This window comes from Prionailurus viverrinus, chromosome D1 (genome assembly GCF_022837055.1).
Source record: "Prionailurus viverrinus isolate Anna chromosome D1, UM_Priviv_1.0, whole genome shotgun sequence".
NCBI lineage: Eukaryota > Metazoa > Chordata > Mammalia > Carnivora > Felidae > Prionailurus > Prionailurus viverrinus.
The window spans coordinates 6,521,871-6,740,478 of NC_062570.1; the positions used below are offsets into that span (position 1 = coordinate 6,521,871).

The following is a 218,608-nucleotide window of genomic DNA, read 5'->3' on the forward strand; positions in this document are numbered from 1 at the left end:
GTCTCTCATTTCCCAAATCGAGGTTTGACGGTATTATCACATGTGACAAAATCAAATCTTACAAGTTTAGTTTCCCGCTTATTGTTAGTCTGCAATCTGAATACGGCCCCAGTCATTCTGACAAGGTGGGGCTGGCAGTGGTGACTCACAAAAATGACCTTGCAGTATCACTCCACTCATAGAGAAAGCCCAAGAGATTTTTTTTTAAGTTTATCTATTTACTGGGGCGCCTGGGTGGCTCAGTCGGTTCAGCGTCCGACTGCAGTTCAGGTCATGATCTCGCTGTTTGTGGGTTCAAGCCCCACATCGGGCTCTGTGCTGACAGCTCAGAGCTTGGAGCCTGCTTTGAATTCTGTGTCTCCTTCTCTCTCTGCCCCTCCTTTTCTCATGCTTTCTCTCTCTCAAAAATTAACACATAAAAATTTATCAGTTTATTTATTTATTTGGGGGGTGGGGGTGGGGAAGGGCAGAGAGAGAGTCAACCCCAAGCAGGCTCTGCACCATCAATGCAGAGCACGATGTGGGGGCTTGAACCCACAAACCATGAGATCATGACCTGAGCCGAAGTAGGACACTTAACTGACTGAGCCCCCCAGGCGCCCTTCAAAAGTGATTTTAAGACGCCACGAATGTCTTGTCTTTCTGGGTGAGATGGAAAGTTCGACAAGGAGGCAGCAAAAGACAGGGACAGCTTTCATGTTAGATGAGCAGATAAACACCATGAAACCTCAGAACACCTGAAAAGGTTGTATCGTGAAGACGAACCATCTTAGGACTTGGTGGGATGTGTGCGGTGGGCGGTAGATATCACTTTGCGTGACACTGTAGACCCAGCACGCGTTGGAAATAGACTTTTTTCCCTCCACGGCCTTTTTGAGGCCGTGTTAGAGGAATATAAAGTGCGTAAGTGGTTGGAAGAGAAGCAATTCACAGGTGGATCGAGGTCAGACGATATTGGCCGGAGCCTGTGAATGTTGCCACCTGACTTGGATCATACCGTGCAGACCCTGAATGGAACAGCTGCTGCTGAGAAAACTCGTTTTCACTTTACCTACCCACGGACGGAGAAACAAATTTCTGCATTTTTGAAATCGGAGGTCTAGCTTTCTTCTGATGTTCTATCCTTGGGTGCAACCTCACTGCCAGGAAGGCGAGGATCAAATGGGGAACATAATTTGCAAAGATCTATTCATGTTTATGTCTCTAAAGCTATCAAAACTTGAGTGACAGTTCCAACGTTTTCTTTGAGAATGGATCAAAATAGAACTGTTGCGTACAAGCTAACACATTACATAACCTCAGGTTTAGAAATAGTAACTTTTTTTTTTTTTTTGGAGAAATAGAGAATGCAAGAGGGGGAGGGGGAGACTGGAAGAGAGAGTCCCGAGCAGGCTCTTTGTTGTCAGTGTAGGAGGTGGTGGGGGAGAGGGGGAGTGCTCCATCTCACAACCCTGAGATCAGGACCTGAGCCAAAATCAAGAGTCAGACGCTCAACCGACTAGGCCACCCAGGTGTCCCCAGAAATATTAACTTTCAAGTGGAGATGTGGATGGCATCTGAATCTGCAGGTAAAAAGAAGCAAACACATTTGGGGGAGATTCTATAGATGCAGGAAAGCACGGGGGAAGGGTGCAAGGAGAGCTTTCTGTGGAAAAATGGGGAAGAATAAGAAGATAAATTTATAGTTCAGAGGGATGGGGGTGAGAATTCCTTGATCCCTCTAAGACAGTGAAAATGTGAGAACTTGTGAGTCCAGCCAGCACCCAAATCCTTAATAGTCTTAGAGATGCAAATCCTGTGGGTTGGCATGTCAGCACGTTGTCAGTTAGTGGTTCTCAAGCTTTAGTGAAGATAAGAATCATCTAGGTAGCGGATTTAAAATTTAGCAAATCAGGCTCCACTCTTGGAGACTCCATTTTAGATGCAGGGTCAGGGCAGGAATCCAGATATTGTCATTCAGATGGCCCCTTCATTTTGACAAATAGACTGTACTCTTTTGGAGTAAAGGAATCTGCAATTCTCCTATCCCTTTCCTCTGCTTTTAAAAAAATCCCAACTCGGGGTGCCTGGGTGGCTCAGTCGGTTAAGCGTCCGACTTCAGCTCAGGTCAGGATCTCGCGGTCCGTGAGTTCGAGCCCCTCGTCAGGCTCTGGGCTGATGGCTCAGAGCCTGGAGCCTGTTTCCGATTCTGTGTCTCCCTCTCTCTGACCCTCCCCTGTTCATGCTCTGTCTCTCGTTGTCCCAAAAATAAATAAACGTTAAAAAAAAAATAAAAATAATAAAATCCCAACTGAGGCTCCTGGGTGGCTCAGTCGGTTAAGCGTCCAACTCTTGGTTTCAGCTCAGGTCATGATCTCGTGGATCACGGGACTGAGCCCCGCATTGGGCCCTGTGCTGACAGCTCATAGCCTGCTTGGGATTCTCTCTCCCTCTCTCTCTGCCCCACCCCCAATCACATGCTATCTCTCAAAATAACTGAATAAATAAACTTTTTAAAAATCCCAACTTTCACCAAGACTATCATTTTCCCTCTTAGAAGAAATAGCCTTGGAATCACAGCAGCATTACTCACCATAAATCCTTGATGCTTGATGCTTTTTTTAGGGCCACTGTGTTCCAAACATTGTAAACATTTAGTCTATGTTATAATATTAACTACTGTTTATTGAGTATTTAGTAATTACCAGGCACTGTTAACTAATTAAATGCAGGATATCTAAATAATGACTAACCTTCCTACAAAGAAAATAGTATTCTCTATTTTTATAGCTAAGAAAATTGTGGCTCACAAAGGTCAGTGACCTGTCTGAGGTCACATGTTAGTAAGCAAAATATAGTCTTTGAATCCAAAGACCGTCCTTTTTCCGGTGCTTTATTTTAAAATGAACTAATGAGTGGGAGATGAAAACATCTCCAACAAATTCCTGCAAGTGTGCATAAGTGGCTAATGCTGTAGACACAACTGTCATTTCTACTTAATCCCCATAGATAACACTGACACACTGAAAATAGCTTTAATCAGCCATCAATATCCTTGTCCTTTCTTGTCTGCTGCTCAGCTGACTGACAAAGAAAAGATGATTCCGGGACTCTGTTCCTTGGGAAACAGAATTATGTACATTGTATACCCTGTATGATGGAACTATAGGGCAGTTAAAGTATTTGCCTAGAGGCCTCTGATATATACTATCCTTTGACATTTTCAGCCCAAAGTAAGGGGATGTGCCTTCTGTCCTAGAATCACTTACCTGATAGTGCAGAAGGGCAGCCCTGTGATTGGAAAGAGCTCTACCTGATCTGAGTTGGAAAGAACTGGCTTTGACTCTCAGCTCGAACTCTCGTTAGCTCTGTCTCGGGGCTGGTCATCTGTTCTTTCTGAACCTTACTGTCCTTTCTGTCCGGTCTTCTCACTTTTTTTTTTTTTTTTTAAATTTTTTTTTTTTTTTTCAACGTTTATTTATTTTTGGGACAGAGAGAGACAGAGCATGAACGGGGCAGGGGCAGAGAGAGAGGGAGACACAGAATCGGAAACAGGCTCCAGGCTCTGAGCCATCAGCCCAGAGCCTGACGCGGGGCTCGAACTCACGAACCGCGAGATCGTGACCCGGCTGAAGTCGGACGCTTAACCGACTGCGCCACCCAGGCGCCCCTCACTTTTAACGTATGAGTAAAAATGAATACGTTGCAAGATAGAAGAGAATTTAAAAAGCTTCTAACATACTGTAGGTGGGCAATGAGTTTTGTTTAACTATACTGTTTATAAATGAAGTTTAACCCTAACTTTTTATGCGGCTTGAAAGATTGAAATTTCTCCAGTATCACCCTGTTTGTAGATGAACTCAAATATGTGCTCAACACATTGGGCTTTGCTGAGTCATTCATACACACTGTCAAACTGTTCAGGGTGGTGGTAGAGATATAGATCAAAAGAAGCGAGCACGATGAATATTTCATAAAGAAGCAAACTGCCTTTGGAAAAGCTGTTTCAACTGCCTAAGATCTAAAAGAAGTTTGCTTTGCTCATTACCGTAATAGAACTTTTAGACTACAGACTTCAGGCCCCCTCTTTTCTTCCCCTGTGGTAAGCACAGATCATGTACCTAATCATTGAAATGGGTACGTGTCTCGTCCCTGGATTTTCATATCTAGCCAAGCATTTCTTGATGTGTTCAATAGATACTTACCTAATGATGATAGTGGACCAGCTAGGAACTAAAATGTAGCTTTGAAATGAGACCCTTGGGTGGCGGGGAGACCCTCGGGGACTAAAAAGTAACCTGAGAGAGACAAACAACAAACCATACAATGTAATAAGTGCTAATAGCCCGTTAGGCGTGAGGCTCACAAAAGGGAATTATCTTGGGATAACCTCCAAGAGGTAATTAACACCTAATGGCCGTCTTAACAATGACGTAGCCAGGAAAGGGAAGAGAGGAATGTTCAGACGAAGGGAATAGGTGTGCAAGATCTCCGCAGTGTAAGACAGCATGGCATACTGAAAAACTACGAATAGTAAGAAATGTGGGGAAGTGAGAGGTGGAGTGCAGCACGTTGGACAGGTAAACAGAAGAGAAGCTACAGGTAGACAGAGATCAGCTAAGAAAAGTCTTCTGTGTCGAGACTTAAAAAAAAGGTTTTTTTAATGTTTATTTTATTTTTGAGAGAGAGAGACAGAGCGTGATTGGGTGAGGGGCAGAGAGAGGGAGACACAGAATCTGAAGCAGGCTCCAGGCTCCGAGCTGTCAGCACAGAGCCCGATGCGGGGCTTGAACCCACAAGCTGTGAGATCGTGACCTGAGCCAAAGTTGGCATTCAACCAACTGGGCGGCCACCCAGGTGCCCTTTTTAAAAGACATTCTAAAAGCAAGAAAGTGATAAAACATGTCCCGGAGAATGATAGGTAGTGTATTTGGAGGAAAGAGGCACAGAACCAGTTTAGGTTATTTGGTCCCTAACTCCTGGGGGCATTCATCCCTAACTCTAGGCATTCAGGACAGGATTCTGGGTAGTGGGGTCTCCAGGAGGTAACCCACACCCGTGGCTTGCTGAAGAAGGCTCTGGGATCCCATACAGGAATGAAACGGATCGTGCGTCCAAATGGCTGTGGGCATGTGGGAATGGCAGAAGAAGTGTGTCCCCAGGGGAGTTCAAGGGACAGCTAAGCAAAAACAAAAATCATAAAGGTGATCAATCCCCTTAACCATGAGCTAAAATGAAAGTGAGAGGTGACACATGAGGCCAAGCCGTCCCAATACAGTTTGACAAGTATGTCTCCAGTATGCCTGATGGTCAATCAGAAATGAATGGATGAAGGTTGGAACTTCGAAAATATCTAATGACGTGGAAGGATACTACCCCAAGGGACAGGCCTGCGGAAAAAGAGATGGCTTTTTTTTTTCTACGAATCTTGCTCTTTTGATTCTAAACAAATAGGAAGAGGCAGATGTTGGGTGAAAATAAAACTGAAAATCCAACCTTTACCTTCTCATAGGAGACTGCCTTCTACGCAAGGATTTCCCCAATTTGTTGTCCGGTGAGAGAATAAAGCTCATGGTTTAGCAAACCTGCAATGGAGGCTGTCCCCTTGACATGTCTTCTGGAATGACTGAAAGCCCAAAATTAAAAGACAACCATGACAGCACTGCCATTTTATGACCATCTTCACACATCTGGGTCCATGGAGCAAAGATGGAAATGTGATTGGAAAAGCTGATCAGGTTGGAGTGTCTTGGGGCTCTTTTCTTAGAACCGTGGCTTGGGACATGAATTATATGGATAATTTCTTTTGCCTATAAAGCCAACTTCCTAGGGAGAGGAGGTGGCAAATACTGTGTTGGAATTGCCAACAACTGATAAAAGCATGTGTGTTTCCTCACCGTAAGGAAATCGTTAGGGGGCACCAGGGGGCTCCGTTGGATAAGCATCTGGCTCTTCATTTTGGCTCAGGTTGTGATCTCCCAGTTCATGGGATTGAGCCCCATGTCGGGCTCTGCACTGACAGCACGGAGCCTGCCTGGGATTCTCTCTCCCTCCCCTGCTTGCACTCTCTCTCTCTCCCTCTCAAAATAAATAAACTTAAAAAAAATTGTTAGACAAAAAGATGTCCAATTTAGTAGCGAGTGTAAGGAAGACTGGAAGAAGAGCCTAAGCCAGCACCTCAAGATTCTTTTTAAAATTCACACGGGTGGTTGGCACTATCATGTGAAAAGTTCAACTTTAAGAGGTGCTTGAATTGGCAGCCTGGGTCCCACGGCAAGAAGAGACCCCCCCACCCATCAGAGAGCTGCTCTGAGGGTGAGGCGGGAACAGGGGAGAACCCACCTCACCACTATGGCCAGGTGTTCTGAGGCCCCAAGTCCAAGCACGGGCACGGGCCAGGCAATTATCGGTGGCGGGAGGCCCCTTCCAGTGAATGAGGTGGTGTGACAGTGAGGACAGCCAGAGATGGTCCAACTTGGAAGCCAGATGCATTCAGAGCCTTGAGCTCTGCCCTTACATGGTATAACTTCTGCCAGTGGTTGGGGACATACTTTACGCTTCAGTTTCCTGGAATTGCCATGCTGTCTGGCCTTTGAGACCCTATTCGTGCCATTCCCTCCGCCTGAAATCTCTTGCGACAACACCCACCCTAAGCTTCTCTTGTAAAAGAATTTATTATGCCATTGTAACCCCCCTTTCTCATATCTCCAACTAAATTGTATGCTCCTTGAGACGGGAGCTTACCTGACTTATTAGCCATTTTATCCCAAGTGTCTAGTATGATGTTCAACATATCGTCGGTTCACATAGGTGCTTGTTGAATGAATGAGCTAAAGAGAAGGAAGCTAGGGTTGGCTCAAGCCCATCAGCTGCAACTTTAGTTAACGAGTAGGATTCAATGTTGTGGTTCCAGAGGACTAGAATCTTATTTGAGTGGGTGGGGCCAACACTGAGGTAGGACTGTGATGGTTCGGGGTACCTGAGGTCTAGGGGAAAGTTATACGTGAAAGGAGACTTACAAGTCAGACTGGAATTTAGCCAAAATGATTGGGACCACTGAACAGGGAGGAAATTAGACATATTCGCTAATGGATGTCCTAGCCCTGCAAAGGTGATCCATAACGTGGTCTGCAAATGGGTCCTATCGGTACATCCAGTCACAGCAAGTTAGGAAAAGAGGAGCAGGAGAAAGACAGGCGAGGGTTGACAAGCAGAGAAATTACAGCTGGTACCTTTATCTAATTAGCCTGAGGTTTTAGGACGCTAAAGAATGTGAGGGTAAAAACTTAGAATCAAATGGTTGGGAGATCTATAATGAAGCATGATTTGTTTGTAGTCCCAACAGAGATGGAGAGGATACTTGTCACCCTAGCTTCACCACGTACATCTGCGATCCTCAGCTCCCACGTTGTCTACACGGCACAACGTATGGAAAGTGCCCAGAACAGAGCTTCATATACAGCAGACTCAAGAAATGGCACCTGTTGTGAATGTTGGCACCAGTACTGACTTAGGTGAAGGGATCGTTGTCACTCATTTTGCCCATTCCCCTCTCCACCAGCATGCACACAGCTTCTCAAACACATACACAAACAGCAGTAGATTCTCCAAGGTCTTCTCAGAGTAAGGGAAAGACTAACAACCTTCCACCAAGAGCCCCAAAGCCACGCGTCTATGAGGAGACGCGCTGCACGCTAAATCATTAACAACTGCACATCCAGATGTGTAGTCTGACACTGACCTTAGGAACGGGACGTTGACGACCATATGCTGCTATTTCTCAACTTTTGCTGGGAACTCGTCTATGAGGAGCCACGCGTCTATGAGGAGACGCGCTGCACGCTAAATCATTAACAACTGCACATCCAGATGTGTAGTCTGACACTGACCTTAGGAACGGGACGTTGACGACCATATGCTGCTATTTCTCAACTTTTGCTGGGAACTCCTCAAAATAACAATTTTTCCCTTCACTCTATCTGGTTCTTAGTCAGTTGCACATGAGAATCACCTGAAATCCTCCCGAAAAAGAATAATGCTCAAGTTCACCCCCAGACCGATTAGGTTAGAAATTCCCAGGAAGAGGGTTCAAGCTTGGGTGGTTTTCTAAAGGTCCCAGGTGATTCTAACGTGCTAATTCATGTGTAGACCCTGGACCATAGCACCAGCATCACCTAGAGGTTTGTTTAAAATGCAGAATCGCAGGTCCAGTCCAGACTGAATCAGAATCAGAAGGAATCAGAATCGTCATTCCCAGTGATTCATCATTGCATCAAAGTTTGAGAGGTATTAGTGGCGATCAGGGGTTCCCAACTCTGGCTACATACTCTAATCATCTAGAGGAATTTTGGAAAAGGCAGATGCTTGGGCTCCACTCTCTTGAGATTTTTTAAAAATTTATTTATTTATTCTTGAGAAACACAGAGAGAGAGAGTGCACACCAGGGAGGGGTAGAGAGAGGGAGACTCCCAAGCAGGCTCGGCACTGTCAGCTCAGAGCCCGATGTGGGGTTCGAACTCGCGAACAGTGAGATCATGACCTGAGCCGAAATCCGGAGTTGGACACTTAACCACTGAGCCACCCAGGCGCCCCAATCCTCTGAGACTTTGATTTAATTGGTCTGAAGAGGACCTTGCATAAATATTTTGAAAAATCTCCCGTGAGTACATAAACCGTGCGGCCAGGGCTGAGGACCACAATGCCAGGCAGGTGTTGCCTCAGAGATGGGCTGAATTCTCGGCCAGGAGCACCTTCATGAGGGAGCTGTGAGACACAAGGTTCATCAACATTCCTTTTCTCCATGGTCACCTCGGAATTGGCCAAAGAACAAATGTGGTCTCTCTAGGATGGGGCTTTCTAGCAACATGTTTAAAAAATGTCTATTTCATAAGCACATATGTAAATTTGCATTTTCAATTTTCCCCCTTGTTACAGCTGCGGTTTATGAATGACTAGCTCTATGTGCATAATGACAATAAGCGAACTGGAGTATGCTTCTCTTAGATACTTGCTTCATGTTCTAGTTTTACTCAGTGGCAAATAACTTTCCTTATATTAAAACAAACAAGGGGATTTACAGGGTACAATATATATTGTTTGTGAATTTTAAAGGTAAAACACAAGACTTCAAAGAAATTCTGTGCTTTAAGTGGACACTTCAGGCCATGCCCCAGACCGCTGAGTGGAATTTAATCTCCCTCTGCCCTTGGGACTAGTTTAGAGAGAAAGTTGGAGAAACACCGAATCAACAGAATTCTCTGAAATGTGACAAATCCTAATTGACTTGGTTCCCAATCCTCAGCAGTTCGAGCATCTGGGTTTATCTCATATGCTAGAGATACTGTAACACGTGTCACTTCGATCCCAGCCAAGGGTCAAATGCAGCATCACAAATAGAAGCTAAAATAAATTCCCAAAGTCATTTTGTGGTTGAGTTAACTTTATTCACATGATAGCTATAGGGGTTGACAACGACTTCCTCTAACATTTCTTTCTTCTGGTGAGTTGATTTAGAGTTTGGTTGCAGACAGTGTGGGTTGAAGGGATGTGTGGGTAAGACATATCAGGGGCTTGTTACAATTCTACATCATCATGAATCATTTAGTTTTAACCTTGTGGCTTGTCTAACACATCTGAAGGAAGAGTTGAGGAGTAAATCTAATGCTCACTGGCAAATACTTAGCAGCCCTTGAGAACAGCATCTTTAGAGTACCCACAATTGATCCTAACACTGGAGGCACCTTGGATATCGTGAGGGAGGGTCAGAAGTGCCTCGGGGTGCCAAGAGAGGCATCCCATGACAGCAATGGGAGCTCAGGGCATATGGCAGGCAGCTCTGGAGAGATGCAGTCAATCCCAGGAGCGTGACATGGCTTCTCAGTACTGATAGGACCTCACAAGGAGCCACATGAGAATAACGGTAATCAGGACAATAGTGAAGTTGAGGAACAGCTCTCGAGTGGATATCCCCATTCTGAGTTGGCTCGGTGAGAACTGAAGGCAGACTCCTGAGGGCGCACCACAGACGTCCTGCTTGTCCTCACCTAATGGAAAGTTACACAGAGAACATGGAAGATTAATGAGCATGCTTTCCTCACTGTGGAAGAGGAGAGTGTTAGGGGCCGAACTGTGTCCCCAACAAAATTCCTGTGTTGGAATCCTGACACCCAGTACCGCAGTGTGGGACTGTATTTGGAGATAGGGTCCTTCAAAAGGTACTTCAGTTTAAAGGAGCCCATCAAGATGGGCCTTAACCCATTATGACTGGTGTTCTTCTGAGAAGAGGACATGTGGACGCAGACATGTACAAATGAAGACCATGTGAAGGCAGGGAAGGCAGCTGCCTACCAGCCAAGGAGAGAGGCCTCAGAAGAGATCAACCCTGCCAATACCTTCATCTTAAGTTTCTAGCCTCCAGACTATCTTTGGACTAGAGCCACATTTCTTCCTGGCTCTCCAGCCGGCTGACCTCCCCTGTAGACTTTGGACTTGTTGGCCTCCATAATCACATAAGCCAATTTTATCTATATATCTATCTATATCCATCTCAATATGAACATCTAGACGTAGGTCCTACACATACATACATATACACACACACACCCTATTGCTTCTATTTCTCTGAAGAACCCTGACTAATAAAGAGAACCTGGTTTTGCTACCTAATGTCAAAAAATCCAACAAAGTCCTGATTGTTTTTTCCTGTGATGAATGTACAGATGCTTTGGATAAAACACAAAATATTCTATTTTCTCTCTACAATGTGTGTGTGTGTGTGTGTGTGTGTGTGTGCACGCGCGCTTGCTTTTCTTAGAATACCAACAAGCCAGATCACCGAAACAAAATAAAACCCCCAAAGTGGTATGGTTTAGTATCTGTTCTTGCACTGAATTGCATACAGAAGTAGGATGCCATAATCTCTCGAGTTTCAGGCCACCACAGGTCTTCGCCTAACCCTGTGAAAGCATATGAAGCATTTGCAGCAGCTGCGTGGCCTCTTGCAAGCCCTGCATTGGGCATAGAGCCCACTGGGGTCAACCAGAAGTCCCTCGCATAGCAGGCACTCAGTCAAAAGAGCAAGTGTTAACCTCATGGGTACTTCTATTTCAAAAAGAGCTTGTGCCAGCTATTTTTAGTCAAGTGCAGGATGTGCCTATATTGTAAACACTTCAAAGAGCAGGGATGGTATCTTTATAGCTTGTAAGATAGTACATGCGGGAAATCAAACTTTGAGAACTCACGCAATGTAGTCAATCAGATTATTACCTTCGCGAGGGGGCATAATTGGCACTTTGTGCAAACCAAATGAAATTAAAGACTAAAGATAAAATTCTAGATATCTAGATACTAAAATTTTTGATACTCCAAAGGGAAAACGTTTAGGGGGAAGGAGTGTTTTGTTTATTTTGTTAAGGGTGGGAGTTTGGGGAGTAGGAAGGGTTGTTAGTAAGTTTTGACCCTGAACGGCACTCTTAACTATCTAACCAGAGTGAATTACGATTTCTAATTACTGTGTTTATTGTATTATTAATGGACCAAATTATTAACTATACAAACGAACTAAATAATCATTCTTCATAGTATGTAATAGTTAGTATAATTAACATACAAGTTCAAATCAGCTGGTGACAGCCAGTGGATTGTTCAATCTTGCTTTAAAAAAAATGGCTGATAAACAGTGGTTTTTGTATCATTTTCCTTTTCATTCTTATCCATCTTTTGGCCCTCCACATGAAGAATACAGTAAATTGTCAATGAAACTCTTTACACAGATTTGCTTGAAGGAGAAAGTAAAATGAAGAAAATGAATGGATAACAGAAGTAGAGAGAAGGTGTTAGAATATACACAAGACCATACAGGAACGGGAAGGTGATAAGTCCAGGCAGGAAGCCAGGAGGCAAAGGAAAGAGAATCGTAGGCACACTCTTCTCTATGAATTTTTTAAAAGGTTTTTCGGGTTTTTTTTTTTTTCTTTTTTTTTGAGAGAGAGAGAGAGAAAGAGAGGCAGCGAGAGACAGAGACAGGGTGCTAGTGGGGGAGGGGCAGAAAGAAAGTCGGGGATACAAAATCCGGAGCAGGCTCCAGGCAACACAGGGCTCAAACTCACGAGCCTAGCAGTGAGATCAAGACCTGAGCTGAAGTCGGACGCTTAACCGACTGAGCCACCCACGTGCCCCTCTATGAATTTTTAAATAAAATTAAATCCTGGTATGAATACTAATTTGGGTACATGTTGAAGAAATACAGAGATATGCAAAAAAGAGAGAGACAAAGACTCTATTTATAATGATCAACCCGATTCAGTGAGGGCAAAATCACTGTCCCACCAAATGTGCTTACTAGATTAACCTCTTAAAAGAAGGGATTCATGGTCATTTGCCACTACGTGGATGGAACTGGAGGGTATTATGCTAAGTGAAATTAGTCAGAGAAAGACAAATATCACATGACTTCACTCATATGAGGACTTTAAGACACAGAACAGGTGAACACAAGGGAAGGGAAGCAAAAATAATATAAAACCAGGGAGGGGGACAAAATATAAGAGACTCATATATGGAGAACAAACAGAGGGTCGCTGGAGAGGTTGTGGGAGGGGAGATGGGCTAAATGGGTAAGGGGCACTAAGGAGTCTATCCCTGAAATCATTGTTGCACTAAATGCTAACTAACTTGGATGCAAATTTTTTAAATTAATTAGTTAATTAAAATTAACTAATTTTAAAAAAAGAACACTTAAAAAATAAAATTAAAAGAAAAGAAAAGAAAGGATTCGTGGAGACTGGCCCAAGAGCAACATACTCAGAACATATTATTGAAAGCTGGCCACAGCTCTGTCGGTGTGACCTTCACAACTCTGTGACCTTTACCACTCAGGCAAACATCACCACGATTTTTACGTGTCCCACTATTCCAGCTGAGAAACTGACTCTGAGAGAGAAGTTAGGTTGTTTGTGCCATGACACACAGCAAGGTAGAGGCCAAACTAGAACTGCCAGGCTGCTGGTAGTTGTTAGAATGTGGTTCCTACACGGGAGTGATACAAGAAAGGGTTATGACTGCAGTTAACTGCCCTGACTACGCCAAGTTTGTGTACATCTTCAACACTTTGGGAAAACGGTTGCACATTTTTTTATTAAGGCTGATAGTGCTAATTCTCTATTCTCCAGCCATTTCACTTCGACTCTAGAAACTCAAGCACGTATGCACCAGGATACACAGCCAAGAATATTCACAGCAACATTTTCGTAATATCCCCAAGCTGGAAGAAACTCAGGTGTTCATCAACAGCAGAAAAGATGGTGAATTGGGGTATTTTCACACTTTTGAATTCTCAATAAGATATGTGGATCTCACAAATATAACCCTTGGGCCAAAGAAGAATTTACAAAAGAAACTTAGAATATGACTCCGTTAATACAAAACCCAAAACAAGGAATGTAATCCTATCGTTTAAGAATGTTGAGGGGTGCCTGGCTGGCTCAGTAGGTTAAGTGCCCGACTTCGGCTCAGGTCACGATCTCACGGTTTGTGAGTTCGAGCCCCACGTCAGGCTCTGTGCTGACAGCTCGGAGCCTGGAGCCTGCTTCGGGCTCTGTCTCCTTCTCTCTGCCCCTCCCCTGCTCACACTCTGATTCTCTGTCTCTCAATAATAAATAAATGTTAAAAAAAAAACTGCTTTAAAAAAAAGGAACGTTGAGATCGATGGTAAAATTATAAAGAAAAGCATGAACAAGATGATCTCAGCAATCAAGGTGGTGATTACCTATGGTAGGGCAGAAGGGAGAGATGATCAGGAATGGATTTCTGGGGTGTCAGCAATGATCTCTTTCTTGGCCTAGGTGACAACATATAGGTGTCGCTTTATAATTTTTGTTCGAATTATGCTTAATGATTCTTTACATTTTTTTCTCAGTAGTCTCTGAATTGATGGGCCACCTCGTATACTTCTTTATTTCCTACAGTTTACCTCTTACTATTTTTTGCACTTTGATGGTGAACTTAAATATTTGTATTTAAATGAATAAGGCACAAAGAGTTAAGCCGAGAATTTCTAATGAACCCAATTTAATCAACACATATGCTAATAGTAAGAAGCGCACTTGACTTTCACACACATTTACACCAAAGTTAGGCAGAAATTGAGATTAGCAAGCTTCCATTTTTCTGCTGTTACCCACAAAGACATTTTGGCCTCATAAGTCTTCCCAGGAGTCAAGATCGCACCATACGATCCAAAGTGATTGCCATATGGGTGAAATAAAAACCAGAAAAGCTCTGAATAAACTGACATTGACTTTCTTTGAATGGAGGCTTTGAGAATTAGAAAGGGAGAAAACACATACCAGGAGAGGGAAAAAAAGGAAAGCAAGGATAAATAATACTCTCTACATCTTAAAAAATACTATGTCTAATAGGTATTGCCTGTTTCATTAAGAAATGTAAACATGCCTCAGTGCTTCTCATTTGCAACTTGTACACACACACACACACACACACACACACACTATGCTAAGTATAAAAATCCTGCTGTCACCTGAGGAGGGTCAAGGACACAAGTGGCTGGGATAGGCTTCTTCTCTTTCTCCAACTTGGGCTCCAACTCCCGCTCGTCTCCCAGGCTCTCTGGAGTCCCAGACTCTGGGCAGGACCTAATGTAGTCTGAGGGAGGTGGCAAGCACTGTGATGTCACTGATGAAACATCTCAGAGGAACAACCTTCAAACGTTTGAGGCTATTTGTGTTTAGGGGGAATACAGAAATATGTTGACTAAGACTCTATTCCTTTGGCTGCCAATTTGTATTACCCACCCACCCACCCACCCCCCGCCCCCCGCCTGGGGACTTAAAGTCCTCTCTTCCAGTTGACTTTAGGTGCAATTGATGTGGATTTTTAATTCATCTTTTGGATCTTCATGAGTATCTCTAACATGTGTTTGAAACCTAATAAACCAAGAGTAATAGACTGATATTAACAGATGGGTGCCGAAATTGGTCGCTCCTCTTACGCAGCATGTGAGGGTGTCAAAATATGACTTCTCTTTACCACCCCCATCCTTAACTATTAGAAATGCGAAGACTTTTCTGTCTTGCACACGCACATCCCAAACCGCACAGGCACCAGAATTCAACAGGCATCTCTGGCTCCTTCAAAACTGACCGTACCCCAGGCGGTGAAACTGATCTCTTCAGTCACCTGCTCTGCATAAGATTCCAGCTAAGCTGTATTTTGGAAGTTTACACATTAATATACAGTTTCATCTGAAACAGCTGTGGAAGCCCTGGTTTATATATCTCTGTCAGTAAACCAATACTGCAGTAAACCCATACTGCAAAACTCAGTCCTTTGGAGAGACCTAGGCGGTATAAGGAGAGTGCATTGAAATGAGGAAACCATAAGTTATGGAATCTGTCCTTAAGAAATAGAATTGTATAACTCAAATATAAACACCAATGAAAACTAGGCTGTTAAGATGAGTTTACAATCAACAGTTCAGATGTCTAGAGGTCCATGGAGCCCCTTGAAATATTTAACTGGACTTGAAAGCATGGGACCCCAGCAATCGTGTTTGCTCAGCAAATCCCTTCTTTATAGATAATAGAGCAAATGCCCCTCTGAATTCCCAGTTAGGGTCAATCGAAATAATGCATCCCCAGAAGGCTTATCAAGCAAAATTCTTCGTGTGGTTGGGTTCAGAGTCAAATCTCACCCCACTGTTCCTCCTACTCCAGAGACGTTACTAAAAGAAAGACTTTCCATTCCATTTCTTCATTTTCAACACAAACCCAATGCTAGATAATGTTAATACAACATTCTGTCACCACATGCCTTGTAAAAAGATAGCTTGGTGAAGTGACAGATAGTATATAATAATTACAGTGCAATCGAACATTGGCAATTATCTGTTGCCATCTGGCAAACCTCTTGAATGTAGTCAGATTTCTGTCTTTTGCCTCCAAGCCCTTGCCAGATCGTTTCAAATGCTGGGAGTGTTTTCTTAGTCACCAAGCCACACCCATACCTTTTTTTGACCACTCAAAATTATTTTGTGGGCAATTAAAAAGTTATATATTTATTATAGAAAAATTGAAAATATTAAATCATAAAGAAAATTTATATCAGCCACTAATCTCACCATCCAAAAGGGTGGGGGGGAATCCTCTCTACTACTCTTTATTCACATTCAGGCTGCACAGATACAATCTCAAATTCCCAAGATATTTTTGGTAAAGGAATCTGATACTTGAAAAACCTGTATCTTTTTTGATGCATGTAGAATCAAATTCATACTATACGATGTATTTGGTTTTGTGCTTAGGGGACAAGCATTTATTTTTTTACATTATTCAACACAGAATTAGCTCTACAATATGTAAAACATTAAATACAATGGGGAAATGTTAACATATTCCAGAACAGCTCACCAACACTGTCATTTTGGTCGAACTGGTCACTTTCAATGTAACTTGGAGGGATAATCCTACCACTTAATAACGAGTCAGTTCAATTTGTTTACTTGGTTGTCCCATTTAAGTTTATCCAATTTATACCAGGGACGACTATGCCCAGTACATTGACAAATTCCCGGATAGAGCCTGCAGAAGCTTCTGCATATTAGTGGCTTATCCTGTGATGTCATCAGAGACTGGGGTTACATTGAGAATTTAGCTTGTTATTAGTTTGACTTAATCTCTCCAGAAAAATATGCAAGCCACCCAGTTACCTGGCACGTATTCAAATGCCTAAGGATCTAGAGATCTTCAGATCTGTTAAAAAAAAAAAAATCAACATTACTGTCTCTCATTTAAGAAACTGAAAATAACAAGATTTCAAACCTCAGTGCCAAAGCAAATGCATCCCTTTCAATCAACCTTCCTTAAAGTCTGCTGATATTTTCCTTTCTGTGAGCAATCCCCTTGATTTGACAGCATTCATGCCATATCAACTTTCTTTCAAGGTGCTGCTCTGCCCATCAACAAGAAGACGTATTTAAAAATCTTTGACATTATCTCTATGCCTATTACTGTAGACTTTAGCCAAGGGCCAAAAATGTCAACTGAATAATATTCACCTTGACACTGATACCAACGATCTAATTAGCATTTATATCCCCTCCGCCCGCTCACCACCACCATACATTCTTAGGTGTAAAACAGTACTCTTTGAGAATTAATGTTGAGTTCTTGTGCCTGGTTAGCAGCTCACCTAGCTTGTTCAATTTATTCCCCATTTCCATCCACCTTTTTAGTTTGGAAAGTAAAAAGTGAACACCTCATGTCAGTCCATGAGTTTTGTGTCAAGTCTATGACACAATGGGAAAAAATCAGTAAGAAATCAGTAAGGCCTGATGAAAGGTGATAAGCTCTTAACACATCATGGTAATGAATATGATGATGACGGTGTCTTTCTCACCTTCACATCTTCACATCCAGCTCGTCATGGAGCTGCTCAGAAGGAAAGAAACCACTCTCTGCTATTCTTTTTCATTATCCCAAATACCTAAGTACAAGCCCAGAGAAAGAGGAAACCCTATTTCTTGAAGTTCTGTCCGTGTCCTTGAAAAAGTAATGATTATTATCTGTATTCTTTTTTAAAAAATTTTAAATGTTTATTTATTTATTTTGAGAGAGAGAGAGTGTGTGCAAGCAGGGGAGAGCCAGGGGGAGGGAGAGAGAGAATCCCAAGTAGGTTCAGCACTATCAGCACAGAGCCCGATGTGGGACTTGAACCGTGAACTGTGAGATCATGACCTGAGATGAAATCAAGAGTCAGACGCTTAACCGGCTGAGCCACTCAGACCTCCTCTTTATTATCTGTATTCTTTTTTTTTTTTAATTTTTTTTTTCTCAACGTTTTTTTATTTATTTTTGGGACAGAGAGAGACAGAGCATGAACGGGGGAGGGGCAGAGAGACACAGAATCGGAAACAGGCTCCAGGCTCCGAGCCATCGGCCCAGAGCCCGACGCGGGGCTCGGACTCCCGGAACGCGAGATCGTGACCTGGCCAAAGTCGGACGCTTAACCGACTGCGCCACCCAGGTGCCCCTATTATCTGTATTCTTAAACACTTGTGGTACATGTGTGATTTTTGTCTCACTAACTGGATTTTCACCTCAAAGTCAGGGATAGTTTCTTGTATTTATTTGTTCTCTAGCCACGCATCGAACCCACAAAGTATCATAATAGATGCTCCAGAATGTAGAGCAAGGGGCTCAGACCAAGCCTCCGTCATATCGCATCTCCTACTGAGACTCGGACATGTCTGAGCATGTCCAGCAAACATGAGTGGAGGAGGTTGAGGTCAAGGTCAAATCTACTCCAAAGGATCTAGACACCGCCTGGGATAGAACACTCCTCTGAAGGGAGGTGGTCAAGAAGATACATGTGTTTCAGCAACAGGGAGAATAGTCATTCCACTGCACATAACACAGATTTGCTGGTCCCATGAGAAGCAGATGCCAAGACAGGACTAAACATGCAGAAGAAAAATATATTAGGGGAAATGCCTGGGAGAGAAAATACAGAGGGAGGAGGGGAAACTGAGAGAGTCATCAAACAGCAAGAGAAAGAGACAGGGAAAAAGGGAAGGTTGGGTAGAAGCATCTCAGATACTAGAACTGCAATCCAGTTCTCGGGATAGTTTGAGCAGGCTATTAGGAAGCCTCAGGTCACAGTGGTGCGTCAGAGACGGTCCCCGTCTCCCGGGGAGGAGTCAGCCTTCGTATCCCCCCCCCCCACCATGCTTATAAGTGACTGGGAGCAGCCCATGGCAGGCATAGCTTCTGTTTAAAATGTGATTTTGATTTCGGAGCACAGCAGCTGGGGTCCACCTCAATGCTGTCGCTGCGGTGAGAGGCACATCCTCGCGGCCACTGTGCCCACATACTTCCCATCCTGCTTCACTACAGCTCAGAGTCCGGGTCCTAGCGGAGAGAGAGGGCCACGCGTGAAAACCCCGGAACTCTTTTAACAATTTAACCTCCACCGTGTGTAGCGCTGAACGGGACAGAGAGATTCTCACGGACCTCGGCACCTCCGGGGAACCAGCAGTGTTCCTTCCTTCAGTGTCACAGAGCCTGGCCAAAGCAGCAATACCAACAGAGGCTTAACCTGCAGTTTGCATTAAGTGGTGCAGGCCTCAGTAGCAAATAATAGCGGAGAGCAGCGCAAGCCGAAAGAGCAAGAAAATTGCAGGCGCTGCGGTAGCCAACAGGACTTGTGCATGGGTACATATGAGCCACCTCCTCAAGTTGCTGGAAATAATCAGGAGGAACATTACAGGGGCAGGCAGTCTTGCATAACAGGCGGGAGCGAGAGCCAGACAACTAGGTATTCGTCCTTTTTATAATAACCCATTTTAAGTCCTGGGTTGGTGAGGTGACACCTGTTAGCATCATTTGACTTGGAACCAATTAAATTCCTCTTCTCTGGAACAAGTATATTTCTGCTCTATAATAAGATTCTGCAAGCAAACAGCTTTCTCTCAGCACATTAAACATAGCAACCAGGGAGAAAAAAAGAAGCAGCCAAAAATGTGTTTACTACTAGGCTAATACCATCTGCCCTCCAAACACTCCCAGATTTCAGATTGGCTTTGATATTTTTCTGATGGGAAATAAGAATTCAGCAGTCTTTTGATGTGTTGTTACTGAGCCCTTTGGGGAGACCAGCCAGACACGCCTACTCGAAACCTTCTGTTTCCTGGTGAACTTGACGGAGGATCTCACTGAATCTCTTTGGGGAACCTGTCAGTCACACTAACACAATTGCAATTTCAACACGAAGAACGAGGATCAGACAAAATTGCTTGTTCTCTGTGAACGAGTCCGTTTTGGCTCTCGCCGTGGCTGTTACAGCAGAGAGAACAAGGTCATGAAGAATCATGAAAATCCGACTCCGCTCTCTGTGAAGGCAACGATAAAACCGAAGCGCCTAGTTTGCAGAAATGTGGAAGATTAGCTGGAGGCAAGCTACCGGCCAGGTTTCCTTTTGGATGAGGGACGTACTATCTCTGGGAGCCATTGGGCTCTTGTTCTAGAGCCTGGGGAGTAACCTAACCTCTTACACTTTTACAGTAAGCGATGTGAAGTCGCCAGGGACTCATATTCTGGGAATTTGAGCAGCTTATCTGGGAGAAAGTGGTTCAGGCCTAGTCTCTTCAGTTCGCATTTTGCTGGTTCTCGCCCTCATGTGTCATTGTAAAGAGACAAGGGGGTCCCCACACCTCAGGCCAATTTTACCTGTGTCCTCAGGGGGGTACCCCTTTAGTGCTAACGAAAAGCCAGCCAGCTAACATTTTCTCCTTCTTCTATTCTGCCCTCTTCTGCTAGATGCTACAGCACTCCCCTTACATGTCACTGAGTCCACTTACATGCCACTCCCACTGACTACGAACTCAAACGGAAGACGTGCCTGCCACTTCCCATATGGACGAACGCCTCTCCCAGGCATCACCGTGGCTTGCCTTATCTTGTGCTTCCAAGATGCCCTTCCTCTGCAGCCACCTCGGCTGGGTGCCGCAGATTTTGACCATGGCACAGTTAGACTGGCTTTTGGAGCAAAATGAGGAGGGGCAGTGAGGAAGCGTGTCTCTTTCTGTGTGTTCCGCCCTGTTGAGGAATACCACAGGAGCACCTCCTTGCTCTCATGCCACGGTCTTCCCAGACAGGAGTTCATGGGCAAGTTCGGCCAGGGCCTACGTAGAAGTAAGAGGCATCCTGTTATCTCGGACTCACTTCTTCCCTTCCACCACTAACGTGTGATACCAAACTCACCTTCTCTTAGAGTGAATTCTCTCTCTCGGGAGTTGGCTAAGTTCCCAGGGCAAATCGACCCCTATCAGGCCTGCTCTATCGGTACGTAAGACGCGTACTGACGTATCTGGGGATGCGGCACCACACAGCTCAGGCTCAAGCTCAGGCCATACGCCATCAGCATCCTGCACTTCCTACCAATTGTCTTTCCACCGAGGTCGGAGTGGAAATTGCCTTTTCTGCACTCCAGAAGGCGAGCGTACTATTTTGTGTGTCAGCGGTTTCCTGTCGCTCCCAGATGAAGTTCGAAATCTTCAGCTGCAGAGACAAGATCCTACTGTGGTCGAGCTTCTACACTCACTGCTGCCATCCTCTGCAACAATCCCCAACTTGTCAGCACTTCAGACGTTCTCTGTGTGTGTGTGCGTGTGCCATTCCCTTTGATTAGAACATCCTTCCTCCCTTCCCTCAACACCGCCTACTTTTGTTTGATGATCAACAATACTGTTGGATTCAAACATCACATTCCCTGATCTTTAAGGCTGGGATCCATGCTGCCCTATATACGACTAATTCCACTCTTTTGTTAGCATTGACCTTCTTGTCCATCTCCCCAGCTTAAGAACAGAGATTGGCTCTCTCACCCCATAGACCCAGTGCCTAGTCAGGTAGTGCAAAGAATGTAGTGGGCATCCCACAGAAGTTTGTTGAATAAGAGTATGTCTGGGGGCACCTGGGTGGCTCATTCGGTTGGGCATCTGACTCTTGATATTGGCTCGGATCATGATCTCATGGTTCATGAGATCAAGCCCCACATTGGATTCTGCACTGACAGGGCAAAGCCTGCTTCAGATTCTCTCTCTCCTCCTCTCTCTGCCACTCCCCCACTCATGTGCTCTGTCTCTCTCTCTCTCTCTCTCTCTCTCTCTCTGTCTCTCTCAAAAATAAATAAATAAATAAACTTTAAAAAAAAAGAACCACTGGGACCTCATCAAGATAAAAAGCTTCTGACAGCAAAGGAAACAATCAACAATACTAAAAGGCAACCAAGAGAATGGGAGAAGATATTTGCAAATGACATAATGGGCAAAGGGTTAGTATCCAAAATCTGTAAAGAACTTATCAAACTCAATACCCGGAAAACAAATAATCAGGTGAAGAAATGGGCAGAAGACATGAATAGACACTTTTCCAAAGAAGACATCCAGATGGCTAACAGACACATGAAAAGATGCTCAACATTGCTCATCATCAGGCAAATATAAATCAAAACCACACTGAGATACCACCTCACACCAGTCAGAGTGGCTAAAATTAACAAGTCAAGAAACAACAGACGTTGGTGAGGATGAGGAGAAAGGAGAACCCTCTTGCAGAGTTGATGGGAATGCAAACTGGTGCAGCCGTTCTGGAAAACAGTGTGGAGGTTCCTCAAAAAATTAAAAATAGAATTCCCTATGACCCAGCAATAGGACTGGTAGGTATTTACCCAAGGGATATAGGAGTGCTGATGCATAGGGGCACTTGTACCCCAATGTTTATAGCAGCACTTTCAACAATAGCCAAACTATGGAAAGAGCCTAAATGTCCATCAACTGGCGAATGGATAAAGAAGATGTGGTTTATATACACAATGGAATACTACTCAGCAATGAAAAAGAATGACATGTTGCCATTTGCAGCAACGTGGATGGAACTGGAGGGTATTATGCTAAGTGAAATAAATCCATCAGAGAAAAACAGATTACCATATGTTTTCACTCATGTGGAATGTGAGAAACTTAACAGGAGACCATGGGCGAAGGGAAGGGAAAAAAAATAGTTACAAACAGAGAAGGAGGCAAACAATAAGAGACTCTTTTTTTTGTTTGTTTGTTTTCCGTTTTTTTGTTTGGTTTGTTTTATGTGTTTCTCTTTGTAAGAGACTCTTAAACACAGAGAACAAACTGAGGGTTGATGGGGAAGGGCGGAGGGAGGAGGAAATGGGTGATGGGCGTTGAGGAGGGCACTTGTTGGGATGGGCACTGGGTGTTAAATGTAATTGATGAATCATGGGAATCTACTCCCGAAGCCAAGAGCACACTGTATACGCTGTATGTTAGCTAACTTAACAATAAATTATATTTTAAAAAATAAAAATAAAAATAATAAAATTCAGTTGTTTTTGAATGTGATTATATATATTCTTTAATATTTTATCTCATTCCTATGCATTTAGAACAGAAGGTGGAGATTTCTGCAGGTACTCGTTCTGTCATGCTAACCCAGAAATGTTGCTTCTATTTTTAAAATAAATTATTACTGAAGTAAACAACAAAAACTAAACTTTTAAGCACCTAAAAATCAAGAAACATGAACCTGATTCCCTAACCCTGAGGTAGGAAGGTAGGTGAATCTTTTTGTTTTTTCCAATTCTCTCATTATGCTTCAAATCATCATGTGGACAATTGTGATAATATCTGTCATCACAGTGACATCTAGTACATTCAACATATCTGGTTTCTTCAGTGTGCTTGAGACTCACAAAATTCCTGGAGGAATAAATACAGGTTGTATTATTATCTCCATTTTTCAAGTGAGGAAAAGTAAATGAGCCACACAAGTAGTTAAATGGTCAACCCAGGGTGGAGTCTTTACCCTTTATATATAAAAGCAATGTTTATGGTCATTCAAAGATGCATATTCCAGATCAAGTGCCCATTTCACCAAGTAAATAATTCTCAAACTTTTAGAAAACATTTGTCAACAAAATTCACCCTGAAAAAAATGTTTTAATGGCTTTAAATGAATTATATAACATTAACAAATATTTGAAAAATACTAAGGAGTGTCACGTATCCAGTCCATAGGCTCTGCTTGGTATGAATAAGAATTCAAAAACATTGGTGGTAACTCTACGGCACCCAGGCACTGGTCCAATCTACATCAAGGGAACATCCTTAGTCCCTTAAAGTTTCATGAACAATATTACATAATCTATTTCCACCTGAATTTTTCAAAGAATTAGAAGAGTCTTGATATCATTCGATATGGTGGACTCCAAAATGGATCATTCAGCGGGAATGTATATATTCTACTGGCCTTCTTCTAATTATTAGAAAGTAATAAACAAATAAATAACTAAATTATATATATAAATAATAACAAATTAATAAAACTAAAATAAAATAAGAAAAATATTAGACAAGGAGATAAGACAGAATATTCAATCTGCCATCCTTTTTCTAAGGGTGATAAATCTACCATTCTACTAATTACTGAAAGATGTCAGAGAAATTCTTCTTTTCCATTACGTATGCCCCTGTATTCATTATGGAAAGGAAGATCTTGCTGATAAAGGTCAGTACTTTCTTTTATGAATATATTACATGACTATCAAAGATTGAAATGTGGTCTGGCTGTCATATTTTTATAAACCATTTGTACAATCAATCTTCATAGACAATTTTCTTGCAACAAAATAATTACTACCTAGTACTATCTCCACACAAACTTTTTTTTTTTTTAACTGGAGACAGAGAGTGGGGGAGAAGGGCAACGGAAGAGAGAGGGAATCTTAGGCATGTTCTACACGTGCTCCCATGACCCTGGGGTCATGACCTGAGCCAAAACCAAGGGTTGGGTGCTGAACCCACTGAGCCACCCAGGCACCCCTCTCGACACAAACTTTTAAATCACATGTATAGCTCCCTTCACTCTTTAAGAATAAAACAAGCGATAAAGTATATATGGGGGCACCTGGGTGGCGCAGTTGGTTAAGCATCCAACTCTTGATTTCGGCTCAGGTCATGATCTCACAGTTGATGAGTTCAAGCCCCTTGTTAGGCTCTGTGCTGACAGCACGAAGTCTGCTTAGGATTTTCTCTCTCCCTCTCTCTCTGCCCCTCTGCCACTCATTCTCTCTCTCTCTCTCTCTTTCTCTCTCCGACTCCCTCCCTATCCTTCCCTCCCTCCCACCCCCAATAAATAAATAAACTTAAAAAAAAAACCGGGGCGCCTGGGTGGCGCAGTCGGTTAAGCGTCCGACTTCAGCCAGGTCACGATCTCGCGGTCCGTGAGTTCGAGCCCCGCGTCGGGCTCTGGGCTGATGGCTCAGAGCCTGGAGCCTGTTTCCGATTCTGTGTCTCCCTCTCTCTCTGCCCCTACCCCGTTCATGCTCTGTCTCTCTCTGTCCCAAAAATAAATAAACGTTGAAAAAAAAAATTTAAAAAAAAAAAAAACCTATATAATGAGGACTAAATGGAGGAAGAGTTTGTTCTATGTTTAACCTTATTTATAATATTCTTACCATCCTAGATTTGTATGGATTTGTAAAAGCTGTGAGTAGAGAGATTATTCTGTTCTATCTGCTTTATAAATGTGGAAATTAAGGCCAAGAGAAGTCAAATGATGTGACAGAAAGACTCCAGAATTTAGACAATGTAAGAAGCATATCATATATGTATATGTACTTCAATCTCATAAATGACCCACATTATTATCTCTATTGTACAGATAAGACATACTGAGGCTGGGAGAGGTTAGGTAAATGTCAAAAGGCCAGAAAACCAGCAAGTGGCAGACATAGGGTTCAATCCCAGGTTTAATTCCAGGGTCTGAGCTGTGAACCCTTATGCTATCTGATTGCTAATTTCCTGACTTCGATTAATGTTCAAGATTCAGTAATAGGAATAGCATCTCTTTACCCTCAATTTAAAAGTTTTCTGGGCTTCTGGGTGAAGATAGCAGATTGAACATATGCATCTAACTGTGCTCCCTCTCCAAACCCTACTAAAATAACAGTAGAAAGATTTTTTTTTTGAGACATAAAGCCATAAGGATGAGGAGAATCAAATGGAAAAAAAGCAGCAAATAAATTTCAGAAGCTGTAAAGCAAAAGGATGGGTGTAACCAATTTAGCAAAGCTAAGAAAGCTGAATCCTAAACTGGTAGTAGGAAAAGCCAAGAGCCGAGCCGATCTAGATGCTACAGATTGGTGGCGGTGGGGCTCAAAAGTGCGGTGGCTAAAATAAGGAGAATTCTCTGAGAGGGTTTCAAGAAATTGTCAGGTGCCAAGATCTGTTCCTCCCTCCCCCGGCCTTGGCACAGCCAACAATTGCTCTTCCCCCACCCAGGCAGAAGGCTGGAGTTTATTCCCTGGAGGGAGTCTCTGGATTAAGAAGCTGCAGGCACGGTTAAAGAAGTATCCTGTTCACAGGGGAGATTTAAACGAATGCACATCAGTATGGTGAACCCATCTCCCCACCAAGTCCTCTTCTCCTGTTCAGGTTCCAGAAGAGTGGAACCTAAGACTGCACATGAAGCGCCAGGCAAATGATTAGAGAACCTTCTCTGAGGACTCTGAGCAGCCCAAGGAGAAGGGATGCTGATATTGGAATTCCTCAGTGACAAGGCCTCAAAACAATGGAACAGAATAGAAAATCCAGGAATAAACCTACAACTATATGGTCAATTAATCTTCAGGAAAGCAGGGAAGAATATCCAATGGGCAAGAGACAGTCTCTTCAACAAATGGTGGTGGGAAAACCAGGCAGCAGCATGCAAAAGAACGAAACTGGACCACTTTCTTACACCATACACAAAGATACACTCAAAGTGGATTAAAGCCCTAAATGTGAGACAGAAAATCATGAAAATCCTAGGAGAGAACACAGGCAGTAACTTCTCTGATATCAGCCGCATCAACTTCTTACTAGATACGTCTCCCGAGGTAAGGGAAACAAAAGCAAAAATACACAACAAGATAAAAAGCACAGCAAAGGAAATGACCAACAAAACTAAAAGGTGACCTTTGGAATGGGAGAAGATATCTGCAAATGACATAGCTGATTAAGGGTTAGTATCCAAATCTATAAAGAACTTACCAAACACAACATCCCCAAAACAAATAATCCAGTTTAAAAATGGGCAAAACACATGACCAGATATTTCTCCAAAGAAGGCATCCAGATGGCCAACAGACACATGAAAGTATCTTCATCACCACTTACTATCAGGGGAATACAAATCAAAACTATAATAAAGTATCACCTCACACTTTTCAGAAGAGCTAACATCAAAACCTCAAGAAGCAATAGGTGTTGGTGAGGACACAGAGCAAGGGGAACCCTCTTGGGGAATGAAAACTGCTGCAGCCACTTTGGAAAACAGTATGAAGGTTCTCAAAAAGTTAAAAATAAACTATGACCCAGCAATTGCACTACTAGGTGTTTCCCTCCAAAAATACAAAAACACTCATTCAAAGGGATGCACACAACCCCTTTGTTTATGGCAGCATTATTTACAATAGTGAAATTATGGAAGCAGCCCAAGTGTCCATCGACTGATGAATGGATGCAGAATGTATATATATACCACGAAATACTACTCAGCCGTCAAAAAGAATGAAATCTTGTCATTTGCAATGACACGGGTGGAGCTAGAGAGTATTATGCTAAGTGAAACAGGTCAGTCAAAGAAGGACAAATACACTATGATTTCACTCATATGTGGGATTTAAGAAACAAAACAAATGAGCAAAGGGAAAAGAGAGAGAGAGAAAGAGAGAAGCCAAGAAACAGACTCTTAACTACAGAGAACACACTGATGGGTACCAGAGGGGAGGTGGGTGGGGGATGAGGAGTCGAAGGAGTGCACTTGTCGTGATGAGCACAGGGTGATGTATGAAGTGTTGAATCACTACATCGTACACCTGAAACTAACGTAACACTGTATACTAACTAGAATTAAAATAAAAACTCAGGGGCACACCTGGCTGGCTTAGTTGGTGGAGCCTGCAACTCTTAATCTCAGGGTTGTGAGTTCAGGCCCCACATTGGGTGTGGAGTCTACTTAAAATAAAATAAAATAAAACAAAATAAAACTTGTTTTAAATAAAATAAAATAAAAACTTAAAAAGCCAAAAAAGAAGAGAAAAAAAGGTGTCAATAGCTCATACTACAGAGAACTGCATAATCAGAAGCCTGATTCATGTACTCTAAGAGTCTTAGCAGTTTTTAGTCCGCATACTTAAATACTAGCAAAAAATGTAGAAGTTAGAGCCCAAAATAAACAGAAGAAAAACAATGTGCAGGAAACAGAAATTATATGGGGAGAAAACATGCAAAGAAGAAATCAGATTGGTGTCCAACTTCTCACCAGCAACACTGGAAGCTGGTAGGCAATGGAGAAATTACCTCAAAATTCAGGGTTTTTTAAATAGAAAAACCATACCCAACTGAGAATTTTATCCCCAGTCAACGATCCATCAAGTGAAAGGGTAAAGATATTTTCAGACACGCTTGGCTTCAAATAATTCACCTCTCATAAAATCAGTCCCAGATGATGTGCTCCACAGAAAGGAGGGGTTACCCATCAAAGAGGAAAAGGGATCCAAGAAACTGCAGAGTCCAAGGGGACACTGAGATAATCGTAAATGGATGCGGCAAAGTGACATCCGTACCCTGGAATAAAGGGCCATCTGTCCACACTGGAGTAGGTCAGGCAGCCGCAGGAGACTCCTGGAAAAGGCCAACCACCAGGAAGCCTGATGCGTCTGAACATCTCAAAAGGAGTTTTGGAGAATCAGAGCAAAATTTGGGGTTGAATAAGTGATAAGTGTAAGAAAAGCAAGCAAGCGGACAAAAAGATGTGAATTCTAACCGCCAGGAAAAAATTAAATTTCATACAGAAAATGGAAAAGTAGTCACAGTTTATTACACGGTATTACATGGCTCCACTATGAATAGCATTTCCATAACACTAATACAAAAGAATGAATATGACGCTAAATAACATTAAAATATAACTCTATTGGGAGGCACCCGGGGGGCTCAGTCAGTTGAGCATCCGACTTCGGCCAAGGTCACGATCTCGCAGTTTGTACATTTGAGCCCCACACGGGGCTCTCGGCGGTCAGCCTGTCAGCACAGGGCCTGCTTCAGATCTTCTGTCCCCCTCTCCCTGCCATTCCCCTGCTTGCTCTCTCCCCCAAAATAAATAAATATTTTAAAAAATTATATATAGCTATATATTACTCTATTGGAACATGGTGGGGGTGGGGGGGGAGTAAAAAGAAACAAACTTTTTCTACCCCACTAAGAAGTCAACATAATGCTTAAAACTAAAAACTCAAGGAATAATACAAACACATTATTTAAAAATAAGTAAGTAAACGTTAAATGAATCAGCAAAAAGCAGGAGAGGACTGGCTTCGGAGCACGGAGATGTGCAGTGAGCACAGGATCCCGGTGGTACATGGTGAAGCCAATCGTCACCTCACACTAAGGCACATATAACCTAAAAGACTAAAATGTAGGGGTGCCTGGGTGGCTCAGTCGGTTAAGCATCCGACTTCAGCTCAGGTCATGATCTTGCGGTCGGTGAGTTCGAGCCCCGCGTCGGGCTCTGGGCTGATGGCTCAGAGCCTGAGCCTGCTTCCAATTCTGTGTCTCCCTCTCTCTCTGCCCCTCCCCTGCTCATGCTCTGTCTCTCTCTGTCTCAAAAATAAATAAAAACATTAAAAAAAAATTAAAAGACTAAAATGTAGATCAATGTTTTTAAATAGTATAATATGTTCATTCTCCCTCTCATTCTCTCTCTCTCTCTCTCTCTCTCTCTCTCTCTCTCTCCTCGCCACTCCCCTCCCCTCTCTTCCATCTCTGTCTTTCTCTTGTTATAAACCTTATGTCAACCCCACCAGCCAATCAGATGGAAAAGAGGGTTGGTTTTAAATACCAAGTTGATTTACTCTGGTAAATCAGTAGAACTCCATTAGACAAGAAAGATCACTTCCTTTCCGGCACTCTGTATACATGGGCCCCAACTTTGCTGGAAATGGAAATTCTAGTTTTATCATAAAACAGCTCCTTTAATGATTTATCTTTCACCCCTGTCTGCAGCCTCCTGTATTTCTTTCCACTGATCCTCTCCATAGAAACACTGCACAATCACATACGTTGAGTTATGACACTTCTTCCAGACTTTATTCCATTTATATTTCTTCTCACTTTGTTCTTTCCCTTTAGCAGATGCCTGTGTTAATATTTGACCTACGCAAGGGGTGTGCGGCCAAAGATAGTCCTCGGTCGCACTGTGGCCTGAGACAGATGGTGGGGTGCCTTAGGGGACTCAGGTTACATTTCCAAGGCGTTCTCATGTAACAGTGTGTGCCTTTGATCAAAACACTGGGAAACACAAACCCTCACGTCCTCCTCAGCACAAACACAGCCAGGACCCTGTTCTCTTGGCCCAAGGAAAGAAAGGTACGCCCTTGCTCCGTGGGACGCCATATGCAGTAAACACTCACGTTGTCAGGAGACCCGCGGAGGCACAGGAGGACATGGGCCTGACAGACAAGGGTCTCTGCAGGAGGCGGGCAGGGACCCCCGGAGGGCTATTTCCCCTAGTGTGTGCTATCCCCACGGCACCTGCAGCAGGGCCTGGCACACAGTAGGCATTCATCAGATACGTGTGTGGAGTAAATTGCTGAGTAAACTTGCCGCTGCTCCGCCTGGCATGCCCTTGACTTTTCTCAGATTAACACATTCGTGCTCATCCTTCAAGATCCAGTTCACTTATCTCTTGTACAGCCTTCTTTGGCCCACTAAGCCCTTTCCTCTCGATTTATCTGCACTTTGAACAGATTCCTGTTGCTTGTAGTTATACCACGGCACTGCAGTTACTTGTGTGCCTGCCTGTCCTCCCCGTAAGACTTTTAGTGCCTTGAGAGCTAAGGTTTTGCCTTATTTATTTCCGTACCCATGATGCCTAGTAGAGTGCCTGTATATTCATCCATTCATTCAACAGGATTTCAGGACTTGTTCTGCTCCAGGCGCTAGAATGGGCTCTGGGGATACAGCGGTGGAGAAGACAGAGCCTCCCATGCCCCCCCGGCTTACACCGTATTCAGGGTTGCAGACAATTAGAATCAGTGTGGCAAGTGCAATAAGGGTTGTTGAGTGCGCCATGGGATCCCACGGGAAGAGCGTCACAACCAAAATCTGAGGGATCGGGAAAAGCTCCAAGGGGAGGCTTCCCAGAAAAACAAAGACCATCTCAAGAAAGAACAGGAATTAGCCAGGAAGGGTGGGAGTGAGTGTTCCAGGAAGTGCAGCGGGTGTGGGAATGGAAGAAAGCAAAGAAGAAAGGAGGGAGGAAGGAACGGAAGCAATGGAAGGAAGCAGGAAGGGCTACTGGATTACTCATTTGCCTTGTCATATCTCTTATTCTGGAAGGTGGCCTTACCAAGAGTCCTAAGTCACCAGAGGCTACCTGCCACCGCATCTGATTTGGACGGTCTGCTTTCACTCCCAGTCACAGAAATCACTGGCTCCTGTAGAGCCAAAAAGGACCTTCAAACCTGGTTGTGTAACTCTTGTAGTACAGGTACGAAAACCGAAGCCCACAGAGGAGAGTCGTAACAACGTTTTGCTTTTTCTTCTCTTCTTACAAAGCATTTCCACCCCTATCCGGCCCTGTGAGGCAGCACCAGTGTTCTTCACGCCTCAGGAAACTGAGGCTCGAAGGGAGCTAGCGGGAGAGCTAGGAGCCAGGTCTTCTGGCGTCACACTCGGTGCTCATTCTGCCACACCTCAGCTCCTCTACCAAAGTCACACCATTAAGAACAGAGCCAGCGGTGGACTGGACTCCTCATCCAGAGCTCCTTCCAGAAGGCAAGAGCGTCCTGACACCTGATACGGACGGACCACTGCTAACTATCACGGTGTGTCCCATTACAAGAATACTTGTGCCGAACGTCTCGTTCACCAGCAGCCTGAAGGACGCTGAGATGACTGGGGTTTTTACCTGATCTTGCCTTGATTTGGTGTGGGGTTGTAGGTCAGCCTTGTTACAAATGAAAAAGACGGTTAATTTTCACTATATAAAACTGTAAAATTTCTGTAAAAGCAAGACTATAAACAAAGTTAAAACATAAGCCAAAGACTGGGGCAGGGGGCGGGGATATGAACTGCACATAAAAACAAAGTAATAACATCCAGAGTTTGGGAAATTCCTGAAAGTCAATAAGAAAAAGACTTATAACCCAATAAAAAAAAAATGGGCAGAGGATATCAGTAGGCAATTCACAACAAACAGGAAACGCCAATGGCCAATGTACACATGGAAAGTGCTCACTGTTAATGAAGACAGGCACAGTAAAACACTAAGATAACAAACCTTCTACCCCAATCAGATTTATTTTTAAAAAATTATTTTTTATTAAAAAAATTTTTTAAGGTTTATTTATTTTTGAGAGAGAGAGCATGAGCAGGGGAGAAGCAGAGAGAGAGGGAGAGAGGGTCTGAAGCGGGCTCCGTGTTGACAGCAGTGAGCCCACAGGGCTCAAACTCATGAACTGTTAGATCATGGCCTGAGCCGAAGTAGGAGGCTCAACCGACTGAGCCACCCAGGTGCCCCCAGATTTATAAAAATGTCCAGGCCTAACAACGATGACGATGGAACAGCCAAGAATTTTGCTCTGGGAAGGAATAAAACAATATACACAAAAGCAGCAAATGCTCTATGGCCAAGCAATTAATTCCATTTCTAGATACACAGTCAGATAGATGGGTGACAGATGATAACAGATAGCTAGATTGATTGATTGATTGATTGATATTAAAGAAACACACATACGTACAGAGGTATGTATTGGGGGTTCAACGAAGTGTTGTTCGACATCAAAATGTTTAGAAAGCAAATTTCAGAATGCTATATACTATATTACCATTTCTATAAATTAAAATAATTGTATAACATTTAATATATATATAAGCAAAAGTGCAAACCCAGACTGAACCTATACCAAATTTATAATGGTTTCCTCTGGGGAAGGACAGGAATATGGTTAAGAAGGGAACACGGGGGCGCCTGGGTGGCTCAGTCGGTTAAGTGTCTGACTATGGCTCAGGTCATGATCTCATGGTTCCTGAGTTCAAGCCCCACATCAGGCTCTGAGCTGTGGAGCCTGCTTCGGATTCTGTGTCTCCCTCTCTCTCTCTCTCTGCCCCTCCCCTGCTTGCTCTCTCTCTCTCTCTCTTAGAAAATGAATAAAACATTAAAAGGAAGAAGAAGAAGAAGAAGAAGAAGAAGAAGAAGAAGAGAACACGGAGAAGAAGGAGAAGGAGAAGGAGAAGAAGGGAACACGGAGGGGGTGACTGGGTAGCTCCATTCACAGAGCATGTGACTCTTGATCTCAGTGTCATGAGCTCAAGCACCACATTGGGTGAGGAGCCTACTTAAAAAAAGACGGGAGGGGGGAACATAAGGGACTTCAACTTTGTTGGGCTTTTTTATTTTTGTCTCCTTTTTATTTGAGTAGAGTCGACACACAACGTTACATTAGTCTCAAGTGTACAACATAGTGATTTAACTTCTCTACATGGGATGCTATACTTCTGGGATTTTTTTTTCCCATAAAAATAATTTTTAAAAATCTCAATCTAAAACTTAACAGTATTTTATAATTCTTTGTTCATTTCTGCACCAAAATTATTTTCCCAAACATTTTAAATAAGCCTGACATTTCACATGCAATTTTCAAATACTTGCCCTGACAACTCAGTCCTCATCTGCTAAAGAAAGAAAAGGTGTATCAGACCACTTCTGGTATCGCTTTCAGCCCTGACACTTAACCTCCTACAAAGTCTCAGAGGCTTTAAAGAGATTGTGGATGAGTGACCTTTTGTCTGAGTAAATTCTGGAAAGGGGCTAGGAATATACTGTCAGCTGTTACAAGGGAAGGAAGCCCTGGAACTTTTTTTTAATTATGGAAGCTGCTTCTTTTCTCAGCGGCATCACCCGAGAGGCATTCCCCAGGCAGTGTTTTATCTATTTATATTCTGGGAACCCTATCTAAATTAAGCTTCCACACTAGGTGATGGGTCTGAACGTTCTGGTACTGTTTCTTTCCCCCTACCCCTAGCCAAATGCCTTGATATGGAACTTCATTATCACCAATTCTGGTATAAAACACTAAGCTTTGGGGCACCTGGGTGGCTCAGTCTGTTAAGCGGCCAACTTCGGCTCAGGTCACGATCTCATGGTTTGTGGTTTTAAGCCCCGCGTGGGGCTCTGTGCGGTCAGCCCAGAGCCTGGAGCCTGCTTTGAATTCTGTGTCTTCCTCTCTCTCTTTGCCCCTCCCCTGTTCATGCTCTGTCTCTCAAAAATAAATAAACATTAAACATTTTTTTAATAAAAAAAATTAAAACACTAAGCTTAAAGGTTTGGTGACCATATATTGAACCCCAAAGGAGAACTTGTGATTTGACACAGGTTTGATGATGGGACAGGATATTTGCCATCAGCATGATCCCAGCAAGTCGCCAGGCTTGTGGGAGACAAAAGGAACCAGGTAGCAGGTTTGACAGGAAGCCTGGCAGAACCAAGGATTTTATACCTTCAGGTGCACACAAACACTTCTGGAGAAACCCACTAGGGATAAGTTTCATTCAACCAAGAAAGAACTAAGAAAACTTTAGCAAGAGGTCTGATGATGAGCATTTAACGTATTTCATTGTAGAGCTAGGAATAAACCAAAGGTTGGGAAATAAGCGGAATAGTATGTGAACAAAATAAAAACAATGTAACTAGGGGCGCCTGGGTGGCGCAGTCGGTTAAGCGTCCAACTTCAGCCAGGTCACAATCTCGCGGTCCGTGAGTTCGAGCCCCGCGTCAGGCTCTGGGCTGATGGCTCGGAGCCTGGAGCCTGTTTCCAATTCTGTGTCTCCCTCTCTCTCTGCCCCTCCCCCGTTCATGCTCTGTCTCTCTGTCCCAAAAATAAATAAACGTTGAAAAAAAACAATGTAACTAAAATAACAAGAGGAGGGACGCCTGGGTGGCTCAGTCGGTTGAGCGCCCGACTCTTGAGGTTAGCTCAGGTCATGATTCCAGTCATGGGATCCTCAACATGGAGCCTGCTTGAGATTCTCTCTCTCTCTCTCTCTCTCTCTCTCTCTCTGCCCCCTTTCCCCTGCTTGCACAGTCTCTCTCTCTAAAAAAAAAAAACAAAAACAAAAAAAACAACAACAAAAAAAAAACAAAAACAGGAGGAGAAGAGACAGAGGAGAAAATAGAGAAAAGATAACTGACTGAAAAAAAAAAGATGCCTTTTCAAACTGAAACATTATTTGTTTTAAAAAGAGAAACTAGGGTTGTTAGAAAGGATTTTAGAACAAAGATAACTGTTATATGCGCCCACGTCCATTGCAGTATTATTTACAAATAGCCAAGATGTGGAGGCAACTTAACTGTCCATCAATAGATGAATGGATAGGAGTGCCTGAGGGTCTCAGTGGTTGAGCATCTGACTTCAGCTCAGGTCATGATCTCACTGTTCATGGGTTCGAGCCCCTTGTTAGGCTCTGTGCTCTCAGTTCAGAGCCTGAAGCCTGCTTCTGATTCTGTGTCTCCCTCTCTCTCTGCCCCTCCCCAGCTCCTGCTGTCTCTCTCCCTCTCTCAAAAATAAACATTTAAAGGGGCGCCTGGGTGGCCCAGTCGGCTAAGCACCCGACTTCAGCTCAGGTCATGGTCTCGCGGTTCGCAAGTTCAAGCCCTGCATCAGACTGACAGCTCAGAGCCTGGAGCTGGCTTCAAAATCTGTGTGTCCCTCTCTCTCTCTCTGCCCCTCCCCTGCTTGTGCTGTCTCTCTCTCTATCTCAAAAAACAAAACAAACAAAAAAAAAATTAAAAATAAATAAATAAATAAATAAACATTTAAAAAAAACAGATGAATGGGTAAAAAAAGTGTATATGTACATATATACAATGGAATGTTATTCAGCCATAAAAAGGAAGGAAATCTTGCTATCTGCAGCAATGTAGATGGACATTGAGAGCATTAGGCTAAGTGAAATTAAGTCAGACATAGAAAGGCAAATGGCATCTGAACTCATTCACATGTGGAAGCTGAAGCCAGCAATCAAACAAATGGAGCTCACAGATCCAGAGAAGAGACGGGTAGTTGCCAGAGGCAGGGGGGAGAGCATGGGCAAATGGATGAAGGGGATCAGAAGGTATAAACTTCCAATTACAAAAATAAGTCATGGGGATGTACAGCATGGTGACTATAGGCAAGTTCTCATCACAATAAAAAAAAACTGTAACAGTGTGTGGTGATCATTTCACAATATATAGAAATATCGAATCTTTATGTCGTACACCTGAAATTAATATAATGTTACATGTCAATTATATCTCAATTAAAAAACAAAGGTAACTATTACAGTGAATAATACACACGTTCCAAGTACCAAAAGAAATGTTTTCATTTTTATTTATTTTTTATGTTTATTTATTTTGAGAAAGAGAGAACATGGGCATACGAATGGGGGATGGGCAGAGACAGGAAAAGTGAGAATCCCAAGCAGGCTCTGTGCTGACAGTGCAGGGCCCGATGCGGGGCTCAAACCCACAACCGTGAGATCACGACCTGAACCAAAATCAAGAGTCGTAGCTTAACTGACTGAGCCACCCAGGCGCCCTGAAGCAGGTTAATATTCTGCATATTCAAACAATGAAACTAATTCAGCAGGAGTGGGGAATACCTAAAGCTGAGTGTAAACAGAAACAAATCAACTCAACTGTATTTCAAATGAATGAATGAGAAAGAGAGACAGACCAGCAAACAAATCCCAAACTCCTTTTTTGGTAGGTTTGTTTTCATCATGATATGGATGCAACTATTCTGAATCTACTTTTTTAAGAGAGAGTAAATGTGATTAAAGGAGAAACAGAATCCCAAGCAGGCTCCATCCCATCAGCACAGAGCCCAGTTCAGGACTCAAACTCATGAACTGTGAGATCCTGACCTGAGCCAAGATCAAGAAAGAGTAGGATGCTTAACCAACTAAGCCACCCGGGCACCCCCACACCTTACATCATTAATCAAGGTAAATCCCAGGTGTGTTAAATAACTATATGTGAGAGGTAGACCCACAAGGCAAACGAGAAAAAAATGTCAGAAAATAGCTTATAAAGTTAGGGAAGGATTTCTTAAACAAGACCCAAAAGCAAAACCATAAGGAGAAAAGTTGATGAGATTTGACTACACCAAAATTAAGATTTCTGTTCAACAACGCACACCAAACATTAGAAAATGTCTGCCACTTATAAAGCCAACAAGGAATTAATTTCCAGGTTGTACCAGGAACATCTGAAAGCATACAAGAAAAAGAAATGGCATCCAATTTTTTAAGTTGAAAAAAATGAATAAATAATATGATTCCCAAAATAGAAAACACACACACACACACACACACGCGCGCGCGCGCGCACACACACAAATGAGTAGCAAATATCTGCCCCTCAAGTCAAGATCTTCCTGTTCCTCCAACACACCCAATGTTATTGTTCTGGCTATTGAGTCTCTGCACCAGCCACTGCCTCAGTCTTCCGTGTTTTCCCCTAAAATTTCCTCTGAATGACTCTGTCTTGCTATTCAGATTCCACCCCCCTGCACCTAACATAGCCTTCCCACTACCTCCCTGTCATTATTTGTTTACGCACCCTGTTCATTACATCTTCATTACATCATTGCATACTGATTATTCCCTGACATATTCTTCTTTGTGTTTTAAGTTTATTTATTTATTTTGAAAGAAACAGAGACGGCACAAGTGGGGAAGGGGCAGAGAGAGAGGGGGGAGAGAGAATCCTAAGCAGGGATTGCTGCCAGACCCAGGGCTTGAACTCATGAAACCGCAAGATCACGACGTGAGCTGAAGCCAAGAGTCATACGCTTAACTGACTGGGCCACCGAGGCGCCCCACTGACATATTCTTCTTTATCTGTATGCTGATTCCTCTCTCTAGCCAGATGGTAAGCCCCATGAAGTAGAAAGTTTGTGTATCTTGTTCAATCTTGCATGCCCAGTACTTGGCACAGAGTTGGTATTCAATAAATTTTTGTCAATAAATATGTGAATGTATTAAAAGGGTAACACAATCCCTATTGCTGGCTTAATGAGCTTTCCAGACAAGGATGTTCAATCATAATTAAATGACTAATTAATGGAATTTTGCTAAGCACTGTTAAGCATCACATGAAGAACTGGACGGGACAACCATTTAATAGGCTCCTTCTAAAAATATTTTATGACTCAAAGGAACACAGTTCCCTTGGATACTTTTGTTTTGACCACACTGCCTAGACCTCATTATTTTAGCCAAATGGATTAAGCCAATTGAAACTCAACCCTCTTTAAGACTGTGCACTTTCTAAACACCATCACCCAGAGGGGCCCTGATGTGAATTCCATCAACAGGAGGTGGTATTTGTGCAGAATACTCCATGAGGCAGACATATTCTAACCACAAATCTTTGTGACTCAAGGTCACTGACAGCTGCTTCCCACTCTACATTCTGTGGAGTGACAATCACCACGTGATGGTGGAAAACTCCTACTCTTTGCTGCCGGGTTTCATATGAGAAGATCCAGTGAGTTTTTGATGATCAGGTCTCAGAAAGGTGTGGGATAGCACGGTACCACACCTTTTGTGAAGGCACAGAGACCTTGATTTAACAAGTTGTTGAATTTATTTCAACAAAATACTTACATGCTTAGAAAATCTGTCATACGGTTTCTCAACATGCCGTGCGATTTCTAACGATCCATTTTAGTAACCTTTGCTTGCCTGGTGTAACATGAGTCACGTCCCTGGGGATTTGCAGGAAGTCTATTTATGAGGTTTGGTTTTGTTTGTTTTCTTTTACCTTAGATGAAGAGTTAGCAGAATCCTAATTCTCAACACATTGTCATAAAGCCCATGCAAATACCGCCCTTTATACCTATTAATTCTTTTCTTCTCTTTTATTTCTATTTTCTTTAACCTCCTTATTCTTTTCCTTCATTCCTCACCCCCAGACACAAACCATAATGTATTTTACATAATGTTCTTAACCAGGTATATATCTTCTCATGAAATTTGTGCTTTTAAAATAACTTCAATCTTTTTCTTACTTCTGTCACTTCAGCACCATTTTTAAGAAATATCCATTCCTGCACGAATACCCAATTTAAAACTTCTGTTTCAGTTTGTAGCCACTATATTTTAATTATCTATCCTCTTGTGCAAGTTTTATTGCTACTGTCATCAGATTCTTATTTTCTCTATTATTTTAAAGTGTGTTATTGCTGGCCTAGAGAAACAGTGTTGACTTTTACTATTATTTGACCTTGTAGCCAACAATTTCACCAAATATTTGGATTAGTTCTGATGTATTTGCTTTTGTTTGTTTCTTTATGTTTATCTTTTATTTATTTCGAGAGGGAGAGCATGAGCAGGGAAGGGGCAGAGACAGAGGGAGAGAAAATCCCAAGCAGGCTCCATACTATCAGTGCAGACTCCAACACGGGGCTCAAACCCACAGACCTTAAGATCATGACCTGAGCTGAAATCAAGAGTCGGACACTTAACCTACCGAGCCACCCAAGCACCCCTAATTCTGATATATTTGAATGTTGAATAGCTTGGTTTTACCTTGTCTGTTGAGGAGTAAGAATGTCTTATCCCCTTCAAGGTCCTTCTAGCTGGACTAAGAATCAAAATGACACGAGACAGACTAAGAGGAGAAAATCAAATTTAATTTTGTGCCTACAAGGAATCCACACAGACATGAAACTCCAAAGTCAATCAGGCAAAATGAGGAATATGTGTCATTCTGAACTACCAAGCAAGGAGGTAGGGGTCTGGGACCGCAAAGGGAAGGAATACAATTTGCAGAAATATGAAAAAGAGTAAATATGAAAAAAAAAAAAAAACAACAGGACACAGAGGATTTTGACCAACAAGCCTTGCTAGGTTCCTCCCTGTCCAGCATACCTCGTTCCTACTGTGATGTGCTTGTCTGTGGTGATGGCTCCCTTCCTGGAGCAGGTCCTCTATCTAAATTCTTTTTAGACAGCTGTGGGGGGACATAAGGAGCTTTTCCTGAATCTGCTGGGGTTTTGGTTGCCGTTTAACTCAAAATAAGCTTCATGTCAAAGGGACCCTCTTGGGGTAGACTGCCATTGGCCTCCACATTTTGAGTGCTTATACCTCTCATGCTATTGTTTGTTTGTTTCGGCACCGGCCAGGACTTCCCAAACTGGCCCTGTACACAGAAGGCAAGGAGAGACCACAGAAAGAGGCAGGCCACTCCAAGTGGGCAGGTGACCCTTTTAATACTTAAGAGTACTTACAGTACAGGTAGACCTCCACACCTACCCGCCTTATCTTAAAATTTTGCATAGAAGCCTTACCTGGGGGCGACTTGGTGGCTCAGTCAGTTGAGTGTCTGACTTTGGCTTAGGTCATAAGTTCAGAGTTTGTGGATTTGAGCCCCGCATTGGGATCCCAGCTATCAGGGCAGAGCCTGATTGATTCTCTGTCCCCTTCTCTCTCTGCCCCTCCCTTGCTCTTTCTCTAAAGTAAATAAACATTAAAAAAAATGTGTTAAAAAAAAAGAAGCCTCAACTGGGTTCAGTCATGGATACCATCCAGATGACCTTAACAGCGTATTGCCCTCTAGAGGCCGTGTCCTTGAAAATGGCGCCCACTGTGGGAATGGTAGGCAGAAGGTACATCCCAAGGAAAGGAGAGGGGGTGAGGTGCTTCTGATTTCCCAAGCCCAGCTCTTGGGTCATCCAGAGGTCACATCTTCTGGATTACCTCCTCCAACATGAACAAGGTTAATCATTGCAGTAAGGCTGGAAAGAATTCAAATGTCCTCCAAGAAGGAACTATTTGGATAAACTATAACACATCCACATCATTTTGTAGAACACTATACAACTATAAAAGGAAATAAGGGGGTGCCTGGGTGGCTCAATTGGTTAAGTGCCGACTTCAGCTCAGGTCATAATCTCGAGGTCTGTGGGTTCGGGCCCCACGTCAGGCTCTGTGCTGACAGCTCAGAGCCTGGAGCCTGCTTCAGGTTCTGTGTCTCCCTCTCTCTCTCTGTTCCTCCTCCATTCACGCTCTGTTTCTCTCTCTCTCTCAAAAATAAATAAACATTAAAAAAAAATTTTAAGGATATAATGAATAATCTTATAGTCTATGCTATGGAATAATCTCTGGGATGTACTGTTAAGTGAAAACATAAGACTCAAAACAGAGTGCATGGTGCGCTTCCTTTTACTTAAGGAAGAGATGAATTACAAATGAGACAGAGAGAAAGAGGGAGAAGTTGCCCCTATATACTGTTAAGAATGATTAACGAAGACAATTTAGGTGATACAAACAAACTCTACTTAGCACTTTATGAAGCAGGCAGTCTCCCTCTTCAAAGTCCTGGAAAACTGCAAAACAGGACCCCTTTATAGGATGAAAAATAAGAAACAAAGAAGTAATGACAGAGCCCAGAGTTGTCTTGGCCACTGAGGATTGGCTGAGCACATAAGCTGTGTTTTGGTCAAGCAGAACACTTGCAGGGAAAGGAAAGTTCTCTAAGTTTGTAATTATCCACATTGTAATTACATTGTAATTATCCAGCCCCAGATGTGTGGGGTGTGATAATTGTGACTGATAATAATTAATATATATTTGGTTTTTGTCCCCCTCCTAAGCCCCTGAGCTCTTAAAATTCTTGTTATTTCCTAAGTCATGAGGGTGATAAAGGGGAGAGGACATCTTTTGTGATGCATACAGGTCCCTCTCAACCACACTGTGTTTATACTAATGAGATCACTCTTGGGGGTGGATTGGGGTATGGTGTGCAGGTGATGGCAAGGACCCACCAGATGGAACCACCGGTGATGAGAGTGGTGAGACTGAAAGTTCCTGACCTCTAGGGAGGGGAGAGTCACTGGAGATGGAATTCAACCACCATTGGCCAATGATTCAATCACTCGGGCCTACATAATGAAGTTACCGTTAAAAAAAAAAAGAAAATGAACTGAAGGGGTTCGGGGAGCTTTCGGGTTGGTGAACACCCGGAGGTGCTGGGAGGGTGTCCCCTCAACCGAGAAGCTCTGCACCCCTTCTCACATAGCCTTATGCACTTCTTCCATCTTGGCTGTTCCCGAGTTCTTTCTTTTTATGAAAAACCAGTAATCTAGTAAGTAAATGGTTTTCCTGGCTTCTATGAGCCCTTTTAGCAGATTATGAAACCCGAGGAGGTGGTCCTGGGAACGCCCGACTTCCAGCTGGACGGTCAGAAGTACACAACCTAGGACTTAGGGCTGGTGTCTGAGAGGGAGCGGGGCAGTCTGGGAGACCGAGCCCTTTAAGCTGGGCGATCTGATGCTAGGTAGATGGTGTCAGAAGGGAGGAGTGAGTGTGGTAGGAGAGAAGAACGCTGCATTTGCCTTTAGGAGGAGGTGGGAGGCTCCATCATCGGACCGCATCCTTGTTAACTGTGCTTCCCCCAGGTCAGTCACCCTGCTGATATCCCACTGTCCTCCCCCGGGACTGGAGCTGCCATCGTTCTGTTCTATGATATGAGACCCCTCAATGAGCCACGCAAGCAACAGACAAGATCATAACCAAGTTTCCCTCCGCCGTCCTACCTGAGCCCGGTCTCCTTTACTCCTTGCGGAGTTCTCCTTTCCACCCCAGGTCACCATCACTCTGCAGCTCCCCAAGGCTCTCTGGTGGAGTTCTTATGCCTTAGGCTTCAGTGCGCCAAACCCAGGGCTTTCTTCTCATTTTGGTGGCACGTCTGTGGTTCAGTTAGGACAGCCTGCAGCCTGCTGGTTCACCAGCGTGTCTAGAACCAGAAGTAGCCTCCGTTCCTTAGCAGCATTAGGGTGAAGTCTTCTTTGACCTATGATTTTTGAAACTACACGTTTTAATCCTGGTTTTTTTCCGATTAGCGATTTGATCTTGGGCAACTTCTAAAATCTCTGCTTCTTAAAAATCTCATCTCAGGGGTGCCTGGGTGACGCAGTCGGTTAAGCGTCCGACTTCAGCCAGGTCACGATCTCGCGGTCCGGGGGTTCTAGCCCCGCGTCGGGCTCTGGGCTGATGGCTCAGAGCCTGGAGCCTGTTTCCGATTCTGTGTCTCCCTCTCTCTCTGCCCCTCCCCCGTTCATGCTCTGTCTCTCTCTGTCCCAAAAATAAATAAACGTTGAAAAAACAAATTAAAAAAAAAAAATCTCATCTCAGGTAGTAACTCTGAGACTTCATGCAAAATCATTTATGAAATGTGTCCTATGGTGTAAGCAACAGAGCCAGAAGCAGCATAGTTTGTACTCACCTATTAGCTTTTGTTGCTTAACAAGCTATCCCAAATCTGAGGGCTTAAAACAACCACAATTTCTTTAGGTCCCGATCTGTGGATCGGTGATCTGGGCTGGGATCAGCTGGGAGTTTCCGGGAACGGGCTATTGTCAGCTTGAACAAAGGAGGTCATGGAGTCACCTGTCTCTCATTGACCAGTGGGCAAGTCTCCTCCACGCGACTGAAGCCAATGTGGTCTCGGCTTGGAATCGGTATAGTGTTGCCTTTGCTGCATGTGGCTGACCAAAGGAAGTCACACATTCAGTCCAGACTCAAGGGGTTAGAGAAAGTCAACCCTACTTCCAAAGCCTTGGCTACGCAGAGAAAACAATCTCCACTGAATTTGCAATTCACAAGCGCGTGAGGACACAACCTCCAGAGACCGACTGCCTGGGTTTGAATGCTGGCCCTGTCACTTGGTCATCTGACCTTGGACATGACTCGACTTTTCTGTATCTCAGTTTCCTCATCTGTGAGAGGAGGTAATTACAGCACATCTCATAGACATGTGGTGTGGTTCAGAGTCCACGCTTATGAAGTGCTTAAAGCAGAACCTGCCACAGGAAGCCTAGATGTGTAGTGTTTTGATGTGTATTGAAGTTTGTCTTGCCCTTGTCTCTCTACCTCCTTGCCTGTGCTCCTTGCGTTCCATCACGTTCCCTCCTGGAACAAGAGAGCAGTCGCTGTGCCCCCTCCCTGCTCCCTCCAAAATGCCACCCATCCCTAAGGGTCTCTAAACGCCTCCTTTCCTCCGTCTCCCTTTCTCCCTTTTTCCTTTTAATCCATGTTCCAACATCACACTTTCTCTCTTTGGTAGCAGCTGTCACATTCCACCTTGCATGGATTATATGTTTATTCATCCGAAAACAACGAGCTCCTCCTATGTTCCAAGCAGAGGATACAGGACCATTAACAGAGATACACGAAGTCCCTGCGTTTACTGGACTGCAGTGGAGAACAGAGTTGTGCCATGTCTGTCTCTTCTAGATTATGCCTCCTGAAGGCAGGGATGAAGTCACACCCGCTTCATCTTCCACATTCCCTAGTCACAGTAGCCACACAAGAAGCTTTAAGTGGATGGGGCACCTGGGTGGCTCAGTCGATTAAGCGGCTGACTTCAGCTCAGGTCATGATCTCATGGTTCAGGAGTTCGGGCCCCACGTTGGGCTCTGTGCTGACAGCTCAAATCCTGAAGCCTGCTTCAGATTCTGTGTCTCCCCCACTCTCTCTGCCCCTACCCTGTTTGTGCTCTCTTTTTCAAAAAATAAACATTAAAAAACATTTTTTTAAGCTGTTAAGTGGATTGAAATATATTTCATTGAATTAAATTGAACATAATGTGATCACATTGGCAATGCCTCATTTGGGTCACTAGTTAACCCTCTTTTTTTTTTTTTTTTTTTTAAAGCAGGATCCACACCAACCATGGAACCCAGCAAGGGGCTTGAACTCACAACCCTGAGATCAAGACCTGAACTGAGATCAAGAGTGATGCTCAACTGACTGATCCACCCAGGCGCCCCAACCCTCTTTTTGGTTGCTTGTGACCAGAAGGAGAGCTAGATTGCCCTTACATTTTCAACAGTGTCCTTTCCCAAACCATTTCCTCAAGCTTTCTCTATTCAGGCTGTGCAATTAAGACAGATATTTTCTCCAGCTAAAGCCAGAAGGGTCTGCTTCCAGAGCAAGTGACTTACAGCTTTTCATAGAGTCTGTGTGAACAAAGCCTCTCCTTGCCTTGTGCCACTTCCCGTAAGAAGAAATTTATGTCAGTGACTCAGTGCTATAATAGACACATGGGGTTACTGTCAGTGAATGTGACAGGACTGAGCTCTGACTCTGAAAATACCGTCACGTCCCGAATCACAGAGTATTTGGATGGTACTAAGCTTGTCGGAGCCTCGACCATGGAGTGATTTGAAGTTGGCGTAGTACAAAATAACAATGAACTGAATCATAAAATAAAGGTAAAGGAACTCACAAAGGACCGTTTTTTTCCCATGACAGCTATTCTTAAAAATAGAAATTACCAGGGGCGCCTGGGTGGCTCAGTCGGTTAAGCGTCCGACTTCGGCTCAGGTCATGATCTCACGGTTTGTGAGTTCAAGCCCCGCGTCAGGCTCTGTGCTGATGGCTTAGAGCCTGGAGCCTGTTTCAGATTCTGTGTCTCCCTCTCTCCCTGACCCTCCCCCATTCATGCTGTCTCTCTCTGTCTCAAAAATAAATAAACGTTAAAAAAATTTTTTTTAAAAAATAGAAATTACCAAATTCAGAATGTTTTTTCTAATTTACAGGGGTGGCTGGCGGGGTCCTAAGCGTGTGCATCGTCTACATATTTAATACCCCAGAATGGGACCAGCTGTTAGTACTCATGTAATACACAAAAATTCAAGTGAGGAAATTTGAAGATCTAATTGGCCTTATTAGGCTGTTCATGATGAGGTAGCATCTCAACCAGCAAGTAGGGGGGAACTCCCAGTTGTATAAAATTTAAGGTTTTCAAAGGAAGGAGGATGGGACAAGGAAGTTAGTAGCAAAAGAAAAGACTGTTCCCCTCTGAGGGCACCTTCCCTCAGGGGGACGGCAGGAGGTCTCATTAGGCAGATTACCTCATTTTCCTTTGGGGGATGTGATACATTACAACAGGGGTGCTGACCAGAAAATTCCTGACTGACCAGTTAAGACTACATTTCCGGGGTGCCTGGCTGGCTCAGTCGGTGGAGCCTGTAACTCTTGATCCCAGGGTTGTGGGTTCGAGCCCACACTGGGTGTAGAGATTACTTAAACATAAAATCTCAAAAACAACAACAATACTACACCTCTGGGGGAGTTTGGAAATGCAGTCGGGTTAGGTATTAAGCCCCACCTTGGTGACGTGGCCTGGCGTAAGTGACTCCATCTTGGACCTGTGGTTTTCTAATACTTCTATTTCACAAAACCAAGATGGAGAAGTAGGGTAAGGGATTTAACCAATGTCGTAAAATTGGACCTGAAACTCCTGATTTGCATCTTGCACTCTTCCCAATAGAGCATACTGCACAAATATCAAAGGGGTGTGTGTGTGTGTGTTGGCATCTGAAGTGGAAAGTCTCCACAGAAAACCAGGTGGCTCCAAGGTGGCTAGGCTTCTGAAGGTCTCGGCTGACCTGCTATCTCTGTGGACGCACTTGATGGGAGTGTGGGGATCTAGGCCCTTAGGACTTGGCTCTCAGAGTCGAGCATCACCCACAGTACCCTGGGCCAGTCAGGGAGCTGGTTCTGGCCTCACTGCCGTGGAGCTGGGTTTCTGCTGCCATGGACAGAAATCCAGAATCAGGCTTGCTTTTCAGAGTCGACAGGAAGCAAGAGTGCTCGTCCCTCTGCTGTGTCTGGATTGGGGGCTGGGAAGAGAGTGTGAAGGGGAGGCCAGTTGTTCACTCCTCCCGTTAGAGGGCAGATTTCAGTCTCACAGATCGACAATAAAACAGCTTTGAAGGCAGCCTTACCAATCTTTTAAGAGTCTTAGTTGCTGATGCTTGCTGGGGGAATATGAAGCCTCCAAAGTAATACAATCTTAGATAAATATCCTTTTACCAGTTATTAATTATCAGAACGTCAATGGCAGGATTCAGCTCAACAAAGTCCCAGGGGCCTCCCATTCCTGTGTAACTCCGGGATTTATTTTCCGAATTTTTCATCATCTCAACACCACCACCTAGTGTCCACTTCTTTGATTTACCAGGTGTCTCCTTACCGGTTCAAGCATCCAACTCTGGTTTTTTTGGTTTGGGGTTTTTGGTTCTTAAGATTTATGTATTTTTGACAGAGAGCACACAAATGGGGAAGAGGTGGGGGGGGGGGGCAGACATACGATCCGAAGCAGGCGGTAAGCTTGATGCGGGGCTCGAACCCACGAGCTGTGAGATCATGACCTGAGCCCAAGTCGGAGGGCTCAACTGACTGAGCCACCCAGGCACCCCTCAAGTATTCAACTCTTAAGACAGGAAGAGCAATATTCTCTGCTTGGGGAGATGTCTATGACATCTTGTTGAGTGAAAAAAAAAGAAAGAAAGAAAGAAAATCACAAGGTGTTATGTACCATATAGTTCCATACATGTAGACTTGTGTGTGTGTATGTGTGTGCAAATTTTATTCATGTGAGTACATGCATAAAAATCTGGGAAGACATTCTCCAAATTACTGATGGTGACTATCCCAATCTGGAGGAATTTTTGTTACCTTCTTATTCTTACCTGTATTTCTTCAGTTTTTCATAACATTAACCATTTGTGTAAACAGGGGGAAGACAATTTTTCGAAGACCAAATGAGCTCCCTAGATGAGAATCCACCCAAATTATTATTTTCTGAAATGATATATTCAGGAGAAACTTACTGAGCACGTACTATGTACAATCTTCTGATTGTGAGGTACACCGGAAAAGTCGGGTGACATCCTTCTACCAAAACACTAGCCACATTTTAACGAGCATTTACTCCCTGCGAGGCAGTGTGCTGAGCATTTAAACAATCCTGTAGGTAAAACTATTGAGGTTAAGAACACTGAGCTCAGAGAGCTTAAGGAACTTAACCCCAAGTCACCAAGTTATAGGAGATTCAAATTTTAGGTCTTTCTCCAAAGCCCAAACACTCAACTGGTACCCAACTCCCCTCCAAGTTTCTAAGAAATTCCCCCAAGCTATCCACAAGCATGGATACAAAAGGGAGTTAGTATTTTTGAACACTAAGTACCAGGCACTTCTTTAATCCTCATAGGAATCTATGAAGAAGACATTTCTTAGAGTACAACCACATTACAAATAAGCAAAAGGTCATCCTTATATGATAACTTTACCTAAGGTCAGAGATAATGGCCCCAACAATGAGTGTGTCAAGCACTTGTTAAATGCCAGGCCGTGCTCTGAGTCTGTAACATGTACTGAGTGGTTACACCTTCCATGGGGCAGGAGGCATGATTACCCTTTTCATTTTGCAGATGAAGAAAAGGCTCAGGGAGGTTAAATGACTCGCCCAAGACTGCAGCTAGTAAATAAAAGAGCTGGAGTTTGAACATAGGTTTGGCGAACTGCATAGCCCAGATCCTGCCCTCTATTGGATGCTTCCCCGGGCTCAGGGTACGACCAACCCATATTTGAGAAAAATAATGGAAACATGAGCCTGCCGTCATTCCCATTTAACAGAAGAGGATCTGGGGCCCAATGACTTGAACACTATCACTGTCCACAGTCCCTCAGCTAGTTGAAAAGATTAGAGTCCAAGATGCCTCTGGTACCCCTGTTCCACCTGACGCCTGGATGTGTTTGTTAACCACAGACGGTTGGCGTAATAGTGTCCCTATGTACTGTGTAACAAACAGCCACAAACTTAGTGACTTAACACAACATGAATTTATGATCTTCCAATTCTAGAGATCGTAAGTCTGAAATGGTTCTTGCTGGGTCAAAATGAAGGTGTGGGCAAGGCTATGTTCCTTTATGGAGTCTCCAGGGGGAATCTGTTTTCTTGCTTTTTCCAATTTCTAGAGGCTGCCCATCCCCCGTACTTCATGGTCCTGTTTCCATCTTGTCCCATCACTCTGACTCTGTTTCAGTATCTTCCCTGACCCTTCTACTTTCCACTGTCACTTAGAAGGACCCTTGTGATTACATTGGACCCACCCAGTAATCCAGGATATTCTCTCCATCTCAAGATTGCAACTTGATCACATCTGTAACATGTAGGGTAACATATTCACAGGACTTGAACTTCTTTGGGGAGTCATTATTCTGCCTACCAGAGAGTACTGATCTTTAGAGATCTTATTTATTTGAAATTACAATTTAAAAAATTTATACTTATACTAGGCTGTTTTTATCACAGCAACGATAAGTCCTTGAGGAAGTTGCTGTTTGGAGTGCCAAGGTCTCTTCTCACAGAGAGCAGACCCAAATTTCCTTGTGGGTTTAGCAGAGAATCCTAATCCCCTGGGAGAATGAATTCTAAGGGTTGCAGGTCACATCCCACAGCCACACTTCTGGACTGTAAGCTGCTCACCTCCGTATCAGGGTCCACGTGGAGCTTGCATGCCACCCCTTTTGCGCAGGACCCCCTCCACAAGCCTTGTTGTTTCCCATCCCGAGGTACCAGGACAGGTCACAGCTGGACGGTGGAAGGGAGAATCGGGCGGATCAAACGGAACAAGGAACAGTGCAAGATGAGGTAGGTCTGAGTGAAAGGAGTCAATGGGCATAAAGATTATTGGACACCCATTAACCAATATTACCAGGCACGGTAGAGAATGTTTTCATCACCCTAGAAAGTTCCCTCATGCACTTTTCCAAGGACCCTTGTGCTACCCGGAAGCAATTAACATTGATTTCTATTTCCTGCCAATTTTTCCCCATTCCCTTTTTTTTTTTTTTAATTTTTTTTAATGTTTATTTATTTTTGAGACAGAGAGAGACAGAGCATGAACAGGGGAGGGTCGGAGAGAGAGGGAGACACAGAATCTGAAGCAGGCTCCGGGCTCTGAGCGGTCAGCACAGAGCCCGACGCAGGGCTCGAACCCACAGACCGTGAGATCATGACCTGAGCCGAAGTCGGACGCTTAACCAACTGAGCCACCCAGGCGCCCCTTTCCCCATGCTCTATAAATGAGTTTTTCCTGTCTTTGAACTTTATATAAATGGAATCATACAATATGTACTCTTTTCTTCTTCATTTCTTTCACCCAATATGATGTTTTTGAGACTTATTTACATCATCACGCATATCATAAGCATTCTTTTCATCAGTGAGCAGCATTACATTTGTGAATACACCAAAATTTATTGATCCTTTCTGCTGATGCACCAACGTTTTCAAATTTTTGCTATTATAATTAAAGTTGCAACAACCAATCTTGTTGTAGAAGGCTATTGGACTGACAACTTTCACTGTCTCAGAGGGCCCTAGGCAGTAGCCCCCATGTTAGCACAGCAGGGCAGTATATAAGTCATGGGGGAGACCTGGTATATGTGTCACTTGAACAGTCATACCTGAGGTCTGGTACTTATAAGCAAACTTCTTGAACCAGTGCTTGGCTTGTCAGAAGGCAGGGAAATAAGAGCAGGACAATAGGACATTCCAAATGGAAGGATGAAGCTCCAGGGCGCCTGGGTGGCTCGGTCAGTTGAGCGTCCACCTCTTGATTTCAATTCATGATCTCATGGTTCGTGGGATAGAGCACCACGTCAAGCTCCACACTGAGCATGAAGCCTTCTTGAGATTCTCTCCCCACCCTCTGCCCCTCCCGTGTGCGCGAGCCCTCTCTCTTAAATAAGTAAATAAACAAGTAAATTTCCTATTTAAAAAAGTGAGGAATGAACCAATACCAAGAGAAACCAAAGAACGAAGGATGAAGTTGATAGGGAGGCCTTCCACTACAAACCTGCTGATACCTTATCCATGTAACTCCCTTGACTGGATAGAAGAATAACCTAGACTCTCAACCCTAGGGATTCTCCAACGCATACTTCGTAAGTTAGACCAGAGGTGATGTTAAGCAGGTAGTTGAGTGATGCCCAGATCATGGGCTAGGAATGTCAGGTTGGGACAAATCTGTATCTCTCAATCTAGGAAGTCACGAAAGGTACTGTATCACACCACCCATCCAGCATTGGGGTTTTGCTGGGCAGGATGTGGGGGCAAGGAAATGAAGAATGTAGGTGAGGAGGGACGAAATCCAAGCAATCAGTCACAGACTCTGGGCAGAATAGGGAGAAGAATATTCTAGAAGGGGTGAAATGAAAGCAACCAAAGAACAAGAGTTCAGAAGGGCTGGAAAAACAAACAGGTATGCTGGGTTTAGGGATGTAAATTGTGCTCAGAATATAAAATATGGGAATACACAAAGCACTTCTAAGTGATAACAAGACACAGATGTATCACGAGAGCAGCAGAGAAATTAAGGTAACAGTCATTGGCATGGAGGCCATAAATAAACTGTGTGATTCAAGTGTGGGCAAGTCATCCACATGGGCACAGATCATCCAAGTTATGGAGGAAGCTGGGTGGGAAGATGGTAGCCAGTGTCAAAATCCTTAGTGAGGGCTTGTGAGTGACGGGGAGGCAGGAGTTGGCTGACCATATGGAGAGATGGAGAGAGAGAGAGAGAGACTAAAACGAAATATGGGGGCACCTCAGTGGCTCAGTTAAGCGCCTGACTCTTGGTTTTGGCTCAGGTCACGATCTCATGGTTTTGTGAGTTCGAGCCCCACGTTGGGCTCTGCACTGGCAACACGGAGCATGCTTGGGATTCTCTCTCTCCCTGTGTCTCTGTCCCTCCCTCACCTGCACTGTCTCCGTGTCTCTCAAAATAAATTAATAAAAACTTTGGCGGGGGGGGGGGGTGGAATGCTAAATAATGAAATGGGAAGATAAAATGTACAGTTGCTTTGTTGGAAATAAATTTTATTGCTCTGAGAAAAATCACAAAGTAATCACTCTAGTGGGCCAAAAATAAAAACAATACTGTTGGCAACAAATTTTACTGCTATGTCAATAAAGCACAAGTAGTTATTAATCCCCATCAGAGAAATGATTACTAGTAAATGTTATACTTCAAAAGAAAAATCGCTAGATTTTTCAAAGTTGATGGTTTATTCTTAAATGTAAGTCATACTAAATTTAATATAGTGGAGTGACTGTGCAGATGACAAATCTGTGGGTTTTTTTTCTCTTTTTCAGCCAGGAAGGCACCAGAAAACTGCTCTACCTTTATTGACAGCAGCTTCCCTTCCAAAGGGGATGGGATAGCATAGATTGAACATAGTTATTGCCCCCGAATTTGACGTGGACACAATGGAATATCTTGGAGAATCGTCTCTAAAAAGGTGAGTTACTTTCATGGCTTTTGAAGTAGCAACGGATACATCCCTTAGGAGGACCTGATGGTCTACTTGGGGGAATATTCTGTGTTGAGGATTGAAAATTTAAAACTGCTTGATCCCTGAAAGTGTAGACCCCTAGACAGGAAATAAAGTCAGTAGCTTTGGGCAAGAGATATATATATTAAGTGCATGAGCTCAGCTGACACCTTACGAGATGACTGTGTTTGAATTTGAATGCTAAGTATTAAGGACTGTGACCCAGATGGCCAGGCTTCAGCAGGTTCAGGTCGTTCCCTGGAGAACCACAACGAACTATATCAAGTCTGGGTCCACCTGGATCGGCACAGGCCCCACCCAGAAAGGAATGGCACCCTTTGTCATCCCGAGAACCAGCTTCTCCATGGTAATACTGTATATTTGGGAAGAAAATCAACAGAAGCTCACAAAGCAGAAACCAGTCCTCTTGCCTATGTAAGCTGGACAAAAGCACCCTTCGACCATCATGAATGTGGTGCCATCCACAGTCCCAGGAGCATAGGACTCTCACCTTCCCTAGTCTCTTCTTGTCCCATGCATCCCTGTCTTGGGGATCTCTGTGGGTATCTTCCTATAACCCAGCCAAACTTCCTCCTAGATTAGCATGTCGTCACTGAACTCCAGGCAATTAGAAAGTGCCCTTCTGTCTACAAATAAGTCTCCCAGCCAGGGGCTCTGCCTGACCTAGAGTCTTCCTGCTCTACTCCCTCCAAAGAGATAGGGCATGACCTAAGTTCGTGTATCATGACCCAAGAGTTCTTGGGAAGTACACTATGCTCCCCAGCCAGCTGTGGCTCTCAACTGGGCCACACACCCCTGTTCTGGCATGGCTCACACTATAGTGAGCAGATCAAGAATCAGGCCCTGGCCCTCCCCGTCTTGTCAAATCCTCCAAATTACTGTATGTCAGTTGTGGCCAATGAAGGTACCATTTACATTCAACCCAACAGGTGGACCGGAAATTGAAGTTCTACAGGAATGCCTCTAGCTGTGTGTCAAGGGTGGGGGCAGATTTCCTGGGGCAGCTGCTATCAGTCCTATGGACAAAACAGTTTCTGGAGAAATAAGATGTTGGAGGGTAGGGCTGGGGAGGAGCTGCTGACGGAGGTGACGAGGGCGTGTCTGTGTCCCTCCGCACCCCCATTTAAGGTGCATGCATTCACCTGCCAGCCTTTTCACAAAGACCAAACTGGGTAAGCTCTCACATGGGCTCACGGGACCTAGAATAGACATCCCAAAGAATGGGAAAATGTGAAATACTTGGGCCAGAGCGGAAGAGCACAGTCACTTCGCAGAAACAAAGTACCATCTGTGGTCGGGAAGGTGGGACTCCACGTGGTAACTCCAGACACTAGCACCGCTAGTCCCCTCCATCATACCTGGTGTGTAGAATCTGGCCTCCCCACTGGGCAGGCCACAGGTAGTCACTGCTCACCGCGGGATGATTATATGGCACCATCTGTATGCTTGTTAAGGTCACTTGGAGCCAGTAATTGTTCAAAGGACTTCCCTTTCAACCTAAATTCCTTCTCCAAAGGTATCTGCACTTCAGGATTGCTTGAAGAGGACAGTATTTCAACCAAGGAGTGAAGTGCATGACAAAAGCCATCAGGAGCAGAAAGTCTGGGACATTAAATCCTACAAGTAAAATTTTGCTCTTCTGGAGAGCCTTTTACTCCCCTTGAGATACCATTTCTAGATTGCCAGACGTCTCCGAACGCCCTAGGACTGTGGGAGAACTGCACGTTCAGCATTACCTAATTTCCTCATAAATCTCTCGCCTTTTAATCAGCTAAGTGGCTATCTGCTGAAGTTCCCTAATTTATGGATATCTTTTGAGGGCTGAGGATGCGTCCAGATACTAAGTGATTAAATGTGGATGAAAATGGCACATCACCATAATAATGACAGAAAAGAGAGTCGTGACTAGGCAGACAGAAGACCTCAGAGCCAATGCAGACGGCGTCGTAAAAGGACAGGCTCCAGGGCTGCAGGGAAAACGGCACGATCAGGCTGGTTTTTACATGAAAATCTTCCCAGCTCCTCTCACTAGACACGCACCTGCTGGCTCAGCAGCTCCAGGGGAACCGTAGCCCCTCAGAATTCAGTGTTTCAAGAGCCATGGGGGCTGCAAGCTGCCAAGCTGAAAGAAATCTTGGCTTCTCTGTTCCCCCAAGCCACCAAACTCTGTGCCCTGCAAGAGAGGTTTCCACTTCTCTGAGAATTCTATCCTTCACCTGCTCATCAAAGCCAATCCCTGCTGATGGCAGTCATCAGAATACCCTCTTTTAAAACAAAACACTTCTATTTAATAGGATATTACAGAGGTACTATAAAATGACAATGGTTTATGTCACAGGTCTCTGTAAGGAACACCTGTTAAAGCGCCACCTGCTGGGCACACCACAGATAACACATACAAATTCTCCACGAGCCACTGGTCCCAGAAGGGTGAGAAATGTTAACCGCCTGTCCGCAAGAGAACCTACTTTCAAAGCGCAAACAGTGAAAATGGCACCAGCAAAGACTGCTCTCCTTCCAGTGTAACCACCGTCCAACTGCACAATTTATCACTTCTGTACGACACTAGAGAACAACCTAGCAGCCCTATTGTCTACAAAAAAAAGATCGAAACATCAATACTGTTCTAATAGGCTGGAAAAGTATTTACAGGAGGTTCTCGACGTAAGAACGTGTTGTGTTTCAAAAGCTTGTGTGTGAGCCGGATATTTGAGGACACATTTTCCATGGAAGTGTTATTATGGAGACCGGGAAAGGGACAGTCTTCACGAACTGAATATTGAAGCCAGGACGCACAGCTTTGCGGTACCATTATTTAATTGCTGAATGTCATTCACAGCCTTGCTTCTCTGGAAGACCGAATTCTAAGTTTTAATTCGGGATGCTAACATGGGAACTCCTTTGCCCCTGCCTCTCCAGAGGGAGCAGGAGACGAGAAAAAACACCAGGTTTAGGGGGATGGGTGGAAAGGGCAGGGCAGGGTAGGAGAATACTGCCTAAAAGTATCTGCATAAAAACCCTTACTTTAGGTCAGTCTCCCCTTAAATTCTCTGAACTGGGACCAAAGACAAAGTTCACTTAATAAATGCCCAAGAGGTGAGATGACCAAGGTCTAGAAAGATGAATAAAGGCCACAGTGGACCTGAAAGAGCTCAGCCCGTGGTGAGGAAGGGCAGGTAAACAGCAAGCGCTCAGTAAGTGCTACAAGGAAGATATGAACAAGGGCCCCAGTAGCCTACAGGAGCAGAGGCCCGGCCTGGATGGCCTGAAAAAGGCTTCAGAGAAAGAGATGACAGTTGAGTTAAACCTTAACAGACACGTGGGATGCTGTCACCTGAGATTCTCCATTTCACTGTCCCTACATACAGGTTTATGCCAAAGCAAGATATTTTAAAAGTTTTTTTTTATGTTTATTTACTTATTTTTTTAAAAAGTTTATTTATTTTTGACAGAGAAAGAGAGACAGACAGACAGAGCATGAGTGGGGAAGGGGCAGAGAGAGGGAGACACAGAATCTGAAGCAGGCTCCAGGCTCCGAGCTGTTAGCACAGAGCCCGACACGGGGCTTGAACTCACAAACTGCGAGATCATGACCTGAGCTGAAGTCAGACACTCAACCGACTGAGCCACCCAGTCGCCCCTGTTTATTTACTTATTTTGAGAGACAGAGAGAGAGAGAGAGAGACAGAGAGAATACAAGCAGGTTCCATGCTGTCAGCGCTGAGTCTGATGCAGGGCTCGAACCCACAACCCGCGATATCATAACATGAGCTGAAATCAAGAGTCAGATGCTTAACCGACTAAGCCACCCAGGCACCCCTCAAAGAAGGATATTTTAAGAAATAATGTACTAATCAAACTGAAAGTCTTCCCCAAAGGGCCAAACACTGTAACCTAAACTTGTCCACTCATTGGTAGCTGTGAAAGGTACAGAGCAAAAACCAACCATTAGTTTTAATCAGCTGCAGAGAATAAAAGTTTATTTCACTCAAAAAAGTAAAAAAAAAAAAAAAAAATTAGAGGTGCCTGGGTGGCTCAGGTCATGATCTTGAGGTTCACAGGTTCAAGCCCCATGTCAGGCTCTACGGTAGTGCTACAGAGCTGGCTTGGGATTCTCTCTCCCTTCTCCATTTGCACTCGCTCTCTCAAAATAAATAAATAAATTTTAAAAATACATATTTAAAAAATTTTAATTAAGATAATTCAATTTTAAAAAGATTATTCTGGCAAATGATCTATGGGTTCACTCTGAACTTCCCTCCATCCCAACACAGCCCCAGATAGGTCTGCCACCTTACAGAAGACATGATCCTAAAATGTTGGATATGGAGAAATCTGGAATATATAAAGTTATTGAAAAAATTTTTTTTAACATTTACTTATTTTGGAGAGACACAGAGAACAGAGCGTGAGTGGGGGAGTAGCAGAGAGAGAGGGAGACAGAATCCGAAGCAGGCTCCAGGCTCTGAGCTGTCAGCACAGAGACCGACGCGGGGCTCAAACCCACTGACAGTGAGATCATGACCCAAGCTGAAGTCGGACGCTCAACAGACTGAGCCACCCAGGCGCCCCTAATAAAGTCATTTAAAATCCAGAAGGGGAAACTGGGTAATCAAAGAAACCACACAGTGAATGTATTTCCATGAAATCAAAATCTTTTAATAACATGAACATTTACCCTCAATTTCTTTATTACATTAGAAAAAAGTTTACATACAGAGTTGTTGTAAAGTGGCATAGTGGTAGTTGATGTCTCATGGCACGTTACAAACACTTGGTGAGAAGTAGTGTGGCATCCTCTTTGAACAACGGAGAGAGGGTTCCTCAGTCTACTGTATGGACCCTTCTTTCCTACATCTACGATACTCACACTTGTATCTCGGGATTTCTCAAGGGCTACCCCACCCAGGCCGCCATATGCAATCACCAGACCTCACTGTGGTATGAAGGCCACAAGGCTTGTGGACAACGAGTGTCTCAAGCGAGACAAAACCCAGAAGCCTCTAGCTGTGGAAACCTACCCCAAACCACACCGACTCCCCCAACTTCTGACTGCCCAGCCCAGCTGGACAGCCCACTTTCAGGCCCTGTCCTGAGGCTGGATCGTGCCTGGTTGTCTCCCCCCGATGCTCTCCCACCTGTGCCTCCGAGACCCCAGTACGGGGGCACAGCTTGTCTCCCTGACGCTAACAGATATTGGTTCTCAAACAGAGACACGATCCCAGCCACCCTGTCTTCTGTTCTATTTTCATATTTCTACTTTTGATACATTATTTTGTATTCCTTTGTAAAATTTAACCACCGGATCCAGTCCAATGCTACGGGGCTCACTCCCCACCTACCAATTTTCCAAGTGTCCCCTCGGTGCTCAGCAGGCTCTGCTTGCCCCTGGCGACGGCTCCTGGCTTCCCAGGAAGCCTCAGGCGTGTGCACCCCTTCTTGTCCAGCTACAAGGCGGCCGAGGGGGTCTCCTGCAGGTTCTCCTCGAGCTTTAGTCCTAGGTTGTCGATTCCGATGCTGGTGATGGGCGGCACGCTGCTCTCTGCCGGCTCGGCTGTGCGCGTGGGGGTGGAGCAGTAGAGGACGAACCCCACCATGATGACGGTGAAGGACAGGAGGTAGAGCCCCGAAAACTAGGAGGAGAACAGGCTATGGGTCGTGGTCTCCGACAAACACACGATGGCTGCCGCCCTGTGCCAACTGTGCTTTCAGGGTGACCCTCTCACAATCTTTTTTTCCTGAAAGTTGCCTAAGGAGACACTCGCTCATGCCCAAAACCCTCCAGTACGGATGCCGATGATCGTACGCACTCTGGCCACAGCAGCTGGCACCTCAGCCAAGGGGACCCTTGGATCTCTAGAGAATGGAAATTTTGCCTCGCTCTGTGATAACCCAGCTGTACTCCCACCTTGCAACCAGTCCCACTCAGTGGAGAGAATCGAAAGTCAGCCTGGACACCACAAGAGAGTCAATTTCAGACCATAAGCACAATTTATAATACTGATGTGAAACAGAGGAAGATAGGACCTAAGATACAATGCGGATGTACAGATGTGACAAGTTCTCAACAACCCTTCATGTGTGAGAATGTGGTGAAATCCATTTTGGGGGCACCTTAGTCTGACTCTTGATTTCGGCTCAGGTCACGACCTCATGGTTTATGGGTTCAAGCCCCACATCGGGCTTTGTATTAATAGCTCAGAGCCTGGAGCCTGCTTCCGATTCTATGTCTCCCTAGCTCTCTGCCCCTCCCCTGCTCATTCTTTATCTCTCTCTCTCAAAAATAAATAAAAATAAACTTTAAAAAATGAAATAAAATCCACTTTGTTAAAATATAATAAATTATCTTGTCCCTGCAGGCAAGTGTTACATAATCAAATTTATGGTGGACTGAGCAGATGCAGATTTTTAGAGCTCGAAAGACCATTTCTCAGCAACGCCTCCAACCCAAAGAAGTCACTGCTGTAAAGTGCAGGTGGACGAGCACAGGGAAGGAAGCCCCTACAGGAGGAATCCCCTACCCTCTCTGCTCCCAGAAGGACTGATTACAGCAAGAACCCATTCTGACAGACACACCACCGAGACATGGAGTTCCTGGTGGCTTTCTCCAACCTGCCCCTCTCTGTTTAGGAAAACAACTACCCAGAGCAAAATGCAGTGAAGACACAACACTAATTCACCGTGTATTCTTACCAAAAACAGCCTGACATACCCCCAAAGTTTAAATAAATATGCACTCTGTATATTCGCTCTTACTGGAGTTGAGGATCCATACGAAACGTCAAGTATTAAGGAAATTAACACTTGTTTTTAACAGCACCAAAGATAAAACACAGAAAGAGAAAAGCGAAAGACTGACCAAGGATGGTGCAGTAAACTTAGGGAAACCAGGCAGCACGATTCATGTGTAATCAAGTGCCTAGGACCATTTTTTTCCCTGGCAACAAGCGAACCCAACTTATGAATGGTCCTGCTAACCTGATTTTAAAGTTAAGAATGGGGTGTGCTATTTGTTCAAGCCAATGAATATTTTTAAACTAGCGGAGATTTCATAGTGTACCCCAAAGAGTTCTAATGTCTAAAAAGAGTTCTAATAAGGGGGTGACAAAGAAAAACAATCAGAAAACACAACAGGTTGGGAAAGGAGACGAGGAGAAAGAAGAATCTAGATACACTCCCAAAGGGGGAAGGAGGAACTAACTGGGGGTGTGAAATGAGCGTTAAGAACATTGCTGCTCACCTCCGGCAGTGGGCTTCTGCCAGTCACCACTGGTTCCCACACGTTAATTTTAAAAAAAATTTTTTTTTCAATGTTTATTTATTTTTGGGACAGAGAGAGACAAAGCATGAACGGAGGAGGGGCGGAGAGAGAGGGAGACACAGAATCGGAAACAGGCTCCAGGCTCCGAGCCATCAGCCCAGAGCCCAACGCGGGGCTCGAACTCACGGACCGCGAGATCGTGACCTGGCTGAAGTCGGACGCTTAACCGACTGCGCCACCCAGGCGCCCCACACGTTAATTTTTTAAAGGCTCTCGATTACTTCTTCCCCTTGAGCCTTCAGAACTCCTTAAGGAATGGAACAGCCACAGCCCTCCGCAAAGTGCGGAAGCCTTCAAAGTCAATGACAATGAGGCAAAGTCAGTGTTGATGTCAAGCTGAACAGCAGAACCTGGCTTTAGTTCTGGGATCCAATACTCAGCACGGTCCTCAACACACAGCTGGTATTTAATAAATATTTGTTGGGGAGAAAATATTCAGAGTATATTAGGGAAAGTTAAAGCTATTTAGAGCACCCTAAACGTTTAAAGTCAGTGTTATAAAGCCAGTACTTATGTTCGCCTATAAAATGTTCACTGTTACTTGTGGGTAAATCTACATAACTTGGTCAAAACACGTCCTCTTTGGTTTGGTGGTTTTAAATGTTTAGAAGAAAAAGTAACTTTTCCTTTTAAGAAGCAGGTGATCAAATGGAGATACTTCTCTTAGAGGGGAGAGACTCTGAGGAAATGGGGTAAGTTTCCTGAATTAGAGGCTCTTACCTTCACCTTTTTTCTTACTTTGAATTCTACGCTTTGTATCTGGATCTATGCAGGAAGTTTCTTGTAGCTCCTCTGGTCGGTAAGTATTTACTCAAGATCAATTCCAGAGGAGGCAAAATTTTTAAACTTTTTCAACTCTCTGATTTTTTAAAAAATCAGAGCCAAAGTGGGGCGCCTGGGGCTCAGCTGGTTAAGCATACAACCTCAGCTCAGATGGTGATCTCGTGGTTTGTGGATCTGGGCCCCGTGTCGAGCTCTGTGCTGACAGCTGAGAGCCTGGAGCCTGCTTGCTATTCTGTGTCTCCCTCTCTCTCTGCCCCTCCCCCACTCATGTTCTGTCTCTCTCTGCTGCCCTCTCTCAAAAATAAACATTAAAAAAATTTTTTAATAAAAAAATCAGAGCCAACATTATTTCAGATACTACAATTTTAAAAAAGTGGTAGTATATTGGGCTTATAATCCTGTCTTTAAAAACCGGTTCTACAACAGTAGGTATCTTCTTTAAGCTCTGAATGGTTTTCCACCTCTGTAATTTACTCTGAAGATCACAGCAGATCTGCTCTTTGCTCTACAAGCCTCAAAACAGCCTTTGACCAAAACAACCAAGTCTGATCTAAGAGTGAGCTGCTAGACATGCAGGGACAAAGAAACATACAGCAAAAGAACTGGGAAGGAATTTTAAAGTCTGCATGCTCCAATTTTGAGAATAATAATTTAAAGGTATGTGGTAAAAAAATGGCTTTTTATATAAAGTTAAGAGCAGTGAAAGAGGAAATATCTGCATGAAGGGAGCTTATAATAAGTAGTGACAGGTGTATTTTCACTTCAAAGCTTTTATTTCTTTAACCTTACTTCTTCCTTCCCACTTGGGTATTATTTTACTTAGAAAATTTTACTTACTAAAAAGAAAAAAGTACAGGTGAGTGAAGTTGTATGTGACACATAACCTGCCAACTGCTAAGTTTAACTGCAAAACAGAAACACCATCACCTCCTAGTGGTAGCTATGTGAAATGCAAACACAGCATCAATCTTTCTTGCCCCCCTCCCCAACAACTGACTCACTTTGAAGGCCTACTTTATCGCCCTTAGCAATTGTTCTCATTAAAAAAACAACAACAAAAAAAAAAAAACCTAGGCTTGTTAGATCACTTCTCTGATTCATTTTGACATACTATTTTTTAATGATGCTACCAAGAAGCTATAAATACCCTTTCAGTTTTAGTTCAGGAATACCTTAACCAGCAAGTTTGTAAAGATAACAGCTAGCTCCTGTTACATGTAACGGTGCAGGGCAAAAATGGTTTATGCTTCTTTAAGCAGAAATTTCTGAGAACCCACGGAACTAGGCTTTGTGAGTTCACGGCCAATTCCTGGGAATAGTGTAAATCCGTGCCAAGCAATTTCTGCCTGGATACAAAATTCTACAAGGACAAAGGACTGTAGCTGTTGTTCCCAAATGAAACTAAAATTATCAAGCAACAGCCAACATTCTAACTATCTGTTCAAATCGCTTGCTGTAATGGCAAGCTCGTCAACGGGCATCTACTGAAGGTACAACTAAAGAAAGACGGGTTTCTGATGCAGCAGTTCTCAAGCTCCCAAGACCTTCAAGGGGACCCAAGACCCTTTAAGAAGTCGGTAACATCAAAAGTCTTCTTATAATACTAATAAGATGCTACTTGCCTGGAGTGCAGGGGGACTTTCCAGTGAAATTCTTTTTTTTTTTATGTTGATTCACTTTTTGCGAGAGAAACAGACCGAGCACAAGCAGGAGAGGGACAGAGAGAGAGGGAGACACAGAATCGGAAGCAGGTTCCAGGCCCTGAGCTGTCAGCACAGAGCCCGACGTGGGGCTCAAACTCATGAACGGTGAGATCATGACCTGAGCGGAAGTCGGACGCTTAACTGACTGAGCCACCCAGGCGCCCCTGTCAGTGAATTCTTGCCCCAAAAATGAGGTTAAATTTTGGATCTAAAATATTAAAGAAACCCATTACTTCTTTTAGACCAAGCAAGTGTTCCTATTTGCTTACCTTATAGCCAAACAGAAAGAGTCCAAAGAAAAGACTGTAGAGGTCGGCTGTCAGGATGCCCAAGTTCACAGAAGTGGCACTAGTGACCTGAATCACCAGCGGCATAAAGCTGTACAGGCAAAACATACAGAGGGCAAACGCCACAAACAGCAGGGCTGTGGGGGGACACAAAAGTGGAATATCGAATATCACAGGAAGAAATCAGAAGGCAAAGACACTTTGAAGGCTTGGCTGCCGTATAAAATTCTCTAACTGTTTAACATACTATCTACAAAGTCTCTTGTTAACACTCAGCATTGCCAATGAGGCATAGAAAGCTCTCAGGAAAAATATAATAATAAGACATGACATAGAGGAAGGACTTCAAAACTGCAACAGGGTGTTGAGGGGGAAGTGCACAGAAACTTGCTCACGGTGGGACTGGTTCAACAGCTCCAGCCGCCCCACGCAGAGAGATCTTGTGATAAAAGGTCAATAAAAGCAGAATAACGATCAAGAAGTATAACCCATAATCTTTTGTTCATCTCATTAAATTCAGTGCTCCCAGAAAGCACAGTATAACCATCCTCTATCGGACAGACAGAGTGCGGGTGCTCACTATTTAGCTTTGCAACCGCCTCTTCAATCTCACCCCCATACCTGACACACACCCACACACAGCCACTCACACCCCGGCAATCGAAGTTATTTAACTGAACTAAATTATCCAAGCCCGGCAAATGAACACGGCATTTTACGTACTGCTTATAACTTCTTTCCACCCATCATTAAATAAGGTTGGAGTCTTTCCTGTTTCACCACTGTTTTCTTCTACATTATTGATTAGTGCAGGTGCCCAGGAATACCAGAGAGAAGCAATGGAAGGTGGTGGGTGATTACGCGCCATCAGATGATTCGGGTTAATGTTTCACAAATTACATCAAGCAGACAACCTTCACAAGAGCTTTGAGGACTCGTGATACAGATCTAATTGACAGGGAGTGTGACCGAAGGTCAGTCTTGCTCAGAATTCCTAGGACAGCAAAACTATTCCTGAAGGTTAAGGTTAAGAATTAACTCCTGTGGAAGGTTCATTTACAAGTTCTCACGGAGAGCTCCCTGTAGACCACTGGAGCCCTCTGTGTACTGAATTACTCTGTGATTTTACAAAAATGACTAAATATTATGTAAATGAAGGTATTTATTTCTTGATGCGTGTTTTTGTCACTTAGAGGAAAAGGATACTGACCAAAAAAAGGATGAACATTTATGAACATACCGATTTTCCAGTCCCACTGAATGCTGGCAATATCCTTACATTCAACGATCGATCTAAGATTAAAACAAGAGGTCACAGTGAGATCTTACTCATTTTCACTTGTTTATAAGCATTTTAGTTGCTATACATCAGCTAAGGTGAAGAATTATGTTGATTCTTTTTTGAGGATTACATTGATTTTTAAATTTTGGTAAGTATGTGTAATAAAAATGACATAGAATAAAATCAAAGGGGCCCATAAACACGTTTGATGCCTGAAGAAGCAGTTTTCAAATAGTGGTCAGCTATAGAAGGAAAACATGACAGTGTGTCTTCCATTTGAATAGGGAGATAATAGTTTCTGGAAATCATTGAAAAACAGTCTTTCTTGGTAATGCCCCAACCACACTGTAAGCAGAAATCCCAAGCATCATGCACACGTAAGAAAATGAGGCATAGGGGCGCCTGGGTGGCTCAGTCGGTTAAGCGTCCGACTTTGGCACAGGTCATGATCTCGCAGCGTGTGAGTTCCAGCCCCACGTCGGGCTCTGTGCTGACAGCTCAGAGCCTGGAGCCTGCTTTAGATACTGTGTCTCCCCCACTCTCTGCCCCTCCTCTGCTCATGCTCTGTCTCTCTCTGTCTCAAAAATAATTAAAAACATCTAAAAAAAAGAAAGAAAATGAGGCATATTTTTTGCCATTTCTAGAATCTTCTAGGGGTGCTGGGTGGCTCAGTTGGTTAAGCATCCAGCTCTTGGTTTCGGCTCAGGTCATGATCTCACAGTCTTGAGTTCAAGCCCCATCGGCCTCTGCGCTGACAGTGCAGAGCCTGCTTGGGATTCTCTCCCCCCCCCCCCCTCTCTCTGTCCCTCCCTACCTGCTCTCTCACTCTCAAAACACATAAAAATAAACAAAAAACAAAACAAAACAAAAGAGTCTCCTCATAGATAGTTAGCAAGTCACCAATTTCAAATCGGAATCTGGGCCAAATCAACAATGAACAGTAGTAGCTGGAAAGTGATCATGTATGATAAATGTGATTCTTTGGGTTTTTTTGGTTTTTTTTGGTTTTTTTTTTTTTTAGTTTAGTTTTGACAGAGACAGAGGCGGAACATGAGCTGGGGAGGGACAGAGAGAGAGGGAGACACAGAATCCGAAGCAGGCTCCAGGCTCCAAGCTGTCAGCACAGAACCTGATGCAGGGCTCGAACTCACGAAGCGTGAGATCACGACCTGGGCCGAAGTCGGACACTCAACTGACTGAGCCACCCAGGCGCCCCTACTTCTTTGGTTTTTAAGGGAAATCTTAGACTCTTACAGCTGTATGCCGCTGATAATGGTTCCGAATAGGCCCACCATTCCTAAAAACTCCTGCCTGCTCAGCTTCTTCACGATATACTCTTCACACACGTTAGAAACAGCATAGAGAGAAGCTCCAAGAAGGACCAAGATGTCACCAATCAGCACGTCACTACCTGCAGGAAGACAAGGCACAAAACACAAGACAGTGTCAATATAGGGGACCCTAGGGGCGCCTGGGTGGCGCAGTCGGTTAAGCGTCCGACTTCAGCCAGGTCACGATCTCGCGGTCCGGGAGTTCGAGCCCCGCATCGGGCTCTGGGCTGATGGCTCGGAGCCTGGAGCCTGTTTCCGATTCTGTGTCTCCCTCTCTCTCTGACCCTCCCCCGTTCATGCTCTGTCTCTCTCTGTCCCAAAAATGAATAAACGTTGAAAAAAAAAAAAAATTAAAAATAAATAAATAAATAAAAATAAAAAAAATAAATTTAGGGGCGCCTGGGTGGCACAGTTGGTTAAGCGGCCGACTTCGGCTCAGGTCACGATCTCGCGGCCCGTGAGTTCGAGCCCCGCGACGGGCTCTGGGCTGGTGGCTCAGAGCCTGGAGCCTGTATCGGATTCTGTCTCTCCCTCTCTCTCTGACCCTCCCCCGTTCATGCTCTGTCTCTCTCTGTCCCAAAAATAAACAAACGTTGGGGCGCCTGGGTGGCGCAGTCGGCTAAGCGTCCGACTTCAGCCAGGTCACGATCTCACGGTCTGTGAGTTCGAGCCCCGCGTCGGGCTCTGGGCTGATGGCTCGGACCCTGGAGCCTGTTTCCGATTCTGTGTCTCCCTCTCTCTCTGCCTCTCCCCCGTTCATGCTCTGTCTCTCTCTGTCCCCCCCCCCAAAATAAATAAAAAACGTTGAAAAAAAAATTAAAAAAAAAAATATATAGGGGACCCTAACTTGCTCGCTTCCAGCAGTTTATCTGGTTCACGTTCGTTTAAGTAAGCCTTTATGGAAGGACAAACCCTGATTTCTAAAAGTTTAAGGACCCTTCTTCTCCTCAATTTCTGGCACAATTCTGCCATGATTTTTCTCACAGTTCAACCCCTCAGGAGACTATAAGATCAGAAAATGGAGCCATAACGTAAGGCCTCAGGAAATGATTCTATGACAGAGAAATTGATGGAATTTATGCCAGGGGATTAAGTGAAAACTACAGGGAAGGAAGCTACCCAGTCAAGGTTATCTTCTCTCAAAGGGCACAATGAAGTCACTCGGAGGTTGGGTGAATTCGACACCGTATTTATTTATTTATTTATTTATTTATTTAAAAAAATTTTTTTTTTTCAACGTTTATTTATTTTTGGGACAGAGAGAGACAGAGCATGAACGGGGGAGGGGCAGAAAGAGAGGGAGACACAGAATCGGAAACAGGCTCCAGGCTCTGAGCCATCAGCCCAGAGCCCGACGCGGGGCTCGAACTCACGAACCGCGAGATCGTGACCTGGCTGAAGTCGGACGCTTAACCGACTGCGCCACCCAGGCGCCCCTCGACACCGTATTTAGATTTTATACCATCAATTGCCTGAACTTTGGCCCAAAGCATGTCCACGTCCACATGTTCTCATCCTTGGAGCCACTGAAAAAGAGGTCAGTCATCCAGTGGACATGAAACTTCCTTTTGATAAAAAAAACCAACAATCTACAGTAGCTTTTCCAGTAAACTAATCTCAACGTATGGGCCCAAAGATTAATTGTAAATATATTAACAACTGTCTCTCTCATGAGACAAAACAAAACTATTTATTGTGACAAAAAGGCACGAGCACCGTGCACAGGTAAGAACATAAAAAACTGTTTTGCAGGGGCACCTGGGTGGCTCAGTCGGTTAAGTGTCTGACTTGGCTCAGGCCATGATCTCAAGTTTATGGGTTTGAGCCCCACATCAGGCTCTGTGCTGACAGCTCAGAGCCTGGAGCCTGCTTCAGATTCTGTGTCTCCCTCTCTCTCTGCCCCTCCCCTGCTCATGTTCACTCCCTCGCTCTCTCAAAAATAAATAAACATTAAAAAAAAAAAAAAGCTGCTTTGTGGAAGTGGTTACAACAGCAGAAGCAAATAGATCTCCAAATAAAAAACTTAAAAGACAGTTTATAAGCAAGACACGTTTTCTGTCTTTTACCATATATCTTTGCAACATAAAAGCAAAAACACGAGGTGTCTGGGTGGCTCAGTCAGTTTAGAGTCCGGCTCTTGATTTTGGCTCAGGTCATGATCCCAGGGCTGTGGGATCGAGCCTCGCGTTGGGCTCCTCACGGAGCATGGGGCCTGCGTGGGATTCTCTCTCCTCTCCCTCTGCCCCTGCCCCTGCTCCCATTCTCTCTCTCAAAATAAATAAATTAAAAATTTTTTTTTAAAAAAAGCAAAAGTACAAGCAAAACTTTTTTCTGGGATGGAACCAGAAACAAAGTAGCACAGCCTCACCTGAATTGTCTTCTCTCCCTGCGAGTATGTCGGCACCGACCATCGTCCCCACGCCCAGCAGACAGACAGCTACAGCAATCAAGTGGATCACTCTGTATCTTGCATAGAGAACAAACCACGAGAGCGCCATCAACACAGGAATCCCAAAGCAGTCCAAAAGCTGCATGGAAGGAGAAACAAACAACTTAAACCATCTCTCCTCAGCTAAACGATGGAGTCAGCACCTAACTACTACGAGCTGTGTACATTTTGTGTGCATTTCACGGGTTTACCCCATTGCCTGGACTCCCCAGTACCCGGGTTAGCTCATCTAACCTTCACGATTCTACGAGACTGAAAATGCATTTCCCATTCCACAGAGCAGGAAAACCAAGGCGCAGAGAGGTCACGTGAGCTGCCCCAAATCCCACAGTCAGAAGCGGGAGAACCGGTTGCTGCCCCCAGGAATTCCTCCCAGCAGCCGGTGCTACCTCGACACTCCCGCCTGTGTTTACCCCCCGTAAGTCCAGGAGGCAGAGCTGTGGGCCCTCGTGCACCCTTGACCCGAGTCAACAAATACTTTCGCCCCTCCCAGGTGGGAGACACTACAAGAGAAGCTGGAGACGGAGGTGTGAGACACGGCCCTCAGGGGCACAAAGAAAGCCAGACGCAGGTGGAATAAGTCGTCACACAACCAGATACTTCAGTGCCTTTGGGCCAAGAGCTGCAGAGAAGTAGCAGGGATTGTCAGAAGGCCCCGAGACACCAGCGCCCTGAGCAAGTGTGCGGCCCCACCGCGTGGGACAACACCTGCTCCCGGCAAATCCTCTCGCTCATCTCCATCGTCTACTCCTAAACACTTGCCACACCTCTGATACTGCCGGGCGGAAAGGCAGGGGAGTGAACAGTGGCAAAATCCCAGCAAATCCAAAATCGGTGGCAACATAAAGAAAAAAATGGGGGATTTTATTCACTCGAGTCTCGAGGTCACAGATTTTGCAGAGTGCATTCAAGGATAAAATACATGCCATACGCTAATAATACTCCTGAAACTGTTTTATTGCTCACTCTGTTTTTTGTTGTGTTTTGTTTTTAACCTTGTCACTGATTCGCTCTGTAGCTCTCTGGTTTGGGACAAGGCAGGCCCCTAAATCTCCAGCAGCCTGTTTCATGCTGTCCACCGCTGTTTAGTGATTGCCTTTCACTGCAATGTCGTTACTGGAGGCGGACGCGCCCACATGGGAATGGGCACTGTGCCTTGTTATTTATTCCAGCTGCAGAACGCTAATCCCCTAAGTGCTTTACTGAGCCTGCCGGAACAACAAATCATTAAGCGATGCACATGGTAATAGCCCGTCCCAGAAGACACCAGCAGAATCCAGCCATGATGACTTAACAAAGTCTACACTAGAATTCCTTCAACGAAAAAAGTACAAAAGGTCACTCTCAAAAACTCTCACAGCAAACTCTCTATCCTGAAATCGTGTCTTCAAATCAAACTTATATTGGCTCTATTTTTTAACAATTTTTGGGGGCCATATAAGGGAGCTGCCTATGGGGTGCAGCCACTGACCAGCCGCGGGCTCCCCAGCCGGTCCCCCTCTGCGTCAAAATATGAGAGGAAGAGAGCAGACCCAGATGATCTCACGGGTCCCTTCTTACCAGAACGTTCCATGACTTCCCATCTGATATCTAGCACATGTGGCCTTCTAACTACATTGATGCTCCTTTTCACAATGTACTCTTGGTGATGGAAATCTTCTCTTTGATACTTTCAGTCCCAAGAGCCTCCCTATTTAATTTAATCTTTAAAAATTATTGGACAGCCACAGTAGACAAGGCACTATAAGTAAGACGCTGGGGGAAGCAGAGGTACAAAAATGAGTTAGATTTTATTAGAAATACCTTATTAAAGACGGAGCACAGAGGAGAACATGAGATTGAATGAGACCTTAGAGAGCGGAGGACAGGGGCTTCAAAAAGCACTGTGTTCTAGAAAGAATAGAGCTGCACAGTGCAGGAGACGCTGGCTGAGGGTGGGGTGTCAATGGCCACGTCGCGAGCACCGTATTCCATTACTGGTAATTACTACATTACTGGTCATAATCACAGAATCTTTTTAAATTTTTTTTAATGTTTATTTTTGAGAGAGAGAGAGAGACAGAGCACAAGCAGGGGAGGGCAGAGAGAGAGGGAGACACAGAATCGGAAGCGGGCTCCAGGCTCCCAGCTGTCAGTACAGAGCTTGTGGTGGGGCTCGAGTTCACGAACTGGGAGATCATGACCTGAGCCAAAGTCAGACACTCAACTGACAGAGCCACCAGGCACCCCCGTAATTACAGAATCTTTGAAGGAATCCTTAGGGAGGAGGTTCAGAGACCACGTGGCCCAAACGCCCTTTCACCCAGGCCACAGATGTCCTCAAGCAGAGACTTGGCTGGAAGGATCCCAGCGACACGCACCCTCCGCCGAGCTGGGAGCTGTAGCGGTCACATGCCCTTCTTGTACTGTACTCCTTGCGAGCACCGAAAAGCAAACACCTTTTGACAACCAGATGCTTACGTTTTCCTAAGAGGCTAGGAGTGAAAGAAATTTTTTTCAGTGGTAAAGGACATGAAGTTCAGTCAAAAAGACCCAACTGTAAGAGTTCCACTTAGCTGTGTTTAGACCTTGTACCATTTCAAAACTTGTCATCGTCAGTCGTCAAGAGATCAAAGTTTCTGGGAGCTCTAATCAAGTAATTAAATTGTGCCTGAGATTATAAGGATAAACGTGACTAGAAAAATGCCATCTTCCACACTCTCGTACCCTCATTACCCATAGCTGAAAGCACACATAATCCTATTCATGATGAATTTCATTCTTTCAGTAACTCCTGGTCTTAATTGTTACGAAATCCTGGGTTTTTTACATGCCTCCTGTGGTATCTGTCTTAACCCATATTTCCCCAAGCCAGTCAAAAGCCAAAAAGTCTGCTGAAGACAATCCTTAGCACAATTAGTACAATGTTACAGAACAGAAAACACTTAATAAGATGCATTCAGCATTTAATGTATATTCACATGGGAAAAATACCGAATTTTCACCAATCCTTTTGTCTTCCAAGTGAAGTAAGTCCAATTTCACTTCAATTTTTCCATGGTCCTAAAATGTGAAGACGAAATAAACACATCTCTGTATTTTAGGGGCACCTGGGTGGTTCAGTCAGCTAAGCTTCCGACTTGGACCCAGGTCATGATCTCACAGTTGGTGGGTTTGAGCCCCACATCGGGCTGTGTGCTGACAGCTCAGAACCTGGAGGCTGCTTCGCATTCTGTGTCTCCCTCTCTCTGCCACTCCCCCACTCACGCTCTGTGTGTGTCTCTCTCTCAAAAATAAACATTAAAAAAGAAAGAACATCTCTGTATTTTAAATAGTAAGAAAACTGATGCATCAGAAAGTTATAAATCTAGGGGCACCTGGATGACTAAGTCAGTTGAGCATGTGGCTCAGGTAGTGATTTCACAGTCATGGCACCAAGCCCCACATCAGGCTCTGCAATGGGCGTGGAAGCCACTTGGGACTGACTGACTGACTCTCTCTCTCTCTCTCTCTCTCTCTCTCTCTCTCTCAAAAAAAAAAAGTTACAAACCTATTAAACTGTGAAGTGTAAACCTGGCCCCGGAGTCTCCCTTTATAAAGTGTGTTGTTGTTCCCACTAGTGAGTAGGTGCCATCACGCAGCCCGTAAGTCTGCTAACATTAAGACAACTGAATCAGTCTTCCTCAACCCCACCAAGTGAAAAAGTACTGCTCTGCAGGAACACATTTCTTTCAGTCCATCAAGAATCAACCTAAAAAAGGAATAAGGAGATCGCTTTTGCCTTTGGCCACGCAGGACGCTGAGTCTCTACCCCATGTGTCTACGAGGTTCCTTCCAACAAGTCCAATGGCCCCTTTGTCTTGAATATCTACTTTACTAGCAAACCTCCCAGTTTTCTGTGGCACACAAAAGTATACTCACTTTACGGGCCGTGTTCAAACAAACTTAAAACAACTCTTGTCAACATCACAGCATCAATTGCCAACTAAATATTTCTGCTTCCTTCGGTATCAACTGTTCTACTGGGGAGCAGCACTGGCAGGTTGGGAACTGATTAACTTGTATACGTTTTCACTGATTCCAGGAGATCTTACTCATTAGCACATATGCTCCAATGAAAAACAGATAGCATCCACCTGTGTTTAGATTTCCTGCAAGGGAACAGGTTTTCGATAAAGTTGGCTTAGCAAACATGGCTTCAGCTTCTTTCCTTGAACTGAAAACTCCAAACCGGTCAGAGACTCCCCCTTACCTGGACACTGGTTAGAGTCGTATACTGGTATGCTTTGACAATCAGGTAATTGGCTTCCACGTCCGCTAGTCCAAGCAGGACGTACTTCCACCATTTTCTCTTCAAGATGTGCAGAAGGTTATCACTACCTGGTAGAAAGAAATCTGGGTTGGCACATGTTGCTTGAAAGCGATACCATGGGGATGCCTGGGTGGCTCAGTTGGTCAAGCGTCTGGCTCTCGACTTCAGCTCAGATCATGATCTCGTGGTTCACGAGTTCGAGCCCCACAGTGGGGTCTGCACTGACCCCTGCTAGGGGTCTCAGTCTCCCGTCTGCACTGACAGTGTGGAGTCTGCTTGGGAGTCTCAGTCTCCCTCTCTCTCTCTGCCCCTCCCCTGTTTGTGTGCTCTGTTTCTCTCTGTCTCTCAAAATAAATAAATAATACTTTTTTAAAGAAAGAAAAGAGGGCCGCCTGGGTGGCTCAGTCGATTAAGCTTCCAACTTCTGCTCAGATCATGATTTCATGGTTCGTGAGTTCGAGCCCCACGTCGGGCTCTGTGCTGACAGCTCAGAGCCCGGAGCCTGCTTCAGATTCTGTGTTTCCCTCTCTCTGTCTCTGCTCCTCCCCCGCTTGTGCTCCCTCTCTTTCTCTCTCTCAGAAATGAATAAACATTAGAAAAAGAAAAGTTTACTATGCATGTTCAATTTAGATATTAAGGAGTCGAAGCAAATGTTCATTATGTATTATGAATGTGGTGCTTCCTAATTTCCATTATTCATAACCTAAATGCCTACAGTAACTCAGCAGAGTCAGTCAGATTTTTTTCTGTTAGGAGACGCAGCCTAAGGTGTCATCATAGACAAGTGTTCAAAGAAAACACCAGAGAGAATGTAAGTAGGAGAAAAGTGGTTAAATTTCCTTTCCTACTGTCACATAAATATAACATCCAGATATGGGCTTGGATGCTGCCATTGCTGATAAGCTACAGATTATCCTAGAAATGAAAAGTTTTCTTATAAATCCATTTGGTCATTTAATCTCTGCACTTGGTCATTCTTTTGGAAGAGATGTGCTTTCAAGAGAAAATTAAGTCAGTGATAAGTCTGGAAAAAAGACTTACATCATCGAAGAAACACCTTTTATTGCCCAAATGCTACTTATTTAAGTTAACTGCAATTCACTTCTTTGGAGAATCTGGCAGGCAGGAGATACACAGTTAGCACATTCAGGAGAAGGCTTTACGATAAGATAATCTATAAGTGAGAATCATAACCAAAGAATTATCATCAAAGTCCAATTCGCAGGAACATCCTGAAATCAAACAGTCAGTCCCACTCAACATGACATGGCTTGGAAGGTCCCTGCCATCACCCCTTGGGGGACCTCACTGACATATTTATGAATCATGCTAACTTCCTTCAAGAGTTCACAACAGCTCACAGAGGAGTGGAGTCTGGGGCTAGTAACCACGTGTCCAATTCTGTTTCCAACTCCTAACATTCTTGCCAAACCTGGTGCTCTCCCCTTGAAATGTTTTCCCCCCCTCCCACACTGGCTTCCATTTTCTTTCAAAAATAAGTCACCTATCCCAACACAGAAATACCACTGACCTATTAAGGTTCATATTACAAGAGGATTAGCAAACATCAGTGATTTCACGATGTGGCTTGAAATGCCAAAGATGGAAGGACAGCCCCCTCCTGGTCAGTCTGGGTTACCCCTCGTTTTCACATTCCTGGATTCAATCTCTTTTTGTTTTTTAGGTTTACTTATTTATTTTCAGAGAGACAGACACAGCACAAGTCGGGAAGGGCATAGAGAGAGGGAGAGAGAGAGAATCCCAAGCAGGCTCCACACTGTCAGCACGGAGCATGATGCAGGGCTCGAACCCACAAAACTGAGAGATCGTGACCCGAGCCGATCATGACGAAGACGCTTCACCAACTGAGCCACCCAGACCCCCCTCACGCTCTCCTCTTACGGGAAGGACGTCTGTTATGACTAACAGCCCCTCGTGCACAGCATGGGCTCAGGGGCAGGCTGCCCGGCTTGGAATCCGGCTCCACCAGTCACTACCTGGATGACTCACAACCGGCTATGGTGGGCTGTGTGACTCTGTTTCCTTATCTGCAAAGCAGGGATAACGGTAATACTCACTTTGCTTCCTTGGGAGGACTTAGTGACATAACATGTGACAAAATGAGGTAAACAATTCAAATGATATCCGGCACAAGACGTCAGTCAGAACCTTTCCCATTTTTTGCACAGCAGCTAGAAATCATAAATCTATAACAATTCTAAAACAACGTAACCAAGGGCACCTGGGTGGTTCAGTTGGTTAAGTATCTGACTTCAGCTCAGGTCATGATCTCGAGGTTCATGGATTCGAGCCCTGCATTGGGCTCTGTGCGGACAGCTCAGAGCCTGGAGCCTGCTTCAGATTCTGTTTTCCCCTCTCTCTGCCCCTCCCCCTTACACTTTATCTCTCTCTCAAAAATAAACATTAAAAAAAAAAAAAAAAAAAACTTAACCAGCCCGTAATAAGGATGTTAATTCCTTCTCTCCCTCTCCCTCTCTCTCTGCCCCTCCCCACTTGTGATGTCTCTCTTTTAATATTATTAAAAAATAAATATTTTTTTAAAGGGAGGGGGGCACCTGAGTGGCTCAGGAGGTTAAGTGTCTGATTCCTGATTTTGGCTCAGGTCATGATCTCATGGCTCATGAGATCAAGCCCTACATCAGGCTGTCTGTCAGCACGGGACTCTCTCTCTCTCCCTCTCTCTGCCCCTGCCCTGCTCTACTCTCTCTCTCTCTCTCTCAAAATAAACAAACATTAAAACAAAAAAAGATGTTAACTCCTTGCCAATTCCTTTGTCTTCCTCACAACATAGATTTGATCTACACACAACCCGTGCACCCTCTAACATTCTCCACTTGGCTGGAAATGTGTATTTTGGAGAGTGAGTCTCTTTTTAAGGGTTTTTAATATTGTCTCTTAAATGTATCAACCACAGGGGAAAAAATAAAACCTGACTCTTAATGGAGCTCCCGCTTTTTTAATTTCATTCTTTTTTTTTTTCAACGTTTATTTATTTTGGGGACAGAGAGAGACAGAGCATGAACGGGGGAGGGTCAGAGAGAGAGGGAGACACAGAATCGGAAACAGGCTCCAGGCTCCGAGCCATCAGCCCAGAGCCCGACGCGGGGCTCGAACTCACGGAGCGCGAGATCGTGACCTGGCTGAAGTCGGACGCTCAACCGACTGCGCCACCCAGGCGCCCCTCATTCATTTTTTTTTAAGTAATCTCTGCCTCCAACGTGGGGCTCGAACTCACAACCCCGAGATCTAGAGTCCCATGCTTTCCCAACTGAGCCAGTCAGATGTCCCAGCACTTTTTCAAATTCCTTGACAACTTCTACTGGCACCGTCTGGTGCTCCCTGTTCTTAACAATTTCCCAGAGTTATACATAAATCTCCAATTGCTATTTGCATACCATTCAGAGGTGCCCTCCTTTCCTAATAACTTGGATGAAAAATAGTTTCCTGTTCTTGGTTTGACCTCGCATTTTATTTTTTAAGTAATCAGAAGCCCAACATTTTTATAAAGATAACTGGCTGCAAAGGCCACTCTCACGTTGTACCGACCTGACTGGAATGCCAGCATCACCGTATAAAACAGAAGCAGCAGGCAATAGTTGATAAAGCTCTGAAGCATGGGCGTGTTTACTCTGTATTTTTCTGCCAGGTACTGGCTGGTAATGGCCGTCCCACATATACACAAGGACAACATCTGACCCAATGCAACTGTCTTCAAGATGTTCCTGGAAAATGAAGGAGAAACTCAGAACAACTTGCAGGTAAATTATACCTTATGTGCGCGTGCCCGCACACACACACATACTAAACACAAAGAAAAATGTGAATTATTCCAGGCGGTTCTTTATTTCACTGTTTTGCTTACTTCATGAACACAAAAACCAAAGTGTTGTATTTTAGGGGTGCCTGGGTGGCTCAGTCGGTTGAGCGCCCGACTTCAGCTCAGGTCATGATCTCACGGTCCTTGGGTTCGAGCCCCGCATCAGGCTCTGTGCTGACAGCTCAGAGCCTGGAGCCTGTTTTGGATTCTGTGTCTCCCTCTCTCTCTCCACCCCTCTCCTGCCTGTGCTCTTTCTCTCTCTCTCAAAAATAAATAAACATTAAAAAAAAATTTTTTTAATAATAAAGCGTTGTATTTTAACAAACTACATCTTTCACTCTTTGACATTTCTGATTTCCCACATTTCTCATTCCCACGAAGGTACATATTCCCAAACTTCATTGATCATTTTAATGTTTTTTGTTTGCTTGTTTTTTAGAGAGAAACAGAGCACAAACAGGAGAGGGGCAGAGAGAGACACACACACAGCATCCGAAGCAGGCTCCAGGCTCGGAACTGTCAGCACAGAGCCTGACGTGGGGCTCGAATTTGTGAACTGTGAGATGATAACCTGAGCTGAAGTCGGATACTTAACCTGCTGAGCCGCCCAGGCACCCCTTCACTGATCATTTTAGAGATCGTTTTGTTTACTTTGCTGTGTCACATTCTGTCTGTAGGGTGTGTGATTTTTTAAACGCAACTTTAACTCTAGTTTTAAATTCTTCCTATTCATTAGATGTTTACCTTTTTTTCCTCCTTTCATTCTCCCAGAGAATGAAAGGCTTTCACTGTTGCCTGCACGCTTGAATCACAGAGATTTAAATAAATGTTTTTTCAGTGTTTATTATTTTTGAGAGACAGAGAGCAAGCAGGGAAGGGGCTGAGAGAGAGGGAGGCACAGAATCCCCGAAGCAGGCTCCAGGCTCTGAGCCGTCAGCACAGAGCCGGACACGGGGCTCGAACTCACGAACCGCGAGATCATGACCTGAGCCGAAGTCAGTCGCCTAACCAACTGAGCCACTCAGGCATCCCCCACAGAGATTTTTTATTTTTTTTTTTAATTTTTTTTTCAACGTTTATTTATTTTTGGGACAGAGAGAGACAGAGCATGAACAGGGGAGGGGCAGAGAGAGAGGGAGACACAGAATCGGAAACGGGCTCCAGGCTCTGAGCCATCAGCCCAGAGCCCGACGCGGGGCTCGAACTCCCGGACCGCGAGATCGTGACCTGGCTGAAGTCGGACGCTTAACCGACTGCGCCACCCAGGCGCCCTGCCACAGAGATTTTTTAAATGCCAACGTCCAGCTGCACCTGGGACCCACTTTGCCATCACATCTGGCGGTGGGTCCCAGGCACCAGTGACATTCCAAGCTCCCTGAGTGATTCCAGGGTGTGGCCAAGACTCGGAATCACTGCTCTCGAGGCTGGCACTTTGGATCCACAGAATAAGACCAGGTCTCTGCCTTTTGGTATTTAAAAAAAAAGAGGCATCATAACAACCAACTAAAGCCAGGTCAGTGTCGATGGAAAGTACAGAATGACATGAAAGGCGCCCCAGGGGGAGAACGTACAGAACCCAGTGGCCCATTAAACCTCCGGAGGAAGCACTGAAAATGATCTCGGGGTTTCCTTTCCAGAGTAGATGACTGGACACATACAAGGCGGCTGACCAGGTCAGGGAATACAGGATGAGAAGCAGGTGTGGGCAAGGGAAGGGGAGTGAGTTCACTGGAAAAGTAGGAGAGATGGAGATGGCTGTACCATCCGAGGGAAAAACAGTAAAAGGTTTGTGACAGGGGGACTCTTAAGAAGGCCCCTGGTGAGTCTCTGCTTCCTGGCAGTTTTGTCCCATGTAATCTAGTCTTGAGCGTGGGCAGGATCTGTGACTTGCTTCTAACCATTAGAACACAGTAAAAGTAATGGGATATCATTTCCACCAACATATTCCACGAGGTCACAACTCCCACCTTGCAAATTAACTCTTTTGCCCCTCCTCCTCACTAGCTCCGATGAAACAAGGTGCCACATACACAGACCCACGTGGCAAGGAGCTGAGGGTGCTGGGGCACCGAGGCCATCTGTCCACCGGTCTGCCATGAAAGGAATCCCGCCAACATGAACATGAGCCTGGAAGCGGATCCCTCCCCGCTGGAGGCTGCGGGGGGGTCCCTGGCCCCAGCCGACACCGTGACTGCAGGCTCGTGAGAGACCCCGGAACACAGGGCAGAACACGGGGCAGGCCCCAGAACACCACGCCCAGATGCCTGATCCACAAAAACTGTGACAGTAAGTGTATCTTATTTTAAGTCGCTAAGTTTGTGGTAATTTGTTAAACAGTAATAGATAACAAACACCAAGTTTAAACTCTGGACTTCAGACGTTAGACCATAATCTGTTTTGTTCTCCACTACACATCCAGTGCCTGGCACTTCATTGTCACCCGATAAATATTTGTTGAACACATGTCAGTGGTTAAAGATAGAATCATATGTGCCCAAATAGATGAACTGCAAGATCAGAGAAAGACTAGAAATTGTAAGAGTACCGTGAGGGGTCCCGAGGTGGCTCAGGGGGCTAATCATCTGACTCTCGATTTGGGCTCAGGTCATCATCTCACAGTCGTGGGATCGAGCCCTGTGTCTGAACACTGCAGAGCCTGCTTGGATTCTCTCTCTCTCTCCCTCTCTGCCCCTCCCCTGCTCACGTGCCCTCTCTAAATAAAAAATAAACAAAATTTTTAAAAAAGAGTACCATGGGGCGCCTGGGTGGCTCAGTCGGTTAAGCGTCCGACTTCAGCTCAGGTCACGATCTTGCGGTCCGTGAGTTCGAGCCCCGCGTCGGGCTCTGTGCTGACAGCTCAGAGCCTGGAGCCTGCTTCCGATTCTGTGTCTCCCTCTCTCTCTGACCCACCCCCATTCATGCTCTGTCTCTCTCTGTTTCAAAAATAAATAAACTAAAAAAAAATTAAAAAAAAAAAAAAAGAGTACCATGATACAGAAGTGAAGAGTGGAAAACATTTTTAAGAGGAAGAGATCATCAATACCATAGGATCAAAAACTATAGGGAGAAGAAGCGGCATCATAGTTAAAGAGACACAGCTGGATTGGCAAGCTGGAAGTCGCTTACACCTTTGAAAGAAAGCTTTTCCTCGTGGTAATGCCTAACGTCAGATTCCAGGGGGCAGAGTGAACAGAACATGAGCAAGTAAATGTACCAAGCATAAATAGCTGTTTGTTTTTTTTTTTTTAATGATGAAAAGGAGAATAGGAATAAGGAAAGGGTTTGAAGAATAAGCAGCAATGTTGAAGAGACGGTTTATCATCATCACCATCATCATCATCATCATCATCATCATCTTGCTAAAAGTACTGAGAAGCTTAAATATGTCTGGCAGATGAGCAGAAGGCACTACGAGTAAAAACCTGAAGACTGACAAAAAAGAAACTGAAGACAGATCACGAAGATAGCTCCTGGAAAGGTCAGGAAGCAGGACGGAGAACACTGAAACTTTTGTTTAAAATGCACTCTATATACATACTTCCTCCCAGAGTTGCTCTAAGTGAGGTAGCAAATACCAAAACTGCAGAAGATAGAATATCTGTTCTAAGAGTTTACAATTACAATGTATTTTTTTCCTGTGGAATGTTTGTTTCAGTAATTTGCAACTCATCTCCAACAATCCTAGTACAGGGCAGAAAGAGAAAGGGGACGTTTGCTGGGAGAGTTGACCCTAAACACACTGGCAGAGCCTTGGCAGTGTATCAGGACAAGAAGGTAAAAAGTGAGTGGGCTCTCTCTGTGCCTCAGAGGTTCAGAGTCTGCCGGGGATAAGCAGGCATGTAAACTAGGAATTAGGGCCCAGCAAGACCAGGGCTATCACGGGCTAGTTTTAAAGACTTTAAGAATTCACCAGACAAGCATGGTCAGAAAACGCATTCCAATTCTAAGCAGAAAGAGTGGTATATATACCAAGGCACCGAGCCCTAAAACAATATGGCACATTCAAGTGGGTTGATTGCAAAGAGTGTTGGGATAGAAAAATGGCAGCAAATGAGGATGAAAAGTCAATAGCAGCCAGGTCCAGAAGGGCCTTAGATGTAATAATGCTCTGAAGTCGGCATCGTATCTTGCTGGTGGTGAGGTCACTGAAATCTTCTGACGAGGAGGGCAGTAAAGTGGCAGGAATTGAGCATTCTTGGGTCCCTAAACATGTCACAGCACAGAGCACCCAAGCCTTACCCTTAATCCCTAACATGAAACCCAGTTACAGAGGGAAGATGACAGAGAGAGGAGTCTGGAATCAGACCCAGTTTTCTAGATCAGACAACGGGATAGATCATAGTACGGTCAATCAAGACCCCAAACACAGCAGGAAAAGGCACATGTGGAAAGGAGAATAACTCCATTTCAAACATGCTGGATTCTGTTTCAACTATGAGACAGTCAAGGAAAAATATCCAGTAGGCAGTTTGGAGCTGGGAAAAAGGATGGGGTTGCAGAAATAAATGTGAGAACCAAGAGCATGGAGATGGTAACTGAAGGTGGGATATGAGTCATATTACTAAGACATGTCCCTAAAAAATGAAAACAGGGTGAAAAAAAAAAACACTCTGGGAAACAACACCACTAAGGGGCCAGAGGAGGAAGAGGAATTAGAGATGGGGATAAAAGGGCATGGCCAGAGAAGAGGGAGAGAAAAAGGAAGGAAGAACATTCTGGAAGCAGAAGATGGCATTTCAAGGAGGAGGTTCTATACCATTGGGGCCACGGCAAATTTCTCTTAACTGTTCCACTCTCCACAAATCCAGTCCCTACTGGGTAGCAGGAGTTAATGTTCCAGCTGCTAACCTGATGGGATCTCTCCCACGCTTCCTGACACCTTTCTGTGGATCCCCTTTGCCCTTAGACGAAAGCCAAACTTGAAAATGGCCCACAGAGGCACCCACCATCTGACCCCTGGCTTGCTTGCCTGTCTCATCTTGGACTCCTCTCTCGCAGCTTTCATTTGCTCTATAGGGATATCTCCATAGGATAGTTCACCTAGAACAAAGTATACTGTAGAGCCAACATGTATTTATGGATCTACCAGGGAGCTTAAAAACTAAAATACTGGCAACGTCAACAAAGCCCCCTTGGGTTCTCCCCAGTGTCAGCTCTCTGGGGTAACTTCTTATTCCAGAACTTGGTATTTATCATTCCATGCATTTACATATATTTTAATATTTCTGTAAATATCCCTAAGCAATAGTGTTGTTTTGCTTGTTTTTAAATTTTATAGAGACAGCATGATACGTATGTATACTTTTGCAACCCACTATTTTGATCAACATTGTCTGAGCGTCATCCAAGTTGGTACGTTAGTTCTGGTTCAGTCCTTTCTACATGATCATATCACTTTATCCGTTCCCTTCCTGATATTTAGGTTGTATCCCTGTGTGTGTGTGTGTGTGTGTGTGTGTGTGTGTGTGTGTGTGTGTGCGCGCGCGCGCACGCGCACGTATTTTTATTTAAAAAAAGCCTCTACAAACATTCCTGTATATGCCTCCTGATGTACATATCTAAGAGTTTTCCTGGCATTCAGCAAATTGATGCAAATGGCTTGTTGATGTGCCAAGACAGAATCTCCTCAGGATCGGGGTGCCTGGGGGGCTCAGTCGGTTATTCATCAGACTCTTGATCTCAGCTCAGGTCATGATTCCAGGGTCGTGGGAAGGAGCACTGTGTGCCAGGCTCTGTGCTGACAGTGTGGAGCCTGCTTGGGATTCAATCTCTCCCTCTCTCTGCTCCTCCCCCACTCTCGTTCATATGCTCTCACTCTCTCTCTCAAAATAAAGAAATAAACGTTAAAAAAAAAAAAAGTCTCCTCCGGGACACCTGGGTGGCTCAGTCGGTTAAGCGTCCGACTTCGGTTCAGGTCATGACCTCACGGTCTGTGAGTTCGAGCCCCACATCTGTGTTGACAGCTCAGAGCCTGGAGCCTGCTTCGGATTCTGTCTCTCCCCCTCTCTCTGCCCCTCCCCCACTCGCACTCTGCCTCTGTCTCAAAAATAAACATTAAAAAAAAAAATCTCGGGGCGCCTGGGTGGCGCAGTCGGTTAAGCGTCCGACTTCAGCCAGGTCACGATCTCGCGGTCCGTGAGTTTGAGCCCCGCGTCAGGCTCCGGGCTGATGGCTCAGAGCCTGGAGCCTGTTTCCGATTCTGTCTCCCTCTCTCTCTGCCCCTCCCCCGTTCATGCTCTGTCTCTCTCTGTCCCAAAAATAAATAAAACGTTGAAAAAAAAAAAATCTCCTCAGGATGGCCCGACAGGAACTACTCAGAGTACCCTACAAATAGAATGACCTCCTATGTTTCAGGAAGTTTAAAGGAATCATTTGCTCTGGAGAAATACCTAACAGTGGAATTGTTGCTCTTAGGGCAGAAGCATCTTCAGTTTTACTTGTTTTGCTTGAAGGTTCTTCAAAGGATTCTATTACTTCATGCAGAAATGTTGTTTACTCAGTTACTTTTCAGGTTAGGAACTGAAGGCACCCCCACCCTTTGAAGGGAAGAGTAAGATCAGTAACTAGCTAGAGGGAAAGGCATCTTTTTTTTTTTTAACGTTTTTATTTATTTTTGAGAGAGAGAGAGAGAGAGACAGAGCATGAGCAGGGGAGGGGCAGAGACAGAGAGGGAGACACAGAATCCGAAGCAGGCTTCAGGCTCTGAGCTGTCAGCACAGAGCCCGACGTGGGGCTCGAACTCACGGACTGTGAGATCATGACCTGAGCCGAAGTTGGACACTTAACCGATGGAGCCACGCAGGTGCCCCTGGAAAGGCATCTTTTTAAGGCTACTGAAGGACATGTTCATCCAGGTGAGTTCAGGACTTGCTCCCACAAAGGGCAGCATTCTTTCTAGGAAGACTCTCCCTATCACAGGCACATGAGGCGAAATGGGTCCAGGGGTTCTGACCTCTTCCTCTTGGGCTCACTTCTTTCTGAAGGAGACGCTGATTCTACATTTGAGGCCGCTCTATCCAAGACAAAAGAAATTTGCCACTTGATCCGTATAGAACATTAGGAGTCTACAGAAATTAAGGGGCCAAAGCCAAAATGAGGAAAAGTGTATGCATTTCGTGTCACTGTCCCCAGCCTCATACCTCCCCCTCTGGAATCATGTGAGGAAGGGTAGGTCAACAAAGAAATGGTTCCACTTTTCCTGCGTTTCAGCGTTCAACTGGTATCACTACAGCACACATTCTCAGCATAATCCTTACAACCCCGAGAAGAGGAACTACCCTCCTGTTCCAAACGAGAAAAATGACACGAACTCACCCATAGTCATACAGGGAGTAGAAGGCAGAGGAAGTCAGGGCTCTCAGCTTTTAAAAGATCAGGGGTCCAAGTGTGCTTAAAGAAAAAGACCCAGGGAAACCTCTCCTCCCCTCCCTGGAAGAAAGTCTCGGGAAGACAGGACTTTGGTGCTAATCCCTACTTTTTCTTACAGGGAAGAGACTGTGACCCAGAAGAAGGAAGTGTTTTGCCCCAGATGATACAGAAGCAGAATGGATGCCCAACTTTTCTGGTCATTAAATATCCGCTGTTCCCCCTGCAGCACACAGGTCTTGGGATAATACGTGAGATCATCCCTCATAGTTGGTATCTTCTTATTTTCTGTATCTCTCTCCTCACTCTCCTTCCCCCACATCCTTCTCTTCACCCTCCTTCACATCTCCATTATGATTTCAGAACAGAGCTTTTATTAGGAAACCCCGTCTCTGAAGGATCCCTGCACCCACCTTGCTGTCGGGAAAGGAGTCTAGCCCGATCTCTCTCCTACCAGTACGAACCTTCCTTCCCTGCACATCAGTGGGGAGCCGGGTGTCCAAAGTACAGGGCGCCAGAAAGCCAGTAAGTGGCCCATAACCTAACCAAAGCCAGAACATTTTTCACGTCCCACAATGGACTCAAAAGCAATTATAAATTTGAAATAAGTGAGAATAAGAAGTCTGGAAGCACTAAGCCCTGTTCACAAATTGACAGAATTCCTCCAGGAAGCTCACATCTGCAATCTAAAATAGCACAATTAAGCAAGCTGTCCTCCAACTATAAAGTATCACCATTTTCTAAAAAAAAAAAGAAGAAAAGAAAAGAAAGAAAAAGTCACAAATTGAGTACAGAGATTTAACTTATAGGAATGCACTCCTCTTGGCTCCAAATCATAATGACCTCATCTATAATGGGAAAGCAAGAGAACGAGAGAGAGAGACAAGGAGGGAGAGGGAGAGAGATAGAGAGGCTGAAATGGGTGGAGGTTGAACAAAGGGGAAAGAAGAGAAAAATACTCTGACTTGCAGAGAGATACCAAAGGCCCCAAGACAAGTGCTGCTATGCCTTCACGCTGAATTGTCTGCGTTTCCCCACAAGGTCCTCGTTCACATGAATTCTGAACTGAGCACAGGGACTCTCCAACCGGTAACAAAACCTGTTCCATTCTGAGGGAATCTGCCAGAAGCAACGTGCCTCTAACCATGGGATATGTCCTGTCACGAGTTTTCAAACGGAACCCCTCCTGTGGTGAACGTCAATGGCAGGATATGGTCCAACTCTAAGACATGTTTCCCGAGGTGGCTTCCGCGGTGGGAGCCAGGCCTCCAGAAAGCAGAGCAAACACGGGCTCTCGATCCTTGGGGCGCAGGCGCGGGAAAGTGGGTGGAAAATTGACTGAATATGGTCCCTGCTGACCACATTACCATTTGAATGTATTGTGTGAATTTAAGAATACAAGGATTGAAAGATAAGAAGAGTTTTTAAGTATTTTATTTCCCCTCTTCCTTCTTGCAGAAGACATAAGAATGCTTATCTTTATATTCCTCCCATTCCAAAATACAGACTCACGCACACACTGGTTACTGACACTGTATCTTCTGTCTCCTCTTATTCATTTATTCAGTCAGTAAGCTCGTCAGTCATGGATTCACCAAAGTCTCTTGGGTGCCTAACACCTGCCGAGCAAAAGGGATTTAGAATTGAAAGGGCCAAGTGTTTCCTGGTCCCAGACCCTATCCTATCTTGACCAGGTCAGGGGGCTCACGCTCTGTGCCCTGAACAGACACCATTTCCCTCTATTGTAGCACCTGCCACACTGTTTCTGATTCTTCTCCAACCAACACTATACTCCGACAGAACACGGACAGCGCATCCTCCATGGTTAACACAGTGCTTAATGGACATCTGCCATTTTTAAACATGCTCCTTAGAGCTTTTTGTCTGGTCCAGGAGCTAGACCTCCCAACACAACAACACGAGGAAGTGTCAATGCCGAGCTGGGTGTGTGGCCAAATGGGAAGAAAGGGTCCAGACTGCCCAGAGAAGGTTCACAGGGGATGAAACACTTGATTACGGACCAGAAAAGTGAGCAATTTCCAGGAAGATTCAGGAATGAAGAAAAAGCTATACGAGTTCTTGCCTACTTCAAACACCAGTTTTACATCAAATATACATGAGATGCAATGATTGGATTGATTCATTTCTTTAGCCCTTCTTGACTTGCAAAGTCAGACCATTAGTCCTCCACTTGTGTATATTAAAAAAAAAAAAATCATTGGAGGATTAAAAACAAAACAAACAAACAAAAAAAGAAACACAACAAAAACCCTGACCTCAAACCAGCTGAATCAGATTCTCAGGAGGTGGGGTCCAGATATCCTCCCTGCAGAGCCCCCTCGGTGAGTCTAACATGCAAGGAGGATTACAAACCGCTGAGTTAGTCTCTCCCTTTTATTTGAAGAAAAAGAAGAATCCTTGGGGCGCCTGGGTGGCTCAGTCGGTTGAGTATCCGACTTCGGCTCAGGTCATGCATGGTCTCACAGCTCGTGAGTTTGAGCCCTGGGTCGGGCTCTGTGCTGACAGCTCAGAGCCTGGAGCCTGCTTCAGATTCTGTGTCTCCCTCTCTCTCTGCCCCTCACCCACTCGCATTCTCTGTCTCTCTCAAAAATAAATAAACATTTAAAAACATTTTTTTAATAAAATAAAATTTAATTTAATTTAAAAAAAGAAGAGTTCCAAACGACTCATAAAATGCATTGTTGGAATGCAAATGTCACGTTTTCTTCCACTTTATGTCTCAATCACTCTCTGCTGCTGCACTGCACATTGTCAGCTAAAGGCCGGATTTCATGAACAGGGCTAAAAGACTTGCACGGAGCACAGCTTCCTTGGGGAGATTTTAAAACCCACCCCTCGGTATTTACCTGCCATCTGGTATTTACCTGCCACCTTGTACCGTATTTACCTGGTACAGAACAGTAACTTCCAGCCCTTCTATAAAACTCCTGTTACACATCTGAAAGGAAATACTTGTTCAGACCCAATCTTCTCATTTAGCATCTAGATTAGCCAGTGTCTATTATGAGCATTTTATTTATTTTTTTTTCAATGTTTATTTATTTTTGGGACAGAGAGAGACAGAGCATGAACAGGGGAGGGGCAGAGAGAGAGGGAGACACAGAATCGGAAACAGGCTCCAGGCTCCGAGCCATCAGCCCAGAGCCCGACGCGGGGCTCGAACCCCCGGACCGCGAGATCGTGACCTGGCTGAAGTCGGACGCTTAACCGACTGCGCCACCCAGGCGCCCCTTATGAGAGCATTTTAAAGTATACTGCAGCAGGCTAGAAAATTAGTAAGTAGTCTTTATTACCCAGCGAGAAGCAGCCTCAATGACAGGTTATATTCTTCCTATGTCTACATTTCTATGATTCAAAAATTTAGCCATTTGTGTATCATCTAATTCTAATTAAGGCACAAGGAGCCAGCGCTTTGGAAGAACCCCCGTTCTCGTGCGAAAAGGCATCACCAAGATCACAAAAGCCAAATTTCAAAGACTGGAAAGTGTACTAGTACACATCATTACCTCGAAGGCAAGCAAGGAACCACTAGATTACGTCCTACTTCAGGGAGCAGAGCTCTAGAATGGTGGGTGCTTCCCATTCTGAGGTCTCTCAGCTCTAGGAATCCATGGAACGAATGGCAGTCGTCTGGTCGGAATCTGGTTTTGACACTTAAAACACTGAACAGTACTTCTGACCACTGCTGGCAAGAATGCAAAATGACTCGGTCATTACTGGGGGACACGACAGGGAGGGCGTTTCTAGCAGTTTCACTTCTAGGGGTCTGTTGCAAAGATACTCTGGCAAAAACACAAAAGGCGTGCATACAGGCTCTTCACTGTGGCGCTATCTGTAACGGTAAAAGACTAACGAAAAACCCTAAATGTCTGACAACAGGGAGCCAGCCAATAAACACTAAGGAGTGCTGTATTGCTATAAAAAGTGAGGCAAGCATCTCTGTAAACTGTCATATAGTGACCACCAGGACACCTTTAAAAAGAAGCAAATGTGGACGACAAAGGGTATGGAATGCTAACGTTTACCTCTATCTGTTATTTTTAAGTGTAAAGATAAAACACAAACTGTTTTCAAAGCTATCTATAGGTCAGGAAAGACAGCAAACTAAAATATAATGTCTAATACACCTTGCTTTATAGATTTGTCTTAGGAGCCTTGTAAATGTTTTAGATTATAATCACAGAGCAAAAATTGAAGTTTCAAAAAGCCATACCTAAAATAAAAACCAAAATGTTACATGACTTAAGGATGTTTTAAGTTGATAACAAAACCAAGTAGAGAGGAATTATTTCAAGTGGCTTAAAAAAAAATTTTTTTTTTAAGTTTATATATTTTTGAGAGAGAAAGAGTGGGTGGAGGCAGAGAGAAAGAGGGAAAGAGAGAATCTCAGGCAGGCTCTGCACTTGTCAGCAAGGAGCCCGACGCAGGGCTCAAACCCAAAAACTGTGAGATCGTGACCTGAGCTAAAATAAAATCAAGAGTTGGACGCTTAACCTACTGAGGCACCCAGGTGCCCCTCAAGTGACTTTAAAACACACTGATTTGACAGTACATTCCTAATGGAATCTACCAAAGAAACAACAAGAACTGTAAAATATCTCAAACTGTTTGGAGGTACTACTGACATTAATTTGAGGTTGCGTGTATATACTATGAAATAAAGCAGGAAAAAATTATGCTGGTATTATCGATTTATAGTATAGGAAAAAAGAGATGAAGATATAAGACTAAATAGGGTACACTAAAAACCCTTATAGTTCTGAACTTTACTGAACGCCAGAATTAACTCATAAGGCATTTTATGTTTTAAAAATGTGTAATCCTATCCCTGTCCCCGGAAAAGCCAGTCGAAAACAATGACCGACCAGCAATCATGAAAACTCTTAGAGCCTCGATATGGCAACTAGATAACTATTTCCCAGAAAAAAGAACTAGGAATCCCTGGAGAATGGTTGATTTCTGACCTGGGGCTAGAAATGTACAAAATCAGTCTAGAATACCTTGTCACACCAGATGATGATCAAAAGACTACTGGAGTCATGACAAAAAGACAATCTGTACATCAAGAAGAACAACTGCAAAGGATTGAGATGCCTCAAATATGTTTCAATCCATGAGTTAGTAAGCAATGATTAAAATTTTTAAAAACAAAACTCACTGGTCATCTTTGAAGGACGCTAGGGAATCAACAGCCCATTATTTTGAAAACTGATACAGACAGAGGAAGTAAACATTCACCCCGCCCTTTCTACACAAATGATGCCTCAGGGTAATGAGTGGATGACTGTTTTTTTTGAAATATGTGGATAATTAAAAACAGAATGACAGAAATACAATGGCTTACAACTCCTAATAAAATAATGAATCGAGGCAATAAACATCAATAGCTCCTCCCGATGGCAAGCTACAATACCTATGAAATATCCCTGCCAGAAAAAAACAGGACCACAAGGTGTTTAATGGGATCTGTGGACCAGGTCAATGAAAATATTATGGAGAATCTATGGATTTGGATGGGAAAAAAAATACAGCCTGATTTTCAGTAACATTTAACTGAAGGTTAACATTCCCTCCAATTACAAACACAGGCAACAAACTATAGTAGTACCTAAGACCGGGCCGCCAACGCATCACAAGCATTCACTGATCGTTTGACCACTGTTGCTGAAATTCAAAATATCACTTACATTCATCACTACTTCAAAATTATTATAGTTAGATACCCATTGTGAGATCTCTTATTTAATGTGTTCTTTTCATTTTTTTATTTTATTTTACTTTTTTAAAGAGAACCCGAGCGGGGGATGGTAAAGAGAGAGAGAAAGAAAGGATCCCAAACAGATTCTGCACTGAGCGTGGAGCTCGATCCCACGACCCTGGGATCATGACCTGAGCCAAAATCAAGACTCAGCCACTCAACCAATGAGCCACCCAGGAACCCCTAATGTGTTATTTAAAAGAAACATATAGAGGCACCTGGGTGGCTCAGTGGGTTAAGCGACCAGCTTTGGTTCAGGTCATGATCTAACCATCTATGGGTTCGAGCCCCATGTTGGACTCTGTGCTGACAGTTCAATGCCTGGAATCTGCTTCAGATTCTGTGTCTCCCTCTCTCTGCCCCTCCCCTGCTGGCACGCTCTCTCTCTCTCTCCCAAAAATAAATAAACATTTAAAAAAGTCTTTAAAAGAAATATATTTTTTTGAGCCCCGCGTCAGGCTCTGGGCTGATGGCTCAGAGCCTGGAGCCTGTTTCCGATTCTGTGTCTCCCTCTCTCTCTGCCCCTCCCCCGTTCATGCTCTGTCTCTCTCTGTCCCAAAAATAAATAAACGTTGAAAAAAAAAAAATTTTTTTTTAAAAAAAGAAATATATTTTTTTAATATATGAAATTTATTGTCAAATTAGTTTCCATACAACACCCAGTGCTCATCCCAAAAGATGCCCTCTTCAATGCCCATCACCTACTCTCCCCTCCCTCCCACCCCCCACAACCGTCAGTTGTTCTCAGTTTTGTTTTGTTTTGTTTTGTTTTTAATATATGAAATTTATTGTCAAATTGGTTTCCATACAACACCCAGTGCTCATCCCAAAAGATGCCCTCTTCAATACCCATCACCTACCCTACCCTCCCTCCCACCCCCCATCAACCCTCAGTTTGTTCTCAATTTTTAAGAGTCTCTTATGCTTTGGCTCTCTCCCACTCTAACCTCTTTTTTTTTTTTTTCCTTCCCTCTCCCATGGGTTTCTGTTAAGTTTCTCAGGATCCACATAAGAGTGAAAACATATAGTATCTGTCTTTCTCTCTATGACTTATTTCACTTAGCATAAAAAAAATTTTTTTTAAAGAAACATTAACATATATCACAATGTGTTTTTATTTTTAATTTTTTAATGCTTTTATTTATTTTTGAGGAGAGAGCGAGAGAGAGCAAGCACAAGTGTAACAAGGGCAGAGAGAGGGGGAGACACAGAATCCAAAGCAGGCTCCAGGCTCTGAGCTGTCAGCACATAGCCTGATGTGGGGCTCAAACCCAAGAACTCTGAGATCATGACCTGAGCCAAAGTTGGATGCTCAACCAACTGAGCCACCCAGGTGCCCCTCATGATGTGTTTTTAATAGTTTAATACCCAAATAGATGTAACTGGTTTCCATTATAATCCTACATATGTTATTTTATGCATTTAAAAACATTTTCATTTGCTTATTTACTTTAAATTTTTTTAATATTTATTTATTTTTGAAAAAGAGAGAGAGCATACAAACGCACACAGGTGAGTAGGGGAGGGACAGAGAGAGGCAGGGGAACAGAAGATCCCAGGCAGGATCTGTGCTGACAGCAGAAAGCCCAACACAGGGCTCAAACTCACAAACTGTGAGATCATGACCCGGACCAAAGTGGGATGTTCAACCAACCAAGCCACTCAGGAGTCCCTAAAAACATATTGAGAAGGAAATATTGTAAACCCACCAGAAAGATACAGTCAGCAAAACCCAGGATGTGGTCACCTCTACATGACAAACTGTTTCTTCAGAAATAAAGTGCAAGAAAAAAAGAGCAAGACGAAGCCTACAGAAGAAAGAGATGTCAACAAAGCCACCTGTTGAAATGGATGGACTTACACGCATTTTGATGTGAAGAAACTATTTTAAAAATTATGTGATAGTTCGGGAAACTTGAACATGGACTAGATATTGGATATTAAGGAGTTATTGCTAACTTTTAGGTGGAACAATATATGACTATGCTTTTTAAGCCCTTATCTTTTAGAGAGTAATACTGAAATATTTATGCATGAAGTTGTATGATGCCTGAGACTTACTTTCAGATAACCTAGAAGGGAGGAAGTGGAGAGGTATAAGTGAAAACCAGATGAGCTGATAAGTATCGCAACTGGGTGACAGGCAAAAATAAACTCAAAATGGATAAAAGATCTAAATGTAAGACCTGAAACCATAAAAATCCTAGAGGAGGACATAGGCAATAAGCTCTCTGACACCAGCCTCAGCAACATTTTTCTAAATAGGCCTATATGTCTCTTCACGCAAAGGAAATAAAAGCAAAAATAAACTGTTGGTACTACAAAATAAAAGACTTCTACACAGCACAGGAAACAATCAACAAAACTAAAAGGTAACTTAATGAGAGAAAATATTTGCAAATGACATATCTGATAAAGGGTTAGTGTCCAAAACATATAAAGAACTTATACCACTCAACACCAAACAAACAAACAAAACAAATAATCTAATTTAAAAATGGGCAGAAGTGGGGTGCCTGGGTGGCTAAGTCAGTGGAGTGTCCGACTGGCTCAGGTCATGATCTCACAGTTCATGGGTTCAAGCCCCATGTTGAGCTCTGTGATGACAGCTCTGAGCCTGGAGCCTGCTTCAGATTCTGTGTCTCCTTCTCTCTCTACCCCTCCCCCGCTCATGCTCTATCCCTCAAAAATAAATAAAACATTAAAGAAAAAATGGGCAAAAGACATGAACAGTCATTTCTCCGGAGAAGACATCCAGATGGCCAAGAGACACATGAAAAGATGCTCCACATCACTCATCACCAGGGAAATACAAATCAAAACCACAATGAGATACCACCTCACACCTGTCAGAATGGCTACAATCAAAAACACAAGAAATAACAAGTGTTATGGAGAGAAAGGAACCTTCTTGCACTGTTGCTGGGAATGCAAACTGGTGCAGCCACTCTGGAAAACAGTATGGATGGTCCTCAAAAAGTTAAAAGTAGAACTACCCTACGATCCAGTAATTGCACTACTGGGTTATTTGCCCAAAAAATACAAAAACACAAATTCAAAGGGATACATGCACCCTTATGTTTATAGCAGCATTATTCATAATAGCCAGGTTATGGAAGCAGCCCAAGTGTCCATCAATTGCTGAATGGATAAAGAAATTATACATATATATATATATATATATATACACACACACATATATATACACACACACACACACATATATATAATATTAGCCATAAAACAGAATGAAATCTTGCCATATGTAACAACACAGATGGAGCTAGAGAGTATAATACCAAGCGAAATAAAACACAGAAAAACAAATACTATACGATTTCACTCATATGTGGCATTTAAGACACAAAACAAATGAGCAAACGGGAAAAGAGAGAGAGAGAAACCAAAAAACAGACTCTCGACTATAGAGAACAAACTGATGGTTACCAGAAGGGTGGTAAGTCAGGGGATGGGTGAAGGAGGTGATAGGGATTAAGGAGAGCACTTGTCACGATGAGCACCAGGTGATACAACACTGTGTGTTAACCATACTGGAATTAAAAAGTAATTTAAAAAGGGGTGGCTCAGTGGATTAAATATCTGACTTCGGCTCAGGTCATGATCTCGCGGTTCATGGGTTTGAGCCCCATGTCGGGCTCTTTGCTGACAGTTCAGAGCCTGGAGCCTGCTTTAGATTCTGTGTCTCCCTCTCTCTCTCTCCGCCCCTCTCTGCTCCCACTCTCTCGCTCTCTCAAAAATAAACATTTAAAAAATTTTTAAAAAGTAATTAAAAAAAAGAAAATAGGTAATAGGTACATCATAGCAGGCAATCATCTCTACTTCTATTTCAATGTTCCCATAATGAAGTTTTTTTCTAAGCATAACAGAAACCCTACATTATCCATGATAAGGCTGTGCAGACTCACCAAAACATCACATGTATTTGCTTACAGCTATAATTACTCCAACCAAGGGTGCTAACACTCATTCTCTCTTGCTAACAGAAGCTTTGGTGTCTGATTAAAAGGGAAAGATAATAAATTCATTATTACTTTTAAACGTGCAGAGTAAAGGAGATTCAAAAATCTTTCAAAATACAGAATTCGGGAAAAATAATAAGTTTATAATGGAGAAAAACCCTGAAGATTGCTGACCTGATAAAAAATATCTTATACTATATTCTATTTAGTATATGTGTTTGGCTCCCCGGGTAGGTTGTAGGCTCCTAAAAGGCAGAAACGATGATGTTTTCATTTTTATCGAGTATGTGAATCACTATGGGCTGGCTGAACTGTTACAGAGGTGGAAAAGGCCACCAGAGGAAGAGTCCTTTCTGAAGCCTCTCTCAGGCTCTCTGCAGCAGGGGGTGGGTGGGGAGGTGGGGACTATAATGGACTACAAAAAAAAAAAAAAAAAAAAGCAATCATTCTGCGATGTAACTTGGAAATGCATCAACCCAAGTATCAGCGGAAAGCATTCAACTTTAAAACAAAAATGTGGGGTGCCTGGGTGGCGCAGTCGGTTAAGCGTCCGACTTCAGCCAGGTCACGATCTCGCGGTCCGGGAGTTCGAGCCCCGCGTCAGGCTCTGGGCTGATGGCTCAGAGCCTGGAGCCTGTTTCCGATTCTGTGTCTCCCTCTCTCTCTGCCCCTCCCCCATTCATGCTCTGTCTCTCTCTGTCCCAAAAATAAATAAACGTTGAAAAAAAAAATTAAAAAAAAAACAAAAACGAAAATGTAAACTGAGCTGCAATGCATGCTGAAATGGATGGAGTGATAGTGCTCGGTGCTGCTGGACGATATAAATTCTAGAAAAAGCAAGCGTGGCAAGTTATCCATTTCTCCAGTCCTGCAGAGGAGCAAGAGTGCCCTGATCTTTTAACAAGTCACTCATGGGGTGCCTGAGCGGCTCAGTCAGTTAAGCATCCGACTTTGGCTCATGGCCATGATCTCACAGTTCATGGGTTTCAGCCCCGCATCGGGCTCTGTGCTGGCAGCTCAGAGCCTGGAGCCTGCTTTGGATTCTGTGTCTCCCTCTCTCTCTCTGCCCCTCCCCTGGTCGTGCTCTGTCTCCCTTTCTCTCAGAAATAAAAGAACATTAAAAAAATTATTAACAAGTTGTTCATAATTGGAAGGCAGATGCCAAGAGTGTAAACAGAAGCATGGGTGTCACGAAGGTGGAGGGCGGTGGTTTGGCAGACAAGTAATTTCTTTTGTCGTTGTTCGAGATTCACCAAGCAACTTCAGACCTCCCGTTTCCTAAGTAGACTTTTCCGTTGGGAGAGTCCTCCCGGCAGCAGCTATCCAAATGACAGCAACAATTCTCATGATAAATTTAATACATTTATTTTCAGGCATAAATGTGAGTTTGAACAGCAAGAATCATTTTATGTAGAGCATGGTGACCACCCCTCCCCCCCCCCCCCCCCAGTGATTTTCCAGACATAGAAAACTGGAATATTCCACCAAGGGACAGAGGTTCAGATGTCAGCTTTCTGATCTACAGTGCCAGAAGCATGTGCCAAAACCACAGCCTGGTACTTAATGAAGTAAAGAAGCAAGCTCTTCCAAAAATCGCCCCATAAATTATTGTAACACTCATCACATTTCTTATATTTATGATTATTATACAGAACAATGGAACAGGACACTTCTGAAATTACCAAAACATTTTCCCTCTACTTATCTTCACAGTATGTCCTATGGAACGTCTTAGACTAGAGGGGAGGCGGGGCTAACTGATTCTCCAGTGTTCTGTAACAATACAACAGAAGTTGAGAGAAGAACAAACCTAGTGTGGGTCTAAATGCAGCAAGGCACCCATCCAATTACACCCAGTCACTTTATAATTCAGGACAGGGCGCTTGGGTGGCTCAGTCGATCAAGCGTCCTACTTCGGCTCAGGTCATGATCTCACGGTCTGTGAGTTCGAGCCCTGTGTCGGGCTCTGTGCTGACTCTCTGTGCTTCAGAGTCTATGTCTCCCTCTCTGGCTGCCCCACCCTTGCTCATACTCTGTGTCTCACTCTCTCAAAAAATGAATAAATGTTAAAAAAAAAAATGTAATTGTGATTCAGGATGTTGTCACCCAGTATGAACTTCAACCTCTGGACCTCCCAACACTGCTTATTCCCAGAACTGTTTCATTTTATTCTGACTCTGTGGGAACAAGGGCGGGATACTAGTGGAAGGGGTAAGAAGTGACTAGAATGACTGATGGGTCAAACTGCTTGGTTGAGCCTTAAAATTAACAGAGAATTTAGGTAGGACTATGGGACATTTTTTTGGTTTTTTTCTTCTTTACCCCTTTTGTATGTATCGAATTTTCTAACAAGGAGAAATCTATCTTTTCAAACCTGTGTTCCTTCTTAAAAGAACCAGGAAAGCGAAGGGACCAGAAGCAAGCACAAAGAATAACATTAGAACACTTCTTGGGGACACCTGAGTGGCTGAGTCAGTTAAGCATCTGACTTCAGCTCAGATCATGATCTCCGGGTTCGTAAGGTCAAGCCCCACGTCGAGCTCTTTGCTGACAGATGGGAACCTGGAGCCTATTTCAGATTCTGTATCTCCCTCTCTCTCCGCCCCTCCCTGCTTGTGCTCTGTCTCTCTCCCTCTCTCAAACATAAACATTAAAAAAGGTTTTTTTTTAATTTGGAAAAAAAAAAAAAGGCTTCCTGACTCCTTATTTTGAATCCTTGTGCTAATCTGGACCCAGAGCTCACCTTTTCTCTTTTGTTTCTCCCCCAACCTCCTCATGACCTGTGATTCTTTGTTGACAATTCAGGGTTTCCAAACTGCTGACTTAATGCTCCCTGGATTTGCCAACGGGGCATCCATCATTATCAAATATTATTTATTTATTACATTCATGCTAATGGACAGCATCCGAATACCTGACTGTATGCCTTCCACGGTGCCTCGCAATTTACAAACCTTTTCTGTACCCTATCGTATTTAATTGTTGATCCACTGGAAAGTGCTGTTGGGTCACAGATGAAGAAATGGAGGCTGGGAGAGGTGAAATGGGTCACCCAACAGATGTTGTCCAAAAGGGGCAGAATCAGGTACAAAATACAAACCCCCAGCATAAGTAAAGTGCACTCGCTAAGCCGACTATGTCCCCTTCTACATGATTCTGTTAAAATAACTTCAAAACAGAGGGCCCATTCCTTTTTTTCCCTCTCTCTAACCAATTTGATGAAAATGAGTGAAGCTGCAAAAATACAGGATCATGTGACTGCCATCTCTGTTTTAAATGTCTGGCCTTTTATCTGATCCTTGAACATGACTTCAATATTATATTTTCCTATATATATTTAAAATGGATAATACATTCCTTAATAACTGCAGACTGGTTATCACAGAACTCAGTCAGTTACTATAGAATTGTAATTATTTTGTATTTTACTTGGAATTTTGCGTGCAAATATATCCTAACACATTCTGATCACTTATTTTTTTACATTTATTTCTTTTTGAGAGACAGAGAGAGAGAGAGACAGAGCACTAGTATGGGAGGGGCAGAGAGAGGGAGACAGAGAATCCAAAGCAGGCTCCAGGCTCCAAGCCATCAGCACAGAGCTGGATGCAGGGCTCAAACTCCCAAAGTGTGAGGTCATGACCTGAGCCAAAGTCAGACGCCCAACTGGCTGAGCCATCCAGGTGCCCCTTGACCTTTGTTTTTTAAATGTCTATTTTTGAGAGAGAGAAAAAGCACAAGAGAGGGAGGGATTCAAGGGGGGGGGGGGGGGGGGGGCAGAGAGTCCGAAGCGGGATCCTCACTGATAGCAGCAAGCCTGACATGGGGCTTGAATTCACAAACCTCGAGATCATGACCTGAGCTGAAGTCAGATGCTCAACCGAGAGCCACCCAGGCGTCCCTGCAATACCTGTGAACTTTAATCATCACGATATCATTCCACAGCCAATAAGAAAAAGCTACCAATATCAAATCCTCTGGAAAATTAGAGTTTGGCAGAAAATCAAACAGATGCTAGTTGAAGGGGCCAGCTCTCATTGCCCTGATTGGTTACTGAACCTTAAACACACACACACACACACACACACACACACACACACACACACACACAGAAGTATGCAGAGAGAGAGAGAGAGACAGAGAACAGCCACTTGAAGTATTTGAAGGTAACCACACCTATGGGCTGGACAGAGCACACCCGGAAAACCGCAGCCTGGTCTGAGGGAGCTGGTCTGTGTCAAAGATGATCAAGTCAAGTTTCTCTCTGTGTCCGTCCTGACGAGAGGGGACAGCCCTTGCAGTGGCACACCACCCCGGGACTTCTACCTAGACACCAGAGAATTCTGGGAGAAGTCTGGTCTACTCGATGGAAACACTCCAACCTGGCAGGCAACCTCAACAACCCACAGTGACCTACTTTTATGACCGCCTTCTTAATGGCATCCAGTTCAATTCAGCAAATATCTGTTACCACCTAGCAGGTTCCTGATACTGCCAGCCTCCGGGAGGACAGAAATTACCGGCCCTGCCTTCATCAAATTCACAATACAGCAGGGAAGACAAACACCAAAGAAGCAGTCTGATTTATTTCCTTTAGCATAACACCCTCTAGGTCCACCCATTTTGTCAAAAATGGTACGATGGATGGGACCTAACCTAATCTGAGATTTCTTGGGAGGCTTTACTCATGAAGTGATATTTCATCTGAGACCTGATGAATAAAGACAAGCTGTTTGGGTCAAGAGAAAGGCTTTAATAGGAATGCTGAACCAGCAGAGGGAACGACTCACTTTGTCAATAACCCGCCTTAACTGGAGCTCCTAGACAGAGCTCATCCAAAGGAATGAGCAGCTACCTAATCTCTTTCAAACAGATCACGCAACTTAAAAAGGGTCTAGCAATTCTTGGTTGATTATTTCAAACACTGACCACGTGCAAAAGTTGTGGGTTAGGAGTTGAGAAAAGATTTCCTTGACGTTTTATGAATTATTGTTTACATTTTCACCAGCATCTAGGTGGTCTTTGAGCTCTACTTTCTTTTGTTGTTGTTATTGTAGTTAAATGTTTATTTATTTATTTTTGGAAGAGACAGAGAGAGAGGGAGAGAGAAAGCAGGGGAGGGGCAGACAGAGATGGAGACAGAGTATCCCAAGCAGGCTCCGGGCCATCAGCACAGAGCTTGACATGGGGCTCGATCTCAGGAACCGCGCGCAAGATCATGACCTGAGCGGAAATCAAGAGTCAGACGCTGAACTGACGGAGCCTCTCATGTGCCTCTGTGCCCTACTTTCTCACTGGAACCACTTTTAGATTGTACACCAATGTGGTAGGGAGAACAGTGGCTCCTCAAAAGTGCCCACGCCCTAGTCTCCTGGAACCTGTGAACGGGTCACCTTACATGCTGCGATATAATAAGAAATATACGCTTTAATCTTGGCTCCCCACCAAAGCTCTTTCCTCAATGATAAGAAAGAAGCATCTTCTGTCTTCAGAACCAGCCCGTTTCAATCACACCGCAGTTTATGTTAATGAGGTGACTTTTGGAAAGCTCTTAAGGGGGTGGGGAGCTGGGTACCAAGGGAACCAATTTATGATTAAAGGTGTGTAACCTTGAGCCCCACCGGAGGGAGAGAGGGGGCTTGAGGTTGAGTTAATCACGAATGACCAATGATTTAATCACCTGTGCCTATACGATGACGTCTTCCATAAAAATCCTAACCGAAGGACTGAGACCTCCCAGGTTGGTGGACATAGTGACGTGCTGGGAGGGTGAAGTTCCACGCCCTTTCCCCTCGCGCATTCCTTGCCCTACGCATCTCTTCTATCTGGCTGTTTGTGAGTTGTATCTTTTCATGATAAACCGGTAGTTTAATAAATAAGCTGTTTTCCTGCGTTCTGTGAGCCACTCCAGCAAATTATTGAACCTGAGGCGGGGGGGTCATGAGAACCCCCGTACAAGGCGACAGCCTGGGACTGACAACTGGTGTCTAAAAAGCGGGGTCCATGGGGGCACCCGGCTGGCTCAGTCAGTTAAGCGTCCGACTTCGGCTCAGGTCATGATCTCGCGGTTTGTGAATTTGAGCCCCGTGTGGGGCTCCGTGCTGACAACTCAGAGTCAGGATCCTGCTTCGGAGTCTGTGTCTCCCTCTCTCTCTCTGCCCCTCCCCCTCTCTCACTCTATCTCTTTCTCTCAAAAATAAAACGTTAATTAAAAAGTTAAAAATAAATAAATAAATAATAAAAAACGGGGGGTCGGGAGCCGGGAGAGGGCAGTCTTGAGGGACTGAGCCCTTAACCTGGGGGGTCTGTGCTAACTCCAGGTAGTTAGTGTCATAATTGAATGGTGAGACACCCAGTTTCGGTCTGGAGAATTGGTGGATGTAGGGAAAACCCGCATACATTTGTGGTCAGAAGAAGTGAGTGTGGAAAACACAGGTTTTTCCTTTTACGTGGTGAAAGGGCCTTTGCAATTGTGACGACCGTTGCGGGGGGGGTGGGGGGGGGACTTCATCCTGGAGTATCCGGCGAGGCCCCATCCGATCACAGAAGTCCTTAAAGGCAGAACCTTGCCCAGCTGCAGTCAGGAGACATGACCACAGAAGCAAAGTCAGCCGGTCAGAGACACAGGCAGCACTGCCGGCTTTGACGATGGAGCGGGCACCAGGAGGCACAGAGTGCAGGCCACCTCCAGAAGCAGAAAAGGGCAACAATCCGTTCTCTCCAGAACTGCCAAAAGAGAATACAAGGTCCCTGCCAAATGCCTCGATTTTAGCCCAGCGAGACCCGCGTCAGAGGTGTGTCCTACAGAACCGTCAGACAATAAACATGTGGTTTAAAACCACTAAGTTTGAGGGGTGCCCGGGTGGCTCAGGCGGTTAAGCGTCGGACTTCAGCTCGGGTCATGATCTCGCGGTTTGTGTACGTGAGCCCCGCGTCGGGCCCTGTGCTGACAGCTCAGAGCCTGGAGCCTGCTTCGGATTCTGTGTCTCCCTCTTTCTCTCTGCCCCTGCCCAGCTCACGCTCTGTCTCTCTCTCTCTCAAAAATAAATAAACATTTAAAAAAATTTAAACCACTAACTTTGTGGTGATTTGACAGCAATAGAAGAGTAATACACTAGGTCAGCAATGGGTATGATACCTTAAAATAACACGTGAATCATAATGTTCTCACTATTTATATTCATCTCAATGAATTCCCTTAGTAACAAGATAGTTACAGCAAATAAACAAGAATCTCTTAAACAACTGCAGACAAAGCTGATCAGGAGCCTTCCTGGATTAAACCACTTTCATCATTTGCCAGGGAGAAAATAAATCCATGTCACCAAGCCACAAACTACTGAACTAGTTTTATGCAAACCAGCAAAAGTAAAAATTGTAAACTAAGTGATCTCTTCTTGAACATTGTCCTACATGACTCTTAAATAGTCAAGAACACAGGGGAAACATTAATACCCTCTATGCCATAAAAGGACGGGAAACTAGTGGGTAATAGTCACTGTATTAAAAACATATATATATATATATATATATATATATATATATACTTTAATGTTTATTTTTGAGAGAGGGAGAGAGAGAGAGCGCTAGTGGGGGAGGGGCAGGGATGGGGGGGTGGGGCGACAGAGGATCCAAAGCAGGTTCTGAGCTGACAGCAGAAAGAGTCCAATTCAGGGCTCAAACTCACTAAGCTCTTGTGTATATTACCTTACTGGATTTTCATAAACCCTAAAATGCAGGTGTCATTTTGCCAAAATTCCAGGGTCTTTTAACAAGGTTCACAGGATAAACAAATAACAGCACTGGATTAACATCCAAATAAGATTCTTGGGGCCCCTGGGTGGCTCAGTTGGCTGGGCCTCTGACTTCAGCTCAGGTCATGATCTCGCAGTTTGTGAGCTCGAGCCCCGTGTCAGGCTCTGTGCAGACAGCTCAGAGCCTGGAGCCTGCTTTGGATTCTGTGTCTCCCTCTCTCTGTCCCTCCCCCGATGACACTCTGTCTCTCTCTCTCTCTCAAAAGTAAATAAACGTTAAATAAAAATTAAAGATTCTAAAGCCTATGTTCTTTCTATTCTGTTACGCCAAGAAAATAACTGTGGGAAGAAAGTAAGAAATGTGCTCAGTTCCAGAATGCCAACCTCTCAAACCTTATGGCATTTGGGTTGTAGCCGTCTTTCCCCCACTTTCCATACTCTGTCTGGAGTGTTTTATATGTCTGTTGCATTTGCTTCACTAGATTATAAATGCAGAAACTGTGTCAGGGATATTTTTGTGCCCCCACCCATATATGTATCTATACAATATCTAACAATGTTTCTCTTACTGTTCTTGTTACTATTGTAACTATTATTATTGTTACCATTGTTACTATCAACAGTGAAAATAGAGGCCAGAGTGGCTCAGTCCCATTAAGCATCCAACTTCAGCTCAGGTCATAATCTCACAGCTCGTGAGTTTGAGCCCTGCATCGGGCTCTATGCCGACAGCTCAGAGCCCGGAGCCTGCTTCGGATTCTGTGTCTCCCTCTCTCTCTGCCCCTCCCTCACTAACGTTTTTTTTTTTCTCTCTCTCAAAAATAAATAATTAGGGCGCCTGGGTGGTGCAGTCGGTTAAGCGTCCGACTTCAGCCAGGTCACGATCTCGTGGTCCGTGAGTTCGAGCCCCGCGTCAGGCTCTGGGCTGATGGCTCAGAGCCTGAAGCCTGTTTCCGATTCTGTCTCCCTCTCTCTCTGCCCCTCCCCCGTTCATGCTCTGTCTCTCTCTGTCCCAAAAATAAATAAACGTTGAAAAAAAAAATAATTAAAAAAAAAATAAATAATTATAAAAAAAATTTTTAAGCAGTGAAAATAGTATCTACCACATTGAGCGTGCCCTACCCATGTACCAAGCACGGGCCCAACAATTTCACATTTCACTGTCCTAATTCATGCAATCCTGCCAACAATCCTGTGAGGTAGATGCTATGATTAGTGCCAATTGTAAAGAAACTGAGGCCCAGAGATCGCACAATGTGCCCAATGTCACACAGCTAGCAAATCGTAGAATCTGGAGAGCAATCAGGGCAGTGTGCCACTGTCCCCCAGGAAGTACAACTTCCAACTGTTAGGGCCTCAAACACCTTTCCCATTATCCTAACAAAGGTGAGGCAGCTTCATAAAAATAAGTGTGTGTCACGTGGCACAGTAAGTGCTTATGTATGTTACTCCACTTAAATCTCACAAAACCTCTCCTGAGATAGGGACTGTGTGGACAGCTGTCCCAGTGAGAAACTCGCCCAAGATAAGAAACTCAGTAATCTGTACTTTTCCCATCCTATGCACGGCCTCCCTGAGAATAAAATAAGTCCTGTAATATTGAATAGTCTGACACCATGCAAGGAGATCAAGTGACACCAATTAACCCTGCATCTCTGACAGTAGGCACTGATGAGCACAACCCACTTGACGACATGTTCAACGATTATTTGAATAAGGGGTGTTCTAATGAAAACGAGAGAGGGCAGGGGCAGCGGGGTGGCTCAGTCGGTTAGGCGTCTGACTTTGGCTCAGGTCATGATCTCGCGGTCCGTGAGTTCGAGCCCCACGTCGGGCTCTGTGCTGACAGCTCAGAGCCTGGAGCCTGCTTTGGATTCTGTGTCTCCCTCTCTCTCTGCCCCCCACTTAATACTCTGTGTCCGTCTCTCTCTCTCTCTGTCCTTCCCCCACTCGTGCTCTCTCTCCCTCTCTGTCTCCCCCACTCTCTTTCTCAAAAATAAATAAACATTAGAAAAACTTTTAAAAAGGGGCGCCTGGGTGGCTCAGTCGGTTGAGCATCCGACTTCAGCTCAGGTCATGGTCTCTCGGCTCGGGAGTTCAAGCCCCATGTCAGGCTCTGTGCTGACAGCTCAGAGCCAGGAGACTGCTTCGGATTCTGTCTCTCTCTCTCTCTCTCTCTCTCTCTGCCCCTCCCCAGCTCACTCTCTCTCTCTGTCTCTCTCAAAACTAAATAAACTTAAAAAAAAATTTTTTTTAAAAAGAAAACGAGAGACGACATAATACCGCTCTATTCAACAGCCTCCCTCTGTTCTCCGATCTGTGATTGGTTGAAATGAGAAAAGTGTGAAACACGTCTATAAATCACCTAGTTTCCGATACATGTCCGAAGAGGACCGTGAGTCCTGCTGCAGCCTAGATGCGGGGAGGGGGCGGCGTTAAACTGTGGTCAACATGGGGCGGACTGGCCTCTCCGCTCCAGGACCCTCCCCACCCCCAGACGCCTCTGAGAATTCTACGAGGGACACCAGTGGGAACACACTCCAGAGGTGAGGAACAGGAGTTGAGAAGGGCCAGCACGGTGGGTGCAGGGAGGGGTAGGGTAGGTTCTGAAGGACGAGATGAGCGTGGGGTAGAAAGTGCGCCGTGTTTCAAGAGTCTGGATGATGAGAGTTTAGCACACGCCGCCCTCTCCCCACCCACCCCAGTCTGGCACAGGCACGGAAGAAAACAGACTAACCCTGTTCTCAACAAGCAGCCAAGAAGTCACAGCCCATAAAACTTGAAATTCCTACTGCTTCCTGCCCAGGGAGGCCAAATCACAAATTTCGAAGGGCTGTTTTTTCAACTGCTGTAAAATCTAAATGAGCCTTCCTGTGGATCACCAACACAGAAATACCGTTTTCAAAAGCGAAGGGTTTTATTTGCTTATTTCTGTGTGTGGTTTAAACTGTCAAATGTGATCCCGAGGTCAAGACAATCAAGCAGTCTGCAGTTCAAAGCAGGAAATCAACAGCCAGTCAAAGCGCAGACAGAAAATCCCGGTGTGGCTGGCTTCCCGACTCCAGCTGTGTTCCTGCCCTCCGTGGTTTGGCACTTTAACCTCCTCCAGTTCCGTACAGTAATCAATCCTGTTTCACCCACTCCCGTGGTGAGCCGGGTTTCTCACGAATACACTCATCCAACACCAACCGGGCACCAGAAAACAGCAGCCTAAGCCTGATCTAAGAAAGTTCCTGGCACTTGCCCTGCAGGGAAGGAGAGGCGGGGGCGGCAGGGAGATTTCCTGTGAGCCCGTCAGCATTCCTCGGGGCTCACACCAGAAAAACTCACTCGCCTCCTTCCTCAGCTCCTACTGCTCCTGATGAAACCCAACCAACTCTCAAGCTTTTCAACAGAATTGCCTCTTAATATTAAGCAAGGAGAGGTAAATTACCATTAGCAGGAAACCCGATACAAGCTCCAACTTCTTCAGCTCTCAAGGGGGATCCTTAAAATCCATGTAAACTGCACTGTGAACAGGGCCAACGGGTTAGTACAAAAGCAACGTGCAAAACATGGTTCTTCCAAAGACAACATGGGTATCTCTTCCAAGTGGAAACACGTGAGGCCAGCAGAGACCCACCTGCATTAGCGATCAGGAATATGCAAATCAGAGATAGTCTTTCCATTCATCTGACTGTCAAAACTTTAGAAGTCTAATAATACCAGGTGTTAGAAAGGATGCATGTTCCACAGGATTTCTCCTACTCGGCGGGAGGGAGTATAAGCGATACCACTACCCTTGTTTGTTTGTTTAAGTTTACTTATTTTGAGAGAGCGCGCACATGTGAGTGGGGGGGGGGGGGGGGGCAGAGAGAGAGGGGAGAGAGAATCCCAAGCAGGCTCTGCACTGTCAGTGCAGAGCCCAATGTGGGGCTTGAACTCACAAACCGCGAGATCGTGACCTGAGTCAAAACCGAGAGTCGGATGCTTAATGGACTGAGCCACCCAGGCACCCCGGTACCACCACTTTGGAAAAACAGTCTGGCATTCTGTGAAGTTGAACAGTTAGTTACATACCCCAAATCTAGCTATTCCCCACCAAGATGTTCCATATGCACATGTGTCTGTATAAAAGAAATGCTTATCTGTGATGGATAGGGGACCTGAAGAAAAATGTTCCTGGAAGTCCTGTTCACTACAGGAAAAAACTTGGAAAAAACACAAATGTGCATTAACTGAATTAATAAAGTACGGCATATTCACAGCAAAAAATATTATAGAGAGTCAAAGGGAGGGCTTTTGCAGCATTAGGCGAGAGCATGCGTGAATCTTGGAAGTGTGATGCAGAAGGAGAAATAAATCCCAGCAGGTTAGCTATAGCATGATACCCTTTTAATAAAGTAAAAAGAAATGATAATGAACACACACTTTTTAGAAACACACAGAGGTACAAAACTGTAAAAGAGAGAGAGAGAGCGAGAGAGAGCAAGGGAATGGTGAGATTATCTCTGGCTGGGGAAGGAGAGTGGGAGAGGTGTGACCAGGTAAGTTACCATCACAGATTCTGGTTTTAGGGCTGCTGATGGGTTTGCAGAACTTACTGTACAAAAATAGTAGTTCGGCCATTCCTGGGCCCACCGTGAACGTGTGTCATGAGCCAGGGATTATGATTACTCTGCCTGCATGCAGCTGGAGTCTAAAATATAAACTAAATGAGGGGCGCCTGGCTGGCTCAATGGGTGGAGCATGCGACTCTTGATCTCAGGGTCATGAGTTTAAGCCCCACGTTGGGTATAGAGGCTACTTAAAAAAATAAAATGGGGGCGCCTGGGTGGTTCAGTCAGTTTAGCGTCCGCCTCCGGCTTTCAGCTCAGGTCATGATCTCAGGGTTGTGGGTTTGAGCCCTACCATCAGGCTCTGTGCTGACAACATAGAGCCTACTTGGGATTCTCTGTCCCAATCTCTCTCTCTCTGCCCACACTCTGTCTCTCTCTCAAAATAAATAAATAAGTAAATAAATAAATAACTTTTAAACTTTTAGAAATATACAATAAAATACAATAAAATAAAAAATAAATTAAGTGGGGTGCCTGGATGGCTCAGTTAAGTATCTGACTCATGGTTTCAGCTCACGTCAGGATCTCCCAGTTTTGAGTTCAAGCCCCATGTCAGGCTCTATGCTAATAGAGCAAGGCCTACTTCAGATTCTCTCTCTCTCCCTCCCTCCCTCTCTGCCCCCCCACCTGAAAAAAAAAAAAAAAAAAAAAATATATATATATATATATATATAATTAATTAATTAAATGATGCTTCAGGAAGACGTATTATATTATATATCCTGTGACTTTGTGTACTCTCTGGCACCCCTGGGGATATAAATAGCAAAAAGCTTGAGGGGGTGGGGGCACCGTGCTAACTGTCCAAGGTCTTTTTTTTGTTTCTTTGCTCCCCAACTGACAAAAGGCAGGGTAGTTCAGTGGTTAGGAGCACGGGCTCTGGGGCCAGACTGCCTTGTGGGGGAGGAGGTGCAAGCTAGTTGCAGTCCTTACTACTATGTGACTATGACTGTTGGGGAAAATACTTGACCTCTCTGTGAATCCTCTCCCACGTGTGTCAAAGGGGGCTGGCAATGACAGCATTATAATGCTCACCACAGAAAATTACTGTAAGGATTACACGAGTTAATCCACCCTGAGATTCTGGAAGACTGAGGTTGCTGTAAGTGCACCAACTAAGCTTTACTCAACCAAGTCTGGCTTTCATTATTATTTAAAAAAAAATTTTTTTTAATTTTTAATTATTTTAAACATTTTAATAATTTTAAATTATTATTTAAAAAAATTTATTCATTTTTGAAAGACAGAGGCAGAGGGTGAGCAGGGAAGGGGCAGAGGGGGAGACACAGAATCCGAAGCAGGCTCCAGGCTCTGAGCTATCTGTGCAAAGCCGGGTATGGGGCTCGAACTCACAGACCACGAGATCATGACCTGAGCCAAAGTTGGATGCTTAACTGACTGAGCCACCCAGACACCCCTCTTATATACACAAGCAATTACTCTGGGAGGCAATTTGCTTTTTCCACAGATGTGACTACCGTTCAAAGCATCTCTGAAAACTCCTCTTCAAAAATAGCCTAATTTAATTTCTTCATGGGATTTACCAAATCTTGTTGAAAAAAGGTTATTACCGCTCCTAGAAACCAACTGCTACCATTTCAGTTCAAAGCCAGGCACAAAGTAAGTAGCAGAGGTACTTCAAAGATGAACTAACATCTAGGGGCGCCTGGGCAGCTCAGTTGGTTAAGCATCTGACTCTTGATCTTGGCTCAGGTCATGATCTCACAGTTTGTGAGTTCGAGTTTGAGCCCCGTGTCACTCTGTGCTGACATCTCAGACCTGCTTGGGATTCCCACTCCCTCCCTCTCTGTTCCCCCCTACTCACACACTCTCTCTCAAAATAAATAAACATTAAAAAAACAAAAAACAAAAAAAAACCAGGGGCACCTGGATGGCTCAGTTGGTTAAGTGTTGGACTTTGGCTCAAGTCATAATCTCGAGTTTCTTTGGGAGTTCAAGCCCTGCATCAGGCTCTCTGCTGCCATCGCAGAGCCTGGAGCCTGCTTCGGATCCTCTGTCCCCCTCTCTCTGCCCCTCCCCCACCCATGCTCTGTCTGTCTGTCTCTCTCAAAAATAAACATTAAAAAAAAATTTTTTAAGAATTCTTAAAAATTTTGTTTAAATTTTTTTCAAGGCATTGTCCCAGGCTGGTGATGATTACCTATTATGTCATGATATGGTAAATGCAAGGAGTTAGGACAGAAGGCACCTAAGCCAAGATGTGTGTGAAGAGAGACAAGGGAAAAGGACCACCTGACTCAATGTCCACAGTGTGGAAGCAGCCATAAGAGGTCGAACAGGGAAAGCATCCATCAGGGAAGCTACAGGTAAAGGTGCAGACTAAGGTGTGTGCAGGGGAAGCAGAGGCTTGTTGCCGTCCCTGGAACACAGGGAGGTGATGTTCTGGGAGGCGGCCCAGTACGGGGAGCCTTGGAGTTCGCCTCGAGAAGCCTGGACCTCACCAAAGGACCAATATTGCATGGCTGCACTTACATGCGGGATCTAGAACAGTCGAGTTCACAGAGACAGAAAGGACAATGGTGCTTATGGGGGCTGAGGGACAGGGGGGCGCGGAGCTAGTGTTCAAGACATACAGAGTTTCTGGATGGGATGATGAATAAATTCTGGAACTGGACAGCGGTGATGGCTGCCCAATATCGTGAATGCACTTGACGTCACTGAATTGTACACTGAACATGATTCAATTGGTAAATTTCATGTTACATATATTTTACCACAATGAAAATGACTAAAAATACAATAGTTGTGTTCAGGTAAAGGAGGACGGCGGGCAGGGAAGATGAGGAGGGATGGGACAAACGGCCACAGCTAGAGCTCCACCCAGTCACCCGTAGCGCTCGGACCTTCCGTAGCTCCAGAACCCTGTCCCCAAGCATCTGGCTTAAAAGTTCAACTACAAGGCAGGCAGACCGACACACCCAGCGGGTGCCAGAGACCGGCCCGGAAGCCCACAGTTCCTATTTCCCAACTTGCCCCCATAATGGACCCTGAGGAACCTCCAGGGAACCGCAAGAGCGTCCCCGTGTTTGGAGACCCGGTGCAGGTCCGAAGCTTCAGCCTGAACACAACGCAGGGGGATTTCTGAACCGGTAAAGCAGGTCTGGTCGTCAGAGGCCAATGAAACTGCCACGGCCCACCTCTCACCAGCCATGTGCGCTTGAGCAAGTTACTCGCCTGCCATCAAAAGGACCAAAAATACCTGTAGAGGACCGCCTACGACCTGACTGACGAAGGTGAGGAAGACGTTCGATAAGGGGTGAGTTCTTCTGTGCCGGCAGCTCCCGACAGTCTCTGGTTTTATCTGACGTCATCTGGCTCCTGCACGGGGATGGGACTGCGGCACAAACGGAAGCTACAGGGCACGGTGACAACAGGGACTGAAGGGGAGAGGGGGACTCCAGGAATGTTCTGCAAGTGCTGTCGAGATGGGGAGTAAGCCCTGGCAGTCAGCTCATACTTCCCCAAAGCAACCCAGAGAAAGGAGCAGAGACAAGAGGAACACAAACGTTGTCGGCAAGTGGTCTGCCAGGGGAGAGGGCTATAGCCCGGGGCGGAGAACAGGCGGAGGCCGCTCAGGGCGCCTGGGAGAGAAGCTGGCGAAGTCCACCCAGACCTCTGTCCCACGCTGCACGCGGACAATTACTGCCTGTCCCTTGCCCAACGCCCTGCACTATTGAGAGGTTCATAAAAAGGCTCAGGCTGTCCAGCCAAAACTCATTCCTCCACCCACCCCTCCCAACTCTCAGGGCTAATGGGCCACAACCTCAAGAGGCCACCTCCTTCTTCCCCCAGAGCAGCTGCTGATAAAGTCACAGAACAGCCTGCAGGGCACGAGAGAATAGCAACCAGCAGGATTCCGTGAGGCCCACGGACTCTCCATCCTGGGGCTCATCCCCTCTCTTCTACTTAAAGTCACCTGGAGGGACTCACACCTTGAGCCTGGCCTCTAGCTCTTCCCCAGGACATAAGGGGACACGTAGGGGCACACTCACCACAGTTTGTGGAGGCCAGGAGCGGAAAACTACTTGGGTGGGGCCACCACCGGAGGACCTCGCAGTCACAGAATACTCTAGGGCAATTAGTTAGAAACAATAGGGCTAAATCAGAGGTTCTCATCCAAGGGGGATTCTGTCCCCCCAGGAGACATTTGACAATGTCTGGGAAGATTATTGATCGTCACAACTCAGAGGTGGGGTGGGGGGAGGCTATGCTGGCCTCTAGCGGGTAGAGACCACAGGATGCTGCTACACCCTACAGCGTACAGGACGGTCCCCCAACAAAGAATTATTCCACCTAACATGTCAATAAGGCTGATTGAGAAACAACGAAACAGATGAAGACAACATGACTACGTTATAAACATACAGCCCTGAACGGAAATGTATCTTATTTTATTTTATTTTATTTGAGAGAGAGAGAGAGAGAGTACGTGTGTGAGCAGGGGGAGAGGGGCAGAGAGAGACAGTATCCCAAGCAGGCTCTGTGCTGTCAACGAAGAGCCCGAAGTGGGGCTTGATCCCACAACCCTGGGATCACGACCTGAGCTGAAATCGAGAGCCAGCCAGTCAACTGACTGAGCTGTCCAGGCGCCCCAGGAATTTGTGTGTGTGTGTGTTTGTTTGTTTGTTTGTTTGTTTTAAAGAGATGTGATTATAATGAAATTCCTACTGGGAGTTAGGGATTCACTCAATCATCTGATGTTCACTGTGCATCTATTATAAGATAGGTGCTGTGCTCGGCAGAGTATGCAACAGTGACAAAAAGTAAGCAGGATCCCTCATGTCCTGCGGTCAGAAGAGGCGGATGTCAATTAAATAATCTCACAGATGGAAGTGCAAAGGGAGGAGATATTTTGGAGACTGGTATGATCTAGAGTTTCCTAATCCCACACTTGCACAGGCCACAAAAAGCCCCTTGACTTACACCTCTGCTTAATTAACACCACAGAACACCCTCCGGCAGAGCGGCAGGCCAGCTTAAGACTGTGCCGTGCACGCAGTGAGCACTCAGTAGATGTCTGTTGAGTGAATACATGAAAGAGGTGCGGTTCAACACCACTAAATGACTCTGACTCGTTCAAAAATTCCGGGGCCTGGGGCACCTGGGTGGCTCTGTCATTTCAGCATCCGACTCAGGTCATGATTTCACGGTTGTGGGATCGAGCCCCGAGCTGGGCTCCTTGCTGAGCATGGAGCCTGCTTGAGATTCTCTCTCCCTCTTCCTCTGACCCTCCCCACCTCGCACGTGCACACACACACTATCTCTCTCTCTCTCTCTGAGATTAAAAAAAAAAAAAAATTCTGGGCCTTAACCTTTGAAACAAAGAACGTGAACAGAGAGGAGGAGCCACAGGGCCAACCCCTTGGCTGCACAATCAGAGGTGTGCTCGTGTTCACTGACCGACCTGCCCGTTCTCTGGGACCTCCAAGCCTAGACTGCCCTTCCTCCCCTCGTTCACCTGGAAAACCCTTATTCCCGCTTCACATTCCTGATCACCTTCCCTGCCAAGCTTCCCAGCCCCACCTCACCCTGGTGAGCTCTATTTCCCCCTCCTTTGTGCCATCTGTACTATGTGCTCGCCTCTACCACACGGGTCATAACCTCTTACCAGAACTCGATTTCTCTTGGAAACACACACTAAATCCCATTCAAGTCTGCGGGCCACAGAGTAGTCTAGAACCTGGAACATCACAGACGCTCTAGGATGGGCAAAGGAAAGAACACATGAACACATGTCCTGCACTATGCTACAAAAACAATGGGATAAAGTCTGTGCCCTCGAAAACCTTACCAACTTCGACAATAAATAAATGAAAAGATGTAGAAAAATTAGTAAGAATTAAAAACTAGAATTCTAACGGTGTCTGGGGTGGCTCAGACGGTTCAGTGTCCCACTTCAGCTCAGGTCATGATCTCACAGTTCTGTGAGTTAGCGCCCCGCATCGGGCTCTGGGCTGTCAGCGTGGAGCCTGCTTGGGATTCTCACTCTCCCTTTCCCCCACGCATTCTCTCTCTCAAACATATTTTAAAAAAAAAGAAAAGAAAACTATAATTCTACATCAACACGATACTTAAAAATAATATGGGGCGCCTGGGTGGCGCAGTCGGTTAAGCGTCCGACTTCAGCCAGGTCATGATCTCGCGGTCCGTGAGTTCGAGCCCCGCGTCAGGCTCTGGGCTGATGGCTCAGAGCCTGGAGCCTGTTTCCGATTCTGTGTCTTCCTCTCTCTCTGCCCCTTCCCCGTTCATGGTCTGTCTCTCTCTGTCCCAAAAATAAATAAACGTTGAAAAAAAAAATTTCTTTTAAATAATAAATTACTGTACCAAAAAGTCTCTTAGTATAATCCATCAGACATCCTCACAAAATTCAAAAATAAAAGACTAGAAATAAACACAAAATATAAAGATATAGTTAGTGGAGTGTAAATGTTTCTGATCTTTTTATTTTTTTTAATTTTTTGAATTTTTAAATCTATTTTTGAGAGAGACAGCATGCGTGCAAGCACACAGGTGGGGGAGGGGTGTAGGGGGAGAGAGAGACAGAGAGGAGAGAGAATCTCAAGCAGGCTCCATGTTCAGTGTGGAACCAGACGTGGGGCTTGATCCTACAACCCCGGGATCATGACCCGAGCCGAAATCAAGAGTCAGAGGTTCAACCATCTGAGGCACCCAAGTGCCCCCTGGTCTTCTTTTTATATGTGTCTGCATATTGTATTTAAAATGAATGTAAACTCATTTTTCATCAGAATAAAATTTTGAAAATAAATATAACCCCCCAAAAAAGCTTATCATCTATTTAATGGGAAAAGGATAAGTAAGTGAAATAATATTTAACGGTTTTTGCTACAGATGCAAACTTGATAGTCATTATAAAAACCATGCTTTTTTCATACATGAATTAGACTGTAGGTGTTAAGGTGTAAGTTGCTAAATATATACAATTAAATAAATAGCCTCAGGTACTCCTGGAAACCCATATCCCATCACCCTATTTGTCTTTGAGTTAACAGCAATAAATGACAAAAGCTTAAATTACAAGCAGAGTCCACTTGGAAACGCACAGTGCTTCTCATCATGAATGCCTGGCACATCGTAAGTCCTCAATAAACTGTTACCAAATGAGTGATCCGACATTCTTAACCAAAGGAAAAAAAGTATCTATTAGTGAGGCAAGTGTATCAGGAGTTGCGGTTACCTAGAATACATGCCTCTCATAATGATAACAGGTCCCAAATGTTTCTCCTGTGTTCAGTACCCAGTTGCCAAAAAGGCTATTCTTTCCCCTTTTTTGTAAAAGGAGTAGAAAAGAATCGTGTCCCTCTACATACAAACTCTCTCTCCTTGCGCTAGCCACCCACTCACCAGCCTCTGCCCATCCCCATGGTTCCGTGGCCAAGGTTAGGGATCTGCGAAGCCAAACTCAAATTTGGGAGGTGAGTTTTAATACTGAGAGTTTAAAATATTGAGTATAAGGAATACTGGATATCTGGTAAACTGCACTTTTTTTTTAATTTTTTTTTAACGTTTATTTATTTTTGAGACAGAGAGACAGAGCATGAACGGGGGAGGGGCAGAGAGAGAGACGGAGACACAGAATCGGAAACAGGCTCCAGGCTCTGAGCTGTCAGCACAGAGCCCGACGCGGGGCTTGAACTCATGGACCGCGAGATTGTGACCTGAGCCGAAGTCGGATGCTTAACCGACTGGGCCACCCAGGCGCCCCTAAACTGCACTTTTCTGATTGCTGGATCAGACAAGGAAAAACTACAAACCAGAATCCAAGGTGTGTGGACGGTTGCCAGAGGTAGGAATGAAAACCTTCATGAACAAGAGTTCTGCCAACGGAAAAAAAGCTTCCAGCCCAATATCCTCGGAATAAAGACGGATAAAGGGGAGAGTGCAGCAACTGTGGCAGAACGGAAGGGAAGCCTCTAGAACCCTGTCATCCTTCTTCCATTCACTCACTGATGTGGTAGGGTTGGGGGAGATAGAAAAAGGGAAAAGACTTAATTCCTGCTAAGGATTGCGTCCATCAGGAATATGAGATGGCCACAAACAGCTTTCACACAAGGAAGAAAGTAAAAATCCATAAAGGAGACACAAAAAAGTGTGTTCAGAGATAGAAAAAAATCTCATCTTTCTATCTAAAGATGAGATTTCTTCTATTTCTTCTAAATATGAGACAGGAGGATGCACTCTCCCCTTTATCCGTCTTTATTCCAAGGATCTTGGACTGGAACCTTTTTTTTTTTTTTTTTTTTTTTTTTGGTTGGCAGAACTCTTTTGTTCATGAAGGTTTTCATTCCTACCTTTGGCAACCGTCCAGACACCTTGGATTCTGGTTTGCAATGTTTCCTCCTCTGATCCAGTGCATTAGATACTCCTGACTACAACATATCAGGATTTCGAAAATATTAGAACGTTAGGAGGAAAAAAAGAAATGACTGCTAATCCTTGCTAAAGGATTAGAGCATTCGGAGAAAAAAAAAAAAAAAAAAAAAAGAAATCATCGCGAAGCCTTGTCATCTAAGCCTTGACATCTCGCTCAATGGGTATCCATCCGGCGTACTGTCTGCCCATCCCCCAGGCCTCTGGCACCTCGGGGTACGCCACCCCATTTCCCAGCCCCCAGGAACGGAGGGCTGATGGTGGCCAACGACCGACGGACACAGAGCAGTACCACGAGCCAGGCCGTGGGCCCGGCCACGTCATCCCCACATTCTCCCTACAAGGTGGGGAACTGTTATTATCCCATCTTACAAACAGGAAAACGGGACAGAGACAGGTTAAGCGACTTCCCCAAAGTCACCCGGCTGGGAAGCGGCAGGCGGCACCGACGGGATCAGAGTGCAGAAGAACCGGGCCCTGAGCCATTGCCCTACCCTGCCTCCCAGCTGAGAGCCTGTGGACGTGCGTCAGGACACACACAGCTGGACGATCCAAGGCGATTTGGGCCCGACTTTGCACAGGCATCTATCGCGAACTACACTCATTTCCACGACGAAAATGCACACACCATTCTCCACCCGGTTTTGAAAACGAGTTTTCACAATCTTCAACGGGAAATGTGCTTTGTTCATCTGAAGACAAGTAGATAAATAAAGGCAAAAGCCCGTTTCACGAGGAGCCGGGGGCCACAAGTTGTTACGGCCCAGTCTGGCCGGGGCTTGCGGGCACCACCCTTTCCTGGCCATCCCATGGCCTCCGGCAAACGGCTTAGCCTCCTTTGTCCACCAGCAGAGCGGCTGTGGGAGGAGTGCCACCTCATACAGTGGTCGAGGTGACATGACAGCGTCCACAGAAACGGCTGAGCCCAGCACCCCAACCCAGCGGACACTCAGTGAACGTGCGAGTCCAGAAGGCACGGCCTCCCTCCAGCAACCCCATCCCAGGCGCTGCCGGTCCCTAAGCACATTCCTGCTTCCCGCAGAGCACGGCGACCCCGGCGGCGGCTCGCCCCCCCCCCCCCACGCCGGGAGGGCCGTGCACCCCGCTCAGGCCCAGGAAGGAGGCAGGCTGCGCACGACCTCGCGGCGGCACCGCGAAACTTAGCCCTGACTCCTCACTTGGGTGAACTCCCCGGTCAGGGGAGAAGATCGCGGGCCGGGTCCGACGCGCTCGGGCGGCCGAAAGAACGCGGGCTCGCCCACCTGCCGCGCCGGAGGCTGGACACCCCTCCTTCGCAACATCCCCGGGGCGTCCGGCCCCGGCCCGCCGCGCAGGGGAGGGGGCTGGGCACCGGGGAGCTACCCAGCCGCGCCCACGCGGCCGACTTCCCCCAAATCGTCTCACACGCAAGCCCACGATTTCCAAGAGGGCGCCGAGGGAGGAGCGCGCGGCGCTTCACAAAGCCAGGTGGGCGGCCGCGTCCCGGCCGCACGTGCCGAGCCGCCGGGACCCGGACGGGCCCCCGAGTCCGCGCGGCCGCCGCCTCCGCGCCGCCGCCACCCCCCCGCCCCCCGCCCCCCCGGCCGCGTGTGCCGCGCAGCCACGTGCGCGCAGGGGCCCCGGCCACCCCCGGCAGCCCCACCCCTGCCCCGGCTGCCCCCGCCCCCCCTCCCCCACGCACCAGGTGAAAAGCTGGCTTTTGAGCCCGCTCAGCAGGCTGCACGGCACCCCCGCTGCCCCGCCCCCGCCCCCGGCACACCCCACCGCCCCCCGGGCACCCCCGCACTCACCAGATAAAAAGCCGGCTTTTGAGCCCGTGCAGCAGGCTACCCAGCACCCCCCCCACACTGCCCGCGGGCACCCTCGCCCCTGCCCCCCGGCACAACCCCCCTCCCCGCGCCCCGCACTCACCAGGTGAAGAGCTGGCCTTTGAGCCCGCGCAGCAAGCTGCCCAGCCCCCCCGCTGCCCCCGGGGCGCGCGGCTGCGGGGCAGCGGGTCCCGCCGGCGAGGCCGCCTCCATGCGGTCCCCTGCAGTCTGGGCGCCCGGAACCCCCCGACGTGCCGGGGCGGGGAAAACCGGCGGGGGCGGTGCCTGGGCGGCCGGCGGGATCCGACCCAGTGCCCGCGCGCGCGCGCGAGCGAGCTCGCGTGCCTCCCTCTTCGGGCTGGCTGGGCGCCTCCCCTGTCAGGCCCGCGCGGCCGGACCGAACATTTGCAGGTCAGCGCCTGGCGCCCCCGGGGGAGCTGCGGGTCGCGGGGCGCTGTCTGCCCCCGCCCCGGCAGAGGAGCCACGGCGACGGGTGGCCCCTAATATGCATGTCAGGGTCTTACGGTTCCCTGTCGCGAACCGGCACGTGAGGCGGTGCAAGGCTGTGCCCCCGCGCCCCGACCTCGGGGGCCGTGACTTCGCAGCCGCCTGAACTTTGCCAACTGGAAAGGAGCGGCTGGCTCCACCCCCTGACGGCCCGGCCTCCTCCCTCTGCCTAATTTATGAAAAATACTTCCTATCCAATCTAAAAGAACTGAGGACGCTTTCGTGCTGTTCTGGGTGAAAACCTGGGTGAAATCCCAGAGGGATCCGGGCGACGCGTCCCTTCGGCGCGCCTCCTTCCTCTCGGGTGGGTTGGGCGCGCTGACCTGTCCCGCAGGTGCCACCCGCTGGCGCGCGCTCTGGGCGCCCGCGCTTGGACCACGCCTTGCGAGGCCTCTGTGGACCCAGGAGGACCGAGCTTCTGCGCTCGGGAAGCTTCTGACACCCGCCCCCACCCTCCCCCCAGCTCCCCCTACACACACACACACACACACCACCCCCCACCCCCGGCAGGAGGGGCCCGCGGCTCCAGCAGAAAGGGGAAGATAAGGAGATGAGAGAAAAGGTGTCTTTATAGACGGGTGTTTCCTAACCACCTCCCTCCCTGGGCGACGGGGCAGCGGGGGAGGAGGGTCTGAAGAAGGAGCAAGAGAGAGGTAAATTCAAACGAGCTGGCGGTTCTGTAAGAAAGTTCTAAGAAAGAACATAGATTTTGAAAACTGAAATGTAGCTTTAGGAATCCCAAGTTTAGCATCTTACAGGAACCCCAAAGTTGAAACGAACTTATTTTGTAATTGTTGAAGAACATGGTCATCCATAGAGGGATGACCGCACATCACGGTACAACAGCATATGGAAAAGAGGACTTGGGAGTCCTCCCAGGACTTGGGAGGATGTTCTGTAGCTAATTTTGAGTGGAAAAAAGCAAGGTATAGAGAAGTACGTTTAATGTGATCTCATTTTTGTAAAGCGAACAACCCATTACACCTCATACATTGACAGGGTTTAATTTTACTTGATCCGTGTACTCCTGGAATATAGTAAGAAATGCCCCCACACTTTTGTATTCTCAGAAGTGGCATATTGCAAAGAAACACACTTCCCATTCGACTTAGGCAAGACCCAAAAATGCTCTCTCGTTCCCCTAGGACAAAGCCAGACGCAGAACCTACCAACTGGCTAAATTCCTCTTCTTCCTCCAGGCCTAGGAACTTTAACCCACTTTAACCCACTGAGCCAGCTTGTAACCCACATTAAAGGGTCCCCCCCTCGCGTCCCCCCACCCTGCCCAGTTCCCAATATGGTTGCCTCAGGGTAAAAAGTCCTCAGATCTGCTATTCAATCGAGCCACCTTTTCATTGCACTTTCTTCCAGGGCAAGAGTCCCCTTCCCACTCCAATAATTCTTTCAAGTAAAGTCTCTTATCTAAATCAGATTTGGTTGTGGTTTGTTTGTTTTTTTAATGTTTATTTTAAAGAGAGAGTGAGAGAGAGAGCGCGCGCGCGCGTACGCGAGTGGAGGGGAGAGACAGAGAGAGAGATGGGGAGAAAGGAGCTGAAGTGGGCTCTGTGCTGACAGCAGAGAGCCTGACTCTGGGGCTTAAACCCACAAACCGTGAGATCATGACCTGAGCTGAAGTCGGATGCTCACCGAATGAGCCACCCAGGTGCTCCGTTTCTGTTTTTGTTTTTTTAAGATTTTATCTTCAAGTAATCTCCACACCCAATGTGGGGCTCGAACTCACAACCCTGAGATCAAGTCCCATGCTCCACTGACTGAGCCAGCCAGGTGCCCCAGATTTGTTTTTTTATTTGACAATATATACACGTAGTTATGTGAGCATGGAGAAAAGTGTAGGACACATGTCAACACAAGTAACCTTAGAAAAGTTAAGGTATACAGAAAAAAAAAAATTTTTTAAGCCTGTGCTTTAAAAAAATACTCCAGCATGTATGACATAGTCCCTTTTATTTTCTTTTTCAATTTTTTAAAACTATATTTATTTATTTTGAGAAAGAGACAGCGCAAGCAGGGGAGGGGCAGAGAGAGAAGGATACAGAGAATCCCGAGTAGGCTCTGGGCGGTCAACACAGAGCCTGATGTGGGGCTTGCACTCATAAAACCATGAGATCATGATCTGAGCTGAAACCAAGGGTCAGACATTTAACTGACTGAGCCGCCCAAGGACACTGATATAGTCCCTTTTATAGATGTGTTGTGTCTAAATATATGAGATTAAAAGGTAGATTTAGATGTTGTGGCAGGCTGAATAATATCCCCCTCCCAAAATAACCAGTTCCTAATCCCTAGAAGCTGAGAATGTTGCTTTGTATATGTGGTGTCTCTCCTGATCAGATGGGGGCTCCCAAATGTGAGGTGACCCGATTGAGTAGGAGCCAGTGTGGTAGGCCAGTGAAAAGATTCACCCAAAGTAAAACAAGGGAGATAGAAGTTTTGGGGCGCCTGGGTGGCGCAGTCGGTTAATCGTCCGACTTCAGCCAGGTCACGATCTCGCGGTCCAGGAGTTCGAGCCCCGCGTCGGGCTCTGGGCTGATGGCTCAGAGCCTGGAGCCTGTTTCAGATTCTGTGTCTCCCTCTCTCTCTGCCCCTCCCCCATTCATGCTCTGTCTCTCTCTGTCCCAAAAATAAATAAACGTTGGAAAAAAAAAAAAGAAGTTTAGTGTATACTCTACAAGGGAACTTTGGGCCAGGACAACACCGGAGACCCTGTCTGCCACAGGCAGTGGGGTGAGGGCTGTATTTAAAGGGAGAAGATGAAGAAGTATGGGGAGGTACGAATTTTCCGTTTTGGGTACCTGTGTCTAGGTGTAAGTAACCCATTGGTCAGGTAGGGCTTACAGATATTTTGAGGTGGGTCTAATGGGCCGTTTGTATTTGGCCAGGGGGTTGATAAGTTGATATGGGCCCTTTCCACATTCCATCGCTCCAGCCTGTGGCCTAAACCTCGCCTCTACAATATGGTAAAAAAAAAAAAAAAAAAAAAAAAAAAAAAATTGCAGATGTGATTCAATGCTGTATCTCGAGATGTGGAAATTACCCTGAATTATCTGGTGAGTTTTAATTAATCACGGGCATCCTTATGAGACAGAAACAGATGGAGGTTTACAGAAGAGAAACTGACACTGTGATACAGGCGGAGATTGGGAAACTGTGCTTTGAAAACCCACAAACCAAGAAGTCAAGGCAGCCACTGTGAGCTCAGAGCCTCAAGAAGGAAGTAGCCTTATCGGTAGGCCAACAAAACAGATTTCCAACTTCTGGCCTCCAGACCTGGCAGAGAATAACCTTGTGTAGTTTTAAGCCACTGCATCGGTGGCAATTCATTACAGCTGCCATAGGAAACAAATGCAGATTGTACCCCCGCTAACTTGTAGGTATCATGATACACTGTCAAGTGAAAAAAGCAAGTTGCAGATTTGCAGAATAATTGTATAATATGATTCTGTTTTAGTAAACACCACCAACGAAGTAACTAAATATCTTCACATATACGTATACATTTTTATGCATGTATATATGCTTGCTTGTATCTATATGAGCAAGAAGGTGTGGGAGAATATACACCAGGCCATTGATTTAAGTCATGGGAGTTATGAGGGGGGAGGGTGGGGGGAGAGGTGGAGAAGGGGGATAAGGGAGTTGAAATGGCATTATATGTCTTCATTTTGTGTTCTTACTGTGGGCCTATGCTACTTCTGCAACTTGAAAAATATTCAACCAAGACGTTTTGTCCACAGGTCATGTCAATCCTAATTAACATATTAGGCTCCATGTATCACCCCCACAGAAAAATGAGGTCAGGAAATACAGTCAACCATTGATGTGGATTCTGAAGTTATGGACAAAGTTATGGGGCACCTGGCTAGCTCAGTCGGTTGAGTGTCTGACTCTTGATTTCAGCTCAGGTCATGATCCCAGGGTTGTGTGGGATCAAGCCCTGGGTCAGACTCTGAGGTAAGCGTGGAACCTGCTTAAGATCCTCTCTCCCTCTCTCTCTCTCTCTCTCTCTCTCTCCCTCTCCCCCCCTCCCCCTCTGCCCTTCTCCCCAACTCATGCTCTTTCCCTCAAAAATAAAATAAATAAATAATGAAGTTATGGACAAAGTTCTATTTACTTTCTAAACAAAAAACCTTCCTCAAAAAGTAGCAATAGTAGTTGCTGGGGCGCCTGGGTGGCTCAGTCGGTTAAGCGTCCGACTTCTGCTCAGGTCATGATCTCGCAGTTTGTGAGTTCGAGCCCCACATCAGGCTCTGTGCTGACAGCTCGGAGCCTGGAGCCTGCTTTGGATTCTACGTCTCCCTCTCTCTGCCCCTCCTCCTCTCACACACACTCTCTCTCTCTCTCTCTCAAAGATAAATAAACATTTTTAAAAATTTACAAAAAAAAATTATATGAAAAAATAGTAGTATTGCTCTCAAATGAGCTCATCCCCTGACTGAAGATTATTGATCAGACTACATTATTTTGGTTTCAGGATTAAAATATATTGAGCGGATCTGTGGGCATCAATCCACAAGGTTTTGTCAAAGGAAATTTACTGGAAAAAAATTATTTAGTGGTTGGGAAGTTCTGCACACAATAGCCCTTGCTTCCTACAAGCACCAAAAAACAACTACCTCTTATTGAGTACCTACGGTGTGCCAGACCCTTCGTACACATTTTCAGTTCTGTTCTGATTATCTATTGTATATATCAAATCACCCAAAATATCAGTGGCTTTAGACCATAATCATTCTGTTATCTCTTGTGGTTTCTGTGGGCCAGGCATTTAAGAAGTTCGGGGCCAGGCGGCTCTTGCTTATGGCCTTTCATGCAGCTGCAGTCAGAAGGCAGCTGAAGCAGGAAGGTGGGGGTGTCGAGGGGTGGTGGGGCTGGAGCATCCAGGGACTGACCAGACTCACTCTTCACTGAGTTCTGTGTCGTCTCCTGTCGTGGGCTAATTGGGCTTCCTCACAGCCTGGTAACTTTGAGGTAGTTAGTCTGCGTATATGGCAGGTGGTTCCTCCCACCTCTAAGCTAGTGTCCCCAGAGAAAGAAAAAGCCAAAACGTTGTTAATGTCCTCCAGCCAAAGGCCACCAAGAATATACACATAGTTAAACAAGCTGAGCTTATTACTCCTTGCAGCGAGGGAGAAAGGCCTCTGGGAGAACCACTGGCTGTCTCTGTAAGAGGATGTTAGAAAGAATAGGCTTGGGGCTTTGGTTGAATGATTTGAGGAAGGATGGAAGGAAGGAAGGATTTATTCTGGGTTGAATGCTGTCAGACTGGATGCAATTCTGATTGGTATCTCAATCAATAAATGTTGGGGCACCTGGATGGCTCAGTCGGTTAAGCATCCACCTCTTGATTTTGGCTCAGGTCATGATCTCACAGTTTGTGAGATCGAGCCCCATGCCAGGCTCTGTATTGGGCTCTGTGCTGGTATGTGGAGCCTGCTTAAGATTCTCTCTCTCTGCCCCTTCCCCAATCAAAGGCAGCTGTTCATGCACTCATGCACACACACAGACTCTCTCTCTCTCTCTCTCTCAAAATAAATACACATTAAAACAACTACATCTTACATATAAAGAGGGCACAACAGGGTGGGGACAAAACTGTAGTTGGTAAAGAGGCAGCAGCCATTCATTTTGACCAAGAGAGAAGGGAGTTGGTGTTTTGTGGGTGGCACAGTGATCCTGTTTTTTGCTTAGATAAAATTATGAACTGGCATTGCTCTGTCTCATTTTATCATGGTCTCAGAATAATCTTATCTTTGGACGGTACTCTGTGAGATTGTTTATGTCCAATAACAGAAAAAAATGGCCTAGCTATGAGTGCCAGGCCAGCTTCAAATGTTAAAGACTGCCTTTTTCTTTTTTCTTTTCTTTCTTTTTCTTTTTCTTTTTCTTTTTCTTTTTCTCTTTCTCTTTCTTTCTCTTTCTCTTTCTCTTTCTCTTTCTCTTTCTCTTTCTCTTTTTCTTTTCTTTCTTTTCTATCTCCTTTTATGGCCAAGCATCAAAAGTCACATGGGATCACCTTCATTATAATCACAAGGCCATCTAGGGGCACCTGAGTGGCTCAGTCAGTTAAGCATCAAACTTCAGTTCAGGTCATGATCTCGCAGTTCATGAGTTCAAGTCCTTCATTGGGCTCTGCACTCACAGTGTGGAGCCTGTTTGGGATTCTCTCTCTCTCTCTCTCTCTCTCTCTCTCTCTCTCTCTCTGCCGCTGTCCCACTCTCTCTCTCAAAATAAATAAACTTTAAAACAAAATTTAAAAAAATCACAAGGCCATCTAGATGCAAGGGGAGGGAACACAGACCTGTTCTGGATTGAATGTTTGTGTCCCTCCAAAATTCATACGTTGAAATCCAATCCCCAGTGCGATGGTATTTGGAGGTGGGGTCTTTGGGAGATAACTTAGGTCATGAGAGTGGAGCCCTCATAAACAGAGGCCATGCAGCTGGCTCCCTTTTTCTCTGCCACATGAGGATACACTGAGAAGTGAGCACCTATAGCCCAGAAGAGGGCTCTCACCGGAACCTGACATGTTGGCACCTGGGTCTCAGGCTAGCAGCTTACCAGCTTCCAGAACAGAGAAATAAGTGTTTGCTGTTTAAGGTACATGGTCTATGGTAATTTGTTAAAGCAGCTCGAATAGACTGAGACAACCCCCACCTCTCCACGGGAGATGTGTCATGGGGAAGCCTGAGGAGAGAGAGCTTGTGGGATGGGAGATTTTGCTGCAAACATCTTTGGAAAGTAGAGTCAGCCACAAATCCTTTCCAAAATGCTAGGTTTATTAGCTCTTATTAGCTTATTAGCACTATTTTTTCAGAATAGTAACCGACCCTGACATCAAGGTCACCAGGCTGCTTCTCCAATTTAACTGACAAGCACCAATGAGCCTCTTTCTCAATATCTTTTTCTCCTTCTTTGTAAAAATAACTACAAATAAACATATTTTTAATTCTCACCACATACAACATACTGAATAATAAAAGCTGTTATGTTCATATCCATATTATGATTCTCATCAACCAAAAACCATAAGACTGTAATTCTCAGTATATTACCCAAAGCAATCTACACATTTCATGCAATCCCTATCAAAATAACACCAGCATTTTTCACAGAACTAGAACAAACAAGCCCAGAATTTGTATGGAACCACAAAGACCCTGAACAGCCAAAGAAATCCTGAAAAAGACAAGTTGGAGGCATCACAATTCCCCAGACTTCAAGCTATACTACAAAGCTGTGGTCATCAAGACAGTAGGGTACTGACACAAAAACAGACACATATATCAATGGAACAGAATAGAAAACCCAGAAATGGACACACAACTATATGGTCAACTAATCATTAACAAAGCAGGAAAGAAAATCCAAAGGAAAAAAGACAGTCTCTTCAACAAAAGATGTTGGGAAAACTGGACAGCAGCATGCAGAAGAATGAAGTTGGACCACTTTCTTACACCAACACAAAAATAAATTCAAAATGGATGAAAGACCTAAATGTGAGTAAGGAAACCATCAAAATCCTACAGGAGAACACAGGCAGCAAGCTCTTTGACCTCGGCCACAGCAACTTCTTACTAGACACATCTCCAAAGGCAAAGGAAACATAAGCAAACATGAACTATTGGGACCCCATCAAGATAAAAAGCTTCTGCACAGTGACGGCAAAAAATCAACAAAACTGAAAGGCAGCTTATGGAATGGGTAGAGATATTTGCAAATGACATATCTGGTGAATGGCTAGTATCCAAAACCTATAAAGGGCTCATCAAACTCAACACCCAAAAAACAAATGATCCAGGTAGGAAATAGTCAGAAGACATGAATAGACACTTGCAAAGAAGACATCCAGATGGCCAACAGGCACATGAAAATATGCTCCACATCACTCATCATCAGGGAAATGTAAATCAAAACCACAATGAGATACCACCTCATACCTGTCAGAATGACTAAAATTAGCAACTCGGGCAACAACAGGTGTTGGCGAGGATGCATAGAAAGTGCAACCCTCTTACACTGTTGGTGGGAATGCAAACTGATGCAGCCACTCTGGAAAACAGTATGGAGGTTCCTCAAAAAGTTAAAAACAGAACCACCCTATGACCCAGCAATTGCACTACTAGATATTTACCTGAAGGATATAAAAACAAAAATTTGAAGGGGCACAGGCACCTCGATGTTTAAACCAGCATTATCAACAATAGCCAAGAGGTGCCTGGGTGGCTCAGGTGGTTAAGTGTCCAGCTCTTGATTGGACAGGATCTCACAGTTAGTGAGACTGAGCCCTGAATCGGGCTCCACACTGACACCTTGGGATTCTCTCTCCCTCTCTCTCTGCCCCTCCCCCGTGCTCGTTCTCTCTCTCCATCTCAAAATAAATAAATAAACTTTTAAAAACAAACAAACAAAAGTAATAGCCAAACTACAGAAAGAGCCCAAATGTCCATTGGTTGATGAATGGATAAAAAGGATATATATCACATCATACTCAGGCATCAAAAAGAATGAAATCTTGACATTTGCAATGACGAGGATCGAACTAGAGTGCATTATGCTAAACGAAATAAGTCCAGCAGAGAAAGGCAAATACCATATGATTTCACTCATATGTGGAAATTAAGAAACAAATTAGATGGACCACCTGGGTGGCTCAGTTGGTAAAATGCCCAGCTCTTGATTTCAGCTCAGGTCATGATACTGAGATTCATGAGACTGAACCCCAAACTCAATAGATTCTCTCTCTCTCTGCCTCTCCTCACCTGTAAACAAACAAACAAATACACATTTCTTACAAATCTTTGAATCAAGGGGCACCTGGGTGGCTCAGTCAGTTAAGTGTCCGACTTCGGCTCAGGTCATGATCTCACAGCTCGTGAGTTCAAGCCCCACATCAGGCTCTGTGCTGACAGCTCGGAGCCTGCAGCCTGCTTCCGATTCAGTGTCTCCCTCGCTCTCTTCCCTTCCCCTGCTCACACTGTCTCTCATTCTCAAAATTAAAAAATAAACAACAAAAAAAATCTTTGAATCCTTGGGGTGCCTGACTGGCTCAGTTGGTGGAGCGTGCAACTCTTGATCTCAGGGTTTGTGGGTTCGAGCCCCACATTGGGTGTAGAGATTACTTAAAAAAATAAAAATAAAAATAAATAAAAATCTTTGAATCCAGAACCAATGTTTAAGGTAAAGTCATTTAATAAAATGTAAATGGGAACTTTTCAAATGTAATCTGTATTTAACTTCCTCTTAAAGCCCTTATATAAAAAAGCTTATTTTAATACAATGGAATATTACTCATCTATAACAAAGGAAATCCTGCCATTTGCAACAATATGGATGAACCTTGAGGGCATTGTGCTAAGTGAAATAAGTCAGAAAAAGACAAATATTGCCTACCTCACTTGTATGTGGAATCTAAAAAAGGTGAACTCCTAAGAAACAGAGTAGAATGGTGGTTACCAAGGGCTTCAGGGTTAGGGAAACGGGGAGATGTTGGCCAGACTACAACTTTTTTTTTTAGTTTTTAAAAATTTTTTAACATTTATTTATTTTTGAGAGACAGAGAGACAGCATGAGTGGGGGAGGGGCAGAGAGAGAGGGAGACACAGAATCTGAAGCAGGCTCCAGGCTCCTGGCTCCAGGCTCTGAGCTGCCAGCACAGGGCCCGATGTGGGGCTTGAACTCATGAACTGTGAGATCAGAAACCTGAGCCAAAGTTGGACGCTTAACCGACTGAGCCACCCAGGTGCCCATCAGACTACTAACTTTCACTTATGAGATGAATAAGTTCTGGGGACCTAATGTACAGCATGGTGACAGCAGTTAACCATACTGAATTGTCAACTTGAAATCTGCTAAGACAACAGATCTTAAGTGTTCTCACTGCCCCCCCCACACACACACAAAACAAAAAAGGAAATAACTATGCCAAGTGATGGATATGTTAACTAACCTTAATGTCATAATCACTTTACTATGTATGTGGACGTCAAATCATCATATCATACACCTTAAACTTACACAGTGTTATTTGTCAATTATACCTCAATAAAGCTGGAGGGGGAAAAACCCTTAAAGATCCTGTTGGGGCACTTGGGTGGCTCAGCTGGTTAAGCATCCGACTTCAGCTCAGGTCATGATCTCACAGTCCATGAGTTCGAGCCCCTCTGTGCTGACAGCTAGGAGCCTGGAGCCTGCTTCAGATTCTGTGTCTCCCTCTCGCTCTGCCCCTTCCCTGCTCACGCTCTGTCTCTCTCTGTCTCAAAAATAAATAAATAAATTAAAAAAAAAATTTTTTTTCCCAACGTTTATTTATTTTTGGGACAGAGAGAGACAGAGCATGAACGGGGGAGGGGCAGAAAGAGAGGGAGACACAGAATCGGAAACAGGCTCCAGGCTCTGAGCCATCAGCCCAGAGCCTGACGCGGGGCTCGAACTCCCGGACCGCGAGATCGTGACCTGGCTGAAGTCGGACGCTTAACCGACTGCGCCACCCAGGCGCCCCTAAAAATAAATAAATTTTTTAAAAAGATCCCGTTTCTAGCATCCTATTAAATATGTCTATTGCCACTATACTTGAGGCCCACAAAGACAAAGAGTGTCTTATTCGAGCTAAGCCTCCTTTATTTTCTCTTTCACAGGTGTTCTAAGAAGATTGCTGTCAAGCTATCTTCGATTTGAATGGCCGGGAGTACACAAGCTGCCCGAAACGAAAATGTCAGAATTATTTATCATTAAACAGAGTGAATCAATAATGCTGTGTGCTTAGATGGCAAGTTTGAAGAATTCACATTAAAACCATTATCTTATTATAGAGAATATTGTAAATCAATCAACCAGGTATTGGTTGAATGCAAATTATGTGCACACCACAGTTCTCGATATGATCAGCATTATTCGAGACATGAAAACTACTTTTACCTTTTCTTCCGTATTTCCTTCTTTCCCTCCACAAACATTTTTAGAACATCCGCTATAATCAGGGAGCCAGGTAGGAGGCAAGGGAAATGTAATAATAAATGGCACTTGGTCTTGCCCTCAAATTGTCTAAAATTCAATACAGAAGATCTGTACACAACAGAGGACTTTATCATCTAGGCAGGGAGAGGAGGCTTTGAAATAGGAGCATCTTTTCAGGATTATTTCTAAGTGTCAGCCAGCCCCTACGTCGTGCCCTCTTTTCTGCTCCATACCAAAAGATTTCTCTTCCCTTCACCTCTTCCAGGTGCTACTGCCCTTTTTCCTGAGACCGCCCAACCTCTGAAATAAGGAGTTAAGGATTAGCGAAAAGGAAACAGACGTGGAGTTGAACAACAGCAACAAAATCAAAAAAAGAAAGGGAAAATCATCTGGAGAAACTGAAAGTTTGTAATTACCCCTCGCTATTTCTTACTGTCTGGTTCCATGGTTTCAAATACGACCCATAGGCTGATGACTCCCAAACTCTTTATCTCCAGTGTGGGATTCCCCCGAGGTGCAATTCATACATACGACTGTGTACTTGAGATTGCCACTAGGAAAGCTTAAAGACGTCTAGACCACGGCCCAGACAAAACCCTTCTTTCCCCGTTTCCTGTTTTCTTTGCCATTCACTCCAATCCCAGTATTTAGCACCTCAATGTATCAGTTTTCAAGCTGAGAAACTGAGGGGTCATACTTGATTCCTCCTTTTCTCTCAACTTCCCCATGCAATCCAAGAGCAAATCTTTTACTTCCACTTCCAAAAAACATCTTGAACCCACTCACTCTTCTCTGTCTCCACCACCGTAGGATGGACTACCAAAATCTCCAGCCTAGACCACGGCGCTAGACTCCTCTATCATTTTACGTATTCTGTTCTTGTCTCGGTACAATTGTTACTCAAAATGCCTATGAAATTAGGTCACTGTCCTGCTTACAAGCCTTCACTGCTGCCTGTTTTATTCAGAATAAAATTTAGGTTCCGTGCTCTGGTTCACAATGCACCTGCACACGTCTTCAACTTGCACCAGACTGTGCTTTCTAGTCCTCTAACTCCAAATTGGTCTCGTTTGCTCCACCTAGAATAATCTGCCTCTGGATTATTAGACCATAATCTCAGCGTGGTGTCAGGTCCACTGTGACCTATTTAGAGAAGAATTCCCTGAGGTAAATTAATCCACTGTCTCCCAGTCTCTTATCAAATTTAACGGGTACATTTTTTTAAAGTTTATTTATTTATTGTGAGAGAGTCAGAGACAGCACGAGTGAGGGAGGGGCAAAGAGAGGGAGCGAGAGAGAATCCCGAACAGGCTCCAAGCTGTCAGCGCAGAACCTGATGCAGGGCTCCATCCCATGAAACTGTGAGATCATGACCTGAGTTGAAACCAAGAGTTGGACACTTAACGGACTGAGCCACCAGGCGCCCTGGGGTACTTTTTTTTTTTTTTTATCATAGAAATGTTTATGACTAAATTGTGTTCTCCAATGTATCCTGCCAAGCAGAACCAAGGGTGCAGGGCCACCACCCTGGTTGGAACCAATGACAGAGCCTCAAGTCAAAGAGCATTATTCTCGAGGCTTAAAATCGGATGGATTTGCCATGTTAGTGTTCTGACTTACTTGGGACCAGTGACCCCTTTCTTATTTCTGATTTCTCCCTTTTGGAAGGGGGATGTCTGTCCTATGCCTGTCCCACCACTGTATTTGGGAAGTAGATAATTTATCTCATCACACAGATTCACAGCTGAAGAGGAATTTTGCCTCAGGGTGAGCCATACCCTGAATCTCACCCATTCTTGAGTAAGATGAAATTTAGATGAGATTGTAGACTCAAAATTCAGGCTGGAAAGGGTTAAGACTTCTGAAGCTAGGGTAAATATATATTGCACGTGAGAAGGACATGCCAGAGGGCAGGGTGTTTTGGGCTGAATTGTCTCCCACCAAAATGCATATGCTAAAGTCCTAACTCCCTACACCCCAGGACATGACAGTATTTGGAGGTCAGATCATTCAAAACGAAATTAAAGAAAATGATGTCATTAGGATAGGCTAATCCAGTACGACTGGTGTCCTTAAAGAAGAGATTAGGACACAGACAGTTACAGAGGGAAGAATCATATGAGGATACAGGGAGAAGACGGCCATCTACAAGCCAAGTAGAGATGCCTAAGAAACCAAACCTGCTGATGTCTTGATCCTGGACTGCTGGCCTCTAAAACTAAGAAAACGCATTTCTGTTGTTTATGCCCCCTAGTGTGTGGTACTTTGTTATGGCAGCCCTAGCAAACTAATCCAGAAAGTATCTGAAATAGGCTTGTTTATTTCATTACTAATTAAAGAGTGCCCCAAAGAATGCCCTGCTCTTCTAGTAGGAACAGCCCCAAGTGCCTCAATAATTAGGGTAGAGCTCAACAAATGAGGCTAACCCATAAGGCATTCAAGTAAGTTTCTCCAAAAAGATTTCTTTTTATTTTGTCATATACATCTTCCCCAAACCTTATTTAAAAAAATTTTTTAATGTTTATTTACTTTGAGAGAGACAGAACGGGAAGAGGGGAGAGGCAGAGAGAGAGGGAGATACAGAATCTGAAGCAGGCTCCAGGCTCCGAGCTGTCAGCACAGAGCCCGACTCGGGGCTCCAACTCACAAACTGTGAGATTGACTGAGCCACCCAGGCACCCTCATCTTCCACAAATTTTAATGTATTAATCTCAGTGCCCCTCTCACTACCTATTTCGTTTGATTTCTACTTCACTAATTTTGTTTCAATCTATATCATTTCCTTCCTTCTACATTATTTGGGGCTTTCCTTCATTTTCCCTAACTCCTTAAATTGTATGCTAAAGTGCATTAATTTTGAGCTGCATCTCACAACTTGATGATAGTTTTGCTATCATTCACTCGGATTTTCCAATTTCCATTATGATTTCTTCTTTGACTCTGAGTTTAAGACATCCCATCATTTCCAAGCATAAGACATTTCAGTTCTTTTCCTGCAATTTATTTCAAACTTAATTGCATGATAACGTACCCTATATGAAACCAATACTTTGAAATTTGCCAAAACTAACTTTGAGACCTAGTAAATAGTCAATTTTCATTAATGTTTCATGTGTGTTTAATGTTTCATTTTTTTTATTTTTGAGAGAGAGAGAGACAGAGCATGAGCAGGGGAGGGGCAGAGAGAGGGGAGACACAGAATCTGAAGCAGGCTCCAGGCTCTGAGTTGTCAGCACAGAGCCCGACGTGGGGCTCAAACTCACCGAGTGTGAGATCATGACCTGAGCCGAAATCAGACACCCAATCGACTGAGGCACCCAGGCACCCCTGTTTCATGTGTGTTTAAAATGTATATTCTCTAATGTTCTAACCTGTCTGTTAGATCAAGCTTAATAATGGTGCTCTTCAAATATTCCGTCTCCTGCTAATTTTTTGTCGGTTTGATATATCAATCATTGAAACTTGCTAAATTTGCTAAACCAGTGATTCTCAAAATATGGTTCCCAAACCAGAAACAGCAGCAGCATGTGAGAACTTATTAGAGGTGGAAATTCTCAGATTCTATGCCCAACCTATTGAATCAGAAGCCCCGGAGATGGGCCCAGCAATCTGCTTTAACAAGACTTCCACAGGTTCTGAGGCATATTAAAGTTTGAGAACCAATGCATTAAATGATCCCTCTCGAATGGGGGCTTTGTCAGTTTCTCCTTGCAGATTTGTCAATATTTGAGTCATATGTTTTCGATTGTTGTGAATAGGCATGTAGTAGCATTAAATTGTTATATATCTCTAGTGAATCAAAGGTTTTATCATTATGAAAGAACACTAGTTATTTGTAGTAAACAGATAACTTTTTGTGTTAAAGCCAATTTTTCCTGCTACTCATATGGCTTTTCCAAGTTCCTTTCAGTTAGTGTTGTCCTAGGGTATTTTGTTTTCCCACTTTGTCTTTCAATAATATGTCCGTATAACAATGATTTGTATACATCTCTTGAAATAGCATATAGCTGGATTTCGTTTTGTTTTTCAATCTGATCATCTTTGTCTTTTCATCAGAGTTTAATATATTTACACAAGGAATGATTAATGGAATATTCAGATTTATTTATACCAAATTACTATGTGTTTTCAACTTGTCTCACTCAATGGTACTTTTTTTCCCTCTTTCTTGCCTCCTTTTGTAAATTATAGAACTATGTCTATTCTTTTATGGTTGCCCTAGCTATTCTAACGTGCAAACTTAACAAAGTTTGAAATTATCAGTGTTAATCCTGTTTCTAAACAATACAAGAATCTTAGAATACTTCAATAATTTCTCCAACTTATATGCTATTGTCTAGTAATTTAATTCTAACTTGCTTTTTCTTCCCTACAAGGTAGATAAATTTATTCATGTTTTATACAGTCATTGATTGTTTAGACATACTTAGGACCAGATTAATGGGTGTGTGGCCTGTGAAGTCCCATACTGGTCCCTGCTCTGAAGGGCCCCATGCTTGACTTAATACTCTGCTGACACCATTTGAATTCTTAATAATTTTTAAACAAGGGGCCCTGCATTTTCAGGGCTCTGCATTGAGACCCAAAAACTATGTACCCAAATCTTCCATCAAGAAATTCTTTTAGAGGGTGACTTATTTTTCTTGTATTTATTTATTTATTTTGAGTGTGTGTGTGTGCAAATGGGAGAGGGGTAGACAGAGGGGGAGACAGACTCCCAAGCAGGCGCTGCACTGTCAGCACAGAGCCCAATGCTGGGCTGGAACTCACAAACCACGAGATCATGACCTGAGCTGAAGTCAGACACTTAACCAAATGAGGCACTGGGGTGCCCCTAGATAGTGCCTTTTGATGGTAAAGTCTCTCTTTTTTGATTGTGTAAAAATATCTTAATTGTACCTTCTTTGCTTTTAAATTGGTTTTGAGGGTATAGAACTTTAGATTGACTAATACCTTCTCTTGCCACTTTGAATGTATTTTTCCTGGTTACGCTGTTGCAACTGAAAGTCAACCAACTATCCAATTACCTTTTCTTTGTAGGTGACCTGACTCTTTTTCTGTGACTTTTTACTGCCTTCTCTTTTTTGGGGTTGTATGTTTCACTAAGATGTGTCTCGATGTTGATATGTTGCTTGGGATTTGTTTGGCTTTGTTGGGCTTCCCAGACTTTAAGATATCTTTTAATAATTAGGGAAATATTCAGCCATTAGATTCATATTGCCCTTTCCCTGGTCTCTCTATTATCTTCTTCAGGGACTCCTTTTAGACATAGATCAGACACCCTTATTCTCTCCTCCACATTCCTCACTTCCTTTCATATTTTCCATTATTTTTCTCTCGGAATTTGTTCTGGATAATGATTTCAAGTCTACCTTCAATAATGTTAACTCTTTTTTTAATTGTGTCTAATGGTGATTAAACCAATTTTGAGATTTTCTTTTCAGTTATTTCTAGAGGTTATTTTGCAAATCTACTTGTTTTGTACTCCTATTTTGAAGCTTTACTTTTATTTTTTTTCACTTTTATTTCTTTAAACAAAGTTATTTTATATTCTGTGTTAAAAATTCCAAAAGCTGAAAATTTTATAGGCCTATTTATGCTGTTCATTAATTCTCTTTTCTCACTGAGGAGGCATTATTTCTCTTGAACTGTTCTCTTTTTTTTAAGTTTTTTGATGTTTATTTATTTTTGAGAGATAGAGACAGCAGACAGACAGAGTGTGAGCGGAGAAGGGGCAGAAAGAGAGGGAGACACAGAATCTTAAGCAGGCTCCAGGCTTTGAGCTGTCAGCACAGACCCCAACTTGGGGCTCGAACTCACGAACCATGAGATCATGACCTGAGCCAAAGTCGGATGCTCAACTGACTGAGCTACCCAGGCACCCCTGAACTGTTCTTTTCTTTGAAATATTACCTACGAATATGCTGACATCTAGATTGGAGCTGACTTCTCTCAAAGATGAGTTAATTCTATCTGGGAGAGCTACCACACTGGGACCACTTTATTTGTTTGTTTGTTTTTAAGTAGGCTCCAGGCTCAGTGCAGAGCCCAATGCTAGACCTGAACTCACGACCCTGAGTTCAAGACTTGAGCTGAGATCAAGAGTCGGACACTTAACCAACTGAGCCACCCAGGTACCCCCAAATTGGGACTACTTTATTTTTTTAATGTTTATGTATTTATTTTGAGAGAGAGAGAGACAGTGTGTGTGAGCAGACGAGGGGCAGAGAGGAGGGAGTGGAGAGAGAGAGAATCCCAAGCAGGCTCCACATTGTCAGGAGAGGCCCAACTCAGGGCTCGAGCTCACAACCGTGAGCCAAGTTCCAGTTGGACACTTAACTAAATGAGCCCCCCAGGCACCCCTGGGACTATGTTAATTATATCCTATACTGGAGGGAATTTTTTGAAACACACAGCATGAGTTAGAACCACATAACTCATAAGGGCCAGCTTGTTCAAAGACTATTTTCTCAACTTCAGAACAGAACAGTCTTCTCTGATCTCTTCTGCAGAATGGAGTTTATTTTTCATTTACCCTTATACTTCAAGTATAGTTCTCTGAGCCTCCAGCTTCATTGAGAAGGTTTATTACTAGGCCCCTCACCTTAAGCATGCCTTGAACTTTAATATTTATACTTAAATCTTCAGGGTTTAGCAGGAACCTTCCAGGCAAAAATGGACTTTAGCATATTCCTAGTTCCCAGGATCTCTGCGTCTCCCTCAAAACTACCAGTCCTGCAATGGATTTTAAATGAGTTTATATTCTTTATGTTTTATCTGTTTAGTTTATAGGGTCATTCAGAGTATCTAATTGACAAAATTGCCTGAAATGGAACTCTGCATCTACTTAATCTATAACATAAAATTTTGAACCATGAAGATATTTTAAGAAGAAGAAGAAAATACACAAATTAGCAACAGACTTGGAGAAGATATTTACAATCCATATATCTGACAAAGAACTCATACCCACAATACATAAAAACTACAAATGAAGAAAAAGACAACCTAAGTAAAAAATAGGCAAAATATATTTACATGCACTTCACAAGATAGGATATCCAAATGGTCACCAAGGAAATGCAATAACATTCCACTACATAACAGAAGGGCTACTTTTGGGGGGCACCTGGGTGGCTCGGTCAATTAAGTGTCAGACTTTGGCTCAGGTCACGATCTCACGGTTCACGAGTTTGAGCCCCACATTGGGCTCTGTGCTAACAGCTTAGACACTGGAGCCTGCTTGAGATTCTGTGTCTTTCTCTCTGCCCCTCCCCTACTCACGCTCTGACCTATCTCAAAAGGAAGTAAACATTTAAAAAAAAAAGAAAAAGAAGTGCTAATTTTTTAAAATGACAATACCAAATATTGATGAGGATGCAGAATTTCTGTTACTGTTATAGACTTCTGGTGAGAACGTAAAAAATACAATCACTTCATTAAACTGTAGACCTGCTAAGGCTGCACATATGCTTCCCCAAGACCCTGCAATCCTGCTCTGGGTGTATACCAAAAAGAAAATACGTATTTGCATAAACGAGATATACAAGAATGTTCATAGCATCTTTATCAATATTACCCCCGTGATGTTGTGACATAAAAAGAAATACATATTTGGTCCCTGCTCCTGGCATAGAGCTCCTAAAACCCTTGGGATTTCCTGAGGGAGAGGGGTAAGAGAAGCATCTTCTGTTATGCATAATAAGCCCCTTTGAACCATATCTGAGTTTATGCCAATGTGATGAGTCTTCGAGATTGGGGTCTGGTCACCGAAAAAACCAGCCATGTGATTAGGACATTGGGACTTTTAGCTCCACCCCCCTGACCTCCAGGAAGGAGAGAGGATTCTCTCTCTCTCTGAGCTAGAATTCAGTTCATGTGAACCACCGGTGATTTAATCAACTGCACCTCCATAATGGAACCTCCATAAAAACATTAACCGATACGGTTCAGAGAGCTCTGGGTTGATGAACACAGGAAGTGCTGGAGGGTAGTGTTCCCAGAGAGAGCATGGAGGCTCTGTTACCTACTTACCCCCCACATCTTGTCTATGCATCTCCTCCTTTGGACTGTTCCTGAGTCTTATCCTGTAAAATAAGTAGATAAGTAGGTAACAATATAACTAACTAAATAAATAAATAAATAAAAAGGTAAGTAACCTATTTTCCTGAGCTCTGTGAGTCCTTTAAGCAAATTATCAAACCTGAGGAGGTCAGGGAAGCCCTCTGACTTGCTAGCTGGCTGGTCAGAAGCACGGGGGGCCCAGGTTTGTAACTGGCATCTCAAGTAGAGGCAGTCGTGTAAGGCTGAGCCTTTAACCTGTGGGGTCTGTAGTAATAATGCCAGTTACTTAGTTACAGAATTGAGTTGAGCTGTAGGACACCCAGTTGGCACCCAGAGGGTGGGAGAATTGGTTGTCGGTGTGAGAAATCTGCACACTTGGTGTCAGAAGAGTTCTGTGGGCAAAATCAGGTTTTAGTGAGCCCCAAACTCAAAAGTACCTGAATGCTTATCGGCAGGAGGACAGATAAATTTCCACAATGGAATACCATAGTGTGTTGGGAAAAACACCAAGTACTGATATGTGAAACATGGGATGGTGACTCTACAGACATATATTGAGTGAAAAAAGTCAGAACTACTCTGTGCTTCCATTTATATGAGTTTCAAGAAGCTCAAGAAGGTAAAACTAATCTATTATGTTTACTTATTTATTTTGAGAGAGAGAGAGAGAGCATGAGTGAGGGAGTGGGCAGAGCAAGAGGGAGAGAGACAGTCCCAAGCAGGCTCTGCACCGACGCAGGGCTCCACTCACGACCTGTGAGATCATGACCTGAGCTAAAATCAAGAGTTGGATGCTTCATGGACTGAGCCACCCAGCTGCCCAAAACTAATCCATTACGATAGGAATCAGAATAGTGGTTACTTTTGGTGTTAAGGTTTGAATTGTGTTTCCCAAAAAGGTATATGGAAGTCCTAATTCCTGTACCTGTGAATGTGACCTTACTGGAAATGGGATCTTTGAAGATGTGATAAGTAGGTTGAAGTCATACAGAATTAGGCTGGGTCCTAACTCAATGACCAACATCCCTTATGAGGGCAATGTGGACACAGAGACAGAGGGATATAGATGGAGAAGGCCGTGTGATGAGGAAGGTGAGATCAGAGTAACAGCTGCAGAACAAGGAGCTCCCAGGATTGCTGGAAACCACCAGAAGCAAGAGAGAGTCTAGAACAGATTCCCCCCAAGGGGCGCCTGGGTGGCTCTGTCAGTTAAGCATCCGACATCTGCTCAGGTCATGATCCCATGGTTTGTGGGTTCGAGCCCCATATTGGGGCTGCTTCAGATTCTGGGTCTCTCTTTCTCTCTGCCCCTCCCTGGCTTGAGCTCTGTCTCTCTCTTAAAAATAAATAAACATTAAAAAAAAAAACAATGCCTTATAAATATAAAAGGATATAAATCAGGGAATTGGAATCAGGTGCTTACAAAAAATGTTTGGAATGCCTGGAGAAGCAGACTCTAGCCTGATGTCCAGGGGTGACTTCTAGGAAGAACACAGAACTAGCCCAGCAGAGGAGCCACACCTTGGCTACAGCCAGGGAAGTGGAAACACTGGCTGCCTCTAGAACATACCAAGGGTCAGGAAGTCACTGGTGTTGCACATGGTCCTTGTGAGCTCTTGCGTGCCTGTCAGAGACCTCACGCCTGGCCTCCTGCTATCTGCACAGCTAGAAATTGGACACTGAGAAAAAAACACCCCTGTGACTCTAGGAGCTGGTAGAAAATACTGGAAATGACAGGCAGATGGCCTTGACCTCACTTCCACCTTTAATTCATAACAAATGTATCTAATTCGTGGAAAGTATCCCAACAGTTGTTAACTTTTCAGACTCTGCAGTATAGGAAGGCAGAGTAGGGAGACTTGGGAATGGAGGCTAAATTATGAATTATGTCCCCCATAATTCAGACCTTTGGCTACTCAATCTCTATGGACATGTGTACCCATACTTAAACTTTTTTTTTAAATTTTTAAATTTTTAATGTTTGTTTATTTTTGAGAGAGAGACAATGAGCAGGGGAGGGGCAGAGAGGGAGACATAATCCAAAGCGGGCTCCAGGCTCTGAGCTGTCAGCACAGATTCCTACATGGGGCTTGAACCCACGAACCGCAAGATCATCACCTGAGCTGAGGATGCTCAACCGACTGAGCCACCCAGGCACGTCCATATTTAAAGTTCTAAACAATGGCGAGAGCAAAACACCCTGTTCCTGCCTCATGCGATGTAGTTGCCTTCAGACATGCACGGTCTCTCACAAGAAGGGTAAATGCAAATTCCAAAGAATCATTGCCTCCACCTCTGGGTAGTGTTCGCTCCTCTTCTCATTCAGTCCAGAGAACCATGTTCTGTAACAGGTGGACTAAACTATCAAGTTAACCACCAACACACCCATACAAATACAAGGGAAAAGGAAGAGGAAAAACATAAAGGAAATTGGTTCAAGTATATGCATATTAGCCCAAGACGAGGGCTTGATGCACCTGTTTGTTTGGGAGGTGACCTCCCAGAGGAAGGGTGAAGATTGGGATGCAATAGGAAAGGGGAAAGAGAGCAGAACTGGTTGTGGGGCCGGTTATCACGTGGGCAACGGCTGCCGATCCCACTGGGACTTCTGTGAGGAACAGATTCAATGCAACTCCGAGTTGTCCCCTCTCAAGGACGGAGGTGGGAATCTATCCACCTCCAATACCTGATGGCAGAGAGTTGCCCCTGGGCACTAACTCCTCTCCGTGTAGGGAACCCCATGCATGGCTTGAGCAAACTTTCCTGATGTCAGAGAAAGCCCTGAGCAGGAAAACAGAAACACTAAAGGACACATTTATTTATTGTTCTTTATTTCCCGAGGAGTCCTGCCTGCATTGGGAAGCTAGTTTTCCATGAACTTTTCTGGCTTGGCATGTAAGAGGCAAACCAAAAGGTTCCCAAGATTCCAGAAAAATTCTTTGTCCCCTTGTATAGCAGGAGACCTATTTCTCCTGGATGGTCAAGATCAATCATCCCAATGAGTATAGTGACCCTCTATTTGCCAATAGTGAGCGCCTGGACACTGGACTGTTGTTGCAGAAAGAACCCCACGTCATCACTACCCATGCTGAACAGCAGAACAAACAGACAGATGGCTTCTGCCTCACCTCTACCTCTCAAATCTTGACCACAGACATCTTGTAACAGCCTAGCTACTGTCAATTCTTTTAATGTACTTATCAGTTAGAGATGCTTTCTGAAATATTTACAAAGATATGATTCCATCTCACTAGTAAGTGGAATATTTATATCTGTGACATACAATGTCTATCTTGGATAGTGCAGAAGGTTGTAAATTTCTGGGTAATTTACGAGCACTGGGATTATAAACACTAAGCTCAGTGTTTATTAGCAATACAAGTCTTAAAGTGGATACTCCTGTGGGTGGTACCCACTGCAGGAGTTACATAATTAATGCACTGATTCTTCCTGGTCTTGCTTTCAAAGCCACAAATTTGGGGGATGCCCTCTTTACACTAATCTCATTCTAAGTGATTTTATTGAAAACGTCAAAGGAAAATAATTAAGGGGCAAAATGAATAGGTCCATTACATGGAGTTATTCCACGTAAAATCTACACTGTAGATTATTGCATTATTATTCAAATACTGATGTGCTTTTGAAAAATTTCCAAGCAGAAGTAGGAAGAGAAGAGGTTGGGACATTTAGGATGTAATGGAACATCATTGAAAAGTGCTGCTGTTAAAAAGTAAGTAGGTAAGCACTTGAGAAATTTGAGCATATACCATTGAGCACATAAAAATGATATTTTAAGCTCAAGAATGAACTAAAAGTCTTATTGAACTGCTGACAGTTTTTGAAAAGTATTGAAAAACTATATAGCAGCACAAAGAATTGAAAGGGTAAGTATAGTGCCATCCTGTATTAGCTGCAGAAACGGTGTCCCCTAATGTCTCTTAAAATTATCCTCATAGGCCCAACCCACTTGTCAGCAAAAATTAAATGGCAGGGTTATTGTGATATTTACTGAGATGCTGCCTACTTTTACAAAACACTCTTCAAAACATTTACTAATGTGTTGTTATAAATAATTAAAATCAAATGAATTCAGAATTGCTAAATAATTTAAACACTTGTCAAAATAGATCACCTAAGAATATTCTGAGGTTTGATATATTTGATTTTCATGCTTTGATTTACTTGTTTCCCCACTAAATCAGATAAAATAAAACAAAGAAGAGTTAAACTTTCAACTCATATATGCCAAATAACAGTGCCTATACCGTCCTGAAAAACGTGTTTGTTGGAAAAGAAACTTAAATGCATTAACAAAAGAAACTGATAAAATTTGAAATTTGGGTGGATTGTCCGCAAGTCACACGGGCTCTAAATTCAAATCACAGTACTGTCTTCCCACAAGTACTGTCGTATTTTCATAGACTATAGGTCCCTGTTTGGGGTTTAATGTATATGGTCCTTGGGCTCAAAACATTAATATATATATATTAATATGTATATGTGTCCTTGGCATCAAGAAGTTAGCAATATGCCGGGGAAAGAAAGCATGTACAATAAAAATTGACAAAGTAAAGTACTATATGTCAAATGCCATAAATTTTAAAGGGATTCAAAATTAGATTAGACAGCACCAGGCTCAATCAGAAACAACTTCAAAAAAACAAACACCTTTTTTTCCTGGGCTTTAAATTATGCCTAGGACCTAGGATAGGTGATGAGTAAGAGAGCATTTGGAATCAAGGTAAAAAGTAGAGTATTGCGTCTCAGCATGGAAGAACGAGCAAACAGCCTGGCTGAAAGAGGGGACTTCATGATACGAAACAGAAGACAAGGAAAGAAATGTAGGTTGGGGTTCAACTAGAAAGGGCCTTGAACTGAGGTCAAGCAGTTTCAGTTCCACTGTATAGACAGTCCGTAAGAGGCTTTTTGAGCAGTCCAGTACTAAGAAGGCTGCTCCTGTAGAACACATTAGAAATAAAGGGTTGAATGCGGGGAGAGCCATTAGCAGGTCATTACGGCAGTGTGGATTCTGTAGCAGGGTCCAGTGGATCATGAATCGTGATAATAGGAATAAAGAAGGAACCAGAACAAAGGAGGCGTCCTTAGAACCCAGAGAAGTTGGTGATTGCTTAGCAAGAAGAGACAAAAGACCAGACTAAGAAAGGAAGAAGAGAACGGGCTTGATTTTCAAGCTTCAAGGAATAGCTATGTTTTCAGGGGGTCATGTCTGGGCCTGTTTAAAATACATGGAGAAGACTGCTAGAGGGGTGCTTGAGTGGCTCAGTCGTTTGAGCGACTGACTTCAGCTCAGGTCATGATCTCATAGTTCATGGGTTCGAGCCCCACATAGGGCTCTGTAATGACAGCTCAGAGCCTAGAGCCTGCTTCCGATTCTGTGTCTCCCTCTCTCTGTCCCTCCGCTGCTCATGCTCTGTCTCTCTCTGTCTCAAAAATAAATAAACATTAAAAAAATTTTAAATAAATGAAAATAAACATCAAAAAAGTAAAAAATAAAAGACTGATCACAAGCTACTCAAAAGTAAAAAAAAATTTTTTAGAAATGGAAAATACTGTTAGAACAAGAGATCTGGAACTCTGGCCTAGCAGTGGCAGCTGGACAAGGAAATGAAACTAAATATCCTGAGGAAGAGAATGCAGGTAGAAAAAAACAGAACCAACCTAGCAAATGCCCTCACTTAGAAGGCCACCTTTTGTGGAAGCCAAAACATTTAATGGATGTCCGTGCAAGAAACAGACATATGTAATAGGAGTGATGACAATGATTATTATTTTGGAAGTTTATCTCTCAATATTACTCAGGCAAATAATAAGATACAGAAATTTCACTAAAGAATAATGAAAAAGCAAGAATGATACCAACCAAAACTCTTTTTCATGAATTATGCCAAGAGAAATTGTGACAGATCACGAGGGATAAATGTTGGAATGTTTTCAAATTAAATGCATATTGCTCACTTATGCAAGATGAAGGCTGATGGAGTGTTTGTCTACAAATATGTAAGTGGATGTATGCACATAAGAAGTGCTTAGTTAATGTTGCTTAATAATTAGTTAAGGACATTCTGACTTCAGATGCTTGTGGGCAATGCAGGAAACCAGACATATAAATCACCAATTAAAATAAAGTAAAATGAAGCAATAATAATAATGCTTATTATTATTATCATTATGTGCTTACCATGTTTTTATTATCCCCACTTTATAGAACAAGAAACCGAGGTCGAGAGAGGTTATACAAATTGCTCAAAGTCACACAGTTAATAGATAATACATTCAAACCCAGATTTGCTGATTCCACAGTCTGGGCCCTTAAACAGATACATCAAGTCTCCAGAGACGGTTCAATAGTGGTTTCCATGGAAGGTAGAATGGAGGAGGTTCTTGATGCAAGAGGCAAGAGACAGCACTGAGAGGGTAACGAGATCAGGAATAGTTTCATTGAGACGAATAAGGCAGCTTCGTAAAAAGTAGAGGTTTGGTAGACAAAGAAATGGAACGTGGCAGGCAAAAGGAAGAAGAATTACAAACACAAGGTGTGACTGGCTCACCGAGGGCACATGAAGATGTGGTAAAAGGCAAGGTCAGAAAGGTCAGCAGGAGCATGCCTTCAAGAGCTCGATGCCTCCTGAAGCCTTGTGACACCAGGAAGCTTAGGAATGTCCTGACTGTTGAGACATTAATGTGTGTGATGGATAGGACAGGGCAGAAATGCTAGTAAGGAGGTAAGTGTAATAGTCCAGGCAAAGCTAATAGGGAGCCTAAACTAGGGATGGGAAGGAGGGAACAGAGCATGAACATATTTAGAAAGTAGAGTCTACAAAGTTGAGTGCTGATAGGACTTCCGTGTAAAGGGGAAGGGAGACTCGAGGCTAACTTCCGGCTTCTGACTGCTGCAAGGCACAAAAGATTTTTTTTTTTCCTCTTGAAGACTCTAGGGAGAGGAGCAAGTCTGACATGGGAAATAATGAAATAATGAATTTTACGTTGGACTTTTGTGTTCGGAATGCCTCTAAGACATCCAGATGGAGATATATAGAGAATATACGGTAAAAATTTGTGTCTGTCACTCGGAAGTGATTTGTTACTACCCACTGATATCAAACTGATGTAGCCCTTCCAAATGTACAATATTCTTTTGTTAATTCAGAAAGCAACTTTTTATGTATGGAAATACAAAGGTATGGGTTTAATAACACACACCAGTGAGCATAATCCTACTACTGGTCAACAACAGATCCCGGATGTGAAAGCAGGTCGGTCAACTTTGGATCTGTCCATTAGACTGTACTGCCTCCATGTGTATCCAAGTTGCAATAGCAGAAGGAAAGTATATCACTTCATTGTTTTAGGAAAGATTATACATATTCAAATACTTGGAAGGCAAAAGCAATCCAATGAGACAGATTCTTAGTCTATGTAACCTTTTGGGAAACCTGTTGGGAGCTCTGCCATAGTCTGGTATTTCCCGGAATAAAGCCTTAACACAATAATAATTTCTATATGACCTACAAAGGAATTCTTCAGTAATCTGAAAGGATTTTTATTCTTAGCTTTATTAAGTTACCAAGAAGTAATGGACCAATTAGAAATAAGGGCTAGAAGTAAAATGTAATTACTTGCTATGCTATCTTCCTGTGATCTTCAGCCAAAAGCACTAAAGGTCAGAATGTATGTCTAGTATTAATAAAAAACCAAAGCATTGTTAAGGACGATAGTGAGCATACTCTGAAGATTTAGGAAAAGACAATAAAAAATGATTTTTCTAGCCTGGGGGTGGGGAGTAGACTCACACAAGTTCTATAAAATATGGTTAGCACTTACCCATGCAAACAAAGGAAGAAATTCCTCTTTCTTCAAAAACAGATACCATAGAACTCCAAAAGAGGAGAACAATTATGGTGAGTGGGGCGGGGGGGGGAGAAGAAATTAAACGAATACAATGATCTGGGGATTTAAAACTCAGATTTACTTATGTGCTGAGACTTTTGAAAAGGAGGAAGAGGCTATGCACGTTTTAAGTGACGTAGTAGTAGAATTTGAACTCAAGACTGAAACCTACCTCTGTCTTCAAATTCCATGCTGCCAATCACCCTGTCTTCTGCCTTTTAAGAGAGAAGGTTAGATATTATCTTCCCAAACCCCAAGTCAACATGTCTGAAATCCTCTCATCAACCATCACCTGGAGAAGAGTTTGTCTTCCTTAAAAGCATAATCCTAAGTGAGAGGAAATCTACGGTATGGGTCACCCACCTTGTCATTATTAATTGAATAATTAAATATTGAGTGTTTAATCTGTGCTGGGCAAGATTCTAGCAATTGCATATAGACAGTATGGAAGATGGGTTGGGGAAGGACATGAATGAATAAATGAATGAATGAATAATACAGGAAGAGTATCAGAGAGTTGCAAGTGCTAGTGATAGGAGGGAAGGAATGGTAGAACAGAAATAGGTAATAACCTTAAATTTAAATCAGAAGAACTAAGGACTAGCTTAGCTTTGCCACAAACTAGTGTTTGGACCTTGGGCAGAGCACCTCACTCCCCTGGATCTTCATGCCTCACACATCAAATGAAAGTCATTTTAAAATATAGTGTATTGAACGTGTATGTTTATCTTTGGTCCTTTCCAAAACCCCAGGGAGTGATATAGTAAACAGATGAACTAAAAACAAAACAAAACAAAAAAGGAAGACGTAAACCCACAAGGACAAAAGAGAAGGAAAGTCGACAGCAGTCAGCAGATAAGAGTGTCAACCAAATTTCCGAAGATGAAAGGAGTGGAACAGTTGGTAGCTGACTTAGCAGAATTAAGGAAGCTGAACCCTAGTGTGGGAAGTCAGAAGCCAAAACAAGCCACTAAACAGAATAAAATGAAGTCAGAGAAAGAAAGACCAAGCTGGGACTGAAATAAAGCTTTCAAGATAATAATATCACCAGAGAGATAATACAATGATGAATCTACAAAACAAGAACAGTATGCTATAAGAAGAAAATAATCAGAAAGCATCAACAACCACAAAAACTTTTTGGAAATTAAAGGTTGGTAGGAAAAATTTTAAATTCATCAGAAAGATTGAAAGATAAAGTTGAGGGAATCTACTAAGAAGTGAAACCAAGATACAAAAATATGGGGAAAGGGAGATAATAAGAAAATCAGAAGATATATCCAAAATCAGAAGATACGTCCAACTTTTGAGGCATTTCGGGAAGAGGATGAAGGCATTTTAGGAAGAGAATCAAGGAATGAAGAAAAGGAAATTCTCGAATTGAAAACAAATACCAAAAATATCCTGTTATGGAAAAGCAAGAGTATCCATATGAAGGAATCCACAGCAAAAGAGAAAGTCACATCACTGTAACATTTTATAAAACCACACATAAAAAAAGGATCTGAAAAGTGGATCAGAGGGGGAAAAAGCCAGTCGTTTCCACACAAACATGTAGGAGTCAAGATCGCAATGGACTTCTTAACCACAACCCTGGAACCCAGGAGAAAATACCAAAATGTCTTCAAAATTCTAATGGAAAATGATTTCCAACCATTAAACACTAGGGCAAACTGTTAGGTAAATAGGAAGATAAAGACATTTTAGACATGAAATTTCTCAAAAAATTCCTGGCTATGCATCCTTTTTTGGGAAGCTGCTGGCGCATGTAATCCACCAAGTCAAAACGTGTATCAAGTGAGAAAGAGCCATGGTCGAGCAGGTGCAGTGGATTGGCTCACTGAGTATCCTAATCTCATGTGCCTCTCTGGTTGTGTAGCGGATGGAAAGCTAAAATCACATTCACCCATGTCTCTGGAAGACTTCAGTTTTATCAATCACATGCATGTACAGACACGTGAATTCAGGACTGAGTCAAGGAGACACTGAGTATGTAACACACATGGCCTCTGGGGCGCCTGGGTGGCTCGGTCGGTTGAGCGTCCGACTTCGGCTCGGGTCATGATCTCACAGTTTGTGAGTTCGAGCCCTGAGTCCGGCTCTGTGCTGACAGCTCGGACCTGGAGGCTGCTTCGGATTCACGGTCTCCCCCTCTCTGCCCCTCACCCGCTCACACTCAGTCTCTCTCAAAAATAAATAAACTTTTAAAAAATATATAACACGTATGGCACCTTTTTTTGCTGCTGTGGAGATATCGAGTGTAAAATGGCTCTGGAGCCAGCAGATTAGCGGCAGCCACCCTGGTCCCTGTATCCAAGCTGGGAGGGGATGGTCCTGGAGTCAATCGCTGATTCCTCCTCCCTCCCCCAGCATCTTGATTAGAGCAGACATGGCAGCTCCAGGAGCCAGTGCTATTCTAGGAGTCGTCGCTGGCGTCCCCACCTACAGCCCGGCCCTCCAGCCCTGTCCGCAGTGTCCACCACTGAATTCCTGCACTAAATACTTTTCTACTTAAAACAGCTCGGCTGGTTTTTGTTATCTATCTGTACCTGAAAGGATTGTATGCAATAAATATTCAAGGATAGGAATCTGGGATTGTGTGGCCTGGATTTTCGGGAAGGAGTGGGGAGCTGTGACAGTTAGAAGGTGAGACGTTGATAGACCATGACACCCAGTAGCGTGTTACTTGAAATAGCACCTGTGTGCGGTGAAGCGTGCCTTCTATAGGCTTTGGTGGGATGCGTAGCGAAGGCCACAGCACAGGGTGCTGTACAATACAAGGGCTGAGAGGCCCTTTTTTGCTCCCTTGGGTCCCTTACAGCCACTCTGGGGCACCCTTTGTCTCCCAGCTCCAGGTAAAAAGTCACACCAGTTAGTTTCAGGGCGTCCTTAGATAATAAAATGTCCGCTTATTCTCTTCAGGCCACACAACACACAGTCAATTCGAGGATAGTCTCCAATCCCTGACCCCCAACTCTGGCCTGTTGCAGCCAGAAGCCTGCTCTTGGGGAGGAGGAGGAAGGCAGCGACCGCTCTCCACTCCACCTAGTGCTGCCCCTCCCTCATGTTGCCAACCCTGGGTTTTGGCCGTTCCAGGGTCAGAGGACATGGAAAAGAAAGGAAAGGAAAACAGAAGAATTCATACCTAACGGGCACTGTGGTGGCGATGTGGCCATTATGCTCTCCGGTCTCAGAGAAGATTTTAAACCAGCTTTTTTTTTTTTTTTTTAAATCCTGGGCAGCTTGGCAGACTTCGTGCAGTCTTCACAAATCCCACATCACTAGAAAGCTTTCGGCTGCGAGTCCCTTGACGTGGGCGCAAGCCTCCGTCTTCTGACCGGTGCTGGCTGCCCCTTCCACAGTCCGCAGGCATCCAGTGGTGCGCCCGCAGCAGGGGACACGGGGACATTTCCACACTGGCTTCTCACAGGCACGATTCCTTGTGGTCCACAGAAGACACTTACTCATCCTTCCCCCCAACAAAGTAGAGAAGTGCAGGTTAGTTCCAACACATCGCGACCTCTGCTTTGATCCTCCAGCCCCTCTCTCTTTAGATTTCTCAGGTGTAGTTAAAACACGTTCGCCAACTGGGGTGCCTGGGTGGCTTAGTCGGTTAAGCTTCCGACTTGGGCTCAGGTCATAGTCTCATGGCTTGTGAGTTGAGCCCCACATCGGGCTCTGTGCTGACAGCTCACAGCCTGGATCCTGCTTTGGATTCTGTGTCTCCCTCTCTCTCTGCCCCTCCCTCACTCACACTCTGTCTCCGTCTCTCAAAAATGAATAAGCATTAATTAAACACACACACACACACACACACACACACACACACACACACACACACATTCCCCAACTGCTGGGAGCACATATTGAACTCTGTGAGTGGTCCTGTTGAGGCTCTTTCCCTGGACTGGAGGTGAGGCAGGCATCCTTGGGGAGGGGAGGAGAAGCTCACAGCACATCACCAGCTCTCTGCAAAACTCATGTCTCATCACCCACAACCCGTGACTTTACACTCTCCACATAGACAGGGCTATAGGAGTTTTTTGGGGGGGGGGTCTCTTGAAATTTTTGCACCTTGGCCTGAAGATGCTTTGGAAGCTGTTCTCTGTTGCATAGGGGATTTAGCTGAAACTGCCACTATATATTGTTACACTCTGACAAAAATTAAACTTAAGACGATGGGCTTTCACTAGACTGGATAACCCTCCAGGTCTCTTCCAGCTCTAACGATGGCATGTGTGGAGGTGGTGGGAAGTGTATTTGAAGAGCAGAGCCCAATGCTGGTGGTCATGGATGGAGATGAAGAAGAAAAGCGTGCACGTGTGTATGGCAGGATGTGGTTGGGGGCACAGGTAGCAGGTGGCCACATAATATTTAGTCCCTATTGACCCCCCCTGAAAGCCTTGGAAAACAAGGCTGAAATCATGACCATCCAAGCTGTCAAAGAACTACTGGCCAGACACCATCATCTGAAGAGAACCGTAGACGGTGGTTTAGGAAATGAAAAACCTTTTTTCTTTTTCTTCTTGAGATCTTTAGGATGCTAAGGAAATTCTGTTCAATATATTTAACAGGATCATAACAATGACTCTTACACCACATTAGGTCTCAGGGCACCTAGCTGGCTCAGTCGGTGGAGTGTGTGACTCTTGATCTCAGGGCTGTAAGTTCGAGCCCTACACTGGGTGTAGAGATTACTTAAAAATAAAATCTTAGGGGCGCCTGGGTGGCGCAGTCGGTTAAGCGTCCGACTTCAGCCAGGTCACGATCTCGCGGTCCGTGAGTTCAAGCCCCGCGTCAGGCTCTGGGCTGATGGCTCAGAGCCTGGAGCCTGTTTCCGATTCTGTGTCTCCCTCTCTCTCTGCCCCTCCCCCATTCATGCTCTGTCTCTCTCTGTCCCAAAAATAAATAAAAAACGTTGAAAAAAAAATTAAAAAAAAAAATCTTAAAAACACACACACAACATTCACTAGGTCTCTGTGTATTTAACAAAAATAAATGGGCACTCTTTTGCAGCGACTCTGTGGAAGCATAATTGAAGAATGCAGGCTACATTTCAGGCTGCCTATTCTAATGAAATGCTGCCTGACAGAAAATGTAGTAAAAGCTACATCCTTTCTTAAGGAATAAGAAGAGCCCAAGCATTTGGCTCTGATCAGGTGAATAGGTCCCAAACACTCTTTGGTGGACTTCCAATGAGAAAAAATGGCATCTGAGAAGGTTTAGAATTGGAAGAGAGCCAATTCTTTCTTTTTGCTCTGCCTCAATAATATTGGTTTCTGAGCATTTGTGTAGAGAAAATTTTCTAAATGCTTTAGGTCTGGAATTAGAGGAAAATTTGCTGCTACATTCTCAGTTTAGAGATTCCAACAACATTGCTTTCTTTAATGAGCTTGAAATTCACTGTTATGATTTATACCCTAACGTTTGAGTCATTTAATTTCCAGTGATGGGAAAAGTGAGGTAAGGGAAAACTAAAGTGATCGATCATCAGGTTAGTCACCCTCAGCAAAACTGTCAATTTGATAGGTAAAAACTGCATATCATTGATTTAATTTTCATCTCTTTGATTACTAGTGAAGTTGGGCATTTTTTTCAGTGCTTAATGGCCATTTATATTTCTTCATTTGTGAATAACCTGTTCACTGGTAGAAATGGCCTTTTGATAAAACAGATAGCAATTTCCACTGGAATAAAGATAAACTATGTTCCAGCCCCTCTGTTTTTTAATTTGTACCTTATGATACTGCTCTTCGGCCAGTAGATTACAAGTCCCTAGCCATAAGACAAAACAAACAAAAAATTAACCATCTTAAATGTGAATCACTTTTAAATGTTTCTATTATAACTACTCTGCTCTCTATTTTCAGACAAGAAATGCTTCTAAAAAGTCAACTGTTTTAACAATAAATTCTTACCCATGAAAGACAGATACCAATGTTTAACTTGCTTGTCAATTATAAACTTTTACAACTCATTGAGTTGCTGACATGTATTTTCATTGTGAATGGTTGAGACAGACGTGTAGTTTCATCTGATGTAAAAATTTTCCAGGTTAAGACCCTAAATTCATGCTTCCTTATATCGAACTTTGGGGTCCTAAAGACCCTTGCATCTATGTGCTAGAATGAATTCCAAACTGCTCCCTGAGGAGAATCTAGGCCATACCCAAAAGTATTGACCTAACTCCACGCCCTTCCAGACTTTTCTGCCCTCAAAAGAAGCTGTCAATCCTATCCCCAGCCCAGATCACTATTAATATTTATGACTCTACCTTGAACTACACCCCAGGTACCTGGCATTAAGAATGACCTTGAACTCAAAATACTTATCCAAAGTCAGACAAATAATATTTCTGGAAGAATGACTGAATGGGCTATTCCCCGAGCTCATACTAAGATCTATCCCTAGGAAAGACCGAACCAGAAGAGAAGTGGACCTCAGCTTCCGACAATCCTGTTTTTGCTAACTTAAACTCTGACGTGATGTCGTTGGCCTACACCAAGGGGCATTTATATGAAGCCATCAAACTCACCGGCCTCTCACTTTCTTGACTGCCTCCTCTTTATGGACAGTTTTCATCTATACCACCTGAGGTACCTACTCTCCAGAGTCGCATCATAAATATCATCACCAGAAACGGTTCCGCTTACTTCCTAACTCACAAATCTCATACCTCAATCTCTCTGCTGCCCATCCAGGTTCTGTACCCAAGTAGTGCACTGCCACATGCATCACCTCATTAAGAGCACCTACCCATGGGGCGCCTGGGTGGCTCAGTCGGTTAAGCGTCCGACTTCGGCTCAGGTCATGATCTCACGGTCCGTGAGTTTGAGCCCCGCGTCGGGCTCTGTGCTGACAACTCAGAGCCTGGAGCCTGCTTCCGATTCTGTGTCTCCCTCCCTCTCTGACCCTCTCCCATTCATGCTCTGTCTCTCTCTGTCTCAAAAATAAATAAACATTTAAAAAAATTAAAAAAAAAAAAAAAAGAGCACCTACCCATGGACTCAGTCTATCAAAGTTTTCTCATCTTCATTTTCTTCCTTATTCACCTTAGGTACCGTGGCCTGAAGTTACGAGCACACGTCCAATTGAAAAATCCAAGGGTATAACTTGCTTTAGCTACAGCTTGATGCTAGGGATCAAACGACGTCAAAAGAATTCAGTTTCTCTTCTGGGTTTAAGAGCTGCGCTTCCTCTATGTTGGTAGAGCCTGGGTCCCTACCTTTGTAAAGCCACCCTGTTGACCCTAGACAGTGCAACTTCATGCTTCTCTTACACGAAGGAGAAATAAATTTCCCTCATATGTAAGTCATTGTTATTTTGTTGTTTCTGTCACTCATGGCCTAATCTAATGCTAACACTACAGATGCAAAGTATATGGTGTTGAGCTAGACCGTGGCATTTCAGGAGCCACATATAGCATAATAATGTAAAAGCGAACAGAAAATAGAAGATGAAGGAAAACCCCATGGTACCAAAGCATATCTTTTATGCCATCCTAATAAGTTTAGACGTTATTCTTTAAGTGTTGTGTATATGTATATACATGGGATATTTGAAATAGTTTTAGCTAGGTGTAATATGATTATTCTAATCATTAGAAAGATTCTTGAAGATCTTTGGGAGTTGGACAAAACCAGAGGAATTGAGCTTATGACAATTCTGGTAAGTGATGTTAAGTGTCAAAATCAGGGCAACAGTACCGGGAAAGACAAAGTATAGACAGATTTGAAAGATATATACAAAATGGAATTGACCAGAATTTAGTCAACTTGAATGACTTCTGAAGCAAGAGAGACAGACAGGCACTATTACAAGACTACAACCAATTGATATAAGAAGTCCACCATGGGCATTCCAGAGGGACGACGTGACAAATTCAGCTACGCATTCTGGGAGATTTTTCATTCACCACTCACATATGTATTTCTCACAAAAGTCCTGAGACTCAGATGCATGTTGTGTCCGAAAGGATGTGCATACTTTCCTGGAGTACACACATATTTGAATCACTCTTATATGCCAGCTATCATTTGGATCAGTTCTTCCTCTTTTAGCGGGCAAGTATTTTCAGCCTACTGCTTCGAGCATGCAAACGAACTATAACTTTATCTTCCTACAATTCAGCTTCATCTGAGTCTCCATTCTATTGAATGACCTAATGTAGTTATTTTTCCCCCCAACCACTGCAGGTTTAAACTCTGTCGATTCAGGCTTTTTTCTCCCTCCCCATGTTTATTGAGGTCGTTTAAATTCCTGAATGTTTATATAAGCTCACTGTATTGGAGATGGGGAGTAGAACTGGACATTGGTCCAACTGAGAAATGACAAAAGCCTTCACAACACAATGGCTATAGAGTTGTATCTTCTAAGTACAGAGGGGTATACAGAGGAAATTCTACCATCCACATGCCTCTTGTGGGGCAAACATAACAAAATAAAAACAATGCCTACACAAGGTAGAAAATTTTTGTTTGTTTGTTTGTTTGTTTAAAGACAAAGAGAGAGTGCGCACAAGAGGCAGAGAGAGAGAGAGAGAGAGAGAGAGAATCTCAAGCCGGCTCTATGCTCAGCACAGAGCCCAATGTGGGGCTCAATCCCATGACCCTGGGATCATGACCCGAGCTGAAATCAAGAGTCAGATGCTCAACCGACTGAACCACCCAGGCATTCTGAAAATTAGTATATTTTTAAAGTGTAAATTGACTTCTGATTCACTTTGGATGAACCACCCTATTCAGAAAAGAATTGTGGAGATCATAGTTTTTTAGAGTGTTGAGAATGGCATGCACACACATTTCAAACTGACTTCTAATTTTATGCAATTATTTCAGTCCACATTATTCATACACTCTGGAAAACCCTATTTGTCTCAAAAGGTCCTATAAGATGGTTAAATGAGGCTAGCTAATCAGTACAAATGAGAACTTTAGTTCCAGTGTAATCAGCTCCTGATTTTGAGGATCAGGTATTGAGGGTAGTGAGGATATTAATCACTTCATATGGAGCCCTCAGTCATCCATCTCACGACTCCCCGTAGAACCACTTGGAGAACAGCTAGTTTCAACACCAAATTTACTATCAAAATCAATCATTGGTAGGAAAAGATTACAAAACACTCCATTTACAAATACAAAATTCTAACTGATAAAACTCTTTCTCTATTCTCCATACCCAGAAACATTTTTCTTTAATTCCCATCCAAAGTCTTCAGTCTTCATATCTGAAATTAAATGTCACTACCTTTTCAATTTAAAGATCCCTTATCGGGAAACCTGGCTGGCTCAGTCCGGTAGAGCATGCAACTCTTGATCTTGGGGTTGTAAGTTCAAAGCCCATGTTGGGTGTACAGATTACTAAACATAAAATCTTGGGGAAAAAAAACCCGTATCAGTTACCCTGATTTTGTCTTCTGGAAGGAAACTTGCGGAAACTTTAAATGTATTCAACAAATATTTGTTTACTGCCTGTGATAATCCAGGTGATGTGGTAGGCACTGGAGTACCACTGTGAATAAAACAGACCAAAACACAAATCCTTGTCTTGATGCAGCTTACATTCTCTTGGGGGGGTGCAAACAATAAACAAAATGAATAAGTAAAATGCATATTATGTTATATGGTAGTAAGTGCTAAGGAGAAAGATAAAGCAGACAAGGGGGTAGAGGGGCAGTTTTAAATATAGTCAAATGAAGACACTCGACTGGAGCTTGGATGAGGTGAGAGAGCAGGCTATGCAAAGACAGAAGGAAAGAGCTCTTCCAGAGGGAAGGGCAAGTACAAAGGCTCTGAGGTGGCAGCCTGCCTCTCCTGTTTGAGGAACATGAAGGAAGCCAGTCTGGGGCACCTGGCTGGCTCAGTCAGTAGGGCATGCAACTCTGGATCTCAGGGTTGTGAGTCCCAACCTCACACCAGGTGTAGAGATTACTTAAAAATAAAATCCTAAAAAAAAAAAAAAAAAGAAAAGGAAGCCAGTATGTTGTGAAGGTATTAAAGAGGAAGGTGAAGACGAGAAGATGAGGCCCAAGAGGTAATGAGAGACCAAGGCAAGGAATTAGACTTCTGCAGTGACATCAGAACCCATTAGAAGTTCTGGAGCATAGCACTGACGAGATCTGACTTACATCTTGCAGGGTGGTAGCTTCCAGGTTGAAATAGCAAGAGTAACGGCAGGGCAAGACCTAATTAGATACTATTCCAGTAATCCAGACTACAGATGACAGCAACTTGGAACATGGCGGCAGAGGTGGAAGTGCTGATAAATGACTAGAATCTAGACTTATTTTGAATACACACCCTATAGAATTCGCTGAGGGGATACTTATGGAGAGATGAGAAAAAGTGGAATCAAGAACGAGATGTCTGTCCAAAGAAGACACACAGATGGCTAACAGACCCATGAAAAGATGCTCAATATCACTCATCGTCGGCGAAATGCAAATCAGAACCACAATGAGACACCACCTCACACCTTTCAGAACGGCTGAGATTAACAACACAGGAAAGAACAGATGTTGGCACGGATGTGGAGAAAGGGGAACGCTCTTGCACTGTCGGTGGGAGTGCAAACTGGTGGAGCCACTGTGGAAAACAGCATGAGGTTCCTCAAAAAGTTAAAAATAGAACTACCCTAAGATTCAGCAATTGCACTACGAGGTATTTACCTAAAGGATACAATAATACTGATTCAAAGGGATACAGGCACCCTGATGTTTATAGCAGCATTATCAACAATAGCCAAACTATGGATTCAGCCCAAGGGTCCACTGACTGATGAATGGATAAGGAACATGTGATACACACACATAGACATTCACACAGACACACACACACACACACACACACACACACACACACACACACACTGGAATATCACTCAGCCATAAAAAAAAGAATGAAATCTTGCCATTTGCAATGACATGGATGGAGCTAGAAAGTATTATGCTAAGTGAAGTAAGGCAGTCAGAGAAAGACAAATACCATATGGTTTCGCTCATACATGGAATTATAGCTCAGCTGGTTGAGCATCCGACTTTGGCTCAGGTCATGATCTCATGGTTTGTGAGTTGGAGCCCCACATCGGGCTCTCTGCTGTTACCACAAAGCCTGCTTTGGATCCTGTTACCCTCTCTCTCTGCACTTCCACTGCTTGTGCTCTCTCTCTCTAAAATAAATAAACATTAAAAAAAAATTTTTAATCTGTCCTATGTGCCTTTTCTTTTTTATTTTTATTTTATTTTTTTAACGTTTATTTATTTTTGAGAGAGAGACAGAGCATGAACGGGGGGGGGGGGGGGGGGGGGTCAGAGACAGAGGGAGACACAGAATCCGAAACAGGCTCCAGACTCTGAGCGGTCAGCACAGAGCCCGACGCGGGGCTCGAACTCACGGACCGCGAGATCGTGACCCGAGCCGAAGTCGGCCGCCCAACTGACTGCGCCACCCAGGAGCCCCTATGTGCCTTATTTTCTAAGCTTAAACTTTCAGAAATACAAATACAACATTTCTTTTTTTTTTTTTTTTTTAATTTTTTTTTTTTCAACATTTATTTTTGGGACAGAGAGAGACAGAGCATGAATGGGGGAGGGGCAGAGAGAGAGGGAGACACAGAATCGGAAACAGGCTCCAGGCTCCGAGCCATCAGCCCAGAGCCTGACGCGGGGCTCGAACTCACGGACCGCGAGATCGTGACCTGGCTGAAGCCGGACGCTTAACCGACTGCGCCACCCAGGCGCCCCACAAATACAACATTTCTAATTAAAATATTACATTATTTGTACCAGCAGGCATAATCCAAATATACTTAAAATTATTCATGGATTATTCAAAGGCAGATACTAAAGTTTGCCTTTGAATAATTATTAATCTATATTATATCTATATAGTATATTAATATATAATATTAATCTATAGTAATCATAGTATTAATCATAAACTTAACCAATTTTAGTTCATTATGAAGCTCATCAGGTTATGTGCAGACTGCATATACATAGAAGTTCAGGGACATAGAGAATTTTGCTTAACAGTTCATTTCCACTCAGTGAGCACTTATAGAGCACCACCATGCACTAGCTGTGTGTGTGCTGGGGAAATAACAATGAGTTAATCATTGCATCTGGCCTTGAGGAACTTACAGTCTACCAGACCGTCAAACCAATAGCCGTCATTCAAAATGAAATACATTATAGAAGATATGAGATAGCACAGAAGTGCAGAGCACTCTTTGCTTAACTGTTGTAGAAACACAGAGAGTGAAGAATAAGTTCTCCTTGGGGATATAAATGGTTTAGAAAGATTACAAAGCAGAGGTAATATTTGTTCTGGGCCCTGAAAGAGAAATAGAAATTTGCTGACCAGTTGGAGGGGGAAAGGGATACAATGAGAGGACGCAACGGCATGGGGGAAAAAAGCGTAGCATGAATAGCATGTCATGTAGAGAAGTCACTGACTAGATCACAGATGCCACATTATGATTGGAGGTATATCACACAATTAGGTATTCAGACTTCATCCTAGGGTGAATGAGTCATCAAAAGTGTCCAATGCCATAATTCTAGATGCAATGCAGAACTAAATGGGAGTCTGTCATGGACTGAATTATATCGCTCAAAAGAGACACAAAGAAGTCCTAACCTCCAGGACTTCAGAACGTGCCTTATTTGGAAACAGTCTTGGCCCATGATCAAGTTAAAACGAAGTCATTATGGTGGGCCCTAATCCACTGTGACTGGTGTCCTCATAAAAAGGGGTAAATCTGGACGCAGACACACACATACACAGAGGGAAGGCTATGTGAAGAGATACAGGAAAAATGTCATGTTGCAATGGAGGATTGGAATGGGACACCTACATGCCAAAGAATGCCAAAGATTGCCAGCAAAGCACTAGGAGCAAGGCAAGAGGCCTGGAACAGATTCTCCCTCACAGCCCAAAGAAGGAAGAAACCTGGCAACACCTTGTACTTGTAGCCCCCAGAACTATGAGACAATGTTACTTGAAGCCATTCTGTTAGTGGTACTTCGTTACAACAGACCTAGGAAACCAATGCCTAGGAAACCAATGCCTACTGTTCCTGAGCAGTACAGTCCGAAATGATAAGAGACTCAACAAAGACAGTGACAGCGGGGAGTTCAGAAAAGGTCATAAATCTGAAAGATACCACTGATGTAAACATAACAAGGTTTAATGATTGGCTGAGTATGCCAAAGGAGAGAAGGGAGTCTGGCATGGATGAAGTTTTTATTCTATCTTAATCACCTGAATGCTGTGTCTAAACTACCTTACCTTAGATCCTTGTTAGATCTCTCCTGAGGCTGGGGACCTTATAAAAAGTCCCATGCCTTTTCTTCTGGCTAACGGTGTCTAATTAAGCTATGCTTCTGACCTCTCATTGAAGCCTTTCTTTGGGCTGGTTTCCCGTTTCCATCCTGTTGGCTTGTAGCTATGTTCTGCTCCATCTACCTAGTTTCTTTAAGATGCTTCACTTGAGCTGCCTATCTTGCTTTCCATTTTAGTTTTGTCCAGGATGCTATGTATTAGATTATCCTTAGCTCTACATTCTGCTGCCTTTAGATCAATTTCATCTCTTCCTTATACAAACACAAACCTCTAGCCCCTAGATTCAGGGGCACAAGCTCTCACTTGTCCAGGGAGCTACAACAGACACTAAATACACTAACCTGTAAAATACAGGAAAAGGAAACATGACAAGAAATCTACATTCACTTTTGGACACTATAGAGGCTATATTTTTGACACAAAGGGAAGCCACTGACCAATCCTTCTTCCAGAACTGCTAATATGCCATATACCCCATCCAAAGGGATTGGCTTGTTACATCTTCCTGTCTCACTGGCCTTATCTCTTTGATATAAACACCCGTTCCAAACTGGGCCAACTGGATTGTCTCTGGAGAAAAATGGAAATTGGTCTCTGGATGTGTCTAGATATCTAACATGGAACTTGCAGCAACCATAGTCTTCCAAATGGACTAAGGAGGAGACAGAGCTGGTTCACAGACAGGTAAGAATTAAGCAGATGTTAGAAGGAAGTAAATATGAGAGAGGCAGACACACATGCTGCCTGTGTTCCTTACAGCTTTCTCTTTCCTAGTTCCAATTCCTTTATGACACCATCTACATTCCTGCTTGTGGATTGTATAAAAATACCTCTGTATCTTTAGGATAAGTGCATTTATCTTTTTATATCACCCTGACTGGAGTTTGTTTCAAAGAATCCTAACCAACACAGATGTGTTGAATCTGAAATGTGTATCCAACACTTAAGGACAGAGGTATTCTGGAAATGTGGGTCTCAAGACAGAGTAGCGGTTCAGGAAAGGACATGTGGTTTTGGGTATGGGAGTAACGGAAGTCACCAGAGTTGATAACGTCACCAGAGGTAGTTCAAAGTGATAGAAAAAGGAAGGAGAGGGTAAAGAGAGGAAAAGTGGGTCTCTTAGGAACTTCAATATTTAAGAAATGAATGGCAGAAAGAGAAGTCAGTGAATAAGGTTAAAAAATACAGATTAGGAAAGAATGCTTATGTAGAAACCAAGAAACAAAAGTATCTAGATTGAATTTATAGAAAATCCAACCATCGGTGGCTTAAACAGGGATTAATTGGTTTGCCTCAAACAAGATGTCCAGAGCTGGCACAAGAGATCAACAACTCCACAGAGGACTCATGCTCTTCCTCTCTCTTCCACTAACATCTTTAGCATCTAACCTTCATCTCTCTGGTCACAGGATGGTTGTTTATTCTTCCAGGTAGGAAGGAAAAGCAAAAGAGAAAGAGTGAAGGGCAGTATGGGTGTCAGTCCCTTGTTGGAAAAGCAAAAGGTTTACCAAAAGCCCTACTTAAAGTCTCATTGCTCAGATCTCTGTTGTCACCGGGCCATTCCTACCTGGAGGAAGACTAGAAGAGAACTATGGAAAAGAGCTGGGTCAGCCAATCAGCTTTTAACAACAGATTATAGTCCACAACAGCTACAGGGAGGTCAAGAAGAATGATACCTAAAGACAGATGATGAGGAGAGGGTAGAGGATTTGATAGTCAGAAAATCCCTGGCAACCTATCAAAAGCAATTTCAGAGGGGCATCCAGTTGACTCAGTCAGGAGAGCATGTGACTCTTGACCTACAGGTTGCAATTTGAGCGGCACATTGGTGTAGAGATTACTTAAGAATAAAGTCTTAAAAAAAAATAATTTCACAGGTACATTAGGTATGGAGAAGGCTGCTGAAGACTCACTGGTGGGTAGGAAATGAGTATAGGTAGTTCTTTCCTAATGTTTGAAAAGGAGAATAATGGAGAAGGCAAAAATCTAAAGAAGAAGCATATGTAGAGATGTTTTGTTTGGCTTTAGGACTGTGACCTCTTGAGCATGTTTGTATACACTGAGGAATAGAAACAATTGGAGACAAGGAGGCATGAGATATAAACAGCATGACAAAAAGATCAACTGGGGGGGGAGGGAGTCCAAAATCCCCTGGGTGACAGGGAATTAAATGAGATATTGAAAGCGATACGTTTGCCTCCAAAACAAGAAAGGGAGAATGAATAACAATAGTGTAAGTTTGGATGCGGGCATGAAAAAAAGGTGGACTTATTGAGAACTCTATTTTAGCAAAAAATACACTTAAAAAGATAGAACCTTGAATTCACTATTATTCAATTTTAAGAAAGGCATGGAGAAGTAGTAAGATCTCATCAGAATTCAGGTGTGCTTGGTTTATCTGGATCCCGGAGCTGACTCTGCCAAGTATAGGATTTTTCCGATTTACAGAACGAAGTCAGGAGAATGGGAGCTTTTATGAGCATCTCAAAATCTCACTTTTTTTTTTTTTTTTTGGTCCCTTCTGTATCTCTCGGGGCTGCAAGTCCCCAGAGAGGATGTAGAGGATACCTGGTCTTTTTCTCACTCTTCGTGGTACTGGAAGAAGATACACGGCGGCGGCAGGAGCAATGGCCAAAGCCCTTGCTAGAAGCATCCAGACCTCGCTCTGCAAATTTTTTTCCATTCTGTTCTGAACTCCTTCGACTTAGCACGCGCGGGAGGCGGCGCTGAGCAAGGCTAGACTGCAGGACGCCGTCGGCGGGCACCTTCAGGGGCGTGGGAAGGGGCAGGGCCTTCGTGGGAAGAAAGGCGCCCCCGAAGTGACCCATTCGCAGAAGCCCACTCTGGCTCTGACAAGCCCGCCCCCACGACCGTAAGAAAACGATTCTCACTTTTCATTGGCTGACCCTCGCGGAGGGGAGTCCTTGCTTCGCTTTCATTGGCTGCCGCTGCCGTCACGTCCTCTCGCCACACCCACCTTCCCGGCGGCGCCCAGTGAGCTTTCAGGGAAAGAGATTTACCGAGGGCGGGGACGGGAGTCGCGCGCAGTTAGCCCGGCGCCCCCTCCCGCGCGCCCCGCCCCCTGGCCCGAGGCCCCGCCCCTCGGCCGGCCGGGCCCCGCCCCTCCCTCCAGAGAGGGCGGGGACCAGGCGGCGGCTGCAGTCGCAGGAATATGCTGGAAGCCAGCGGGCGGGCGCCCGGGCGGTGCTGAAGGGACAGTTCCCGCCGCCAAACTTGCCCGGCAGCTGGAGGGCAGGCGGGCGGGGCGGCCCGCGGGGGCACGTGAGCCATGGAGACCATCTGGATCTACCAGTTCCGCCTCATCGTGATCGGGGACTCGACGGTGGGCAAGTCGTGCCTCCTGCACCGCTTCACGCAGGGCCGCTTCCCGGGGCTGCGCTCGCCCGCCTGCGACCCCACGGTCGGCGTGGACTTCTTCTCCCGCCTGCTGGAGATCGAGCCGGGCAAGAGGATCAAGCTGCAGCTGTGGGACACGGCGGGGCAGGAGCGCTTCAGGTAGGGCCGCCGGGACCGCCGCCCCCACCCCTCCACCCCGGGGACCTCGGCGCGTCGGCCGCCCCCTCCCGGCTCGGAGGAGGCTCCGGCCCTGCGCTCTCCAAAGTGCAAACACTCCCTTCTCGCTTCCCCTTTGCCCCTCCTCTTCCAGGGACGACTTCCTCCTCCGCAATTTCTCACTTCTCCCTTTGGCGCCCATTTCCTGCGCCCCCTTTCCCGCCTGAGCCGGGTCGCCCCCCCCCCCCTCACCTCGCGGACCCCCTCTGGCTCCGCGATCTGTCTGCCCTGCCCAACTCTTCGCCACCCCCAACACCACCCTGCTGCCTGCTCCCCAAACTCGGCGCCCCTCGCTGCGCACACCCCGACCCTGCCACCTGCCCCCGCCCCCCCTCCACCCCGAGCTCCCCTTCTGCTCCCCCTGCACGCGGCCCGGGAGAACTGCGGAGTGGGGCTCCCACCCCCAGCCTGCTGCATGAGCTCACCGGGCCTCGTTCGGAGAGGGAGGGGGATGCTGTAATGGTCCTCAGAAATTCTGGGCCCTGTGACCCGTGGGAACGCGTCTCCGGGAGCCGCTCGGTGCCACCTCGGGGCCGCAGGCACAGCCGAGGGCTCCTGGTGCTGTTTGGTGAGGGTTGGTTTGTGTTTCGAAGTTTGTCGTCTGCGGTGGTTTGGTGGAGAGGAGACAGACACCCTGAGGTTTTGTCACGAACTTTCGCTTTTCTGTTATTTGGCGTGGGCGCCTAACGTTCCAGGGTGGTGCTACATCAGAACGTGCGTTCTCAGTAGAGGAGGAGGGATCCCACACGAGAGTTTGCAAAGACGGTCGTGTCATGTCACTAAGAACTAGATGTAATCTGCCTGCATTTCCTGGGTGTTTAGGACCGAACTACGTAATAAAGCGTATTTAAATTTCTGGGATTGGAGGACACTTTTTTTGGGGGGGGGGTTGTTTTGTTTTATTTTAGAGGAAGGTAAGAAATCTGATACACTGTAGTGTTTGGGCTTTTTTTTTTTTTTTTTTTTTAAGATTGCATTGTCACCTACAACTCGCTTAAGCAAGCATTTTGCAATCTTCAGCAAGTCCTCCGCTTGTGAAATGCAGTCCTCCAGGAGGGGGCTTCCCAAACATGGCGTCCCGGCCCCAGCCCCAGCCCCCAGCACTTCCCGATGAGATCAGCATACTTCTGTGGGGATGTTCCAGCTTGTAAAGTGCTGGCTTCCATTCCCAGCTACACACTGATCCACACGATCCGGGAACTCCCATGCGTGGAGTGGAAAGATGGGAAGGCCAGCCCTCAGAGAGATGGTAAAGGTTACTGTTCAAGGTTCGAATTGTACGATCCCTAGAAGTCCATGAGGAAACTTGTTTTTCCTTCTCAAGAAGCCTCTTTTAGTTAAATAGGGTTTCAAACTTCTGATTCCTCATCTGTAAAATGGGGTTATTATGATCTCTAAGATTCCTTCCTCTTTCACCATTGTAAGATGGTTTGCAGATTCCATCACCTGTGATCTCAATCAGAGATGAAATTTAAGATATTTTGTGGTCCTCCCCCCCAAAAAAGGCATTTACTAATAACTCTTGCTCTACCCTCTAAAATGAATGTAATAAAAACATACTCTTTATACCTTAAACTTCTAGAAACTAGTGAGTTGCAGCTACAAGAACCATTAGTGAAGTCTTATTGTATCTAATTATTTCCTAAGAAGTAATTCCTCACCTTATTGACAACAAAGTAAAGGATAATTAATTTGTTAGACTTTAAAGTCCTTTCTGCTAAGTAGATCATTGTTTTTTAATGCCTTTGAGCATATGTAAATAGCAATTTGTTTTATATACATTATTAAAACCAGACGGTACCTCTCCCAAATAATACAAGGACATTTAGGGAATGTTTACTGACAATGAGTCATGCTTTATTTTGTCTGGCTCTTTACCAAAGATGTATTCATAAATACATACATATTTCAATAGCTACCTTCCAATATTGCCTTTCTGTAGTTTAGCAGAATATTTCAACATAAAATTGCATTTGAAACAATCATTGTTAAACCACTCTGTGTCTTTTCAGAAGAAAATAGATACTTTTTTGAGTAATAGATACATTTTATTTCATAGAAAGTTACTATAGTTCATGAAGGTATTAGTCATATCATTAGGAATTCATAGGGAATTTTATATCTGAGGGTTTATTGTTGATTGTATATAAACGAGCAGAAAGGAACCTACTTTAGACAACTCAGAGTATAGTTTGAAAGCATTAAAAAAACAGAACAAAATAGTGAGGCAATAACTATGACCCTACCTAATCTTCATTTTCTCCCCCACCCCAGCTTTACTGAGATGTAATTGACAAATATTAAGCCTTGACTTTCAATGTTCAGATTAACACATGCTAGAAGACAATAATTACTTTCAAAAAGAAGAAACAAAATCAAAGTGAAAAAGGTTTACAAAAATAATGTCTATGTGAGCATACCGTAAATTATAACACTCAAATGTTTTTGTTATTATTAACACTGTGTTAGTGAGGATAAATGTCAAATTCCTGCATTAAGGCAAGTCAGAATTACAGTGCCTTCATTAAAGATAAAAGTTTATTTCTCTTTGTATGACAGTTTCATCAAGGTAAGTGGTCCGTGTTGGTTGAGTGACTCTGCTCTTAGCCATCATTCTGGTTCCTTCTTATTTTTCTGCCACCACTGAGACATCATCATCTTCTTCATGAACACTGTGTTCCCGCACAGGGGAATGGAAATGGAGAATGTTCCTTTGGAAATAGAGCAAGCAATGTTCCTTTTAAGCAAGTGAGACCAATGTGGTACGGATCCCTTCAGCTCTAAGTTCACTGAGGAGGAAGGAGTTAAAAGGCCACAGGTAGATGAGCTACCGTGTGCCCATGAAGAAGGGAATGTGGACCTAGCATGGTGGGCTTTGCAGGGAAACTAGCAATTGCCACTTTGATTTTTTTTTTTTTTAATTTAAGTTTATTTATTTATTGTGAGAGAGAGACAGAGAACAGGCAGGGGAGGGCAGAGAGAGAATCTCCAGCAGGCTCCGCCTGTCCATGTGAAGCCCCAACATGGGGCTCAAGCTCACGAACCATGAGATCATGACCTGAGCCACCCAGGCACCCCACCACTTTGAATTTTGAATCATCATAGTGGACGAAGTTTCGCAGGAAAAGAAGCAAGAATATTGTTCAGCACGGTGTGACTCAGGATAAATATTAGAGGGCATCAAATATAAGGTTCTAAATTTTGAACTTCCCATAAAAAGCACTTAAAGCAATATAAAGATAAAGTGAGGGGCGCCTGGGTGGCTCAGTTGGTTGGGCAACCGACTTCGGCTCAGGTCATGATCTCACTAATCGTGAGTTCGAGCCCCACATCAGGCTCTGTGCTAACAGCTCGGAGCCTGGAGCCTGCTTCAGATTCTGTGTCTCCCCCTCTCTGTGCCCCTCCCCTCCTCATGCTCTGTGTCTGTCTCTCAATAATAAATAAATGTTAAAAAAAATAAAGATAAAGTGAGATAAAGAAATAGCAGTGTTGGCTGTAGGGCTAGGAAACCTCAGGGCTTCAAACCAGATTTTGCCTTTTATTCCTTGTTGTCTGATCTTCGGGGTGTTATAGTTACAGCCAGTGATTGCAAAGCTCAGATGTAAAGAGAATAGCATCCTCCTGGTGCCATGCTTCTCGAAGTGTGTTCTGCAAGAACGGTTACCTTTGTGATTCTCTTGAAAAATGAATTCTGTGACCAGGTAAGGTTGGGAATCCCTGCATTCCATGTAGAACTCTCTTAGAAATTCATATCAAAGGCTCTCAGAAGTACTGTAACAAGGAAGCCCGTTTAACCTTGATTAAACCAGCATGTCTCAAATGTATCTGACAGGCTCTTTTTAGAAGGTAAAAATCCAGGTGCCTGGGTCGCTTAGTTGGCCGAGTGTCAGACTCTTGATTTCGGCTCAGGTCATGATCCCAGGGTTGTGGGATTGAGCCCCACGTTGGACTCTGCACTGAGCGTGGAACCTGCTTAAGAATCTCTCTCCCCAGTGCCTCTCTCTCCCACTTGTGCGTACGCTCTCTCTCTCAAAAATAAAAAATAAAAAAATATGAAAATGTATGATAACTTGTGTTCTAACAAGTACAACCCGAGGGAACCTCCCTTGGTGAGTTGGTGCAGTCACATTCTTTTTTTTTTTTTTTTAATATTTATTTATTATTCTGAGAGAGAGTGTGCGGGACAGGGGCAGAGAGAGAAGGAGAGAGAATCCCAAGCAGGCTCCACACTGTCAGCACAGAGTCCGGATGTGGGGCTCGATCTTACAAACCCTGAGATCATGATCTGAGCCAAAATCAAGAGTCAGATGCTTAACCGACTGAGCCAGCCAGGCGCCCCAAGTACAGTCACATTCTTTAGGCGGAATCCCTAAACTGTTGAGGTTTGGAGCAGTGGGAGACCTCAGGAGTTCATTAACCAGCTCGTTAACAAAGGGCTGTAAGTATTAAGTGCCAGAGAAGGGACGCTGCCCCCCACCCCGCCCCGCTCCACTGGGCCCCCAGAACCTGAGGATGGCCTCTGCCTAACAAGCTGAACATTCTGGACCCCTCCCTACCCCTCTGTGTGTCTTGTCATCTCTTCTCTAGCAACCCTTCTACTGTGTATCTCTGTCTTCCTCACGTGTCCTTCCTCTCCTTCAGCTGAGTTTTGTTTTTCCATTGCCCCTTTCCTGGATCTGTCCCTCTTCATTTCCTCCTATCCTCCCTCTTTTTCTCTCCTTCCTTTTTATGTTAGTGTGTCGCTTCCTCTCCTATTTCTTTCTGGCTTCTCTCCCCTCATCTGTCCCTCTGGCTCCGACCTGTCTGTGTTCCCTCCTACCCCTTCAAAACATTGATACAAAGTTAATGGGTAAAAGTGGCTTAATTTATGTTCTTTATTTTTAATTTTAAAAGCAATGTCTATTTCTCCTTAAAAGAATTTTTTAGAAGCTTTTTTTTAATGTTTATTTATTTTTGAGAGGGAGAGGAGAGATGCAGAGAGAGGGAGAGGGTGGGAGAGAATCCCAAGTAGGCTCCACGCTGTGGACGCAGAGCACAAGGCGGGAACCATCTCACAAACCGTGAGACCATGACCTGAGCCGATATCAAGAGTGAGAGGCTTAACCGACTGAGCCACCCAGATGCCCCAAGAGAACTCATTAAGTGCCTAAACTAAATTGTTTTGTTTTGTTTTGTGTTTGATTCCTACCCTCTTTACGACAGTTCATAGTCTTTAACACAAAAAGATTTTCCAATCCTGGATTGCTGGGTTCACAACTGCACACATAACAGAGCAGAAATTGTCCACAGTTAAGCTCCACAATCACTGCAGTCTCCTGTTGTTCCAGGTTTTAGACACGATACAAGCAAGGCTCTATTTGTACTGAGTAATCAGATAAAATAATGTCCTGGTTCAAATTATTTGTGCCTCAGGGGCGCCTGGGTGGCTCTGTCGATTAAATGTTCGACCTCAGCTCAGGTCATGATCTCACAGTTTGTGGGTTCAACCCACATGTCAGGCTCTGTGCTGACAGCTCAGAGTCTGGAGCCTGCCTCAGATTCTGTGACTCCCTCTCTCTCTCTCTCTCTCTCTGCCCCTCCCTCACTCTCACTCTGTCTCTTTCTCCCTCTCTCTCTCAAAAATAAATAAACATTAAAAAAAAAATTTTTTAAATTATTTGTGTTGTAACAGAAATCTAGCCAAATTAATTTAGATACTTGGGATAAATTATAAATGATCCAGATCTTCTGAATGACAAAGGCTCATGGAATAGACAGGTGTTTGGAAGTATGGAAGCTCCAAAAGCAAGAGTTTGTGGGTTTTCACTCTGGTTCGTTTTCTTCTCCAACTCTGCCAGCTCCCAGTTCTCTTAGTGTCTGAGCCTCTTACTGAGACTCACGGAAGAAAATAATCTCACGGGCTCCTTGACCATCTCGTTTGCTACGTGTTGACTACCCATGAATCAGCTTCCCCACAGCCACATTTTAAGATACGTATACACATAATACAAATGCAAATATACTAGGTATGCATGACAAGTCATACAACACAAATGTATCTGTGAAGGTCTACTTTTTGGAAAAGAGAAATTCACAGAAGGAAGTGACCAATCATCCCAAAAAGGGTTCTGTGGTGTTTCCAGGTAAAATGGTATGTCAGAACGAGCCAGCGTCTTTTCTCACAAGCGTCACGGAATGTGAAAAGACGCCACAGGTAGCCAGACATATTTTTATCCTGCAGAGATTGCTTGCCTTGTCCCCTCGGGACATTCGGACCATTTCGAGTGACTCTGTAGTCAGCACAGTCAAGAAACAAGCTAGTAATTAGAAAAACCTGTCATTGTCTTAATTTCTTTTTTCTTAATAACTCCGTTGATGTGGTAGATGTGGCCGCAACCTCAGTGCCCCTATTGGTACATGAAGGTGGTTATACATCCTGAAGTAAACTAAATATTGTACACCCGATACCTAAGGGCCCTGGGCTGGCATTAGGCAAAATTGCAAAGTAGGTAAAGCTCGTTCTTTGGGACTTTTGGGGGCTTTCCCACTTCTCTTCTGTATTTTGGGTAGTGAGTCCTCGGCCTGTTCTTGTCTTCTGTCCTCCCTCACATCCCTTCGTTGTCCGTTTTGGCTTCAGGGAGAGACACGAAATTACCCATGGTCAAAAACAACTTAGTAAGAGTCTTGCCAGCAGTATTGCTGTTCTAAAAGAGGGCGGCCACCTAGTGAGAGAATGTCTCATCCTGATGCTGGCCTGTTAGCAGAGCTCCAGGTATGTGGCCGGTGGGGGTTGGAATCTCCTCTCCTGACGCTGCAGTGATGACCACCTGTTCTGGCGGAGAAGTGATGACCACCTCGACCCCGTGTTTAGCTTTCACAGCAAGGGCTAGAAAAAGAAACTTAGAGATGATGTTGTGAGTACATAGAACACCACAGTAAAGTCTTCACTTGAAGAAAAGTGCTTTGCTCAGAGAGAGGGTAGAAATTTCTAGCCAGTGTCACTTTGCCAAGCATATAAAGATTTTTTAACAACTTCCCTTTCATCATCATGTTGCTCTAAAGTTTTTGAAGAGGACTTCTTAGGGGTGCCTGGGTGGCTCAGTCAGTTGAGTGTCTGACTTCAGCTCAGGTCATGATCTCGTGGTTCACAAGTTTGAGCCCCGTGTCGGGCTCTGTGCTGACAGCTCAGAACCTGGAGCCTGCTTCGGATTCTGTGTCTCTCTCTCTTTCTACCCCTCGCCCCACTCTCAAAAATAAATAAACATTAAAAAAAATTTAAAGAGGACTTCTTGGAACGGCCTAAGGATATTTCTTATATTAGTTATTCTTATCCTGACTGAGTTAGAGGGAATCTTCTTTTTTCTAGTCTGCTCTGTCAAGCAGTAGAAAAGGTGAGTGGAAAAAGTGATACTGAGATACACACACACACACACACACACACACACACACCAGGGAACATCACATATTGCTTTAATAAGCTATTTTAATTCTTTCTAAAGCAAAGTACCTGCAAACCTATACTTTTGATTTTAATAAATCCCTAAATGTCAGCAACTTTTCATCACTTCTGCTAATACATAATTTAGGGAAGTTCACTTTATGGGGCGCCTGGGTGGCGCAGTCGGTTAAGCGTCCGACTTCAGCCAGGTCACGATCTCACGGTTCGTGAGTTCGAGCCCCACGTCAGGCTCTGGGCTGATGGCTGATGGCTCAGAGCCTGGAGCCTGTTTCCGATTCTGTGTCTCCCTCTCTCTCTGCTCCTCCCCCGTTCATGCTCTGTCTCTCTCTGTCCCAAAAATAAATAAACGTTGGAAAAAAAAAAATTTAAAAATTGCTACCCCAGGGGTGCCTGGGTGGCTCGGTCGGTTAAGCATCCAACTTCAACTTAGGTCATGATCTCAAGGTTCGTGAGTTTGAGCCCCGCATCGGGCTGTGTGCTGACAGCTCGGACCCTGGAGTCTGCTTCACATTCTGTGTCTCCCTCTCCCTCTGCCCCTCCCCCGCTCATGCTCTCTCTATTTCTCTCTCTCTCTCTGAAAGATAAATAAACACTAAAAACTTTTTTTTTTTTAATTGCTACCCCACACACTCTACCTGGCTTATCATAAAACATCTTTTTATGATAAAAACAAACATTGTTTTCTGAAAGGAATCACTTTATGTAATAAAGTACTGGTCTGACTTTTAGGAGTTCCAGAAAAACATGAAACAAAGGTAAAAGTATATTTTTACTTTAAGCTGTGAATAGAGTTTCAAAATACAGGTAAGCAGTTCTGCATATAAGCACGACTAAGTAAATATTGATGGCTAGCTGACGTTAGTTTGGTTTAAAATCTTAACAGCATTCTTTCTTCTTTTTTTGTGTGTGTGTTTATTTTTTTATTTTGAGAGAGCAAGTGAGCTGGGCAGGGGCAGACAGAGAGAGAGAGACAGAGAATCCCAAGCAGGGTCCAGGCTACCAACACAGGGCTTGATCCCAGGGACCACAGGATCATGACCTGAGCCAAAGTCAAGAGTCAATCAGATGTTTAACCAACTGAACCACCAAGTTGCCCCAGTGAACAGCATTCTCTTAAGCATTCTTGAGATGTAGTGACTTTTTCTGTTTTCCTTCCTATGGTAGCAATTCATTTTTAATTTAGGAACAACTTGCTAAGTCAAATGACTGTATTACTGGAAGTGTGTCTTTTAAGACCGTCAACTGATATCAGTAGCTAGGATATAACTGATATAACAAAGCCATCAAAAATATCTCAGTGCCGGGGCGTCTGGATGACACGGTCGGTTAAGCGTCGACTCTTGATTTGGGCTCAGGTCATGATCTCATGTTCCATGCTGACAGTGCAGAGCCTACTTGGGAAGCTCTCTCTCTCTATCTTTCTCTCTGTCTCTAGATAAATAAATAAATTTATCTTAGTTTACTAAGAATGTTTAGAGTGTTTTTTCTTCTGATTTTTCATTTTTTTTCTAAATTTTTTTTTTAACACTTATTTGAGAAGAGAGAGACAGAGCATGAGCGGGGGAGGAGAGAGAAAGAGGGAGACACAGAATCTGAAACGGGCTCCAGGCTCTGAGCTGTCAGCACAGAGCCCAACGGGGGACTCGAACTCATGGACCGCAAGATCATGACCCGAGCTGAAGTTCGACGCTTAACCGACTGAGCCACCCCAGCGCCCCTCTTCTGATTTTTTAGTCTTTCCAAATGTGTTTCCTTTTTGTAGGAATTTGTGTGAAACAGCCTCAAATAAATAAAGCTGAGGGCTGTCCTTAATAACAGATTCCTGCCTCATAAATACAAAAAGCATGGTGTGGAGCCCAAACTGAACCCTCTTTGAGAAGAGATTAAGAGAGAATTGTCCAAACAGGAGTTAGATAGATGTTAAGAACTTTCTGGCATTATGAAGAAAGATTATAATTTCTTTTTTTTCTCCTTTTTTAAAATTTAAATTTTAGTTAGCATACCATGCAATATTGGTTTCACAAGTAGATTTCAGTGATTCATCAGTTATATACAACACCCAGTTCTCATCACAACAAGTGCCCTCCTTAATGTCCATCATCCATCTAGCCCCATCACCCCCCCCACCTCCCCTCCATCAACCCTCAGTTTGTTCTGTATCATTAAGGGTCTCTTGTGGTTTGTTTCCCTCTCTTCTCTTTGTCCCCCCACCCCTTCCCATATGTTCATCTGTTTTGTTTCTTAAATTCCACATATGAGTGAAATCGTATGATATTTGTCTTTCTCTGACCAACTTATTTAGCTTAGTATAAAACATTCCAGCTCCAACAATGTTACTGCAAATGGAAAGATTTCATTCTTTTTGATGGCTGAGTAATATTCCATTGTGTGTGTATACACACACACACACACACACACACACACACACACCACATCTTTTTATCCATTCATCAGTTGATGGATACTTGGGCTCTCTCCATAGTTTGACTATTGTTGATAATGCTGCTATAAACATTAGGGTGCATATACCCCTTCAAATCTGTATTTTTGTATCCTTTGGGTAAATATCTAATAGTGCAATTGCTGGATTGTAGAGTGATTATATTTGCAAGATTATAATTTCTTAAATTCTAGGCATTGCCTCTCATTTTTCTTCAGTATAGCATTGTTCAGAGTGATTTTAATAGGTGTAATTTGAGAAAAGGTTTCCTTGATTAAATAGGGTGGGAAATTGAGGGATTTGTCAGAGCTTTTAATATATGGACCTGGTAATACACATTGTGAATCCCCGAGATAGATACGAGATTTCCCAACTCAGAGTCTTTTTACAAAAGCATTTTAGTAACTGATGGGTAGGTAGGTAGGTAGGTAGGTAAGGAGATAGAGCACTTTAGGAAACAATACGTCGAAAAGAAAAACTGTAGGCAATTCCTTAAGTTTTAGAAATATATTTGAGAATCTCACGGTTTCTTCTTTCATGTGATTCTCTATGTCTCTTTTGCTGGTGCTTCTGGACATTATACCATATGATTTAAAAGTTTTCCCTTTTAAAACTCTTGAAATTTCAGGGCGCCTGAATGGTTTAGTCAGTTAAGCATTCACCTCTTCATTTCAGCTCAGGTCATGATCTTGTGGTTTGTGAGATGGAGCCCCCTGTTGGTCTCTGCACTGATGGCATGGAGCCTGGAACCTGTGTCTGGAATCTCTGTCTTCCTCTCTCTCTATCCCTCCCTCGCTTATGCTCTCTCTCACTCTCTCTTGAAAATAAATAAACTTAATAAATTACAAAAAAAAAAAAAAAGGTGGAAGACAAGATGTAGTTAGTTGTATGCAAAGCACCATTGGCCGCAAAGAAAATGAGTGAGATGTGAATTGAAAACAACCTCCAAGAAAGTGGGGGAGAAACATACAGGAAAGAAGCCACGGAGGTCAGCCACCTGTGGTCAGCATGCTGGCCATTCTAGTAGATAAATAACCGTAGCCACAGGACTGGGAGGGAACAGACAGGTGGTCTGATACAACACTGTCATTTATTTTTTTAATTTTTTTTAGTCTTTTTTATTTTTGAGAGAGAGAGAGACAGAGTGCTAGTGGGGGAGGAACAGAGAGAGAGGGAGACACAGAATTCGAAGCAGGTTCCAGGTTCCGAGCTGTCAGCACAAGGCCCAATGCGAAGCTCGAAGTCACGAACCGCGAGATCATGACCCAAGCCGAAGTCAGACTGAGCCACCCAGGCGCCCCCAACAGTCTCATTTTTTAATAATGCAATTAATGTCCAGGAAGGCTTTGACTTGCCCCAGAGGTTATAGCTCCTCAGTGGTTTGCCAAAGAACCCTGTTCTCTTAGCTCTGTCTTCAGTGTCCTTTCTGCTGCACCATGCCTCCCGTTGTGATTGAAAAGAGTTTCACTGACACATTTTGCAGTTTCCGTCTTGAAAAATAATCTGTTTGCCACAAACCCCTCCCCCTGTCCTCTGTACACCCATGTTAATTATCCTCTCCACCAAACCATTATTTTACTGCTATATTCAGAAAACAAGGGTGAAATCGCTTTGCACAACAGTAGCAATACCGGTAACTGACGGCAAGCACGTGTGGCCACGATGACACTTCCCTGGCATCTACACGGTACTCCGTGACCGCATTGCTGCACTTAGTGGCAGGAGTGAGCCCTGCCGCTGCAATGAACAAACTTGTATGAAGTAGCCTGCCATAGGTATTGGGTACTGGGCGAAAAGTAAGGTGTAGTCTTACATCCAAGGTCCATGCTGCTCTCTGTGTGGTGCAGACTGTGCTGCTGTAACTAAGAGCTGCCCAAATATGGCACCTTACATAATACAGAGCTTTGTTTCTCCTGCCACCGTAGTCCAGAGTGAATGGTTCTGGGCAGTCAGGGCGGCTCTGCCTCAAGATCACCTTCCAGGTTTCTTCTGTCTTTCCATTTTCCTAGCGAAGGTCAGGTCAGAAGGAGAAGGAGGAAGCCTACTGCCAATGGCTTTTCCAAGTAGATGTACCACACAGTGCACACACTGCTTCTCATGTCCCGTTGAACCGGATTTAGGGACGGACCACAGCTGACTTCAGGAGAGCTGGGGAATACAGCCTCTATCTGAGTTGCTGTGTGCCAGCTAATACTTGGGAGTTCTGTCACTAAAGGTAGACAGGGAGAATAGACATTGGGAGACCATTAGGACCTCTCTCTTACAGATAGGTGCAGCAAAGAAAGATAACAATCAAATAATTGCAGTAAAGGCCAGTAAGTAGTAAATTAAGTTCCAGGGGCGCCTGGGTGGCTCAGTCAGTTAAGCGTCTGACTTCGGCTCCGGTCATGATCTCATGGTTCATGGGTTTGAGCCCTATGTCAGGCTCTGTGCTGACAGCTCAGAGCCTGGAGCCTGCTTCAGATTTTGTGTCTCCCTTTCTCTCTGCCCCTCCCCCGCTTGCACTCTGTCTCTCTCTCTCAGAAATAAATATTTAAAAAATTTTAATAAAATAAAGTTCTAGTGGTAGAACAAAGGGAGGAATTGTCCTCTGTGCCTGGGGTGAGGGCTCATTTCAGAGGATGTATGTGTCCCAAAGAAGACGGTCCTCGATGCTGGGACATGAAGGATCTGTGAGAAATAGCAGAAGGACCAACCGCAATAGAAAAAGAAGAGGCTTCAGGTCATGATGGCAGATTGAACACCTATGTCTATTTTAGCTTTTTTCCCCTGAAATCTCACTAAAGTGACGATAGTTCTGTTTTGTTTTGGAACCGTAAACCCTCAAACAAGGAAAGTAGGTAAAGAAACAACAGCAACCAAATTTTGGAAGCCGGAAAGCAGATGGAGGAATGGTAAATGAATTAGGAGACTCAAGAAAACTGGCTTCTAAGCAAGCGATGGAAAAAGCTAAAAACCCAAGCCAATATATACCATCCAAGCCCTAAAGACTCAGGAAATGGTTGGCACAAGATACTTCTGGAAGTGCAAGTGCTAAAATGAGCATCATTGACTGTCGGTCTAGTTAAGAAAGATTGGATCCTGGGGACCGAGGTGGCTCAGTTGGTTGAGCATCTGACTCTTGATCTCAGCTCAGGTCATGATCTCATGGTTCCTGAGATCAAACCCCACATCAGGCTCTGCACTGATAGCACGAAGCCTACTTGGTATTCTCTCTCTTCCTCTCTCTCTCTCTCTCTCTCTCTCTCTCAAAAATTAAAAAAAAAAAAAAAAAGAAAAAAAGGAAAGAAAGAAGGATTAGATCCTCACATCCCTACCACCATTCCACACATCAGGTGACTTCCCCTCCCCCCACATTGGCAAAAAACTGGAAATTTATTCTTGGAAAAGAATTAAATATACAGTCTTCAGTTGGAAGCACCAGGCATACTTGAGGTTGGGGTCTCTTATTAAAAGTAAGGACATTAATACAGAGAAAGACAGATACCATATGGTTTCACTCTTATGTGGATCCTGAGAAACTTAACAGGAACCCATGGGGGAGGGGAAGGAAAAAAAAAAAAAAAGAGGTTAGAGTGGGAGACAGCCAAAGCATAAGAGACTGTTAAAAACTGAGAACAAACTGAGGGTTGATGGGGGGTGGGAGGGAGGGGAGGGTGGGTGATGGGTATTGAGGAGGGCACCTTTTGGGATGAGCACTGGGTGTTGTATGGAAACCAATTTGTCAATAAATTTCATATATAAAAAAAAAAAAGTAAGGGCATTAAAAAAAAAAAGTAATGGCATTAAGTGAATGCATGCATGTTGGATGCTATTACAGTCTAGTCCTCCCTCCTCCCCACGCAGCTCCCAGTCAGCCCCTCACCCTTCAAACAGGACATTGGTTAAAAAAAAATAAAAAACAGAACCCCTGAACATTGGTGAAGTCATTTCTGAAGAATCTGACTAGCCCAAGAAGAGAAACGTAAGTTACCAACATGGGAGTTTCCTCAACTCAGTGATCCAGCCTAATTCTCTGACTGTCGGGCTTTTGGTCTCAAGGAGCAATTGCAAGAAATATTAGGAAATCTGTAATATAAAACCTAGACACCAAAACAAACAGAGACCAGAGGCAACTGGAGAAACAAATTTAATAAGGGGGAAGGGAAGGTTCACAAAGAAAAAAATAACTGTCTTTAATTTACTAATAGAGATAATGGGAAAATATTACAATCATAAAATAAGAACAGGATGCCAATTTTTTTAAAAAAATATTTTGAGAACAAAAGAGCTTTTAGAAACACAGTAGGAAAAAAAATAAAACATTCAAAATAAAGTTGAGGGATGCCTGGGTGGCTCAGTTGGTTAAGCATCTGGCTTGAGCTCAGATCATGATCTCCCAGTCCGTGGGTTCGAGTCCCGCATCAGGCTCTGTGCTGCAGCTTGCAGACTGGAGCCTGCTTCGGATTCCATGTTTCCCTCCCTCCCTGCCCTTCCCCACTTGTGCTCTATCTCTCAAAAATGAATAAACATTAAAAAAAATTTTTTTTTAAATAAGCCCAGATTCTCTATCATTCTTCCCATCGACAGGTGGGTGTTTTGTTATACAGCAAGCCTGGCCTATCTTTTACTAATACATGAGATAATTGTTAAGTCTAGAAGACGTGCAGGAACGGGGAAGTCACAGTTTACGTCAGGGCTCAGCAATGAAAAGAAAGTCCATGATCAGAATAAACACAGATGCCAAGAAATGATGTATCTAAAATGATGATGTAATGACACTGGCCAGTTGGGGAATGGGGAAAAGTAAGGATAGGGGGCAAGTGCACATGTAACTTTGATAAAAACACAAACTCAGAAAAAGAACGTGAGCATAGGCTGTTCAAATAACTTGAAAATAAGAGCTGAATAATTCGGAGATAGAATGAAATGAGAGAGAGAGAAACACCAGTGGTAAATCCCAAGACGTGGGGAAATGTACAAAAGCACGGGAAACCCAGCAGCACAGACAAAGCCGTATGGAAAGAGACGTAAGTCACGAAAATGGTGGGAGGATTAGAACCCGAGGAAAACTGTCGTTTAATTGTGTAGATCACGTAATGCACTGTGCTATATGAAAAATAAAATAATCATGAGAAGATGGTCATTGTCTTATTTTTATTTGGCAGACGGGTGCCAGAAAGCATTGGACTGAGTGCTGAAGTCTTTTATATATTTTCTGTTAACAAACCAAATATACAAAATAAGCACCCTTCCATTATTGCCTTGCAGACAGCGAAACTAGAGACAGTTCCCTTTAATTTCCAAATAAACTGTTTCGATTTTCACACATAACTTGTTCTACCTTCCAGAAGCCGCTGCACAGTACCCATCTGAATTGCTACCAACTTACATACTTCAGAAAACGTGGGTGATTTCGCCTATGTGCTTTTAAGTATCTACTCTTATTCAGCCCATTTCTCTCTCCTTTTGGCTTTGCAAATCCCTACCATAAATATCAAAAGGAGAAAAGCTCTTTGCTATTTCCTTGTTCTCCCATTTGGTCAGCGTTTGCACGCCGCCTGGGCACAGTCTGAGGGGATGACCTTATTCACTTGTTGATGTATTCCTTTACAAATATTGGTAGGACACATCATGCCCAGTTCTGCTAAGATGTTAGACACTAGGGATACAGCATTCCAGAAGAAAACAACAAAAATCCTTGCTTTCTCGGGGCTTATCTTGTAATGGGAGGAGTCAGGCTATAACCAAATAAACTGGAAAAACTACATAGGATATCCATGTTAACTGCTGTGGAGGAAAATGGAAGATAAGACTGAAACAGAGCATGTTAGGAGGTGGGAAGCCTCACTAAAAAGTGATGATGTGTCATAAAAGGAAAATAGAAGAAGGTGGTCATGGGAGTTGATTCACATTCAAAGAGAGAATACGGCCTCTTAGGTCTTGTTGGTAATGTGTATGTAGCCTCTGCAACCACAGACTTGATATTTTATGCAAATACCCTGGAATTACACAAAGAAGATTTTAATGTTTGTATGGATACCAAAGCATAACTTAAGTCATGAGCTCCAAGTTTCAGAATTTCGGGCCAGAGAGGGGTTGTTAGAGTCAGTAATAATAAAAGGAGGGGGAGACTTGTCTCTTCGACTGGAAAGCAGTCCTCAGGGCCTGAATGACAAGGCCAGTGAGGCAGGTAAAATAAAGCCTCAACACAATGACTATTCCCAGAAGGGCAGTAGGGATGTAAGGTCATGGTGAAAAGCACTCACAGGGCTAATGCACTCACAGACTGCTTGCTTCCAGCAGCCTCTGGCATCAAACTACTTATATCCTCTAAATGCCTGTTTTACAACTGGCAAAGCCACAAAAAGGACATTTCCAGGATGGAACATCTGGTTCGTTTTACCTAAGTAAAGTCAGCCAGCGCTCTATATTTCGTTGCTTTTTTAGGACGCCTGTGCACGTCCAACAAAATTCATAACAACAGCAGATAGGAGCTAGATAATCTTGCCACTTTCAGATAGCATTTCAAAATAAGTAACTATAATATAGTACAAATAATCTTGTGCATTCCAGGACCTGTGGACTTTTGTCCTTCATAGGACAACAGCATTTTGTTTTCAGTGCCCTCCAGGAAACTAGGTAACTACTTACTTTGAGATATTTACATTTTTTAGAATCTCAGGAATCATGTCGTTTGGGTCAAAAAAATACTTCAAACTCCCGAAGGCATTTCATTCACACTCGATTGCATTGCTTCTGTATTAAGTGATTCGTTGCAAATGGAAGCAGACTGGAATGCAGTCACTACCATGTGTCCACATGTTATTTCAGAGCATCTGTCGGTTAAGCATCTGACGTCGGCTCAGGTCACGATCTCACAGTTTGTGAGTTCGAGCCCCACATCGGGCTCTGTGCTGACAGCTCGGAGCCCGGAGCCTGCTTCACGTTCTGTGTCTCCCTCTCTTTCTGCCCCTCCCTGTTCGTGCTCTCTCTCTCTTTCTCTCAAAAATAAATAAACATTTTTTAAAGTTTTTAAAAATTAAAAAAAGAATAAACTGCGGCTCCTGGGTGGCTCAGGCGGTTAAGTGCCCAACTTTGGCTCATGTTGTGATCTCACAGTGCATGAGTTTGAGCCCACGTCGGACTCCGTGCTGGCAGCTTAGAGTCCACTTCGGATCCTCTGTCTCCCTCGCTCTCTACCCCTCCCCCCCCACTCTTGCTCTTTCTCTCTCTCAAAAAAAAATAAACAAACAAACTTTGCAGATGAATGGTTAAAAGAAAACGTGGTATAAACTTACCGTTGAATAGTCTTCAGCCACAAAAAAAGAAGGAAATCCTGTCACATGCTACGACATGGGCGACCCTTGAGGACATTATGCTGAGTGAAATAAGCCAGTTACAGAAGGACAAATGCTGCGTGATTCTATGGATACAAGTTGTCTAAAGTAGTCAGACTCCTGGAATCAGAAAGCATAGTGGTTACCAGAGGCTGGAGTGGGGAGGAGGAGGAAATGAGCTGCTGTTCGACGGGAATGGAGTGTCAGTCATGCAAGATGAGACAGTTGTAGAGATCCGCCGTATGGCACCGTGCTTGCAGCTGACGATAGTGTAGCGCACGCTTTAAAAATTGTTAGGAGGGTGGATCTCATCTTATGTGTTGTTTACCCACAATAATTCCAAAGAAAAATGAGTTTTGGCCTCACGAAACCATGTTGAACATTACAAAATGTCTGTTGCTTTGTTTTCTGCCCTCTTCCCTTACAAACTGTGCGGACACTATCGACCGGGGCTTTGGCCCCCAGTACCAAAAGCGGCTTGAGGACCCTGATCTAAAACGAAAGTTACTGGAAGCGTGTCTGAGGCACAGAGACATGACTGGGAGCTGGGAGGACCGGGCTTGGAATGAATCGAAAGATCGCAGGCATTCTGAGCAGCAGGCACCACGGGGGGCCAGTGTGGTCCTCACCATATTGTTGCCCCTTTTTTGTCTGTTCTCCCACTTCCATAAGAAGCCCCAAATGACCAGTTGGCAGTCTCAGCTGATTTGGTGGAAGCATCACAGGGTTCTCTAGTGAAAGCGTTTCTCCTTTGGATACTAAAACCTTGACATCAGCAGAGTTCAGAGTCACAGGGATTAGAAGCAACAAAAAATTGTAGTGACTCATTAAGTGCGATTGTGAGAGGTACCATCACCCCACCTCCACCCTTTGTTTCCCAAACCACAGCATCTGTGCCGAGGACCCCCCCCCCCGCCCGCCACACACACACACACACTGTATCCCTCGCTAGTTTAAAACACAAATGTCGTGGGTCATCCCAAAATCTCACAAGGTGTTACCTCCTGGACATTGGTGTAACAGAATCTTAGCCCATTCCACGGTTTTATAAGGCCAGATGCTTGTAGGTGATTGTGACATGGTAAGATCAACGAATCCCATGGCACCCGCCCATTTCCCTGTCTCCTTCTCGGCTAAGTGAGATCTTTGATCTGCAGCCAAGTGTGGGATACCATGTCCAGATGTAAGGGATTCTGTAAGTTCATAGACGGCGGTGCTGGCATGGTTTGAGTCCAGCGTAAACGTCTGTTACAGCGAGGACGCATCAGTGTCCCTTCCATCATGGTCCCCCCAGAGTAAGATGCCACACTAAAAGTGTCAGTAGCTGCTCGAAAGTTAACTATTAAGCTGAAAAGAACAGATACTGCACTTGATCTTAGCCCAAAGGCCGAGAAGCGATGGACAGCTAACTATTAAACAGTGACAGTCCAGGAGAGAGAACGTCTTTGTTGAGCCCAGTCACAGCCTCCATCTTTCTGCCATGATGTCTTTGAGTCCAAACTGGGGTAGAAATACTGACAGATAATGGTAGGGCAGGATATTTTGTTTCACCAGTTATTAGGAACTCCTCCACAGAGGGGAGGCTGGGGTGCGTATTCACACAGAATACAAGGATTCATGTGCTCTAGGCCCATCTGCATACCTCTTCTTCCCCAGACCTGCTTCTTATCAGTCCCCTGATCTTGTTTTTTCCACCATGCCAAACCTTTAGCCTCTGCTCATGAATTGGTGTAGATCCCTACCTACCTGTCTCCATCTCTTCCTCTGCAAAAAGTTCCACTAGAAGTTCCAGGAACGGGAGGGGCTCTCTTTTCCACTGACCTTCAAGTCCATGGTGGAGCGGGGCTGACCATTGTCAGCATAGTGTGCAGCGCCATGTGTGAGGCAGACTTGAGTTTCTTCCTCTTCAGTTATGGGGAAATCCAGATGAGGCCATGGGTTGAGAGAGTCCTGCAAAAGCAGGCCTGCTTGGGGTGTGAGCCTTGTCACTCCAGGTCCCCTTAGGATCTACCCCTGTCTTACGTGTATACATGGCTTCCGCTTGGTGACTAAGATCCAGCCTGATGAAACGAGAATACCTAGCTCCTGATGAGCATTCAGATTACACAGTCACTTGTTGTCCCACAGCTAGGCATTTAGTCTCTGTCAAAGCCAGGTTGTAAGCCAAGAACTACTCCTCAAAAGTATGATGGCTTTTGGCAAAAAGGGTGTACCTTTCTTCCCAAATGCCACTCCTGTAATTGTCCAATGGGTCCCTCCCCGGGCCTGATAGAGCATCCCAGTCTGCCATAGGTACTTCAGGCAAGCACCGTTAGGTCTGATGGACCATGGGCCAAGTAGCAAAGCTGCTTGTATTGTTGCTTGGACCAGCTGAAGGGACGTCTCTTGCCTTCAGCCCTGTTCAAGCTAGTGGCCTACTGGCTGTCCCACTAAATGGGTCAGAGAAGTAGATTCGGATACTATAGTAGTGTCCTCCAAGAGCCAAAAAGGCCCACCAAGTATTAGGCTTTTTTCTTCTTGGTAGGGGGCATAAGATACCACAGCTTGTCTTTGGAGAGGTTTTCACAGCATGCCTCAGATTAAGAGATCCCTGTCCCCCAAGACACTTCACAGAAATTACTGACTACCGTATTTTCATGGGATATATATTTAGGATACGTGGATATATATTTCATTTACCCACTCTCCCCTGCCACTGGCACACTCATAGCAACTCAGTGACCTTGGTGTGAGAACATAACATGCTGCTAATAGATCTTAGTGTTGGGCACCGACGTGATCTTAAAGTTCTTTTTTCGCACTAGTATCTCTTTCCCTCAAACGTTCTCATTCTCTCTGCCATTTCTCCCATTTCCCCAATGGCTGTGTTCATGGCTTCACCAAATCAATCATTTATTCCCTCACTAAGAATGTACTGAGTGCCCACTTTGTGCCAGGCACTTGAGAATCACTGGATAATCCGTGATGAGCATAGACACGGCGCCCACTACCTCTCACAATTAGCAACCCAACATCCTGGATTCAGAGAGTGGAAAGCAGTGGAGAAGGATGGTGTGGAAGAGTACTAGCCTTGAACACAGTGATTCTGCCCACCAACCTGAGAAACAGATTCTGACCAAACCACCGCCATTTTTCCTTCAATGCAGGTGTCTAATGAGAGGAGTAAAGTGTTCCTCCCGTTCTGTTTCGTGGGGAGAAAAAGTTTGAAAGGGAAATCCTGTTTCTTCCTATGGTAGAAGCCTACATGTGAGGGAAGAGGGAGAAGAGTTTCTCCTGAACCAGCGCTATTCCTTTGCCGTGATGAGTGTCTACATGGGAGTGGTTATAATCAATTCATAGTGACACCAGCCTGCCTGGTTGAGTGATTTTCCCCAGAAACATTCGGCTGCACGCTCGCCTGATCCGGAGGTAGTTTTCCCAGATGAGTATAGCAGTGGGGGGGAGGAGCTTGGGAATTTAGATATTTCTTAGAGAACAATTATAGTGATGTCTCATGGAAGGCAGTAAAAATAGGAGGGTATTAATGGATAGCAAGTCATGGAATTGCTGAGTAGATTACAAATCTTGATAACATTTTGAAATTATCACGGTAAAAATATGCTGCAGGCTATGAGATTTTGATCAAAACGTAGGCTGTATATTTGCAGTTTTGGAAGTAGTGAATTTCTGATGATGAAAAGGAAGTAGGTGAGAAAGACAGAATGACGAGGATAGTTCATTAGAAATGAGGAAGCCACAGGGCGACCGAATGGCTCAGTTGGCATCCGATTTCAGCTCAGGTCATGATTTCATGGTTCCTGAGTTCGAGCTCTGCGTCGGGCTCTGTGCTGACATCTCAGAGCCTGGAGCCTGCTTTGGATTCTGTCTCCCTCTCTCTCAGCCCTTCTCCTGCTCGTGCTCCCTCTATCTCTTTCTCAAAAATAAATAAACATTACAAAAAAAAAAAAAAATGAAGAAATCAGGTAACTGAGAGATGACACCAGACAGCTCCTCCAAATAAGTGTTGAAATCAACGAACAGAATGAGAGGAAGTGCGATGGAAAGAACAACGAAGCAAAGTGCTCGAGTCTCCAGCATGCGGGGAATGACCTCGCACTTGGCAGATGGCAGAAGATGATAGAGCCAGATGGCAGAAGCCTCAAAGGAGCAGCGTCTTTCTTTTCTTTTCTTTTCTTTTCTTTTCTTTTCTTTTCTTTTCTTTTCTTTTTTTTACAACTGGAGTTGGGAGACAGTTCTCTGGAAGTGGCCCTGGGAAGCAGAAGCCACCGCCTCTTGCGCCTACAGAATGAACAACTTGAACGTGTTGCGGGGGGAAGCCGTGTGCTCAGGCAATGAGATTAAATACAGCAGCTTTCAGTAAGGCAAGGAGGAGGGGAAAACACTCCGAGAGGAGACTGTTCTTTAAAATGGGATGGAAGTTCCTAATAGTGTAGTTTTCAAGGTATAAAAGAAGGAGGTTTCTTTTATAATCAAAAGGAGATCTTCTGGGGCGCCTGGGTGGCTCAGTTAGTTGAGCCTCCGACTTCAGCTCAGGTCATGATCTCACGGTCCGTGGGTTCGAGCCCCGCGTCAGGCTCTGTGTTGACAGCTCAAAGCCTGGAGCCTGCTTCAGATTCTGTTCTCCCTCTTTCTCTGCACCTCCCCCGTTCGTGCTCTGTCTTTCTCCCTCTCAAAAATAAATAAACATTAAAAATAAAAAAGGAGATCTTCCACTTGGGGGGGACAAAGATCTTCCATGATTCACCTTCCCCATTGTATCACCATCATGCTAGATTTATCCCCTTTCCAGTCTCGCCAGAGGGTAGCATCATAACTCTTAACTTTCCCAAAGCACACCTGAGACCAGATTGGAATGCATTCATTTATTTGTCTCTCCCTTCTCTTCCTTCTTTCCTTCCATGGCCCACCCCCCTTCCCCCCAATATTTTTTTCTTTTCTGTAATCCATTCATTCAGTGAGACTTTCAGAGTCGAGAAGAAAATGGTTATAAAGTAACCTGCAGCAAGATGTTGTTGCTTATAAAGAATTGTTCCCTGGGGTGCCTGGGTGGCTCAGTTGGTTGAGCATCCAATTTCAACTCAGGTCACAATCTCACAGTTCGTGAGTTTGAGCCCCACATCAGGCTCTGTGCTGACAGCTCAGAACCTGGGGTCTGCTTCAGATTCTATGTGTCCCTCTCTCTCTGCCCCTCCCCTGTTCATGCTCTGTCTCTCTCTCTCAAAAGTAAATAAACATGTAAAAATTTTAAAAAAAGAATTCTTATCATCAACTCAAATTCTTTACAGGGAGGCTGACCTACATAGTTATTTCAGGATCTGTACCCTACCTATAATACTCTCGAGAATTTATGGATACCTAAGTGTTACCCAAGAAAGGAGGTCCAGAGAAAGATACACGCTCCCTTTCAAGGTCCAGTTTCAGTCGGTAAGCCTGTGTCTTCCCCTAAATAACTGAAAGTAAGGATGCCCAACTGTGTTAGGGAAAACCTACCCCAGGGCACAACTGTATCTGAATCTGAAGCCTAACCATATCAGAATTCTAAACTAATATCCGTACCCACACACAGAAACTGAAGGCCAAGTTATTATGTAGAAAATGGCAGATGTCATATTGAGACCATTTATCCCAACTAATCATTAATAAGGGCTGTTTCTATAGTGTATATGGCATAGAATTTGCTATAATTTTGTTCTATAGAATGATTTGCCAACTGTATTCCTAATATGTTTGCAAAATTAAACACACAGGCCTGGAAAACATGGCATTTTCTGCAGTGTACGACATGCCTCTGCCTAATATACGAGCATCTCAACATTGAGTTTTCAACCACAAAAGTATGTTTTTATAAATTAAACTAATGGTAAATTAAAGAGGAGGGAGAATAAAAGTAATGCCAACTCAGTGCTGAGTAAATTAAAGCTTTCAGTTCAATCACATAGCCTTAATTAGGTTTCTCTTAAGGCGCCGCACATCTACCTAAATTCACACATATAAAGATGAAAAGCAGAACAATAACAAATTATGCCTCAGTTTTTTTTTTAAAGCAGCAACTTAAACGAACTGCAGTATTTGTAGCCTGACAAATATAGTGGGAGATTTTTCTTATTGTCAGTGGCCATAGAATGCAGTAGTCCTTCAGAAAATATTCCTAAAATATTCACTTGAGAATCTCTCTGCTAAGAATTCTGAGGAAAAACAGGGAAGCAGGACAAAGGCAAAGAAAGAAGAGGTAAAGATACTTTCTTCACACTCCCACAGCAAATGGTACTAAGGAAGGCGTGGAAGAGGTAGAGAGAGCCCCAGTGACCCACTGGCCTTCCACAAAGATCTCTCGTGGCCAGGCAAGTAAGAGAGGCTCATCTCAATGCTCGAGGTCACTGACAGCTTGGAAACTGAGACACACGTGACCTGTGCCTCCTACAGCATTTAGCCCTTCCCTCTCCAATAAGATTACTTAATCCGATATGACAGATATCAAGTGGCATCTATCATTTGCCAGGCAATAAGATTGTTAGATACATAGAGGAAACATGTTTGACCCTCAAGGAGCCTTGAACTGCGTGGGAGACATCCCAGCCAATCCAATCAGCACATTGTGAAAGCGGACGTAATCATAATGGTGGTATGCCAAAGGCTCAATGGAATTATAAGAGATTGCCTAAGAGAGGTGGGGAGCAAGAGGTCAGTGACAGGGAAGACTTCTCATATTTATGATTTTTGAACTGACTCTTGAAGGAGAAATAGGAGTTTGGTAGGCAGAAAAGGGTAGAAGACATTCTAGGTAGAAAAATAACACGTAAAAGCAAGATATATAAAATAGTATGGCCTTGCCACCTTGCCTCATGATTCAACCAGAAAATAGCACAGGGGCGCCCGGACAGCTCAGTCGGTTAAGCATCCAATTCTTGATTTTGGCTCAAGTCATGATACCACGGTTCATGGGATCCAGCCCCGCGTAGGGCTCTATGCTGACAGTGCAGAGCCTGCTTGGGATTCTCTTTCTCTCTCTCTGCCCCTCCTCTGCTCACACACACATGCACACACACACTCCCTCTCTATCAAAATAAATTAATAAACTTAAAAAAAGAAAGAAAGAAAACAGATAGGAACAGCACACTTGAGGGTTAACTGAAAGTTTAACCAAGTGACTATTTCTGGAGATATGTATGGGCAAGGTCACCAAAAAAGGATGGTGAGGTGTTCAGAGTTACCCACAGCGAGGGGCGCCTGGGTGGCTCAGCTGGTTGAGCGTCCAGCTTCGGCTCAGGTCATGATCTCATGGTTCGTGAGTTCGAGCCCTGTGTGGAGCCTGCTTCGGATTCTGTGTACCCCCTCTCTCTGCTCCTCCCCCACTCATGCTCTGTCTCTCTCTCTCTCCTTCAAAAATAAATTAAAACATTTTTGAAAAATTAAAAAAAAAAAAAAAAGAGTTAGCCACAGTGAGAAGCCATTCACCGGCCAAAAGAGACAGGAAAGAGAATGGGATTACCTGAACCCAGCAGAACCCATGAGAAAGGCACTACCCAACAGGAACCTTGACCAGAAATAGGAACAAGCTACTGCCAAGCCAGGGTCTAGGGGAGACAAAGAGAAGGGTAGATACCCTGACCTCCTTCCTCTGGTCACCAGCTGATGCCTCCATTGGCTAAGCCCCACAGCAAGCCCAAGGACAAGGAAGTGTGGAAAAGCTTTCCGTAGATGACACCTTCCCAAGGCCCAGACAAGAGCAGACACTAGATTTAGGGGCCAAATGGAATGCCTAGCACAGATTCATAACCCATGTGCAAGCAACTTCCTGTTTCTCAAATAGGTATCGCACAGGATTATTCCTGTAACGCACGTTATAACAGGCTTGGCTTTGTTTCTTCTTTCCCAGCTGATGGAGAGAGGAGCTCCTTGAATTAAATGACAGGGACAGAGAAATTCTTAAGATCTGGTTTGTTGGGTAACCTCTGCCCTTTACCAAATCTTCCTATCGTCGTATTTTTAATCACAGTAATGTAATAATCTATCGGATACTTTTTTGTTGTTGTTGTTGTTATGTTTATTTTGAGAGAGAGAGAGAGAGAGAAAGACAGGACACACGTGGGGAGGGGCAGAGAGAGAAGGAGACACAGAATCCGAAGCAGGCTCCAGGCTCTGAGCTGTCAGCACAGAGCCCCACACGGGGCTCGAACTCACAAACCGTGAGATCATGACCTGAGCCCAAGTTGGACACTCAACCGGCTGAGCCACCCAGACGCCCCTCTATCAGATACTTTAAAATAAAAATACATAGTCTTAAGTGTGAGATAACATACCATGTAAGTGCTTATTTATCTATCTGAAAATAACTACACTTTAATGTTCTGTCAGTGGATGAAACCCGCTCTCCTCTTAGTCTCAGAATATTTTTGTTCACTTAAGACACTTCCTATTTGGCTGGGGCGCCTGGGTGGCTCAGTTGGTTAAGCGTCTGACTTCAGCTCAGGTCATGATCTCACTATTCGTGAGTTCGAGCCCCGCATCAGGTTCTGTGCTGACAGCTCAGGGCCTGGAGCCTGCTTCGGATTCTGTGTCTCCCTCTCTCTGTCCCTCCCCTGCTCGTGCTGTGTGTCTGCCTCTCAAAAATAAATAAATATTAAAAAAAAAAAAAGACACTTTCTATTTGGCTTATAAATTCTAGTGAAGTCACATTACGTCACCTTCAGATTTTATTACGGTGGGAGCAGAACAACTTATTCTTTCACAACCTGTTTTTCTATTTATTTTTCAGATCAATAACTCGATCTTATTACCGCAACTCAGTTGGCGGATTTTTAGTATTTGACATTACCAACCGACGATCTTTTGAACACGTGAAAGATTGGCTGGAAGAAGCAAAAATGCACGTACAGCCATTTCGGATTGTATTTCTGCTGGTGGGACATAAATGTGACCTGGCTTCGCGACGTCAGGTTACAAGGGAAGAAGCTGAAAAGCTGTCAGCAGACTGTGGTATGAAGTATATAGAAACCTCAGCAAAGGATGCCACAAATGTGGAGGAATCCTTTACAATCCTGACCAGAGACATATATGAACTTATCAAAAGGGGAGAGATTTGTATTCAAGATGGCTGGGAAGGGGTTAAAAGCGGCTTTGTTCCAAATACGGTGCATTCTTCTGAGGAAGCGGTAAAACCCAGGAAAGAATGCTTCTGCTGACTTCCCACAGGCCAGAGGACTCCCGTGAACAGACTGGGTGTCATCCCAGGATCAATACCAACGTTAACTTCAGCAGGAGACGCAATGGCAGCATTTAGGACACAGTTATAAATCGATGCTAATGCTATTTTGTAAGGTATTTAATTCAGAGCGCTATGCTTGCTGGTGACGCTACCAGATTGGGGGTTGTGCTAAATTATCAGGCAAAGCAGACAACCTTTTCTTGAAACTGGAGTGTCTCCGGAATGATCCCCGTTCTCCCTTTGTTAGCACATAGCTAACCGTAATGTTCGCATATACCAATATTACTCATTTTTCTTGACAGTTTGAAATGGGGTTTTTTTGTGCATATATAATCTGATCGAAAAGATTCTATCAGGAATTACATTCTCCTGAGCTCATCTGTTAATGCTGAATAGCAAAGTGGATTTAAAAGTGCAGTGTTTGCTTACAAAGGAACGATCTCAGAGGTATCATCCACTAGGACGAAAATAATAATTCCATATTTAATGTGCCAGATTTTAAACCATTCTTTGAAATATTTATCCTCCCTTAATTTACCTGGACGTAAGAAAATAAGTTTTATACTCATTTTTGTTCTCTGATTTTTGCTCTTGATAGATTTATGTTTTGTAAAGATATCTAAGGATCCAAGCAAAATATTTTATCGCAAATATTGGTAAAAATAAAAATGAAGGACCGTTCATCAGCAAGTGTTTTGATGTTATAGTATATTGTCCTTATTTAGACAAGGAAAGTTCATTTATATACCGACATTTTCAAAGAAAGTAAATGCAATTTACCTTGAACTGTTGTCAAAATTATCAGTATAGGTAAATACAGAATGTTTTTAGTGATCGCTTTTTTGTCCAATTAAGTTTCTGAATTTCCCGGTTCTGGGACAAGAAAAGTATAGGAAAGAAAGATTTTTCTGGGCAAGGAAGATTGGTTAGATGTTTGATATATTTAGCATTCAAATTGCGTTTCAGTAAAATTAAAGATAGAATACTGAGTTAAGGCTATAAAATGACTTTTGAGTTTTCTAATTTTTAACTTATTGATTAAATTCTCCTCCTGGCAGGGACATTTTGATAACAATAGTTTACAGCATACATTTCTGTTCTGTTCTGTGAAGCATTCCCAATCGCAAAGGAGCACCAAATGCAGCCACCTTTTTGGAATTATGAGGTTTACTGTCAACCTGCAGTATCTTCATTTGTTTGAAAACCAAAGTGATATGGTGGAAAGAATATTTAACGAGAAATCAGAATACCTGGGTTCTAAGCTTGCCTTTGCTGTACCGGTATCTGAACACGAGTGAGTCACTTAATCTTGCTAAGCATCCATTGTCTTAACTGTAAGATGACAATAATAACCCCATTTATTGTATTTCATGGACTAATTTTGAGAATCAAGCGAATCATGTGACAAAGCTTTGTAAACAGAGAAAGCATTATGCAAATACATAATGAGCTTGGTCTCAGCTGCTCGCGGGCATACTATTATATTTACAATGGATGAGAATGTTGTTTTCTCACATTCTTTCCCATTTCCACATTCTGCAGAGGGAGCAGAGGAAGGTGCAGGCTTTCCTGGACCCGAGGGATCTCTTGGTTTCATGTGGGCCCTGTGCCCTCGTGCCCTGAAACACTGCTCCTCCCAAGCGGAAATGATTGGGAGGGAAATCCCAGGAGACATAACTCCATCCGGAATCATGTTTGAATGTGGTTTTGTGCATCTTTGGAGTAGATATTTGATTATATTTTAAGTAACTGTACGTTTTCTAGGTTCATGGAAGTATTTTTAATAGTGCTTACGGAGAGAAGAATATAAATTATAACATCCCTATAAGATTTTGAATAGTTGTATTGTCAACATTTTCTTGATCTCCTTGCATTCGTTTCACTTGAGTGAGTTCAAACTGTAATTGATCAGGTAAGAATACCTGTCCCCGCCAAATGTGAAACAATTTATTTTTACTGCTACCATTTTCAATCTTACGTTACAGTTTTGCACCAGTCCAAAATGGCACCAACTCAAAAACTGGGTATCTAACAACAGTTTAAGGTTTAAACAGGCACCTGTGCCTACTTGTGAAGTTAAACAACTAAAATATAAAATATGATTTAACTTCTGGACACCCTTTATAATACTAATGGTGGGGTAAAACTAACATTCAGGCTAAAGGGTTCTGATGTTTTTCAAGACTTAGAATAGAACTAAGGAGGCAGAAGAAACAAACGGAAATGCAGGGCCCCCAAAGTTGATACTTAACCAAGGTCACACATGAGCAGAAGCAAGCCTAGATCTCTAGTTCTCCTTATACCTTAGTTGGGGTTCTTTTCATTACCATGCTGTGTCAGGTGTGTGTGTGTGTGTGTGTGTGTGTGTGTGTGTGTGCTGAAGAAAAGGGAAAATGTGATCTAACTGAATCCACAAAATTCTAAAATTGGCCATATAGTTTTGAGGTTATGGAAGAGTGGTTTGTGGTACAACAATATTAAAATGAACAATAACTACAAAGATCTGAGTTCTTATGCAAGGTTGCCAAATTTCTGTATAACCTTAGCCAGATATCTTTATCCATATAGATATATCTATATAAAATAACTGACCTATTTTCTTACACATCATTATGGAGAATGTGGATAGTGACACCGAAATAGTAAAAATGTTTGCTCCAGGCAAAACATTTTGACTAAGTGTCTTAGAAGTCAGGTATACTTGAATCAGATTATCATTGATATTATTTCATTTCAATTATTCAATTTAAATTTAAACCTATTTAAATTTAAAATTTAAAACTAACGATGATGTAGCTAATTACTAAGTATTTTTAATAAACATGATAAAAAGGAAATGAAAAACTATCTAATCATATGATACCCTTTCCCTGAGAAATGCTTCTCATCTTGAACTGTATTAACACTTCGCATACAGTAATGTGATGTTCATTAAATGGTAAGCTGAAGCCAAAATGATTTTGTAAACAGAATGCTTTTAAATGTGGCCTTTATGTACATAATAGTAGCAAACAAGATTTCTTGGAGAGTTTACACTAGATTTCCAAAAGCCTCAAAATACTCCATGATTGTTTCCAGGGGCGACCAAAGCAGCCTTTATTACCGTTAAGAGGACTTTCCCAATCTATTAATCCAACTTTATAGTATTCAAAAACTGAATCTATGGATTAATAAAATCCTTTTAAGAGTACTTTTGATTCTATATTGCCTTTGGTTCAATCAAGTACAAAGCCTCGCAGACTTGAAAGAGTGCGCTATATTTGAATAATTTCCTTAGGTCTGACCGAGTGACAAGGATGTGAAAGACTAAAGACCCATTTCATAAGCTGATTCATTTGTTCCCCAGTAACTGCCCGCAAAGATTTAGTTGGAAATGCAAAGGAAGCATGTAATCTTTAAGAAAAAAAAAGAAGAAAGACTATAAAGACTTTAAAGTTAGGTCCTTTGTGTTTTAAAATAGAGTATGTTCCCAACAAGATGCTTAACTCTTGGAAATTTCACAGCTGGTAAAAGTTGTCTCTGCTTCCGAATCCAGATCTTTCTAAATCCCCGTGTCTTCACTAAACCTTCCTGAGCGACCAATCTTCACCTGATACCAAAATAACTAGCAAACCATTCTCCCAAATTTGGGTGAACGACTACATGACTTGGTGTTTCTATAATCCTAGAATGACGGTAGACACACGAGTGCTGAACTGTAACAATCTGTGTCAATCATTACAGACTCTGGTTCGCTTATTACACATAATCATGTGGGAGAGTAAATGAAGAGAAAAGAAACAATTTTAAGATTATTTTCAAAGTTAATGTTCCTTATTGTTATCTCTCTGGGTAAATTTTTTTTGTCTTTTTTTTAAATGGTGCCTAAAACATTGTCTCGTTGATGTGAACTTTGGTGACTAGCAATCAATGGTTATTATGTTGAATTAATCCTATTGAATGTGGATCTCATATACATGGTTTTAATTTACACATTCCACGGAGAAACTTGTTTTGCTATAATCATCTTTTGCCATTTTTTTTTCTTAGAATGAAAACCAATGGGAGAAAGATATGGTTTACATTTTTTGAAGTATGTTATGAGTGTTACTTGATTTTAAATAATGAATAAAAAGAATGAGAACTATGGTTGTCACAAGGTTGTTACATTATCCATTTTTGGGGAACCATCTTTCGTGGTGCTTTCAAAACAGAAACAACCACTTAACTCCAATGACATGCATCTGTGTGTGTGTGTGTGTGTGTGTGTGTGTGTGTGTGTGTGTTTACAAATGAAGTGCAAAGAAGAACCAAGAGATCTGAAATCCTATTTATATTATGTAATCCTGGTGAAGTGTGAGGCAGAACTCCATGATCAAACAGGTATATATGTGCAGCAAAATGTGTAAATATTTACACTAAAAGGATGTCTGTAGATAACCTGTCACCAATTAAGGTCAGATTGTTTGCTGCCAAGTGAGTTATCAAAAGAATTGTAGACTCCCAGATGGGGCGCCTGGGTGGCTGAGTTGGTTGGGCGTCCGACTTCAGCTCAGGTCATGATCTCTCAGTTTGAGGGTTTGAGCCCCGCATTGGGCTCTGTGCTGACAGCTCGGAGCCTGGAGCCTGCTTCGAGTTCTGTTTCTCCCTCTCTCTCTGCCCCTCCCTCTCTCACACTCTGTCTCTCTCTCTGTCAGAAATAAAATAAAGCATTAAAAAATTAAAAAAAAAAAAGAATTGTAGACTCTCAGAGCCTTTTGGGTTTCCAAATTACTTAAAAGGATGATAGTCTTTTATTATGCCTTGAGAGATAACTCAGAATTTGTGACTTTTTTCTAGTAAGATCATCTTTGTCATGCTTCAGCCTTGCACACAGCAAGAGCTTATTAAATTTTAAATTGAGCTGTTCAATCTCACAAAAAAATTTTAGAACTTCTGCATATATAACCAGTTATACATGTAAAATATTTAAAACAGTGCTTTGCACATAGTAAGCACTTGAGAAATGTCATCTTTCTGTTGTTGTTTTTTTTTTTTAAAGAGAGAGAGCAAGAACAGGGTAGAGGGGCAGAGAATCCTAAGCAGACTCCATGCTCGATGCGAGGCTTGATCCCACAACCCTGGGATCATGACCTGAGCTGAAGTCCGGAGTCAGAGGCTCAACCGACTGAGCCACCCAGGTGCCCCTTTAGTATTACTCCTATAACCACCGAAACGCCAAGAAGCCAGTTTTAATCCCCGGTGTGCCACAAACTAATTGTTGATAAAGGCAGTCTTACAGATCATCGTGAATGGTCGCTACTCTTTGCAATGATCTGATTCTTAGAGTCAGGGGAGAATGCTTTAGCAGGACAAACAGAAGGTGGTACAGTTCCTGGGGAAGACTGGCGACCACCGACAAGACCGGAGCAAGTGGACAGGTACTCAAATGGGTGTGGCCGTCACGTCTCAGCAGCTGCACTAGAAACAGTCATCACCAGAACAGTGAGTGTGTGTGTGCCGTGTGGTAAGGAGCATGGGCCAAAGGATTGGGCCTCTTAGTTATATAGAAAATGATTATCAGCAGCATGGGTTTTTAAGAGATTTTTTTGGAAATAACTTTCTTGACATATAACTTACATTACAATTTACCTGTTTAAGATGTATTATTAGATGATTTTTCTTTTTCTTTTTTAAATTTGTTAATGTTTTATTTATTTTTGAGAGGCAGAGAGAGAGACAGACAGAGCACGAGTTGGGCAGGGGCAGGGAGAGAGGAAGGCACAGAATCTGAAGCAGGCTTCAGGCTCTGAGCTGTCAGCACAGAGCCCGACGCGGGCTCAAACTCACGACCCTGAGATCAAGAGTTTCACACTCTACCAGGTAAGCCAGCCAGATGCCCCAGTACCATTATTTTTTAATGTTTATTTATTTTTGAGACAGAGACAGAGCATGAACAGGGGAGGGTCAGAGAGAGAGGGAGACACAGAATCTGAAACAGGCTCCAGGCTCTGAGCTGTCAGCACAGAGCCCGATGCGGGGCTCGAACTCACGGACCGCGAGATCATGACCTGAGCCGAAGTCGGACGCTCAACCGACTGAGCCACCCAGGCGTCCCCCCCCAGTACCATTATTTTAATAAAGGAATCCCCACTGTGCAAATACTAGCTCACTGTACAAAATCTGGAAAATATAGAACAATAGAAAGAAGAGGGAAAAATCACCATTAGACCCGTCCCCTGAAAATAACAATTTCAATATTTAAGGTATTCCCCCCTTTGTAATAATACAGCCATGTTGCAAAAAGAAAAATGTCTAATAATAGAGATATAAAGTGGAAGGTGGAAACTTCTTTTTGCCCTCCCTGGGTCCATTCCCCTTTAAGTGAAAAATCATCGTTCGCAATTCTATGTTTATCCTTCACGACTTTTTCCTATGTGTTTATACAGATGATACGCACAAATATAATGGACAAGGAGCACACAAATAAGATCAGTTATAACATTATTCTGTAACTTGCTTTTTGCACATAACAGAGTCTTGGCAATATCTTTCATTTTAATATACACTCATTTCGACAACTTCACAAAACGCAATATATACAGGGAAATATCATTTCTTTAGCCACTCATTAATAGACGTTTAGATTGTTTCCAATTTTTTCTATTATAAATAATGTTACAGTGAGCATATTGGTGGATATAGGTGTTGGGAAAACGTGTAATTTTGTCTGATGTCCTAGATGTATGCGTGGTCAAATGTCACTGCGCAAATTTTAGTCGATATTGTCAAATTCACCCTCCCGCTCCCCCCTTTTTTGTTTGAGAGAGAAGTCAGGCTCACCCAAAGCAGGGCTTATGTTCACCTGATGTAGACGCTAACTCACAACCCGTGAGATCATGAGCTGAGCCAAAGTCAGATGCTTAAACCACTGAGCCACCCAGGCACCCTGCCAAATATCCGTTAAAAAGAGTAGGCCAGGAGTGCTTGGGTGGCTCAGTGTGTTGAGAGCCTGACTTCAGCTCAGGTCATGATCTCTCAGTTAGTGAGTTTCAAGCCCTGCACTGGGCTCTGTGTTGACAGCTCGGAGCCTGGAGCCTGCTTCAGATTCTGTGTCTCCCTCTCACTCTTCCCCTCCCCCGCTCATGCTCATCCTCTGTCTCTCTCTCTCTCTCAAAAATAAATAAACATTAAAAAAAAGAAAGAGTAGGCCAGTGATATTTTCAAAAAGATTTTATAAGAGGGATGCCTGGGTGGCTTAGTCAGTCATCCAACTCTTGATTTCAGCTCAAGTCGTGATCTCATATTTCGTGAGTTCAAGCTCCGCTTCGGGCTATGCACTGACAGTGTGAAGCCCGCTTGGAATATTCTCTCTCTCCCTCTCTCTGCCCCTGACCTACTTGTTCACTCTCTCTCAGCACAGAGCCCAACACGGGGCTCAAACCCACAAACCATGACATCATGACCTGAGCCAAAGTCGGATCCTCAACCCACTGAGCCACCCAGGCGCCCCAGGAACATTTTCTATAGTATGGACAGAGATGCTTTGTTTTGTGTTGAGATTTTTCTCTTACAGCCAGTTATAGCTTGTATGTTATCTTTTGTTGTAAAGTTTTCACTTTTCTTCATATCTTCTAGGATTTATGTCTTGATTAGGAATGTCTTCCCTAGCCAAAAATTATAAACACTGTCCTACGTTTTGTGTTTTACGTTTGCACTTTTGTATGTCAGGATGTATTTGTACATGGTGTCATGTAGGTGTTTTTTTTCTGAATAGTCCACTGTTCCAATGTCACGTCTTCCTTTCTCTAAACATTTGAATTTTCATCTTTATCCCAGATTTAAACATCTATATTTTAGCGCTCTCTGTACCTATACAGAATCTGTTTCCAGACTTCTGTTCCACTGATTATTGTCTATTGTTGAACTAATACCACACTTTCACTTATTAAAGATTTTAAAAAATATTTTATTTTTAAATAATCTCTATACCCAACACAGGGCTCGAACTCACAACCCCAAGATCAAAAGTCGCACGCTGCACCGACTGAACTAGCCAGGCGCTCCAAATCATTTACCGAAGTTTTAAAATACGGTGTCAGAACAACAAACTCAACTGCTATAAGCCCTTCCCATGTCCATCAGCACCCAGACTGTGGTCTCTAAATACTATTTCCCTTTTAAAATAAAAGGCACCATTTCTTTTGTGAAATGGCTGCTTCTTGGTCTGGGGCAAGAAGTGAACAAAATGAGCCTGGACATCTTGTCACACCAGAAGGTAAAGAAGAGATCCAAGAATACTATGGACATACCAAAAGAACATAGAAACAAACCTGAAAAGGCCAAAGCTGGGACAATACGAGCATCAGAATGAAAAATATGGGCATAAAATGGCATTAAATATTTTTAAATCTGTGAGCTCACATGATAGTAGTAAAAACTCCTATTTCTAGTCCATGATTCCCAGATCCTGTATTCAAACTATAATGGAAACTACGGTGTATAAGTGTCTCTGTTTCAAAGCATATACTGCAGCGTGTAAGACACAACCGTGTCCTTTTGGGTTTCGTCTCCTAGATCTGGCTCTGAAGCAGAGTCTTCAGGAAGCCATTTTACCTTCCAGTTAGGCCAGCTGCTTCTGGGGATAAAGTATGTGGGAAGACCAATAATCCCACAAGTGTGGGACTGCTTCTGCACTTCCTTTGCTGTGAAATTAGTTTCTTGATCGTGCACAATGCTATGGGGGGGCCACCACCCGGATAAGGCATCCCGTGAGTTCAAGGATGATAGTGCAACCAAAAGCATTTCAGACACTGGAGGCATAACCATATCCGGAATATGTATCTGTACCAGTAAGGACAAATCTCTGCCCCTTCCAAGATGGAAAATGTTCAATGTAATCATCCCGTAGTGAGTGACTGGTTGGTCTCGGTCTAGGGAATCCCCAAAACCACACCCAGTGGTGGATCCCGGATCTGCCATTTTTATCTTACAAGAGGGTGTTGTTGTGCTTGGCGGCTCTAAAGGAAACTGACTCGTGAAGGGGAGTCATGGCCACGGAGTCACTTGGTACTTCATGGTCAGACACTTCACCTCTACCAGTGCCCAGTTTCATGCCAGAATTGGTTTTTTAAAGGCATATAATTCCCTGCTTAGATGGAATGACTTTGATCGGGAACCCTAGGGGCTGCTTGTGATTCTTCCATTGGGTCTCACCGTAAACGCTACAATGTCTTTCCCACCACTAACGATATATGGTCTTCTGATTTTGTGTCCAAGCAGCAGGGCCACTTGGACCACAATTTGGATCTGCTATAGAGCTCTGTCCTTTTCTGGAAGCCTGGTATATGGGGCAGAGCAGTATTATCTGGTGTGGACTAGACTGTCTTCAAAAACTAAGGAGGCCTCCAAGGATTTGTTTTCTTCATGGCAAGATGCAATGATTTGTTCTTTAATTTAGATGGAATGTCAGCACACAGCTGATCGCCTGGCCCTTCAAAATTCTCGTCTTGCCGCAGGTTCCTGAATCCTCATAGGGTTTATTTCACACGTCTAAAGTACATGCAACTTACATCAAATGATGTCTTTTATCAGTATATCATGCGGGAGGCTGAGACAGTCCAGACGTCTCTAGACTGTAATATGACAAAGGACAGGAGAGTAAGCATCACCCTAGAGGAAAACTGTACATTTTTTCACTCTTGTCCATTCCACGTGAATGTGACCTGTTTCTGACCCTCTTTTCTGATGAAGATAGGAAAGAATGTATTGGCAAAATGTCACATCAGGTGCCATAGTTGGTTGAGTTTGGTAGTCTGCTGTCATTCTCCAAAATGAGTGGTGATACTGGTGGATCGCATGGAGGATTACCACCCCTGAATTCTAAAATCTTTAAGAAGAGCCTTATTTGCACCATTTCCCTCAGAATATAATATTTCTCCTCCTGGCCAGGGCAGAGCCTACTCTTTGGCCTTTTCCATCGCGTTAGCTTTTAGTCCCCAGTCCAGTTACCAAATATGTGTGCCAACTACCCGGTGTGGCTATTTTGGTTCTACACTGGAGGACAGAGGGAAAGGACCCCCGGGTGAATCTGTAGGTGGGGTGGACCCACCGTGAGCTGGAACTAGTCACGTGTGTCATTTACTACCTGGTCCCCATATGTCCCCCTTCTAGCAGTGGGGACACGATGACACTTCAGGTCTCTGAATGTCCACGTCAGCTGGCACTCTGTGTCAAACGGTCCTTGAAATACTTGGGCATTCCCTTCTCCCGCTCGCATCGTTACCGAAGAAAATGGCCGTAGGCCTTTTGGGGAAAGGGCAAGGGCACGAGTAAACATTACGATGTACACTTGCTGAGATGTTTGGGGTTCTTCCTCCTGATGACCTAGTTTCTTCGAAAGTCAATGGATTCTGGTTCTGAAAACTGGGCAAGGGAATATAACTTTTTTTTTTTTTTTTTGAGTGACTGCCCTGAGCCTCCTGATCGTATGCCCTTGATCTTCTTTTGAGGGTATAGAATGAGTCTGCCCCTTTGGCTTCCCATCTGTTTTGCAGCACAGTCACCGTATTAGTTAAGACTCCCCAGAGGAATCATTCCAGAGGACCGATAGGAAATATATTGTAAAGATATTCATTATAAGGAATTAGCTCACAAGATTCTGGGGTCTGGTAAGTCCAGAATCTGCAGGGTGGGCTGACAGGTTAGAGACCCAGGAGGGCCAAAATTCCGGCTCGAGTCCGAAGGCCGTCTGCTGTAGATTCAAGAAGAGTCAATGCTGCAGACGGAATCTGCAGTTAGTCGGCTGGAGGCTTCTCTTGCTCGGGAGAGGCCGGTCTTTTTGTTCAATTCAGGCCTTCAGCTGATTGGATGAGTCCCACTCATGTCGTGGAGTACAATCTGCTTTACTCAAAGTCTACTGATTTAAATAATAATCTCATCCAGCAAAATACCCTCACAGAAACACCCAGAAAAATGTTAGACCAAATAGCTGGGCAACTGGTGGCTCAGCCAAGCTGACACATAAACCATCAAGCACACCATGTCTTTTAACCGTCTTAATAATACTGAGGATCCAGCACCCCTGATCTGACCTTAACATACATTACGATAATTGTGTCCATATGATTTCTTTTTTTTTCAATATATGAAATTTATTGTCAAATTTGTTTCCATACAACACCCAGTGCTCATCCCAAAAGGTGCCCTCCTCAATACCCATCACCCACCCTCCCCTCCCTCCCACCCCCCTCTTTCTTTTTTTTAATGTTTATTTATTTTTGAGACAGAGACAGAGCACAGGTCGGGGAGGGGCAGAGAGAGGGAGACACAGGATCCGAAGCAGGCTCCAGGCTCTGAACTGTCAGCACAGAGCCCGATGTGGGGCTTGAACTCACAAGCTGTGAGATCATGACCTGAGCTGAAGTCGGAAGCTTAACCACCCGAGCCACCCGGCCGCCCGTCCATGTGATTTCTGATGGTTAAGGGTTGCCACCCCGTGTCTGCTGTTTTGGGGTCCTATCATCCCTGTTCCTCTCCGGAAGCCCAGTTCTGTATGACCTCTCCTACCGCCAGCCCTGGCCTACACAGGAAAGCCACTCTTGAACTTCTTAGTGAGTGACACAGGTGAGCCTCTGACCAGGACATTCCTTCTTGCCTCGGTATATGATGTGTCCTCCAGGCCTTTCTGTGAGGCACTATCACCGGGAGCATTTTCCACTTTACAGAGTACATCCACTTTAGCACCCTCGCTTCTCTGAGCCTTTTACTTCTACTGTCCACCACGGCCGTTCTAGCATTCCAACTTCGTTGAGCACGACATTACTTTCCCCATGCTTCTGGAGGACTTCCCGGGAGAAAGTCGGCACCATTTCCCCGGGCTCTTGCCAAAGCATTAAATCCAATGTCCTGTGAAAATGCTCCCAAATCAATGAAATTTTCCTTATCCAACCCTCTATTCTGGCCTGCTGATCTCGCACCTTCAGAAGCCAATAGCATGCACATTCCCCTGGCCCCCGCAGGCACGTACAGACAGGCAGTCTTGCAGTTTCCTTTGTGATATAATCTCTGTTATCCCTTCTTGGGCCCAGCACACTCTTGACTAGGTAATACTGTGACTTAACCCGCGTTAAGGTCTGGAGGAGAAGCACGAGTTGCCTCGTGTCAGAAAAAAAAAATGTCTACATCATCAAGTCAGAGGAGAATTGCTAGCTTTTTGGTTTTTTTGTTTGTTTTTTAAAGAGAGAACACATAAGCAGGGGAGAGGGTCAGAGAGAGAGAGAGAGAGAAAGAGAGAGAGAGAGAGAGAGAGAGAGAGAATATTAATCAGGCTTCATGCTCTGTGCAGAGCCTAATGCAGGGCTCGATCCGACGACCCTGGGATCATGACCTGAGCCGAAATCAAGAGTCAGATGTTCCACTGATTGAGCCACCCAGGTTCCCCAAGAAGTGCTAGTTTTTGATAGGGAGAGGTGAGCTCTCAGAGTCAGAGGTTTCAGAGAAATCTGATGATTCAAGATCCTGTAGGTCATCAAACTAGATGTTCTCAGTCCATGTGTCAGGTTCTCCTTCCTTTTCGGTCAGGGCCCTGACCTTGGCATAGAAGACAGGGCTTGTAGGGAGTTGAACTCTCTGTGGAGCTTGGCTACTCTGACAAGTAAGTCCTGGGCCCGGTCTTTGGCTTTCTCTCTCCTCCCACTGTCAGAGATGACAGCCTCTGTGTAAGCTATCACATGAATGTCACATGTAGTTTCCAACTGGAAATTAACTGTGTCAGGTTTTCATCATCTTTTTCTTGTACTTGGCAATGGCCTCTAATACAGACACCTTACATAGTGTACCAGCTAATGCATTTCCTTCCAGCATATATCAGATCATTCACCACTGGAGAAAGTTCTAACAACCTGTGATGGTGACCTTATCATCATAGTAAGAAGTGATTCCGTTCCAAAACCCAATTTTAGCTGCTTCTCTATTGAAAGCGTCCTGGTAACAACTGTCACAGCATGGATTTTCCAGGAAGCTGACCCTGAGACAGGGTTGGTTTGAGATGGTCAGGCCTTTTTTTCTTTTTGTTGACAAGTTGTTGGAGATGGGCCTCCCAGAAGAGGTGTGGCCTTAGGTGTTGTGGCTCTCTATAGTTGAGGCAATGCCTGAGGGAACTAACAACTGAATGTTGCCAGCAGACAACAGAACCAGGACAACACATCTTTTTTTTTTTTAATTTATTTATTTATCTTAAAAGAGAGAGAGCACCAGCAGGGGAGGGGCAGAGAGATGCAGAGAGAGAGAAAATCCCAAAGCGAGCTCCATGCTGTGGGCATAGAGCCTGACGTGGGGCTCTAACTTATAACCCTGAAATCATGACTTGAGCTGAGGTCAAGAGTTGTGGATGCTTAACCAGCTGAGCCACCCAGGTGCCCCAATATGTCTTTCATAGAAGGAAGATCAGGATGGGGTATTTCAGAAGCTCCCAAGTTAAAACATCAACCATGTGGGTTGTGTTGATCATGATTCTGATTCAACTGTAAAAAAGAAGTAACCATCAGGGAAAATGGAAGATTCATTAACGATATCAAGACATCCTGTTGATGTTTTGGGTGCGATGTTAGTTTATTATTGTGTTTTTAGAATAAACATACTAAAATGGAAGTGAGTTGGAATATGCATGGGGACAAGAGTGACTATGAATTGTCAGTACGGATGGAAGACAAAATCACGGGCCACCTGCCAAAGATGCCCTGTCCTCATCGCCAGAATGAAAAAGATTTTTGCAGGTGCGATTAAGGATCTTGATTAGTGAGAAGATGATCTTGGATTCTCCAGGTGAGCCCCATATAATCAGAAGAGACTTTATAAGAGGGAGACAAGAGGGTCAAAGCCAAAAAAGAAGAAGACCATGTGACAGTGGAACCAGGGGAAACAGTCAAAGAGAAAAGATGCTATGCTTCCGGATGGCTACATAGAGGAAGGAGCCACCAAAGAATGCAGGGAGCCACTAGAGGGCAGAAAAGACAAGGAACAGATTCTTTCCTGAAACCGTCAGAAGAAACGCGGCCCTGCCGACACCTCGATTTTGGACTTTCATTCTCCAGAACCGTAAGGGACTAAATTTGTATTGTTTTAAGCCACAAATGTATGATAATTTGTTACAGCAGGAATATGAATCTAATACAGTAAGCATATGGAGTTCCATTGTGATATTTTTCTACATTTGCGAAATTTTCTATTTATTTAATTAATTAATTAATTAATTAATTTATAAATAGGCTCCATGCCCAGCATGAAGCCCCACACAGGACTTGAACTCACGACCCTGAGATCAAGACCCAAGCTGAGATCAAATCTGGCACCCCAGGAGCCCCCAATTTTCTATAATAAAAAAAGTGTTCTGAAAAATAAAAGAGACCCAGCACTGAAAAAGAAAATGTAATATGGGTTGATATATAGTTTGGCAAGTCCTCCTTTGTTTGTTTTTTAAAAAAATCTATATTTTGGGGGCACCTGGATGGCTCAGTCGGTGAAGCATCTGACTTCCTCTCAGGTCATGATCACATAGTTTGTGGGTTTGAGCCCCATGTTGGGTTCTATGCAGACAGCTCAGAGCCCGGAGTCTACTTCAGATTCTGTGTCTCCCTCCCTCTCTCTCTGCTCTCCTCGCTGGCATTCTCTCTCTCTCTCAAAAATAAATAAGCATTGGGGCGCCTGGGTGGCTCAGTCGGTTGAGCGGCCGACTTCGGCTCAGGTCATGATCTCACGGTCCATGAGTTTGAGCCCCGCGTCGGGCTCTGTGCTGACAGCTCAGAGCCTGGAGCCTGTTTCAGATTCTGTGTCTCCCTCTCTCTCTGGCCCTCCCCCACTCACACTCTGTCTCTCTTTCAAAAATAAAGAAACCTTAAAAGAATTTTAAAAAAAAACATTAAAAACGTTTTTTAATATATATTTTTGCTGGTCTTTCACATGTTTCTCCCAAATACATTTTTTAAAGATTATTTATTTGATAGAGTAAGAGCATGAGCAGAGAAGGGGCAAAGAGAGAGAAAGAAAGAGAATCCCAAGGAGGGCTCCTCGCCATCAGTGCAGAGCCCCACATGGGACTCAAACCCACACACTGTGAGATCATGACCCGAGCAGAAATCAAGAGTCAGACTTTCAACCAACTGAGCCACCCAGGTGCCCCCAATACATTTTCAATTAGCTTGTCAAGTTTCTGGTAAAAAAAAAAAAATCAGGTAAGTATTTTATCAAAATTTAATACAAATTAATTTTGGGGAAATTATGTCAAAGGTAAGTGTCACAGGATGTCCCTGCTAGTCTGAGCTGATTGTTGTGTGTGCCCAGTGGATGGGACTCCAGGTGAAGGAACGCTGTGGTTCTCCAGCCACCCCCCTGATAACTGAGTGGCTGAGTTCTATTCAGAGGAAAGAGTGAAAAAAAAGACACCTGGCTTCCCTTTCAAGACGTATTCTCCAGCCTAGCTTTACTACCGTACTGTAAATATTTTATGCCCTACTTGTCCCCTCATGTTTGCTGTCCATCGGCCCATAATTAGTTTCTAACTATATTATCTGAAATCACCACTACATTGTAAGTGATGGAGCTGAGTGGAGCTGGATACGAGTAGAATCGATCGTGAGCATTTTGAAGTATGCCTTGGAGACTAACGAAATAAAGCAAAACAGGAAGAGTAAAGAGAATAAGAAGAGGTTGGTTGATGGAGTGGCAAAGTTAGGCTTTAATATTGATGTGACTTCATTGCCTAGTCTTGCGAAGCCTGGGGGTATTTTAACTTCATAAGTCCTAAGTAATTTGTTAAGCAAAAATACAGCAGACATACCCTTTGTGCTACAATGACTGGGTTGCTTTGGCACAGAAAAATACTCTGACAATTTACTTCGGGTTTCATTCAATTAGGAAATTGAGTTTCATGTAGAAAGTCTGTAAATTCTATTACTAAGATATTATTTTCATGATTCATCCTTATCTTATAAATTGTCTCAACAGAGATTTAAAAATAAATTGGCTAAGGCTTTTGAATGATAGTAGCCTGAGTAAAAATATTATTACACAATTGAAAACTCTAAATAGATAAATAGATAAAGTCTCCAAGTGATAGCATGAATAAAAAAGTTACAATTGGCCAACAGCTGCTAATTTCCATTTCTTATACTTACCGCTAATTAGGCAAGATAAAATGGTTTGTTTTTTTTTCTGGTACTGGAAAAGTGAATAATTGTGTAATTATAGATAATGAAACGAGTATTAGAGGTAGGGGTGTGTGTGTGTGTGTGTGTGTGTGTGTGTGCGCGCCCTGGTCTTTGAAATCCCCCTTAAGCCAAAAGTCAACATCAACTCAAATGGCATCTCCCACCACTGTGGTTAACTGTTGTACCACTAGGGGAAGCTCGTGAGACGGAGTTTTGAACACTCCTTCTCAGCGGCTGCAAATCCAACGGTGGTCGCTGGAGGGTACCAGAAGACGGAGTTGAGAAGCTGGGAGTTCAAACCTCTGACTGGTCTTTTTCCAAGGAGGAAAGTTTCAACCTGCTGGCGAACTATTTAGTGGGAGAGGAAGGGGCAAAGGGGGAGGATGACTGGGGCACTGGAACAAACGAGTCCAGCAGAAACGTCAGAAAACTTGGAACCATCTGTGGGTTAAACCACTGCTCTCCTATGTGCAGAAGAGTTAGGGTATATGGTGAGAGTAAGGCAGGGGAGATCCACAGATGTGGCGTACTAGTGTCCTAGTCTTTGGTGAGGCAGCCTCAGGGGAGATCAGAATCAGGTCCAGAAGTGAAGGTTCAACCTCACAGTTGAACCAAAACATCCTTGAGCACGTTTCCTTTGATGTTTTCCTGTGAAACCATCCTTCGGCCAAGAGGAACATTATTAAGTCACAAATCTGAATGGGCACCTGGGTGGCTCAGCTGGCTGAGCATCCGACTTTGGCTCAGGTCATGATCTCAGTGTGTGGGTTTGAGCCGTGCGTCGGGTTCAGAGCCTGGAGCCTGCTTCGGATTCTATGTCTCCTTCTCTCTCTGCCCCTCTCCCACTCGTGCTCTGGCTGTCTCTTTACATACATAAATGTAAAAATTTTTTTTAAAAATCACAAATCTGAAGACTTGGGTCTAGTCCCAGTGCTAGTGCCAACACAGCTGATAAGATGGGAGATAATTTGACTCCAAACAAGTTCATAGGAAACAAGTTGATCAACCCAGCAAGTTGGTTATGATATCTGTTCTAGAATTCAGATGTACCTAATTGCTGGTTTTTCAAAAATTGACATTTCTGTCAATTCTGCGTCACAATGTTGTTTTGCCATATTTTAAATCTTCAGACACTTTTTCTGTTTTTCAGAATTTGGGGGTTATTTTCCATTATACAAATAGAATATCGTTAAGTCCTGAATTATTTAATTCATCCTTGTCTAGAAAATACTGAAGCATAAGCTCCAGGCATTGGTTACCAACTGTTTTTTAAAGCTTATTTATTTTGAGAGAGAGTAAGAGAGCGTTCACGCTAGAGGAGGAGGGCCAGAGAGAGAGGGAGAGACAGAATCCCAAGCAGGCTCTATGCTGTCAGCTCAGACCCCAACCCTGGGCTCACACTCATGAGCTGTGAGAAATTGACCTGCACCAAAATCAAGAGTTAGTCTCACTTAACCAACTGGGCCACCCTGGTGCTCGTGGTTAACAATCGTTCATGAAGAACCTGGAAAGAATATGTGACTATTCACCAGTTGCTTTGAGAACACTGGCCTGAAACTAGTTTTTAAAACGTGTTCCCTAGAATTCTCAGTACCCCAGATTAGTCCACGTTTCTCCCTGGGTTCCCTGCTCCTTCTAATAAGGATCAAGAGAGTTCCTGAGGCCCCTGACTGGCTCAGTTGGTGAAGTGTGTGACTCTTGAGCTCAGGGTTGTGAGTTCCAAGCCCCACAATGGGGGTAGAGATTACTTAAAAATCTTATAAAGAGAGAGAGGGTGAGAATTCGAAAGAATCCTATGGGTTTGAATGGAGTAGGACTGCCCTTCCCCAACTTCCACACTTTTAACTGTAACAGAGAACAGAGGATGCTAGAACTCTGTGTGTTTCTGGCAGGATCCCCACCCACCCCTACTGCCTGACACACCCCCACTATCTGCTCTTATACTATTAAAACCAATCTCTGGTGCCTGGGTGGCTCAGTCGGTTAAGCGTCTGACTCTTGATCTCAGCTCAGGTCAGGATCTCAAGGTTTGTGGATGGAGCCCCGAGTCAGGCTCTCTGCTGTCAGCACAGAGCCCACTTGGGATCCTCTGTCTCCCTCGCTCTCTGACCCTCCCCCACTCTCACTTTCTCCCTCTTTATCTACCAAAAATAAATAAATATTCTCTTAAAAATCTCATTATGCCTTTAGCCGTGTTATATCCATCTCCACAAGAAGCCCCAATGCCTAGGTTTCCCCTCTGCACCTTACCCCTCCCAATTCCATCTCCGATTTACTCAACCTCCAAGCCTCTGGACCAGTAGTAAAACCGAAAACCTGTTTCCTCCGCTCTTTAGTCTCTTCTAAGTGACGCTCAATTCACCCCTGAAATCACTGCGTCCCCTGCATCTTTCTCACAAGATGGCTGATGTACCACTGGGCTGTACCGCTGGGTGGACGCTGGCCTGAGGTACCCCTGGGCTGATGTTTGTGTGCTACTGGTCTTCTTTACTTCCTATTGCCACTTGCAAATCCTCCTCCTCCCCTTCTCCCTAGAAGCGCTCAGATTTGCGCCTGGGGTCAATGGACTGTCCATCCATCCATTAACCCTCCTTGTTGCAAATCATGTATCGACCCCTTAGGTCATACTCCCTCATCCCTTAATTGGTTTAGGTCCTGACTCACTATCATTCTCTCCAACATGACTCCTGTCATAATTCTTAGTGATTTCAATAGTAATGTAGAAGATTATTAATACCCTGGTGTGGTAGTAAGGTGTCTCCTGAAACAAGAAAGTGAGACAACAGTGGTTTATTGGGGAGCTAACCCAGGAATCACAAACCAGGGAGCAAGGAGAATAAAACAAGGAAGCAGGAAAAGCCTCTGTAAAGGTGTGGCATCAAGTTCACTGCCATGAACAAAGGGGATCTTGGGTCTGCCGAGGCCTCTGGGAAGCATCCTGAGAGCCCCACAACGTTGTCTCCCAGAAGGCTGGAGGCTGGTGCCCTTACTCACTGGCTTCTGCCCATATTGGTGGAGGGTTGTTCCCTGAAGCAGTATCTTCCCCATTCCTGCTGCATTTGCCTGTGAGCCTAGAGGGCTCCTGGGGGCTTGGAGAAGACTCTGAAGTGAAAGCAGAGAGGAAAGGTGCTTCCTCTCAGGTAGGAGGCTGTCAGGGGGAGTCTGAAATGTCCTCCATCACAGCTCCTGCTAAAATCACAAGTAGGTTAAGGGATGTGACTATGACACCAAAAGCATCTGGAATGCCTGGCTTCTCAGTTCCCTAACTTCCTGTTTCCCAGGGATCCTGTCCTCCACCCTACCTCAACGCCTCTCTCCCTCGATCACAGTTTAGCCTTTGTCATTACCAGTCTCTGCAACCGCCCACAGCCTGAGCTCCCCTTCACCCTCCAAACACCTTGTCCTATCTTCCCTAGCAGCTCCGTCCCCTATTGTGTCTTGACTCCAACAATCCTTAGACTCAGTACTTGGATCCTTCTATCTTTTCACTGTCCTTCACCCTCCTGACTCAGCTTTAATCCCATGGCCAATCAGCACCCTCACTCCTTTACATGGATGCTCAACTTCCATCATCATCACCCTCCCTCAGCAAAACCCCAACCTTGGTTGCATCTGGTTCCATACCTATTCAGTGCCTGAGTCTGCACAGCTGAATGTGGCTTTAGAACCAAGCAGGTCCAGGGGCTCCTGGGTGGCTCAGTCGGTTGAGCGTCTGACTTCAGCTCAGGTCATGATCGCACGGTTCATGAGTTTGAGCCCCGCGTTGGGCTCTATGCTGAAAGCTCGGAGCCTGGAGCCTGCTTCAGGTTCTGTGTCTCCCTCTCTCTCTGCCCCTTCCCTTGGTCTACTCTCTCTCTCTTTCTTTCTCTCTCTCAAAAATAAATGAACATTAAAAAAATTAAAAGAAAAGAACAAGCAGGTCCTGCCACTCACAGGCTGTGGGACCTTGGGCGCATCACTTAACCCCACTGAGTCCTAGTTTCCTTAGCTATGCTGGGCGGTCTCAACTACATTCAGGACGAGCAGTGTCCGATGCCTCTTTGAGGCTGCCTAAGGATCAACATGCATTTCCCCAGTGCCTTCAACCCCTCCATCCCTCATAAATAAGAATTTCCTTTCTTCTTTTCTCACAACGTCCCGTCAAGCTTCCAACTTGAGCAGCAGAGAAATTAGAAGAGGACTTTCACTTCCAACAGCCCATCGACCACATCATGTCCCTCCTGCTGCTATGGGCGACTGTCCAGTCTCCTGGCCAAGGCCAACCCTCTCCATTTGTGCACTAGGTCCATCCCCTGTCCTCATCAGGAAAATGGTTCTGGCAGTTTCCCCCTCCTGTCTTCTTTTTTATTTTTGTTTATTTATTTTGAGAGAGACACAGAGAGAGAGAGAGAGAGAGAGAGAGAGAGAAAGAGAGAGAGAGTGCAAGTAGGAGAGGAGCAGAGAGGCAGGGGGACAGAAGATCCAAAGCAGGCTCTGTGCTGAGAGCAGACAGCCTGATGCAGGGCTCAAACTCTCAAATTGTGAGATCATGACCCGAGCCGAACGCAGATGCTCAATCGACTGAGCCACCCAGGCGACCCTGCTTCTTCTTTTTTTTTTTTTTAATTTTTTTAACGTTTTATTTATTTTTGAGACAGGGAGAGACAGAGCATGAACAGAGGAGGGTCAGAGAGAGGGAGACACAGAATCTGAAACAGGCTCCAGGCTCTGAGCTGTCAGCACAGAGCCCGACGCGGGGCTCGAACTCACGGACCGTGAGATCATGACCTGAGCCGAAGTTGGCAGCCCAACCGACTGAGCCACCCAGGTGCCCCTCCCCCATCCTGCATCATCGTCTTTTCCCTTCTACTGGATCATGCATATCAGCCAGATGTGAAGTTTAATGATATTTAAGTTCTCCACAAGGAGGGATTGATTCCAGTATTAAAAGTATTAACCTAGGGGTGCCTGGGTGGCTCATCCGGTTAAGTGTCTGACTTCGGCTCAGGTCACGTTCTTATGGTTGGTGAGTTTGAGCCCCGTGTCTGGCTCTGTGCCGACAGTTCAGAACCTGGATCCTGCTTCAGATTCTGTGTCTCCTTCTCTCTGACCCTCCCCCGTTTATGCTCTGTCTCTCTCTGTCTCAAAAATAAATAAACCTTAAATTTTTTTTAAAAAAGTACTCATCTATATAAAGTGCACAGAACAGTGCCCGACACACGGTGTTATATGTCTTAGCTCTTGTTGTTACAGGTACTGAGTGCTTGAATGTGTAATACATCATGCTACATTATGCTTTGCCTGCATTATCATCTTTAATCTTTGCAATGACTCTGATACAGATGCTATTTTTATTCTAATTTTTCAGATAAGTAAACCAAGACTCATCCAGGTTAAATAGCACACCCAGGAGGTCACTGTTCATAGATGGCAGGATCCAAGCACATGCTCTCAAGCACTATCCAGCTTCTCAATGATCTGTACGTGTAAAAGTCACCTAAGATGCGAGGTGCCTGGGTGGCTCAGACAGTGGAGCGTCCGACTCTTGATTTCAGCTCAGGTCATGATCTCACGGTTCGTGGGATCGAGCCCCATGTTGGGCTGTGCTGACGGCATGGAGCCTGCTTGGGATCCTCCGCCTCCCTCTCTCTCTGCACCCACCCCCCTCAAAAATAAATAAGTAAACATTTAAAAAATCACACGGGATGCTTGGGGGGAAAGGCAGAATAGGGGCTCCTGTGTGGAATCAGAATCCCCACAGGGTGGAGCCTAGCGGTCTAGCTTTTTAATATGTGCTCCGAGGATACATGCACCACATTGGAGAAGCTCCTTTATACATCCTTTAACGTGTACACAGAAAACAAACGAGGAGACCAAAGCAAGCTGCTGACGGTGGATTTCTTAGGTGGTGGAAGAGGGGAGATTATAGAGAACTTTCACTTTCTAACATATGTTTTAATGTGGTGTTTAAACCTTCTTAAAATTTTTTTCTTTTAATGTTTTTATTTATTTTTGAGAGAGACAGAGCACCAGCGGGGGAGGGCCAGAGAGAGAGGGAGACACAGAATCTGAAGCGGGCTCCAGGCTCCGAGCTGTCAGCACAGAGCCCGACGCGGGGCTCAAACTCACAAACCCCAGGATCAGGACCGGAGCCGAAGTCGGACGCTTAACCGACTGAGCCACCCAGGTGCCCCAAAATTTTCTTAAATGAGCAGGTGATTTAAAGAATATTTTAAGGGGTACGTGGGTGGCTCAGTTGGTGAAGCATGTGATTTAGGCTCAGGTCACAATCTCGTGGTCTGTGTGGTCTGTGAGTTCGAGTCCTGTGTTGCACTCAGAGCCTGGAATGAACTTTGGATGCTGTGTCTCCCTCTCGATCTGTGCCCCTCTCCCTCTTGTGCTATGTCTTTCTCTCTCAAAAATAAATAAACGTTAAAAAAATAAAGAATATGTTAAATGAATAAAAAGTAAAAATTATCCCATTTCCCATCATCCACAGGCAAGCATTGGTAACATTATTTTGGATATTTTTTTTTCCAGGTCCCCCCTCCCTAATTCAGAATAGGAAATAGAATTATAGGGCTTGCTAGTTTTTCCATAGTTAGAATTATAATTCAGGGGCGCCCGGCTGGCTCAGTCCATAGAACATGGGACCCTTGATCTTGAGGTTGTAAGTTTGAGCTCCACCTTGGGTGTAGAGATTACTTGAAATGAAATCTTTAAGAAAAAGAAAAGAGAATTATAGCACAGATTTGAAACTTGCTATCCTGTATTTTCATGTGTCATATTTTGCACATTTTCCCGTGTAAATAGCCTTCTATGAGCTTTCATATCTAAACACTATTCTGTCACATGTCTGTAAGACTTACTTAACTCTTTCTTTATGGCTGTATTTTTAAGTTTTTTTTTTAATACTTTCTGCTCTTTTTTTTTAAAGTTTATTTATTTATTTTGAGAGAGAGAGAGCACGAGCAGGGAGGGGCAGAGAGAGGAGAGAGAGAGAATCCCAAGCAGTTTCTGTGCTTTCAGTGCAGAGCCCAATGTGGGGCTCAAACTCACGAACCAGGAGATGATGACGTGAGCCGAAATCAAGAGTTGGACACTCAGCCGACTGAGCCACCCAGGCACCCCTACTTTCTGCTCTCATTGATAATGCTGAGGTTAAGGTGCTCGTGCCAAAATGTAAGAATTTATTTAAGTAAGTCCCTGAAGTGGTCATGAACATTTTAAAGAATCTTGAGCCCGCAGGTTAAAACACTTAAGTATTTCTAGAGAGACACTAATATTTATTTACCCCTCATACTTATGTGGCTTTGGACCATGAGACTAGTTTTGTTTTTCTTTTCCTCCTGTTTACTAGATGTTGTCACATTAGCCCATTATTCCAGTCGGTTGAGATATTTTACATTATGAATCTTTTTTTCAGACATGTTTGATATCTTTACCATGTTCATGTTATCTGGAAATTTTATCTGTCAGCATATGAACAAAACCATTCAGTAGGGTGGGGTCCTGACTCCTGAATGAGACCCCGACCAGACTTACATTTATTGGACATCCATTGTGTTGGACAGAAAATGTTAGCAGAAAATCCTTTTTTCTTTAATATTCAGCATGCTATAAAACTCTTCCTATACCTAAAGTAGGGAATAATTATTTCACTTTTCCTCACCGATATCTATATTCTGGACCCTTAAAGTGTACCTACGAATAAAAAAGATTTACGTCAGTATTACAGTAGAGAAATGCTAGTCTCTCCACTCTTTAGTAAGTAGGCCACAAAAATTTTCAATAAGGTTGTGGATTATCCTTTCTCTGAAACGTAAAAATAGAACTAATTCCTTATGGATCAAAGCAATTGACCAGTACTCTAAAAGTCCCCAATAGATATTTGTGAATTTCTTTTCTCTGCTGAGTTAAAACAGACTTCAGCAATGATACAAATACCTAAATCAGCGAAATGCTAGCTGATTTGTATGGTCTGCAAAGAAGATAGTAATAACAGCATCAATGAACATTTTTCTCACAAGGAATATATAGAATGTTATTATCTCTTTAGAATGCTATTTTTAAATGATAAAGTCATTATTGGAAAGAGTAATCCTTCAGCACCCCAAACTAGGTCCACTCTCTCTAATGTTTCATTTGGCAGCCTCACAACGTAGCAGATGGTGACTGATTCCTCTACCGGCCCCAGCCCATCACACCTGTATAGAGTGTGGATTGGGGAAGTGTGGTCAGGGATCTGCTGAAGTTACCCTGTCTTGTCATAAACTAACAGCAGTAGATACAGAATGGAATGAACAGATTCAGAAGATGTTGGGAACCAGATCTGAGAGGATTTGCTCATGTGTTGGTTGTAGGGGGTAGAGAGGAAGGAGGAAGAGAGGATGATGCCCAGGTTTTTGACCCTAGCAAATGGGTGGGGGATGGTGCTTTAAACTGAGATGGTGAAGCGTCGGGAGGTGAGAGAGGAACAGATTTGGACTGGGTAATGTTACGGAAATGGCAGTTAAAGAACAGAGAAGGGAATCAGAAGTTCTGTTTTGCACGTTGACAAAGGTAAAAACATCAAACAAATAAGGAAATTGACCTTATTCAGGCTATTACAATGGGGAGAGCATGCCAGATCCAAAGATCAGGGAGCCCGCCTTAGCAGGATGGTTTTGCCTGGATAAGTTGTAGGTGGGGTGATTTTGCAGTTTGGGCTGCTTCTATAAATCACGGGTAATCTCAGCCAGTTAGCTGAACAAGAAATGTTTGTCTCTATGTCTAGCTAGTTCCAGGGGGTATAAACCCTTCAGCTGGTCATTATGAGATGAAGAACAGGAATTTGGTGGATCTGTGTCTGGCCTTGTCACAGGTAAATGAGGGCATCGTCTGCAAGTTTAACAGGAATCGTTAGAAAGAATGGACACTTTAAGTTAGATGGAGAAGGGTGGTTCTTTGTAGGAAGTCATTTCTGGAAAACAAAAGGTTTGGGGTGGGCGGGGGGACGGGGATTAGCCATCACTGTGTTCTGGGAGCATACGGCCGAGGTAAAGTTCAATACTATCAATATGTTACACTTGAGATGTTTATGAGATCCCAAGAAGAGAAGACAAACAGGCGGTTGGATGTAGAAGTCAGGCATCCAGGAGAGAGGTTCAAAGCTGGAAATGTATATTTGGAAGTTTTCATCATTATAGGTGATATTGAACACCAGGGGACTTGATGAGATCACTAAAGGAGGGGTATTGAGAGAAGAGGGTCCGAGATGGAGCCCCAAAGAACAAGCGTAAAGGTTAAGTAGAGGGGGAGGCAGCTAGCAACGCAGAGAGACAGAACCACGGGGTAGGAAACTAACAAGAGAATATGGTGTCGTGGAGGCCAAGGGAGGGAAAGAAAGGGTGGAGAATGGCACTGGAAGGGGCCGAGCAGTGAGATCAGGGCAGTGACCGTTAGAATTGACAAGGGAGTCGAGGGAGAGATTCTTTTCTTTTAAGATGAAAGATGCTTATGAACAGTTTTTTTTTTAATGCAGATGGGGATGCTATAGGAGAGAGGGGAACAACTGATGGAACAAGAGAGGTGGCAGATGGCTAAAAGAAGGGCGTTCTTGAAATGGGACCCGGAATACAAACAGACACACCGGTACTGAGCTGGCGTAGGGGCCTGGCCCATACAGTGCGCCATCAGGGAAAAGAATTACCAGTGGAGGCACAGAAGTTTGGAGATGTGATGGGGGAAGAAAAGAAAGATGCCATTTATGTTTGCAGTGAGGTACGGATGGAGGTAACGCCCTGAGACGTGGGGGGAAGGGAGCAAGATGTTATGAAATGAAGTGGACGTCCTGGGAATGGAGTGGAAACCCACTTGAGCAAGCCCGCTGGAGAAAACACAACAGGATTGTCGGGTAGTGTGTTAAATGCTCATCCAAGGGCTAAGTTGGTGACTTTAAAGACAAGCCGCTGAACTTGGTTTTGGGACTTTCTCTAACGATGTGGACCTACTTAGGTGTGGGCATGGAGAAGATTGAAGGGTTTATTCAAGGTTGTGATTATATTACTTATGTATGATGGACAGGGAAAGGGACAAGGTTGTTGAAGACACTTTGCAAGAAAGTGATTATGTGACATGTATCGAGTGGACTGTGGGGGTTTCACTCCTGACCTGGTCCCATGGGTTGGAATCTTGGGATGGCTCTCTTTGATTTCACATATTTACCAGGGGGCTTTCATTCCCTTCCCGCCCCCTGTCCCAGCCACCTATCCTGTCCGGGGCACCACTTTCTGGAGGTGGGAATGGCACTTAGAAGTGTTTGGGGCCATGGAAGAGGGAGTCATCCATATAAAGTAGTGGTGTGGGGGGAGTACAGACTTAAGGTACCCATGCCTGCCTTATAAGCAATATGGAGAAGGCAGCTGCCTCGACATAGCCTCCCCCAGAAAGATAGCTGATACCTGGCTCAGCACAGGCAATGTGGGTACCCCCTGGCACAACAAAGAAGGATCTTCTGGTTTAGGAATGAGAATGGAAATTGATATAGACCTATGGTTAGATTCAAGTTTGGGTTAGGCTTAGGGCTGGCTCTCACGCATCTTCCTGATGTTAGGCAGTGGTAAGGTCTCTTGAGGCGGATTCTTTCTCTCCATATGATATACAGAGGTCTGGGAAGCCCAGTGGCCATCCTCTTCCACATCCCGGGTCTGTTTCTCTCCTCTTTCTGTCACTCCAAAATCTTGTAAACCTTTGGTGCCCCTCTAGGTTTTCAACAATTTTCTAATCAATCAATATATTGGTTAAACTTGACATACTATCTTTTTCTATTTTATTTTAGAGAGAGAGTGTGTGTGTGAATGGGGGAGAAGGGCAGGGAGAGAGAGAAAAGCCCAAGCAGTTTCCATGCTCAGCAGGAATCCCAATGAAGGGCTGGTCCCACCACCCTGGGATCCGGACCTGAGCTGAAATTAAGAGTCTGGACCATCAACTAACTGAGCCATCCAGGCGCCCCTACCTACTATCTTTTTATGTACAAAAACTTTTTGTTTTTTGCTTCTTACAAATCACAAGCTTTGACTTTATAGCTATTGTGTTTAAAATGGACTGTAAGAGGGGCACCTGGCTGGCTCAGTGGGTGGAGTGTGCAACTCTTTATCTTGGGGCCGTCGGTCTTAACTCCACATTGGGTGTAGAGATTACTTAAAAACAAATCTGCTAAATAAATAAATAAATAAATAAATAAATAAATAAATAAGTAAAATGGGACTGTAAGGGCCTTTTTGGGTTTTTTGTGTGTTTTTGGATTCTTTAAAAAAATTTTTTTATGTTTATTTTTGAGAGAGAGAGAGAGAGAGAGAGACAGAGTGTGAGCAGGGGAGGGACAGAGACGGGAGGAGACAGAGAATCCAAAGCAGGCTCCAGGCTCTGAGCTGTCAGCACGGAGCCCAAAGCAGGGCTCGAACCCACGAACTGTGAGATCATGACCTGAGCTGAAGTCAGACGCTCAACTGACTGAGCCACCCAGGCGCCCCTGGATTTTTTTTTTTTTTTTGAGAGGGAAAGAGAGAGAGCCAGAGAGGGTGCACATATGGGGGAGGGGCAGAGGGAGAGAGAGAGAGAATCTTATGCAGGCTCCACACTCAGCATGGACCCTGACATGGGGTTCGATCTCACGGCCCTGGGATCATGAGCTGAGCAGAAATCAAGAGTTGAATGGACGCCCGACGGACTGAGCCACCCAAGTCCCCACAAAAGCTTATTTTTGAAGGAGCAATTCCAAACATCCTGTATGCAATGGATGCATTAGGGTCTGCCAATAATTATCTGAATTTCTATAAAGAAGTGTGAAAAAAAATAAGCACAGACATATTTTTCAGTAATTTATATCATACACCTGAGGGGGGAAAAAAGATGTAAAAGAGTATAAGTAGTAGGCCATCATTTGTGGGAGAGACGGAAGAAGACATACGTGCCTGATTACAGAGGCACAGAGTGCCCTTTTTGAGAGAGAGACGGACAGAGCACGAGTAGGGGAGGGGCAGAGAGAGAGAGAGAGAGGGAGACACAGAATCCGAAGCAGGCTCCAGGCTCCGAACCGTCAGCACAGAGTCCGATGCGGGGCTCAAATTCACGAACTGTGAGATCATGACTTGAGCTGAAGTTGGACCCTTCATCAACTGAGCCACCCAGGCGCCCAAAGCTTTTTCCTTTTCTTTCTAAGCAGGCTCCAGCCCAGGGTGGAGCCCAATGTGGTACTTGAACTCATGACCCTGAAATCAGGACCTGAACTGAGATCAAGAGTTGAACGCTTAACCAACTGAGCCACCCAGGTGCTCCAAGGGAGGCCTGTTAAAAAAAAAAAATTTTCCCCCCAACATTTAATTATGAAAAATTCCAAACATAGAGATAAGCTGAAATATTTTACATAGAGAACACCAGTATACCTCCCACCTAGATTCTGTCATTAACATTTCACTCCATTTGCTTGGTCCACCTTTCTATGAAGCCATCTACCCTTTTTATTCTTGACACATTTCTTTTTTTTTTTTTAATTAAATGTATTTATTTATTTATTTATTTATTTTTTCAATATATGAAATTTATTATCAAATTGGTTTCCATACAACACCCAGTGCTCATCCCAAAGGGTGCCTTTTTCAATACCCATCACCCACCCTCCCCTCCCTCCCACCCCCCCATCAACCCTCAGTTTGTTCTCAGTTTTTAAGAGTCTCTTATGCTTTGGCTCTCCCCCACTCTAACCTTTTTTTTTTTTTCCTTCCCCTCCCCCATGGGATTCTGTTAAGCTTCTCAGGATCCACATAAGAGTGAAACCATATGGTATCTGTCTTTCTCTGTATGGCTTATTTCACTTAGCATCACACTCTCCAGTTCCATCCACGTTGCTACAAAGGGCCATATTTCATTCTTTCTCATTGCCACGTAGTACTCCATTGTGTATATAAACCACAATTTCTTTATCCATTCATCAGTTGATGGACATTTAGGCTCTTTCCATAATTTGGCTATTATTGAGAGTGCTGCTATAAACATTGGGGTACAAGTGCCCCTATGCATCAGTACTCCTGCATCCCTTGGGTAAATTCCTAGCAGTGCTATTGCTGGGTCATAGGGTAGGTCTATTTTTAATTTTTTGAGGAACCTCCACACTGTTTTCCAGAGTGGCTGCACCAATTTGCATTCCCACCAACAGTGCAAGAGGGTTCCCGTTTCTCCACATCCTCTCCAGCATCTATAGTCTCCTGATTTGTTCATTTTGGCCACTCTGACTGGTGTGAGGTGATATCTGAGTGTGGTCTTTTTTTTTTTAATTTATTTTTTTAATTTACATACAAGTTAGTTAGCATATAGTGCAACAATGATGTCAGGGGTAGATTCCTTAATGCCTCTTACCCATTTAGCCTATCCCCCCCCACACACACAATCCCTCCAGCAACCCTCTGTTTGTTCTCCATATTTAAGAGTCTCTTATGTTTTGTTCCCCTTCCCTGTTTTTATATTGTTTTTGCTTCCCTTCCCTTGTGTTCATCTGTTCTGTGTCTTAAAGTCTTCATATGCGTGAAGTCATGCAATATTTGTCTTTGTCTGACTAATTTCACTTAGCACAATACTCTCTAGTTCCATCCACGTGGTTGCAAATGACAAGATTTCATTCTTTTTTATTGTCAAGGAATACCCCATTGTATATATATATACCACATCTTCTTTATCCATTCATCCTTCGATGGACATCTGGGCTCTTTCCATACTTTGGCTATTGTCGATAGTGCTGCTATAAACATGGGGGTGCATGTGTCCCTTCGAAACAACACACCTGTATCCCTTGGATAAATGCCTAGTAGTGCAATTGCTGGGTCGTAGGGTAGTTCTATTTTTAGTTTTTTGAGGAACCTCCATACTGTTTTCCAGAGTGGCTGCACCAGCTTGCATTCCCACCAGCAGTGCAAAAGAGATCCTCTTTCTCCGCATCCCGGCCAACATCTGTTGTTGCCTGAGTTGTTCATGTTAGCCATTCTGACAGGTGTGAGGTGGTATCTCATTGTGGATTTGATTTGTATTTCCCTGATGATGAGTGATGTGGAGCATGTTTTCATGTGTTGGTTGGCCATCTAGATGTCTTCTTTGGAGTAGAGTCTAATCATGTCTTTTGCCCATTTCTTCACTGAATTATTTGGTTTTGGGGTGTTGAGTTGGTAAGTTCTTTATAGATTTTGGATACTAACCCTTTATCTGGCATGTCATTTGCAAATATCTTCTCACATTCCGTCAGTTGCCTTTTAGTTTTGCTGATTGTTTTCATCGCTGTGCAGAAGACTTTTATTTTGATGAGGTCCCAATAGTTCATTTTTGCTTTTGTTTCCCTTGCCTCTGGAGACGTGTTGAGTAAAAATTTGCTGCGGCTAAGATGAAAGAGGTTTTTGCCTGCTTTCTCCTCGAGGATTTTGATGGCTTCCTGTCTTACATTGAGGTCTTTCATCCATTTTGAGTTTATTTTTGTGTATGGTGTAAGAAAGTGGTCCAGGTTCATTCTTCTGCATGTTGCTGTCCAGTGTTCCCAGCACCACTTGCTGAAGAGACTGTCTTTATTCCATTGGATATTCTTTCCTGCTTTGTCAAAGATAAATTGGCCATACGTGTGTGGGTCCATTTGTGGGTTCTGTATTCTGTTCCAAAGATCTGAGTGTCTGTTCTTGTGCCAGTACCATACTGTCTTGATGATTACAGCTTTGTTATATAGCTTGAAGTCCAGGATTGTGATGCCTCCTGCTTTGGTTTTATTTTTCAAGATCGCTTTGGCTATTTGGGGTCTTTTCTGGTTCCATACAAATCTTAGGACAGTTTGTTCTAGCTCTGTGAAAAATGCTTCTGTTATTTTGACAGGTATTGCTTTGAATAGGTAGAGTGCTTTGGGTAGGACCGACATTTTAACAATATTTGTTCTTCCCATCCAGGAGCATGGAATCTTTTTCCATTTTTCTGTGTCTTCTCAAATTTCTTTCATAAGCTTTCTATAGTTTTCAGTGTATAGATTTTTCACCACTTTGGTTAGATTTATTCCTAGGTATTGTATTTTTTTGTGTGCAACTTTAAATGGGATTGATTCCTTGATTTCTCTTTCTATTGTTTCATTGTTGGTGTATAGGAATGCAACTGATTTCTGTGCATTGATTTTATATCCTGCCACTTTGCTGAATTCATGGATCAGTTCTAGCAGTTTTTTGGTGGAATCTTTTCGGTTTTCCATATAGAGTATCATGTCATCTGCAAAGAGTGAAAGTTTGTCCTCCTCCTGGCCGATCTGGATGCCTTTTATTTCTTTGTGTTGTCTGATTGCTGAGGCTATTCCTGATACATTTCAGAGTAAATTGTAAGCATAACTTCACTTGCTTCTAAAGTCTTCAGCATGAATATCATTAACTAAATTTCAAATTTTGTTTACCACTTTTTTAAGTTTGAAGGAGATGCAAAAACCTTAACAGCACTTGGCTGAATTTTGACAAATGCATACATCTGAATACCCCAAACCCCAGCCACAATATAGCACATTACCCCAGAAAGGGGAGGGAGGCTTGCTTTTAACTGCATTCTGCTTAGCACATTCTGAATTTTGTACCATGTGCTTGTGCTAATTTTAAAATAAATGAAATATTTAAGCTTTTAAAATATTTAAGCATTTTTGTAATGTTAGGCCATAGACCGAAATGGGAAGAGGAAGAAGGTAAAAACAGGAGGGGATGGTGGGCGAATCGGTGGAGTCAGTGGAATAGAGAACTCATTGTAAACTGGGGACATCTTATAGAAGCTCTGTTGCCAGAACGAGTGAGTTAGGAGAAGGAAATATCCTGGCATGTTTGCAACTGGGTTTCAGAAAGTACTCTCAAGGTTTGTAGTGTGAAATGGGAATGATGGCAGTTAGGGTATTGGTCCCCCCTCCATACTATATGCTCTGTGGTGCACGTTGGATTTTTCCTTTGGAGTATTTATCACAACGCCAAATGAGTCATTTTTTCAAGATTTTGTGGTGGTGGTTTTTAAGTAATCTCTGCACCCAATGTGGGGCTTGAACTCACAACCCTGAGATCAAGAGTCCCATGCTCCACCGACTGAGCCAGCCAGGCACCCCAGTTAAGTAATATGTTATTTGTGTAAGCTTCAAGATGGCATGGGTCTCCTCTATCTCATTTAATCCTGTATTTCTGGTGCCAAGTACATACATAATAGGCAGTCAAACAAGTATTAAATACTTACTTGGATTATTAAACATTTTTTTTAATTTATTTTGAGAGAGAGAGAGAAAAAGAGCATGAACAGGGGAGGGGCAGAGAGAGAGTGAGCGAGAGAATTCTAAGCAGGCTCTGTGAGGTCAGTGCAGAGCCCTACGTGAGGCTCGAACTCACAACCCCTGAAATCATGACCTGGGCCTAAATCAAGAGTAGAAGTCTTTTTTTTTTTTTAATTTTTTTTTTTTAATGTTTATTTATTTTTGAGACAGAGAGAGACAGAGCACGAACAGGGGAAGGTCAGAGAAAGAGGGAGACACAGAATCCAAAACAGGCTCCGGGCTCTGAGCTGTCAGCACAGAGCCCGATGTGGGGCTTGAACCCACGGGCTGCGAGATCATGACCTGGGCCGAAGTTGGACGCTCAACCGACTGAGCCACCCAGGCGCCCCAAGAGTAGAACTCTTAACTGACTAAGCCACTCTAGTGCCCCCTTAGTTGGATTCTTAAGTGTCATTCATTCATTCATTCATTCACTTGCTTTATCATTGTCATCTTATTTTAAGATACATAAAATTGATTATAATCAATTTACACTTTAAATCGAGCAGGAGAGTTGGCCTAGGGTTGAAGATAAAACCCAGTTTCCCTGGAAAAGGGAACCATAATTATATAAAGTTA

At 44.0% G+C, this 218,608-nt stretch overlaps 3 protein-coding genes and 1 pseudogene across 8 annotated transcripts; 1 reads left to right on the forward strand and 3 right to left on the reverse strand.

The window, feature by feature from the left end:
• Window positions 1-9,434: 9,434 nt before the first annotated feature.
• SLN (sarcolipin) lies at window positions 9,435-30,968 on the reverse strand. 2 transcript variants are annotated; one of them, XM_047879334.1, is made up of 4 exons: window positions 30,957-30,968; window positions 16,703-16,745; window positions 14,516-14,640; window positions 9,435-10,022 (listed from the first exon to the last, which is right to left on the reverse strand). In XM_047879334.1, exon 4 carries the CDS (start codon window positions 9,949-9,951, stop codon window positions 9,856-9,858), a length of 96 nt encoding a protein of 31 aa, XP_047735290.1. In that variant the 5' UTR covers window positions 9,952-10,022; window positions 14,516-14,640; window positions 16,703-16,745; window positions 30,957-30,968; the 3' UTR covers window positions 9,435-9,855. The 2 variants fall into 2 exon arrangements, with proteins under 2 accessions (XP_047735290.1, XP_047735289.1); XM_047879333.1 differs by lacking the exon at window positions 30,957-30,968 and having other exon boundaries at window positions 14,516-14,712; window positions 16,703-16,742.
• Window positions 30,969-56,451: 25,483 nt separating this feature from the next.
• SLC35F2 (solute carrier family 35 member F2) lies at window positions 56,452-158,734 on the reverse strand. 5 transcript variants are annotated; one of them, XM_047878809.1, is made up of 10 exons: window positions 158,480-158,734; window positions 145,391-145,714; window positions 142,418-142,460; window positions 134,308-134,360; window positions 74,829-75,004; window positions 71,202-71,329; window positions 66,890-67,049; window positions 64,445-64,601; window positions 63,149-63,201; window positions 56,452-57,447 (listed from the first exon to the last, which is right to left on the reverse strand). In XM_047878809.1, exons 5-10 carry the CDS (start codon window positions 74,971-74,973, stop codon window positions 57,071-57,073), a joined length of 1,020 nt encoding a protein of 339 aa, XP_047734765.1. In that variant the 5' UTR covers window positions 74,974-75,004; window positions 134,308-134,360; window positions 142,418-142,460; window positions 145,391-145,714; window positions 158,480-158,734; the 3' UTR covers window positions 56,452-57,070. The 5 variants fall into 5 exon arrangements, with proteins under 5 accessions (XP_047734765.1, XP_047734764.1, XP_047734766.1 ...); XM_047878808.1 differs by lacking the exon at window positions 142,418-142,460; XM_047878810.1 differs by lacking the exons at window positions 134,308-134,360; window positions 142,418-142,460.
• Window positions 158,735-158,877: 143 nt separating this feature from the next.
• Window positions 158,878-189,698, forward strand: RAB39A (RAB39A, member RAS oncogene family). The gene is made up of 2 exons (XM_047878811.1): window positions 158,878-159,104; window positions 185,114-189,698. Exons 1-2 carry the CDS (start codon window positions 158,878-158,880, stop codon window positions 185,538-185,540), a joined length of 654 nt encoding a protein of 217 aa, XP_047734767.1. The 3' UTR covers window positions 185,541-189,698.
• LOC125147325 (uncharacterized) lies at window positions 177,584-177,757 on the reverse strand (annotated as a pseudogene).
• Window positions 189,699-218,608: the final 28,910 nt, after the last annotated feature.

Bases quoted from the DNA above. Each gene is read 5' to 3' on its own strand.
- SLN (XM_047879334.1), bottom strand. From the start codon at position 9,951: ATGGGGATATCCACTCGAGAGCTGTTCCTCAACTTCACTATTGTCCTG.
- SLC35F2 (XM_047878806.1), bottom strand. From the start codon at position 115,005: ATGGAGGCGGCCTCGCCGGCGGGACCCGCTGCCCCGCAGCCGCGCGCC. The intron at 67,050-71,201 runs GTAAGGGGGAGT...CCTTCCATGCAG, and splicing joins CGACTCTAACCAGTGTCCAG to CTTTTGGACTGCTTTGGGAT. The intron at 57,448-63,148 runs GTATGTTCATAA...TTCTCCTCCTAG, and splicing joins TCAGTGGGACTGGAAAATCG to TTTTCGGGGCTCTACCTCCT.
- RAB39A (XM_047878811.1), top strand. From the start codon at position 158,878: ATGGAGACCATCTGGATCTACCAGTTCCGCCTCATCGTGATCGGGGAC. The intron at 159,105-185,113 runs GTAGGGCCGCCG...TTTATTTTTCAG, and splicing joins GCGGGGCAGGAGCGCTTCAG to ATCAATAACTCGATCTTATT.